Consider the following 240719-nt stretch of genomic DNA (forward strand, 5'->3'; position numbering starts at 1 on the left):
GTATTCTTAGTATTAAGTAGCTTTAAAGTAAGGTTTAGTATAAGTTAATTTAAGTAGATATATTTATATTTATTTAAGTATTTATAAGAATTGGGTTTTTAGTGCTATATTATTATGCTAGACTTATGGCGGTTTATTCTTAACTAGTATATAGTATTTAAGCTAGCGTATAAGATATAGGTTGCGCTACGGTAGGGACGCGACGCGTTAGTACTTATTTTTTATTTACTCCTTTACTTACTCCTTTATTTAATATGCTCCCGGACTTTTAGCGGGCCCTTATAATTAGGTAGTTTTGTTAGTTTTAATTATTATTAGGCGGCGTTTATTAGCTTTTTAATATCGTTTGCTATTTATACCTCGTTATAATAAGTAGGGATGGGTATAGCGTCCGTTCTGGGCTCTTTTTTTGGGTTTATATTTATTTTAAGCTTTCTTTTAGGATCGATAATTATATAAAGGAGGGTTTTAAAAAACGGTGCGTTTTTTTATTTAAATAGTCTGCCGTTCTTAGCTAGGTAGGGGAACGTAATATAATATACGAAAAAGAGCTTTTTATATTTTTTTTTAAACGTAGCGACTTAGTTAGCGCTCTTTTTAGATACGTTTTTAACTTTAAAAGTAATAGCATCTTGCGCGCTTTGTTAGAAGCGTTACTAATTATTATTTTTAAAAGTAGTTTATAGCTAAAGTTTTGTGGCACTAATAAAGGGGTCATAAAAAAGGTCTTTTTATATAAATTTTTAGAACTAATTAAGCGTTTTTTATTTTATTATGTAATTAGACCCGGATTTAATAGCTAGCTAGCCGTATTTAGTAATATAGTGTTAAAATATAAGGAATATAAAGGAAATAGTATTTTTATTAATCTTCTATTATTATTTTTTTAGTTTGTTTTTAAATATTATATTTTTAAGCGCGGCTTTATAATAGTAGTAGAGGATAAGGTACGAGATAAGTATAAGGATAATTTTAACTTTAGCGCTTTTTTTATTCGTAGCTAAGAGATGGAGTAAGAGGGAGAATAGGCTTTTTAACGAGTTTTTAATTACGAGATATTTAGTTTTACTAATGCTTATCCTTAGTCCCGGGATACTAAAGTCGGATTTTATTATAAGATATAGCTAGAGGTTTTTTTAGTTAATAATCTTTTTAGGGATAAAGCCGAAGCTTTGTTATTTGATAGTAGTTAGGAGGCCGAGGCCCCTTTTTTTCTCGGTTTTAGGCGTGTATAATAACGGCCTAGAAATAGGGTTTAGGTTATAGGGATTTATTATAATATAGTAGAAACGCGGGTTAATAAGGTTAATAAAGGATTATATAAGCGTTATTAAAGTTATATAGAGGAGCAATACGGTTAGGGGTACGGTTTTATTATAGTAGTAAATAAAGACGAGGTTTATTATATAGGTATAGAAGCTAATAATATAGTAAACGAACTACTAGTACTTAGAGGAGGGAATATAATAAAACGTAGCGTTACTAACTAGCCTAGGCCTCTAAGTAGTAAAGGGGCCCTAGGTAATAGAGGGGCCCTAGGCTACGGGGTTATTAAGCGGGGGATTCGGAAGTTTAGTTAAAAACGTAAACTCGTTACGGGCGAGCTAGGTCTTGTTCTTAATAGTAATTAGTTTTATTAAAGAGTTTATATATTATTACTCCGTTTTTTATAAGAAATAGTACTTATTATTAGATTTTATAGATTCCTAAAAGAACTTATAGGATTTAGATAAGAGCTTATTAAATTATTTTTATAATAAGACGGCTTCTAATAATTTAAAAATTATCTAAATTATAACGTTATTAGAGTACCCGCTGTAGAGGAGGACCTCGCTACTATATAGCTTTTTTTTAGCTACGTTTAATACCTTTTTAATAACAGTATAACTTTAAAAATAGTTAAGCTTATATTTCTAAAGCTTACTAGCGGGCTTTATAGTTAGGCTTATAGAGTTTTAGAAGAGATTAATATTATAATAGTGGTACTAGCTCCTACGGATTTTATATAACCTTAGCGGGGTTAACTTTATAAATAAAAAGATAGACCTAAGGGCTTTATCTATTTAGTTATAGAAGAACTTAAGGGTATTAACTTAATAATACTTTTAAGCGAGGAGGATAGTAGCCTATTTATACGCGCTAAGCGATTATTTAATAGCGATATTAAGGAATTGTAGTTACTTAATATTATAAATAACGGATAGTTTAATAACCTAGCGTTATTTTACTTAGAAATTTATAATATAATATTTTAAATTATATATGCTACCGTACTAAACTTTAGTATTCTTAGTATTAAATAAAAAAAAGAAGTCCTTAAGTATAAGTACCAAAACCGTATTAGCTTTAGGATTATTACTATCGGGGTTAGGTATTAAATTAGTTAGAGTAGACTAGAGGCTTATACTTAGCTAGGGAAGGAGGGAGGACGGGAGAGGGAAGCTATAAAAAGGGAGATTACTATACGTTAATATATTCTAAAAAAAGCTAGCCTTATTATAAATATCTTAGTAAAATAGCGCGATATAGCTTATTATTAATTTAGAGAATATCGCTATTATACTTAGTATTATAATCTTATTATAGAATATATAATGTTCGTTCTCTATGAGCTACGTTATACTATTTTAGTTACTAAGTTATAACCTCGTATAGTAATAAATACTAGGGAAGAAGATATATATTATTTATCCTTAGATAGATTTAAAATAAGTATATAGGATCCGGTAGAGCTATATATTTTCGAGCTTATTTATAATTAGGTTATTAACAGGATATATAATATATATACTTTTATAGAGCTTTTTTATAGGCTAGCGGATTAGCGTATATTTAATAGAATTTTTAAATATTTAGATATTTTAGATAATATTTAAGAAGTTATTAATATCGAACTTAGTACGATAGATCTAGGTATTGGCGTTATAGTCGACGTTTAGAAATATATTAAGTTCTAAAGATAAGCTTTTATAAAGTATTTTATAAGTAATAGTTTTAAGTATATTTTTATTAGGGAGTATATTTTAGCTAAGGAACTGTTATTAAAAATGAGATAGCGGTTCTTAGCGATTTAGTCTAATACTTTTGACTTCTTTTTTTTAAAAAGCGTTTTTTATTATATATTTCGTAAGCTCTATAAGGCCGTAAGGGCTAGTATTACTCGGGGTATCCGGGGACGATATTTAGTAACGAGGTTATGGCTTATTTTATAGTATATAGTGGGCGTAGTATAAAACGAGGCCGAGGTGGGTAATAGTAACGATTTTTTAGGCAAGTCTAGATTACGGGGTAAGGCTCTTATTTTTTATTTAGTTAGCGATTAGATCCTTATTAATATAGCTAGGTAGGTTTTATAGGTTAGGGGTATAAATAGTTAAAGGTATAATAGTAGAGAGTGCGTTATTGCTATTAGTATTATTATTTACGATTTTTAGTTGTATAAGATATATTAGGGAGACCGGTTCTTAGTCCTGGGGGTCGACCTCTTTTTTATAGAGGTCCTAAGGGTCGACTTTTTTATAAAGGTTTTTATAAGAGTTATTATTACGGGTCTCGTTATTATTAGGAGCGGAGTTAGCGTCCTAGAGGTTATAAAGGGATATAAGGATAACGTTAGCTATAATAGAGCCCGGGGGGAGGCTCTTTTACGGGGTAATAGCCCGGCCTTAGGCTAGGCCCTAGTTTATATCGTTTACGGGGCTAGATATAATAAGGGTACGCTATGCGTTATACGTATAGCCTAATTAAGAGGGAGGCTAGGTAATCTTAGTAATAGGATTAAAATAGTTATTAACTAGGGATTAATAAAGACGTAGGGAATAAAGGATAAAGGACTACTTATAGCTTAGATTTACTTATTTTAATTAAAATATTATTAGGCTTTTATAATTCTCCGATTTTTTATAATATAGGCTCTTTTTTTTTAAAGTATTTTTAATAGGGCTTATTAGAATTGTTAGGTTATAGTATATTAGCGCACTTGCTTTTTTTATAATCTTATTCTAAGCCCTAAAGCTAACTTTAAGACTTAGAATAGACGATCTAGCTTTTATAGGTAGCTAGGATCGTATAAGTATAAGTTATTGCCTTTAAGCTAGTTAACGGCTATTTTATTAAATACCTTAGTTACTAATAACGACGTGTTATTTTACTTATTAAAACTAGTTATATAAGAAATTAATATACTATTATTTAGAATATAGGGGCTGTCCTCGGTATATTTTAATTATTTTAAGCTAGATACTTTTTACTTATACTTAATTATAAACCCGTATCCCTAAATATCTAAGCTAAGTGCGTATATATATCTAAAATTACTTAGGACCCCCTTATAGGCTTATATTATTTTATTATTATTAAAAAAAGTAAGTATAGGGAAAGTGTATTTAAGTAAGGGAGAGGTGCTCGTTTAAGATTTATAAAAGCGAATATTATTATAATTAGATCTTTATAAATTTTAAATAGGCTATATAGCGGTTCTTATTTTAAAATAATATAAAAAGTAAGTTTAATAATATTTTTATAAGGGTTAGTATTGTAGTAATATTAAGATTAATAAGGAATATAAGTAATAAGATAGAAATATTATGAATAAGTTAATAGTAGATAGGGAGTTTAGTACTCCCCCTCCCCTTTTCTACCCTCTACTCTACTCTTTCTTTTTTTATTTTTTTATTTACGTTCTTATATATTCTTAGTTTTATAATAAGGCTTTTAAAGCGAAAAATAGTGTATTTTAATAAAATTGTTTTTAGGAAACTGCTAGATAACTTTATAAAATAGAGATATCTAATACTATAAAATAATAGAAATTTAAGCGTAGTATTATCTAGCCTATTAGTACGTTTATTATTAAAGTCAATATTTCTAAAGCTATTATAAAATAGCGATCGGTTTTAGAAATTAATTTCTAAGTTTAGAGAGGATCTAAACCGATATAATAAGATAAATAAGTACGTAGTTTATATTACGAAGCTAGCGGTAGTTTTAGACGATTTAGGCTATAATTAGGGCGTCGTCCGTAAGTACTTCTAACTTTTAATATAAAAGCGAGCTTAATATTTAAGAATAGAAAACTAAATTAGAAAAATAATTAAACGGTATAAAGAAAAGATTTCGAAAGCGTAGCTAAATAATAGCCCTAATAATAGTAAAAATACGAAATTTCCCAAACCCGTAGTTACTATAAAATAAAAAAGAGAAAATATATTTATTAGTAAAGCGACTAAGAGTAACGAGATTAAAAAAGAGGTATAAAAAATATTTATAATTATTTTATAAAAAAGGAAAAGAAGAGATATTTATAGATAGGCGGCTATATTACTTAATATACCTAATATAGCTAGGATAACTATACGAGTACTTAGGACGTTTAAGGTATTAAAAAAAAAAATTAAAAAAAAGGATATATTAGAAAGAACGTTAGAGTCCTAGATAGCGTTTTAAAATATAAGGAGGGAGCTAGGAAAGGGGAACTTTAAACTATAAGAGGATAATTATTATTATATTAGTAAACTTTTTTTTTGCTAGATATTTAGAGAAGTTTTTAAAGATTGTTTATATTGCTTATTAGCTAAGTGCAAAGTAGTTTTTTTTTTAGTAAGTGACGTAGTCCTAAAGGTTAAAGGACTTACGGATACGCTTATTAGATTGGAGTACTCGAAATTAGTTTTTTTAGTTAAGTAGTAGGGGAGTGTTATAAATATGTTTATTAGGGTAAGGATAGCTTTTATATAGATCTAGATATATATATAATAATATGAGCTTTAGAAGTTATGGGTTAATTTAAAGGATCTTTATTTATAGGGCGGGCCCGAGGTATTATAGTTATAAAGCTTTTTATAAAAGAATAGTTTTATAACTAGCTAGGGGAAGGGTATTAATAGCTACTTAGCGAGCTATTTTATAAAGGAGCTAGGTTTAGAAAAGGAGCGAGGATTTTTAGATACGATTTATTAGTTTACTGCGCTAGGGATTTTAGTTAATATATTAGGATTAGGCGTTTTAATATTTTTATTAAAGAATATTAACTTATAGTATAAGTAGCTAAAGGCTAGGAAAGAACGGGGAGGTCTCGGTTTATTAAAGAGGAAGAAGATAGAGTTAGTTTATAGTTTATTAGTAAAGAGGGTATTATTTATATAAGACCTATATAATATAGCGAAAGCGAGTATAGTAAATAGGATTTTAGTAAAAAAGAATCCTAAGCTAACGAAGGCTCTATAGTAGATTTAAGAAGGAAAATCGAAACGGAAGGTAATAGATTTATTATTATTTTTATTTGTTAAGGGGATTAAAGTAGGAAATATAATTAAAGTTAACTAGGTATTTAATATTTAAATTCTTTTACTTGCTAATAGCGAGTAAAAAGTTAGCTCGAGTATTTAATACTTAAATTCTTTTATTTATTATTAGCGAGTGAAAGGTTAGCTCGAGTATTTAATACTTAAATTTTTTTATTTACTATTAGCGAGTAAAAAGTTAGCTCGAGTATTTGATATTTAAATTTTTTTACTCGTTATTAGTGAGTAAAAGGTTAGCTCGAGTATTTAATATTTAAATTCTTTTATTTATTATTAGCGAGTAAAAAGTTAGCTCGAGTATTTAATATTTAAATTTTTTTATTTACTATTGGCGAGTAAAAAGTTGGCTCGAGTATTTAATATTTAAATTCTTTTACTCGCTATTAGTAAGTAAAAGGTTAGCTTAAGTATTTAATATTTAAATTCTTTTACTTACTATTAGCGAGTAAAAGGTTAGCTCGAGTATTTAATATTTAAATTCTTTTATTTACTATTAGCGAGTAAAAGGTTAGCTCGAGTATTTAATACTTAAATTCTTTTATTTACTATTAGCGAGTAAAAAGTTAGTTTAAGTATTTAATATTTAAATTCTTTTACTTACTATTGGCAAGTAAAAGGTTAGCTTAAGTATTTAATACTTAAATTCTTTTACTTACTATTAGCGAGTAAAAGGTTAGCTCGAGTATTTAATATTTAAATTCTTTTACTTACTATTAGCGAGTAAAAAGTTAGTAGAGGTAGTAGTTATTTAGGGTTTGTAAATCTTAAATTATTCTTTAACTTGCTAATAGTAAGTAAAAAGCTGGCTGAGGTAGTAGGTATTTGAGATTTATAAATTCTAAAATTTCTTTTTAAGCCTAACCCTTCGGTACTTAATTAATAAAAAGGTTTACTAAAAGAACGTTAATAAACGCCCGGGTTAAAACGTACATAACGAGCTCGATATACTTACTATTTATAACACCTATTAGTATATTAAGGGCGCAGAACCCTTCTAACTAAAAGTATCGGTATACTTAAAAAAGCCCGCGGCTAAAAAAAAAGCGCTAATAAAGCGTTAGCCTAATAAAGTAATAAAAGCGCTTATAAATATATATAATATATACGAAGATAGCATAATTATCAACCGACTCGTTAATAATATCTACTATATTAAAAATAGATACTAGGCCGTAATATAAGGTTTTTTAAAAAGAGTTAAAAATAACGGCCTTAGTTAGGTTTACTATAACGGTAAATTAGTAAATTAGTACGTTAGATAAAAAATTACGTAAAGCTTACAAAAAAAAGAAGCGATATAAGATAATAAATAAATAGACGTTAGTAGTAATATAATACGGCGTTAAGATTTTATAATACTAAAATAGTTAAAGTTTTATAAGAAATTAAAGTAATAAGGTATAGGAGGAAGACTACGGTTCTTATAGTTAGAAGCGTCGTACTAAAAGTATTATAATAACGGGCGTAGTACCTAAAATAAGTAAGTATTTAGTTAAGTACCTCGCTATAGTTTATAGTAAGGGAGGGGTATATTCCTTAGGTACTACGGGTTAGTACGGGGGGTATTAAAAAAAAGGGGCTTAAAAACGTATTTATTAGAAGAAGGAACTATGCCCGTAATAAGGGTAGGGAGCGGGGAGGCTAGGGTAGGGTTAGGAGTATACTATACTTCGCCGTTACCAACTAAACTTTCTAAGGTAGTCGAGGAGGTACGAAGTAAAGTAACCCTAGTTTATAGCTACTATTAAGCTAAAAGTAAGATATTACACCGGGAGTAACTATTAAAATATCGTAATCCTAATAGAAGCGTAGTATACGTCCGTATAATACCTATACTACGGCTAATAATATATTTATTATTAAATAGAATACAAGAAATATATTATCGTATAAAGTTTCCTAGTCTACTAAAATAATAAAGTATAGTATCGTTTACTAAGTCGTAAACGAATTAAGTTAACTACGGCTTTTCTTAAGTAAAAAACGATAGGGTATTATCGTAATCCTAGGTAAAACTACGAGCTTAATACTTAATATAGAGCGAGGGATAGAGTAAGTATACTTACGGGTACTAAGTTAATATCCTAGTAAGTAATAAGAGGAATAAATACCAATATAGTATCTAAGAAGTTAATATCTCTATTAAGTAAGTAATATACTACCGCTCTATTAGTTAAGATAATATATATTAACTTATATATAAAAAATAAGAAGTGCCGTCGCGTTAGCTATCGGGGGGCTCTTAAGGGGATACGGTCCTCGTCATAATCTAAGGGCCTAACGGTACCGTAATAAAAGGCTAGTAATTATAACCGGGAAGTACTTATACATAGTTTATAATAATAATTAATAAGGATATATAAGTATAATAAAAAGAGGGGATACGGACGGGCGCCGTAGTAATAAAATCGATATAATTAACCGGGCTAAATACTTCTATATCAGGAGAGAGGGCGGATATTAATATAAATATCATTATTAATATTATTATTTTTAATATTAGATCTTTGTGATATATTTTGTATCTATATATAGAGGTAGGTACTAAGCTTCTAAAAAATCCTATATAAACCGCATACGTATAATAACGTTAACTCGTTTATATATATATATATATATATATATATATATAACTATAATAAAAATAACTTTATACAGGGTACTAAGGTATATTTAAATTATATATAACTACGTAGTATAATTAATCTGCGGCTTTAAAAAATAAGTATAAGAACGGCTTAGGTAGTTCTTAGCCTACGTACGAAGCACTTATAACGCGATAACTAATTTATAAATAGTAGCCGGGGTCTCTATAAACCCGAGAACGAATACTTATATATCTTAGACGTTAGGGTCTTATAGCGTGGGTATAATAAGCTAGATATATTTTATAATAATAATACTAGCTAAAGGTTTAAGAGACTTATATAATTTATTACGGCCCGGGCTATACGTAGCTAGGTTTCGGAACGACCTATACTAGGACAATATAAACTTAAAGTATACTCTCTAAGAATATTAAGTTATTAATATAACAGAGAATAGCGGGCCGGAGTTATTTTTATAATAGTTTAAAGTTAGTAATAACGTCGTATAAAAATAGATATTACGGGATATAATAAGCCTATTATTAGGTTAAGTATAGTACTATTTATTTAAAATAGGAGCGCGGACTACGATAGATAGAATATACTCTATATTATAAAAAATATTTATTAAAAGATACTAAGGGGTAAGGCTACGATAATTAGGAAATAGCGGGTATTTAGTTAGTATTTAGAAATAATAAAGGGGAGGAATTAGACGCTCTTTAAGTAGGCCGTAGTAGTATAAGGGGGGACTAACTATAAAATAACGGATAATATTTTAAGATCTCCGGGATACTCCTTTAAAAAGAAGACCTAGATAAAGATCGGTTAATAAATATATTAGCTAAAAGTATCGATATTTACTTCTCAATATAATACTCGTTCTTAGTAAAGTATACTCTAAAAAATTTACGTAGCTTAAGAAATTAATAAAATCTCGAAAAGGGATTAGTTTAGAAGCTACTAACCGTTCCTTAATAACCCGTTTTTAAAAAGTAGTTTAAAAACGTCTAAGAACTAGTTATTATAATAAAATATTAGCATAATATAAAGCAGAGTTTCCTAGGAGTAAATATAATAAGAAAGGTCGATCGTATTTTTTATTTTTAATATTATTAATATTATAATATCGGCGGCCTAGATATAGCGGATATATAGGATAATATATATAACGGACGCGGGCTTTAGATATAACGGTATTAAGAAATATAGTTACGTATAGCGGGGGAAATAACGCCTCTATTTAATAAAAAACGGTATAAAAAATAGAGGGTCGTAGCCTCCCTAGATCTATACTAGTTTTAAGGGCGCCTCCCGTAAGCTAAGAGTATAATAAATAACGAGGCTATATAATATAACGTTCTTAGGGTTAAAGAGAGAAAGAATCTAGGTATAGAGGTCTTTATATAACTTATTAATAATAAAATAACTTAGGAAACGAAGGCTAGCGAGGTACATAGCTTTTAAGTAATTATCTAAATAACTATCGTTACATTCTTATATATAAAAGGAACTCTAATAAAAAAAAAGAGGTAACAGTAAGAATCAATAACCGGTATATAATAATACGAGGTTATTAGTAGTAACGTATTAAGTAAGGAATTACACTATATCGTTCGAGTTATATTTTAAAGCGATCCTAAATACCATAATTATAGGATTATATACAGAGGACTAGCTCGTTAAGGGAGATCTATATTAAATAAGGAGTTATAAAATAAGAATAACGTCTATATAGCATAATAGGGTAGTAAAGTTAATAAAATAAATATCTTTATAATAGCTAGTACAGATAGGCTATTTAGAGAGAAGAGGGTATTTCGTAACGAAGCTAGTAATAATAGCGAGCTCTCCCTTAATAAGAATAAATTTCTAAACGTCTAGTAATACTATAGCGCCGGCTTTAATAAAAATAAATATTATTATTTTACGGCCGTATAAAAACGCTATAAAAAATAAAAAATATAGTTCTACGTAGCGGCCGTCGTAGCTAATATAACTTATTATATAGTAACCCTTAGCTCCGGTAATAGGGTTAGGATTCCCCCCGTTCCGTAAAATAACCTCAATAATAAAATCTAGTCCTAGGGCCGATATAATAAAAAGAAATAGGATATTCCTATAAAAACGCGCCGTATTTATCCAGATCTAGTTAAAAGTATTTAGCGAGGTAATATAGGGTATTATTTAATAACGAACGAGAATAAGTAATAACTCGTTAAGGGTATAGAAGCGGGCGATGTATAATAGAAATAATATAATAAAATTAACTTTATATAGCTCTATAATATTAAGAGAGGAGCTCGTATAGTATATAAGAAGTAAATAGTAATAGATCTATATAATAGAGCTTAGAAAGGAATATTTTTAAAATAGGATAGGCATAGCATAGCTATATAGAGCTTTAGAGCTAAGTATAAAATAATAAAGTATATAGGGGTCCCTAAATACGAGATTTACTATTATAAAAACTAATTCGTTAGGGAGAGGAAGGTAGTAATAAGGGTATAAGCCGAGGTTAGATAAGAACCGTATTATATAAGGCCGTAAACTAATAATAGATAAGAAAAAAGGGAAGACTAAATAATAAAAAGGTCTTCTAATATAGGTTATTAAGCGTTAGTATATAAGAGGGTAGATAGGGTATTTATAAGCTAGCTAAGAATAAACGAGTATTATATAGTAAACGTATATAAAAAGTATTAAAGGGTAGAATATATTTACGGTAAGGTACGTTAAGTATTTTTTTAACTAAGAGGATATTTAACGGGGCGTTATTATAATAAGTACGTAGTATTAAAAAGTAAACGAGTAAAGTTAAGAAGACGTAGAGAGTAATAGTAGGGATATAGTAGGGTATTATAGTACTAGGGGGAAAAGGCATACTAAGTAGAACTATAATTACAAAGCGGTTTATAGATAGGTAGTATATATAGGATATATCGGTTAATAATATAAAAAAAAACAGCCTCTTAAAACGATATTAAGTAAAAAAAACTTCTAATAAAGGTAAACGTTATTAATAGAACATAAGGGTACTATAAACGAAGGTCTAGGATCGAGGATAGTACTCTTAATTTAAGTTAATTTACTACTACTAAATAACATAAGAGAAAGGAAAGGATAGGTAATACCTTATATTATAAAAATTTCCTAGCTATAAAATAATATTAGCTATGCTTTAAGGAATTAAAAAACTTAAAGGCATATTACGTAGTTAATTAGAATAGTAAATAAATTGTTATATAAGGGCTATATAAAAAAGACCTTAAGACGCCTATTATACTAATAATACCTAGTAGCCTAAGTAATAATAGTAAATAAAACCTTATTAGAGGAGGGAAAATAGTCGAATTCTTATTAAGCTAGAAAAGGAGGGCTATTAGGGCGTCCGCAATAATATTTATCCTAACCTAGGCCTCTAAAAAGCTAAAAAGGGGTAGTAATAAGTTAAAATAAAAGAGAGGGAGGGATAACAAGGTTAAATAAAGCCGGATTTCCTTACTAAAGGGGATTTAAAAAAAGGGAATAGTATAAAATATTACCTAAATAGCTTTTAAATCGGACGTTAGGGGATTACGGACGAGGGAACGAACTAAAAAAAGACTTAAGTAAATAAAATAGAAGAGTACCGAACGTTAATAAAAGTAAATTAAAAAGATAATAAAAGAGGGACTCGTTATTAATAACTTAAATACTCCTAATAGAGCTATAACTATTCGCTTAGTATAAGTAAAAGGATAGATACTTAGTAACTAAAAGTCTAATAAACCGAGTTTAGGGATAGTAATTAGTATCTAAAGTAGAGGGCCGAATAATAAAAGTTATAAAAAATAGGGGCGAAATAAAAAAAAGAATTAATAAGAATAGGATTAAAAAGTAACGTAGCTTAAGAAGGGTATAGTTACGATATTAACTAGGAACGGGGGATATACTTAAAATATAAGTAGCGAGAGGAGGGGATTAGTATAATAAGGACTTAGCTAAAGAGTTTTATAAGCCTATAGCCTCGGGTCTATTATAAATAGTTATATCCGGGCTTAGAAATATTAAGGAACTAAATAATAAATACTCGTTAAAATAATATTAAAGAAATTCGGTCTTATTTAATAAGAATCTAAAGCTAGGGCGAGGTAATAATAAAAATAACCGAGGACGATACTTTAAACTAGAGTATAAGCCCACGTCCTAAAGCGTAGTTAAGCGTAAAGTATTATAGTTTTTAACTAATAAATATAGCGGACTTAAAAAAAATTTCTTTAAGTACGAGCGAGGAAGTATAGGCTTTAAAATAAATACCCTAAGTTATAAGCTACTAAATAGTAATATTATAAATACTACGGTCGGGTTATCGTAATTAGTAATAGGGATAATATTATTTAATTCTAATAACTCTAAGTAGGACTTAATAATACGTTAAAGTTAAGATAGAATTAAGAAAAAGATAGAGGATAATAATAAGCTTTTTAAAAATAGAGACCGTAGGGTAATAGCTAGTAAAAGGTCTAAAAGAAATATTAAATCTAAGAGAAAAAAACGGAATATAAGTAATATTAAGAACGGTAAAAAACTAGAAGCGTACTTAGGGTAATTATTTTATCAGGGCTAGGCCGCGGTAAGGGGGAAAGGGAACTAAGTATTTAATAACGGCTACTCCGACGAGCTTATTTAAATAGAATTATAACGAGAATTATAAAGTTCTATATAATTAACTATATCTAGGTCGTACGGTATATTAGTAATAAATAGTAAAAAATCTTAAACTTATAATAAAACCGGACGAAGGTAAATAGAAGTATATTTATTAGACTTTTTATAAGAGTAATATTTTATATGCTTAGAGGAGGATAGAGGTACTAAACTCGGGGATACCTAGGTATATAGTTATTAGCGTCTACGCTTTAGAGCACGAGGGGGTTCGGAATTAAATAATAAAGTAGTTATAAATATAATAGGATAAGACGAGGTAAGGTTAATAAGCTTAGAGTAATTAGATAAAAAATTTTATTTCTTAGTTAAAAGTAAAAGAGGAGATTAACGACTTATTTTAATAAGGAATCGTTATATTAAAGCGATTTTAAAAATATATTTTTTATAGTTCTTTTTAACTTTAGTTCTCTTTACCTTTTTAATAATAATTATAAAATCCGATTTCTTTACTAAATACGCCTCGTTAAACTTAGCGATTTTTTATAGCTATTAGTTAGATCGCTAGGTATAGTTAAGCTAAACGTCCTTAGTAAAAATAACTTAGTAGTATATTAAAGTATTATTTTAATTAAGGCTTAACGTTAGTTAATAAGAAGATTGCGTAGTACTAAAAGAATTAGTAAAGTTTATTAAGTAACGCTAACGCTAGAGGTATAAATAAAGCGAATATTATAATTATAAGGACGTTTAACGACGCGGTTTTAATAAAGGGAATTAATTATCTATTTCTTTATTTATAACGTAAAAGATAGCTAATAAAAGTAGAGGAGGGAAAGTATAAAAAGTAAGACCTCTTAAATAAGCATAGTAAAAGAGTAATAGTTATTAAAGAAATATAAAATACTATAGAAGTAGTATAGAAAGTTATAAAAGTTAGATTATTTAAGAAATAATAGAATAGAGAGTAGAATAAATAAAGAGAACTTTAAATAAAAGCTTAGGGGAACGTTAAGTATTTATATAGGAGTTAAGTTTCTAAGAAATTTATTAGAGGAGTAGTAACTAACCGATCTTTATATAGGTAACTAGTTTTTATATAGGAGAGCAGTTTTTATATAAAAGAGCAGTTTTATATAAGTAACTAGTTTTTATATAAAAGACTAGTTTTTATATAAAAGAGCAGTTTTTATATAAGAGAGTAGTTTTATATAGGTAACTAGTTTTTATATAAGAGACTAGTTTTTATATAGGTAACTAGTTTTTATATAAAAGAGCAGTTTTTATATAAAAAAGCAGTTTTTATATAGGAGAGTAGTTTTATATAAGTAACTAGTTTTTATATAAGTAACTAGTTTTTATATAAAAGACTAGTTTTTATATAGGTAACTAGTTTTTATATAAGTAACTAGTTTTTATATAAGAGAGTAGTTTTATATAAGTAACTAGTTTTTATATAAGAGATTAGTTTTTATATAAGAGAGCAGTTTTTATATAAGAGAGCAGTTTTATATAGGTAATTAGTTTTTATATAAGAGACTAGTTTTTATATAGGAGAGTAGTTTTTATATAAGAGAGCAGTTTTTATATAAAAAAGCAGTTTTATATAGGTAACCAGTTTTTATATAAGCGACTAGTTTTTATATTCAAAGGGTATATATCAAATACTTAAAAGATATACTAATTAAGAATAATTAAGAGAGCGATACAAAATATATTTATATTAAATAGAAATAAAAAATCTAAAGAGATAGAACTACTTAGCAATAAGTCTTTCAGCAAACCCGAAAAAGTACACGATATTTAAATAAAAAATAACTAAATATACTTAATAAGAATATATTAATAAGAATAACGCTAAATAAGAGTAATAGAAAATATACTAAACTTTTCTCAAAGAGATAGTATCAAAGTCGCAATAAGCGGTTTTTAAAACAAAAAAGTAGTTAAAGTATAATATACTAATTTTAGAGGATAGAAGTTACTCAATTCGAATTTATAAAAGGCGTTAACTAGTTTTTCTATATAATAACTAGTTTTTTAGTATTATATCTTTTTCTAAGCGAAAAAGGTCCGTGCAGCCTTAACGTATAACTAATAAAAACCCGCGCTTCAACTAGAACTAATCGAAATCCTAAGAATCGTATACGCTAAGGTCTATTTAAAATTTATATAAGTTAAGATATATATAAATCTTAAATAAGTTATAAGTTATATTCTAATAATACTAAGAAATTCGTATTCTTAATATTAAGTAGCTTTAAAATAAGGTTTAGTATAAGTTAGTTTAAATAAATATATTTATATTTATTTATCCTAGCGTTTTTAAAAATTAGGTTATTAATACCGTATTACTATACTAAGCTCGTAGCAGTCTATTTTTAATTAATATATAGTATTTAAGCTAGCGTATAAAATATAAGTCGCGCTATAATAAAAACGCGACGCATTAATACTTATTTTTTACTTACTCCTTTATTTAATATACTCCTAGACTCGTAGCGGACCCTTATAATTAAGTAGTTTCGTTAGTTTTAATTATTACTAAGCAGCGTTTATTAGTTTTTTAATATTATTCGTTATTTATATTTTATTATAATAAATAAGGATAGGTATAGCGTCCGTTCTAGGCTCTTTTTTTAAGTTTATACTTATTTTAAACCCTCTTTTAAAATTAATAATTATATAAAAAAAGGTTTTAAAAAACGGCGCGTTTTTTTATTTAAATAATCTACTATTCTTAGCTAAGTAGGGGAATATAATATAATATATAAAAAAGAGCTTTTTATACTTTTTTTTAAACATAGTGACTTAGTTAGCGCTCCCCTTAGATACGTTTTTAACCCTAAAAACAATAATATCTTGCGCGCTCTATTAAAAGTATTACTAATTATTATTTTTAAAAGTAGTCTATAGCTAAAGTCTTATAGTACTAATAAAGGGGTCGTAAGAAAAGTCTTTTTATATAAATTTTTAAAATTAATTAAGCGTCCTTTATTTTATTATATAATTAAACCCGGATTTAATAATTAGCTAGTTATATTCGGTAATATAATATTAAAATATAAGGAATATAAAAGAGATAGTATTTTTATTAATCTTCTATTACTACTTTTTTAGCTTATTTTTAAATATTATATTTTTAAGTACAGTTTTATAATAATAATAGAGGATAAGGTACGAAATAAATATAAAGATAACCTTAATCTTAGTATTTTTCTTATTCATAATTAAGAAATAAAATAAGAAGGAAAATAAGCTCTTTAATAAGTCTTTAACTACGAAATACTTAGTCTTATTAACGCTCGTCCTTAGTCCTAGGATACTAAAGTTAAACTTTATTATAAAATATAGCTAGAGGTTTTTTTAATTAATAATCCTTTTAAAAATAAAGCCGAACTTTTATTATTTAATAATAGCTAAGAGGCTAAGGCCCTTTTTTTTTTTAGTTTTAAGTATATACGGTAGTAGCCTAAAAATAGGGTTTAGGTTATAAAGATTTATTATAATATAATAGAAACGTAGGTTAATAAAGTTAATAAAGGACTATATAAGCGTTATTAAAGTTATATAAAAGAGTAACGCGGTCGGGGGTATAGTCTTATTATAGTAATAAATAAAAACGAGGTTTATTATATAAATATAAAAGCTAATAATATAATAAACGAACTATTAATACTTAGAGAAGGGAATATAATAAAACGTAGCGTTACTAATTAGCCTAGGCCTTTAAGTAATAAAAGGGCCTTAAGTAATAAAGGGGCCCTAGGTAGTAGAGGGGCCCTAGGCTACGGGGTCACTAAGTAGGGGATTTAAAAGTCTAATTAAAAATATAAAATTATTATAAGTAAGCTAAGTCTCGTCCTTAATAATAATTAGTCTTACTAAGGAGTTTATATACTACTACTTTACTCTTTATAAAAAATAGTACCTATCGTTAGATTTTATAAACTTTTAAAAAAACTTATAAGATTTAAATAAGAGCTCGTTAAATTACTTTTATAATAAGACGGCCTTTAATAATTTAAAAATTATTTAAATTATAATATTATTAAAGTACTCGCTATAAAAAAGGACCTCGTTACTATATAGCTTTTTCTTAGCTATATCTAATACCTTTTTAATAATAATATAGTTTTAAAAATAGTTAAGCCTATATCTCTAAAGCTCGCTAATAGGCTCCGTAATTAAGTTTATAAAGTTTTAGAAAAAATTAATATTATAATAGTAGTACTAGCCCCCGCGGATCTTATATAACCCTAGCGGGGTTAACTTTATAAGTAAAAAGATAAATCTAAGGGCTTTATTTACTTAGCTATAAAAAAACTTAAGGGTATTAACTTAGTAATACTTTTAAGCAAAGAGGATAGTAGCCTACTTATACGCACTAAGTAACTATTTAATAATAATATTAAAGAACTATAGTTACTTAGTATCATAAATAACGAACGGTTTAATAACTTAGCGTTATTTTACTTAAAAGTTTATAATATAATATTTTAAATTACGTATACTACCGTATTAGACTTTAGTATTCTTAGTATTAAATAAAAAAAAGAAATCTTTAAGTATAGGCGCCAAAACCGTATTAACCTTAGGATTATTATCATTAAGATTAAGTATTAAATTAGTTAAAGTAGACTAGAGGCTTATACTTAGTTAAGGAAAAAGGGAGGATAGGAGAGGGAAGCTATAAAAAAAGAGACTATTATATATTAATATATTTTAAAAAAAGCTAGCCTTATTATAAATATTTTAATAAAATAGTATAATATAGCTTATTATTAATTTAGGGAATATTACTATTATACTTAGTATTATAATCTCGTTATAGAATATACAATATTCGTCTTTTATAAGCTACGTTATATTATTCTAGTTATTAAGTCGTAACCTCGTATAATAATAAATACTAAAAAAAAAAATATATATTATTTATTTTTAAATAAATTTAAAATAAGTATATAGGATCTAATAGAGCTATACGTTCTCGAGCTTATTTATAATTAGGTTATTAATAAGATACGTAATATATATGCTTTTATAAAGCTTTTTTACGGGCTAGCAGATTAATATATATTTAATAAAATTTTTAAATACTTAGATATTTTAAATAATATTTAGAAAACTATTAACGTCGAACTTAGTACAATAGATTTAGGTATTAGTATTATAATCAATATTTAAAAATATATTAAGTTCTAAAAATAAGCTTTTATAAAGTATCCTATAAATAATAGTTTTAAATATATTTTTATTAAAGAGTATGTTCTAACTAAGGAACTATTATTAAAAATAAGATAGCAGTTCTTAGCGATCTAATCTAATACCCTTAATTTCTTTTTTTTAAAAAGCGTTCTTTATTATATACCTCGTAAGCTTTATAAGGCTATAAGGGCCGGTATTACTCAGAGTATCTAAGGACGACGTTTAGTAACAAGGTCGTAGCCTATTTTATAATATATAATAAGCGTAGTATAAAACGAGGCTAAAGTAGGTAATAGTAACGATCCTTTAGGCAAATCTAAATTACGGGGTAAAGCTCTTATTTTTTACCTAGCTAATAATTAAATCCTTATTAATATAACTAAGTAAGTCTTATAAGTTAAGGGTATAAATAATTAAAAGTATAATAATAAAGAGTACGTCGTTACTATTAATATTACTATTTACGATTTTTAGTTATATAAAACATATTAAAGAGACTAGTTCCTAGTCCTAGAGGTCGACCTCCTCCTTATAAAAGTCCTAGGGATTAACTTTTTTATAAAAGCTCTTATAAAAGTTATTATTATAAGTCTCGTTATTATTAAGAACAGAGTTAGCGTCCTAGAGGTTATAAAGGGATATAAAAATAATATTAGTTATAATAAAGCCCGGGGGGAGGCTCTTTTATAGGGTAGTAGCCCGGCCTTAAGCTAAGCCCTAGTTTATATCGTTTATAAAGCTAGATATAGTAAAGGTATATTATATATTATATATATAGCCTAATTAAGAGGGAGGTTAAGTAATCTTAATAATAGGACTAAAGTAGTTATTAATTAAGAATTAATAAAAACATAGAGAATAAAAGATAAAAGACTACTTATAGCTTAGATTTACTTATTTTAATTAACGTTAGGGTTAAGCTTTTATAACTCTCCGATTTTTTATAATATAAGCTCTTTTTTTTTAAAGTATTTTTAATAAGGCTTATTAAAATTATTAGGTTATAATATACTAACGTACTTACTTCCCTTATAATCTCGTTTTAAACTTTAAAACTAACCTTAAAATTTAAAATAAACGATCTAGCTTTTATAAATAGCTAGGATCGTATAAGTATAAGTTATTACTTCTAAACTAGTTAATAGCTACTTTATTAAATACCTTAGCTATTAATAACGACGTATTACTTTACTTATTAAAACTAGCTATATAAGGAATTAATATACTATTATTTAAAATATAGGGGCTATCCTCGGTATATTTTAACTATTCTAAGCTAGATACTTTTTACTTATACTTAATTATAGATCTATATCCCTAGATATCTAAGCTAAGTACGTATATATATTTAAAATTACTTAGGACCCCCTTATAAGTTTATATTATTTTATTATTATTAAAAAAAGTAAATATAGGAAAAGTGTACTTAAGCAAGAGAGAGGTACCCGTTTAAGATTTATAAAAGCGAATATTATTATAATTAGATCTTTATAAATCTTAAATAGGCTATGTAATAGTTCTTATTTTAAAATAATATAAAAAGTAAGCTTAATAATACTTTTATAAAGGTTAGTATTGTAGTAATATCAAAATTAATAAGGAATATAAGTAATAAGATAGAAATATTATAAATAAGTTAATAGTAAATAAGGAGTTTAGTACTCCCCCTCCCCTCTTCTACCCTCTACTCTACTCTCTCTTTTTTTACTTTTTTACTTACGTTCTTATATACTCTTAGTTTTATAATAAAGCTTTTAAAATAAAAAATAGTATATTTTAATAAAATTATTTTTAAAAAACTACTAAATAACTCTATAAAATAGAGATATTTAATACTATAAAATAATAGAGACTTAAACGTAGTATTATCTAGCTTATTAATACGTTTATTATTAAAATCGATATTTTTAAAACTATTATAAAATAGTAACCAGTTTTAAAAACTAATTTTTAAGTTTAGAGAGGATCTAGACTAATATAATAAAATAAATAAGTACGTAGTTTATATTACGAAACTAGCAATAGTCTTAAACAATTTAGGCTATAATTAGGGCATCGTCCGTAAGTATTTCTAATTTTTAATATAAGAGCGAGCTTAATACTTAAGAATAGAAAACTAAGTAAAAAAAATAATCGAATAGTATAAAAAGAAGACCTCGAAAGTATAACTAAATAATAGCCCTAATAATAATAAAAGTACAAAACCTCCCAAACCCGTAATTACTATAAAATAAAAAAAAGAAAATATATTTATTAATAAAGCGACTAAGAGTAATAAGATTAAAAAGGAGGTATAAAAAATATTTATAACTATTCTATAAAAGAAGAAGAGAAAAGATACTTATAAATAGGTAGCTATATTACCTAATATACTTAATATAACTAGGACAACTATATAAGTACTTAGGACGCTTAAAGTATTAAAAAAAAAGATTAAAAAAAAGGATATATTAAAAAGAACGTTAAAGTCCTAGATAGCGTTTTAAAATATAAAGAGGGAGCTAGGAGAGGGGAACTTTAAATTATAAAAGGATAATTATTATTATATTAGCGAACTTTTTTTTTATTAGATATTTAGAAAAACTTCTAAAAATTGTTTATATTATTTATTAGCTAAGTACGAAATAGTCTCTTTTTTAATAAGTAACGTAGTTTTAAAAGTTAAAGGATTTGCAAATACGCTTATTAAATTAGAGTACCCGAAATTAACTTTTTTAATTAAGTAGTAGGGGAGTATTATAAATATATTTACTAAGGTAAGGATAGCTTTTATATAGATCCGGATATATATATAATAATATAAGCTTTAGAAATTATAGGTCGACTTAAAAGATTTTTATTTATAGGGCGGGCCCGAGGTATTACGGTTATAAAGCTTTTTATAAAAAAATAGTTTTATAACTAGCTAGGGAAAGGGTATTAATAACTACTTAGCGAGCTATTTTATAAAAAAGCTAGGTTTAAAAAAAGAGCGAGGATTTTTAAATATAATTTATTAATTTACTACGCTAGGGATTCTAATTAATATACTAAGATTAGGCATTTTAATATTTTTATTAAAAAATATTAACTCGTAATATAAGTAACTAAAGGCTAAAAAAGAACGGAGAGGTCTCGGTTTATTAAAAAGGAAGAAAATAAAATTAGTTTATAGTTTATTAGCAAAGAGGGTACTATTTATATAGGACTTATATAATATAATAAAAGCGAGTATAGTAAATAGGATTTTAGTAAAAAAGAATCCTAAGCTAACGAAAGCTCTATAATAAATTTAAGAAAGAAAGTTAAAATAGAAAGTAATAAACTTACTATTACTTTTATTTATTAAGGAGATTAAAATAAGAAATATAATTAAAATTAACTAAGTATTTAATACTAAAATTCTTTTACTCACTAATAGTAAGTAAAAAGTTAGCTCAAGTATTTAATACTTAAATTCTTTTACTTACTAATAGTAAGTAAAAAGTTAGCTTAAGTATTTAGTACTTAAATTCTTTTACTTATTAATAGCGAATAAAAAGTTAGCTCGAGTATTTAATACTTAAATTCTTTTACTTACTAATAGTAAGTAAAAAGTTAGCTCGAGTATTTAGTACTTAAATTCTTTTACTTACTAATAATAAGTAAAAGGTTAGTAAAAGTAGTAGTTATTTAGGGTTTATAAATTTCAAATTATTCTTTAACTTACTAATAGCGAGTAAAAAGCTAGCTAAGGTAGTAAGTATTTAAAATTTATAAATTTTAAAATTTCCTTTTAAGCCTAACCCTTTAGCACTTAATTAATAGTATTTTTAATAATAAAAAAATAAAAATAGGCTTATTCTAAGCTAAAAAGTTATATAACGAGAATAAGAATAACGGTATTACGTTAGCCGAATATACGCCCCTATATAAGCGCCGTATTATTATTATTATTACTAGTTCCTTAAGCTACTTCTTTATTAAAACTAAAGGACTTAGCTACGTTTAGGAGCTCTATAATAATAACCCTACGAGATTATACTAGCTTAAAACTCGTTACTCCTTAGTATAATTAATAGTCTTATTACTTCTTAGCCTAAGTAGCCGCACTATTACTAAATTTCTTAATAAATATAGTACTCTTATTATTTAATTAAAAATAGTAGAGCCGGGCTCTCGCGTTTAGGACTTTATTAAGAGCGGTAATTAGTAAAATATTAAAGTATATTTAGTTATACTTAAGAAATCGTATATCCGCTCGTATATTAACGTTTTTTAACTTTTATTATAAAACTAGAAATACGTCCTATTTTATAAAAAACTACTTATTATTAAAAAGCTTAGAGCTTAGGCTAAGTAAAATAAGAACCTCCCTATTATATAGTAGTTTTTTTCCGGCTTTATAGGCGCAAAAGATCGACCTTAATAGGATTACGCTTTTAAGGGAAATTATACGATACGGTATACTTTTTAACTATATAATATGCATAATGTGCCCTAAGTACGCGCTCAACGCAATATAGTAATTTCGATACGAAAACTGCTATATAATTCGGGATAGGTAAGCTGCCCTGCGGCGGCGCTGGCCGGAAAGGTTAATAGTAGAGGTTGGCCGTAATGGTTGGCCGTAATGGTCGGCCATAATGGTCGGAGGCGGCCCTTAACCACAGAGGTTCTAAACTTTAATAGCGACGTAGAGGTAAACCTCCCTATTATATAAGCGAAGTTTAAGGAGTAAGAATAGTTAGTTATAATACGTAAGCCTTAAAAAATCTCTTAGTACTATATAAGCTTCTTATTTCCTAACTTATTAAATAAGTTAAAAAGTAATAGTAATATAGAAATAGAGAGCGATATTAAAATAAAAAACGTAATTAAAAAAGATAGCGAGGCCGCTTTTAAGGATAAAAACGAGGGGGTATAGGGCTAAATTTATTATAACTAAATCGTAATAATAAATATAAGGTAATAATAAATAGAGGATAGAATTACTTATTACTACGGTAAACTAAGTAATACTTAAAGTTAGGTAAATAAGTACTACTAAATAAATAGTAAATATAAATAGTAAATATAAATAGCGGCTTAGTATTAATAAATAAAAACCGAAATAGACTTTTTTTAAGTACTTATAAATAGAAGAACGAATAAGAATATATACTTTATTTATATTATATAATATTATTAATAAGAAAGTATAGAGTAAGGGTATTTTTAAGTTTACGTCGTTATTATTAATAACTCGCTTACTTATTGCGTAGTCTAGGTCTTTATAGCTATAATAAAAAAAGTAGTAGTTATAGCTTAAATAGCTTAGGTAGTAATAGTAGTAATAGGGCCTCAGTAGTCTTAAGAGCCTAGGTCTTTATAGCCGTAATAAGAAAAGTAGTAGTTATAGCTTAGCTAGTTAACTATAGTTATAATATATAGGCTATAGTAGTAACGATAGTAGTAATAGGGCCCCGGTAGTCTCGAGAGCCTAGGTTTTTACGGCCGTAATAAGAAAAGTAGTAGTTATAACTTAGCTAGCTAACTATAGTTATAACGTATAGGCTATAGTAATAATAATAGTAATAATAAGGCCCCGGTAGTCTTAAGAGTCTAGGTCTTTATAGCCGTAATAAAAAAAATAATAATTATAACTTAGCTAGTTAATTATAGCTATAATATATAAAGTATAGTAATAATAATAATAATAATAGGGCCCCGGTAGTCTTAAGAGCCTAAGTTTTTATAACTATAAGCCGTTATATACCTTATTAATACTAACGAGCTTTTTTAAAGGTCTATTATAATTATAAGTTAGCTATTTAGGCCGCTACTATATACTATTAAAAAGGAGGGAGGAGGTCGAGGGTCCTCGGTTTTTATAGTTATAAGCTATTAATTAACCGGGGGGGTAAGGGGTAGCCCGCGCCTTATAATTATAAAAATAATAAACTGCGCGTATACTTATTTATACTTACGCTTATATACGTACTACTTTTTTTTTAATATTAAGCCTATATACTTACGTACCCGCGTACGTACTTTAAAAAAAAGCGGGGCGGGTGCTAAAAAGCGGGGCGGGCGCCGAAGGCACTTATTATATAAGAGCGCTACTATACTCTCCGCCCTTTAGTTAGTAATTTAATATATTAATAAGTATATCGAATACTATACGTTCTTATATCTCTAGAGCTTAGTCCCCCGCCCCCTTACTAACTACTTTTATTATATTTTTAAACGAGTCTTACGCTTTTTTTTATAATAGTATTAGTTTATATAACGGCCGCTTATTATTATTTATTTCTTATATATAGAACTATATATATAATAAATATTATTATATACCCTTATATCTTATTTACGTATTATTTTTTATATAGTTATTAAATAACTTTTTAAGTTTAATATACGCTTTTATATACTATACTTTAAAAAATACGGCTAGCCTAATAGTACTAAGTATAAACGTCGCTCGAGCTTAGTTTAGTACGCTATTAATTATTACTTATATTACCTAGAGTATAACCTCGTTTTTATAAATAAGAACTATTATATTAAAAAGTACGTTAATACTAAGCTTTTATAAATATATTACCTATTTTACGTAGGCTAATTATAAACTAAGCTCTAGCTTTTTATTAATAATACGGATTAGCTCGTTATAACTTATTTTTACGCGTTCTATTTATATTTTTTAAAAATCTTAAACGCGGTCTGTTACTTATTATACTAAGCTTTTATTTAAAATAGCTTACGGACCCTTATTAATTATTTATGCCTAGGCTACTTCGAACTACTTATTACTAGCTCTATTTTAAAAAAAACGTTAATATTAAATACCCGTTATCTATAGTAACTACTAGGGCTATTAGCTTTTCTTATTTACGTCCCCCCCTTTTTTTTATTTATTAACCTATTTATATTAATTATAATAGTACTATTATATAGTCTAAAACTAAAAATAAATATACGAGTATATATCGTATCGTATACTATCCTTCTAGGGCGCTACGATATATAAAATTATTACTATATATAGGCTAAAATACTCTAGACTTACGACGTTAAACTAAGTTTTATAAACTATAATTTCTTACCTAATCTTATAAAAAATATTACGTCTCTCTTAGGGTATAATAAATATATAACACGTTTTTAAATATTTAATTGTCTTATTAATAATAACTATAAATTAATAAACTATATAAATAAGTAAATAAAACGGCTTAGTAACTATAAATAAATCTATCCTAAATAGTATCGTAATAGCTATATTTATATAATTAAACTCTAATAGTAAATATATTAAAAAACACTTCTCGTTTTATAAATATATCCTACGTAACTAAATAACTTTAGTAACGTATAAATAGTATTTTATTAACTTCTTATAAGTAATACTCTTTTAAGTATACGGGCTACTTTTAACTAAATAAATTAAAAATATTTAAATAATACTTAAAAACTAAAGCCTTAGTAATTAAATTACTTATAAATCGATTTATACTCTATCGATCTCTAAACTTATTATATTTTATATTGTTTATTAATATTATTTTTTAGAGCTCTAAATAGACGCTTTATTTTAAGATTAAGTAAGTTCTCTTATTTATTACTTACCCCCTTATATCTTAATTAATACTTACCCCCTATTTATATTATTTTACTTTTTATTTAGGTACGGATTTTAACTATTACTTAGTAAGTATTTAAAGCTGCTTATATAATAGGAGTTATTTACTCTTTATAGCGCTAAGAGAAATAAGATTATAAAATATAGCCTTAAGTCTACTGCGCTATATTTTGTTATAAAGAGTAAGTAGCGTAAAATAAAATAGCTCTTAGTATTAAAAACTATTTTAAAGCTGGCCCTAAAAGATGCGGGTCTCTTAGAATTATGAGATAGAGAGGGGAAAATACTGCTTGAGCTAGTATAAAATAGAGGATAAACGGATCTTATTAAAGAGCTGGAATAGTTTTAAACTAGAGATAATATTATTCTTTTAAACTAGGATCTAAGTAGGATAGCTATATACCTTTCTTTAGTACTTAGTATAATTGCTTTTATAATTACTGTTTATTTCTAGGAGAGGAAATAGTAAAATAAGTATTAAAGTGTGTTATTTACCTTACTTATATATTACTAGCCCCCTTGAATGTCGGCCTAGACTACTATCTTGGACGGAGGCTTGGTTGGCCTAGTTAGCAACCTAACCGAGATCTTAACCTTAATTCTCGACAAGGTGTGCGAGGATTGTCTCGATGATAACAGTTGTCTGGTAGTCATTTGAAGACTAAACAGTCGGAAACTAGACCGCCTTTGTCGACTGGCCCCACGATGACGACGAAGTGAACGGCCAGTCAATGGCTAAGGAACAAGTCCATAAACTCCATGCGTTGTATGATATAAATCGACCGGGCCGAACTCTCAATCGAGAACGCATGTCATACTAGGGAGGAAATGGACAGCCTGATAGATGCTATAAAAGCTCACACGACTAGACCTTGCGTTAGCCCGTATACTCGACGTGCTTGACTATTCTCGGTAATTAAACTCTATGATCTCCGCCGCTTTTTGAGATCTAGATCCTAGAGAGAGACAGCAATTGGCCAAAAACCAGATAAAACAACGGGAGCACGGGCTAGCGCAGGTTCGCGTTTTGTGAGTTCTTACGGTACGCGTGCTTGACCTCTACCAAAGAAGCAAGTAATATGCAGTATGCTCGAAGCGCGAATGGTCGTGAGTTCTCATCCTGTTTAAGACGGAGGTCTTCTAGACGTTCAAAGCTGATTAGTTCAAGAGAATGGAGACACAATCATGGTCTAAGGTGGGGGTAAGCCCCCTTCTGTTAATGACAAGATGGCGATCTGATTATGTACAGAATTTACTGCATATTCTGCCTCTTGAAACGATCCCGGAAGTGGCAATGATACGATATAATCGCAACCATGTTTTGATCTCTTAGAGTGATATCTGACGAGGGCAAACGCGCCATGAACCCTGTCAAGGTATTCTATCGGGTGCACGCAATACTTAATCACACCCGAAGTCTCCTCAAGAAGGACTTCAAGTCGGAGCAGACCTAGATAAAGTCCCGTCCGACCGACGTAAACTTTCATATATCTGTTGGTACCATTCTTCTGTCCTCAAGTCTTTTGTAGATCAATTTATTATACGGTGTTGTATGCCGTAGCTCTGTTTCTTGACTCCTAGTTACCACACGACCGCCCTTTCCTACTATACAATTGCACGTCTCATCATGGCACAAAATCACCCATTATCGGCTATTATCGTAGGACAGATAGTGTCTTTGTCAGCAATTTTTATTCTCGCGACATGTGTCCTCGTTTTGCGTATTTATACTCGCCTTATGCCGTGTTTAAGTTGGCAGTTGCAAATAGATGATGGTTGTATCATCGCTGCATGGGTAAATTTACACCACCATTGAACGACTAATTTGCTAAAACGTGAGACAGGCCCTCTTCGCTATCCCCAACTATTTATGCGGATCGCGGTTCTCAATGCTTCATCAGTGTACAGTAGGGTTCTTGCGGTGCAAAGGCTCATCGACCTCGCGAAAGGTGCTGGTATCATATCGAACATAGCATGGTCATTGAGTAAAATCGCATTCGCTTTCACCCTACTGCGGCTTGCCACTGGACAACTTCGGTGGATATTATGGTTTTTAATTGCCTCCATGAATGTTCTCATTACGGTCTGGACACCATTGTTCCAGAATGCATGCCGTCCGTACTCGCATCTACCTTGTTTGACAACCAACCAAACGCAGAAATTTGCCGTCTTCGTTGCTGGTAAGGAGAGTCCCCCTTCCCCCCCCCCCCCCCCTTCCCCTCTTGGGGGCTCCCCTTGTACTGTTCCATAGGTGAAAAATGTCGGAGATACATTTTGTTGATCCTTCACCACAGCATATTCCGCTTTAATGGATTTCTTCTTGTCATTTTGCCATGGAAGCTCATTTGGCCTCTTCACCTGATCACAAAAGATAGATTGGGTATTTGTATCGCGATGAGCACAGGCATCTTGTGAGTTTAGCTACTGCCTTAGGTCCCGAACACTACCTGACTTACATACTTGTAGTGCCGGGGCCACTGGAATTCCGAAGATTTATTATCTTTTGCAATTCAACTCGCACGATAACGGTGAGGCTCACTAAAGATGTGATTCTTTCGCGATTCTTTGTCGATTTCTATGGGCGGGTGCGCTTTTGTCGGTATCTAACAAATTTATATCCTAGGTCAAATAGGTGGACTCTTTATTTGGGAGAGTGCTGAAATTGCTGCTACTATCATAGCTGCATCAATCTCAATGTTGCGAAAGATCGCCTGCCACAGAAACCGTGGGACCTATGCGCTCGATTGCTACGAGAATAGGACAAGAGCCATGCGCTCTGTATTTGAACGACAGTTACGTATTGCTGGCTTACAGAGCGGAGACAACAAAAGCGACGAGATAAACCAAGAATTAACATCTCTACACCACTCGCACGTTTAAATCAAATAATGGTAGTTGATTTGAGACCAATAATAGAAGGTGGTGGATTATAATATAAGAGGTTTCGGTTGCGCACTGCAACGAGATTAATAGTTTTAATTCTTATTAATATATCTTATTATAACTAGCTAGCCGTGATAATTAGTTAAGTTAATAGGTATCTGAGATATTTAATTTTAAATCTTTCTTCTTGAGCCTTATCCTTTAGCTCATAATTGATACAAATACCTAGGATGTAACTAAGAACTAAGTACTAAGTTCCTTCTTTCGGCTAGATAGTAATTATCATCAAGTTGATATGAACCAGTGTGTGATTCCGACCCATAACGTCCGGGACTTTGACAAAAACAACCAATCGGAAATGTTCTCCGAGCGTTTTTAAACCCGGGCCGGCCGGATATCGCCGCCTGCAGCTCCTAATTGCACCGGCTCCATGCATACTCTTATTTAATGCTAATTAAAGAGTTCAACTTTGCGCGGATAGAACTCAGTGTAAACGAGATCGGTGCTGTGTGAAGGTTCATTTTAGGAGAACTTGCGCTGTCATAAGACGTATTATGCCTTACACTTTTCAGCTGTGTCGTTTCGTCTTTTCCCAAAGGTAGGTATACTCAACACTAATGAGAGAAACATCTTTCAGAAAAGACAAGGTGAAATGACTTTCTCTGACACCGAATGCAGACCCCGCGGATTGGCGCAACTGCCACGTCCTTGGGCACTCAATATGTCGAATCTTGTGATTCGGGCGAGTTCTACCGCTGCCGGTGCCGCAGCTAAACCGGCGTTCTCTGCCGTGCAACAAGTAACGAACTTTGAAGAAACGATTCGAGATCGGCCGGACTTTGACCACTCCCGAGCACCGATTGAAGTGACTAAGTCCCCTAATCCCATCTGGACATTCGGGGATGGTGTCCGAGTCGACAAAACACCCGAGGCTGAAGAGGCTGCGCATCGGGAGATTGACCCTTACAGCCCGGATCGAGGCGTATCGCAAAACTATCGCCTACTCATCTCCGGCATCGCGCCGCGCCCTATCGGTTTTGTCAGCACGCTTTCCGCGGATGGCAAAACAAAGAACCTTGCTCCCTTCAGCTATTTCCAAGTCGTCGATCAGGATCCGCCGACTTTCATGCTCAGTTTCTCGTCGCGTTTTGGCTTGATGAAGGACACGTACAAGAACATCAAAGAGACGGGTGAGTGCGTCATCAACACGGTGTCGGAGAACATGATAGAAGCCGTCAGCGCCTCGTCAATCGACGCACCGTATGGAATATCCGAGTGGGACATCACCGGGCTTACGGAAGCGCCCACCAACACCGTCAAGCCATCACGCGTGAAGGAGTCGGTGTTCTCCATCGAGGCAAAGCTCGTTGACATCAAGGAGTTCGAGAGTCATAGCCCGGGAATGAGCGATGCTGCTATCTGTCTTCTCAAGGCAACCCGCTTCTGGGTGAGGGAGGACGCAGCGAACGAGGACTGTAGCCACATCGAACTGGACAAGCTAAGACCGGTTGGTCAGCTTGGGGGCATGTCGTATGGCCGGATTCTGTCTACTTTTGAGCTACCTCGTACAAGATGGCAGGATGAGCAGCCAAAGAGTAAATTTCTAACTGATTTGCAAGCTTCAAAGACCGAGAAGTTACAGTAGTGTATTTATATTCTCCTAGTATACCGATAGTGTCTCTACATTGTGCGTATGCAGTGCAAAGCAGCCTCATCAATTGGTGTACAGAATGATGCCCCATGGACAATCACCTGAACATGATCATTAGCGACATCATGGAGGCCCTGGAAACTGAGAAGACAAACTCGGTGAATAATGACTTTCCTCGTTTCAGATACGCTATTTCTGCGAAATAGTACTCAGATGATGTGTTCCTTGCAGGAGTGCATCAGTGAATGCAGCTCGAACCCCTTGTCTCTCTACTGCTACCACAGTCTGGATGGTGCATCCCTTGGGGGACGAGACTTGTTCTCTCAGCACAGCTGGATGACTGCCGTTGGAAAGCAGGACGCCAAGCCCCATAACACTCTGGCGCACCAGGGCTAGAGCATCCTGTCTCCGAAAGCCCTCGATCACCGAACCGTCCAGTATACCATCAAGAGGGACTGTGAGAGTGGCTATACACGTGGTGACCAGAACTGAGCCCACGTCAACTAGAGAAGAATCCAAAAACTTGACTTTTCCAACCATTCCAAAAATCCACTCTAAGTAGTCGATATAATGTGACGGAAATTCGGGAGGCGGCTTTTCCAGAACCGTCATGGATTGCTGATACCGTGCGGCCAAGTTCGGAATCGCTTTCGCAACCCAAACCGCAGGCAAGTTTAGCTCTTTATCCGACTCGGAGATGTAGTCTTGCACGGTATCTGTAGAGACACCGGCAAGAAGACTGATGACTAGCTTTCCGGAGACACTTTGCCGAACACCAGGTTGTCCAAGAATACTTCTGGCCATTCCCGGTTTGAAACCTAATATTATGACATTGGCTTCTTGCATCGTTTCTTGGATTTTCCGGAAATGAAAATCGACCCGAGAATCGTGCTTCTCAATGTTCTTTTCGAGGAGGGCGGCAGATCCAGGATTACTGGTACATGTTATAAATCTGTCGGCTGTGGAAGTCTCTGATTGTTTGGGAAGTTTGCTGATGGCGTCTAGGAGGCCTTGTAGTAAGACACTACCCATGTTTCCTTTTCAATCGTTCGCTTTAGCCTGTGAACTTCGTGGCTTGGACTTCAACTTACCGCAACCTATGAAGGCAATTGTTTTGCCAGGGCGTTCCATTGTCATACAGTCGTTGAACTGATGGCGTCAATGACGAAATGAAGAGAAGTTACAATTGTTTAACTGGATTGGAGGACTTGAGGGGGGCTTTTGACATGGCCCTGGGATAAGCCTGATTGTCTGTACATGTACTTTTAGAACCGCGAAATAGATAAGTTATCTGGATTTGGTCCAGAACGGATCTGACGGCCCTACCGGGTGCCTCGGAAGCGCATCCCGAGTCCTGAATGCAGGATAATCCCAACCCGCCAAGAGCAGGCGTAACCCACAGTCCGGTCAAGACAGAGAATGAGGTTATCCTTCACTAATGTTCCTTCGTCTATATGCGCTGCCAATCTTCAAGACCAATCCGGCAATCGGAGACAGACGCACAATACGCAACTAGAGAGGATTGTCAACATTGCATTATTCCCACATCAAACTTGCATAGATCATTAGGGGAAAGATTGGTCAAGTGTACAGATCTTCTCAGCGTATACAGCACTCTATATATGGGCTCACAGCTAAGATATTCGGCTCGGACAAGAGTGCAGTCAAGGCATAGGGATAAAAATTGGATTGCTTAAACATGACATGAGACTATCTACATTTCATTGGAAGGATATTCTATCTTGTAGAGAGGGTTATACTCCTCCTTGATTGACCGAACACTGGTAAATCGCTGCAAATGAGCAACGGTGCCGGTCTTGTCATTAGTACCAGAATCTCGGCTACCGCCAAACGGCTGCTGGGCAACCACAGATCCGGTGCACTTTGTGTTGATATACAACATGCCAGCCGCATGCTTGAGCCTCGTCTTTGCTTGCTGGGATGCGTAAGGGTCCATGGAGAAGATGCTACCCGTCAGACCATAGCGTGATGTCGTGTCAACCAATTCCAAGGTCTTCTCCCACTCGGTGTCAGGATAGACATAAACACCGAGTATAGGACCAAAAAGCTCACGTGACATGATATTATGCCGAGGATTGGAGACCTTGTAGACTGTGGGATAGATAAAGTACCCATGCTCCTTGGAGGCCTTGCCTCCTGCAATGAGCTGTAGCTCGGGGTCGGTCTTGGCATCTTCAATGATCTTGTTCAGCTTGTCGAAGGAAGCTTCATGGATGACTGGGGTGATGAAGTTGTCAAATTGTTCCACGTCGCCAACTTTGAGTTTAGGGAGTTCTTCCTGGAGATGTTTCCTGAACTCTGGCCACACGGACTCGGCAACGTATACCCGAGAACATGCGGAGCACTTTTGGCCCTGATACTCGAAAGAGCCACGGATGATTTGGAACGCGGCGCTCTTGACGTCGGCCGAAGAGTGTACTACGCCCCAATTCTTACCGCCGGTTTCACCGACAACTCGAGGGTAGGAGTTGTAGATCCCTTTGCCGACGCCATTACCGATTTTCTGTTGGATTCCTTTAAACACTTGAGTAGAACCGATGAAGCTGATTGCGGCGAACTCTGGACGCTTCAGAACCGTGTTCGTGATTTCTTCCGCGTCTCCAGGGAGAAACTGAATGACGTCTTTGGGAAGACCCGCTTCCAAGAGGATTTGATGTATGAGATAGGCTGAATGCGTGGCATAGGCGGAGGGCTTCCAAATGACGACATTGCCAAGCAAGGCAGCCGGACTAGTGAGTGTCGCTCCCAGGGCCGTGAAGTTGAAGGGAGCGATAGAGTAGACAAAGCCCTCCAAAGGACGGTACTCCATTTTGTTCCAGTTGCCGTTGGGCTGCTCTGTCGGCTGATAGGAATAGAGCTTCCAAGCTTCCTGGACGTAGTAGCGGAAGAAGTCGACCGTTTCGCTCGGTGCCTCGATCTCCGCTTGCCATATGTTCTTGCCCTGTCCGAGCATGGTTGACGCAACGATGTCGGACCTGTACTTCCCCGCAATAAGCTCCGAGGCTCTCAAGAAAATTGCGGCGCGGTCTTCGAAAGGAAGAGCTTCCCAGGCAGGTTTTGCCTTCAAAGCAGCATCGATGGCTCCGTTGACTTGTTCTGGCGTGGCACAGGCGTATTGGGCCACGGGTTCTCTATGGTTTGATGGGTTCAATTGTGTTCCAAAATTGCTGGAGTTCATCTGTGTCACACTAGTCAGCCGGGACTTGGACGTGTCCCGAGAGTGCAATACACACCGCCGTCCCATTCACCGTGATTGGGATATATACTGGCATTTGATCTTTCAGCCTCCTCAAAGCCTCCTGCAAGGAAGCTCTTTCCGGAGAGCCCTTCGCATATTGAAGCTAGTCAAAAAGAATCGATTAGCCAGAGGAGGTTGCAGGGAAAGGTAACATACGAATTTCTCATTTTCAAACTTGGGAGGGTGTAGCAGAGTCAACTGTCTCCGCCCAGTGGTAGCTGCCGGAAGCCTCTGACCGAGGGTGCTCCGGCTACCACGTGTCGCGCCAAGGGACCACATTCTTGCGTTTAGTATTCAAGCACGAATCTGCTTCTTTTCAGGACGAATGTCACCAAATGTAATGGCACTTCCATAGCGGAGGCCGAGAACCTATGCTTTTAGCCTGCGCCTAATCGACCATGGGGGCAAGCTGAGGGCAGCCTATCGGGATTTTGCTCCGAGACTGATTCCGACTTGCCCAGTAGCCTCTATCTAGACACCTTCTCCTATCGAAACGTCTCTGAGCCAATATTCCGGCCTCGCTGAGCGGAAATATTGTCCGAATCGTTATCACAGACTGCAAATGAGGGGAGGTACCGAGGGTAATGTCAAGATAACGGAGATATCCTTGAGTCCGCTCGTGTTGGAGGAGTCGCTAGTCAGACGGCTTCAGAGTTTATAAGCCTGAATTAGTTGGCTCTTGAGGAGAGTTCGTGACTTACATAGCGCTTGATTACACACGAATGATCCACCAAAACAAACAACCATTCCTGAAACCTCGGCCTCACATTACCATGCCTCCTAAAGTTGTCGTTGGTTGTCCAGCTCGGGTAACCCTCTCGCCCATTATCCTTCGTCTCAAACACCGGGGGCTTTCTGATATTGCAACCAAAGCACAAGATGCGGTTCAACTGGGACAGACGTCTCTTTCCCGAATCACTACGAAGACCCTCCTACGCTCGCTAGTGTTGACATCGATAATGAGGAGAGCGTGGATCATGCAGCCATCACTGAAGTTTCTCAATCTCGTAACAAAGTCTAAAAGTCCATTACTAGACTTGGACAGGAACCCCCTACTGAACCGGTTGATCAGATGGGCTCTCTACAATCACTTTTGTGCTGGCACCACCCACGCCGAAATTAGTCATTCAATTGCTAAGTTGAAGGCGATGGGCTATCAGGGCGTCATCCTCGGCCATGCGAGAGAATTCACCGTTGATCTAGACTCGGGAGTCACAAAGTCTCAAAACGCCAAATATATTCCTGCTGGGAGCCGAATGGTGGAAGAATGGAAGCAACTCAATCTCGATACTTTGCAGATGCTACAGCCTGGAGACTTTCTGTCCCTCAAGTGAGTTATTCTTGCTACACGTACTTGCTTTGATATCGTCCAGTCATTTGTTCATTGTAGAATTTCGTAGTACTGCGACGACGGTGGTGGTCTAATCCTTTCTGTTCGTTAGAATGACCGGTGCCGGCCCAATTGCCATCGACGCTATGCGAGCACGCCAACCAATGCCCGAAGTCGTCTTAAGGTCAATGGAAGAGATATGCATCGAAACGAAGCAACGAGGTGCACGGCTCTGGGTCGATGCCGAGCAACAAGTCTTCCAAGTCGGCCTCGATGATTGGGTGATTGAACTGATGAGGAAGTTCAACCGTGACGGACAGCCTCTCGTTTACAACACAATCCAGGCATATCTCAAAGGAGCAAGAGATAACGCTTCACGTCACATCACTCTTGCGGCCACTGAGGGCTGGACTGTGGGTGTCAAACTCGTGCGAGGAGCGTATATTGAACATGAGATCCGCTCCCTCATCCATGACACCAAAGAAGAGACAGATCGCTCCTATGACGAGATTGTCGAGACTCTCATCTCACGAACGCCATGGCCGATTCAAAGCTCAGCTAAGTTTGAGTTTCCATCTGCCGCCCTCTTTCTTGCCACACATAATCGAGCCAGTGCCGAAAAGGCCATCAGAATTCACCGGTCGAGAGCCACTAAGGGTCTACCAATGACAAAGTTGGAGTCTGGTCAGATCATGGGCATGGCTGACGAGCTGAGCTGCGCGCTGCTTGAAAATCGGGATCAATACGCTGCTGATGTGTCTATGAGCGATGGTGGGGCCCCTGGTATCTTCAAATTCATGGCATGTGGGTCGGTCGGAGAATGTTTGGGATACTTGCATCGTCGTGCAATTGAAAATCGAGGCGCTGTAGAGCGCACTAAGTATATGGTTGATGCTTTGAAGAGGGAGCTCCGCCGCCGTGTTTTGGGTTAGGTTTTTTTTTACAGTTCCCATCACAATAAAAAACTGATAATGTCAATGATGTCGCCGTACGAGATCCTTCTGGATTATCACATGGTAACAACTCTTGATTGCGTACATCTCCAGCCCCAGCCTGAGTAATATGAAATGATGGCTTAGGGAATCAAGGCTTTTTTTCATTTCCTCGGTCATGAGGTCATCTTAACCACTATCCATTCATCAAATATCATCGTCAAGAGCCTTTGTAATATCTGAATGGTGATCTATATTCGAGCCAACTAATGCTTACTGTCCATTCTTCATACTTTACTGCAAAGCAATGATGTCCATTTCGATAGAAGCACCAGCCGGGAGCTTTGTGGCCTCACATGAGGAGCGGGCAGGACCGTGTGGGAAGTATTCGGCGTACACATCATTTACCGCCTTGTAATCTCTGAAGTCCTTGAAGAAGATCTGGGCGCTCTTCAGTTGTTTGTTAGACGCCGCGGAAATTTTTGAACTTACCATAACCTTTACCACCTTGTCCAGGCCGGAGCCAGCGGCTCCGAGCACGGCGCGGGCATTCCGGCACATTACATGAGCTTTTTCAGTAACAGTACCCTCGATGAGTTTTCCATTGGGATCCGCAGGAATTTGACCTGAGAGAAACACGAGGCCATTTGCTTTGATTGCCTGATGATATGGACCGATAGCTAACACAAAAGCTGTTGGTGAATTGTGTATCAGGTGGAGAAATCTGTGTGTACTCACGGGCGACTGCGTCCGGTGAGAAGACTGTCTCCATTTTACTCCTACACCCAGGATTCTGAGAGAACATGCGGAAACATTTCTTGGAAAGACTTGACCGTTGTTCTCGAACCTTGGGGCCGTTGCTCAGCAAAGCATTACGGCTGGCCAAGATCCCTCCTGCTATGCGAGGAGCCGAGGATCGAATTATCGAAGTATATAACAGAGACATTGCGCGCGTGTAACTTTGTCGTTTGAAATGCGAGCACGATCAAAATTACTGTCTATTGCTATCGAGCCATATTAGTAAAGTACAAGATCATGTTGCTAGTCGGAATCGTATGCCGCACCTCCACTCCGCCTTCGGACCTCGATTCCGATTGGGTCGGAACTCAGCATTGATATTAACACCAACCAGAGATGTTTCCCAGCTAAAAGGCGACTCTCATGCCAGATGCTTCAAGTTTTCAGTATCAAATACCAATTGATCATTATCAGATCATTATATTGTTAACAACTGTGAAATTGTTAAAATGTCAGCCCTCTTCCTTCAATCGTCTATTCGGTCCGTGCTGGTTCGACGGGCTCGCCCTCTTGGCACATTGGCAAGATATGGCCGGCGCGGAATAGCAACGACCGCTCAAAAGAAAGAGTGGCTTGCTATTCTTCCTGACAATCCCAATGTGTTGGAAATCAGGAAGAAGGTTAAAGGGCACGTGACCATCTCGCATCACTAGCGTCGCGTTCGACTGGGGCTTCATGACGGGGCTGACTTCCTTCGCAGAGACCATTACGAAGGCATTAAGCCCATGATTACTTCGGGAACACTACCAGCAGGCGGTAAAAGTTTCACTATTTCTTTTTCATTCTTCGTTGCCGACGTGTTCATGCCTAGGTGCGATCTTCGAAAAACACCCTGTCGAGGGTGAGCCTGCGCTTTTCATAGGAAGCGTCGTTGTCTACGCTGCCGAGAGCCTCGAAGAAGTCTACAAGATCATTAAGAGCGATATATACGCTAAGAGAGGCGTATGGGACCTCGAGAAAATCCAGGTCATTCCGGTGAGTTCAAGCTCATATTCTCCTCATCACCAGAAGTGTAGTGATGTATCGCTGAGCACGTTATGCCCGCAGTATGTTCCGGCTGTGCGCGAGCAAATTAGAAAAGAGAATTGAAGACTTCGCAAAAGTTCTTATCATGAGGTAGACTTATCTGAAATAAAACCTGATCAAGGGTGTGCATTTAGTAATACCAAAAACATCTACCAATTAGGCCACCCGAACACCAAGCAACTGATTTACTTATACTGTGATGCCATGAATGATGAGATTGATAGGGAGGGTGGGTAGGCTACCGGAAAATAGATCGTCAATAGGAAGTTCCGAGTCGTTAGTAATCTTAAAGACTATACTATGCAGCCGTCCACATGTTGTCATCCTCCCACATCCAGCCGCCCTCGAGCATTGCGGCATCGATAATATCTGACTCGTGAACATTCAGGTCGTCTATAACAGACATCATTGTCTCCAGATTCGTCGGCGCAGAACCATCATTACCAGGTCGAACTTGCGACCATACCGGGCTGCCGGAGGCCCCCGATGGATCTGCATTAGCGATGGCGTTTCTAACCATATTAGGAGTGTGTCTAGCGTTGCTTTCCGCTTCCTGGCCTTCATCTTGCCGGTGTGCGTCTGCGATATCGCCGCTGCCACGAAGCTTGGTGTGCAGCTCCACAAGCTGTAATAGATCTGACCGGTAAGCCTGTGCAGGCGCCACATGCCGTGACACGTATTCGTCGAGTAGGTGTATGGCCTGAGGCAAGTCCCACAGCAGTTCATTCGCGGGTCGGATGATATCTATCAAGACTAGCGCAAAGGCTGCAGAAAATAGGGCGTCTATGTCGTAGGGTAGGAAGATATCTTGAAGAATTAGGGATGATGGATTATCCTTTTTGGTGCACGGGGACTTACCGCACATCATCTGCTGTTTCAGCGCAGCCATGATCTTGAGAATTTGGATCGCCGACTCGACACACATTTTCAGCATCGAGTCAAAGATAGACGGAGGTTGCCGGATTCGCCCTTCCAAGGTATCCAGACTCAATAACGGCTTTAAGAGGGAATAGAGAACCGGTCGAACGGTCAGAATCACACACTGTACCCCTGATCAGCGTCATGACTCTCGAATGTTTGGTGCTCTCACGAACTTGATGAAGAAGCAGGTGTAAAGTGGCAGCATCGCGGGTGAGGGGCTGCGACGGCGCGTCTAGGTCCAAGTCCAAGTGTTCTCGTAGGACAACAAGAGTCTGTACCAGACGTTCAAGGATTTCTCTGACTTGTGTCACAAAGTTACGCTGCTTTTGATTGTGTACTCCGTATATGACTACAAGATTACTGTTAGTGGCAGACCATATTGAGATGCTAGACTACACGTGTACTGAAAACATGCCCACGTACCGTCGAGAATCCTCCCGAGGTGGGATGAGAGAGTGACGTGGATAGCAAAGATGTTCTGGACCTCATCCCCGGCCTTCGTTTCAGGGAAAGGTATGGAGATGTCATCGTCTCGGACTACCATAGTGCTTCCCAGCATGGCAGCGGTTTTTCTGTCTATGCAGTAGACTGTCCACCAGAGCCTCCTTTGGTACTCGACGTTTGGTGGTCTCAATGCTTCGGGCATTGACACATTCATTATCTTGGTTGTCCCAATACGTAAAGCGTTGCCGATCTAACCTTCAAATTAGCCATAGGTTTCAACCAGAAACTTTTGTTCCAGACATACCGTTACGTAGGCCTCTTGAAGCATGTCTGTTGCGTGCATGAATAGAGCTGTCAGACTGAGAATCTCCATTGATAGGAAAGGGCTCTGGTAGAGTCTGCGAATATCTGACATGGCTTCGATAGCGCTGGCGAAGTACACCATTCCTGCGGGTCCCGACTGCGAATGTTCTCGGCTGAGTATCGACTTACCGAGACCTAGGACTAGAAGCATCTGAATATGCCAGAGGCATGGGTTCGGGACAGTTCCTGTAGCACGTTCCGAGTAGAACATTCTCAGCTTCTCCAAAAACGCTTCGGCGTCGAACAAAGAGTATAGTGACCCAAAGGTTAGAACAATAGTGTTGGTCAAGTATTCTGCATAAGAAAGTTGGGGTAATGGGACTTTTGTGAGGTCTAGTGCAAGAGGTGGGAGAGGAGAAGTGTAGGATACATCTTCGCGCTCTATAGATACACTACCCGGATCTGCGATAGGAGTCGAAGACTGAAGAAGGTTTCGAACATTGCGGCTGAAGCTGAGTGTCGAGCTGTGGCCGAGATAGGCTTTGAACCGTTACTTTAGATGCATTCATAAGGGAAATAAAGTGTGGGCCTACCTGCATGGCCGTAACGGCGGATTTTGATCTGTGGCTCAGAGGTCACTAAAGTATTGGCGAACTCTCTCGTGGCTGCTGGCTACGCTGAATCAATACAAGCGATAATGGTTGATCCCGAGTTACATACTGAGCCCGGAGGCTCTGCTTCCGGCAGCCTCATAGGTGATTCTTCTCTGGCTTGCTCCTCGTTGCCCAGAGGAGACCCATCGGCAGGCCTGTCTTGCGCTGCTCGGAGCTGTGACTCAAGCGACTTGATCCGATTCTGTAATTGAGCGATATGACTGCATTGAAATGAGCAATTGTGGAACATCTTGAGAATCCGGGAAATAACTGACTCGACTGGAACAGCCACTCTTCTTTCCTTCTCTTCGTAAACACACTTTTCTTTACGACTGGAACACCGTTCACATGGATCTCGCCCAGAGCACCGAAGCTTTCGATTCCTGCAGCTCATACATCTATTAATCAGGGTCAGCCGAGGCTCTTCTCGTGGCGATTGGCCATCTCATTGGTCGTCGGGTTGGTCTTGGGGCGCTATGCCTTACGCATTCAGTATCTTTTTGCGATTGCGGATTATTGACTGAGATGATTGCATGTTTAGTCCCTTACTCGTTGCTCGATCTCGAATGTCCAAGTAGTAGCTGTCTGCGTTATCGGAGGCGTGCATCATAAACGACATTGAAACATTGACGTCGTGCTGCGGGGAGGGCGGGAGGGATGCTCGGCCCGCGCATGATAAGGAGCTGGTGATGGCTTCGTTATCGTCTGCACAGCCACAGTGTGGCTATTAGATGCACGTGATCGAAAGGGTATTGTACCCAAATCTAGCTGAACAGACGAAAGTAATTGAATGAATTTGTAGTATATTTCCTCAAAGTCGAATCCTTTCGTTATCTTTTTTGATTTTACCATATGCGTTTGCCGGGTCTTATTGAGTCGGTTAGCCCGCGCCTGCCCCTGGAAAAGGGGTCTTAGCTTGGTTGTGGTCTGTTCGTTTATTAAGCTATTTGCGACATTGGTTCTTTGATGAAGTTGACGTTATAAATAACTTAATAGACATCGATTTACTTTTGAGAAAGATACATAACATTAGAACTGTCAGTGAAGTGAAATAAACTTCACGTATTCTCGCCTCCAACACTACGAAGCCCCTCTCGCTAGGTAATTATACTGGGGCGCTTCGCAAGGATAAAATGGTAAGGATCATTCGATCGAGTCTGTCATGAGCACGGCATCTAGCCCGTTATTGCCTCCGCTAACATATAGAAGTGTAGTAGAGTTTGCTTATACACGGTAAGAGAAGTTAGTGTCGGAAGGGATAAAAATTATTTCGCTGTCAATAAAGTGCGCCATAGGAAATCCGTTAACCGTGATAGTTACCTCTACACCTTGTATTGTAATATGATACTGCGTAGGCTTGTCATAGTAAGCTCAACCGCGGCTTCGGGGCTATTGGCCCATCATAAAGGTTCTATAGGCAAAAAGGGCGCCTGTCTGCACGGATACAAGCAGAGGGGAAATGATTTGACAAACTCCATCATTCAAATGAAGCTATTTCGGTCCGTAATATTTCTCGACCTAAATCGGATGCTGATCATCTGGTATTAACTCGTTTGGACCATCGTGACAGCTTCCCGGCCCAAATTTGTGATTAATCAGGTCGTACTGCAACGCAAAGTTGCGCAGGGGATAAACACCTCAAATTCCAAATTCAGTCTTGTTCAGAGGTCTGGTCAGGTTGAGAGCGCGTGCAATCACGTTCGAGAAGAAGTGCCTCAAACGAGCCAGGCACGAGTACCGGATTCAGCTCAATCTCCGGCTTCATGAGCTAGGAGACGTATATCGCGTTATTTGGAATTCCGCAAAAGTCCCCTGGCATCATGATGCGATTTGTTAAACAGTCATGTTCGTCAGACAGCTCTCGTCGCTCCGGACTCACATACGATCCCGTCCTTTTGGGGCGTAGAATCGTACGTCTTCCGATGAACGCGTAGAAATGCTTTAGGACCGCCACTCGTAGAGCCATGGGTGATCATCAATGTGAAGGTGCCTCCGGAGGAGTTGCTGGTGATTAGGAAAGACTATCTGTGACGTCACCCACGAGAGAGATGCTAAGGCTTTCTTGAGAGCATATGACTGGAGACCTTGAGGTCTGGTGTGTTGCCAAAGAGATTGAAGAGAGGCATGTTGTCACGAGCGAAATGAAAGTTGCGATGGTCAGAGGAGATATTGTAGGTGGCTCCTGTAGCCTGAAGTTGTGTTTGATCCACCTTAGTCACAAGAAACACTCGACGCATGGTTTATTCCAGACCAAGTCAGGCGCTGGCTAAGAGACCAGATGCTTTGAACGGCCGCATTTTGAGCACCACTCACTCTGTAGGTCAAGGTGGACGGGGTTGGTGACAAGGGCGTTCACGCGCCCCTCGGGCACCGATGGCCCCTATCTACGCCACTTTTCCCTGCAACGAAACGGATATCGGCTTCGCTCATTTCGGATGACCATCGCCCACAAGTGCTAGATCAGGTTCCTGTGCATCGCAGGTAGTCGTCCCTCTATCCACAATTGCTACGATAGGGTTTAGTCACTTTAGCGCCTGGCGTGATAGACAAGAATGAGGCGGCATTTGCCAAGCTGCAGTAGCGGACTTTCGGGCCCGCGACAACGAGACAAGTAGATTGTCAAGAACCACATTAATAGGGTCGTATTATACGCAGCCACGGATTAAAAGCATTAACTTGGGAGAGCAGTACGCAAGGTTCATAGGATATGTCTCAGCGTATTCTTGGCCTGCAGATGAACAGGGCCACGGATATTTACTGCATTATGATACCTATCTGCATCTTGCTGTATTTGAGATAGGATGTTAATATAAAGATGAAGGAGATGTCTAGTGATGTCGGTCAATACAAGCTCTCAACTCAGCAACTTATAACATTCCTTCATTTCAATTACGACTGCATCTCATCATGGCATCCGAAAAGAAGTTCCAAATACTCATTATTGGTGGTAGTATCTCCGGCCTTTCTCTAGCTATCATGTTAGAGAAGGTAGGAATCGACTACCTTTTACTTGAAGCCCATCCCACCATAGCGCCTCAACTCGGTGCGAGCATCGGCCTGGAGCCCAATGGCCTCAAGATCCTCGATCAACTGGGATGTTACGATTCCCTGCGTGAGATCGCGGGCGACGTCTATTACAGATGTTCCATCAGATCCTCAGATGGACTCACTCTGTCAGAAACCCAAGGCGCAAGTGCTTCTGAGCGGATCGAAAGCCTGTACATTCCATTACTCGTCCAATATCTTACCCATCGTTCCATTACTAAACTCGAGCAGGACCGGCTACCCTTCTACTTTCATCGACAGACAGATGCTTCTGCAGGTCTTATACGAACAGATTTGTAAAAAGGAATGTGTTTTGACCGGCAAGCGAGTCTCCGAGGTGCAGATGGATGACTCAGGCGTCACCGTCAAGACATGCGACGGAAGCACCTACGCAGGAGACATTCTCATTGGGGCTGATGGGGTCCGGAGCTTCATCAGACAGGAGATGTGGCGCCTTGCTTCTCAAGAAAAGCACAATATGTTCCCTCCTAACGAAGCCCAGAGTAAGCCAAAAGAAGCCTCGCCCATTTAGTAAATTTTTCACCTTCTCACAAACATTAAAGGTCTCAATTCGAACACGAAATGCATTTTTGGAATATCAAAGCATCCCAAAGGTTGGCGCGGGGTGCAGCATGCCGCTTTCAACGATGGGCGATCCTACCTACTAATTCCAGCCCCAAAAGACCGTGTATACTGGTTTTTCATCAAGATGATGGATCGCACCTACTATGGGAACGATATCCCCAGGTTCTCAAAGGAAGATGAGGCGGCGCTCGCATCGCAATACCTGGACGATAGCATCTCGGACACAATCAAGTTTCGAGACGTATATGAAGAACGCCAGATTACTACACTTGTAGCACTAGAAGAGCACGTTTTCTCTCGCTGGAACTACCGGAGAATTCTGTTGATAGGCGATTCTGCCCATAAGGTAACATGTTTGACATTTTGACATTGATAATGGACTTGAGTTGCTGACTGCTTGCACAGCTTCACCCAATTACTGCTCAAGGCGGCAACGGAGCTATCGAGACAGCCGCAACTTTCATCAACACTCTAGTTGCAACTTTGAATTCAACTTCAGGAGCTCTGTCAGCAGAGGAGATTGAGACTATGCTTGCACGAGTTCAGGCCAAACGTCAAAACGTTATCACTGAAGTTATGCGGCAGGGGCGGTGGATGAACAGCCTTTTCTGCCAGCAACTACCTTTCTCCAAATTGATGATTAGAACTATTGTCCCCTGGCAGGGTGATAGTCTTTTCGTCAGAGCCTGGTACAAGAGCTACTTGAAAGGAACTCACATAGAAAGCCTCGAGTTGCCTCGTAGGCTTGTAACCGGTTCATCATATGGGCTTTTGGTCCCGCAAAGCCTGCTGCATAGCTGGATGATGTGGACGACTGGGGCTGTCTGTTCTGGGCTTGCTGCCTTTATCTTTGTACAGTTCCGCAAGGCGTAAATGCCAGTTGTCGTATACGCGTTACGCAGACTACTTATTTCCAGCCCATAGTTTTCATAGCTGCTGCTAGTAACGCCACGTTTCTTCTACTAAATCTATCCTCTCTTTCGCATCTCATGCCGGCACACGCTGATCAAATCGAAGTCGCGCCATCAGTGACGTATACAGCATTTTTAATTAAGAAAGTTGATTATCAGGGCAACTCTATTCGTTTTCATCTAGTACTAAGGCAAAGGGAATAACGCTCACGGTTCCGTTAACCTAGTACTATTACCACAACGACATACTAACAGATACTAAAGAACAGACAAACTGAGTTTTAGTTACGCCCGTAAAGACTAATACTTCAAATGATTTCGAATTATCTAAGCTATTTCTTTCAGACTACTCTATTCCAATATAACGCTTAGCTACCTAGTAGAGTTTACTAATGAAAAGGATATATTTACGCTATCGAATGAATATTATAGTTTGAAGTTATAGCATTATTTGGTCTAGTAGATCGGATTCATAGAGGCTAAGGTGAACATTCTTAAACTTAGTAACGTAACTCGAAGAAACAATAAGCTGAGAAACATTCCGAATGTTGTTCACGAAGATAAATACTAAAGAGCTATGAATACTTAACACTACGCAGTGTCTAATGTTCATATACTGCCACTATGTTATAGCTGATAGGATACTGGCTTATCTTATATTTACACAATCAAATTAACTGATGCCGGTCATAATAAGACCCTGGCCGCTTACCGGCCTTACCTTCCACTCTAAAGTATCAACTTCTCCCTTGAACTCGGCGGTCTCTTCAACTAGGTCCCACTCGCCGGTTTCTTCCTTTTTCTTTAAGGAGCGAAAGATAATGGTCTCTCCAGCATCTTCAAAGATGAATTCCCTTCTACACAGCCGCCTCCATTGTTCCGCCAGTGTTCCCTCTCTAGCATTCTCTGCCTCTAGCTCGCGGTTCTTTTTCAGCACGGCCAAAAAAGCCTTGCTGTCCCAGAGCCCTTCTTTCCGCGGGTACATTTCGAGGATGCGCGTCGCGTTATCCCTAACCAAGGGATCACGGCACGTCATAGCGACAACGGTGAGCTGCCAGGCCAGGCCGAACTCCATTGAGAAGACGTGTGCGGGAGTCTTGAAGTCTTTCTGCTGCTCACGAAGCAGGATCTCGATGACGTCGTTAATCTCTCGACAGTACGGTGTCATGGACGCGATGGTAGCTTCGTCGGCGTATTTGGGAAAGAAGCTGTATAGAAACATGACGAGGTAGTGCATACGAAGATGCAAGATCTTGAGATACTCTTTACGTGAGATGTTCTTGTCGGACAATGTCTTGTTGTAGAGCGGCTCGAAAGCGTGTCGCCACTGCTGAAGATTTGCGACCGATTTTTCGCAGTACGCTAGCAGTTCAGGCTGGTTTTGCATCATCTCGAGTAGTTGGTCGATGCCGGCTTCATCATTGATCTCCTCAACTTTGAGATCGTCGATGACAGTCAGCAAGAGAGGACCAAGCTTGGCGATTCGTCGCTGGCAGGTTTGCCACCAAAAGTATGCGTCTTCAGCGTTGCTGAACACCTCCGGCATTGCTTTTCTTCCTTCCCCTGGGTCAGTATAGCGTTGTATCTGCATGTTGTACGTCTCAATAGTATGGCCTCTGGCTTTGAGGCCTTTGATGAGTTCGTAGGCCGGTGACCGGCTTGACTTCACATGGCCACTGAGCACGGTGCGACTTTGTACGTCGAGATGGTTATATAGATCCAGAATTTCGGTAATGAGTTGTCTAGGGTCGGGCGCGAGGTTCCAGATGCGATGATCCGAGTCCTCGCTGGTGAGCAACTCCTGCAACAACACGAAGCCAAACTTGACATGCTGAAGAGCCGAGTTTCGGTTCCCCCGCAAGGCCTCAAATGCGACGAAGAGTATGGACAAAAGCACCGCCTCTTGGATGCTGGCAGTCTGGAAGTCGGCCTGCCCTTGTAGACGAAGTGCCTGGCAGTAGTAGACAATGGCATTCTGATAGTGCGGGCTCTGCAGGAGGTTGGCGATGTTACCAAAATTTCTCGCCACGACATAAGGTGAGCCCTGCGAAGACAGTGCCCTGCTGATAGCCCCGATGCTCATAGCCGCTTGTCGCAGAGCTGAGTTTCGGCGGGTGAGCTGAGGCATCGTGGTTGTCCAGAGGTTGGTCCTAGAGAAGTGAGCGCCGCCGAGTGAGACGCGAACTAATTCGTTCCAGTCGTTGAAGTAGACGCTTTGCATATCATCGGCAAAATCGAGGGTGTTCACATTGGGTTCCCGGATGCGCAGGCGGGGACTGGCCCGGCGACATGATGATACGGGGTTCAAGGGTTCCAGGTCCTTCGGAGCCTTCCCTCTCGTCTTCCTCGGCTTGATGGCATAGCCATCACAGACACCACGGGTCTTGAGGCAGTTCATGCAATGAGGCTTGCCCTCGTCACACTTAATGTGCCGTTTTCTAGAGGATTAATCAGTACACAAGACTCGCGGTTGAATTTTGAAGTCTGACTTGACTTACTTGCCTGCATGGAGTAAGCGGTGTCCAGTTACCTATTCAGTTCCCTCATAGCTGGGCGAAGACTCACAGGTGACACAACCTGTCCTCACTTTAGGTGTGCTGGTACGCGTATGGCGAGGACGGTGGGCCATGGAGGATCTGCCATTTTCGCTCTCCAGAGATCCTGCTTGACTGGGAGGAGCCCCCGGCGGCGACAAGGAGTTTGACGCCGACGCCGTATCTGCAAGGAGAGTGGGATCCATTCTCCGATTGTGGTGTATGATTGTGTGAGGGCAACTCAAATGAGAGACGGAGAGCCAGAGGCTTTCGGCCGTCGGATGGGCTCCGTTCACCGTAGGTTCGGGGTCGGGCTCGACCCATGCAGCTGCACGACGCCGATGAGGGGGGACTTGGCAAGGGGTCCGGAAAAGAGCAGTCAGAAGAGTCCCGTTTTGGCCGTCCTGCAGCTTTACCAGCTTTCGTCTGTAGTTGGGAAACAGAGCACTGGGGGTCCAGTCGCGATCTACCTGCACTGTGGTAGGCTATCTGTCTCGCTCGATCATGTTATGAACGAGGTGTCGGAGTGTTTTCGAAAGGATAAGGCGTGACGTGACGTCTTCAGTCTACTGAGGCTGGGCTGCAGCAACGTTTGTCATACAGAATGAACTCGTCAGCCCTCCTTGATCAGAGGTCACACTAAGGCTCATTTGAACAATGATCACGGGGCAGAAAGTTGTTCCCGGATTGTGCGATCAGACTGTCTTGGTGCATATGTTGAGTTGTGCAGAACCACTTTTGTTATGTAAACTGGATAGCTGCAAGACCATTCGCAATGTCCCTAGCCTATTGATCAGCACATCGGTTAGCCCGCAACAATCTTGTCTGCTGCAGGCGTGCTGAGCCACACCTCAACCGGGCTTACGCCAGGTCACCCGTACCTCTATTGCCGTTGTTAAGGTTAGTGTTATCAGTGCGGGCAACCCACGTCTGCAGCCGTCGTAAACCCGCCAGAGATCGGGCGTCTTACCCATTCCCATTCCGCCTGCAGAGGTTGATCAGGATCTTTGCCGAATTTATAAATCTCAGTCTCCCACCGTTAATCGAGCGCATTGTTTCCTCTCCACGACATCTTCATTCTCGCAAGACGAGAATCTCCCTATCTCTATTCAACATTGTCATCCTCTGGCCCTAGGTGACAGGGCCTTTACACTCTGCAACAATGTGCGCCGCATCATCATCAGCCGCCGCGGCCGCGATCCAGCGGGAGACCGTCTGGTTCCAGCCAGCCCAACCTATTGCCGCAATGGGCCCAGGATAACTCAAGTCTTCCTGGCGAGGTCGGTTTGACACATGATCTTCAGCATCAACACCAACAACAGTCACTTCAGTTGTCGGCCGCTGGCCTCCCGGGTACAGACTTTGGGCTTTTTGGCCCAGACTCTGTCCAAATAGATCCTAGCCTTCCGTGCTCTGAACCGCCCCCTTGGGACACTCTGCCATGGACGTCTGCTACCTATGCGACGCCTCCCATCAGTGCCAGTCCCCTCGGCAACCCGATTGATCAGTGTAAGAAGACTAACAATATTCTCCCATCTCTACACCCGATGACTCAACATCCAGTGTACTGACTACATATCTCAGCTTTCCCACTTGCCTTCCTCGATACCTCACCACCCGCCTTTTTCGACACCTTCTCCGACGCCTTCCTCCCGGCTCAGCTGGATGCACTCTTTGAGTCCAGCTCTAGTTCCAATTCCAATTCCAACAGCCCGAACCAGCCTCCGCCCCTGGATATGTCAGTGTATACTGCTGCTTCGGGGGCTGAGTTATCTCACCGGTCCTCTCCGAATGACAAAGCTCAGGACCTAGAGGTGGCCACTCCCCATACCGACAAGATCCTGCGCCGTCAGCGAAACACCATTGCTGCTCGCAAGTACAGACAAAAGAAGGTTGATCGCATCGAGGAACTGGAATTATTACTGAAGGAGATGACTCGGGAAAGGGACGATTTACGAATCCGCCTCGTTCGTCAAGAGGCTGAGACCGAAGCGCTTAAGAGTGTTATGCGCAAGGATATTGAGCAGTAACGCCTCACCGGGCTTCGCCTCCGTTACTGGGCTCATGGTGGATGAATGGGCGCGCAGGGTAGGTCGGATATTCTCGTGGAATAATCGATAAATGAAACCTTTGATCAGTTATACTGTATTCCATGAAGCTGCTTACAACGTCGCGGCACCTTTGTAATAATCCTTTGACACTTATTGAGTTACAAGACAAGATCACAAATTAAGCGCGATCGTAATGATAACAATGCACGCGTGATTCAACATGGCTCATTCTATATCCATGCACTGGTTTGCCAACATCAGCATAGTCACCTTCAGGCTCCTAGCTGTGGCAGAATAGCAGACGATAATTAATATCTTGATTAGTCTGCAACAAGTAAGGGTTCGATCACGAATAGTTCGATACGGCTCTCCGTTGTATATACTCATGTACCGCCACATAGATAAATGAAACAGCTCCTCTCAATGATTCGCGACGACGAGATATACCAGTCGTCACTGACATAGGTACCGGTAGCCAAGACAGTGTTGGCGCGCCTGGGAGGGAGGAGGGGGTTTCGAGGGGAGGGGCAGACCTGGGAAGCGCTCACTTTCGGGATCTCCATCAACAACTCAGGGTAGCGCCAGTCATCCTTTGACGCAAGAATCCCTGCTAGCGCGGATGAATCATCGTGAGCCATGCTTGGCGTCTCATTTGGATCTGACCACTAACTGACTGATTAAGGCTAATCAGTCTAGGATTGTGGCTGGTTACGGGCGGAATGCAGACGGAAACTTTGTCTACCGATTGTCCGTACCAAGGTCACCAATTGGGAAACGGGACGGCAGAGGACCCCGAGCATTCATGTAATTGCATTTATAGAGTTAAGGGTTTTTCGATGCGGGTTCCACCCCGTTAGTGCTGGTTTAGTCAAAAGGCACAAGCTGCACAATTTGCATAATGTATCCATTTATTCCCGCCGGCAACGAGCTGCTCCGGTGATGTACACCTCCATATTCATGTCCCCTACCTCAGGTCGATTCAACTTGGAACGCATTGGCCGCCATCTGATCCACCTGTTCTGGGGTTCCAGCTGTTCGACGTCTTCATCCTGAGTGTCAAACAAAAGTAGAGCTGTTGTTGTGTATCGAAAAAGGGCCTTTACCTCTCAACGTCGCATCGCCCTCCTGCAAACATTGGCTCTTGACTAGTGGTTTGACTCATGTTCATATGTCGGAAAGCATAGCCAGTTTTCGATCGGGCAGGTTGAAAGTTATCTTTACAACAAAGAGTCCCACGCAGTTCTTCAGCTAATTGTAACATCACGATATTATCATACTAGCAGCATCGCTTGATAATCTTGTACGAGGTCAGGCGAGGCCTCAGGACGGGACTTGGGTGCAACCACCTCATGTCTTCGGGACTAGTATCTGTTAAGATCCCAGCCTCTCCAGGCAAAGCAAAGTGTTTTTCGCTTGAGACTCCATGCAATTGTGATCTTGTCGAATGGAAACTAAGTAGGTAACGATAGGAAGCCGAGAAATGAAGAGTCCTTGCGAAGGGTCATAATACTTCCTTCGTGCATTGAAGGGTCACGCACGATCTCGGTGTTTTCAGCATGAGCTGTGCTGAAAGGCTTCTTTATATATAATCTTGTTGTGATTAGCGAGATAATGTCAGTACACAGCATGATATCCTTGTATTTTCAAATGGGAAAAGAGAAAATACAAGATATTTTTATTAGGATCCTTTCGCTTTTACGAGCACATAATGTAAAAGGGGGTTTATCGTTGAAGAAGCACAAAATCATTAAAGAACTATTCTACTGTATGCTCTGTCGTGGATACTTCAGCACGCCGGTGTTACCGGTGCCGAAGTAAAGTACGTCTTGTAGTATACGTTGTTGCCAATATGCTTGGCCACACTGGGAGGGGGATTGAGCGGACCGCCCTGCTGGTTGGCATTAGGGAACAAGATGCTAGGGCTATTTGGAGAGAGAACGCTGGTTGGGCAACCGAGAACGGTGTTGCCGAAGTAGGGGTCAAGCTTGGAAATAGCCCATGTAGTCGCGGCAGCCACCTGCTCCGTAGTCCCGGCGACGAAGAGTGGCACCAGTGAATTGATACCCTGGTAAACATCACACAGCAGAGTTGTGGCATTCAGATTTCCTGTGCCAAGCTGCGCAACAGCCGGAGTAACAGGGTTGCGGAGGTAGATGAGGAGACCCTCCAGCACTGTCTGAACTGCAGTGTACGGCGTTGCACGACGGTACCAGTTGGCGGGCCATGTTTCCGGTACGTACTGGAATTCCCCCGTGGCGGAGTCGTACTTGGCCCCGATAATAGAGGAGATGGACTCATAATTGGCAACACCTCCTAGTCCGTAGGTGCCATTGCTGAAGAACTTGGACGCCAGATGTTAGTAGCTACTAGAGAATTAGAGAGAAGGAAGCAACTGACGTTAGGGTAGAAGGCAAAAGCCCCAAGAGAGACGATTAAGGGGAAAGGGAAGTAGTAGAGGTAAGGGTTGTTTTTCTGAGAGAACATGGACAGTTGTTGGTATTGTGTACCCATGTTGGTCAGGTCAAACTGCTTCGTTCCGCTCTTCGCTACGATGTCAACGTTCTGCTTGAACAGACGGGATGAAAGGTGGTGAGCATCGCCACATCCGTTGTAGAAATCTTCTCGGTTAGGTGAAATATCGGCCTAAGAGGGAGGTTAGACATATGCCACGAGAGAGAATTCAACTCATAGTCTCACCTCGACTGTTGAGTGCCTGTTCAATCCGCCAACATTCCCTGGGCCAGATCCCAAGTAGAAAGACTCAGTTGCGATATCTCCGTCCGTGAGGACAGCAAAAACACCGAGGATAGTTGACAAATCAGGACCCATGTTGAACCCGCGAGCAGTGGCTTCAATTACTTGGCCCAAGTTGACGTGGCCATCACGAGGCAGGTAGCCATGATTCGCAAGCAGATTCAAACCCGGGCAGGGTCCTCTGCTATCATTGGGGCCAGGTGCAATGAAGTCGTAGCCTGGTTCGGGACGCTTGTTTGCAGGGTTTAATGCCCCTTGAGCCACAGCGCCGAGGAGTCCGGTAATGGTGTTGGTGAGTGAGCCGATGATTCCGCCGAGGATCTGTGGCTCGGGGTTGGCTTCAGGTTCTGCGTTGCGCTTGATCAAAATTTCAAGATCTTCCTTTGTTGCCATAGATGGAAATGCGGCTGCTGAGGCGGCCAGCAAGGCTGGCAATGTACATTGATACCTCATTGCAAATAAGCAGCAAGTAAGTATCCGTGTTATGTGAAGTTGAGAAGAAAAGTCAGGCCAAAGAAACAGCTAGAGAATCTCTGGATGATGACGAAGGCTTGAGGTGATGAGAAGACGGTGACTTTTATAACCGATTTATTTGAATGACATAGTCCGTTGGACTACATTTAACAGAGACAAATCTCGGAATGATGACATAGTTCCAAAATAAATGCCCACGACACTTCGTCGACGCACTCTTCCCGGGGAATATTTAGTAGTGGTAGCGACATGGAAACGGCTGTGCGGGAAGATTTGATCCCGAGTGTAGCGTATCGGTCCGCGGGAATGGCGTCGTCAACGGCGCTGAAGCGTAACCACTAGACACTATAGTACCTATTGAGCTTCTACTTTCCCCGGATATGTACTCCGCAATAACATGTCTGGGGATCGGGAGGGCACGACAAAAGAACCTGGCCGTGTGCTAAAAACGATTCCAAACTATTACCGACATGCTATTCCTGTCCGCCACGCACGCAGCATCCATGCAGTGGCTGTCCAATATCAGCATTTTCTCAGGTAGTCTTGTCTGAAAAGGGAGTAGTGTTTAGACTATCGCGCGGGACAAAGGACTTCCGTCGGCAACGCTCGTGGTATTGCGCCCTTGTTATGACGTCTAATTTCGCTATGCTATACGTTCAAGTGCCCAATCACCACTTCGGAGAACTAATAAACTCGTCCAGGAGCAGCATAGGTGACAACAAACTTGCGGACGCCCAGTTGATTCGCGCTTATTTCCATAGTTTAGTATCAAAAGATCGTCATGGACGAGTCGATGCTAAACCTCGGCACAGTCCGTGGAACGAACATGGCTCAGATCTAGGCATGCAGCTTTGCAGATCCCCTATTAACTCTGTCTTAGCTCAAGTTCTTTCCGTGCCCTCATTGACAAATTCGTCACGTTTGATTGGTGAATTGCGCTTGCCAGCTTTGATCATTGGGAACGATGTGGTTGTTGGAGTAACACCTGGTCATGCTTTTTCCAATAAACTGTCTCATCCCTTTGAACAGTGTCATAGAACCAACCGGGCTAGGGGGGCTCATCGTCCCCTTCGCTCAAACTTCCCTCACCTCCTACGGCCGGTTTTCCCAGTCTGAACTCCCGTACATCTATAATTCCTATTATTGCACCCGGGTGCTACTTCTAGGCCCTGACTCTATGTTTGAGACCAGACTTGCAGCCTTTTGTCTCTCGTCTTCTCTCAGTTCGGCTGCATTCGTGCTAGACCTCCATTGGCACAAGTAATGATTGATTGAAAAAGAAATAGAACAGGGAAGAGAAATAAATAAAAGGAAGCTAAGTCGAGGCATCAAGGCGTTTCCCAGACGGGCCGAATCGCAGAGAGTAGCGCTAGTGCACAGGATGGGGACACGAGTGCATGAAGTCACAGGCCTCTCTGGATCGTATTCGGAAGATGCCAAAAGGCTCCATCCGTGTGCCCTGTTCACCTCTCCCTCAGATGTTGCGCAAGCGCACCTGCGGCCCACGCCGTGCTACGACGCACATCAACATGGTCAACCAGAGAAACAAGCTCATCTGAAGGCACCAAGACCCACGCATCCCAGCTATTATTCCTTCTTCTTGTTCTTACCAGGGAATACCGAAAACAGCTTTTCTCAAACTGGGTGAATGCTGGTAGATCAACTCATCCGACGGCCCGAGCCGCAACTCTCTGAACAGGAATGTGTGATTAGGATAAGATGCTATGGCGATCTGTGCTGAGTGATGCTTCAGCCTGTGATCATTTTGCGTGTCAGATTCTGAGGACTCTCGCGGAACATGCATATGAGAGTCAAGATACAGTCTGAGAAAGAAAAAAAGCAGCCTTTTCTTAGACATGCCGTTGCCTCATAGGAAGGTCGACTAGCATTTTCTGGAGGACCCAGGGGTGTTCATCTCCCATGCTCCCTGCTCTTCAATCAAGTCGGCTTGTTTACGACATGGGATAATCCAAAATTTTGGAAATTTGTTCGGCCGAATGGATCTCTCATTCTGTATGGTTCCATGCCCACACGAGCACATGAGCCAGAATGCAATGACACGTATATCCACTAACGCATTAAACCCTGATTTTGTCAATTCTACATGCCACAAACGGAAAGATCTTGGCAGCACGAATGTTGCAGAGTCAATGGCAGCATGACTAAGCGTCATCTCACAGATGGTCTGCTTGAAATTGCGCATGTTTTGAGTCACAAAGCTTGTCCTTTTCCTCCCTTCGTGTGTCTACATCCCACATCCTCGACAGCTTTAGGCGTGGTCTAACGCTCCATCTTCTTTGAGGATCTCACATCTACCACGATGTCCACTTCGCTCTTCAGCAGGACGACATCTGAGACTCTTCAATCATCTCAAACTTCCCCGAAGCGTCTGTCACTCTCACAGTCAGCAACAGCAACGAACCCATTGACGGCCTCGAGGGACATCTTCGTGCAGCAAAACTTTCCCGAACGAACAGGCTTGACAACTTTGCGAGCGTAGTTTACTAAGGATCAGAGTCTATTAGCATCCTATATCCTCTTCATTTCGCCGGGTACCCTGGCGACCATCCATAGACACCTACGATGAATACGTCCTCCAAATCTTTACGTGCCAAGTATGAATAGGAAGCTTCAGTGCGGAAACGACGTTTATTTCGTCTACATCGTACATTGAGCACCAATAGAGCAGCGCGAGACACCATTGATGAGAACTTCTATGAAGCCTACGTATGAAAACGGAACAGTTGCTCATCATGGCTAATTGCCAATCAGACATAAATAAGGATACATATGAACAACCCGACGGTTCTCATTCCCCATCTAAAACAACTGTGAAGAGTTTTGGCAAGGTGAACACCACACCAAGCACACGCACAACGTCCTCACAAATCACCCCTCACGTACCTCATAAACAAAAATTCTACTCTTGCCCTCTTCCGGCGCAAAATACAGCCTCACTCGTCCCCCAACGACAGCAACATCCATCGGGTTCTTCGTCATCAACACGCTCTTCCTCCTCATGCTCGCTTCTATGTGGTCCTCATCCCCCGTCCACGGCACAACCCCTGTTCTTTCCATGAACGGCACCTCCCACAGAGGAATCATCCCCTCCACTTCAACAATCGCCAACCCACCCACCTCCAACCCCGGCGCCAGCGTCGCGATGCCGGAACAAAGCATCAGATGCCTCCCGTCGACGATGCCGAGAGATTTGCAGTCTTGGTAATCGATCCAGTGCGAAGGATTCACGATTGTTGTCTGATGTCCGTCGACTTCCCCATTGTAATCCACTTCACCCCGTTTGCCAAGTTGAGCCTGTTCCCCCTTTCCAATCCCACCGCCAGTTTCGCCCTCCCATGTCATCCCGGCCTTGCTGATATCCCATCTCCTCGCAACTCTCCCACCCCACCCCAATGTCGTCAACGTCCCATTGTGGACATCATGCACGATCCCACCCTGGTGATCCGCCACCTGGAAGACCCTCTCCATTTCCACGCTGACCGGATTAACCCTCACCACTGTTGCCGTCGAATTCGGTCGGTACTGCGAGAGCGTAGCCCAAATATGTCGCCCATCAAAATCAATCCCTCCGGTATGATACTATATCCTTCGTTAGCCACCCGTCTGACTTCAAGGGGGCTGCAAAGTGACACAGGCCCCTAAAGAAGAGAGAACTGGGGTGAAAAGAATATCTGAGTCGAGATTTACCTCCAAGTCCCCTTCCTCGGAAACAACCCAGTCCCCAACACGTCTTCCGCGCCCGTCAAACACCACGAAATGCGCAAAGCCCGCCCCGGCACTCCGATCCGTCCCATCAATCCATTTTCCGTCAGGATACTTCTCCGTCGGGACGGTATACTCCCCTGCCGAAACCCAGAACCTTTCCTCATCACCATTCTCCTCCTTATCAACGTCCACTGAATCCCGTTCTCTGTCATTCCCCTCCATACCATTACCCGCAAGCCTCACAATTCCCTCCGGCTCCCATAACTCCCCCTCAAGCTCAATTATCTTGACAAGATCCAGTCTCGCACCCTGGTCACCACTCATACTCGACCGAGACAACCCCGTCAACTGCTTCACAATCTCCGCGCCATCCCGCGTAGCCCCAGGCTCAGGAAGTGGTACGGGCGCTAGCGGGACATTGGGCGTCGGCCTCGTGAGATTCTTCCACTTCATTGTTCCTTCTACGACGCTGTTGCTGGCCAAAAACAATAAGAGGAAAGGGTGCGGCGCCCGGACCCTCATCACGGTTACTCCGTGAACACGGTCTCTGTCCAAGGGCGCGAGGCTCGAGGGAATGCGAAAATTGTACAATCTGCTGCAGGTTTTGGGGAGAATGTAACCACAGAAGGGGCAAGCTGCGTTGAAATGATGCAAATTTGAAAAGGTCAAGTGCTGTGGATGAAGCAAGATGAAGCAATCCCTGGCCCAGCCGGAGATGTCGGAAGAAATCATGTCGATCAGGGCCCGCCCCGCACTCCCCGCCTCGGCCCGTGTTGTCCTCGGTTGCCTGTCCCGGACGCATTGGAGGTACACAGGTCGAGAGCCCCAGCACTGCATCGAATGACATGACGCAGATCCCAGTGCCGTATTAGGGCTTTCTTACATTCGATGCAAGTTGCCTGAGCGTCGAAATCCTTGATTTGATGCGCTTGCCAATCGAGAGGGGGCAGGGGGGGGGGGGGCCAACCTGAGAACACGAGTCGCGTCATATCACCAGGCACACGAAGCATTTCAACTAATCTATTCTTTCCGATCAATCAAATGCTAAATACAGTGTGAATTAACCCATACGAACAATCACCGACATGGTGTACACGGTATAAAACATCATACCATGATGCCGGCAGCTTTCAAGCCGGGCATGTTTAGGCCCCCAAACTCCAGAGTACTCCGTCATGTACAGTGCTGCGTATCGCTGAGTAGCAGACGCAGGGCTTGACTATCATCCTTCATCCATCCATACATCAAGTCTCGTAACAGTCATCTGGCATCAATGTGTCAGACCGTCTTGCCGCCGCAGTCCGGTATAACGACGCCAGACTTGACCTTGCGGTTGACGTCCATCAGACCCCATTGGTCCTCCCAGTTCTTGTCTTTTTCGTTGTACATTATCTTCCATGGCTCATCAAAGGCCGAGAACCAAAAGTAGTTGGTACCATTAGTCAAAGCGGGACATACCCACTTGTCCAACAGCTCATTCAGCTCGTCGATACCGGCAACTGAGGCATTGGGGCAGCCCGTAGCAGTGCCATCGCCGCAGCTTGTGCCACCTTTGGTCGGCCAACCAATCTCGGCAATCACGTTCTTCTTCTTGTCCGACTTGAAGAACCCACCGGCTTGATTCTCCCAAAATGCGTAAGTCCACATGGCTGCGTCCTTGGCGTTGGTTCCAGAGAAGAACGGGTGGATGTTGGCCATGATGTAGTCACTCTTTGACGCCAAAGATGCCGTCCAGTCGTCGCCCAGGTCTGAAGTTGCCACAGGCAGGCTAAGTCCCTTGCTGGTCAAGTTGGTTCGTACCTCTTGGAGTAGAGTCCCCAGTTCCGACTCGGTCATTTGCTTCCGGAACAGAATTTCGTTGGCGACGATGAGACCCTCGAAATGCTTGTCTCCGTACTGGTCCAGAATATCCCACATTTGGGAAAGTTGTCTCGCGTTGGTTGTCTTGTTGCCATCCTGCCATACACCCAACCAGATCTTCACTGTGCCCTCCAGTTTGAGTTGCTCAATTGAGTGAATAAGCATCTGCGTCTGGTTGCAGTCTGTGCCGTACAAGCGGACAGTGTTGGTCAGTTGACTGAGAACAGCAAGATCACGGGTGATGTTGTTCTGTGAAGGAGGATTGTGATAACAATCGGGGTACTGGGAGTTGAGAGGCGTGTAGTCCATTCCGGGGAACACTTTATGCAGTTCCTTGTTGTTCATAAGCGCTTTGATTTCGGCACTGTCGGCGCTGAGGTCACCGTTGGAGTTCTTGTCGTCGTCTGCTGATTGTCCATTTCCTGAGCTGTTGCCGTCGCGACTGTTTCTAGAAATCAATCCACCTGCAATGCCACCAGCAATGGCACCGGCGATGAGGAGGATCACTCCGAGAATAATGCAACACTTCCACTTTCTGCGTCCCTTGTTTTGCTGCGCCATCCACTCTGATTTCTTCTCTGGTGAGCTGAGGTCAATGGCGCTGCCGTTTTGATACTCGGCCGTTCCCTTGGGGTCGTAGTAGCCGCTGTGATTTCGGTTCGCCATCAATCCTGCTGCGGCACCTCCCGCAGCAGCCGCGCCGGCTGCGCCAGCTGCTTTCGTCTTGCCTGTTCGATCGCTGTTGGAAAGACTAAGCATCGAGTTTCGTCCACTTTTGGGCTTGCCGTAGTCGAGACCATCATCACCATCGTCCGCGATAGAGTTAGGATCCACCACGCCAAGGTGTTGGGGGTGTCGTTGGTAGTAGGGGTTTTCGTTGTAATAGTCGTTGTAGCCGTATGGGCTCGAAGATGGGGATAGCCTGGCCGGAGAAGCGCCAGCTCCGCCGAGAGCCGTCAGGCTGGAGTGGGAGTCTCGGTCCGGAAGACTGCCTTGGTAGCTACCTTGGTAAGGACGCGGGACGGCATTGCTCATCTCATATACGTCGCCTCCCGGTTGACTGTAAGCTTGCGGTGGTGCACTGGGCTGCTGAGACTGTCCTCGCGGGGTCTGGCCAGCACTTCTCATGGCACCAACCCCGCTCTCCCTGGCGTTACGTTCGGCGACGGTGTAAGCGATACCAGCCATACCTCCTGATGCCGTGTCGCTGAAGTTATCCGCGCCAGGTGTGATATTCGGATTCAGATTGCTCTGCTGTGGAGCCGCATAACGATCGGGGCCCCAGTCGCGGTGCACCGGAACCTGCGGAGAGTTGTCGATGGGGGATACGGCTTGATGAGCTCCGTATGCTGTAGCGGCACCGCCCACGGCACCGACAGCAGCCGGTGGTGGTCCCTGGCCATCGTTCCTCCGCTCAGCTCTCATGCGGCCAAAGTTCGGGTCATGATTGGGTTCGGAGTACTGGTGATCATGATGGTATTCATGAGGCGCGCCGTGGTGGTACTGATTATCTTGGTAGTACTCTGGGGGATTGGGGGTATGAGACCGATAAGCCTGGTCTAGGGGCTCTCGCTCGGCATCGCGGCCGTCTTCAAAGTCGTATCGTGGCATGTTTCGGGCAGGATGTATATTTTCGAGGTAACGTCTCGCAACCCTCGTGGGTTGAATGGTTGACTGACCAACAGCCAAGAAGTTCTGCTCGATTGTGGTGGATGAGGGAAGCGGAGAAATCGAGGGACGCTGGGTAGACGGGAGTCGACTTTGGAGGATGGCCGGCTAATGCGTGCGGCGGTTGCAGGAATGCGGGTGCAATTTCAAAATGTCTCGGAACAACAACTGTTTAATTGTGAGTGCGGTTCTCGCTGAAATCGGCATGTGTAAAAGCCCGCCTAATCATTCCAGCGTAGCGACTGCAGCGAGATCGAGAAGAGACCGCATCAAATTGAAGAGGTGCATGGAGAACAGATGATGCAGATAGGAAGCAGGGAAAGAAACACTAACCTCCGTGCACCAGGTCTCCCGGTGACTCGGATTGAGAAGCCGGCAGGCGGACGACGCAAGCTAGTCGCCTCCGCCTAGTAGAAGTAGTGTCGCGGCGAGTTTGGCGATGGTTGAGCGTACCAAAGGAAGTTCGTGGGACAGTCGCAGAGACGTTTGGCACGTTTGTTTGTTCGAACGGGCGAGCAGCGAGAAGCCGGGGAATTACCGGTGCGACAATGTCGAGGCGAGGAATCGCGCGTTTTTGAGATGACTGTCTCGAAACCCTGGGTGGGATTAGGTGTATGGAGATTGCAAACCGTCAAAATGGGCTTCGCTCTGCCAGAAACCGTAAGGGGAAGAAAAAAGGTAGATGTTGAGGTGAATGGGGTGTGAGCGAGAATGGTGAGCAAGCAAGCCCCCGAGAGTGTTAGGCGCGGAAAATCTGGCTGGGCATTTAGGTGTTTCGCCCGCAGCAGCGCCAGGTAAGAAGTTCGTATTTTGGTACACCCGTGCGGCTCCCTTGTCTGGCGTTGCGCTTGCTCGTATTGGCTTGCGACCCGTCTCCAAGTGTTGTCGAGGAGCTCGAGTACTGGTATCTGCCCGCGGGGTGCGCGCGCAGGAAGCGGGAGCCGGAGGAATCGTTGTTTGGAGTGGTTCGCCTTGGAGATGCTGAAGACAAGGCTTGGAAGGATTGTTGTCGGCGTCGGGCATGAGGCATTCGACAGAAAAGAAGGAATGATACGGATACAATAAGGTGGGTAGCACGATGAACGGTGGCTTGGGTGGTCTTGTGTTCGTGGATGTTGGCTTTTCAATCTTGGCCCATGAAGACAATGGACGACCCGACGTCAATCAGTGGAGAGGGACTGTACCGTAGTACCGAAGCTGCAACGACGATATACGTAGGTACCTTGGAAGACTCTATGTATACCGCGGGACTTGCGAAAAGAGGCAAAATGCGCCGCGTGTGAGACAAATTGGGGGGCCTTTAAGTTCTAACAGGATGGGATGGCAGGAACGGGGGCAGGCACAGCTGAAGCAAAGGTACCTACAATGTAAAGCACCCCGTACCTAGGTACCGTAACCTCTCGTGAATGCTTCCTTCCTCAGCCATATTCTTCCCTTGTGTGAACAGATTGGGGACAGATTGGCATTTTCACGGGAGGAAGTAACTGCCATAGCCATTTACAGATATCCTTCCTTGGCAAATTGGTTTGGTCGCCGCCTCCTTTCACTGGCACCCGTTCTCCATACCATATATGGCCTCATGAGTCTCGACAACAACGGGAATGGTGCGTCGATAACAACGGCCCAGCCTTGTCCCTCCAAGCTGGAATCTGGGGAGGAGGAACCTAGCTATACCTGCCTCCCCTCCGAGCCCCAGCCCCTGTGCTCACGGGACTCCTCCCTGACCCCATCTGCTTTGCCGAGTGCCGTCATCCAGGACAGGGGGGCGCCTTAGGATGATGGGATCAGACTGAGAGAGTGGAGTGAATGCTGTTGCATTTGCACCTTAAAAACCTAAGCCCAGGCAATACCAGACCCGCCTGGTATCCGACTAGGTAGTTTTCTCGGAGTGAAAAATAAAAGCAGACTAGGGGAAAGGAGAGGCACATACCACACCACAGTGACGGGGGGCAAAAGGCCCGCTGCAAAGCTGGGAAAAAGCAAGGCAGCCCGAGCCAAGCAGGTTTATTTTGAGTCCCCGGCCGGGGCAACAAGGGAAAGAGCGGCCCTTTCTGTGCAGCCACTGATCCATGCCTCTCGTTCTCCAGCCGTACGCAGTACTTGTACACAGTAAGCTCATGAGATGCAAACACCACTCTCTGTTTTGGACTTTGCCTTACCTTGGTTGCCTTTCTACCGTACAATACTTAAACCTGGGCCATCATCCATGCCTTTTGCTGAGAACAGCTGAGACCGTTGGAGATGGCGGAGGCCAAGGTGCTAAAGAGTACCTAAGTTGGGTGCATAAGGAAGCGGCCGTGCAGAGACCGCAGATGAAGGAATCCCCGAAAAGCAGCCGGTGCTTTGCTCAAGGTACCTAGGCGGCACTCGAGTCACCACTGCTAAACGTCCCCCTTACACCAGCTACTCGTCTACCAACCGGACGTCTTCGAGGGGCTTCACTTTTGGGACACGTTTGCGACTGCAATCTAAGTAAGACCAGCGACAAATCGCTGACCGCAAACTGAGTGTGCCCACTCACGAGTCTGAATGAATGTTTCTTTAGTGGGCCGGAGCCCTGGCTGGCTCTTGTCCCTCCGGGCCTATGGACAGACCGTGGTTGGCTGAGCGACCGCTGGCGCCTACCCTGTCTATTTGAGGTGTGGCTGCGCCCCTCTCTACGAGTACCTAGGTACTGCAGTATACACAGTAAACCAGCCCACCACTTCTCCTGGAAGCCCGTGACCCTCACTAGCCCCCCCCCCCCCGCCCTCGCTGATCCATCCATTCGATTGTCGTTCTTGTCGTCCAACCTCTTCGTCTCACTTTACTTAGTACGAATGCGTGCCCGCCGGTAATCCGTACCTGAGCGACAGCATTCGCGAACAGCGAAAGAACCGACTTCGTCAGCAACGCGGGTCCTCACCGACAATGCTCCGACCACCAGGTCGTTGACGGCTGCCGAGTCAACGCTACGACAGAAGTCTGTTTTTCCAACAAAAGTATCGTCCTCAGTCATGCAAAATACGACGGGGGGCCGGTGATCGTCAGGCCCACATGCAACCAAGTCCATCAAAAGCAAACACACAGAATCAAGCATCATCCACCCACACAACCAACCTCCAGACAATCAGACTGTCGCAAATCGAATCCCATCATTTCCCGCCCGTAAACACTTCACGCAACTCTGCGTGTTGGGTACGCTCGTAGCTTTGTACGGATTGACAGCGATGATCAGCAAAATCCGAAACTGTCATCCCATCCTTTGGCTATTTTACTTCCTCCCTCCAGTGCCGCAAAAGCTCCCGACCCCTCTCAAAAAAAGAAACCCCAGCAACCTTCCCTACTGAATCAATCTGCCTCTAAAATCAGCAAGGAAGTCCCTTTTGCCATCACTCTTGAAGAGTCCCCGGCTTCTCAGTGCCCCTTCATCTCAATCACCATTGCCGCCTTCCGCCTTCACCGTAGTCGTATTCTATGCTTTGGCTCCCGCGAACCCCCCTACCAAAAACACCAAACCTGAAGCACACTGAAGCAGCACCGGCCCTGCTTCACTCTCCCTACGGAGTACTGCTGCAACGCTAACCCATGTTTTACGCATGACATCACCAAATAGCTTCAAACAGGATGGATTCCCCTTTCAGTCATCGGCGCTCACCTCTGCTCTGGGACAATTGATGCTACGTAATAATTTGAGCTTTTCCACGAGTGTTCACTCACACAGCTGAAAGCGAGAGTAAGAGTGAGGAAAGCCACGCCACACTCTTCTACCTACCATATTGCTGACACTCCACCTGACGCCACATTCTGCCTGCCATCTGCTCTTCCAGCGTCCAGCTTTGCGCCGGCCTGATCAACCCTCGTAAAATACACAGACCACCGTCCTATTCTCCTGAGAGGTTCTGCGAGACTGCAAAACCTCGTATCGGCGAGTCAGGCGACTTGCGAAAAAGGCAGCTCGACCAATATGTAGGTCCATAGCGCCATTAGTCAACTCTCAGTGAAGTGAACCATCATTTCTATCTGTCTCCAACTACCCTCAACTAGTGCCCGGCATCCTTTCTCCCGACGTTTCCCGCCAATGCCCATCATCTCCCACTTTGAGAGGCTCAACCTAGATATTTTGCGAATCACTCCCGCAACCTTATCCCCAAACTCTGGGACTAACGCGTGCAGTATTGCGATACTTGGATCAAAATTGTGTTCTCTCCTAGAGCTTCTGCAGCTTTATTTCATAAATGGGTATTGATCTGCCATATTAGTGCTTCAAGCACCGTCGAATGGGCAGAGCTAATGTAGCCCTTTGCAACACAATCGAAGGGTAGGTTAACGATGATATACGCTCTATGAATCTCTCGTCACGTCATAATCATTATTGAAATGCTGGGGAGTTCGTTTAAATGTTATGTAACCGCCAGACAATCTGATACTTGTACCTCCAAGTTCACAGTACATCAACAAGCCAGACGAAGTATGATTTCTCAGGTTCAAGTAGTGTATTCACACCAACTGAATTGCCTCAAGTCAAGTCATTCCAGTGTAACTGAAACAATAATCCCCATTCGGAAGTCATTCATTCACATCATGATGGTGCTTTTCCAAGCCCGTCTCGTATGACCTGCATCACATGCACCGATGCTAAGTGGAAGGCCTGATTTCGCAGCTGCGGTAGTCTAGAAGAGAGTCTTGACCAGAGCTTTGTGATTTCTTCAAATTACAACCGCTCGTAACGAATCACAGTAGCCCTAAATGGGACGTGGAAGTAAGAGCCCTTTCGACAGCGCGTCGAAGACAGGTTTATTTGCTATCAACTTTCATCCAAGTGTGGCTATATATGCTTGAGCCAGTCTCAAACACAACTAAGTGGACTTTATGCATGGACTTGAAACATAGACTCTTTTTGAAACTCGAACGAGTACACACAGGTTAAAATCTTTGGCCACGGATGTCGAAGGCTTGGCTTCGATGTGCCCGGAAACTTCACAGCGATGTACGATCCTTCTTGTTTTCGCCCATCAGGTATAATTATGAGCTTATGTCAGCGCTGTAATGGCAGGCTAAAAAACACCTATATGATATGATAAACGACAGTAAGCCGCATTTATGTACGCCAGTCTTTTGAGTACTATCTGTAGTCGCAGTGCTACCGAGCCGTTACGGGTTCCGAAGTCTAAGGAGCATCCATTTCGGCACATCGTGTATTCGAAAACTTCACCAGCTGTATCTAGTTGAATGACATCTGCAGACCTTTCTTGCCAGATTTCTAGTGAAAGATTCGTTCTATCTGGGCTGAAACAGTCGGTCCAGAAGCAAGAGACCTTGAGGCTTAAAAGCCTTGGGTGAAAGCATCCATATAGTCTACTGGAATGGCAAACCGATATCGAGATCGCTTCATTCCATCTAGTAATTCTTTTCGAGGAAAGGTGGCGCTTATAACATTTTAGGTACTGGTCAAGTCACTTGCAACGATCACAGTAGTATAGAACGTTTACAAGACGAAGTTACACGTATTATATCATTGCTATCGGACGTCACTCAGTGCTTATGAACTTCTATTTTGATGCGATTAGCAGTACTAACAGAGCCTCCAATTCTACCATAGCAACAAAAGCCTCATAACGCTTATCGTCTAAGATTAGTTAATGACACATGAAGATAGTTAAGGTACAGAGATAAGACTAGCGTAACCGCCCTCCGCTGCCGTTATATCCCATTTACGCGACGTTGCTATCCTTCTGATTTGTTTTGTTCATGCTTTCATGGGGGAAAGGAGTACCCTTGAAAGTAAGAACAATACCGGGCTAAGAATTAAGTCGTGAAAACGTGGTAAGTTCTGAACTCTTCCGATAGTGATACTTATGAGGGAAGACAGTGCATTTTATGTCATTAAGCAAGGGCGGCGTACATGGGTAATAATGCAACTTTATTGTCTTGTTCAGTTCGACGAACGTTTACCCTAGAGCGGAACGCTACGTATCCCTCGAGCATCTCATTTTACGTATATGCATCTTTTGAGTAAAGATAAGGCTTAAGAAGTTTTTGATAATCACGACTATTAGCAATTATCCTTCCTTTATCCATGTAAATACTCTTGATGCAACATCTTGAACTGAATCGTTCTGCCCGATTCTCAGCTACGATGAAGCCATTCACCGAATAGTATGTATCGTCTTCAAACTGGACAGACGTGCTTCTGATAACTGAGATTCAATTTGCCAGCTGATGTCTCATCTTAGTCAATAGCATGAGCACTCTCGGACCAGTGCTCGTGGAGAGCGAGAGGTTGCTAGTGTGGATCGACTCGGTTATCGGCAGGCAGGTGAGACGCAGTTGGGCCCCATCACACGTGTTCCAGATTTCGTTTAAGCCCCTGGCTCAGACTGAAGGCCCCCCCAAAATGGCAAATCTCCCAACCCCAAGAACATGTCACCAGCCCGAAAGCTCGCACTTGCGTGATACCTCAGGCTTTACGTTTACAGGTATGTTACTGTAGAGTTGAAATCACTTGGGATTGACTTTTCCGTCCTAAAATCATATTCTACGGTCGTTCCATGCACAAACCGTCTTGATAGACGTGCAGAAATTGCTTGCAGCCCCAAGCTAGGGCTCGTTTCATGAGAGCCCGTCCTGCGCTTAGCACTTGAGAGACATGAAACACGTCAACGCAACACTCCAGATGTATCAAAGGGTTTGCTTGGCTGAGCACAGATGACAAGAGCAGGGATCATCGCAAGCCCACCCGACCTTCTCTGCTAGGAAACCAGTACTCAGGAGTGCAAAGATTCGTTCGGAGTTTCATCGGCCATCGTCGCTTCCATGATGAGATGGCCATCCCTCGCTCGTGAATCGAGCTCTCAAACAGCCATTGTAGCCGAGCAAAATGAGCCGGTATATCCTATATGACGGGAGAGAGAACCCCGTATGCGGATCTTACGGTAGACAAAACCAAGGCGGTCCCCAGGTTTGATTATCCTCTCAACAAACCAATGTGCGGTTGCTATTGTTCCCTTGTTCTGCATTTTTCTAGCACGTTGAGCCTCCCGTTGTTACTCTCTTTTCCAAGATCAAAATGCCCCCCAAAAGCAACCACTACTCAACAGTATCGCACTCGGATACTTACGATGATTCCACTACTGAAGTCGACGAGTCACTCATGGGCGATGAGAAGCAATGGCACTCAATAGACCTGAACGTGAAAGGGAACCAGGGAGGAAGCACTTGGAAAGAGGTCAAAATTCTCCTGCGGAGATATCGCTGGCTTATTGACACGCTTCTCCTCCTCACGAATATTGGTCTCTCGCTAGGACTGTCGTTATTGTTGTACTATCAGTTTGAAGACGCCAAGTTCCCGTCGCGAATGACACAAATTGGCGGCGATTACACAGGCGCTGGCCCGCAATGTAAGTCAGCCCCCAGACTAAGCCATGGTATGGTCCGCTAAGCTAACTGTTGTGACCTTCAGTCCCGATCGAGATCAAGAAATTTGATGCCGACCATGCCGTGGTGCCTCCCAACGCAACAGAATTTCTTTCCGAAGCTACGCTGAACCAATGGCGATCGCTTTTGCCTGGTAACGCCACTAGCTGAGACCTCAACTACAAGATTGATAATTCACTAACACCGGTATAGCTGGTGCCGGTTGGAAATCCGAGGATGATGGCCCTTTCTTCACCACTACCATGACCCATCAATTGCATTGCATCGTACGGTTCAACTCTATTGCTTCCTTGGAGATACATTTACTGACTTCTTGTAGTTCATGATGGGACGCATCTACTCTGAAATGGTCACCAACAAGACTGACATGTCTAGAACCGAGGCTGATATCCATTTCTATCACTGCATTGACTATCTGAGACAAGCAACCATGTGCTCAGCGGATCTGGCACTTGAACCACATCTGATTACGGACGCGGATGACAACGGGCCTGGAGATGGTAGTTGGAACGGCATGCATGGTAGGCGACTTCTCCCCCCTCGACAAACTACAGATAATTCCAAGCAAAGGTGTGTCAATCTCAAAGAGCGAGAACTAACCCGGACGTACTCTCAGTCTGCAAGAATCACGATCAAGTGATCAAATACGTAGATCGTAAGTTCAAACAATAAACAACTCTAAATTGACAACAGTCTAACACCGAGTCACAGGGCAAATCAAGGAAGGAGTTCGTGTGGTTCTGCCGATAGATGACTGAGCACTAGAGATTGGAGTAGTTTTTGAGTGACAGCGTCTTTATCCCATTGAGAATACAATACAACAGTAATACTCTTCTTCGGACTCTCAACGAATGAATCATACGCAGCACCATGGGTCCACACAGTCAGCCTTTTTGGAAAAGAGATTGTGCAATAGGCGACATCCACCTACGGAATGGATTCCAAGTAACCCAAACTCATGTTGGTTGGCGCCAAGACCTTCGCCGCAAGCCTGTACCCACGTTCTCAATAAAGGATCTCTTCTGCGCAAGACATAATTGGACTACGCCGCACGCAACAGCTGACTTGAGTCTAGTCAGTGCAGCTGCACACATCGGCGCCAGCGGATCGCAAGGAGGACTGACAACCAGATTTGAGATCTGTGATTGGAAGTGTCCTTCAAGGATGCCTGTCAGTTTCCCATAGCCTCGATGCCTGTGGACGGAGCTACTCGCATGCCTGCTTCCGACCTTGCATGCCAGCTGAAGCTTTGGCCGCAGCCTGATTTCCCTGGTATTAAATACCTCTGGATCTGGAAGCCAGGCAGCTGGACAATACAATGAGTTTCTTCTGCATCTTCCCTTTGTCATCCCTCGACCTGCGCTCCATCCATCTCGTCTGATTGAGCAACTGGGTAAGCCAGCGATAATCGGAGGCTTTGAGAGACTCACACTCGTCATGCATCTTCTAGGTCGCGTCTCACTCTGCCTTCTCCTCTCGGCCCACGGAACACACTCCGAAAACCGTTTTCGAAGACCGCCTGGTCCGGGTCCCTCAGGTGACTTCCGAGATAACCCTGTTTACCCGTTGGGAACCCAACTTGATCTACAATGGGAAACGGACTTTACGGCAATCGACTTAATCATCTGGCATGAAGCGACGTATCCAAAGAGTAAAGCAACGTATGCTTCAATTATCTGTAGGTCAATCCATTGCGAGAGATTCTTTGGATGAGAGCTCAGAAATGCAGCAAACACGCGTGCGCTGGGCATGCTCTGGACGGTCAGCTTTACTGGCTTCCCTTCGCACCATGATCCGACTTTGAGCCCTGTGTACTTCATTCAGATGTTCAACCACAGTGCTTCAGTGGGAGACATTACTTGCCACTATTTCAACATTACCAACTCCGTAGCATCCACCTCGGCGACAACATCGACATCCCCTACGTCGACAGCTTCGACTTTGACGGCAGTTGCTACACTGGTTGAAGCATCCCCAACCGCGTCACCTGGCTCTAGTGGAATGAATAACAGCGCATCTACCGGTGTAGTCGCTGGCATTACAGTGGGCGTCGTTTTGGGAACGCTGGCTATCATGGGCCTAGTGGGTTGGGTTATCTGGAGGCACCTGCGGAAGAAGAAACAGGGTCATGGGAGCGGTGATGCCGGGGCAAGCGACGTGGGGAACTTTTCTGCTGTTCAAGAAATCGGGCCCTCTCCTCCTCTTCGTTGGAAGTACGAGCTTCCTATGAATGCTCAGCAACATCGTTATGAAGCTGATGGAACAGAAGTTGTGAGGTATGAGATGGCCAGCGAACTTGGTTCGACTGACAATGAGAACAAAACTTTGAGGGTGAGGGGTGACGCAATGTTGAGAGAGCCGTGAGCAACCTATGTATGGATCGGAGGTAAATAGGACTTACGTGAAAGCTGTCGAGAGGAAGGCTCAATATCCAAATACCTAGATGAAATACTCCGCCATTATTGAACAGCATGATACTAGCATTCACGGCAGGCTCGGGAATGCCGTCGGTCTGTGGCATCTAGCAAATTGCCCTTCTTGAGGATATTGGAAATCATCATGTAATGCCTTACTTACTTGAAGCATTATATCCAGCTTCGGAAGCCGCCTCTTCATGTTGATATAGCTGGAAACCTCGAGGCTTAGCTTTTCATGTGGAATCCTCAATACTGAATCCGTTGTTTGAGCACAAACTAAAGGGTTGAACAACCACCTCAAACTACTTATGCTATGATTGCTTTCTAATTATCCTGGCCGATAATTTCTGAAACCGGCTCAACTACCTGCTGCTGGATAACCGACATGAACATCACCTCTCGAGATCGGTTCAATGTTAGAATCAAGGTCCTTCTCGCGCACCCACAAGCCCATTTGGAAGACGACGCTACGGGATTACATCTATAATACTCAAAGTTTCCCACAATTCAAGACTCTTTCCCGGGGTAAATAAATGGTACTGAGGCATGTGAGCATGTCGTTTCTCGAAATGCTACAGTTCACTCATACGATGAACACAGGAGGTCTCAGGTAGACAATGGTGTGAAAAGGAGTGTAGGCTACTGGGCATTGAAGTCCAATTAAAGTCACACCTAGCAGTGAACGTGAGTCCATGATTATTGATGCCGCTAACGTAGCATCCAGGTTAGACAGGTTAGACAATCTACTGTAGCCATGCTTTCACCAAGTTCCTCAGCCCACTCGCCATCCATTCTTCATCAACCTTCGTCATAGCATCAAAGCCATGCTCACCAGGCTGGACCGCTAGATTGAACTCCAACTCAGGGTCAACCTCCCTAACCAACTCTTTCAACGCGACATTTCCTTTCGCCGGCACAACACTATCATCAGCACCCTGCCACACGAATACACCACCGCGCGGAAACCTCTGCCCAGCCCTCAACCTCTCAAACGGAAAAAGCTGCTCCTTCTCGAGCGGGAACATCTTGGGAAAACCGCCGTGTTGAAGATTAGCAAACATGAGGAGGCCCCTCTCGAGATTTCGGTCGTTGGAGATGAGTGAAGGTGCCTCCCCATTACGAATCTTTTCAAAATGGTCGTCAACGATGCTCTGAGGCAGGGCTAGTCCGAATACCGGAGCCGTCGGCTTCTCCATGAAGTGTGCGTCGGCAAGGTCGATGCAAGGATAGGCGGCTGTCACAGCCCGGATTTCCTTGGCATGAGACAAGCCCGTCATGATACTCAGGTAGCCTCCCGCACTGTCACCAGCCGTCAGGATCCGATCCGTGTCAACATCAACGCGGCCTCCAAGCTCCTTCTTGAGAAAAGGGGCTAGCTCCTTATGAACCCAGGCCCAATGATCCTCTATATCTTCGAGGAGGTCTTCGATAGTGGACTCCGGCGCGAGACGGTAGTTCGGGCTCACAATTACAGCCGAGTGGCGTGCCGCGAGTTCCATGTGCCAAGGCGCGAAGAATCCGGGATAGAGACTCGCGCCGCCGATAAAACCGCCGCCGTGGTAGCGTAGTATTATGGGGCATGGTGAGATCACCGGGCTCGAGGCCTCTGTCAGCTTCTTCGGGATGAGGACATCGTTGGTGATGGAGTGGCCTGAAATTGTCTTGTAAATCGTTGTCAGGATGGTGAAGTCTGAGAAACGAGACATGTCGTCTGGATGCGGCAGGAGATCCATTTTGGCTTGTTGGATGCGTATCTGGGCCAAGTAGCTTTATGATAAGCAACGCTAGTTGTCTGAAAAGATGAGAGGACCTAGCCTCATGGAAATGTTCCGTAGTCGCAGGTCTTTCAGAAGAGAATGGTTTCTAAACAGTATCTGTTGAGCTCCATATGGGTCTCTCGGTTGCTTTCTGTCCCCGACAGACACGCTGACCCACGGAAACTTATTAAGAAATCTCCACACTAATATACATTCTCAAACATCCCAACCCCGCGAATAGCATTGACTAGTGGTCTTCGGATGTCGAACATGACATTTGGAGCTCCGTGCTTCGGAATCCGGTCTTTTGAGTTTCGGGAACTAGCAGTCGTAGTCTCAACTTGGACCAAGCTGCAGGAGTCTTAATCCGCAAGCCTGAGAGTCCGCGCCAGTGGTAGATTAGACTTGAGGGCTAAAACGTCTATTGGATCCCACCCTCGGGCCGGCATTTGCGGACGGCATGTGTCCGTATTGAACGAGGGCCTTCAAATTGGGTGGCCAGGGGCGTCAAGTTAAGGCCTCAGATGATCGCATTGATGGCCTATTTGACGTCAGTCTCATGAAGTTTGTCGGATAGAAAGCCAACATTGTTCGCGGCAGACAAGCCCGCGTCAATACGCGGAAGGTTGGCAAATCCATAGCACGTCCAATACCACCAGTGAATTTTTTGAATTATAATCTAAAAGGAACCAAGTAATACACCGAGTTCTCTCTTTTTGTTGGGTCAAGGCCGTTTAGTTTTGCAATCACTGAAATACATAATTCTAAGCCCCCAACGAAAGTAGCCTCCTAGCCACAGAAAGGAGCATCTACAAGACTTACCGATGAATGATATCCTAGATAATACATTGTTTAGGAGTAATCGATATGAATCTAGAGCAAACGCATAGGAGATGCACCAATATATCACAAAAAGCGTCTATACGGCATCTTGCCATATATACTTACCTACCAAAGAGACAAAAGATAGGTAGCTAAAGTGGGTAGCGTAAGGCTACTCCTCTTAAATACTGACATCATCGATCCTCTTCTATTCAACACCTGAAGGGAGAAAGAAGCTTAAGAGAAAGAGGAAAATTACATGAAAAGTTTTATTCCCCAGCTAAGCCACAACTGCAAACAAGGTCCACATCTTGACAACAAGTTCTGTTGGTAGAGTACGGAAAAGACATACTTAAATTTTCGTTGCAAAGGCAGAAGTCCTAAACCCCCAAGAACCATGTCAACAGAAGCGTAGACTAAATGAAGAGACTACCCCAGGAGACAGGGAGGATTACGTAATGCTGAGAGAAGTTAGTACATAATAAGAAGTTGGATAGAACGCTATGAAACAAGGAATAGCTTGAATTTGCTGCGTACTTCACGATTTCGGCAAGTCTAGAGTCTATACTGTTGGGTATCTGGTCGAAGACTATGACTAGCCTTCCTTAGGCTTGCGAGACTTCTACTAGGGACGTTCTTACTAATACTATCGATGATCAATTGTTCCCTTGACTGGGTGTTCCAGACGACTCTTTGAGGGCTGTACATAGTACATCATAGATCTTTCTCAAGCGTAATTCCTAGTTCCACACCCAAGCCTCCTTGGGTGATTTATGTCGCGAGTTGTCTCGAGCAAGTCGTTGTTCGCTGTCCTTTCTGTAACGTTGCCTGCCCAAAGGATCTTGTCGTCTGGCAGGCTGGGTGGAGTGAATGTAAGTGATGCTGGAGCTTACTTCTGGGAACTTTGCAGTTCGCAAAGGACTTTACCCAGGCTCTTCAAGCGACGAAACCGGACTTCGCTAATCACTGCCGCCGGGGCACCTAATTCTATCATCCTCGTAGCAGGCTTTGCAACGCCGAAAATCTGTGATTGTGCAATGGGATGAGTGGTGATCTCGCTAATCACGATATCATCAACAGATGTCCCATCTGTTGATCTACTGAGGGGGCAACCAGGCCAGCTTCTGGCTTCCCGAGACAAAGAGCGTTCCTAAAGAGACTCAGCTGAGGAAGAAAAGCAATGATAGTAACGGATGGGGACTACGGCAAGGCATACCGCACCGCCGCACCACTAGCCACAGCCTGTGTCATGTCATTGAACCCAAATTGTACATGGTTTATTGTAACATTAGCCGCCATTGGTGGCATTCATGTAGCCTAATTCTCGAAGCCTTGGCCGCTGTAAGCAATCCTTCATTGTTGGCTTGCTCGTGCGTGCTTTTCTACAAAAAAACATATGGCCACCAACTGAACTAGTAGAGCCAGCATCTCAGAGGGCTTTACTCTGTTCTGTGCTGATGAGAGTCTCTGTCAATGAGTCTAGAGGCGGGGATCCCAGCCTCGAGCTTGCTCGTCGCCGTGGCAAAGAAGCGATCCATCAGCTGGTGGGCAATTGCGGGAGTTTCGGTGACAGAGTTGTTGCTCAAATGAGAGACTCCGTCCATGAACGAGCCCGACGAGACTCTGCTGCTTGTTGGAGTGATTGCGTCACTTCCTTCGCTGCGAGATACTGTGCTGGAAGACGTGCTCCTCTAGTCCACGTTACGTTCAGCAGTCGGGGCACCACCACGCCAGAGACCGTAGAAACCGTCGCAATTCTTCCACATCTTGATCGTGCCGTCCTCGGAGCCAGTTCCGTACAGCTTGCCGTCGGGGGAGAATGCGATGGACCAGATGGGGCCATGGTGCCCCTTGAGAGTTTCTAATAGCGTGTTAGTAGGTATCCTGCTTCCAAGTTTCTATCCACCAACTCACCGATCTCGCCAGCGTCGTCCCAGCGGCAGACGCGTGCCCAGGTACCCGGCTCTTCGCCCATGATAATCTTGCGACCCTTGAGGTCCAAACCGACGCTTGCAACGCCATGCTTCAGTTCCAAGCGCTTGAGTTCGTCCATCGCTTGCGGGCCTCCCCAAAAGTATACCCATTTGCCGGCGGCCACAGCCAAGACAGGAAGGCCGCCTCCAATATCACCGGGCGAGGTGTGCTCGGGCGCCAGGGAGACGAGCTCACAGGACTTGATTTCGCCGTCGAGGACCTCCTGACGAATGACGTTACGGGTGGGCAGGTCGAACCACCTTAGGGTGTTGTCGGACGCAGTGACGATCGTGTTAGGATCCTTGGTCCAAGCAATGAACTTGATGGAGCCAGTATGGGTGCCTTCGCCAATCTCAAAGCCGGCCGAGGCAGGCACGGTGATGGGCGTACCGGTGGGAGAGTTAGGATCGGGGGCGAAATCGCTGAGGTCGAAGACGCGAAGCTTCTTCTCCATGCCTCCTGTGGCGATGAGCTCAGAGTTGTCAGGTGGGTAAGCGACGGCGCGGACGATGTGGTTGTGCTGAAGGGTGTAGAGGACTTCTCCACTATGAGTGTCCCAGACCTTGCTGCTGGTCATTAGTCACGGTTCGGAGTATGAGTGACGTGTGATAAGACTTACGCGGTGAAGTCGGCAGAGGCGGTTGCGGCGTTGGAGGCATCAGGACTCAATCTGGCCTGCCAGACAGCACCCTTGTGGCCAATGAAGGTTCCGATCCTGTGTGAGCACTCGTCAGCCACGCGCGGTCAACTGGTCTTGGAGGAGGAAGCTACCAATCGCCAGTAACACCATCGCGCAACATTGGATTTCCATCTGCGACAGGGTTAGCAAAACCCTGGTGGCAGCGCAGGATCATTTATCTCCAGCTTACCCTTGCAAGCAGAGATCATGTAGTATTGCTCTCCCTTCTCAAGGCCAGAGAAGCAGACGTGAGGAACAGGTCGAGAGTGGCCATGGCAGGTCAGAGGAACATATTGACGCGAGGTCTCGGCAGCGGGAGGGGCAGCGGCAGCCATATCGTCGTTGAGGGGAGGAATTCGGGGTGCTAGGTGCTTGTTGGTTTCGTGAGAGTCGCAATCGCAACGTTTGCGCTGTGGATGGGTATCAAGTTGTCGACAAGTTGGATGCTTTGTTTTTTTTTGTTGTTTTTTTTGGCGATTGACAGTCGAAGGAGATGAGGAAAAAACGAAGTCAAGGAGAGTCAGTCAGATACAGCCGTTACGTCGTAAATATCGTGAGGAGTAGGTACGATGGATCGCGTGAGGGCAAGCAGCGCAGCAATAGCTCCAGGAAATAGAGCGAACGCACGTCAAGGGAAAGGAAAGAAAAAAGGAGGACGGGGAAAGCTGCAGGAGGATGCGAGAAGCAATGGGAGAGCGGCGCAGATGAAATAATAGTGGGGGGCTCCCCGAGTCGGAGCAAGGCCGATTTGCGCCTGGATTATGTCGGGTGCGATTGTTTGATGGAAGCCGCTGCAAGAGCAGGTGCGAAATGTGAGAGTGTACCTACTTGTTGGAAGCCGGTTCCATGAAAGGAGGTACAAAGGCACACCTTGTACCTTGTTCGGAAGGAGTCAAGGAGATTCGATGGACCCCTGAAACCAGGCCGGTCCTGCCACGAGCAGCCAGAACTTCAGAGTGACCCCGCGCTGCTCCGTGCAGGTCGCGGATTCTATTCCTACCTAATACCTAACACCTAAGAGGGGGAGCTGCTGAGGTAAGCGTCCTAGCAGTGTGGCTTGCAGGCAGCCCTGCCTGTTGGAAGCCACGTGCTGCTTTGCTTGCTGGCCCCATAGATGTGGCTGACGGTATCCGAAGGCCCGCAGTACCTACCTAGGTATCCGTGAGGTATGTAGGTACTGTGGCGCATTGGAGCTTCAGCGTTCCCGCTTCCGTCATCATCGTCTAGCTACCTTACCTACTTGACTACCTATCTCCCCTCCATAACGTAAGGCAAGGAAGGTACCGCCCACCACCTCGAATCGATACGAGCGAGCTTTCCACCTAAAGAGCCACCCTCGGACTCTCTGGACTCTTTCTGATACCTACTTACTTTTCCCGACCTCCATCACAGATTGCCAGCAATGACGACAGACTTCAAGCTATCCGCCCAGCTGTCTGGCCACGACTCGGACGTAAGCAAACGAACCTTGAACGCTCTATTCATCAGCTAATGCAAATGCAATCCACAGGTCAAGGCAGTCAGCTTTCCTTCTCCTCAAACCCTACTCACTGCTTCTCGAGATGGGAGTGTACGAGTCTGGCGTCAAACGTCTGGCCCCCCTCCGACTTTCGAACCCGCAATCTCAAGTCAAACATCCGAATTCGTCAACGCTGTCACATACTTTCAACCCTCCGAATCATACCCGGAGGGACTGATTGCCTCCGGTGGTAAGGATACAATCGTCGAGGTCAAACAACCCCAAGCTGCCCCGAGTGACAACGCCGAGAGACTTTTGATAGGTCACTCCCAAAACGTGTGCACTCTGGACGTGTCGCCTCAGGGATCCTATCTTGTATCGGGCGGATGGGATGCTCAGGCCATCGTCTGGAATATCAACACCTGGGAACCTGAGATTCGTCTCAGCGGTCATGATAAGAGTGTGTGGGCTGTCCTTGCTCTTGACGAGGACACGGTAGTCACGGGATGCGCCGATACTAGCATCCGCATTTACAAGCTTTCCTCCGCCATTGCCGGGGACGCCGAACCACAGTCAACTATCCACACACCTGAAGTCATTCGTGCTCTTGCAAAGGTTCCCAAGGGCCATTCGAGCGGAGCTGATGTTGCAAGTGCCAGCAACGATGGCATCATCAGGCTTTGGAAGCTGAATGGTCAGCAAGTTGGGGAGCTAATCGGCCACGAGAACTTCATCTACGCTTTGACAAGTCTTCCTTCGGGTGAGTTAGTCAGCTCCGGAGAGGATCGCACTGTAAGAATATGGAAGGGGAACGAGTGCGTTCAGACGATCACACATCCCGCCATCTCGGTATGGGCTGTTGCTGCGAACCCGGAGTCTGGCGACATCATTACAGGAGCCAGTGATGGTGTCGCGCGTGTCTTCACGCGCAACTCTGAGCGGGCAGCCAGTGCCGATACCATCTCCGCGTTCGAGGAGTCGGTGAAGGCTTCAGCAATTCCTCAGCAACAATTACCAGACATCAACAAGGAGAAGCTACCTGGTCCCGAGTTCCTTCAGTCTAGGTCGGGTACTAAGGAGGGCCAGGTGCAGATGATCAACGAGGGCAATGGACTAATCACTGCCCACCAATGGTCCCAAAGTAAGTTTGATCTTAAAGCACTCTCTCCCATACACGGCTAACGGCGCAAAGGTCAACAACAATGGATCAACATTGGCACCGTAGTTGACTCCGCTGGAAGCAGCGGGAAGAAGACAGAACACAATGGCAAGTCTTATGACTACGTTTTCGATGTTGATATTGAGGACGGAAAGCCACCCTTGAAGCTGCCTTACAACCTATCCCAAAATCCTTACGACGCCGCGACAAAGTTTCTCAATGACAACGAGCTGCCTCTGAGCTACCTGGACAACGTGGCCGGCTTCATCACACAGAACACCAAAGGTGCCACTCTAGGCCAGTCAGCATCCTCAGGTGGTGCTGATCCTTACGGCACCGAGTCGAGATATCGCCCAGGCGAGTCTGAAACTTCAGCTCCCAAGCTCCTACCGCACACCGAGTATCTCTTCATCACGGCCGGCAAATACGATGCCATGATTAATAAAATTCTCACAATCAACGCGAACATGATTTCGTCTGGTCGCAAGGACTCTGCCCTGAACCCCAACGAGCAAAGCATACTCAAGGCTGTCAAGGAGGCCATTGGATCTTCGACGGCGGTTAACCAACAAGGCATCGATCTTGTGGTCAAGATTGTGACACACTGGCCTTATGCCGAGCGACTCGCTGGCCTGGATCTGTTAAGATGTGTTGCTCCGGCACCTCTCGCTGCTAAACTCTCACTTCCCGGTGCTTCTTTCCTCCAGATCGCTGCGACCAGCGCTTTAGAGGCGACAGACGGTGCCGCGCCCAATGAGAATTCTGCAATGATGGCACTCAGGGCATTTGCCAACATCTTCAGCTCCCCTGAGGGTCGAGCGCTAGCCGCGAAGGAGGCTCCTCTTGCAGCGAGCGTTCTAGAGCGTGTGTTGGGTATCTCCGGTGGTGCTGCGATTGGGCCTTCTAATCGCAACGTCCTAGTTGCTGCGACCACTACTCTAATTAACTATGCCGTGCTCGCCTCGAAGGAGAAGTCCAAGCAAGAGTCGAAACGTTTCATTCAGGCCCTTGGCAAGATACTCTCTACGCAATCCGACTCGGAGGTTATCTACCGAGCACTTGTCGCTTTGGGAACGTTTGCTGCTACCAACAAACCTGAGGTGAAGAGTCTGGGAGGCGAGGGTTGGATCAAGGGGGCTATCGACCGCGTGTCGGAGCCGCGGGTGAAGCATGTGGGACAAGAAGCTCTCCAACAGCTATGAACGGTGCATAGTGTGATAGGATTGATGTGGGATAATGAAGCTTGCTTTATGGAGTTTCCGGAAACATGACTTGGGTGACGGCTATGTGATGGCCGTAAGGGTGCGCGCCTGCTGACGCTCCGGCGAAACGGGAGGGAGGGGGGGAGACGCCAGGGGGGTTTGCGGTTATCATACAGAGTCAAGTAGCTGGCCATCTTGGACCGCTACCTATAGAGCAATGCATGCACCGGTAGATTACTGTTCATGGCGTTCTCCAGTGTGGCTAATTGAGCGTCTGGTACAGCTAAGCGTTCGATGTGAGGATGACGAATAAACCCGGCGTTATCGTTTGGCCATCATTATCGGACAGAGCTGCAAAGGGGATCCAACGAAGACGTGCTAATCAACATCCCGATATTCCTCTGTCACATCTTATAGTACCAGTCTGCGTAATATTTCTGAACGTGTTTGTAATTGTGACCGCGGTAAGCGAGCATTGTTGATGGGGTGTACTTCAGAAAAGAATGAGTACTTCGTTTCAAAGAGGAAAAGATAGGGGAAAAAAAAACACCTGCGGGCCGCAGCCGTTTGAAGCTATCCCTCCATATAAAAATGAAATAAAAATAAAAACGCCGTCTTTAATGCCTCCCAAGAATGTACAATAGTTCCCAAGGTATAATCCATCCATTGCGTCCATCCGACTCTCAGAACAACTCATGCATAAAATTGGGCCGTGCTGCTCAGTCACAGCAGGATCCAGAGCGCACCGAGCACAAGCGGGAGCAAACCAGCGACGGAGAAGCTCGTTGTCGTCCTTGCGCCAGCGGATGTTCCTTGCACATACCCCGCGCCAGACTCTTTTGTCGTGATAGTATAGACGTCGCCGAAGCCGATGTCGGTGGAGTTGAAGCAGTTTGTCTCGTTGACTTTTCCGATTTTCGGGTCGCCTGGCTCAGCGAATTCAATATCGACGCACTGTTGTTGCGGTATTAGCACCTTTCTACCTACCTCTCTCTCTGTGTCTCTTTCTGGCCGAGGTAGAGGGGCAGGGAAGACTTACTGAGAACAGAGCGGCGCCGTGAACAGCAAGCTCGACAATTTGGATCGTGGCGTGATCTCCGGCCTTGACGGTGGTGTTTGCCGGGAGGGGCACTTGCGGGAGGCAGACGGTGCCCGGGTAAGGGTTTTTGCTGGGACCAAGGATTTGGAAGACGGGGACCATGGGGAAAGACATGTTGATGGGACCGCCGTCGGGCCCGTCGCTGCCGAAGCCCATGTTGGCATACATCATTGCCTGGGCGTGGCCCTGGAACCAGCCTGGTTGGAAGGCGAGAGCACCACCCGTCGTGGGCCAGTAGGTGCGGTTTTGGGTGACGTGCATGCCGCCGCCTTTGGGGATTGATTAGTGAGGCCGAGTCTTTGACTTATAGAGTGTATGAGGGTTGAAGTTTGGCCGGGGAGAGAGCCATGGCGATAGCGAAGGTAAGTGATTGACGGCCGAGGAGTGAGAACTTACATGGGTAGTTCCATTGCATGCCGTAGGGGAATGTGTCATTGGTAATGAGGTTATTACCGCGCCAGCCCGGGTATGAGATGACGATGTGGGCTGACGCTGTCGCGGCGAGGACGAGTGCTGATAGTATTGAAAAGAGCATCTTGGCGATTTGTGTATGGAAGGTGGCCGTCCAAAGTCCACGATTGTCTTATTCCAATGGCGAACACTCTCTTTTCTGCACTTGGAATCCGGATCGACAAATATACACTTTCTTCTTTCACAAGCTTTTCGTCTGACTGTCTGTCTGTCGGAACGGCTTGCAAGCTCGCCTGGAGATTTTTGAGGTGGTTGGTTGTTCGGATGGTTCGTGTGAGCTTTTGAGGCAAACCTCGCTTGAGATAACGAAAGATTCTCGAGAACAAGTCCAACTAGAGGGGAGTCCACAGCTTTGTTCAAGAACAAGGGTTCTGTGAGATCAAAGAATATTCTGGTGGTGGCACTAGGTGAGTCGAGTTGGAAAGAACAGAAGGGAGAAGGCGCAAATGAGAGACGACAGGCTGAATGATATTTGGGCGGGGGCGGGAGCCTGCATGGTAAGGTTACTATCTACTCCGTACTTCAAGGTCAGGAAGATGGCCCGGCCGACCGTTCCAGCCGCCGAGCCATGGATGTTCATTTCTGCCGTACCATTGGATTCGCACCTTGCAGCCATCCAATCGAGTCGGGTCGACCTGGCGTGCGCGTGGAGGTGTGAATGCGAATGGGGACACTCAGTCACACCAGGAAAGGGACAAGAGGACTGGCAGACAGACTGCAGTAGCCAGTAGTATACGTAGGTATGCCTTCATCTGCAAGACCATGGGCAATAGCTGCCGTTCCCCTGCCGGGCTAGCGACGCAACCAATGGCAGACAGAAGCGCCCATGAAAGTGAGAGTCGCTGCGGGAGTGGCAGGGGATTATTCAATCGAAGGTATTTGGGGGCGCACGAGGCCAATGAGACGCCGTATCACCTCGGTGGCAGAGGGGATCTCGACGATGAGTGGTGAGAGGGGGAGGCGACGAACAGGGATGCTGCGAAGTGTAAGCGCCGGCTTTAGACTACATTAGCTGCAAGATGCAACCTGGCACCGCTGTCACAGCAAATCCCCGTCCTCGGCTTGTGGCTGTTTGTTGGAGCTCTCCACGCTCATGTCTCGTCGAGGCACAAACCAATAAGACGGTGATCCAACGATACACGGCGTACTATCTGGTTTACTGGAATTGAACAGGACTGACTAGGGTGTTGATGGTTGTTGGTGTTGGATTCGTGCAACACCTCGCGGTGATGATTCGATCCCGTCGCGCAACATCCGAGTTGAAAGGACCGTAATGGCATGGACGCGTCGGCTCTGTCAATCCTAACGAGCGCTTGCTCGCCCTCGCTCGCTTTTCTCTTGTACTCTTTGCCATGTGGTTAGTAAAAAAGAAAACAAAAAAGTAGAAGTTCAGACATAGAGTATTCCCGTCGTAGGGGACCTCCTGACCGCCATCGATGGAAGCCGAAGGGCGGTAAGCTGACGGCGTGGGTTGCGTCTATTCCGAGATGTCTGGGCCGCCTTGTGAGGTGATGCTGATCAAGAAAGCCAGCCTAGAAGAAGAAAGATTGACATGGTTTGGGGGTGGCCGAAGGAGTACCTGGGTGGGTAAGATGGCCCGGGCAGGGTCTGACCTCAGAGGCCAGCGACATGTTGTGGAGAGAGGGGTTTGCAGCTTGCTGCAGCTTCCTGGCTAGACACGGAGCACATGTAAGTGCTGTACCTTAAGGAAAGGTATCTACTTTGCCATATCTGCCTTACTGTGTAGGTAGGTAGGTAGGTAGGTAGGTAGGTAGGTGCGAGTGGCCTCAAAGACCGACGGAATGAGAAACTTGAATTGATTTGTTTTAGCGTGTACATTTGAGTCTTTGGGTACCTTAAGTGTCTCGGTGAACTCTTTCCACCCAGAATTTGGGGGGAAACATGGACGTTGATGGATAAGGTACCTTACGTCGATGCTTCTATTCTTGGCCTTCCCTCCCAACCTTTCATCCTTCCACCTTGGTCCTTCTTGGAATCCTGCCGGGAAGGACCAACGCCACTGTCAGATTTTAGCTGGAGGCGTGCAACCGCAACCTTCTGTGCACCTTTCAGGTCTCCCTATTCTCCTACGTTCCTTGCCTTACGTAAGATGGCTGCGAAGCTACACAGTCTTCACCGCCTGCCAACTGGCATTCATGGGTCCTACCCAGTAGGCGGTAGCCGAATTCTGCCGGACAAAAAAGTTCATCCCACCAGCGCAGCATCTTGCTTCCAAGGCAAAATCAATAACCCCGCGCCGTTGGACACGCCCATCATGGCCACGGCCGAGCGACCCAAGGCCGAGGAACCCAAAGATGACGAATGGATTCACGTTAAATCCAAGTCCCGGCTCCGGCGAAGCGCCCCCAAGCTACCTGTCAAGGGTCCTGGCGCAATCTCCAAGCCTACTGAACCCCGCAGCCACAAGTCAGTCATCGACATAACGGCCGAGTACGACTCCTTCAAGTCCAAGTGGCGCGAAACAAACTGCTGCCTTAGTTTGAAGAAGCTGGTGAGGGACTATTACGAAGGCCATCGGAGAGTTCGCAAGGCGGTGTGTCTCGGTGTGGGCACGTTTGATCCTGAGGACGGAGGCTGGGACGCAAAGAGGAGGAGTTATATCCAGCTCGACGCCTTTTTGACCGTCGTCGAGGTTTTGTGTATGCCTACGCTTAGCCGTCGCAGTCCTGTATACCAAACTGCACTGCAAGCTCTCAGCTAACCGGATACCCAGCCGAATTGTGTAAAGAGTCGATCTCGTGCTCCTTCCAGGAACCTCGCTTCACTCCCAATGACAGAGCATTTCTTACCAGTCTTGGTCATGAAGTTGTCGAGTCCCCTGCTGCATTCGAAGCCGTGGATGAAGAGACGCTGGTATTTGCGGTACACATGTACCGGCCAATATATGAGGCGACGCTCGAGAAGGCCATGCCTGCCATGTTTGTCGGGACAGGATGGGATGTTTGGGATGAGTGCGTAAAGGTGCTACTCCATGGCCGCCCAACGTTTATTGACACTTTGCTAGATTTGCCACGATGAAGGATGATGAGTTCAAGTGCATGAGTGACATGCATGCCTCGCATAAGCACTTTCGCTTCCCACAGGATGGTACATACACAACATTCTCAAGCACGTGTGTGTACTGGCGGCCAAAAGCCGAGACTGTCGTTCAACACGAGACTTCGGCCGGCGAGAAAGATGCATCGCCACCTCAAGAAGTTGTCACAACTGTCGTCCCTGGGACAAGTACCCAGATAGAGGAAAATTCACCAATTCCTCCAAACAGAGAGTAGGGCTTGGAGCATTGGACACTGACGCTGTCGATAAAGGACTGAGACGTCAAGTCATAAATTCCTCAAAGAAATCAGCATTACCACCACGGGGCCTTTATGTCACTGTACTCATAAGCTTGCTGTGATTGCATTGGACATCTATTGGTTCTCCTACTAAGCGCACCGCTCGAGTAGTCAGTGGTGTTTTGCAATGAGAACGATGCATGCGTCGAAAACATCCGATTAGCCCCAGGAACATGTATTCCCTAGCATCTATGGCCAACTCATCCTTTGCAACATATCGGAAGACTTTGGTTTGACGCCAGGCGCAAATGCCCTCTCTCTCCCACCAAGATCAAGACTAAACAGCAAGCCCTCATACTTGGAACTCGTCCATCACAGCTCTCCTTCTCTTGGTCGGTCATCACAAATTTCACCTCCTTGGCACCAAAGAACTGCTCAAAGTCAACACGGAAGATCGTCACGTTCAAAGATGCGCCTTTGCTCTCACTGGAACGTCACGCGCCAGATAGTTTGGGTCAAGGCCCATTACCGTGATCTTGATCGTGCCCATCACTTCACTCTCCATAAGTACCCTGGCATAAGCGGCGACGACACCAACATATCTCTCGACGCAAAGACAGGGTGAAGCCCTAGCAGAAAGCACGTCAACAGTCTCGCTTTGGCCGCATTATCATCGCTACCCGGTGGTTCATTGCGGCTGCTGTTGACATGCTCTTGCACAATCCTCCCGGCCTACACGACCGACTCAACAGGCTTCTCAACATGACAACACAAAGCACCGGCGTCTGGAAGCCGTATAATCCGTTGGCATTTCTTCTAAAAAAAATACGTGATCCTTCATGGCCCCCCTGATTGCTCAGGCGTGACACTCGAAAGCCGAGCACTTGAACTAGTAAGGACCGAGACTGCTCCGCCGCGTAACGTTCACAAACACCCGCTTATCAGCCCAGTCTGCAGGCATACCGATGTAGATAGATAAAGGAATGCTCCGAACTGTCCGTTCAATCCAGCGCTAGTGTCGGCAAAGAGCCTTCAGGAAAGGTATACCGTCCTGGGGACGTCGCCTGCGTAGAAGCTAGCTCAATTCGTACGCTGTTGATGAGCGGCGTGCTAAAGGAGCCAAGGAACTCGTGTCACTGGCGCCGTCACCGACCTGTTGCAAGGATCGCGGCTCCTCGAGCGTGGGGCATTCCGCAATGATATTGCACACGACGGGAATGATGCTGAAGTTCCTGTAGCTGCCGGCCGAACTCCCGTTTCTGGAGTATTGGAACAGAATACGCCCGCGTCAATCCAGCTGAGTCGGACATGTAGCCGGTCGGGGAGTAGCCAGCGAGTTGGATGGCAAATTTAGCCATGCCAAAGGGGACTGACGCTCCGGCGAAGACATCAATAGTGTCGCCGTTTGGCCCGTGCCTGAGAAGATGTTAAAGTGCTGCCCCAGAGGGCCGAGGATTCCAGAACACGATGTCAATACTGCACACCACCCATTTTCCATCATTTGACTTAGCACTCGATAGTTATTATCGACTCTAAGACCGGCTCCAGAGCGGAAACATCGGATGCTCATGACAAAATATTCCCAAGCAAGTGCCGACATTGCTTTGGATGATCAGGCGTGCAATGTCATCTAAAATAGACTTCTGCGGACATGCTGTGTAACACCCGCTAGCCAACCTATACCTTGGCCGTTCAGCTTCAAGTTTCCGGGACTTCCTTCATGTTACCTTCCTCTTGACGCTCACTCTGTCATCCTGACATATTATTCACCTAGTCTCGATAGAACCCTTGCGTTTGTGCTCGTACCTCGCAGTTCCATTGCATAGATTACCAAGATAAGGGTGCCTCTGACGCCTCGAATTTCCAGACCTTTCCAACAAGGTTCTCTGGGGCACCGTGTCCGGAATGATAAGGTTTGTGCCCAATAACAGTTACATATACTTCAGACCAACGTTGCAAGAGGGAATTGACTTTTATCACATGAAATGAAAGGGAAAGCCCTGGGTTTAGGTCGATCAACTATTACTTGCTTGAGCTATTATAATTATGCAAAGGAAAGACCAGGTCAAGACGGTAACAAAGCAGCTCAATGAGATATACACAAAAGCGATACCTCTACCTAGGAATTCGAGTTAACTGGATCAATTAATTTTCCAAGCTCGCTGTTGATGAAATTTGAGGAGACTTGCTCTAAGTCATCCATATTTTTCATGTCGTTGGGCCAAGCGGGGCCGTCCTGAAAGCGGCCCGATCCTGAGCTCCCAATGCCCATGGAAAGCTTCACCCGGCCTGGACATCCGCTCGGCTGCAAAGCGCAAGTTTGCTGACGGGCATGGCCGAAATTGGCCGTGCGGAGCTTCAAGAAACCCCCCGAATCATGGAATGGATGCCACCCCGGAGCACAACCCACTTGGCCGTAGAATGGACACCTCTGAGTTCTGGGCCCTCCGTTGTGGTTCTGGCTTCTTGTCCTTAGCTTATGCGGGGTTCGTAGCTTACCAGATGATTGCCGGGGATCCCAGCCAACATGATCCTGAGACCAGCTGCGGGGGGGGGGGGGGATGGGTATTCCTTTCTTCGGTCGTTTGTCGGACAATAGCCTTACTCCTACTGTGTACGCCAACCTCGCAAATCCCTCTCGTCAACGTTCGTCTTAATTCAACGACTGATCTTCACCCATCCAGCTCACTATCATCCTCGGTCAGACGTTCGCTTTGTCGAGAGCTTCTCGCATGGCACCAAACCTCTCGAATAGCCGTCTCAAATGAGGACATCGCCCCATGAATACGACCGCGCTCCAATCCGTCTCTCAAGGCATAACAGCGACTGTGCCGCTGCCGGAGAGTGCGCCGGGCAAAAAGTCCACCAAAAAACGCGTCAGGAACTTTTCCGCCGATGACCGCGCCGCCCATCGCATCTTTGAAAGGGGTCGCCGCGAAGCCTTCAAGGAACGCCTGACCGTGAGCATTGACGGGAGAGACAGGAGCAGCTGTTAAGTTTGTAACCAGACTAATCATCCATTCCACAGGAACTCGCCGGCCAGCTGCCAGTCCTTGCAGACACTGATCCCGAGCGGCTATCGAAGCATGTCGTCGTTAATGAGAGCATTGCCCGCCACAAGCTCTTGGAAAACCGATGCGTCGACGCTCTTCGCGATATTGAGTCCTTGCTACGAGAACGCGATGAGCTGTTGGCAGAGATCAATGTCTGGAGAGGCAACGCCGGCGCGAGTTCCCGGCTGCCGAAAAGCATTTCTAATATTGCGGGTCTTATGAAAACCGAGGATGAAATGCTTAGTCGCGAAGCAAAAGGCCATCACATACGCGAGGGAAATGGTTCCAGCGAAGACAAGGGGTCTCGTGGTGGTCAAGCTCGGGCTGCGATGACAATCGAAACCCACCCGAGCGAAGCATCTCATCTCTCGCAGCTTCTAAAGGTGGATCAGACACACGATATTAACCCAGTCCCAAACCTTGACGACTTATTGCGCGACACATCTTGGCCTCAGACTACCCAAACTCATCTCCCAGTGTTCCCCCCCGAACCTCCCCTTGCGAGTCCAGACGACATCCCAATCATACCACCTACCATCACACGGGATTCTCTGCCAGTTGCGACATCAGAAGCAGCCGACTATCGAATGTTCGTCGACGTAAACCCAACACAGCAGGCGCTGCTTCTCAACATGGACACGATTCAGTTTCCTGCCCCGGACGAGAACTCCATCGAGCTACCGAATGTTCTGCTCAGGCCTCACTATCTTTCTCGAACCAGCTTAGATGAAGAACCATTACATCAGCACTCTCAACAATGGGTCTCTTGGCATGGATAGTCTATTTCAATGTCCCGGATTCTCATGTACTCTAACGAACGCCACTTCACGACTCATTCGTACCCAGGACATACCGACGATACCGTTCGTCTCACATCTGCTTCAGGACCTCCTCAATCTTTCCCTGACTGCTCTTCTCCCCGCCGATGAAGAGCTTCAGCGCATCTGAGAGCCGAGTCGTCGTAACGGGGTCGGCCTCGATAGCCTTCTGCAGCGCAGCACCGCCATCAGCGAGGTAGTCAACGTCAGTACGGGCCAGGTTTCCGTCCCACTCGGCCGCTGCCAGAGGGTCGATGGTGGCGAGCTTCTTCAGCCGCTCAGGGGTCGGACCGATGTCTTTGTAGACGTGAACAGGCTTCGGCACGCCTTCGCCTGGCTGTTTGCTACCATCGTAAGGAAGCTTGGCTAGTTGGTCAAGGACAGTGTGGGAGATGGTTGCAGAATGACATCCCATTTCCCCTGCCGCCATAGCCTCTTTGGCTGAGATGAAGCTAGAATGAATAGCTTAGCGATGCTTGGAACAAGAACAGTTTCATATGCGCTCACCTGGCGTTCTTGACGAGTGGCTGTTCTTTGCCGGTCTCTTTGTACAGCCGCTTGTATGTCTCGATGATCTGGATGATTCGTGCCGACATAGGGTGTTGCGTTGCTGGGTCCTCGACATTCGGCCAGAGGACATCCGGTTCATCGTGGGCCCGCACCTCTGCGACAGAAATCAGCAAATAATGCCAAATAAAGTGGTTGGGCTGACCCGACCATTGTAATACGGGCTGATGTACAGCATGCCGGCCTGGCTGCAAGCAATAGCTTGAGGCAAGCTGAAGATCGCTGTCCCTAGGGTGGGAATCCCTTCTGAGGACAAGATCTTTGCAGCGTTCAAAGCTGGTCCAGTCGATGGTATTTTGATGCAGTATCGATCGCGCCCGATGCCGGCTTTGGCAAATTCACGATCATAAAGGCGTGCATGATCGAGGGTTTCCTGTGTCTTGTACGCGTTGGAGGGGAGGGTTTGCAAAAGGACTCGGCCGCGGATAGAGTTGACGTTCTTTTTGCACATGAGAACGGCCTGAGGATTCGATGTCAGCCTACCATCATAGGGTACGAGGAATTGATGTAGTGATACCATGCGAGTGTAGATGGCGAGCCACCCTTCATTCTTCAATTCCTTTGCAGTCTCGAGGAAAAGATGCCTGTTCGATTCATGGCCAAGCTGGATATCAACCCAGAGCTGGTTGCTTGTTTGGTCGTGGGGGACAATGGGCATGCTCTTGATGTACTCAGGATCCATCCAATCGACATCGACGTTTACTGTGTTACGTTGATGAGTGTCCAGGCTTCTGTAACGTTGATCCAGGCGCAAATTTTCACTTACTCTGTTCCTCAAGCTTGTCAAGCCATGTGATTGCGCCTTGGCTGCCCATGATTGCGGATCAGAGGTAAATTTTGCTGGTTATCGAGGTCGTGACGTTCTATTTCCTGGCGTTCTCAGTTATTCGATCCTTATTTCACGTTTTTGCACCCATGGGAAATCTTCCTTTAATAGCAAATAACTCAACTCAAACATTTCGGCATTGCTGTCTCTAGAATAACTGTCTCATGCCCTGCGTGTGGCGGCATCTTCGCAGTCATCACTGAACTTATCGGTGGTCCCATTCCGAACACCGTAGGACCAATCATGCGAACATCCTTTTGAGCCCCCAGGATGCCACACGCAGGTCAATGTAAGGCAACACGCAGGGCGCTGTTGACCCCGCACCGTGGGGGCTTTTACCCTTGTTCATCGTCTGTTCACATCGACGATTGGGGTGGGAGGAGGCGAAGAGGATACTCTGGGGTAAAACCAACATAATACGACTGTGCTAGGGACCATTTCCCTGGGTGCTGGCGACCCCACTTCGACTTTGACACTGGTATAGACGACGTCGTCAATGTTGTGTCTTCACCGTTGATGGGGATGCCCTGAGGTCAGACTATGATGCTGCGAGCTTGTACTAGTTTTGGAATATCAGATGCCACACTCATTAATTACTACCTACTCTAATACCAAATGTCCCCAAGAACCCCGGGTCTTCCAGTCGGGCGAAAGACCTTCATTAGTCGAGGCTTCGCGGCCGCCTCCCCAACAGCCTAATATCAAGGTTCAAGACCAACAACTTTCCATACACATCGCCCTGCACAGGCCAGAGAAACTAGCGTGTCTTAGCATGCTACCTAAACTCTAGAGTTCTTGGGCACACACAGGGCAGCCCCGCACTTACCCCATCCTGAACAAACAACCACCATGAAATGCCCTGCACAGGGAGGTTTGCTGCAGCGTGTTTTGGTCACGGGAGCAGGTACGAAGGATCCCCCCAGCCGTTCAACAGCCGATGAGACTGAGACGTCCGGCGTTAGTGACGAGGACCCGGTAATATTCCATCTGATCCCATGGGGGACGATGCCGGAACTTGGGGAGGAGCAACCAGGATGGGATGGGTTGATGTGAATCAAGTTATAAAGGAGCCTCCATCGTGATACTCTACTATCATCTCCCGAGTGGATTCACTTTAGTCTTCTCCTCAGAGACGAATTCTTCCTTTGATTCAAAAAGTCAGCCACCATGTCACGCGTATCCGACCTCGAGGGGGACGTCAAGTCAAAACTTGACGTCAATCACGTTGAGCACACGGATGCAGACTACAGCCGCAATATCGACGCAAAGTAAGTAGTTATTCACTCATTTATCTTATGTAAATAGCAATTAACCACGGCCAGTAGAATCCGCAATCCACTCATCGGAGTCTCAAAGACAGATCTTCGCGTTCAGGTGTCTGGATTCTGCCGCGAGTATGGCTTCCGCGAAAAAGAGGAAGTCTTTTATCGCGGCGCTCTCGCAGCTCAAAACCCAGAGACGTACGATTCGTTCGAAGAACTGACTGAGGACGACAAAAATGTGCTCCGCCGGGAGGTCACCCACAAATGGCATCTTCCCCGGGACCTCTACTGGAGCATCGCCCTCTGCTCACTCGGCTCTGCTATCCAGGGATGGGATAACACGGGTGCCAACGGCGCCAACCTCTCTTTCCCTCAAGAGTTCGGTATCGTGGACAGGCAGGCACTAGTTGGTGTCATCAACGCCGGCCCGACCTTGTTCGGTCTCCTGAGCGCATGGGCTGCCGACCCTATTAATAACTACCTAGGTCGCCGCGGAACGATCTTTTTGACCGGTCTGTTTTGTGTGTTTCCCGTTCTTGCCCAGGCTTTTACGCAGAATTGGTGGGGCCTCTTGATTTGCCGTTTGTTTATGGGCCTAGGAATGGGAGTCAAGATTTCAACAATTCCGGTATACTCGGCCGAGGTTGCGCCTGCTGCTATTCGCGGCGGAATCGTCACTAGCTTCCAGCTGTGGGTCGCGTTCGGTATTTTCGTCGGCTTCTGCTCCAACTTGATATGGTTTCGTATCGGCGATTTAGCATGGAGATTCCAGTTGGGTGCCGCATTTGCTCCTGCTATTCCAGTTCTTATCTTTGTTTGGTTCTGCCCTGGTATGTGTAGTGATTTTCAGTTCTTTGTCTGGGAAGTCTGACCAGAGATCCAGAATCTCCTCGTTGGTTGATGAAAAAAGGTCGCTACCAAGAGTCCTTCAAATCCTTCTGTCGCCTTCGGAATACCGAAATGATGGCTGCCAGAGATTTGTACTATGCCCATAGGCAAGTCATTGAAGAAAAAGACGCGTTCGGTGGCCAGACGCTTTTACGGCGAGTGACCGATCTGCTTGTCATTCCCCGCCTCCGCCGTGCAACCATCGCCTCATCTTGGATAGTAATTTCGCAACAATTCAGCGGGATTAACATCATGGCCTTTTACTCTTCGACAATCTTTGAGCAAGCTGGCTATTCCGCCCAACAATGTCTCCTCGCCTCTATGGGATTCGGCCTCGTCATGTTTGTCTTCGCCTTCCCGGCGGTGTACATGATGGATACTTTCGGCCGAAGGAATCTCCTTCTTATCACCTTTCCTAACATGGCTTGGTGCCTATTAGCCTCGGGCCTTTGCTTCCTTATCAATCAAGGTTCAAGCTCGAGAGTACCACTCATTGCATTCTTCATCTATCTATTCACAGCAATGTACGGGCCAGGTCAGTAAAACAGCAGACTTACATTCCAAATCCAAAAAGGTATTTGAGAAAAGCTAAAACACGAACAGGCATGGGCCCTCTCCCATCCATTTACTTTTCAGAGGCTTTCCCTCTGTCTCATCGTGAGATAGGCTCAGCATTCACGATCTGCGTCAACAATGCGGTTGGTAGTGCCCTCACTTTAACCTTCCCCGAGCTTTTACACAGGATTGGGCCGACTGGGGCATTCTGCTTCTATGCCGGTCTCAACCTGCTCGCTTTCATCGTCATCTTCTTCCTCATTCCAGAGACAAAGTGGGTCCATCTTCATATCGCTCAGAAAGCCAGAAGCAATTACTCACTCTTGGTACCAGGCAACGGACACTGGAAGAGCTAGACTATATCTTTGGAGTCCCCACACGTCGCCATGCTGCATATCAGGTCTGTACATGGTTACCTTGGTTTGTGAGGAGATATGTTCTTCTCCAGAGAAACGCTAAGCTCGAACCACTTTATCATCTCGAGTGATCAAAGACGTCAGGGGCTGTTACAATGGATGGAGGGATTCCTTAGCTAGATAGGTAGTCCAATTATATGATCTGCAGCAGTGCGAATTAACGATACAAAACTCTAGGGATATTATTCTCGTTGGAAATAGTGATGACAATGTTCCCGACCCTTTTCGATGAGATGCCTTTCAATGACTGTTCAAGCATGAAGACTTCGCCAAGATTAAGTGTCATTCTTGGTGCACAAGAATCATCATGAAACTCGCATACCTAATGAGCAGCGTCGCTGATTATCATTATTTTTCGAAAATGCCACCAGGAAAAAACCATGATCCTCAGGGCCACCAGAGCCGTGTGCTGTCTGTTGGCGTAGATGTCACGGAATGTAGTTGCCTCCACAACCTGGTCACCAAGGCGGTTCTTTCCCCGAACCAGCCCGTCTTTGTGAATTTTGGAGTGGCTTTTCCACATGTGCTATCCAACGACGCGAATGAAAACCAGTACAGCCGGTTATTCGGGGCCGAAAATACCATGTACTCAAGAGATATCTCTTCCGGAGCAACCCATTCGTGAACAGGAGGCTTTCGCTCCGCCTGGGTTAGGCGTGAAATCATCCGGAGTAGCAAAAAGCCGTCACCAGGCCAGCAATTGCGGATAGTCATCCAGGGACCTCCTTAGCCGACTTCGTGTTATAGTTGGAAGCTGCCTGATGTCAGGGAAAGACTGACGAAATGCTCCACAGTGTGCATTCAGTCCGGCAACGAGACGAAGAACGGAGATCACCAGTTTAGACTCTAGGCTCTCATCTCTGACACAGAAAACTTGGAAAAAGAGACCTCAGAAACAAATGCAAGTAATAAATAAACTAGGCTTTTGTCACGTTATTGATGTTCTTTATCAAGCAGACCTTGATCGCCTTGGTGAATTCATCGCGTCGATAAAAGATGCTGCTGGTGTTTGAAGTGCTGCAACTCATTTCACTCTGTCCGATCGTATGACATCTAGCCATAGAGCGATTCCGAAGTTCACTGGTACTTGCCGCTCTGGTGATTCATTCAAAATGGAATGAGGTTGGTGGCCGGCAGCTTCAAGAAGGCGGTTCAAATGCTCCCAGAGATAATGCAGTGGTGGACAATCAACAGTGCAATGCAACATCATTGGGTAGGACAAGCATTTGAGTTAGCGTGAACTGCACATGAATGCGAATAGGACACTAAATGGAGTTGAAACTTGGTTCTATAAAAGTGAGGCTATGATGGGTAACATTGAGGCAATCTGAGACTAATTCCCTAGAGGAGACCTAGACAGGTCATTACCATAAAATAGCAGAATGGTAATTGAACGCAGAGACGTATGAGTACGAATGTGGACTTGGGCCGGGCTCGGCTTCAGATTGTCCGAGAAAGTGGCTCATCGTATGGTTCTGGCGTGTCGAACGCGGAATAAACAACCAAAGCAGATGTGAAGCAGCAGTCAGATGCCATCTCAGAGGCTAGATAAGCGTCTCACGCCCGCTGAGTGCTAGAAACAGGCGTATTTCATCGCCATATATAGGATTCAGAGCGAGTGTACTTCATTTTTTTACTTCTTATTGAAAGGGAAGGAAAGAGGTGGGAGAAAGTAGGTGTTAGAAGGGCACTCGAAGAGGCTTTCAACAGCTTATAGAAGAGAAATCACGCTTAAAAAATCACTCCGCCACCAATTCAGTTATTCATCTCTCGATACAAAGCGCAAATGGACCATGTGGTTACGTCGATGAAAGACACAACGAGATTGTGATCACCCCAAATATCTTTTATTCTCCTGAATTTCCAATTCATCTCTGAAGAACTCATACGCGACGAAGGGTAATATTCGCTTTGTCAACGGGGCCTTCAAGGCCCTCAGTACTCTCGTTTGAGTACCCAGCAGGGGCCACAATCTCTGCCGTTGTTCCAACAGGGAGAGTTGCCTGGATGAGTATCACCCCAGCAGTCTCATCGACGCTGACCTCAACCTCAAGCACGCCTTGCGAAAGTTCGGTACGATAGTGAGCAGACTTAAGACCGGACAACACTGGCGCAAGCTGTACTTTACTCCAACCCGGTTGTAGCGGCTTCACGCCAACCACATACTGCGGCAGGAGAAACACTGGCCAACAGGACCAAGCATGCATAAGTGAGGTGTCATGTCCGAAGGGCTTCCCCTCAACTGTCATCGCTTCCCAATGTCCTCCCGAGTAATTTGGACTTGACGTGTCCGCCATTGGACCCCACACATTTTCAATCAGTTGGATTGCTTCACGACCCTTTTGGCGTGAAAATAGTGCCTCTACGGCAAATCCTGTTGCGTAGGGACTCACAACACCTGTACGGTCCCAATGTTGAAGACCCTTGAAAGCTGCAGGCAACCAGCCTGGAGGCCCGGAGAGGTGAGATGCACAAAGATCGCTGTCTTCAGCAACATCAAGTGCAACGGCATAGCCATTCGTGTCCTGACAGATTCCTTCCTCTGGCAAAGCGGACCCCATACGGATGCAACCCTTTTCAGAGTTCCATAGATTGGTCAGAATGCTCTTTCTCAGAGTCTCGAGCTTCTCAGATAATTGGGACTTTCGTTGGCCGTCGGTGGTCATAGTCTTCACAGCGTTCAGGGCGTCGTAATATGCCAAATTCGTTGTACCAGAAGCTCCAAAAACAGGTCCTCCGAGCGGATACCAATGCACTACGGAGGATTAGCCAATACACCATGCAGCCGAGAGACAGATTCTTATCTTACTTGACATGTCAGGTGAAACTTCGATCAGTCCCGATGGCTTCTCCTGGGATTCGGCGTACTCGAGCAACTTCTCCGCAGCCGGAAGATAACGCCGAAGAGCTTCATGGTCTCCAGAACTCAACCAATAGTCCTTGATGGCGACAACCAACAACAGGGCGTAAGTCATAGAGTAGAATGCGTAAGTTGGAGGAGGCTCGGTCCCTGCGTGGATAGGGGCCTGGATAGGACATAAATTTCCAAGGTATCCTGCCTCAGTCTGATGGCTAGCAAGAAGCTCGATGCTTCCTGCAACAGCCCCACTATCCATACCGGAATATGCAACGCCTCGACCTGAAACAAAGAGATCTCCTCCAAATGTTGCTCGATCTCTCTTTGCACCATCTACCATGCATGATACAGCATTCGTCCCAACTTGGAAGTCTGCCAGTGTCCTCTCCTTGTTGCCGAATAACAAGTCATTCTGGTAGAGACAATCCCCGTTCGCGTCTCTGACATCCAAGTTGCGATAGAGAGCAAGCCAACCCTCAGGACCTCCGAAAGCTACAGAGCCAGTGTTGATTCCCGAACCTCCAAGAAGGGGTCGGATCTGTACGTCTGTGATTGTTGCAACTTCTCTCTCGTTGATGATGACGGTGATCCGGTTGCCGCTCGTAATGGTAGAAACCTTGATCCATTCGCCTTGCTTCACAATTCCGTGAGTAGACCAGCTGCCAAAGGACTTGACTGGGAATACGGCTGATACATGTGACATCCCCTCAAAGGCACGAAGCTCTTCCTGGATGACGTCCAGGCAGAAGATGACTCCATTGGCAACCATGTGGACACCCCAACTCGCACCTAGCTCTTCAACAAGAACCTGGAACGAAACTTCCTTGTCGCCCCATCGCGTGCCTTGGCGGCAAGGAGCCCAATGCTGACCAAGAACTCTGGTCCCTTGGTCGGTGATGTCCCATGCTGGGGCCGTCTCGCCTTTGACCACGGTGCACATTTCTAGCGTGTTGACACCGTCATTCCAAATGCGGTTGAGAATCTCGTCTGAACAACTGAAAGAAGCCTTGGGTCGTATTGTTGGCCTGATTGACTCGAAACCGAATTTGCTGATTACAAGAGTGGCATTGGAAGTGATGAGAACAACTTTCAAGTACCTCTGGGATCGTTGTGCGAGTCTTGGTTTGATAGTTTGCTGCGATTCCGAGGGCGCTACAGTCATTGAAACATTGCGATAACAGTCCATAGCATTGGAAAAGAAAAAGTAGGGGCCATCGCCTCGAAATTGTGTTAGTTGAGACACAATAACGGTTAAAGGAGAATATCTCTACCTGTTTCGCATTCGATTCCTTCATGAGTTTCGCTATAAAAGATTCTCGCGCTGATGGGACCCTCGCCACTCGCACGATCAACCAAGAATGTAGGAATTCCGCCAATGCATCGGCCAAAGTCAAAAGTTATTGATGCCTGTTTCGAAGATCCTGATAGTTCGCCATTTGTAAGAGTAACGACCCCTGACTCAGCGTCGCGCCAAGCACCATTCGAGGTTGTAACTAGCCGGGTTGGCTCCGACAGGATGGTCTTTGAGGGATCCATTTGAATTGCAAGAGAAGCAAGATATGATGAATAAGAATTGCTGGATTGGCATGAGATTCGGCCTTGAAGCCAAGTGACGTGCAGTTACCCAGGTTTTGAATGGCATGCCTAGTAAGTGTGGATAGGCATCTAAGTAAGACCCGTTTCGGGAAATCCGAGCGTGTCTAACACTAGGCTTGTTTCGGATCAGCGTCCACCCGGATGTGTGGGGGAAAGGTGGACGAAGCTCATAAAAGGGGCGCTACGTCCACCTCAACGCCAATTTGCTTCACGTCTCCGTCCACCCGCGGAATCACTCACACATCTCGGCAACTCCACAGAGACTTGGGGCGCAGGAGCTTCCCCAGATTGCCCAATAGAGTCGATGGGTTCACCAAACGAGGTTGAACAGACTAGCCACACTTGTGGGGTCTGTTCTCGATCTTTCACTCGCATAGAGAACTTGAAACGTCATCAAAAGACGCGTAGGTCATTCATGAACGAGCACGAAGGAGCTGGTGACGCTTGAGTCCTGACTGTTGTAATGCATAGACCAGGGAAACCTACCTCACCGTTGTATGATTTGCCAGAAAAGGTTCTCACGGAGCGATCTTCTCAAGAAACACCAACGACTTCATCAGAAGCTTAGCCAAGAGGATGCAGTACGTGACGAGAATGAATTATCATCAGCGAAAAAGGTGGATTACTCCTTCATCATAGAGAACCCCAGCCAACTTTCGTCCCAACCGCGAGATAGATACAGAGAACCGGGAACACACCCGCTACTTGTTGGCGACTCACGACTGCAGTATCTTGATGTTGACCGCGCCACGAACAAGACGCCCAAGGCTAGTTATGCAGCGTCTTCGGTTCTTTCACCATCATACGTCGCGTTCTCCAGGCCACAAGATACAATGGCAACAACCAGTGAGCCAGCGGCGAACATGGACTTCTCGTATTTTGTTCAACCTTGGCAGGATAGCCTGTGGGTTGACTCAAGCCAGTGGTTCACACCAGATTTCTACGATGCAGTAAGAGAGACATCACATATAAGTGATCCTTTCATACTCCAAGACGATTCGATGTCACTGTCTGCTCACTGGAATTGGCTGGGTCAATATCCAGCCATGCCTGGCAGTAGTACACGAGTGGCCCCAAACGACGACCGAACAACACCTTTAGTTCTAGCCGAAATCTCGGATGGGCCAGAGAATATATCGAGAGTTAATTCTCCTCCGAACGTGCCCTCTAGAGAGGACGGAGTAGCATTTGCGTGGAACCCGTCGTCGAAAAGTCTTTGTCAGACACATTCTATTTCTATCAACGCGTCACACCCTCTTATGATTTTACATAATCCTCGATTCGACATACTAGAATCAACATGGATTCGCGTTCGAGAGTTCCTAAAGCTTGAGACTCCCGGCTCGGAGAATCTGATTCCGCCGTCTCTGGCAGTTGCGAATGTCTTTCTGGGGCTATTTTTCGACCGTTTCTATGAACAAAGTCCTGTACTTCACTTACCAACGCTCTTAGTTGATCACTTGCCGTCATCTTTACTCTCCGCCATGATCATCATCGGCGCCACATACAGCCGTATCCGGCACACAAGACGCTTTTCCATACTCATGCTCGATAGAGCTCGTCAAAATCTCCAAGCGCTGATCGAAGCCGACAAAAGCTTGACCAGACATCCTGAAACTATCTATGCATCTTCACTACTAGTGTATACTGGGTTATGGTGCGGAAACAAAGGGGCATTTGAGACTGCCGAAGCATTCAGAGGAAGTTTGGTGACATACGTCAGACGTCTGTTTCAACCGAAAACGAAAGTTGCGGATGTCGCAGGTAGTCGTGTTGAAGATCATTGGAGGGCATGGGCAACATCTGAGTTCAAGCGCCGTTTACGCTGGTACGTATTCATGATTGACTCACAGTTCCCCGCCATTTTGAACATGCGGAGTATGATGTCTCTCGCAGAGGTCGCTAGGTGGGAGTGCCCGGGTGATGACGCCGCATGGTGTACAACGAGTGCTCCAATCTGGGCAACTTTAGTTAAATCCTTGGGGAGTTTATCGGCACCAGAGTTTGGCATTGTTTTTAAGGCTCTTACGAACAATAGAAGAGCTAGTTTCACCACCTTGGCACCATCAGTCTCTGCTATTACTGATAGCATCAGCCCGTGGACACAATTCCTTGTTCTGAGTTGCTTGGCTAGCCAGGCACTGGACTGGTCGCACGATTGGTCAGTACAGGTCGGCAGTGACCCTGCCATGATACAAGATACGGGCAGTGATTGCCATCAAGAAAGTCTGCGGATACGGGACAACATCATCGGTAAGTCATACTGTCTTCCACTTGTCTATGCCAAAGCTGACGCGTTCATTTCAGCATCTTTGAAATCATGGGAATGCTACTACGGCACCAAGTACAGTGGCAACCCGATCCCGGATGTGGCGCAAAGTCCAGTGCTGTACTTTCAGAACGCATCTCAAATACTCCGTGGCCTAGTAAACATTCAACTACAAACGTGCGTTGCTGATTTGCAAGATGCTCTCGGAAAAGGCGGAGCAAATGCTGTTGACGAAAGCCTGGGCCGACTTCGAGTCTACTTCACAAACGGATACACCAACTGTATTGGAGCACACCAAGAGTTGCCATTTGAGTCTCTAGATGCCTTCGCCAAATCAGTCATGGAAACTACATCAATCATGAGCAACCCGACACTACAGTCTGCCACACCTTATAGCATCTTTGGAATCTTCCTAAATCATGTCTTGCAATGGGCATTTCTAAAAAGCAGCCCCGAAACATTGAAGTCGCACCTTCGTGAGCATCTCCGAGATATGGCTTTCTCATATCACGGACGGGGCATGTCGGAGCTCAGTGGAATACTTGATTTCGGGCTCTCCTCAGCAAACCCGACAGTCGTGAACAGGGACAGAAGCCACTTAGTTCTCATGCAAGCTGCGCAGAATTTGGCGCTGCTTGGTACTTGGGGCGCATCGTTGAACCTGGCCCTTCTGCTTCAGTTGAGAGCGAAAACTTAAATTTGACGCTGTTGATATTAAGAATTAAGTCTCGTAAATTATTGTGTAGAAGTACAGCTCATGCCTCCAGCAGCAGCATTAGTAGTAGAAGTAGAGGTAATAGGCGATTCGTTCAGCACTGGGAAAGTGTGCAACGAATATGAGGTCCTGTCATGGTTGACTTGTTCATGGCAAAGTAATACGAGCAAAGGATCCGAAGCTACGATACCATACTAAGTTAGTCTAGAAAATCAGCCTAACTGGGTGTTGCTAAGGTTATGCATGCCTCCCATCAGCAGGCCTTAGCAGCATCTGGGGTAGGTAGATCCACTTCCTTTTGAACGTAGCACTAGCTTATCCGCGTCCGGTTGCTTTCGAAGTTCTGATCAGTCATCAGTACTTTCCCTGTTGGGAATTTCGCAGGAAGAACCTCCCATACTTTCACCATCATGTCTGGCAATTTTCCTCCGTACGTTGCGGTAGGGGTAAGTTCTTCATGGGGTCCTCAATCCACCAAGACATGTACGTGTCTAGTGATGGCCAACTGAGGCCGAAGCCAGACGATGGGAAAGAGGGGAGGCAGAAGGTACATTTCCACGGAACTGTCGGCCTGAATGCCAATAATTTGAGAAAGATTCAGTGGGTAATTGTAAGTCAGAGTCAGTGTGTGGAAATGTCAGATAATCGGGCTGATGCGACTCACATTCCTTCCTGGAAAGTGTGACTTTTCCGTCCGTTGAGCCTCGCCATGTTGTCCTACCGGTGGAGCCGGAAAAGCTGGCCAGGTTCATAACCGAAGATTCAAATGGGTTCGGAGTATTTGGAGAAGTGGTTTTCCGTCGCATCCTCTTCATGTAAGACCCTGTCAACACGCGTCCAGGTCACTACCATGTCGGTACTAGTGCAGGGTCCGAATTGAAGACCATCATCTCCCCGAACCCCGCACGAGCGGAAAAGCTCGGCGCCCCATCTCCCCCATGGGGGAACGCTCCACCTGGGGGAGTCGGTCTTATCGTGACTTCAGGCGGAGCCAACGGAGAGATGAGATAGTCTGATTTTCCTTGTTACCTTATATAGAGAGGCTCTGCACAGACGAAAAAATGCTTGGAAGTGTTACCGTCCAATACCGAAGTCTCGCAATTCGAAAGCCACGTCATCCCACGATCTGACCGGTGTCGAGACAACGCACAAAGGGTTCAAATGCCAGCGTCTTTCCGAGTCATCAAAGCACAATGACTGAGCCAAGAAAGTCCGAAGAGGACAAGGCAGATGTCAGACAAATGGAGCGTGTCTTGACAGGCGGTTCTAATGGAGGCGCCGAGAAGCCTGTCGCCAAGATTGGCAAGGTTGACGAGTTTGGAGCGCATACCAAGACCGACCCCAAGGAGATTGCACTCGTGAAGAAGATTGACTTCTACATTCTGGTACGAGCTTCAGTTGATGGTTGGGAAAATGCTTCCTTTACTAACTCGACCGAAGCCTATTCTCTGGATCATGTACTTCCTCAATTTCCTCGACCGAAACGCAATGATCAATGGCAAGCTTAACTCGCTGTCCGAAGACCTGAAGCTGAAAGGAACTGAGTACAACACTTGCGTATCCATTCTATTTGTTGGGTGAGTTATGTATCTTTGTGTACCAAATGGCCACTAATCTCAATGTCGGTAGATACCTGTGTGGCCAGATCCCCTCGAACATGATCCTGAACCGAGTGCGACCCTCCTGGTACATGGCGGGTATGTATGCCAAGCATCCAATCAAGAACGCGTAGTTCTAATGGGTGGTTACATCGCAGGCTTCATGTTGACTTGGTCGATAATAAGTCTGCTTACGTACCTTGCACACGACTACAAGACAATGCTAGTGTGCCGGTTCTTTCTCGGTATCACAGAGGCTCCGGTAAGTATCTGATCGTTGTTGTCGCCGACATCGAAGACATGAACGGGCTGACATTAGTCTAGTTCTACCCTGGCGCACTCTATATGCTCAGCATGTTCTACACACGCAAGGAAATTGCGACTCGAATGGCTGTCTTTTACACTGGCAACATGCTAGCTAGCGCTTTTTCTGGTCTGATTGCGGCTGGCATATTCGCCGGACTCGATGGGAAGCACGGCCTTGCAGGCTGGCAATGGTATGATAGAATCCGGCTCACCCCACTCAGATTGGAGACTCACAGTTGTAGGCTATTCATTATCCAGGGTGCTGTGTCCATTGGTGTGGCGATGGCGGCATTCTACTTCCTCCCCGACGCTCCGCTTCAGACTCGCTGGCTCAACCCTGAGCAACGACATATGGCACACCAGCGCATATTCGACGATACGACCGATCGTCGCGAGGGAGGCACCAGTGTCTGGAAAGGATTGCGCGAGGCTTGTACCGATTGGAGAACATGGCTCTTCTGTCTCATGGACAACTTGCACCTTTCCGCAAATGGTTTCAAGAACTTCTTGCCGGTAAGGATTCGCAGCCATAGCTGATCTTTCAGATTACAATAAGCTGACTGGAGACAGAGCGTTGTCAAAACCCTTCACTACAACACCACAATCACATTAGTTCTAACGTGCCCGCCGTACATTCTAGCTGGCATCATGAGCATTGTTGTATCGCATTCATCAGGCCGTTTCAATGAACGCACATGGCACACAACAGTGAGCAAGCTCATTGCTTGTGCGGGCTTCGCCATGGCTGTGGCCACACTCAATACTACTGTTAGATATGTCGGTATCATGATTTTCGTTGGAGCAACGTATGGGGTTAGTTCATCCAAATGCCGATTTTGATTCCACAAAATTTACTTCATCCTAACGGAATTTTAGGTGAATAATATCATTCTCGGATGGACCTCGGCAACTTTAGGCCAGACGGATGAGAAGAAGGCCGTTGCGATCGCCATGGCCAACACATTTGGGAACCTTGCTAGCGTCTACACTCCATACCTGTGGCCAGAATCAGATGAGCCACGATACTTGACTGCAATGCTTGCTAGTATCGGCTTCTCTCTCGGTGTCGTTGTTTGCGCCTGGATCATGAGGATTGCGCTACAGAGGCAGAACAAGAAAACTTTGGCGTCTAACCCAGATGCCTTGAACTTGTATGTCTACTAAAGCTTGTCATACCCACAGATAGCATGGGGTTGTTTATTTGTTACGGACTATATATTCGTTGGATCCATCCATACACTGGTATCAGACCAACTACAGGTCTCGAGAGGACTTTCCAGTAGAATACAATGTGAGCAGATGTCAATAGGTGCACGACACAGGGAAGGAGCTCACAGAGGTCAACTGCTCTTAGGGTCTAGAAGATGTATTACTGAAATCTGCCCTTCCCTCGAAATATACTCTCAGCGCTCTACATATACCTGAGCTGCTCCTTTGTTGCTTGATCCTCCTCTTAATGCCCCTTATGCTATCCCCTATCCGGCGAGGCCTGACAGCAGACAAGACCCATAGGGCTTTGATAGTCCTACAAAGCAGACTGAATAGTAGTTGAAAGACCAATTTTATGATTACTGGGCCTGCTCGTCCAAAACCATTTGAAACGCCTCTACAAACGAAGCTTCCCAATCGGCCTCTGTCTTCATGGCCCTCCAACCGAGCTCTGGTGCCAAAACAGGCTTCGTAGAAGAGCTGAAGAAATTAATCCCTGCTTGTACTCGCTTAAATCTTTGGTTGGCACACTTGGAATGACTCACTGTGCAGCATAATTCATCTCCGCAATCTGGGGTGTCGCATTCAGCCATCTTGATCCAGCTTCTTCCAAGCTCACCGAACGAGGCTCTCTTGACTCCAAAGCACCAAGCGAGGCACCTGCTTTACCAACCAAGGCCGCAAGATCTCGCCAATTGTGACTGCCAGTGTTAGAGAAGTAGATACCTCTCCTGCCTGAAGGAATCGTCTCTCCAGAGAGGACCTTGCTCAAGATAAGCTCGTACAGTATTGCAAGATCCGTAACATGGACATGCCCAAGACGGGCTGTGCCCTCGCCGACGTATTCAGGGACGCCGGCCTTGATCGCGCCACGAATGATGCTAGGAATTTGCATGGATCCTTGATTGAAGAGGCCGGTGCCACGCCCGTAGACTGTGGGGGGCATCATGATGTATGCTTTGACTCCGGTCTTCTCTGCAGTCCTAACAACAGCAATATCTGTTGTTCGCTGGCCGTAAGCCTCCTGGGATTCTTTCTTTTCTTCATATTCGTATACATTCTCCTTGTCTGACCATTGATGAATGTCACCCGACCGCTGGGTGATCGTTCTTTCAGCAAGGTTGGACGTTCCCGATGTCTGGCTCATCCATGTTTTGTTAAAGATATTACGATAAGAGTCAGATTAGCGCGAAAACTTACGTGAACGAAGTGGACATCTCTTCCCGTCTGCTTCTTCCGCTCCGCTAGCCCTTCCAAAAGAGCTACAGCCGAGCCTGTATGGAAGCCAGTCGGTGTGTGGATAACGTAGTCGTGCTCACTTGCAATCTTCGTCAAAAATTGAGAGTCATCTAGGCCCGTAAAGAGGACGGCATGGATGCCTTTCTGGCTCAGAATATCCGCTTGTTCTTGCCCCCGAACTAAAGCGGTAATCGACAGTGCATTGATGTCTTTGTTAGAAGAGTTTAGGAGCTGTGTCAGAACAGTGCCACCTCTACGAAGCAGTCAGTTTGACAGGGCAAGTTCGAGTCGGAAAAGGGCACGGAACGCACATAAAGCCTGTGGCGCCCGTGAAAAGAAGTTTCTCGGGCATAATGAATAATTTTGATGCTGTCTTGGTAGAAAATGAGAAAAGACATACACAGAATTATGGAATTTGGCGCAATGTTAAGTCCAGGCTGTGAAGGTATAATTACTGTAGACCTGACGCGTTACTTTAATGTCGTGGAAATGCCGGGATTTGTATTCCGCGGAAAGCCGGGACCATCCGTGGCCAATGGTGACAGATCTGTGCCTGTCTTGTAATAGTCAGCATCAGTCGACCTACTGGGTACGACTGCAGGTTGACCGCACACCAGAAGTATACCTCCAGTCATTGACGTCATAATTAGCTTGGCCCTCAACTTCGTATCTAATCACATGCAGAAGTCAAATCCAGACATACCGGTCTGATGGATATTAGAGGGTAGTAAAGGAATGCAACTAGACACACTTGAATACACTGGAGCTAGTCTCGCTGATGTGGAATGGACTCTTCGTTTTCTTCGCTGCCTCCTTATTACCAATTCTACCATAATACTGCGACGACACATAAGGTAGATAGCGGTCTCGATAAGGTAGTCAGATGCAGCTCATCAATCTGACTCATTGACCTCCTATGGAAGTGCAGATATGTCAACAACACTAACCCAAATGTTCTCCTTGTTCTCGCTGTAAGCAATCAGCAGTTTCCTGCCAACCTGAACTGCGCTAGGATAGCTGAAGCCAAACGCCCGATTCTTGATTCCATCACGCGTATCCGGGACAATCGCCTTTGTCGCATTTGTTCTCAACACACCAATCGACTTATAAGTCTGGTCGGCTCCACGAGATAATGCTAAGGTCAGTGGCTGTCGTTGAGGATCTGCAGCATTGTATCTTGGGTTTGACAACAGAAATCTGTCGCCGGTATCGTCGAGCTTCCCCAGAAATTGTTTTGTCTTCGCATCCGGTATGTTTGTTTGATGTATTGCATTGCCGTGCGAGTTCATGATTTTGGGATACCAGCCGTTCCCTTTCGGATCTGCGTTGTACTCAACCCAGACTGAGTGGGTGTTATTTGCCTCTGAAGTGATGTCGCGCCAATGTCGTTGCCAGTACCCTCCTGTAGATGAGTCACTGTCGTTGTGCCAAACAGCAAATGTCTGTTCTTCCATTTGATGCAATCCATCAGCGGCATATAGACCGTTATTGTAAAGCCATGGCGACCAAGCCGGTGCCTCATCCGGCTTTCGCAAAACCGCGTTGATTTCGCAGGCTCTGGCGCAGTATTCCATGCCATACTCAGTGCCGTAGACGGTCTCTGCGTACAATTCGGATTTTGTGAAGTCATTCTGTTCCAGCCAACAGGGGTCCGCAAGCGGTTCTCCGCTGAGAGAAATTTTGCGTGCGATTCGACCTGCAGCTGCCCACCGCCCTGGACACCACCTACTGCCTGATTGGCCAACGACGTAAAGTTCGCCCTCGAGGTGCACAAAGGTCAACGCCTGCCATGCACGCTGAGCAATACCTCGGTCACACCAATACTTCCAGTTGTGCGTCTCTGTCTGGTTTGGAAGAAGAGCAGCCGGCATTAGGCTTCTCCCAGAGCTCCAAGATGATCCATTGTCGCTTGAAGTCGAGATCCATATATCTTGGCCCATACTATCCTCGTCGACTGGGGCAGAGGAGTAAATGAGGAGGACATCGGAACCGATAGCAAACAGTTCCGGATGGTGCGCGTATGTACGATCCTCGGCCACTCCGTTGTATATTTGAATCTCTGCTTCAACCGATATCTGCTTCCATCCCGCAAAGAGCTTATCGTTATAGTCCAATGGCGGTGATACTTGCCACAGAGTATCGGATGGTGGAGGTTTCGCGTGCGTTCTGGTCAGCCATGTAGAAGCGAAAAGCAGACCTATGAAGCATGCGGCATTGGATATTCTCGATGTGGCCATGTCTAATAATCCTAGTGTTTCGTTACTGGCATTCGATGGGTCGATAATCGTAGTTGTGAGGCTTTTGACCAAAGACGTATTGTAAACCCGGCGGACAAAGCTATAGCAGACTTGAGAACTGTCCAGTGGGCAAAAAATTGTGTTATGTAGGAATAGCTAAGAGGAGGATAAACCATGACTTTTACGCGGCCTGCACGTTGATTGGGGGAATATCCTGTGAGTGTCTCCCGGCGGCATGGGTAATTGGAGGAGCAATGAGGAATCTGGTTTGTGCTTCCGGCGTCACCCCACCACAAATCTAAGTGCCAGCTGCCAATACTCATCTTGCTTTCACGAGAACATCTCAGAGGTATGGATTTGTCAAGAGAGCGCTAGGACCGATAGACATCTTGCCAGAACAAATTTTCAAATCGCGCTCCTTCGCTTGCATATGTGTGCCCGTTCTCTATAAGCACGTAAATCCCCAGAACTGAGAGTCTTAAAACAATAGAGCGGATGATGTGAATGAAATTGCACGAATTGGAAACCATCTGTGGGGATCATGGGGATAATGTGGTTTCATTTCCTTTTTCTGAAAGATGAAAGGAGATTCAGCAATCAAAGCAATCGTGCCCTTAGAACCGGCTAAGATAGCCGAGCTCTGGAGACGTAATCAACTTTTGCTAAGCTCTTCATTTAAAGTACCAGCTTCAGCCTGCCATGTGTTTACTGCCGGCATCTGTTTCGATAGCTAAGCAGAAGTAGGGAGATGTCGGCTATTACCTCATCGCGATGGCTACGAAAGTGCAGAATATTATTTACAGGTTCAATTCACATGGCGCAGGTGAATAGTTAGACAGCTCCTATTCCATCAAAAAACACCTCGTCCAACAAAGTATACAGTACCTGCTGTCCTTCCCACTGCTCCTCCGCGGCGCCAAGAATGCGATCGGGAGGTAAGACAAAGCCGAAATCGCCTGTATCAGGAAGCTCAATGGTGTAGGAAAAGTCCGCGCCGCCAATTGCATAAACATGGTCAGGTGCTGCCCCTGTGGTGGTATAGAGGGTAGCACCGCTGGGCCCAAATGTGAAAGTAGTACGTCTCTCGGAGCTGTCACGGATGACCTCGCTGAGCACCGAAGCAGTCTTGGTCCACTTGCCGAGCTCGGGAGCATACCACGTCTCCTTGGAACCGAAGGGTGAAAGAATATACTGGCCGTAACTGTGCCAGTCAATGTACAGTTTGATACCGCTGGTATCGCGCAGCTTGCGAACGTAAGCATCTAGGCCTTGGTTTTCGATGGTGTCGGAAGGCTTCTGGCCGCGGTAGGATTGGGCACACGGGTTGGTAGAAGCGCCAAACGGATTTGCATCCCATCCGTACTCCCAATTTCTATTGATGTCGGTTCCGTAGCAAGTTGAATTCAGAGGTGGGGGCGTGCGTGTCTTGCGCCAGAGACGGTCGACCTCCTGGGAGAATGTGAAGCCTGGTTCCGGTTTGAGTTCGTAGGCTCTTTGTTGAAAGGACTGCAAGGTCTGACTTACCATCTGGATTGACGATAGGGAAGATGTGAAAGTCGTATTGATTCAAGATGGAATCCGAAGTATTGGTGGTGTTCTTGTGGGCGTTGATCAGCTGTAGAGTAATATACTCAATGACCTGCGCAAAGAAACGATCAACTCAATTATGCCCAACCATTTATCAATGTCATCCATCAACTCACAGGAGCTGCAATCCACTCTCTTGCGTGAACAGTACCGCTAGTATCTTCGTCAGAATTTGAAAACCTACGCAGTAATATTTGTAGCTGGCGGCTAAGCCATCGTTCTTACTGGTAGAGTACAGCGGGCTTTCCCGGACCCTCATCGCCGAAGAGATGGATTCCGTGAATTGTCCGATTCTCGAACGACCGCCCCGAATACACCAGCTCAGAGTTTCCTGGAAAGGCTTCGTGGAGGTCGGTGAAGTATTGGACATGGTCCTTATACGAGTGGTACGAGTCGAACCACGCAAGATCGTCGATGTCGCGCTTATATGCGGTGCGAACTTGGGATTCGGCGGCGATTGACTCGCCGAGGTCACTGTGCATGATGCGGTAATCTAGCCCAAGTGACTCAACAATATTGACTTGGTCTGGCGAAATGACGATGTCAATATGAGTATCCACATCGTGGTTCCATTTGTGATGAGGAATCGTAGCAAGTTTGGCTTGCACGGTTGCCAATTGGTTGAGGGTTTTCACTCGGAGAACCTGGTAGCCCTCATAATTAATTGGACTCCTCCTTTGAAAGTTGAAGCCAGCTGCGAGCGTAGAAATTACGGAAATAATGGCGGCAGGTCTCATCTCAAAGATACGTCAACAAAGCTCGTAGTATAGGAATATCACAAAAAGACAATTTTTTGACACCCTAGCTACTATCGACGAGCTTATAAGTACGTTGTTTTCGATTACCAAAATCAAACCTCACGACACACCATCAGTGCCAAGCTTCACAATAGCAGTAGGTTGATTGCGTGCGAATTAGGCAGCCTCCGGACTGAGCCACGTAGTCGATAAATTCTCCAAGCCTGCAACTATCTCTCTCTAGGAGAGGCAAGTGTCCAAAAGTTCTCTAATAACGCGTCGCCGTGCATGACGTAAGGAACAGCCTCACCTTCCCCTTTAATCTTAGCCAATGCATGGCATTTTGTGACCCCTCAGCAAAGTCGACTTTTCGTGATTCTTGTTGAGTAAGACGTCTTACTCAGGGGATGGATCCCCTGCTTCTTTTGAAATCTCGCAGTACTTCATCGCGGAGCCACGTGCTAGTCACAAAACAGTCGTAAACACCCATGCTACTCATCAATTTACCAAAAGTCTGGCCAAAGGAAGATAGGTAGATGTTAATAAACAAGTTGTTCTTCATAATTGGAGAAATTGTGTTCGGATCTTGCTCAAAGCCCCGAAGACAATGCCTTGGAGCCACTGGGAACAACGGAAAGTAGGACCAAAGCTACAAGAGACGTTTTAAGCGTAGCTTGCTCGTCGAAGCTTCGTGCCGCAGACTTGTAGTATAGAATGGTCGGTCGTCAAGGGCCTAGTCAATATTAGACCGCCAGGGGACCATGATGTCACATAGAGTTGTGTTATTCAGCCAAATGGCCTCAATGGTAGAAACCATGGCTAGTCAATCACCTGAAGAATATATGAATGAATGCAAGCCCGCCACCCGCTCAAGACATGTTGATACCGGCTGCACGGTGAACTAAGTTGCTTACCTATGGTTATCAAGACCGAAACCGCCGGACAAGTAGTCAAGTTTGGATAGAGCGATCCTTAATTTTTACGTAGAGCCATACAACATAGACAGGATGCAGCCTACTGGGTTCATTGGGCCAAGCAAGTCGGGGTCAAGTTTCCTACACATGGCTGGCCTCGGGTCAAGGCTTCAACTGGCCGGATGTTTGTCCCGCTTGACAACAGTCTGCGGGCATTGAATCGGACCATGAGTTTTGTGCTGAGAATGACTTCCGGGTCAGAAATAAGAGATGTGATCGTCAAGTACCTCGTGACTTAGGTACTCAATGCAAGCAAGGGAGAACTTACGAAATTGATCAACACGTGGTTAGTTACAGTGGTAAGAATGCTATTTAGAGACTCAAGGTAGCTGCAGATTACGAGGGAATAACAGCATCAGAGAGTCACTGAGAAGCCCACAGTTTGAGAGCGTGAAGCATCTCTCTTCCAATGATTTAAATGTAATCCAATAATCTCCTAATGATGTTTTGGATCACGCCAAACACAAACAATCAGCCTCGCGAAACCATTCTCTCGGAGCCTCCAAGAACGCTGCTAAGACTTTGTCAATTTCCCACAGGCCGTGATTCAACGTTCGATGTCGGTGACTGGTGTAAGATTCTTCTCGTTCTCATTAGCAGAGGTCATACAGAGTTTTTCAAGGTTGACTGACCTACCTCCGATTTTGTCGTCTCCCTGAACTAATCGGCATCACAGTTGAACGTGACACCATCAGGTTTTCCACCAGCCTGGCACGCCGCATTCGCAGATTTGCAGTGCGTGCTATCGGGTTTCACATCCTTTGCGCAACAAAAGTTGCACATCGTTCCTTGAATAGTGGCTCCGCAGTTTTTAGGCTCCACGCAGTGTCGTCGGACAAGGGAATTGGGTGCGAAGTCGGATGAGGGCATAGTCGCAGCCACAGGCAGTAGGATGAGGAAGATTCGCCCAGCGACCATGATTACCACAGTTGAAATGTAAGCTTTGTAAGGCCAATACACCTTAGGATGTGTGTCATAGAGGATTAATCGCCTACCCACCAGCAAAGCCGTGAGTGGAAATCAGCCCTCTTTATTCTTCCAAGATTGCCTAAAGCTAGGACCACAAACGGCATACATTTTCAGACTGATTATGGATCAAAGTTAGACTTCAAGTGCGCCTTGTCACAAGGCACGCTTCGAGCCTAGCTAGTCGGTGATGGGCAGGAAGGTTTGCCATCCGAATCCGCCCAAAGAGTGCATCAAAAGTATACCAAGGCTTGCAGAAACGGCGGCTTTGGGAGCATGACAGTGAGCAGAAAGGAGATATATTCTCCAACTTTCTCCGGAACTCGTGTATTCGCGAAACGGCTCCAGAAACCTGCGTTAGTCATGCAACCTTCTTATTTAAGACTAGGGAAGTGTCGCGACGCCGCTATTCTTCACAAAAACTACTACTCCCAGGCGCCGACTTGCAGCACCGTTCGTTGGATTTGCGGAAAGTTGATGAGGGTATTCGAGGCTGTTTTGCTTTTCACTAGCCCTCGTCAGATGTCCGTTTGAGGGAGAGTCCCTCAGTCGACAGAATTGTGTATTTGGGGTGGTTTCGTCCGATGAGATGACGCACTCTCGCATCGGCTCCAAGAGCCCTCCGTGAACTCTACATACAATACGGTGCCTGCCTCGTGACATATATCACCGGGATATGAAGACCAAATACTGCAAACTCCATTCATGGCCACCACCCCAGAACCCATCGGCGCCAAGGCAGGGCCATGCTCATGGCCCACGACCCTGTCCCCATGTCGACGGAGTGTGGAAGCGGCTGTATGAAATTTCCGGCTACTCTTGCCTTTCATGCACGACGATTTCGTTCTCGGAAACTGTCTAGGTTCCTTTGTCGTCTCAAATATTTAGGCTTTTGAGCTCGTGAGCTTTCTCTCCCCACATTGGTCACGGAGGAACCCGCGTTTGAAATTGGAAGGCTAACTAGTAGACAGACGAGATGGGTCACGGCAGTCCGGAGATGGGTCTTGATTAGTATTGATGCTAGGAGGCACTGCTGGGGATGTCAGACTACTTCCACTCCATTGAAGTTGAGAGGCTGGGTGTGCAAGCCCTCTGGGTCAAAGATGGCAGGGTAAGTATGTATGAGTACTGGTTTAGACACCGAATCAACAGAGTAGATAGACCAAACGAAAGAGAAGCCTGGTCATCATTCGTTACAAGGGTGTTCAATAATATTCTGTAGAAAATGCGATGCGCGCGCCGATAGCTACATCGACCATAGCTTTGAAAGAACACACATGAGGAATGCATTTACTGCTGGCATCATCTAACGTAAGCCCTTCTCTCCCAACACAAACAATAGCGGCAAACGAATGAACAGGGGGAAAAAGAAATAACGAAACTCCATCCAGGGTCTAGAACCAGCCATACATATAATAGTACAGTAAGGCAAATAGCTATTACACACTCAACTTCTAAGCCTTCCCATTGGAAGTTATAAACTCAAACTCTTTGAAGTGGGCTCTTGCAAGTTCTTTTTGAACCCAACTTGCGATGCTTTCTACCGCATGATACGGACTCTCTAGATGTACCTGGAAAAACCCCTGCAATTGAGATGGGGTCAAGGTGTCTTCCGGTATCACGCTGGAAAACTGGACAGAAAGCTTCTCAATTTCTTCCATTTTCAGGTGTGTTGTGCACCCTAGTTCGGGAGAGAACATCCGCACGAACATTTCCGCCGCTGACTTTGGGCTAATGTTACCCAGAAGGACCTTCATGTCGACTCGGCCGGGCCGAATCAAGGCACTGTCGAGTTGCTCGGGTCGATTCGTAGTCATGATGACGATACGGCCCTCCTGCGATCCAACGCCATCCAAAACATTCAGCAGTCCGGAAAGAGTGCAGTTGGGCACATTGCTGCTCTCCGGTGAATGTGCTCGTCCATTCCCGTTGCTGGTCTTCTCATGGCTGCTTGAACGCTCCACCCACACGGCATCGATGTCTTCGAGAAGAACCACACATCGCGGCGGAATCTCCTGAAACATCTGCTCTAAATCGGCATCCGTTGCCACACTGGGGATCTTGACCTCGTAGAGATCTAATCCAAACTCGCCGGCAATCGCCACAGAAAGCGAGGACTTGCCAGTTCCAGGCGGGCCGTAGAAGAGGTAGCCTCTCCGGTACGGCATACTCCGGCTTTGGTAGCGCATCTGAGTCTTCGGATCCAGGTAATTCCGGATATCAGCAAGCAACTCCTGCTTCAAGCTGAGGTCAAAGTGCACGGTGTCCAGATGGCGGAGGGGCTTGCGGGCTTTAGGTTTCCAAGACATGCCGTAACGGTCGCGGGAGTAGATGATGACGAAGTACTGCGTCTGCCTGTCGGCGTACTCGCGGCAGGTTTCGATGAGATTCTGGACAGGATGCGCCGACCATCCGAAGCAGCTGATTGTCAGGTCCTCGCCTCCGATTCCATCGTAGCTGGGATCCGATAGTGAAGAATTGAAATCTCCAACGGCACGGGTGACGACGAAAAAGTTGCCTTTGAACCAGAGCCACCGTGTGTTCCAGTGTGGACAATACTGAACGGTATGGCGCGACTTCTTCAGAGCGGCAGCACGGTCTGGGTTGGCGCGTCCAACTTCGGTACGACCGGTAAAGGCGCGATAATGCCGGGGCCGGTTGGCGAGGACCCATTTCACGACGCTCCGGTTAACCGGGTCGCCGCCCGGTATTGTGACGGAAGCGAGGAAAAAGCGCCGAATACAACTATACGCTTCCTGCCAGGCACATTGCATGAGTCTCCAAGCCGTAGGAAGGGTGCCGGCTATGGCAACAAGAGAGCCAATTTGTGTTATATCGAGCTCGGACCACCGAGTGAGAACGTCCCTCACCACGCCCGCTCCTTGAGACCACGGGTCGAGGAGAGCGTGGCTCGCGCCGGCGATGTGGAACTGGTGGGCCATTCAGGCGATGGGCTCATTCCGAGCCGCCCCGGCCTGTGAAAAGATGCAGACCAAGGAATCGGTTCACAAGTGAAGGGAGATCAGGGTGCCTTCGGTTGGCCAATCCTATTCGGAACAGCAAGGTCCGAGAAATCTGTTCAAAGAGTGAGGCTCGGGCAAAGCCTGGCAATGGAAAGATCAATACAAAAAGACAAAAAGAATAGATTGAGGCATTTTGATGAAACGAGTGACAAGAAAGTGAAGCAAAAATGTGAACAAGCGATTGTCTAGGAAGATCGTGTGAGGTCAGCTTGTGTTCATTTCGAAGGGTCGGAAAGCTTTTTCTCCCCAAACCTGCGCTCCAGAGAAGCCACATTTACCAGCCACACACGAGCCATACTAGAGATTCCATCATCGGCGAGCACCTTACGGAACATCAAAACCCCGACCGGGCACCCGGTGTACCAGGAACAGCTTCGGCCCGAAGGGAGCAGGGACCCCACTGGTCCGAGCGGTCTTGCTTAGGTAAGTACTCTCAGTAGTCTCCAAAGGTATGAACGATACCTCCAAACGATGTGCCGCTTAACGAAGTACTCTTGACTCCGAACATACATCACAAGTGAAGCCAGGACCATACTGCAAATGACTGAATACCATATAGATCTAGACGGTTGCAGTCACACTGCTGTTTAACCGCCATCTAGCTGCAGCAAGGATGGCAGCTCCAACCACGAGAGTTGCGCCGGTCCACATCGACAACGCAAGATATCCGGCATGCGCAAGAATCTGGCCGCTGATGGGAGGCCCGACAAGAGCGCTGTCCATTGTCATGGTCAGTGTCCACAAACCGCCCTAGGCATGGAATAGCAGAAGTGTGATGACTCACGTTACAGCGATGGAGCCCATCATGAAGCCGACAGCCAACCCCTGATGACGATGATGGGCAATTTTTCCGACGCATGCACCCTGCAAGCTCATGATGGCCTGCAAATACGTCAGCCATTGTCATGGAAGTTCAAGATGTGAATCTACTCACTCCAGAGGAGAATCCGTACGCCAAACTCCACACTGCCAACCCAGGAAGAGACGTTGCCGCCGTCCAGCAAAAGCCAACGATACCAGCCGCAAGAGTTGCCAGCATGCAAAGATTGAAATGCCCATACCGGTCTGCGAGAAACCCAGGAATAACTCGTCCCAGGAATGAAGCACCGTTGAGCCCAGATAACAAGTAAAATGCCGTCGATGTGGACAAGCCATGTTGAACGCCGAAGCCCGTAACAAAGAAGACGGGAGTAAACAGTCCAAAGTAGCCGAGTGCTAACCCTCCACAGAGAAGGATAAAGGTCTTGTTCTTCAGGATAGAGTAGTTGGCCTTCGATTTGGACTGTATCTCGTCATTCGATGAGGTCGTTCCCTTCTCGTCCCCATCTGATGCCGCATGGATTGGACTCAAAGATGCTTGGGGTGCGGGGGCATCAACCACAGTGATGCAGGCGAATGCTAAAAGAGGAGCCATAGTGAAAGCAACAACTCGCATAGTCCATCCGAAACCAAGCTGGCGTTTGTTGAGAAGTTGCTCTAGCAGGATCGGCCAGATGATGCCACCGATGGAAGACCCGCCAATTGTGAGACCTAGAGCAAGGCCACGGCGATGAGGCATGCGGCGTGACACCACAGCCACAGGGGGGCAGAAAATGAGCGACATACTCACCCCAAGCAAAATCCCCTGGGCTAGGAAAACTTGGTAGTACTGTTTACAGAGAGAGGTCATGACAAGAGCAAACAATTGACCGATACTGCCAATACACAGGAGAATCTGTAAAGCGTGCACCTTAGTACGTGGAGGTCGGCAGGGCTGCAATCAATTTTCACATACCGTAGGTCCCAATCTGTCGGTTAAAACGCCTGATATTGGTGCACATAGGTAGACGATAGAAATAGATATGGATCCAATCCAGGAAATATTGGACTCAGATTCTCCGAGAAACGTCTGGTAATACTCTTGGAAAATGCCGAATGCATTAAGGAAGCCAGCTGTGCAAAAAAGCGAAAGCGAAGCACCTACGACAGCGAGCCACGATCTAAAACTAATAGTTCCGAATGAGATTTTGTGATCATATTCAAATTCCGGAAACCATAAGCTCACCTATCGTAACCGGGAGGAGGTTGAGATGGCTCCATGGCAATGTAAGTTGTGTCTTGTGGCTAGAATATCAAGTTCAGGACACTGGCTGGCGTAAGCAACGGCAAAAAAAAAAAAAAAAAAAAAAAACAAGGTTGATTTAGGCACTTAGCATAGCTAGGATCAATTCCAGCAGTTCCCCATGGGCATTTAATAAATATTATCGCTTTGCTGTCGTATTGTTGCTCTGGCTGAGGTGGCGTAGATGGAGTTGGTAAGCACCGCGGATTATCCGTGGAGTAACCCGTTGGCGTCCGAGGAAGGTCCGCGGCCAGGAGCGAACTTGGACTTTGCCTCATCAACATCAACAAAGTCCAATGGCGAAGCACAAGAAAGCAATTACGAATCATTTAATTCATCATGAAGCGCACAATGCGACCTGATAGTGATAGCGCAGCCCAGAAACGACGTCGTCAACCCCAAGTTTCGTGTGACTCGTGCCGCAAGAAGAAGCTCAAGTGCGACCGCGGAGACCCGTGTTCGAGCTGTGTGATGCGCGGCTTGTCATGCGCAGGGCAGCCGGGGACACAAAATCCGATTGTGGAATTGAGGTAACCACAGAAATGGTGCATACATATCGACGACCGGTCTACCTTAGCTAACTACGGATAGCCATGCGCCAAGGTTGAGCGAGAATGCCGACGACTCTATCCTGAGTCGGCTCCGTAATCTAGAGCACGCTGTGTTCGGGCCAGTGTCTTCTGCCGGCACAGAATTTTCCATGCAGCAGCTTGCGGACACTGTCGGACCTGAAAGGATAGAGCGGTCAAAACCGTCCCGACGCCGAAGTCTGGGTTTATCAACACGGCATCCTCATCTACGGAGGTTCATGGATAACGAACGGCAGCAAACCGCGAAGTTTCTCGATTCAACATTCACGCGAAATAGTCTAAACGTGAGAAACACAATATCCAGACTTTAGAGTTCGAAATCCTAATGGACTGTTACCTAGGTCACTCTACCAATTGAAAAGGTGGACTATCACGTTACCAATGTCTGTCACTTTCCCAAGACACCCGCAAGCACAACCTCCGGCCTTACACCCTCCATTGATTCAGAAGGACGATTATCGACCTGGTTGATGACCCAAGAAGAGGCGTTGCTGCTACTACAAGACTTCCTCGACAATCCGTTTCATCTCCTTCCCATACTTCATCCAACAGCAGCCAGGTCCATGATCGTCAACTTCTATTGCACCTTATCTCGCGGAGGTGAACCAAATCCAGCACACGCTGCACTGATTCTAGGAATCGCAGCAACGAGTGCTTTCTTCTTCACCGAGGGGTCCAAAGCCAACGGGACCTTCGAGTCTTTGGAAGAAGCTACGCACACCGCCATAGCTTGGTTCAGATCTTCTCTCAACATACTAGGAAAATCACATGCCAATACTTGGGTCTGTCTGGAAGAGGTACAAGCACGTTCGGTCCTCGCTTATCTCGTCTACAATATGGAAGGCTGCTCAGCTAGGTTTAGATTCCTTCATGGCTGTTCGTTGTCGTCCGCTCGAGAAATGAGCCTGCACCTAATCGACAGCCCTGGCTCGGAACAGCGGGACGAAGAGTCTGCAAAGGAAATCAAGAGAAGGGTATGGTGGCATATTACTGCTACAGACTGGTACGTCGCTCTCATTCCTCTTCTATCGACTATTGCTCATCATAGCTCAGGATGCTGGGTCTCATGGGAGGGCCCACGGATGGGACGTACAACGTTCAGCCGCGACAAATGAATGTTAATGAGCCTCGGAACATCAATGATGACGAGGCGAGCCTCTCGAATAAGGCCATTAGCATGCCTTCAGATACTGCGACGACGATGAGCTGTTTCATCCGGCGCATCCAACTCGCTGGTATTTCTCGTTCTGTCATCGATGCCAGAACACCAGGAGTTCCAGATGCTGAAATAACGGACTACGAACATGTACTCGAGTTAGATCGTCTGTTTGCAGATGCTATTGCCGACTTCCCCCCATTCCTCCGTCCCGATGGGCCCATTCCAGAGACCGCGCCGCCCTATCTATCGCTGCAGAGAGATGTTGTTCTCCTCGGTTTCCTCTCGCGACGCGCTCGATTACACCGACCATTCTTGCTCCATGACAAACAAGATGCCCAATACCAGTCATCGCGAGAGATATGTCTGAGCTCAGCCCGGACTGTCCTCGCAATCGCCACACGTCTACTAAAGGTTTCACAGATTAGAGAGCCAGTGCAAACCTTCAGCTCGCGAGCAATCGGTTGCCGTCTAGGCTGTGTTATCTGTCATATGTTCATGGCGTGTACAATATTGGCACTTCACTCAGGAGGCGTCTCAAGTCGTGAGGGCTTAGCAGACGGCAAAGAGTCATGGTTAGTATCTGATGCATCAGCAGAGCTGCATGCCGAGGTTGTACAAGCTTGCCGTGCTTTGGCATTGGCCGGACAAGAATCGGTGATTGCTGCGCAGCTTGTTCAGAACCTGACGGGCGTTTTGCGTCGCTATCGTGTCCAGGGGATGGATGACGCTGTCCCATCAGAGGTAGAAGATGACAGAGAGTCTGTCGACGCAGGACTCTCGACTGACGATCCCGAAGCGGTTGCAACGGCTGGACTGAGGACTGTTTATGATGATGGTGGCAGTGCTGAGAAATCTAGTTTGGCTGGAGAAGACGTCCTCGGTCTTGACAGCCTATGGAACGATCTCCTTGGAGACGCCAACACATTTGGATGGGATCAACTTTTTGCAGGACTCGACTCCTATTGCGGCCCGACCTAGACATTAATTAGCTTGCAAAAGGCACTAGGACTTATCACCGATGTCGAGGTACACCAGAAGTAGACATCCGGCTTGCTCTCGTCACACTCCACAGTGGTCCAACAATATCTCAGTCAGCCGTTACTATCATTCGGCGAAAGTGATCTGGTGTACAGTCGATTGTAATCAACATTACTTGCTATTTGTGGTACTCTTCTGCATCCCATCCCACCTTTCAAAGTTTCTCGCATCCAAATCGAAAAGATCCAACAACCTTCCGACCATCTGATCAAGAACATCATCAATTGACGACGGCCGCGTATAGAATCCGACAACAGGCGGCGCGATAATCGCCCCCGCCCTCGTGACCTCCATCATATTCCTCAAATGGATCTCACTAAACGGCGTCTCCCTGACAGACAAGACCAGCCTCTTGCGCTCTTTCAGACAAACATCTGCTGCTCTCGTTACCAAGTCATCACAGATACCCGCATTGATCGCAGCGAGGGTCTTGACGGAACACGGTACAACAATCATGCCATCCACGCGATATGAGCCACTTGCGATAGGTGCGGCTAGATCGTGCGAGCTATAGGCGTGGTCTGCAAGTGCTTTCACCGCCGCGGGTGTGTAATCGGTTTCCCACTTTATCGTCTCGGCGGCCCACTTGCTGATAATGAGGTGCGTTTCGACATTGAGCCTCCGGAGGGTCTGAAGAACGTGAATACCAATCTGGGCTCCTGTCGCGCCCGTCAAGGCGACAATGATCTTTTTGCGAGGTGTGATGTCTTTCATTTCGTTGATGGCTTTTTTGTTGGTAGTTCCTCACAAGCATTTACCGACGTGGTGTCTCTGAAGTGTAAATGACAGTGATTTGCCGAAGATGTTGTGGACGTATTCTTGCTTTTGGGTCTGGAAGTGCTTGGAATGATGTTTGAGCCAGTTATAATTGCGTACCTCTGGATCACACTCTTCTTGCAGCGATACTACCCTACATATTTAATGGGATCACGATAAAAGTCTTTTCGGCGAAATCGGAGAGTTCAGAAACGATCGATGGGACGGTAACCGAATTGTCCGAACCCGGAGCCACTCGGGTATCCACATTCTCGACTTCCGGCACCGGTACGGAAGAGGACCGACTTCCATCCTAGCTCAGGGATCTCTGAGCACGTATCTCGGGGAATTCGGGGATATTGCATCACTACCACCGCTCATCGTACTCCATGCTGGCGTTCGGTGTTGACGAAAGTGATATATATGAACGCAACATGGTCATCTACATTGGCTGCATTATGATCACATCCAACCACCAACTACAAACTAAATTTCCTCCATTTTTGGACTGCATACACATTCAATTTATCAATCTCAATCAACAGAACCAAAATGCCACCATCAGACTCTCAAGATCTCCCGCACCTCAGCTTCCGCTCCTTTGTCGAAGCACTTAAAGCAGACGGCGACCTCATTGAGATCAACGAAGAATGTGACCCGAATCTCGAAGTCGGCGCCATCATTCGGAAGGTTGTTGAGACCGATGAACGAGCACCCCTCTTCAACAAGCTCAAGGGTCAAGATGCAGATGGCTTCTGGCGTATCCTCGGCGCGCCAAACTCTCTGCGGTCCGACCCCTCCCAGCGTTTTGGAAGACTGGCGAGGCACCTCGGTCTCCCTCCCACGTCGACTATGAAGGAGATACTCGATAAGATGATCGCCGCCAAGAGTGCGACTCCAATCCCCCCCGTTGTCTCTGATACCGGGTCCTGCAAGGAGATCCGATTGACTCCAGACCAATTTGACCTCACCAAATTGCCAGCACCGATGCTGCACCAGTCTGACGGCGGAAAGTACATCCAGACGTACGGTATGCATGTCGTTCAATCGCCGGACGGGAAATGGACGAACTGGTCCATCGCTCGCGCCATGGTGTACGACAGGAACCACCTTGCGGGGCTCGTTATCGAGCCGCAACATATCTGGCAGATCCATCAGATGTGGAAAAAGGAGGGTAAGGATATGCCGTGGGCGCTGGTCTTTGGCGTGCCACCGGCCGCCATCATGGCTTCGAGCATGCCTTTACCGAGCGGCCTGTCTGAGGCGGAGTACATTGGGTCACTGGTTGGAGCACCGTTGGAGGTTGTCAAGTGTGACACCAATGGGCTTTATGTCCCTGCCAACTCGGAAATTGTCTTCGAGGGCGTTTGCTCTGCTACAGAGACGGCACCTGAGGGTCCCTTTGGAGAGATGCACGGGTATGTGGACTGTTTGGAATTGTTTGCAAGAAATCCGCAAAGATACTGACGATCCTTCAAGATATGTCTTCCCTGGCGACGCGCATCCCCAGCCGAAGTACAGGGTTGACCTCATCACACACCGAAAGGATGCTATTCTTCCAGTATCGAATTGCGGCCGATTGATCGATGAGACGGTAGGTCATCATCGCCACCTGTTCTCATAGCAGTACCAAACTGACGCGAACTAGCACACCATGATCGGACCCCTTGCCGCTGCTGAGATCGGATTTCTACTGAAGTCTAAGGGTTTGCCCATCAAGGAGGCTTTCTCCCCCTTCGAATCCCAGGTGACATGGGTCGCCCTACAGGTCGACACCGAGAAGCTTCGCGCAATGAAGACCAACGCAAAGGATTTTTGCCGAACCATCGGCGATGTTGTCTTCAATGATAAGGTCGGCTACACAATCCACCGCCTCGTCATTGTCGGCGACGACATCGACGTGTACGACTTTAAGGACGTAATCTGGGCCTTTTCCACCCGCTGCCGCCCTGGCCTGGATGAGTACCATTTCGAGGACGTCCGTGGCTTTCCGTTAATTCCATACATGTCGCACGGCAACGGTAACATCCGCATGGGGGGAAAAGTTGTTTCCGATTGTCTGATGCCGACTGAGTACACCACTGGCCGTGACTGGGAAGCTGCGAGCTTCAAGGGGTCCTATCCGACTGAGGTCCAGGAGAAGGTGCTGCAGCGTTGGCAGTCATTTGGATTCAATTCCAACTGAATATCAAAGTGTTTAGACTGAACGTTAATTGAATGATTACTAAATTCCAACACAAAGTTTTCAACTTCACACTAGATTGGGCAGAAATGAATTGTTGTCATAATTCTGATCCGACATGATGTAGTCAAACGCGCCCAGTGGGGACATGTCGAAATCGATGGGAAATTCCCACTGAGCGTCGCCCATGTCCCAAAAGCTGGCTTCTTAGCATTCGTCTCGGAATCTAAATTATGGATTGACTCACTCAGCTTGCTCCGTGACCCGAAACGCATTATCTTGGCCTATTGCAGGCCTTTCGCCGACGGTGGGCATATGGCCAGGAGTTGGAATGTCTTGGTCGCTTTGCTCCTGGTTTGAGCCACGCGAACTGACGTCACGCTCCGTCAATGCTCGAAGAGTCCGCAGAGCCTTCAACGCCTTATGGAGAGTGCCTGAAAGCTGTGCGTTGGTATCGGGGTCTGTGAGCAAGGCGGAGTTACCTTCCTCTGAAAGACTTGCAATGAGCTCGTCCTGAAGGGTTCTGGTCTCGGCAAGATACCTAGTCTCTCGCATTAAGCTCAAGAGAAGAACCGACGTTAGCCCATTATGTGTAAAGGCCCAAGAACGCCTAGCATGTCCCGCGATTGACCTCAACCGAACATAAGCCCGGACGCTGCGCTTGAGAGATTCTCGAAAGTGCTCGAGGACGTTCGACCTGTCACTTTCACTGAGCCCTGTTGATCCACTCCTCGATACGAACGGGCGACAAAGAGTAGCCATGACAAAATGTCGGTGAAGTTCGAAAGCGTAGTATTCTTGAATCTGTGGTATTGCCGTACTTCTCGTGGGATCGATTAAGTGGGGCGAAAGAGAGGCTTCGATGAATTTGATGCCGTCGAGTACCGAAACTGGCCCGAGTGACGACTGCAAATGAGACGAGAGATGGCGCAATGTGACATGACATAGCCAGCTCATAGCTTGGAGGTAGGATAGACCCGAACTCTCGCTAGACTCTGAGAGCTGAGGCAAGTCGCTTTCAAAATCCAACTCATAGGAGGCTGGTGGGCGACCAAAAGCGAGCGCGAGGAGGGCATCTTGCCAAACAATTGCTAATCTGACCAGTGGTTAGCAGATGTATTCCCACAGAGAACCTCGATGTAATTTACCTCAAACACTTTGCGTCTTCATCTGTGAGCGGAGATTTTGGCGGGCGGGCTGTCTTCTTGTGAAGACCGAGGCATTGCGCGAGGCGGATTGTTGTGCCCCCAAGAACCCAAGCCGCCTGAGGTTTCATATCATTTTGAAGCACATTCCCTAAGAGAAGGAGTGTCTGGACGGCCTCCTTGGATGGATTCGCGAGATAATCTGTTGACCGTAGGAGATCAAATGACTGCTTGGCTGTAGCTGATCAGCATCTCATCGAGGTGGATGGAATGCTGGGCTGATCTAGAACATACTATGCCGTTGAGACACTGCAAGACGGTCTTGGAAATTCATATCGGAAAATTGAGCTCCAGCCGCCATGATAGCGTGAAGTAGAGACAGCCACCTAGGATCTTCAAACGACTCGGAGCCAAGGTCTGATCCTCTCCTTGCATTGATTAGTTGACAAATTCGTTGCTCGATGGTATCTAAATTAAAGGTTATGACGTGAAAGGGGTGGACTCGACGGCGAAAGAGTTCAAACAATCTGACTATCTCTTGGTCGCTTGGTAGAGACTGATAGGATGATACAGACGTGTTCACTTCTTCATTGACGCCAAGAAGAGGTAGTATGCCTGTTTCGAAAGCAGATTGTCGAGCTGGATCATCTCTAGACCGGATTGAGCGCCGTCTGATCATGCCTATCACCGAACTATCGGCTAGGAATAGTCGATCGCCATCTTCTCGCGCAGTGGATGCATTATTCGACGTTGTCGATATATGTGGAGTGGGCCTGTTTTGGGCTTCTGGGCCAGGGACGAGGTCTCCTACACGTTCCTCGACGATATCAAAGCTGATCGCGTCTGTTTTCTCGAGTTCTTGAGATCTGTTTGAAGTTGGAATGACTACAGAAGTTCTTCTCGCAGATCGTGCTGGCGACTGCGGGATACCGAGCGACTGTCTTGTAGAACTTTCATAGTTGCATAGATCCGGGTGTCCCCGTTTGTCGCAGGTCGAACACGGCAACTCCTTGTCGCATTTGACCTTTCTTTCGCGGCACGGTATACATGACTTAGGGTTACCACGGACGCCTTTGCGGTCCCGTTGACGAAATTTGAGAAGGTCGCGGAGGGCTGAGCGGTCATCGTTCGGGGTGTTGGGAGATTGACGGACCGATGAGTCCATCGGGAACAACAGGTGGGCGTTGATGTTAATGTCCGGATTAGGTACTCTAAAATATTAGTCTGCATCAAAACAGTTCAGATCTGGGCAAGATTTTCGGGGCTGTGAATTCTCAAACGCAACGAGCGCAAGACAATTGCTTTTGTGTGTCCGTGACGTCCAAATCACGGTGTCAGGTTTATACCGGACTTTACCTAATCGAGACGCCGACTTCGGCCTTCGGAGAAACCTTGGCTCGGAGCAAGTCCAGGTCCCGAATTTCTGTGGAGAGATCTCGACCAGATGCGGATATATATGTCTGGACCAGAAAACGTATTCAACCCACTTCTTCGCTATGCTATGCTAGAATGTCTCGAAGCCCATCCCTGGATTTGCCTTTAATTCGAGAAGGTAATATGTCAATGTCAGGAATGCCGCGCTTATCCAACTATTACCCACCAGGGCCTGTTGCTTTTACTGCACTAGGCACTTTGTAAATTGATTCAAATATCAAAGAAAAAAGAAGAAAGAAAAAGAAAAAAAATAGAGAATCTTGAACGAGGCTATAGCGGACGGCCGAACCTCTATTGAAATCAGAAAGACCAGCTTTCTTTCAACTATGGTACTCGCCGGGAGATGAGATCGGGTAGTGGCTACAAACCACGGCTTAGAGGACGATATAAAGAGACGAAGTACTGTACTTTTACACTTCTTGTGACCCTATACTAACGTAAATTTCATTGATGAAGCGGTGGTCTATCTTAGCGCCGGTTCTTTAGTCGGGGTTGACAACCTATTTTCGCCTCACAAGGTAACTTCGGGACTTTGACCAAGCATTATAAAACCAAAAGTGTGCTTTCTAGAGTGAGAGTGTAGATATGCGAGATTCAAGATATCCAGTTAGCAATCTGAAGACCACCAGATAGACTACATAGCCCTTCACCATAAAATTCTCGACCTCTCCTTCCGTGATTAACCCCGACTTCGTTCGAAGCCGCTTGCCCCTTGGATCGACATTGACTTCTGACTTATTTGCCGGTAATGCTGGTGATTCTGGGGTCCTTGGAGTTATATTCGACATAGTGCAGGCCATTGGTTCGGAAGACATTCAGGCCATATTGATCCGGCTCGTTGTCGAAGAAGGTATAGTTGTAGGAGTCAGTGGTGGATATAGTCAGGCGGTACTTCTTGACCGAGTACCAGGGAGCCTCCTCGAGCTTGTAGTAGGTAATGCCCGTCTTGTTTCGGATCTCTGGAGAGGGTGAGCCCTCGGTGTTAAGTCTCCAATCAATCTGGACATTGAAAGGGGGGCCGTTGGCAGCAGGGGCGTCGCCACCCTGGTCGGTGATATCGTAGTGAGAGGCAGAAACCTGATACTTCTGTCCGCTCTTAGACTCAGATTCTTTCCAGGGAGCAGATGTCTGGTCGGCCATTTTGAAGATGTAGGAGGAAGATAAGGTTTACGTGAAGGTGCTTGTCTTTGTAGTGGAGGTATCTGTAGCTGAAGAAGTGCTTCTCGATGACAATCAAATTCTATTAGAGAGCCGAATCCTGCTGCCTTTTATACGTAACGTGAACCGCTCGTTCATTGAGGGGTAGATAATTTTCTAGTCACTTCTTCGACACATACAGCAGGCCATGATGGGAGGACTCGGAGAAGCCGTGAGACAACGTAAGCTGGCTCTCGCGAAACTTCCAAGCCATATGCCGTTACTCTGGTGGCTGCTATACCTATCACATCACTACAAGGTGGATCAGGGGTCTTCATTTGAGTACAGCTCGTCATTAACAGCATGGCTTGAACGACCTGAAAATACACGAACTCAGCCGTATGTGAGGATAAGAGATCAGCTGGGATGCGAAGAGGCAGCTTCTGCATCAATAGTTTCGCTAGCAGCTTTGAACCCAGGCTCTCACCTGATTAAGCGGGGATGTACAGTCTTAGTCTCTGCCAGCTGTGCTTCTTGACATATCCATCTGAGCCAATTATCTTGATTACCTATTATACCACTGCACCTGATTATGGCACAATGCCACAATGATACATACTACAGCGCTGTTACATTTGGCTTAGTTTGAACGGTGGTTTGTCTAGATACATCAACTAGTGTTGTCCGATAGGTTAGTGCCCCGGGATGTGGCGGGCGGGACGGTCCTGACATGGGGCTAGGTACTGGGTCGAGACTCGCGCTTACGGTCGCTCCGCTTTCAGCCCGCCACTCTAGTGGAGTTTTGCCCGCGCAAGCTGTTTCGCAACACCTCAGTCACTTAGTAGTGTTGACTATTCGATCTTTGAGGCACAGGAATCACATCTATTTCTTGACCAGGGCCTTCCTACCACTCTCCTTGGCTACCGCGATCACGACGGATGATCCGGAGCACAACTTCAAAGCAGGTTTGGGGAAGGGCTCTAGATAGACTGGGGGCTGAGACGTTAGCAGCCTCAGGCGAAGTCAGCTGAAAGATAATGACCTGCACACTGGTCGTGAATGGACTCCCATGCACTCGCACGACGCCCACCCCGCTTTCGGAGTGTCTAGACTGCCATAGCTGGTTCTAGCGTGCTTACAGCCCAGAGCAATTAGTTATATAGGCTGTGAATTGTAGTATACACATTTGCACGTTAAACTTGTCTTTTCAGCTTCTTCCCTCAGCAAAAGATTCTAGCGGCGAATACCAACCATGGCAACCTCAACAGATCACGAAAATGCAGACACCAGTGGCCAAGCTGGGGAAGAGGTCGCCCCCCAAATGTCAGTCAGTGGAGGACTTTGGAATGGGATCATCGGCAAACCATTCCATGAGTCTCTCACTTTGTCTGCTCTAATCAGCAGCAAATCTGGGACCCCACAGGGCACAACTCTTGAGAGCGCCACCAACGACGACTGGGAGCACATTCGCGGAGCAGTGTGGAATGACGATCCTGATTGTCAACTCTTTTCAGACACTCACGACTCAAATCATTCATACACACTCGGCTTTGACTGGGCACTGAAGTTCAAGTCAGCGGAAAAAGAGTGGAACCCAAACAACCTCGGCTTCACTAGGATGAAAAATGTTACCGGCCGCTCACACTATGGTGACCTTCAGTTTCTTCACTGTATGGCATCTGACAGAGATGAGGAGCCTGAAGTCACAAAAGCAAATATCATGACCTGGATGGAAGTTATGTATAAGCTGGCAACTGGTGAAGATGACAAGATTACCCCCAGCACTGTGGTGTCACAGTCACCTCTTGGCGTTTTGTTTCCTGACGATTCTCTCCCGCCAAACTGGCTGTCTCTTGCCTATCTATTGTCCAAGGACTCCAAGTTCAAGGGCCTTGACATCGGGCGACGCGCACTCGGCAGTATGTTCCATGTTATCCAAGATTCGTATGCTATTGGCCATGCAAAGCGTGAACTACTGAACGAGAAAGACAAGGTATCAGACGGTAAGGATTCTTATTAGGTCCATCCAGTTCCCACTGCTTACATTTCTTCTCCAGATCCCCTCAAATTTAAAGACGGCACTATAGATCGTTGGGGGCCCATTCAGATCTTCCACACTTATTATGGCCAAGACAGTGCTTCACACAAGCATTACGACCACTTTTTCGATCGTATTCCGGATCCGGAGCATTTAGATAATCTAGAACAGTGGAATAACTTGATTGGTTGTCGTGACGCCGTTGATAGGTGTAGGATTCTAGTAGAAAAGAAGCTGGAGGGCAAGAAATGGGAGGGCGATGATGGAGTGAGGCAGTTTCTCGATACAGAAGTGTTCGCGCTGTCTGGTCAGGAAAGTCTAGTCAACAACAAGGTTCTATAGTAGCTTAATCCGTACTGTAAAAGGATTTAGACCTTATGGATATTTCGAGATTATTTGCTTGAATTACGCTTTTAACCAACGTTCAAGATTGATGCCAGTAATCTACTGTGTTTGACTTGAAAAACTAGCCTGTACCATGCATTCACTCACTATGGGGATTGCTTCCGTTTACTGTTCGTCGCAATAACCATCGACTTGCTTTGGTTAAGATTCTCCCCCTCTTCTTTGGCTTAGGGTTACCCATCCGAGGCGCCTCTGCACAAGTAAGTACATGGGCCAGAATCGGCTAGGCCATGTCCATTGTCTCAGGCTATTGCCTCTAGTCCTGCAAATCCCAGGCTGCCACCTACTTTCTAGACCTAACCCTGGTATTCAGCTGTTGTTTCGATCACAATGCGTACTCAGCCCTCTGAGCTGGCATTGGCAACCACACATTTTGCCGTTGGTCAATTCCCACCGTATTAGCGCCTACAAGGGAGAGTGCGACCCGCAAAGCCACCTAATGCTGGTTGCTCAGCTTCGGCAGGGTCTCTTCCTCTCCATTCCCTTCACTTACAACTGCCGTCTTCCATCACAGGGTTACTTCACTCCGCTTCGACATCCTCTTTCCACTTGCTTCAGGAACGATTTTCCATTTCATACGAAGATGGCTACTATTCAAATCAACGGCAACACGGCCAATCTCGCAAATTTGCCTGATAGCGTGCCAAAGGATGCAGAGAGCACCAATTTTATCCTTATCCAGGGTCACAGTGACTTGACCCCTGGTCAAAAGCAGAAACTGGAGGACAGTAAAGTCAAAATCCTGGAATATGTCTCGCGCAACACCTACCTATGTCGATATGAGCCCAAAGACCTCAGTGCCATTCGGGCTATGGCCGCTGTCAAGAGTGTGATTCCGTGAGTAGTCATTAACATTGCAGAGTAATAATCGCTAACTGTATCAGATATCTGCCCGACCTCAAAACCACCGTGACTCTCAAGGAACTTATAGAGAGGGACAACAAAAAGACTCGCTATGAGGTAGACTGTATCCTTCATAAGAGCCCCAACGTCAACGCCAACAACCTGGCAACATCAATCGCACAGAAAGCCAGAGTAGATTTACAAGATCTTCAAATCTCACCTTCAATTATCAGAGTCACCGTGCACCAAGATGACCTCTCAGAGATTGCGAAACTTGATAGTATTAGCAGAATTGAAGAGGTGCGGCCAGTGGGGGTGCTCAACAACGAGGCGCGCGCAATCCTCAATGTTGATCTCTTGACCTTGTCAAGCTCCTACGAAGGGGCTAACCAACGTATTTGCGTTGCAGACACTGGCTTCGACCTGGGAAGGTCAAATAGCGAGCCTGGCGTTGAAGTTCACCCAGCACTTTGTGGACGTGTTCAGCACCTAGACTCCGTCTGGCCCAACGACCCCAAAGACCGGAACTTCACATTTGAGAAGTTCATGGACGAAGAGGGTCATGGCACTCATGTGTGTGCATCCATCTGCGGAAGCGGTATTTACACAATCAAGGAGCCCGAGAACGGCACGGTTACAATCAAAGTCAGAGGAACGGCGCCTGCCGCCACTCTTATGGTCCAGTCCTTGATGTTATATAAGCCCGCAGGGAGGTACTGGAAGATGGAGACGCCATTGGATCTGGCCGCGCAGCTTTTCAAAAAGCCATATGACCTAGGATTCCGGATCCATAATAATTCGTGGGGTAAGAAGTGGGATAACGAAACAGGTCAGTTGGGCTATGAAACCCAAGCGAATGCCATCGACGGTTTCGTCTACGATCACCAAGACTTCATTGTGTTAATGGCAGCCGGTAATAACGGCGAAGAAAACGAATACAAAAGCCAGATAGGAGCCGCTGCTGCTGCCAAAAATTGCATCACTGTCGGATCGACAGGCTCAACGCGACAAAATGATGGGCAGAATTTTATCAAGGTTCAAGACGTTGGAAATTTCGGAACACAGGTCAACGAAACTGCAGTTTTCAGTAGCCGTGGGCCAACCCTACGTAGATCGCCGCATGTGGACGGAGCCGACAAAACGACACCCGCCGTAGGTCGTATCAAGCCAGATATTGTTGCACCAGGTGTTGCTGTCCTTTCAGCAGCCTCGAGAGCCTTGAGTGCACAATCTCGCAAGAAGAACACATGGAGAATTTCGGAGGACAACGATTGGATTTATGCCTCTGGTACAAGCATGTCGACGCCACTAGTTGCAGGCTGTGTCGCTTTGCTACGTGAGGCATTACAAGAGGGAGGCAAGCAGAACCCAAGCGCAGCCCTAGTGAAAGCTTTACTTATCAACGGCGCCGTCAATTATTCCGAGAGTCTGGGTCTTGGCGTCGGCTACGACTATGAACAGGGTTTTGGACGTGTTGACGTTGACAGTTCTATCGCTATGATCAGACAGTCATCGTTCATGGAGGGCGGTAACGCCTTTGAAGCCACCCAATTCGACGTGCCCCCTTTGCGACAGATCCCAACGGCAGCCAGGAGATGGGTCAGTCCTGAGATACCTGTTCCTTCTGGTAGAAACCGTCTGGTCGTGTCTCTCGCATATCCCGATCCAGCGTCCATCTTCGGGGAACTGCAGAATGATGTCAACCTGTATGTTTTCTCAGCTGGGTCTGAGCGACACGGCAATATGGGCAAGAGCTCTGGGCTCGACCATACTAGTAAGCGAAATCTAATGCTATCCCACTATTTGCATACTTACAGTGCTACAGACAATGTTGAGAAGATTATTTGGGAGAATGTCCCTGGAAAGACGTTCAAGGTTGTCGTTTCCATAAACAACAACCTCAAACCAAAGGATCCCGCAGCATTCGCGGTCGCCTGGGATATTCGTCCTCTGGCGAGATTGTAAGGGTGTTTTTTGCAGTACCACAGTTTATGTAATATTCAACCCCATTCCCTTTTATTTCCTCTCACTATGCTATCTTTCTACCCTGAGGTACCGACAGGAGACCAGTTGGAGTTTGGGCCACCATACCATATGGGGTTGAGGACACAGACCAATGGCCTTGCAGGAATGTACACGGTGTGGATCGCAGAGGCGAACGGAGGGCCAACAAGAAGGATCAGGTCGAAGATCAATAATATGGTGACATTCTGCTCTACATCATGATGCACGCATCTGGTACTTATCTAATTTCTCTTGTAACGCCCGCTAAGAGATCCATACCGGGCCGGTCGATCTTGACTAGAATGGTCCATTGTTACGAGACTCGCTTCTCGATAGCTATCTTTCTCCCGTGAGAAAAGTCGTGGGAATAATCCTAGCTATCGCGATCGGGTCTTACCTGCCACAGTGGAATAGGTTAAACCAGCTGTCAAGATTCATTACTTAACGGAGGAAGGCTGGTTGCGTGATGCTCAGGTTAACTAGATGATTCCATCCACAATACGAGGATTCAAATTGATTGCGGAATTAGAAATTGACCCCGCAGGTGAGGCTTCTATGAGGCTACCTTACTCAACGCTGCGGAGTCTCTGGTAAATGCTAGACTGCGACATTTCAACTTTACTCTTTGCTCTTGCCATGTTCAAGTATCCACTTGCGGCAGGACTGCTTGATCATCTGTGCGCATAAGCGGAGATTAAGGTAATGCTGTTGAATAGCCGAGAAATCATGGATAGTCATCGATACAATAAGATAGGATACGTGACCGGTGAGTAGCATAGCATTGCATTACTGACAGTGAGGGCGGCGGACTGAAATTGTCATTTGATTCCGCAATACAGAAGTAACTTAAGTAAGCCACCGGATTACCTTCAGCGTTGGCACTCGATAACTAATACGGCTGATAAATGTTGACAAATTGCTGAAACGATGGGATACACTGGAACAGGCTTCGTACGTGATGGAAAAAGCTGAAGTCAAGGCTGAATCGTGGAGTTACTGGCATCCAGCTGCCCTTGTTAGTGTTTCCCTTGAATCGAAATTCCGTTCGTAATTCGCATACCCAACATGACTGGCATCAAGATTCTTGTACTTGGTGCGACAGGTCCTGCAGGTTTACCTTTGCTGCGAGAGCTGCTGCATCGACAACATGGGACCATTGCCTACGTCAGGAACGCGTCCAAGATCCCCGCAGGCCTGGCGAGCAGCCCACTGCTTCAAGTAAGTAAGGAGCCTAGAGAACTTATTTTTCAGCATGGAGTTATAAACTCAGTCTATCGATAGGTCATCCAGAGGCTGATGCACGAGTCGGACAAGCTCGAAAGCGCCGTCGCGGGGAGCAAAGCCATCATCTCACTCCTGGTCCAACGCAATCGAGCGTCGTAGAGAAGACAACGTACTCGAGCATCTACTCAGCTCTTTTCCCCCTTATGCGCAAAACGATTGGAAGCGCATCCTCGCCATGGGCACACTATCCATCACCGAAGACTCGTCCTCGTTCACCCGCTTATTGCAGGCCTCGTTCACCCGCTTATTGCAGGCTATCCTCACCCGCATCATCGCGTCAACGGCGTACAACGCAATCATCGACCTCGGACGCGTATTTCAAGAGGAGGCGGACGGGCTGGACCGGACCCTGTTTCATATCAGCTTTATTAGTGACGAGTCGGATGAGGATAGTTGGAGAGCGGATCGTGAGGATCAGCCGACGTATGCTGGGTATATTGCGAAGCCTGGATGGAAGGCTGGTATGAAGAGGCCTGCGTTAGCAAGCTGGTTTGTTGATGAGATCGAGAGCGGTAAATGGGTCAGGAAGTCGCCGGCGATCGGCAAGTCCGGCGTTAAGAAGACGAAGGTCTAATGTCAGCAGGTAGTCGATCACTCGAGCTCGTCTATACTTTGCAATGGTGGGTTCAGATCCCCAGAGCACTAGTCATAAACCACCGACTTAGGGTCAATGGTGTAGTAAAATTTCCTAAACGCTCTAATGTAGAATACTCGATCAGTCTAGAGTCATTCACAGAAGTTAGTCCATTCCACACAGTGTCTTCTCTAGATAATTGTGCTGAAACTGCCTAGCAGACTTCATTACGCTATAACCAGAACTAAGGTAGTATTAACTACCTTAGTTACATAAAGCTGCAGTGTATACAGAGCTAACGGTGGAACAAACAGAAGTGGTGATTGGCGCCGATAGCGAAGGTAGCCTCAGAATCTGCACATGCTGTCGCGGCTGATGAAATCAGTCCAAGGACTCCGAGGTCCCAACCACCACATCTCGACTGGGCTTCGCCATAGAAGTACCTGTGTAAGGTACGCGTGATTGCTCGCATACGCGATGCTTCTGCCTACCAAAGTAAAAGAGGAGTTTCTGCTACAAAATATTGAACCCCACGAAGTGGACCCCACGAAGTGAACCTCACGAAATCTCAACCACGCTGGTTGTTTGCGTCGAACAACGCTCAAAGCACTCCCAGTGACACCACCACCTGCATGCTGCCGAACGATAAGTTGGCCCCATGCCTGATGCCAGAAATACATTGAGTTATATGCAAAAGCCGGTGCTGACGGGAATATAAGGCTTAACCCCCTTTGGGCCGGTGTGGGAAGAAAGGCTTTGAATCAGGCACAACAAAGACCCTTAAATGAGCGAATACTCGTAGTACCGAGTTGAATCGGCATCATCTGCCCAATAATTATGCCAAGGATTCGATAGCAGACGGCAGGTAAGTTTAGAAGTTGAAGTGGGAAAGGGAGAAGGAAGAAGAAAGGCAGTGGTCGAGGCAGACGAAAGGTAAGAGGGCGAGGTGGAAAGAGAGGGAAGGAGTAGTCTCCAACATGATTAAGGGTTAAATCAATTCATCCGCCCAGCACTCTGATTGCCAAATTATTCGTGACGATAAATAGCAGTACAGTTGGCACCTGAATCAAAATGACCGATATCTCCTGTCACCTCCCAAGTGTTGTCAAAACAATCGACGGGTATCCAGCTTTATTTTACTCGCCATCTGGAAGTCATTTCCGAGCTAGACCGATGAGATAACCCTAAACCAGATTGGCTGCATTACCCTTTACACTCTCTACAAGCCCAATGAAACCTGTACCGTAGGCCTCAATGAGCAGCTCCTCCGCCCTTCTGCTGGGTATGAAGGAGCTCAGATCTCTCTCATTGGTCGGAAAATCCTCCCAATGCTTGAGAGGATATGACTCCCGCAAGATCTCTATTATGTCCTGTAGGTTTACGGGCCCAGCAATGGCAAAAAGACGCTCTCCTCGTACCTGTGGATGAACCAATCCAATGACATGCAAGCGGGCATCGTCTTGTACGTTGACAAAGTGCTGAGGAGGTGTGTTCCTCAAGGAGTCGTAATCTTGATCCCACAACTTCTTGACCCATCTAGCCGAGGTCGGGTAACCTTGTTTTTCAGCATTGATAAGCGGGCCGATGTTTGCATTAGGTTGAACTGACTCGATGTTAATTACCATACGTTAGTCCAACTATTTCCAATAAATTACCTGTGTTTATGATTAAGGATGATTTATTCTCCTTCGCCCAACGCGAGAGAGCGCGCTCCGCCTCCACTTTGCTGGCGGAGTAGACAGTTTCCCCGTCGGCTCCAGGTTGCTTAATGCGTTCAACTGCTTCCTCGTTGAAGCTCTCGGCAGTAAGTGTAAAGACCTTTCCAGGCTTAGGTTGGGTAACCGCGAAGGAGGATGACGTGAAGACGAATCTCTTCAAACCGGCTTCCGATGATGCCTTGGCGGCATTCAATGCACCATTCACTGCTCTAGGGATGGCAACGGCCGGATCTCGAGACCCCTGCATGTCGTTGGCCACATGGATGAAGCCAACAGCCCCTGCGGAATCAGCTCCTGCTCATTGTGAGGGTGGGAAAACTTTCATACCTTGGACTGCTCTGTTGAATGCGTCTGGAGCTTCCATGTCTGGAACAGAGGCTAGGTGGAACATATGGCTGCCGTACTTGGTTTGGAAATAATCTTCCAACCACTGACTCTTAGAGACGTCTCGCGTCGTACCACGCACCCTGTAACCAGCTGATATAGCTTGGTCGGCGACGTGAGAGCCGATGAAGCCACTCACGCCGGAAATGACGACGAGGCTACCATAAGGCACAGCCGGTTGAGGGATTCCGGGGATGGGCATTGCGTGAAAGGTTAAGGGGTATCACTGGTATATGCGGGAATAAATAATGAGGCTATGAGATATACTGGCGTTGTCCAAGTAGGTGATTGTAGATGACATGAATTAAACGGAAAGCGGCGCTAGAGCTTGAGCCCAGTCTTATACTCAATGATAGACCACATTGGTGTAGGCATTAGCGGAGATTAGATCCCACTAAATCCTCTCTTACCCCACAGTGTCAGCGCCTTTACGAATGACGTATGTATGCCTAGAGCGCCACTTCCGGACGCATAGCTCTTAAGGACGGATAATATTTCCCACCTTTAACCAGCCGGATTTTGGTATTGATATACTTAGACTTAATTATTTCTTTTTGCCCTTAGATAAATATTCTATCTTAAAGCTTTTTTTATACATACTTATACTGTAAGAGTTTATTATTAAAATAGAAGAACATTGAATTCTTGTCTAAATCAATACTAAGTTAAAAGAACATTTTATTGAATGTTTCTAAATCTGCTTTGGCTTAGATTTCAAAATCGATCGGGTTAGTTCAGATAAAGCGGCGCCTGAGCCTGGGATAGACGAAGAAAGCGCTCGGATTCAACGCACAGAAGGCTAAAGCTGCTTGGTGGACTGCACTCGTCACCATTCTCAAGACACCGTTTTTGATATGACGGATATGATGTCTTTTCTCCCTCATTCTTCAATTAACATCTTCCGAGCAGTGTCTCGACGGGCCGACTCTACTCCTCGACCAAGGGCCGAGACTTCTATCCCGAAGAGTCGACGGTTATTGGACCAGCGCTGTTTTTAGGTTGGGTTCCATCACTAATCAGTTTTTAATTCCGAAGATTTGGGCTTGTTACAATCTAGACTTTATTCACATCAATAGGATTTGTCGAACATCCATCTATGTAGTATTCTTTCCTACAGAATTTAGGTTCATTATCTGATCGCTCACTCTTGGCTCACCTTGCCTGCTTTGCAACGACCGAATGCCTGGGAGCGCTGGAAAGAGGCTGGATCTAGCTTCGAGCACTGGTGCCTGGGACGTTCATGTTCTCATGCCCTTTCGTACACAGCGAAAGACTCGATGACCAGGGCACTGCGCTCGAAATGACAGAAGAACGATGAAAAGCTGCCGAAGAGAGAAGCAAGTCGATGGATCCATATCGCGAGAAGAGATTCGAGATTCCATCGAATACATTGGCCTTTTCACATGTTATTTGAGCTAGACCACCTGCTAGGGACGACTTTAGTATGCAGTAATGAAGCCTCTGGTCCTGTGTTGCTAGACGTTCACTGGCCCATAATCAAGGAATCTGGGTGATATCCCGTACAGGGTTGCCGTCTTAAGCCGAGAGAGTACTCGAGAGGAGACGATGTGGGTACAATAGACAATTTACGTCGCTGAGGCTAACCCTGATGTTTCCGCAGTGTTTAAAGAGTTTGTTGAAATGAACCAACTCACTGCTCTAACAGTCACAGACCTATCTTACCTTGGTTCCTAAAGAAACGAGTGGCTGATTACTCATATCCTATTTGCATAGGCAAACACCGCTCTCAGAGTGTTTCATGCTGTATGCTTATGAAGGCCAATGTCATTCAGCGCAACTATACTACTTCCTATGGAGCACAGAATGAGTCATTTGATACCTTAATATACTCGATCCATCTTGAGTTCACGCAAGTAGTTACTTGATTCAGGCTGGAATACTAGCCCGTCTTGGTTCAAGTGCTGTGAGACGGTCTTCACAGGGGAACAGCATGTGTTCTCCCTCTCTCCTTCCCCCCAACTCACTCGGTAGCACACTCTCCCTGACAATGGTCTTATGTAGCACAACCAATACCATCACTGCGCCTTGGTAACTCTAATAACTATCTGTTGCTGCTTTTCTGAAGATCTTAGGAGGGACTGCCCAGTAGTGCGAGGCAAATAGCTCATTTTTTGACGTCCAGCGTGAGTGAAGTCCAAGCTTGATGGCAATGCCTATTCGCCAGGTGCCTTTCAATGGTCATTATTGCCTTTGAGAACAAGATCATCAATGCCGCGACAATGGCTACCATCTGCATTCAAACTTCAGGCTGTATTATGCTGTGCAGCCGCTGATCGGCGAGGTTTCACTATGAAAGAAAATATGTTCTTGGTAATTGTTTTGAGATCACTTCCCTAATGATCGCCCCGTGCTCCATAGGGTGCTGAGGACAACGCAACCCGTTCCTCATTCTCACCATCTAGTCTGTCGTATCCCCCACTGTATCCCATTGAGCGCTCATTTTGCCCGTAGCCAGGATGGGTGCCTTGGCCGTATGGAGTTCCTTCTTGTCGAGGTGCCGCTCCACCCTTCGCCTTCTTGTTTTTCTTCGAGACCATCTTCTTGATCTTCTTCATGCACTTTTTGACAACTTTCTTGATGTACTTCGTCGGATCGAGCTGCGTCTTGTTTCCGTCGCTGGAGCTGCCTTCCTTGCTGCCGCCTTCGGTACCCCTGCGCTTCCTCCTGCGGCAGCAACAGCAGCATGCAACTACAGAGACAAGGGCAAGAACGCAGACGACGATTATTGCCACTATCCCGCCGGGAATGATGCGGACGCCGCCATCATTGTCGTCGTCATCTGAATCGCCATTGCGAGCTAGCAAGTGGTGGATAGGGCTGTTGTAGGCTGCACGAGCCAAGGGTTGGATAATAGGCATTATCTGCAGATAGTTCCGAACTTTAAGCTGGTTCTAGATGTTTGCATACAATTGGCTGTAGGATAGGCGATTCGGATGAGTTGATCTGATGCTTAGCGGACAACGTTCTGACTAAGGTGTCAGGTAAAGAGCGTGAATGAGAATAGAGTGAGTAGCGATTGACTAGCACAATCATATTCCTAAATTTTGGAAACGCTTATGTTTTTATCTTCTCCTGGCCGGATTCTGCTCAAAGCCGTTGTGTCCAAATTAAGCATCTTTCATCGTCGGCATCCCACAGCATTGTGGCTTGGCGGGCCTGCCACTCCATGAGGATCCCTTGAATTAATCAATTGCCATAAATTTGTCAGTGCGGTAATATCCTGTGCAATTGTCGGCCGTACTGATGATTGGCGGCTGCTGGGGACGCCTGACTCGCGGGAGCAAATTGAGAGCTCGTGCCGCAAGGCCTTACACCCAACTTGTCGGTGACGCCGTCGAAAGATACAAATCCCTGCCGTTTGCAGTAAGAAAAGGTTGCATTTTTGTAGTCTACGGATTTGCCGAGTCTACCAGCCCACTCTTGTGTATGATGTTCATTTGTGCAGGCCAATAGGAGCACGCACAAAACGGCCTTTCCATAGGTACTCAAGGTATAAATGATCCCAAAAGCTCTTCTTGCGATTCCCTTCCATCTGACATGGCATTAAGCATACCTTACTTCATAGAAATGAATACTGATGTGACCCCTAGAAACTTGAGTTGAAATTGCCACCCTCGGATGTTGCTAGCTCGCAATTAAACCGCATTTTTACTCCCCAGACAGTTACGTTGGGACTTTTTGGATGTATTGAGCACAAATGCGATATTTCGACGCCGTAACAGTACTCATTGCGATATGCTGGCCTGCCCATGATGTCGGAGAATCTAAGAGACAGAATCTAGTCGTAATGTAGTATGTTATCTTTTTTTAATAACACGAAACCTTGTATGAAGTTGATATTCGAGAAAGAAAGACCACGACATGGGTCGACGTGACCGAAAATTTTCGACACGCAGCTTTGCTATGTCTGGGTTGAATAATGATACCGACCTCTTGATACCGAATTGCGAAGTTAATTTCATCCCGGCAAAGTCTCTAGTGATTAATTCTTGGCTCGGGTATAAAAATTGAGAGAATTTCTCCGAAACGTTTCACGTGAATCCCATGTTCAGGATTGTGATGACTTCTTGGACAAACGTTTCGGTAATCATCGGCGCCTCGGGAGTATTGTCCAAGGCACTATTAGTGAGTGCCAAGAGACTCAGAATAATTTCCACTCGATATACTTCTGTGGATGGATAGCCTGCAGGAATATGTAAACTACTGTCCATCCGAAATGCCGTCTGCAGTAGTGGCTTTGTTTTGGGATGCACACAGCTAGAGCTTTAGGACTCAAATCGGTGCTTAGCCTTATCCCATCATCAGGGGCTCTCTGCACATGGACCGGAGACCGTGCGTTGATCACCGCAGGAACACGAGCATATTGTGTCTCAACATAACATGACTGTTGAGAAATAAGTGTATTATTACAAGATTGTTTATGAATCGTCACACCGTGTCAATCTGATTGGATTCCCAAGACCCGCCACACAACTCCCAACGAAGGTGGCAGTATTGTAAGCATACTGAGTGAAAAAAAGAGGATCAAAAAGGCCATAACCTAGAGAGGGGATTGAGTGGAAATTCCAGTATCAGTGACAAAGACTCCAAATGTCAACCCAACTTTCCGTCATTATGTGTCGGCCCTTGATAGGCTCGTAAGTCCAATACTTCGGGTTCGGGCTCTGTCTCGCGCTGTCTACGGCGACGTCGCCGCCGACGCCAAACGAAGTATCCAGCCAGTAGGAACACCAATATGGTTACTGAGATTAGTGCCATGTTAGTAGATGTAGGAATCTGGGGACAAATTGTTTCTCCTCATGGTTGTTCCACCTACCTATTCCTGATACAAAGCCGAGAATCGCGATACCGACCTCGGTGAAAGTGGGAACGCCCTGGGTCATATTTATGTTGATCGCCGGTGGCTGGTATTGTTTCAGTCCATCACCGCTGCGTAATGCCGTGTTCTGGTCAGCTGCCGGGACTTGTGTGGCAACTACGGTCACTGTCGGGGGTGCTAAGGTAATAAAGACGGTGTTCGTTGGACCTCTTGATGCCGGCGGCGGCGGTGGCGGCGGCGGTCCGGGGGGTGGAGGAGGCCCTCCTGGGGGTGGGGGTGGAGGCGGCGGTGGTCGAGGGGATGGGGGAGGTGGTGGAGGAGGTGGTGATGGAGGCGGTGGTGGCGGTGGCCCCTCTGGGGGAGGAGGCGGCGGTGGCGATGGCGGAGGAGGCCCTTCTGGCGGAGGAGGCCCTTCTGGCGGAGGAGGAGGGGGTGGTGAGACTGGGGGAGGTCCCTCTGGGGGTGGCGGCGGCGTTGGTGAAGGAGGCGGGGGTCCTTGAGGAGGCGGCGGTGGTGGTGCTTGTCGTCCCTGATATTGGTGCCTTGAATCAAGATTCAGCCTTGGTGGTGGAGGCTTTCTGCGAGTCAACGAAAATCGTGCCATCTTGTCCGTGTTTTCGTACCTAAATATGTGTTAGCGATGCAAAACCCTCATGGTCAAGCTGTCTAAGGTCTCTTACCGCTGCTAGAATGCCTCCCACTTCACGTTATTACGTTGTTACACAAAAGCGACAGTGTCTAGAAGGGGAGACACGATGTTTTGGACGGTTAAAAGGGAGCAAAGACAATCTTGATCGCTCAGGCTAATGGTACATATCGAGGCAGCAAGCAATTAAAGAACACAGGAGCGTCTGCCATTAATATTCACATTCGACCCTATCTTTTGGATGGGAGACTGTGTCCTAGGAACACAACTGGATGACTTTAGTTCAAATCGTGCTGTCGGTGCGACACTCGGCGCAGGGGAACTCATCTGAACTTCGGTAAGTTGAACTATCCAGTTGGTTTGGTTTCAAGCTTTTTACACACGAACCACTTACGTCCAGTTGACAGGAATGAAACAGAGTTAAAGTCTACGTCTGATGACCGCGACTCATTGCTAATAATAGCATTACTCACAGACAAAGGGCACATAGCGTCGACGTTCCGAGGCTGCATGGAATATCTCCTCCCAATGCCATTCAAGTTTTTGATCGAGCACCCCCGCAGTAGGAGATGGTGTTCAAGCTTAGAGAAGTAGTTGTAATCCTCTATCCGACTCATCCACCCGGCGTCAAGCAATTGCTGCAGCATTCGGCCCATATGGAGGGATTACTTATATTTAGAATGCAGGTAGCATAAGGTAGTCCAAAAATTGGCTTTGACTGACAACGACGACGGCACTTTGGCCCTCAATCGTCGTAGGCAGTATGTTCAAGTCAGAGTACTTGAGGAACTATTGACAGCATCTTGCTAACAAGTTGAGGCTACTGCAGAGCTTGCAAGTGGTTGGCGATTTGAGGCGGTACTGCCCGGCGCAAAGCTCCTCACAATCACGGTAGGTTCAAATGCCCACATCAATACCCACCATCACATCTCGATCGGGAGCTTGAAACAATATTCGACGTGATGCTACGTCTAGGTCAAGGTTCATCTCCGCTTTTTCGATCTGCGAGAGGCATTCCGGAAGACGGAGGTTGCACAGGCGAGTCACGACCTTACCCCTTCCCAGTACGACTGGTGCAGTCAGTTGATGTTTCAAATCGGGCTTGCGGTAACATTGTCGCTGTCTTATCATTGATTGGCCGTTCATCCGTCGTCGATATGGATCCATCTGTAAGCTGATGAGTATCTAGCCTCTCTTTTTTGTTTTTGGGGCACTTGAGCTGCCACTCGCCAGAGCTCAAGGGATGCAGAGATCTGCCAATGGAGAAAGAATAGAGGTTCCTCAAATCATAGGGTTACCCAGATACGCTTTTTGAAAAGGGCATGTGCCTCGATGGTTAACATTCACTAGCTCGCAACCATTTCCAAGGTTATGATCGCTTCTCTCTAGATGGGTGTGCAGCCTTTGCACTGGATCGAACCACTGCCCGCCCAAGGGCTGGTGCCATCTTGAAAGGATTGCCATTTGGTCTCGGAAACATTCTGCCATCCAGTCTTAGTGCTATTTAAATGTCAGGCTCAGTTATCGACAAGCATCAAATAGCTCAAGAATGCGCCAAACGGTGAGGTAGGTATTGCTAAGCCATACTAGAATTTGGTTTAGCCACGAATGAGGACAGGTGATCATCGGGAGGGTCGAGCCGGGGGAACATGTTTCATTTGCGCACCATAACCTGTAGGCTTGGCCCACTCAGCCCATCAAATCGACGACAAGGCGGACAGACCACTCGGCATCAGGCAACCCGGCGGTTGACTATCCGGGATAGGTGACGCGTCGGTAAGCCATCCGGAGGCGGCTGAATGGCAAAGTTGCTCCGCCAAAGTTCTGATGGAAAGTAACAATGCAGTCCGGCGACTTTAATCGTCGGGGGTTTCCCGGGACCGGCTGGACTATTGCGGAGGTGGGGTATTATCGCGTTCCGCACGGTAGTACACGGCACGGTCCGATTTGAAATGTTATAAATGGCGTACGCCGATGATAGCAGATCTTGTTGGTGAGTTGAGGACTTCGTCTGCGATACTGAGGACATTGTGATGCTTCCATAAGATACATTACCTATGTCTTGTATGAAATGATTGGGGAAGTGGACATAGGTGTGCAAGTAGCACATGCGGCAAAGGTACCTGGCTCATCAATCATGTCACACAATATTGACCTCACCATGACATAATATCACTCAACAAGCACAAGCTGCATTAAGCAAAAAGGTTGGTCAACAGAAACAAGAATATTTCCCCAGGTGAATCGCGTCACCGTAGAGTCCAGGGATGCCGAGAAGAATCGCCGTGGCCCTGACATTTCCAGATTGACCGCACCAAGGAAGGTCTGTACGATACACGGGCGAGAGCCAAACCTGGAATCATGGAGCGCTCGAATTCGCGGTTTTCCTTCCAATCTCTGTCCAATGTCCTTTGATACCTGCCATTTCTCCAGTGGTTAAACGGATCCCAAACCACTCCTCCAGCGCCTTGACCCTGTCGCTCTCGTCTTGACAGTCTTTAATCACACGAGTCTTCCCTCCCATGTTCTCCTTCAGAATAGAGCCCACCAACATCCTCTTGCCGGCAATCTCTCCATCATCTTTAGCCCCATCGTTGAGAGTTTCCCTCTTTCTGAGAAACTTAACAACTAATGGGCAAAATCTCTGGAAAGAGTGAGGTGACGTGCTTGTGTACCAGTTCATGACTTTGAAGTCCGGTTCCAAGAATTCCTGCTCGGAGAAGGCGTAAAAGGAGTTCCACTCCTTTGCTGGTCCGTTTCGGTACTGGTAAATCCAGAGCTTTGAAGCTTCTGTTCGAAAAACTTGATTCGGAATGTGGCCACGCACTAAGCGGACCTCTTGGGTACCAAGATTTCGTAATACTTGATCATGCTTCAAGGGGAGTGGCTTGGTGGCGCCGTCACCTCCAAATGCTACATCAATCATGTACTGGGTTTTGTCTGGGAGGCCTACAAGGCTGACCATGTGTGTACTGACGAATATGAGCTGATAACCTAGGAATTGGAAGATCTAGCAGACGCAGTACAGTTACTTACTAGCCAATGTAGTCACCGCTAGGCACACCATCCTTCCGCAATCGGATTCGAACCCCAGTCATGTATGCCTGGAACCCAAGTGTCCTCAGAACATGGTTCATCAGAATACTGACTTCCATGCAGTAACCACCTCGGCCCCGACCGCCTGTGACTAACTTCTCAAACAGCAGCTGAGGGTCTAGCTCAACCAGCCGCGATTCGGAGTAGTGCAAAGACAGATTCTCATAAGGAATGGTTGAGATGGTGTGTACGTGGAGGGCGGTGAGATAAGCTAGATTACGAACCGGCCTGTTGCATTGCCTGTACTTTGTAGGGAGACAGATGAGCTCTTCGAAGAGAGCTACCTGTTCCTGGTTATAGGCTGATTTTGAGAGTTCCGTCATTATCAAATAGAGTTGCCGCAGAAAGATGAAGGTCGTTGAGATTCAAGTTGTAGCTGTGAGGTTTTATGTCGGTAGGTCACAATACCTGAATTTGTTAAGCATCGGAGCGATCAAGGATCATTGAGTCACACGAACTTTTCGCGAATGATCGTCCCGGTGGAACCCGAAGGTATGCCAACACTAGTCCAAAATTGTTTCAAAACATAATTGGCAAGGTATGAATGACTCGATTCAATCCTCTATCAACTCGAACTCATCGTCAGTTGCTGCTGAGCATAACTAACATTGTTCGTGGAGGACAGAGACAAGGAACCGGTTCCTTAATGGACGAAAAGTTATTATCGCCACTGTGCGGAGACCTGGATTGGCCACAAGCTATCGTCGTCTCAAACTCGCGAGCTAAGAACATCACGTTGTCCCCGTAGTCACTTTGCCAAACCTCTTAGAATAAGCTATGGCCGACCGTTGATGAAGTCTATAGTCCGAACTTGCGGTCAAAGCATCATTCGATCTTCATTGTGAATAATCCATATGCGAAAAGTATACACATATATCGATGTTTAATCAAACAATGCAGCATGCTGCAAAGAACCTAAAGTCCGATCGAGCACTGGGCCACGGGAACAAAGTAGGAACGTTCTCCTTCTCTCCACCTATCTTCATACGAAATTTAGCAGCAAAAAAAAGGTAGGACGAAGGTGAAAGATCTTTCACCATTGGCGATAATATGGGCAATGCTACGTCATTAAACGCTAAGTTCCAGCTTACAATGGTGTCAAGTCGGTCTATATCTGTGCTTTAGGAGCTTCTTCAGGTTAACTAAGCTTCAATTGGATCCGTACGTCGTGTCAATAATACCCATCTTTGCGTCATTTCCTAGTTCCAGACCTCATGATCGCAATATCTGACCCAACCTGAACCAATTACCGAATTTACCGTGTCATCAACTTACGATGAATAAACCATATGACAATTGCCGGACGAAAAAACACTTTGGCCCCAGTATTGATCACCTGAGCACGGGTTGAAAAGTTGGTTTTGGCCAGAAGAAAAGGTGCAGCGTACCTCGTGACGAATGGCACCGGATCGAGTCCAAAATTTCCGAAGCAATCACCTTATATTCATTTTCTCCGTTCAAAAACTCCTTTACTAGAGACGTAGTAGCGGCACTGTCATAGTCGGAGAGATACCGACGCTAATATGTACATTGTAAGATCCAGAAGGTTGCAGCGCACTTTGACACGGAAATTGGCCTGCCTAGATAAAATGGTCTGCCGAATTGGCTGAGCCACCAGAAGAAGCTCTTCGCGTCCGTTCCTCATCAATTTAGAAGACTTCAAGCATTGTATACAGCAATATACTCAGCTTGGAGAGTACCCCCAGAGATTGTGTTCGCAAGAGGCGTGGTGCTCCCGTAGTTGTTGTTCGGGAATGCACCGCCAATTGCGAGATTCAGCAGAATGAAGTGAGGCGAGTGGACCGCCTGGGTCCAAACGTCTGCGGGCAAATCGGTCTCGACGACTTGCCAGAACAGGATGCCATCAACGAACCATCTTACAGCCTCAAGCTCAGCGGTGCGGTCAACTTCGAGGGTGTAGGTGTGGAAGTTGCCCTGGCAGGCACTGTTGGGGCACTCGCGGCTCCCAACGAGACCATCAGTCTCTTTGCAGGGACCTCCGGGGTTGACACCGCAGTGCATGACACCCCAAACGCGGTTGATGCCGTTGACGTTCTCCATGATATCAAATTCCCCAATGGCCGGCCAGTTCCTTACATCAATGTCAGTACATAGCTTGACACCGCGCCCTTACTTTCGTGACTCACCAATAGTTACCGCGGTATGCATTCCCAAGAGTCCAAAATGCTGGCCAATAGCCAATACCATTGCTACCAACCACGGGCAGATTAAGGCTGGCTTGGACACGCATCTTGCCACCAGCTTGAGCCATGAAGTCTCCACGCTGAGACTCGATACGAGCAGATGTCCATGAACCAGATGAAGCTTTAATGGCTGTAATCTGCAGAGCTCCATTTCCGTTGAGGCGAAGATTGTTGACGCTGCTCGTATAGGTCTGGATTTCTCCGGTACCCCAGTTGGCAGGCCCGCCAGGATAGGAAGTGCCGGTGTCGATGATCCAGTTGCCGGTATTGGGCAAACTGTTCGCAGAGCCAACAAAGTCGTCACTCCACGTGAGACTGAAGCCAGGGATTGTTGGAACTGCACCATGAACAGCGGTCAGACCAACGGCGAGAGCCGCAACGACCTTGTTGATCGCCATCGGAATGGATTCGTGATAGTGGTGTCTTATAAAGAACCCTTAGGAGCTGTGAATCAAAAGAGAGTAACAAGGTGCAATTGGAAATCAAATGAAGCAAAGGAGGTGTAAATGAGCGATCTGGTTGTCCTCGAGAATGCACAATGCCGTTCTGATTCTCGTCTTCATTTTCCAAGAGAGTTTCTCTCGTTATATAGGTACTCTCAAGCGTATTTATCCTGCCATCCTTCTAGGTGGTCTGCAGCCACATGTCGATGTTCTGGGCTTCATTTCAGTAGATTGAAATAACTGGGTCGACAAACACCAGAACTGCCTAGCCCTACACGTCTGGTGGTCCGTTACAACACGACGCGGGGAACACTGCCGAGAACCCCACGATACATGCATGGTGTTGTCTCCTTTCTGCCCCGCAAGCATTCACATGTCACTATCGAACGATGGTAAAGTACACGGGAGGGAAACGGCCCTTTTCAACTAGTGACCCCCTCTTGAGATGTTACCGTAGAAGAAGTTGGGGAAACCCGTTGCGTGAATGGTGGGCTAGAGATGGTAGCCAATATCGATTCGTCTAGCCCCTGGGATGCCCAGACCGACAGTTCGTCTGATCGTAACTCCTGACAGGCATAGTAGCATCGGGGTTCCCCTTGACAGGATATTGAGTTGTCTCACCCATCCCTACCTTAGGGATCCGATCGAGCATCAAGGTCCAAAAGAGCACATTTACAAATGAGCTTTGATTTGGGCTACTAAGAAAGCTTGCGAGTCGCTCGCGGCCAGATCGAACGCATCTCAGTTCACCAGTCTTCAGGGAGTCGCATTCCCCCGTTGCTGACGGTCAGTTGCGTCGGGCTAGATAGATGAATCTTTTAGGCTAACGGTATACTCCGTACTTGCTGGCAAAAGGGGAGAAATACATAGAATTATCCTTCCTTGGCGGAGAAAAGATGCCCATGATCCCATGTGGTGTAAAATGCAACCTCACACGTAGGCGGAGTCGTCTTCTCTTCCCACCTGCTCGGCTCGGGGGTGTCGGCAGCGAGAGCGAGGTGGTCAGCACCTCCAGAGGTGGGCAGTAAGCTGCCTGTAAGCAGAAGTTGGGGTAAGCTGTAGGCCAAGGAGTACCATTGACGCACGCTAGCATATGTAAGTGTCAATCTGGTACACAGCACCAGGCACGCGAGACCCGAGACATTTACAGGGCTACAGGATGCCCCAAAATCACCTAATAGCAAGCGGCCGTTTAAGCTTGTTTCCCCGTACCTGTCGATCGGTCGATTGTCGGTTTCTTTCCCCTCATTTCACATGACTAGGGAGTATTCATATTTCTGAAATCCCCCCAGCTGCCCAATTCGGCTCAACAGCCGACCGTCTTCGGTGCTTTGCCGGCATCATTCAGATGTTTTCTCTGCCCATGAATGACCTCCTCGTTATTGCCCCGCTTGAAGCCTGCTCTCGAATCCCTGAGTCAAGCATCCCAAGATCACGCGGGGACGCGGAGACGTGAGCTGCTTTGGGGTTAACGAGGGTGGTGAGCAAGGACCATCCCCGGCCTGAGTTGCGGAGCACCATGCCCGCGGGACCGATTGCAGAGAATTTTGAAGTAATATGGCCGTGAAAAAGAAGGGAGAGAGATTATGAAGACTGTAGTAGGCGTAAGACTTTTCCACAACGGTCCGAATCTCGGTCTTAAAATGCCGCTGTGCCATCACGAGATCCAGGGTAGCTTCGAGTAAGAGATTTAGAGCCGAGACAACCTGCATGACGATAAAAAAATGGAGTTTAGGGAAACATGGGGTAGTATCCGTACTAGTGTTCACATTTGTCGCGCACCAACAGTGATAGACCAGTCAAGTTGAGAAGCCCAGGCTGGATTCTTTCACGTGGAATCGATGAAGATTACTGTCACTGATCAATCTTCGCTCGGTGACATGTCGGTAACAGGCAGAATATTCGAATCTAGAAGCATTCCGACGGGGCAAACATCGTCACCTGTGTCGAAAGCATTTACGCCGTCCGTCCTTCGGCTACCTTGCCACGTTTCCGCAAGCTCCAGCTGGCAGTTCCAATTACCCACCCGCAACGCGATGATATTGGAAACTCTCCTCTGGTCGTTAACACAATCTTTTTCCAGGCCGTGCCGCAATGATATATGTCCATCATCTCGCGAGGCCGACCGTGTCAAAGGGCACGCGAACACAATGACGCACCTGAGAAGTTTTGCAATACCGCGTGCCGTCCCCGGGCCTCACTGACCCCTCACCTTGAATGAAAAATGTACGCAAATTTTCGGCATTGAACCTCGCTTCCACTCAATGAGCATTCCATTATCAGAGGATAGAGTGATAGCTCAAGAACCTACATTCAACTTGGTAAGTGGAGGCGCTTCGGTTCGTCCCGCATCTGACGTGCAGATGTGGCGTAGAGCTGGCACGACATGCTTCCCATGCTCGGTGCGATTTGGGCCGCAGAATTTGATAAACACAAGGAATGTCTTCCAGTCCATTGCAACTGGATAATTTAGGTTTGCTTAACCATAAGCCTCCAGGCCGACTTCAAAATCTGTATTTCTCGCGGAGGCCGTTTCACTGTGCATAATGTGGACTGAGAGATGAGCCTTGATCGTTCACCAACCTACGTTGACAATGGTCGAACGCATGCTATCCTGCGTCTGCACTGCAAGATGAGCGTCCAAAGTCTCTACGGCCTTCCGCTGGCGTAATGCCTCACGCATCAGTCTGAAGCATTGACACGCTGCGTAGGCGGCGAAGTGGTTAAAGTCCGGGTCCGGTGGAAGTACGGCTCAAAAATTGGTTCTAGTCAACGTGCAAAATCCGTCCCCTGTCTGTGTTGAAGCTCAGTAAGCTAAGGTAATTAATTGAATGACAAACTCCGCAGGATGAAATCGGCGGGACTATTTCGCCGGTTTGAGGACGCTAGACAAATCTTCGGCGCGGCTGGCAATAAAAACCAACTGCGCCATACCTCGGCACAAATCTCAGATACACACAGTTCCATTGAACGGGCTGATTCTGATCCGATGTAGTGGGGGTCCTTCGTTTCACCGGTGACTCGATCTTTGTAATCAGTTCTTGATAAGACTAGGCTTGAATGACGCCTGAGGTTAAAGCTCCTATTGTGGGACTGTGGCGGCCATGCGGCGGCGTTTCGTCCGTCAAACCAGCGGAGTTGAGATTTCACTCAATTGAAGAATACGATAAGAGCGTGTTTTGATTCAACATTCAAAAGTCGTCACACTCTCCTTTATTCGTAGAAATCGAACTCAACTGATTTACTACTTTGCTTCTGCATCTCCAACCGAGTGAAGCAGATTCGAAATTGACTCCACTCAGATTTCTAGAGAGACCAATCTTCGAAACACAGGAACCATGTCAAACTCGGCAATCGCGAAGCCATTGACGTTGGCATGTGGCCTTACTTTGCCCAACCGCCTCACAAAAGCGGCGATGGCCGAGAACATGGCCGACAGCGAAGGCTTACCCTCCCCTGCTTTCCACGCACCTTATGCTGAATGGGCCGATGGTGGTTGGGGATTGGTCTTGACCGGTAGGCAAGCTGGCAGCTCTAGATTGATACTCGCAATAAGATACGGCGCATAAACTGACTATTCAACGTGGAAAGGCAACGTGGAAGTCGATCAGAGGTACCTTGGTTCGCCCAAAGACATTGCATATAATGATTCTATTCCGTATGAGCGGCAGCTGGATGCCTGGAAGGCCTGGGCGAAGGTCTGCAACAAGAATGGCACCCCGACCATTGTCCAGGTCAACCATCCTGGCCGCCAATCTCCCCTTGGCGCTGGCAAGCGTGGCTTTTTTGAAAAGGCAATTGCACCCAGTGCGATACCTTTGAACTTTGGGCAAGGTCTTGTCGCGCGTCTTATCAGCTCTTTGGTCTTCGGTACTCCTCGGCAAATGACTGTTGCTGATATCAAAGATGTTGTTCGTCGCTTCGCCCTGACGGCTAAATTGGCGTCGGAAGCCGGTTTCGCCGGGATGGAAATTCATGGCGCCCACGGCTACCTGCTAGCTCAATTCATGTCCGAAAAAAGCAACGAGCGAGCCGACGAATACGGCGGATCACCAGCCGCCCGCGTGAAGATCGTTGTTGAAATCATCCGGGCGATCCGTGAAGTGGTACCGAAGACCTTCTGTGTCGGAATCAAATTCAACTCGGTTGACCACCAGTCTCAACCTGAGCTCGATGCCTGCATCGAACAGCTCAAGTTGATTACTGATGCTGGGGTTGACTTTTTGGAGGTCAGCGGTGGCACATATGAAGACCCCCTGGTAAGTGGCGACTAATCTCATAGTCACCAAGAATGCCTTCCAAGTTAAGATTTCACGCTAACCGAAGTTTTCAAAAAAGATGGCTACTGGTGTGGCCGATGAAAAGAAGTCAGACCGTACAAAGGCACGCGAAGCTTTCTTCCTTGAGTTCGCTCGGGCGATCCGCCGTGACTTCCCAGATGTCCCCTTAATGGTGACTGGCGGCTTTCGTAGCCGTCAAGGGATGGAGGCGGCCCTTGCAAACAGAGGCTGCGATCTCATCGGACTAGGCAGGCCTGCAGTGTTGAACCCGGCACTACCAAAGAATACCATTCTTGCAGCTACTGTCAAGGACGAGGACGCTAAGTTGTACGTGCGCAAGATCGAGGCGCCCTGGTTCACCAAGAAGTTTGGACTCAAGGCAATTGGCGAGGGCGCTGCGACGGTAAGTCTCAACCCATATAGATGCAACATTGCTTCTCTTTGCGAATCGACTAACGCTCGTTCACTTAGGCCTGGTACGGGGCTGAAATACGTAAGCTGGGAAAGGCAGAGTAGGACCTGAGAAAGAGGTTGAAGATGTGAAGACTTTTGATACCACTGAAGGCTGAGGGATCGTTGCCGATGCCTTCTTCCACTGCGTCTATCCTTGGTGAGCTACATAATCTGCGAGACGAATGAGACGTAGTCGTATTCTTCATGAACTGCACGATAGAGTCCCATCACACCTTGTGCTATGGTTATCGGCATCTTACCATGGACAACATTTGAAAAATGTACCGACAATTAGGGTTCATCACTCAATGAGTATCGCCTTCCGTCTTCCCATATGAACAGATGATACGGAGTAATTTCTAGTGGATATCCCCTCTGGACCCCAGCCAATGATTATAGGCTGCTACCGCTCTGGTCTATTGACCCCGTGATGTTGGTTCGGCCTACCCCTCATCTCCCAGATTTCCGGTTCTCAGTGGGTTACCGGATTATTATCCTACACTATAGGAACTCCAATTTCGATACCACCTTCCGGAGCCGTATGCGATTCGCTTGGAGGCCAGAGACTTGAGTAAATCTGGGCTTGTTTTGGTCTCGGTAGATGGTTACGCGCCCGGGAAACACAGACATGCAGATTCTGCTTGGCCACGTATATTCGAGCAGAGAATTTGAGTGCGTGTATAAATTAACTGGTCGAGACGTTGAAACGTAAACCCTTCTTTTAAAGACTGCTTTCTATGTCAGGCATTCATCATGAAATCTAACATCTCAACGTTGTGGAGCCTAATGGCTTTGGCGGGTCTTGCCCGCGCGCAATTTGAAGACTTCTTCAACATTACAGAATTTCCAAAGGAGCAAAAAGACAATGTCACAAAATGGTTAAACGATGCACGAACGCTTGCAGGCCCAGATCTGTACCCATATTTTGCACACCGCTGCATTCTCGGCCAAGTCTACCCTGAGCTTTCCTCCGCCACACAGATATCAGGGTTCATTGCCCCTCGCGAGGTCTTTGACCGATTATATTACATTGGGCAGAGTGCTGTCTCGGCATGGGCTTACAATACTGGTGGTGGCCTCGTTGTCTTCGATGCTCTCAACAATGCTGCTGAGGCCGAAGGCATCCTGATCCCCTCTCTCGAGACACTTGGATTCACTGCCAGCGACATCAAACATCTCGTCATTACCCATGAACATTTTGATCATTATGGCGGGGCTCGATGGCTTCAAGATAACTATTCCTTCGCCACATACGCCTCAGCTGCGGCTTGGGAAACTCTATCGCAGATTCAGGACGGGCCGATCAAGGACAGAACCATCTCAGATGGTGACCGACTGACTATCGGCAATGTTACATTCAGCTTTTTCGTGACGCCAGGGCATACACCAGGCACTGTGTCGACAATCTTTGAAGTATTTGACAAGGGCACAAACCATGTCGCTGGCTTCTATGGCGGCGTTGGCATTCCGAGCAGTGCGTCAGCCAAGGACCAGCAAATCATGTCTTTGAACCGATTCGCGGACCTGGCAAAGAAGGCGGATGTGGATACACTCATTGCCAACCACCAGAACCAAGACCGAGCGCTCTATCACTTCGATCTCTTGGATCATAGACCAGACGGCACTCAACATCCATTTGTCATCGGCACAGACGCCTTCGATCGATACTTGAAAGTGAACAGGCAGTGTGTGAGGGTCAAGGCTGCTAGAGATGGGCAGTTTCTGCAAGTCTAGCAATGGTCCAACACGGGAATCTCAGTTACAGAATCATAGCCTCGATTTATTTACACACTTATGTTACCTACATTTATGCTATCGATGGTTTCCCCGATAAGTTGTGGGTGCATTCTCCTTAGTGCCCAAAAAGGTCGAGGTGTTTAAGTATGTACGGGAATGTAATGTGAAAGAGTGGAATCCGGATGAGTCTCTTCGCATCTCATGCGGGCAAGTTTCCGCTGATGGACCAGTACACGTTATAATTGAAACCTTGGGCATCATAGAAGGGTCCAAGGTTCACAGTCTTGCCACCCGCCGTCGCCGTAAAAGCCAATCCAGTAGTTCCAGTTCTCTTCACGGTGGCCAAGTTCAACGCTGGGGTAGTAGAAAGTGTTTCGCTTCCATAATTTCCACTCAAAATGACAGGACCGTAGGCGATTGCGGCGATGCTGGGGTTGTCGTTCGCAGGAATGACTTGTAGCTTCATAGGGAGCTTCACAACCACGGTATCGCCCGAGGCCCAGGTGCGGTCGATTGACGCATATGTTCCAGCGGCACTGCTTATGGCTTGGCCATTCACAGTAACTTGAGCTCCAGAAGCCCATGCTGGGATACGGACACGCATAACCCATTTGCCAGCACCAGTGACCTTCAGGGTCGTTGTATCACCGCGGGGGAAATCGGTGGTTTGGGCAACAGTGACGCTGCGCTGAGTCCATGTCAGAACAGAGGGTATGAACAGGTTGACGTAGAGCGCAGAGTTGTCGTAAAAGTAGATGGAGTCCATGAGTTTAGTGTTTGTTTCCAACCCAGTTCCTTGGCAGCACCAGAAGGAGTCATAGTCTGTACTCCAGGTTCCACCGCCCCAGGCCGGACCGACACCACGACGTCCACCCGGGTTCAAGGGAGTGAAGTATGTGACATGACCATGACCATCAGATGGGTTCTGCTGGCCCAGCAAATGGTTGAGCAAAGCACGCTCATAAAAATCAAAGTAAGTTGTGGCGCTCGGGTTTGTCAACCAAAGCTCTCGAGTGAGCTTGAGCATGTTGTACGTGTTGCAAGCCTCGCAAGTGTCTTGATTCAAGAATGCAGCGATGGCATTGGGGAGCCTAAAGTGCTCTGCCTGGCTGTTCCCACCAATTGCGTACGAATGCGCGCTGACGGTGATGTTCCATGCGTTACGGGCGATGTCCTGGTATCGACTAGTTCCCGTGGCTTTGTACTCGCGTGAGGCACCGATCCATTTTGGAACTTGAGTGTTCGCGTGCAAGCCATTGAGGCTATCCTGGTTTGAAGCAAGAGGATCAAATATGGCGGCATGGTCAAATCGCTGTGCAACAGTGAGCCAACGTTGATCCCCGGTTTGGTGGAAGATGTCGGCCAAGACTTCATTCATTCCTCCAAATTCTGTGGCCATCATGGCTTGCATCTGGGCATACGTGAGCTTTCCCGTACGAGAGTCGACCCACGCTGCCATCGCAAGAAGAACGTCTCGCGCGTTGGTGTCACCGATGTGGCGCCAAACGTCGAGCAAGCCAGCCATGGTCTTGTGAATGGCATAGTAGGGAACGTTGCCGTTGCTGAGAGTGCGGTTTTCAACAGCGTTGATGTCAGACTCGGGAAAGCCAGAAAGGTAGCCGGTAGTAAAGCCAGCTTTGCTGTTGTTGGCTTGACACTTCTTGAGTTCGGCAGCAAAGTAAGTAGCCCTACTCTTGCATTCGGCGTCGCGGAGCTGGGCGTAGCAAAATGCCCATGCATTCAGAAAGTGGCCTTGGACGTGAGTTCTAAATGGGAAATCCGGGGCATCCCATCCGCCGTTGGTCGCCGCGTTGTTGGTTGACAGTCCATGGTTCTTGCGGAAGTTGTACAGCAAGCGCTCAACATCGACCGCTTTAAGGTACGTCAGAGTACGAGCCTGGTTGTCGAAGAAGCGTCCACTGCTCAACGTGACCTGGCTCATGTCGAAGGCCCAAGCCGAGACACCCTTCTCTTGGCTGACAGGAGGCACGGCCTGTGCGGTCACGTCCCAGACGGACGATCCCACAACTATCGCTAGGCACGCTAGGCCTCGCAGGCTTTCTGTCGTAAACCACATCATCTCAACGATTTGGGCCAAGGCTCGGCACGAAGGTTTGGTATTGAGAATTCAACGAATGACTCAAGCTCTGAAAGCCGACAACTCTTTGCCGATGTGAGGCAGCACCCAGGTTGCTACGAATGTTTTATAGTTGTCACTAACATCAAATCAGCCCGCCGCCCTAACGCTTCCCCATGGGGAACAACAGCGGCCTTATACGACGCAAACCTCGTGATACTGATACTCCACTATTAACTCGTTCAACGACTGGTGCGCATGGTCGATTGCGGAGGTGAGGTTACACTCATGAACTGATGGTATGTTAATTGTAGGCTTGTGCAGGCTGGCCCCTGGTTCGCCTTCCCCGCACGATAGAGTGGATGCTGGCAACAAGTCGATTGGTGCGGTACTTTCAAGCTTTCCTCGAACTTGAGGATCTGCCAAGAAAGATTCTCCGTCAATTCTCTTCATTGGATGTGACCGTTAGTGGTCAGCCTAGAGGCGGGCCGAAAACGGGGAATGGCGCATTAATGTTCTGTTGTAACCACATCCTACCTTAGGCGCTGGAATCACAAAGTGTAGCGCAGCTCATCTTGAGGGTGCATCGTATAAACTGCTAGCCTAACGGAGATCTGCCCATCCCATCACATTGCTGTGATTCACGGCTAGTCAGTCAAGTCGCGGTGCCGGCACAGCCGATTTAGTGATATGATGGATGCTTCAGGCGGACGATAATTGGGACGCATGATCTTGGTATTCAACACCAAGTTCCCTTAGACATTTTCCGTCAAGACTACTCGACTCAGTGCAGTGTGCAGTGCAACTTCGTCCTCATAACCCCTGGACTTGATACGAGCCCAATGATATTGATGGTAATGGAACCATTTGTGGCTGAGTTGCTGATCGTTTACTTGACCGCATCATTAAGTGGCACTTTCTGCTAAGGAAAGTACGCTTACACTTCCAAAGTTCGTGTCTCGCTACATATTGATGATCAGAGGGTCGTTCCAGGAGCTGCTTGTCTCATTTCCCAAGGCCGACATAGATGACCCCTGTAGCCACCAAAGCAGTGAGGGTGCTCGACAATGTCTTTCACTCTGTGACCTTGCCGGGGATCATATCAAACTCTATTGCCAGGTTGCATGTACAAGATGAGCAGAAAGTGATAGTATCACTGGGTAGGGGTTCTTTCGGACTGACAAGGCGGCTGCATAGAACATGTACCATCGCTGGCATCCATAAGCAAGTGTCCAAGTAAGAGGCGTACGTAGTGCAACGTTCCTTCTAATATTCATTTATAATGAAGACCAAAAAGCGTCCTTAACCAGACATTCAATGTCCAGAGAAAGAATTCGTATAACGGTCAGCCTGTGGATAAGTCCTGATGAGTGCGTACCGACTCATCATCCGTAAACACAGCTGGCAAGATCAAGTCCCGATAGACAGGTTTTGCTCGCAACGGCCCTATACATTAGCAATCAGACTTGGTCGAGGCAAGGTCGATTCCGACCTTGATATGCCTCTGGGTAAGACATCAATGAAGTGACCGCAATGTAGGACGATAGTCGTCGCCCGCTATCGCAACGCTCCTACGTATTCTTCCTGTCTATTTGGCTACGCTAACTCTTCTTTCTCTTCATAAAAGAAGTCCGTAGGCTCACAGAACACGACACTTTGGCGAACAGTCTCCACTCCTCGTAGTATTGATGAAACATCTGATCGAGAATGATTTCCAATCTTGAGCCACCTCTCATTCCCCCTTCAGAATCTCAACCCTTGGACAATGTGAGGCTCGCTGCTATGTCTTGATCGACTCCAGGCCCTGAAGCATTGCTATGTCCATCCGATACAAGTCGCGACCTTCATCATCAAGGAAAGTCGATGGTCCTTGGCTAATCATGAGCATCTCCACCTCGTTGTGAAAGACGAGAGGATCGTGAATAGCCCCTTTTCTCTCTGAGACGTAGTCCCCTTGGGCAAAGTGGCCTGTCTGAGGATGTTTGCCGTTGCCTTTGATAACGTATATCTCCGCGCTCTCTTCGTGTCGATGACGGGGAAGAACGCCTCCCTGTTCAGCGCGGATAATGACTGTGTAAGAAACAAAGCGTTCCGCTACCTAGGTATGAGTCTTAGATATGATTCAAGCCGATCTCTGCAGTGGATCATGGGCCCAGACTATACGCGTATTTCATACCGTAGACACGTCACTAGACCTAGCAGTTTAGATCCGCGATGACTTCGCCATTCATCGGGCAGCCTGGATAAGTCATAATCTCCAATGGCTTACCGATCCGAGGCGCAAGCAGCGACCTCCAGATGTAGAAAAGCAGCTGCCATTGGCTACTTTTATCTGTGGGCCATGTCGGCAGAAAACAAATTGAACCCACCAAGACTGACAAAGCTAAGTGACAAGGGCACAATACTCACCGGAAGATTACCAATAAATCCGTAATTCCTTGAAACCAACTCAACTTTTGTGGTGCCTCGTTGGGGGAACAATCTCAAGCTTGTCATCAAACGTCGAAATTCGAAATGCGCTTGGGCGTTCGGTATCGGTTTTCGAACTTCGGCTGGATTCTGGGCCTTTTTTCCGTAATTATCCGCTGCGAGATGGACGAAAACATTAGCGCCTTGTTCCGAGAACGAATGTGAGCCGAGTTCGCTGCGTAAAACTCAGCTCTAAGCGGGGAATCAAGCTGTCGGAGGGTGATGTCCAGGCAACGTCTCATAGGTTCTACAATCGGAACTTCCCTCAAGAGACAACCAAAATGTTAATGGCTCAAAAATGTCTGAATTCTATCTAGAGCAACTTTTTCACCTTCAAAAACGGGGAAGTTGTGTATTGGCTAGGGGCACCAAGCCCGCAAGCGTTTTAATCGTTGAGCTTCGCAATCTAGACAGCACAAGGCACAGCAAGAGAGAGTCAGAGAAAAGCTTAGAGATCGTGACAAGAAACAACGACTAAGAGTGTGGTTTCATGGAAATTTTCGTTTGGCACTATCAATCATCTATCAATTATAATGTATAGGTCACACCAACTGTGCAAGGCGCCACGGTCCCTGGGTCGATCTTCTCAATTTCCGTCTTAAACTTCCAGCCAGTGCAATGGCCTCCATGCAAGATACGCGGTGACAACTTCACCATATCCTCCACCGTTCTCTGCAGCTTCCCAGGGCTTGCATCGGACATGTGATAACCGCCAGAGATGCAATAGACAGTTTGCACCCCGCTAAGACGTTGAGCATCGCGAGTGGTGTTGATTACACCGGCATGGCCACAGCCGGTGAAGACGACGAGTCCCTTGTCTAAAGATGTGTAAACATCAATGATTGGCCATTATCAAAGGTGCAAGAGCGGACTTACCTCTAACGTTACACATAACGTATCTCTCCTCCAAAATTTGTTCATCCTTCATCCATGAACCCCCATTGTCTCCTTCAGACGATGGAACGAATCTCAGACCCCCAGGAATCCCAGTCTCATACGTTGTCTGTCTAGGAATTTCGCCTGAAACCACGAACATGTCATCGAGAATGGAATGTGCATCTCGTGATAGTAGGACTTGAGCACCTGCCTGCTCCACGTCAGAGAACGTAGGGTCTGCTTCGAGAGAAATAGGGCCTTGAGGAGTCTCGATGCCGCGGTATTCAGGACGATCTGAATGCATATCAACAATAAGCTGATCAGAACCAAGGGTATTGCTCCCCTTGACCATGTCGATGGCCCGCAATAAGCCACCTTTTACAGTCGATGCAGTCAGTAGGGGAAAGTAGGCGCAATGTCAAAAGTAAATCACGTACCTGAGTGGTCTCTGTGATAATGGGACAACACAATATGGTCTATGTGGCCAATTCTCGCGTTCATTCTCCTGGCATTTCTGTCCCACACTTCCCCTTCAGGTCCTGCGTCAAAAAGCAAGGTTTTCGTACTTTCACCACACTTCGCAGTCTGCTCAGAGCGTTAGCACTCGCAATCAATCATCACTGGTTTGAGTAGTTTTCGAGATAGGGCTTAGTGGGAGACTCACAATCATGAGACTGAGACCATGAGCAGCGCAGCATATGCTGCTCATCTTCATCTCAATCTCTGCACCTCCGCGTGTCTGAGGAAGTTCAATAGGAGAAACAGGAATGTCCAAGAAATGGCTAGGATGTCGGATATCGGGATTCGGGGAAGGTGAAATAGGGTCCAACTCGTCTGTCACGATGACAGCCACTTCCAAGCTGTCAATCTCCCTCAACATCAACGGCGACATTTGATGACTATGTATCGGCAAAGCAATAGTCAGGCAGCAAAGGAAGAGGTTTAGAGTCAAGTTAGGGGTTTGGGGTAGACTAGAAAGAGCGAAAGTAGACGGCGTGCAATGTTGGCCCAAAAGTTTTTAAGGGAAGAGAAGGGACTTTAGATACATATGCATATCAAAGTCTATCCTGGATAGAATCTTCACACCATCTACAACAGAACAAGGCACACTATAACACACAAATACTGGGACTGAGAATAATCTACTTCCAGCAACGCCGTCAGAGCAGGACCAGGAGGAGAAGTGGACCCACGCCACCTTTGTGGAGTAATGTCATCCTCATTCCCTAGCAAAAGCCGCGTCCCCCTTCGTCAGATCCCACAGTTAACATGTATTGTGATGGTAGTGTGGCTCCTGGCGATTGCGTCACGACTCTGATATCGACTGCTCGTTCATTGCCTACAAAGCAATATCGTCATTTGTCAGCTCGTGTTGAGTGACTGTGGACTACCCTAGAAAGAAATGTTAACTATGAGATCTGGAAAGGACCATTTTGCCTCCAGCTTATTAAGTCTGCAATATGATTTTAGATTTTCAGATATGTCAGCTTGGAGAGGAAGCTCCTGCTCTAGAATGACAAGAAGGGAGATGCTCGGTCTAACGCGGACCTCACGATAGCTAGTTCGTCCGGTACCGAATGTGTCACTCAAAATAGCAGGCGGCGGCACACCGGAAGTGGGCTCCGTTTGCGATTCTCCATCCAACCAAGTCAAGCTCCTCGGGACCCATCGATTTGTCCCCGTAGGTCGGCGACTCCTCCTTGCTGTCACGACAACTTCGCCTCAGACTTGACTCATATACATTACTATCAGGTAACCTAATTGGTAAGCAATTGTCATTTCGTTCACCCGCAGTTCCATCACGCGTGCAAGAAGGGCTGGAAATAGTAGCATAACTGTGTGTTGGTATCCCTATCACAGGGATATTGGTCGATTGGTTCGAACCGTGGTTTTGACGAAGTAGGTCAATTGACTATATATTCTGCTGCGTAGGCGTAAAAGGGAGGTTTCCAACCGTAGGTTGGGCAGGCTGCGATAATCGGAAATAGGGCCCTAATTGACCCCTGCGCAGCCTCGCCGTACGCCGAGGTCGAATTGGACTTCCAATCCGACACTGTGTTATATTGATAAACTAAGTCTTAAGAAATGATAAGTGATTTCCGAAAAGAAAACAACAAAACCAAGGAGGATAGCTTTGTACTGATTACAATTTCCAAAGATAACTAATATTTTACTCAACATATCTTGGGAATATTCTGCTCAAAGAGCATTCGAATTAATACTAAGTAAACAGAATACTGTTATAATTATCTTAGATAATCTTTCGAGAATGCTTGAAAGCCTTACGGTAATTGTAGTAATAAATAAATGCATTATTATAAGGTACCCAACTACCTCTGTATTAACTCTACATGCTTTTATGTTACTCCCTTTGTTAACAAAATGTCTTGAGCATAATCCTTAACTCAATTTAGCTTTTATTTTGTAAAAGCCTTTTACTATTTCCGGATCGCTGGTTGCCGGTGCTCCTCATAGATATGATAGCATATTAGGTGTAGATCAATGATTCCTCTTCGTATTGACCTATTTCAGTAACACAGTGGATTTCAGTTGACTTTGTAAAAACCATTCTTGCCCTGCGACAGGGTCTACGATGCGTTTCGTCAGTAACTCTGTCATGTTTACTACTAAAACCCTGACAGAATCTGACTTGACTATACCAAGACAACATGCTAACTGCTTCGAATGGGGGTTCCAACTTATTGTGCCATCTTATCTGTCGTTATCATTCTCGCTCCAGTGTGATTGGATTGCAGGAGTCCCAAATGACTTCTAGTCTTACTATATAATTATCAAAGCCAAATAAAGTTTGGTAGATCGATACTATGCAATCACAATTGCACTTCTGGATTGAGCACCCGAATAGTCTCTTGAGAACTTGTTCGCCCTGTGTTTTGAGTCCTCCCACGATGGAAGAGGTTGACCAGCTCAAAGCGCCCAAGACAGCATACTCCACCGCCCCCCCCCCACTCCCGAACCGAGCCGAGCCGAAGACCCGGCCCGGTGGAAACCATTCCCCGACTATCTCACGGGGCCGGGTCGAGATGTGCGGGGCCGGCACTTCCTCAATTGAAGTCATGGAGTGATCTGATCTACACACAGTCACCAAATCAAAATACTACAAAACCGCATGAACAGGTCGTTACAATTGCATACTTCCGCCGCCTTAGTGTATTGGATTACATACAACTTCAACACCCGCACGACAGACTGAAAGCTATAGTAACACACTGTAGGAATCGAACCATACCCCCGAAAACTGAAATGGCAACGGTAACACAGACCATTGATCGAGTGGAAGCGAGGAGAACCTTTGCTGCTCAGTTCGAAAGCAAAGATCTCGTCACATTTGACGCTGGCAAGCACTATGGGGACTGGCGCGATGAGTTCCACCGAAACGGCTGCGTAATCATCAAGGACGTTATCAGTAAGGAGCGTGCCCAATATTACTGCGACAAGCAAATCGAATGGTTGAAGAGATTTGAACTTGGCTTCGACGAGAGTGACCCTACTACATGGACTGCGGATCACCTTCCAGTCAGTTTCAAGGGAGGGTAAGTTGAAGAACCTGCTTTCCCGAAGAAAGAGGACCGGGACTGATATCCCTTACTTCTGTAGTATGTATTCTGCGTACGGTGCTTCTCATGAGCAGATGGCATGGGAGGCTCGTATGGAGCCAAGTGTCATCGATGTCTTCGAGAAGCTTTGGGAAACCAACGAACTCATCACGTCATTTGATGGCATGAACATTTCTCTACCGAACCGTAAGGACATTACGTGGAGTCCTTGGCCGCATTGCGACCAGAATCCTGAGAGGAAAGGGTTAGTTACATCTTGACACAGTCGTCTGAAACTTTACACTAATGCTTCGTAGCATGCAGGCTGTTCAAGGTCTTTTGAACTTCGCGCCCAACGGCCCAGATGATGGTGGCCTGGTTCTGATGCGTGGCTCAGCCAAGCTTTTCGATGAATTCTTCGCCCACAAGCGTGAATCCGCCGACCATGAAGACGCCCCGCCTCCAGAAATAAAGTTCATGGACCTCTTCCTCTTTAGCGAGAAGGATGTTGCATGGTTTGAAAGTAAGGGATGCGAGCTCTTCAAGGTGAATATGGAGCCTGGCGATTTCGTTTTGTGGGATTCGCGGACTATGCACTACGCCCGATTTCCCGAAGGCGATCAAATTAGACACGTGCAGTACATCTGTATGACACCGCGGAAATTTGCGACGGATGAAGCTTTAGCAGCAAAGAAATATTGCTTCGAGAATTGGTTTGGCACGACACACTGGCCGCACTGGTAGGTTTCATAACTCCCATGACCGCCCGCGCATCTGCTGACCAGTATTAGCAATATTCGCCCATCACAGGATCCTCCTAAGAGAAAAGGCGAGGTCTGCCCCAAGCACCGGAAAGAGCCATTTGAGAAGCCTAAGATCACAGATAAGCTGTTGCAATTGGCTGGGATTAAGGACTACTAGTCATCACAAATAGAATCTGAGATTTGGTATTGCGAGATAATTAGACACTCAGTGCAGGCTTCAGTATGCAGCAACAGAGCTCACTATCTCCTATCAAGTTACCTGAGGGCCAAGGGCATGGACAGGTGGAATAGAAATGTACTCCAGCAACCGTATCGTCTTAACCTAAACTTCTACGTTTTGGAGCGACGGGAACCTGGTTGAACTCGTAATGCCAGGAGTACAGTATTCAGAATTCGACACCGATGGCTGTGTGCAAATTACGCAACATAGGTACTTGGTGAGGAGTAAGTTCGTGAAGTACTTCAGACTACCTTACTATTAAGAATTTGAGTCGGACTTCGAGTCGGCACTCTCGATAAGGGCTCCCGATATCAAAGGCGTCGTGTTGGATTTCTAGGCTGGCGCTATAGGTGAAGACGATGCTGGACTTCCCATCGCTTTGAGTTCATTAGTCTGGACGCTATGTGCGGTGGCTTGTGTCCAGAGCGTCCCATGACACGTCCTGCGCGACTCACCTTCAAGCTTGCCGCAGCCTATCTTGCGCTGAGATCTCAGAGGGCTAGAAGTGCATCGAGGCAACGATAACATTCAGTATCTTTGCATGAATCAGGCTGTAATGCTTGAGCGAAGATTTAACAGTTATGAAGAGATGAGTGCCTGGGCTAACATTGAGAACAAAATTGACGACCCGCTCCAAGTGACTAATCATCGGAGAAGTTGGATGCCAATAGATGACATTGGTCCCATGTAGCCTCATTCTTTCGCCCAAACAGATTGGAAGGATTTGGTCCAGCTAAGGACAACGTAAGCAGCGAGGCCGGCTCGAAAAAAGCCAACATCAGTAGCCCTAGTTGACCAAAACCGCGTGGTTAGCATGTTAGATACAGTGAAATGGATCAAAACGCGGCCAACTCGGCTTGGGCCCGACACATAGTCCCCACACACGGAAAATTGGCGGAAAATCATATTCCACCAGTTGAAACTCATATTCCATCATAAGTCGGGCGCTAGAGATGTGAACGTGTCGAAACCTTTCCCCCGCAAGCCCGCGTAAAACCCCACCTCCAAACCCCAGGGTCGCCATTTCCCCACGGGCAATAAGCCGGAGAAGTCATGCTTCGGTGAGAACCCCGCGATACCGAAGTCAACAGTTTTTGGCCTCTGAACAACGCGATACCATGGGCATCTAACTAGACAACTTGATACTATGTCTCCCTGAGGCTTCTTCTAAGAATCTGTGAGTCTGAAAGCATCTTAGGGATGATTTAAGACTGTCACGAGCACTTGTCGGCCCTACTTAAAGTCGTAAAGCACAGTTTGAGCTGTAGAGCTAGTATCCGAACCCCTGCTCTGTTAACAGAACCGCTAGCGTTGTGAGAATCGAAGTGAGTTTGGTACCAGTGTGGAAGCACCCCGCATTCTGTGTACGACTCATGGAACCCACTGTGATGCAGTCTTTGTCCAGTCTGCCAGGACCCATGAACTTGGGCTGTATGGAGGGTGCGCCAAAGCTTGCCTAGCTCGCCCAACAGACGCCTCGACGATCCATGCCGGGAGTTGGCCGAAACCGCAGAGTCGGTAGCGGGAATTAGCACAAGGCTCCTTGAAGCGCTCTATCAGAGATTCAAGTATTTGAGGAAATCACACCCTCTTCCTCGAACTTGCGAGTAGGTCTACGCCGCGGCGACACATCATACACCCCCGAAATTTCCACCCAGCAGCACTGACGAAGACTCTCAAGCGAGCCCGCAACTCGCTATTAACAATGGTCGACACAATTCCAGACATTGCGGATACCAAATCGCGAAAGAGCGATGTTGAGCATGTCGAGCAAGATCTTCAGAAGCCACAGCTCCTCCGTGAAGACGGCCAGCAAGAGTTCCCAGAGATCTACCTTGAAGCGCTGGCACGGTACCCAAATGACGAATCAATTGACCAAGCCGATGAGAAGCGTCTTCTCCGCAAACTGGACATGAGAATATTGCCACTTCTCGGAATCTGCTACTTTTTCTACTACGTCGACAAGACCACACTGTATGGCCTCTCTTCCATAGACCCGGCATCCCGGACTCTCTGCAGCCTTTAATAGCTAATCATACCATAGATCTTACGCAGCGATTTTCGGGTTAAAGGACGGCCTCAACCTGAAAGGCGAGGAATATTCTTGGCTATCAAGTTGCTTCTATTTCGGCTGGCTTATCTGGGCCATCCCATCCAACCTGATTATGCAGCGCTGTCGTCCAGCTTGGTATCTCTCTTTCAATATTTTCATGTGGGGCGCCCTTCTTATGGCTCAGGCCGCAGCCAAGAACTTCGGCGGCCTTCTTGCCCTTCGCGTACTGTCTGGTGCCTTTGAGGCCATCGCAGATCCTGCTTTTATGTTGATCACATCCATGTACTACACACGATCTGAGCAGCCCTCTCGTATCTCAGCGTGGTATGCTTGGAATGGAATTGGTGTTGCTGGTGGTGGTCTCATTGGTGAGTTTGGACAATTCTACAGTACCGATGTTCCCCAACGATGTCCCGCTGACAATCTTATTCTAGGATACGGTATTGGACATATCAAAGGCGCCCTAGAGTCGTGGCGCTACGAGTTCCTTGTCGTGGGTGCTTTTTGTGCATTTTGGGCAATTATCCTCGCTCTCTGCCTCCCCAACTCTCCACGAACCATCTGGGGCTTCAGCCATGAAGAGAAGCTTATCATGATCGCCCGCATGCGTCGCAATCAAACAGGCATCGAGCAACGCCGTATCAACTGGGGTCAAATCAAGGAAGCTTACATGGACTACAAGACTTGGCTTTTCACCTTGTTAGGCTTTGTTTCCAACGTCCCCAACGGTGGCATCTCCAACTTCTCCACACTTGTCATCAAGGGTCTTGGCTTTGGGACGCTTGAGACGGCGCTGCTTGGCATCCCGCAAGGCGCTCTGGTGGTTATCTGGATTGGTCTTGGTGCCTTGGCAAATAGGTATATGCCGGCCAACAGTCGTACACTGGTTTGTGCACTTTTTATGTTGCCAACCATTGGTGGTGCCTTGGGGTTCCTTCTTGCACCAGCCAATGCCTACATCGGTCGTCTCATTTGCTTGTAAGGTGTTTTCCCTCATACACTATCACGAGATGGATACTGACTGTCACAAGCTATCTTACTGGTTCATACCAAGCGTCCTTCGTCATCTCTCTTTCGCTAATCACATCGAACACTGGTGGCCAATCGAAGAAAATGATTGTCTCTGGCATGATTTGGTTTGGCGCTTGCATCGGCAATATCGCAAGCCCGTTCTTTTACAAAACGAACCAGGCTCCCTCGTATCATCTCGGTATTGGGTCACTCTTGGTCGCAAATTGCATTGAGCTTGCTCTCTTCTTTGTCTTCCGGTATGCCTTCATCTGGGAGAACAAGCGCAAAGAGAAGCAAAGAGACGCATTGCGTGCAAATGACAATTATACCGCCGACGAGCTCAACGCCACAGCGTTTACAGACATGACCGACAAGGAGAATCCCAACTTTGTGTATGTGTACTAGTAGGGCGGTGCCAGTCCCGTTGTTTTGTTGGTGCGGGAAAGCAGATGGTAGATATTCTAGTAGCGGAAAATCAAGGCCAATGTTGAGATTTGTGTAGTCACATGTTCGATTACTGAGTTAAGCTCGTTGACGGCCCGTTCCGTACGTTAACGGATTTAAAATGATGTCAAAAAGAATCCGCCCCGGCGCACGATTGTAAATCAGAAGGCCAATGTAGTGCTTTCAAATTAAATTTCAGAACTCAAAACTGTCCGGCCGGCCAAGTTGGGTGTCAAATTGCCGAACTACTGACTTTCGCAAAGGCAGGACGCCTCAGCTTTTAGAGATCATGGTTCAAGCCGCTTATGTCAGCGGTTCATCGATAGTTAGGATCCGTGAGGACCTACTTTCAGACGGAAACTCTTGTCCAAAGCGGTAACGTTTACCGCTGTCTAATTGCAAGACCAGACGGAGTGTTTTTCGGCTGAAGCATATGTGGATTTCAGCCAAGAGTATCGTCTAATGGAGATCCTATCTAAAAGCAGATCTGTTAAGGGGTATTGAAATCTTCAATATCTGCTCCTACTGACACATGTTTCCCGGTCTTGCCAAGCCTTTTCAAGCTCAGACAATGCTCTCGGCCGCTAGGCCTGTGCAAGGCCCGAACGGCACTTATTGACTACCGGCTCACCATACTTACCAACATCATCCAGACTGTAAGGCAGTATATAAACCCTCTTGGTAATCTCTGAATCACGGACTTATCGTCAACTTCGTCACGAACTCGTCTCTACCATCACAAGTGCATCATCTTACTTACTTTGTATCACGAAGTCTCATTGACAACTAAAGTCCCTCACAATGTCTTCATTCATCAAGCCTATTCCGAAGAGCATTCTGATTTTTGGAGCCGCCGCTCATATTGGCAGACCCTTGGCCGAATTTCTTATTCGAGAGGCTCCTACGATGAAGCTGCGACTCGCTACAAGCAGCCCGGGCAAGAAAATACAGCTTCAAGATACCTTTGCAAACGCCGAAGTGGTCGAAGCCAACTACTCGGACGTTACATCCCTCTCCGCCGCTCTCATCGACATTGAGGGTGTCTTTGTCATTACTCCAGCAGGCATCTCGGAAGAGAAGGCCATGACGAACTTGGTCACCGCCCTGAAGCAGGCCAAGAACATCTTACACGTCATTCGCCTGATGGGAGTTTTCCCGGAGATCTCGCCTTCACTGATTCCCACTACTCTCGGTTCAGGATCCCTTCCAATCGAACACCCAATCGCCAAACGCATCCTCGATGCAAGTGGACTGCCTGTCACTTACATCAACTCTGGAGCAACTTTCATGGACAACTTTTGGATTCAAATCAAGCCAGTCATTGCAAAGAAGACTCTGATCTGGCCAGAGCATCGTGTGCCTTTCGTGGACCCTCGAGACATCGCAGAGGTTGCGGGCAGACTGTTCTTGTCCAACAACGCGAAGCACATTGGTGCCTTTCACACAATGAACAATGGTCATGACTGGCTCACGTTCAAGGAGGTGGCGGCTATGTTGTCCGAAGTACTCGATGAACCGATTGCGTATGATGGAAGCTTCGAAGCGTTTTCCGAGTTCTATGGACCTGTTATGGGACCTCAATTGGTGCAGGTCATGTGGAATTTCTTCAAGTATGAGGAAGCGCATGAGGAGATTTGGTCATTGAACGACTTTGTGGAGAGGACCCTTGAGAGGAAGCCTACGACTGTCAGGGGTTGGCTGGAGGAACACAAGGCTGGACTGAAGGAAGGTGCCGGAGACGCCCCCTGGGCCTCTAAAGCGTGAAGTATCATGCATGTTGCATGATGCTAGACTGTGGGGTTACCCCAGAGTTCAAGTACTTAAACAAAATGATTTGCTAATCATGGCAACTATTTGATCACATGAGCTCTGAGACCCTGATAGCCCTTTGTCTACATCTCTTTCGCAATTGAACAACCTCTGACTCTACCGAAAGGAGAGAATAGCAGTCATATTATAGGGCAGACAAAAACGATGAATGAACTTTCCTGCTGCCTTCCAGAAGTCAACTATTTAGAAACGCAAGAGCTGCGCAAGCATGTATGACGTCTGATTCACGTCGATTCTTGCTGTGGTCGGATGATCAGAGAATGTCGGACTCTGTCAATCCAATGACGGAATTGAGCGATTATATGGGAGGCTCTGGACGCGCTGGTCGAGGTGTTTTTGCTGTCAAGTACGCTGTCTGCGCTGGCCTCCCACTTCCTCTATGGCTTTGATCAAGAACTCTAAGATGGCTGCCTCATGTTACTAGTCGTCTCTGTTGGCCGTGATTAGTTCTACTGCCAAATGCGTCTTGCTCTGAAGTCTTGGATTTCCAATGTCAGAAAATTGAGTCAATCCGAACGGTGAGATCATTCGGGACGTGTCGCTGACATTGAACAATGCAAACAGGAGTCTATGGCCGTTTACGCATCGGATGATATAAGGCCTAGTAGGGGCCTGCCCCCCTCACAAACCGATCGTTTAGCCTGCTCCGGAGTTGCAGGGAAAACACTGCATTGCAAGTAAAAGGTGCAATTCGCTATCCATGAAAAAGTTCGTAAAAGCGATTTAATGATTGGTGGATTTGAACCTGATCAGCCAAGACACTGCATAAAAAGGGCATCGAGAAGCTCAGCGGCAGGCGAAAACCCGACGCCCGCTGCAAAGGTCGCAAAAGGGCGACAAATCAGCCCTGGTTGACACCTCAAAAGGGATTACCAGAGCCTCATCGATGACTACTTTGTTTACAATCCAGACTTGGAAAGGAAGGTTGCGGCAGCGGTTTGCTAGCAAATAACTGAACTGAGTCACAATGGGCCGAGTCAACCAAAATGAACCGTAAGGGGGGATGGTGGGGAGAACCCCTCTCTCCCTAGGTGGGTTCTGCTGGGGAACTGAATCTTGGGGCCGAGTTCGGAGACCATCGGCTATGGACGGACGATCCCGACCGCGGTAAATTACCTATAACAGCAAGAATGTCTTTTTGGCCTGTCAAATGTACAGCTGAGAACGGCAGGTATCTACGACCTTTGGCATTTTTCGAACAAGAGTGCCTCACAAGTCTCATCTTTTCAAAAAGATCCATCATCATCGATTCGTTATTCACTGGGGTTTGGCCTCTTCCCCTGCAGTTTACTACCGCACTTTGGAAACCGTTCTTCCCGTCCGAATTTTGCAGTATGGGTGAGAAGCAAGAAGCTGTACCTGATGAGCCGCGATCAACCAAAATGTGCAATACACCTCGAGAACACTCTTACAATGCCGGCATAGCCGCCGAGAGAACAGCCCCCCACAGTAGCATCGAGAGAAGTGCATCGCGGCCAAGTATAATCATTGATACGCCGCCAGATGGTGGCGCCAGAGCGTGGATGGTAGGTGAGTGGAACTCAGCAATGCGCAAATTGTGCACTACACGTGTAAAATGTACATCACTAATGATGTGACAGTTTTTAGCACATTTCTAGTTGTTATGAACACCTGGTTCGTGCTTCAAACTCTGTCGTTGCATGATTTGGGGTGCTAATACTTTGTAGGGGGGTTGCAAACTCCTTTGGCGTCTTTCAGCCATACTTCACCAGAGCGTTTTCGCGGCCACAGTCCGATGTCTCGTGGATCGGTTCATTTGAAGTGTTCCTGCTCTTTTTCGTCGGGACGTTTACGGGACGATGGACAGATATGGGATTCTTTCGTCCCTTGTTCATCGCCGGCTTCTTCCTTGTCATCTTGGGAATGGTTGCTGCCTCGTTTTGTACCACCTACTGGCAATTCTTTCTCGCCCAGGGTATCTGCCTAGGCCTCGGAAACGGCTGTCTGTTCTGTCCCTGTATGGCAGTGACATCTACGTACTTTGCGAAGCGTCGCTCATTGGCGTTCGGCCTCACAGCCGCTGGGGCTGTTGTCGGAGGTCTCACTATTCCGAGCATGGTTCGGCAGCTTTTGCCAAGGATAGGGCTTGGCTGGACCATTAGAGCTATTGCCTTGATTCAGGTTGTGACTTTGATAGTTGCTGGCCTACCAATCAAGACCAGGATTCCACCACGGCAGGCAGCACCTCTAGTAGAGTGGGCAGCCTTTAGAGAATCAGAGTATAGTCTCTATGCTATTGGGGCGTTCATGGTAAGCATGTTGATCCGGAGCGAGCATAAGGTACTAAAAAATGTCCAGTGCTTCTGGGGAACCTATTTTGCCTTCCACTTTCTTGCGGCATTCTCCCGGGACGTCTTGGGACTATCTTACACAGACTCACTTGACCTATTATTGGTTCTCAACGGTGTGGGTGCACTCGGAAGAATTGTTCCGGCCCAGATTGGGGACGTAATTGGTACTATCAACATATTTGCTCCAATGGCGTTCATGACCGGCACCGTAATGTTCTGTTGGATTGGCGTACAAAACACGACCGGGCTGTATGTCTGGACTGCTTTTTATGGCTTTGCTGTTGGCGGAGTTCAGTCACTGTTTCCCTCCGTGCTCAGTAGCTTGACCACGGACCCTCAAAAGCAGGGTACGAGAATGGGCATGGTTTTCACGGTGGTCAGCTTCGCATCTCTCACCGGATCGCCGATTGCAGGAGCCATTATCGATGCGATGGGGGGCAAATACGTTGGCGCACAAGCATTTGCCGGTTGTTGCATGATGTTGGGAATGGCATTCGTTCTTTCCGCACGGATTTGCAAGACACGGAAGATGGGAGCAGGGACATTCGCTTTCATCAAGGTTTGATATGACCTCTACGAGATCCTCATCGTGGACTTCTAGGGTGTGGAGCCCATGAAGCCACGTTGATATCGAATACATCAATGCCTTTGCCAAGGATCTTCTTTTGTGGTACACAGTATCCAGATAAGCCCCATTGCATGATCTTGAAACGATTGCAACACCACGTGAACACGGCGATTGCAGACCACTTTGAACTTTGGTAGTTCAAGTTCTTTCGAATTGTACACGTACAGACCATGCCATTGAACTAAGGGCACGATCTGCGTCATGTCTATGTGTTATTGTTACGGTCTAGGCTTGAGTGGTGGATGCGGACTAAATACCCGTATTCTGCCATGGCTCACAGCGTGGTTCCCGTATAGGTCTACTCTAGCGCCTTTCCTCCGCAGAAACCCCATTCCAGAAATCGTTACCTGTTTAGCTTAAATTCTCTATACGGGAGTCATCTCTACGTGGCCTTACGAGAGTTGGGTTCTTAACAGCAATGGATCACCGTGCTATGAAGGTCCATACATGTATGTTTGACTTCAACCCTGCAGTTTCGCAGAGGCATCTTGAGTAGAAGATGTCTACCTAAGTCAGGAGATTTCAACCGGAAGCCGACACACTACTCAAGCAACAATCTTGCACATATGCATTACTCATATCGATTCGAATTTTATTCATCAACTCTCAACAAAATTTCAGGATGTTTTTGAACCATCATTGATCAACTGACTGTCAAGATATGATACTTCCCATTCTCATGCAAGTACCTCGCCTGTGAGGAAGATAGGTTGCTTGTTGGAGAAGTTGGGTACGTCTCCCATGATCCCACCAGCTTCGGGCCCGGCGAAAGCCGTTTTGATCTGCTCGATGTTGTCCCAGGTGATAGTTGATCCGAAGGCGTACAATGGCTGGGTGCCATCAGCACCCGGTTGAAATTTGGTGACCGACCACGACGTGACGCCGTACTTTCCCCATTGCTCTTGAATCAATGGCATATGCTTAGTGGTGTAGTAGTCGATATCGTACTTGGCATCCGGATCGTTGGGGAAGACGACGGTAATAGTGACGGTCATAGTGATCGATGTTTGTGACGTCTGAAAGAACTGGAGGTGTGGATGGTTTAATGTTCAGAATCGACTTTTTAGATATATAGAATGATCGGCGGGAGTGTAGGGGAGAGGATAGGACGAATGCGGGATAAGCTCGGAATATGAGACGACACAGGGAAATCGGTACTTATACCTCAAGCTCTCAACCGTCTTGCTCGGAGAAAAAGTTCTCTCTCGGATATAAGACATATCCAGATGATACCTACACCCTGGAATGTCAGGACATTTCTTGTACCCGAAATGCATGGCGCGAGTAATAAGACGCCGTAAACTACTTTGGGTATTCCTTTCGTTCCATGAACTAACACTGCGGCGATGCCGATGGCTGATAAATGGCCATTGTTCCGGGAGATGGGCTGTCCGTATGCGTATTTAAGTACGCAATAACCTACGCCCATCCCTGGTCATTATCGCATTCTATCGCATTCAAGCATCGTCTTTCGGCAACCCTCACTCTGTGGTCCTCCCTGATTCCTTACTCCATCCTACCAGCCATGTCGACTAGGCCCAAGCTTCTCGTTGTCTTGACATCTCAGGATATCCTACCAACTCGGGAGGACTTCAAGACTGGATGGTATCTTCCCGAGTTCGTTCACCCATACAACGCTCTTGCCCCTCATGTGGACCTCGTCATCGCTTCTCCTAAGGGTGGTGTTGCTCCCCTCGACCCCTACTCCGTTGAGGACAGCAAAGACGATGTAGAGTGCCAGAGATTTCTGAAAGACAAGAAAGATCTTTGGGAAAAAACTGAGACCCTGTCGTCTTTTATCGGAAGGTCTGCCGAGTTTGCCGGCGTGTTCTACGTTGGCGGACACGGGCGTGAGTAGGGCTCAGACCAAAATGGCCTCATCAAAAGCTTACACAGATCTAGCCATGTTTGATCTCGCCGTCGACCAAGTCTCACATTCTATCATCCGAGAGTTCTACGAAGCAGGCAAGGTTGTCTCGGCCGTCTGCCATGGCCCCGGCGCCCTCGTCAATGTCAAGCTCACAAACGGGGAGTACTTAGTCAAGGACAGCGAAGTTACAGGATTTTCAAATGCTGAAGAAGACGCCTATAGCTTCACAGATGCAATGCCATTTCTTCTAGAAACGGAACTCAGAAACCATGGCGGGAGGTACGTGAAGGCGGATCAGCCGTTTGGGGTGAAAGTCGTGACGAGCGGCAAGGACGGACGCTTGATTACAGGACAGAATCCACCTAGCGCAGGGGTTATTGGGGAAGTATTGTTGGAAGCCATCAGAAACCAGTAGAAAATCGAATGACATATCGAGCACCCTTTGCTTGGCGCGCTCAGTCGCGAAACCTTGAGACGTTTAACACTGCATAGTGAGCGAAGACGAACGAGCATGTGTCGCCAAGATAACACATTTTCCTAGCTAGAGCTAGCGTGAGAAGTATTGCAGGCATTTCGGAGACTTTGTCTTGGCCTAAACAAATGAAATTATCCCAGTACTTTATGCTCAGCTCTCTAGTGCCTCGACACAAGTCGGGCAACTAATTAAGGTAGTAAAATACGGGAATCAACTCAGACAAGACCTCCACAAATTTAGAGTTGGGGGACCGGAACGCTAGCCCGTTTAGGAAAGACCCAGTATTAGGAAACACACAAAGACGACAATGGGACGACGTGCCATGAGACAACCCCAACTTCATCCCTTAGCAAAATGGTGCAGAATCGCCAAACCTGCATCTCGCCATAGTTACAATCGCAGAATTGGACACCTTCCAGAAGTTCGTTGCTTATCCGCAGGCTTCGCTTCGATATTCGCACATTTGTCGGATTATTTAGGCACAAATTGTGGAATGGACCCCTGAGGTTTAGACCGATGGTGAACCGAGGGCGTCTTTCGCCGGCATGCCTTCCATGCAGGGCAAGGAAACTCAAGGCAAGTTCTTTGGACCTACCGAGCATTCAAATTGCATACTTTCTGCTAGAAACCCTCCTTTGACTAACAGTTATTCGCCGCTAGTGTGATCTTCAGCCAGATAGGTGTGGCCAGTGTGCCAGGGCTAGAATAATATGTCATGGATATCGGGACCCTGACGCTATCCAATTCCGTAATGAAAACTTGTCGGCAGAAAAAAAGGTGACTGCTCGTCGGAGCCGTATGCTACCTGCAGAAAATCATCTAGCCACTCTGGAGCTGAGCTGGGATACGCGAGCACGATACGCATTCTTCTCGACGTACATCCAAGGCTTTACTCGGAGCATGGGTGAGATAGCTTACCATTACCGGAACGCACAAACACTAGATCATCTTTCAGCGGGCGTCGAAGCAGCCAGTCTGGCTTTTTTGGCTGTTGAGCTCGACAGCCCAAATCTTCTTCTCCTGGCCAACTCAAGTTACGTCACGGCCATCCGGCGACTTAATCACACTCTCAGCTCACTCGATCCTGACGAAGCGGAAAGAGCTCTTCAAACCATCCTACTGCTAGATATGTACGAAAAGCTTGTCCACCGGGATTCGGGAAAGTCTCAGGCATGGCTGAGTCACGCACAAGGTGGCTTGTCACTACTCGGCGCCCGTGAGACGAGTATTATGTCTACCCCAACAGGCTGTCAAGTTGCAGCTCGACTTGTGACGGCAGTGACGGTGAGCTGTGCCACAGTTGGAGATAGAATACCTCCAGAGCTTACGAAGGCCCGTCGAAATATTGGCTATCGTGTCAAGAGCGTGAAATGGACATTTCTAGGTGTCCTCGCGCAGATTGTCAACCTTAAGTCCGATATCGTTCACGGGAGAATCTCAACATTGGACCTTCTTGTCAAGGCAAAATGTCTCGACGAAAGAATCGATACGTTGGACAAGGCCCGCCCACCATCCTGGAAGCCAAAAACCATACAAGTCACTGCAGATGAGCGAGTCCTGGGATTATTTTATGACATCTACCCGGACCACTACATCACTCAAGTCTCCAATGCAATCTGCACCATCCGCCTCATTCTTTATCACCTTCTCAAGACTTACGTCCCTGAGGAGAGTCGCCCGAAAGAGGACACCTTTCATGGAACGAATCGCGACTCGGTCAATCAAATGTGCGCCTCAGTGCCTCAATTCATCTTACCAGGAGTACACAAAACAAATTCGTTGCCTTTCTCGCCTGTACAACGACTTCACTGCAGCACTTTCCTGGCGCCCCTTTATCTAATCAATCAAGTATCAGAAGATGAGAAAGTAAAAGCTTGGGTGCATCAATGTCTGAAGTTTATGTGGCAATCTGGACGACTCAAATCAGCAAAAGAAATACTTTATGTTACACAAACGGCACCAGACCTAGATTACTGGACCGTGTTTGCAATGACCGGTAGCTACGCGCTTGGTGCCTAGCAGAATGATCCTGGCTCTTGGGTACCTCCTCAGTCATGAATAAAATGCAGAATGAGAAAAGTTCAGTTGTTCATCTAAAATAAATAAAAACTGTGTGAAAGAAGGAAATCCAAGCGCCCGCATCAATTCGAGGTCTTATCTGCAACAGCTCAATGAAATCTTGGCCAAACTCGATTCATTATCGATGGGTGCGTATGAGTCTCTGTCTACTCCTCTAATCCATCCAATGATATAGTTGAGTCAACGACAGTCCTTTCATACGGAGTCCATTGTAAGCCCAGAATCTCCTTCGCCCGGGACGTGTTGTATCCAAAGGACCTTAAAGCCGGACTGGGCGCTCCTCCATAGCTACCAGGCTCTGGTAGCTTTTCCCGCATTGAAGGGAAGCTGTTCCAAAGTGCATTCGCCATCTCTTCATTGCTGTAGAAGCCGGCTGTGGTGAGAAAACGCTTGCCTCCGGCGCCCTGGACCTCTATGGCCCTTACGTGTGCCAGGGCGACGTCACGGACGTCAACCCAGAGCGGCAAACCTGTGGGCGGCAGGCCTGCCTTGTGCTTTCCCAGAATGACTTCCGCCAGAAGCTGGTTCGAAGTGTTGATTGCGGAGAGGGACTTGACCGGCAATTTCACGGGACCATAGATCATGGGCGGGCAGATTGTGGACAGAGTAAAGCTTGGCTTCTCGGTCTCGACAAAGTTCCAGGCCGCCCTTTCGGCGAAGACTTTTGAAGCAACGTATGCCATCATGACATTCGAGTAAGCATCTTCAAGAGTGACTGGGCTCCAATCTTCCTCTGAGTACGTCTTTTCTGCGCCCATTGATGCAAGCCCAGGATTCAGAATGGCTGCGAAGGAGGAGGTCACGACGACACGCTTGACATTGGGGCAAGAATCCTTGATCGCCTTGAGAACGCCTGTTGTACCAAGGACAGCTGGATCAATGAGATCTTTTTTTGGGTCGGTGACATTGTAATGGAACTATGCATTGTTGAGTAGGAAGTTCACAAGACGGTAAAAGTCAAGTTTCCAGGAGACTTACTGGGCTTGCCACGTGTATCACAGCTTCGAGTCCAAGAGAGCTCAGACCTTCGAAAGCCCCATGCGCCGCAATATCTGGGACAATCACAGTGTTGAAAATGTCATGAGAAACGTCTGTGTAAGCATCCAGTACCGCTTGAGCCTTTTCCTGAGATCGGACAGTGGTGATAACGGAGTGACCACGCTTCAACAGAGTGTCAATGACATGACCGGCCACGAAGCCAGTGCCTCCTATGTTCCAAACAGGTTTTTCATTAGCCTAAGGTAATATCACTCTCATCATACACTAAATCGTACCGGTAACAAGAACTTTCGTCATGATTGTGTGTGATAATAAGGTAGGAGATGGAGAAAGTGCTCGCGTTGCGTTTATGGATGGCTTGTATGATCGAGAGACGGAACTTGAGAAGCAATCGTGAGGCTTTTTCAGCAGTTTATAAGTCGACTGCTTTATCATTCGCCATTGTAATTAAGCCATGCGTACTTCCTGATGAAAATTAGGAGAATGGTAGGCGTCAGGTCCGGATGACGAAGCAGAGTGAGCCCAGCAAGCAATGGACCTTTCTCAGTGGTTCGACCTTAGCTTCCATGAGCTTCCAAGACATTGCAGAATCAGTCATGAATCTTGCAATTACGGAGTCACTGGCCCTGGAATACCCCTAGCATCAGCATAAGGTTCGAGATGGCTTGTAGGGCGTGATGCAGGCCGTAACGCTAGCCATTTCCAGACACGGACATCGTTTTTCAGAGCGAGCTAGGAACTGGCGGGTGGGGAAAATAGTCCGGCGCTTCGTGTCCGTGTCGGTAATACCACGACATTACTCAAAATGGTGCTGACAGTTAACTCCATTAGCTCCGATATATGGTTCATCGCGGTTGACTTACATTGAAATATCTCAAGACCACGTCTGATTTCAAAGCAAGTAAGTTTATCAGAAGAATTAAATACGTCGGCGCGCCAGATTACAGTCATTTGAATTACCACTTGAAAAATGAGTTAGATATCATACGCATTGCATCCTGATCTCCCGGCCTATTTAACCGCCACTGCAAAAGTTCCCGTCGGACTTCATTGGTCTCGAAGTTGCCTCATAGTCTGTACGTTAACTTCATCCCAACTAGGGGCAAAATGGTCGGAGGCTTTGCACGAGATGCTCCTAATGGGTTCGAGAACTACATTCACAAGGTAGCCATTGTAGGAGTAAGTTTTTCCGGATACGTTCTGCATGTGGATATGAGCTATAGTTAAGGTAATAACTTGCAGGCTGGCGGTAACATTGGGAAAGCCATCGCAGAGGAACTCCTAAAGACAGGGAAGCATACAGTGACCGCCATCACGCGTAAAGAAAGCACCAGTACCCTGCCGAATGGTGTCAAGAAGGCTTTAGTCAATTACGAGGACACAAAGTCTTTGGTCGCAGCTCTCAATGGCCAAGACTTCCTCATCATCACGCTTTCACTGAGCGCTTCTCCGGGTACTCACACGTCTCTGGTTCAAGCTGCTGCTGAGGCAGGCGTTCCATACGTCATGCCTAACGCCTACAGTATCAACGCACACAGCGCAGCAATCAGGAAGGACATTCCTGTCACAAACGCCGTCATGGAGAACATCGCTGAGGTTCAGAAAGCGGGCCTGACTTCGATCACGCTGATGAACGGGTTTTGGTACGAGTACAGCCTCGTCGCTGGTTCTGCCACCTTTGGGTTCGACTTGAAGAATCGTACAATCACTTTGTATGACGACGGTGACCAAGCTATCAAGGTCTCTACATGGGCACAATGTGGTCGCGCCGTGGCATCTATGTTGAGTCACAAGATCCTCCCCGAGAACGCCGACGATAACTCGACAACCATCTCCCAATTTCATAACAAGACTGTCTTTGCGTCAAGCTTCAAGGTCAGCCAGCGCGATATGCTGGAGAGTGTCAAACGAGTGACGGGGACAACGGATGCTGACTGGAGGATTGATCATGAGACAACTAAGAAGAGGTACAATGACGGTCTTAAAGAGCTAAAACAAGGCAATCATGAGGGCTTTTATAAGTTGATGTACGCCCGGGTGTTCCAGCCGACCGATGATGCGGACTTCCAGTCTGACAACGATCTTTTGCAACTGCCAATCGAAGACTTGGATGAAGCTACGCGCACTGCCGTATCAATGTCGAGAGCCTCTGCAAACGATAGCGAGGCCAATCGGCACTAATCACAAAAACGCTCGATATTACTTACATCTGATTCCTTTCGCAAACATCCTCTACTCGAGATCTTCATCATGCCCCCTTCTAGAAAAAGTACACTTCACCCTACCATCACATTTGTCATTCAATCTCATAGTTCAGAGAGAAAATCATTTGCCAAGGGCGGCTTGCTTCTCTTTGGCTGCCTTCTCCGCCTCAAGAGTTTCTGCCCAGGTCATCTTGGATATGCGCGGAGGAGGGTCGCGTTGTCCCTTGGAATTCCGAGGGACACTACTTGCTGCGACACAATCAGGGCCATCGGAATGATAAGAGCGGCTATCAGCTTGAATGATATTAGTGACTTAACACATCAAGAGAGATTCGATGTCTACAAACCCATTGTGTTTGTAACAGACAATGCCACCTTGTCGGCCGTCTCGCCCAAAGACTTCAACTAGATAACGTCAGCACATGGAGGGTACAAGGTTGCAACCAGTCCAAGAGCGTATATTACTTACGAAGCCCATGTTTAGAATAATGCAGATTCGGAAATTAAAGGATGAGATGGAATTGTACTTGATCGCACAATGCGCCGATAAATCGGTGGGCGTGTGGGCAAGGTCGTCTCTTATCTATCCAAGTTTTGTTTCGTGGTTTCCTGCTTTCGACGACTATCTTCTAGCAAGCCGCACAGCCGCAATGCTACGCACATCGGCTAGAAAACAAATCATTCGTCGTCAATGACAGGTTGCGTCATTTTTGGGCGCATCCGACCACCTGAGCAACTGGCTATTGTTATGCCAAGGGAAATTTAACGCCAATTCAAGTTTGGAGGCGCTGCGCCGCTGACACTTGGCATAATCGCCATGTGAACAGCCAGGAAAGAAGTGAATGGTGGGATTGATGTCCGAAATTTGTCGATAGGCTCCCAAGCAAGGTTAGCCGATACGCCCGAGTTATATGGCTTACTGTGCTCTCCGCCCCCAACCTCCTTTATAACGACACCTTCAATTACGTATGACGTTTTCAATTCTGACATCCAGGAGAAAAGAAAAGAAAATCTGTCCCTGCCCAACCATGTTCCTTCTACCATAGTATATTTAATTGCCTTTGGTATAATCAACCTAGAGGTCTTGAAAATGAAGATTGAGATGTCTGTGCTAGTCAATGTTTGTCGGCAATTCTTCGGCAGTATCAGCTCGATTCACGGTCACGACAGGGGCGATACTACCTGCGCCTAGTTTCGATGATTCTCTGCGCAGTCTCTTTTGAATAAAGTAAGCCGATTCGTCTTGTGCGAAATACTGACGAGCGGATTGACTTCTTTGGGACAGGGGACGCGACTATCATAAGGAAACCAACGAAGCAAGAAGGCGCGGACATGGGTGACGGCAACGGTCGCTTCAACGATGTTGTTCGCAGCTCTGAATGTAGTTGAAGACAGTGTTGGCTGGACTTAAAACTATATCAAATCAGTCACTCAGTACGAAAATCTGGACTTGGATGGGTCGCTAGTGAACAAAAATGCCAACATCGAAAGGCCTGGATGCTATGTGGTCGACTCATAGCTGAAGTTCGTTTTCTTCACACAACGTCACCTACAGTACTTGACCATTGCATTCAAATTGAGAAGACGAATCTGGTTTTATGAAAGGGAGATATTTGCTGGGAAAGGTTGAGATTCTGAACAGTTCTTGAGAAGAGGCCAACAGTCAGACTTTGGAATATTAGTCATACCGCCATATCCAGTAGTATTGCGATACTATAGGGATATAGAGAAGATCGTGGTGTTCGATTCTTTTTCGTGACAGTGGTTTTCTTCATGGAATAATTACCTGAACTTACCTGCCGGAAAACGGCACAAATGAGGATCACGGCAGCCCTACCACGAAACCTCCTCGTTTTAGAAAATCTAGTCTCGTCAGGTTTCAGTGCAAGCCGGAATTGCCGCATGAAGAGTTACCGGTGCACTTGCCCACGTGCTTGATACTTCCTATCTATCAGTGCCCCCATATTTGCGACATTGTGAGGTTTTTGCTAAGTCAGAATAACAGGGGTGGATTACTGCAGGCAACAACTCTCGTCTCGGTGTAGTACGTTACATCGCTGCGAGATACATGAAGGTGTCTACATAGGTATGCGAGAAGATACATTGTTTTTGGTGCACTTTATGGCGCGAGACTGCGTTTCCAATCCTCCAAGATACGTGTGAAGTGTTGTCGGGCATTAGTCGCTGAGAATTTCATTGGCTCTGATTTCTGCTCGCCGAACATTGACAAGACTCAATCCGGCCTTCTGCATCTCGAGAGTACGTGTCTACGTGAAAATAAGTTGTCATAAGTTCTCGAAAATCACGCAGAACGCTTTTCAACTAGTAATATCAATTTTTCGGCCCAACCTTATTGACGCCCGCTTGCAATCAACTTGCACATCTCGGATTCTCGGCGACACCAAGTCGCGTCCTCATGCCGAACAATTGACCGAATGTGCGAATAATGTCGATTGAAGGCGATCATTTCCCCCAAGAAAAAATTGCGTGTTGATCTTTTGATCTGCAGTCTTTCCGTGGTGGCCTTTCCGAGGACGGACTATCGTTGACAAACATTGTCAGAAGAAGCAACAGGACGTGTACTTTCCGGGCTTTGGGCAGCGTGGAGCACCTACCTGTAGGTAGCTCAGAGTAATTGATTTCATCTCTCTTCACAGTCTCAGCGAACGAGTATGACGTCTGTTCCCTCAACCCGGGTCGCTCCTGTCGGGTCAAGTGTGACTTGAACTTATCAAGTAGGTAGTTCATTTACAGAGGCTGTAGTTCACCATGTCAAGTCAGAGAGTTCCAAGCTTTCAGTACCCATGTCTTGAGTTTTCATTTTGACTTCATCTCTCATACGAATCATCATACGTTACTATCCAATTTTGACTTCGGTTCCTGACTTTTGGGTTGTCTGAGTCGTTGAACCTCTAGTAAAGCCTACCAAGGTAGAGTTGCTGTAAAGGGCTTTATTCCCGCAATTTGGCATTGACTGTCATCTCCTTTCTGGGAAAGATCTTCGTCTTTAAGTTTTGCAATTGGCATCCCGGGACTTGGGGTTGTTGAATCGAACATTCCCTCTGCACCACTTGTTGTATTGCTCCATGTGGTCGTCTCCAAGGGCGAATCCCCTCGCGCTTCTCCGACATGCGGTGCAATATAACTTCTCAAAGCGCGGGGTGTACTAAGTCTCTGTGCGAAAATCTCTGTAGTATAAGCGAGCATTTACCACGAACGTCTTAGTTGAGATCTATCATAATTACTCGGCGCGCACCTTGATGGCACCTTCTGCCGTGAAGCCGAGAGAAAATACTCGGCTTCACGGCCGGTGAGTGGCAACACTTTCTACGCAACCGTCAAACTCGACCAATCCAGCAACACCGACTATCGTCCGGCGAAATCACGTCTGATTGACCTTGACCCGAGGGCCTGGAAATAACGGAGTTGAAATAACGGAGTTGCTCCGCCTTGGTCGATTTCGCTGCACGGGCAGCCGTATGCGGTACTACCGGCATCGTGAGCGGTAGAAGAGAAAGCTCCATGGCTGCCCCGGACCCAGCCTCCAAAGACGCAATTGAGAAAAAGAAATTTTCCACCCAATCACGAAAGCAGCATCAGACTCGGGTGCGCTAGTACACTTAACAGAAAGGATTTGAGCGAAATTGGCGCTGAAGATCGAAGGGGGTTGGAAGGTTTGAGGCCGGTGGAGATATTGGTAGAAATTCTATTCCGAATTGATATGTGATAGTACCACCCGATTGACTCCATGTCCAACTTGCTCCAGGTTCCAACTACCGCAAGGATCTTCAGGGTCTCTTGTCGAGTCGACTCATTAGACTTTCCCATACTGATGAAATCACCCTAACAGCCACGTCAGCCTCGTGGCATATCGGATTGACCCGAATGAAAGCGCGAGCCCAACTCACGGCATGTTCCGCGGTGTTAGTTGCGCCTGGACTTGTTGCATCAACAGACTAATTCGTAACAACCAGAGAGGTACTGGCTACCTAATGTACAATAGATCGACTACTCGATCACATGATTAAGTCCAAGTGCGATAAGGTTGAAGGAATCACCCACCCACCAGCCCCATCTCCATATCGTACGCTGTCAGAAATGACATGCGTTTAGCGAACAGCAAACAACTCGCACCAAGCTTTCAACCCGCGGTGCCAAGATGGGCAATAACCCTAATCAAAGACTTCCTCCGCGTTTTCAATAACACTTGTGGCTCGAGTTACGTTATAGCAACTCGGTTGCTCCCTTCTGCTTTGTGTAGAATCTTGTGACTTGTGATGAAATATATATCCACTGGGTGACTGGTCGCCAGTGAACTGTTGAAACTCTAATTAGAGTGTCCCATGGCATAAACTAAGCTGTGTCTCTCGACGGCGGTGAGTACCCGGGCCCGTGCTTTTACATCTTGCCTGCCGCGCTGGAATATGGGATGTGGGCGGGATGACCCTTTGTCGTTATCAGAACCTTTGAGCACGTTTTTCATTTGGCAAATCACTTCATTCTTAGTCGGATGTCATACGCACGGGACGTTTGGATGCGTCGGCAGGATGAGGTTCTTGCCTTTTTAGCTCCACTTGCCGCTAGTATACATAGTAGAGCACCGTAATTCAGAGCATGACGCGCCCAATATGACGGGCTTGAGAAGATGCTTTTGCGAGCGACTCTCTCGAACCCCGTATGTCAGTATATCAAATGTGACTACTTGAGATATAGTGCTTTATTTCTGGAGTAATACAGGCTACAATCATGTCAATTTGATGGGTATGATAACTGAACATGCCTTTGGGTAACCGCGCGTTGTGTCCACACATAGTGTGTTCACGCACATTGTGTTTACGTACAGAAAAGGGAGCAATTCTTAAACTTGCGAAGCTTGGCATCGAAGTCTCTGCCCAGTTCGCCATAGCACGTGTAGATTCCACCACAATGGAGACGTGTTTGAGTTATCTGATCTTTTCTAGCTCGATTGAAGGCCAAAGCTCGGATTCACAAAATCGTATCAATTGATTCCGGCAGAAACATTCCGATGGCGGGAAAAAGGCGAAAATGCCTCCAGCTAGCTCCTATTGATGGCCCGTGATGTGGATATTCTTACGAGTCTAGAACCTCCTTCGAGATCCATCCTAGAGTCGGACATGAGGTCGGAGATTCACCGACTCTCTAACACTACTTGACTCTAATCAGTGTCCTCGTTGCCAGAGAGCTGCTTTCCTTGTCGATTGATAAGACATGGAGCGCTATGAGCACGTGGACAATGCTCTCCAGGTCATCCACTCAGGAATGTGATGAGAGGTCATTCCCTGGACAAATAACAGCATCTACGCAAAACTGAGCCAATGACCTCAAAGACGTCCAACACGATGAGTTGCTGATTTGGACCGAAATGGTCGAAGAGGAGGCCAATGACAGGGCGACTGACTCGGAACAGCCCCGTCCCCTTCTAAGCTTCTCCGTAGAGGCGACGCCCTATGGCCCGAGAGCTAGGCGGCCCACAAGGATCATCCGGAATGTTCGCACTAATACATGGCTTATTATGCGTGGGGTTTTCCAGTTGTGCCGCAGACTCCCAATTTTCCAAGCCGAAGCTGGTTGGCCGAGGATGTTGTGGTGAGATCTAAATTCAGCTGGCGCATTTGAGTGGCAGAGTCCCAAGTAGACGGATCGCCCCCATTTTAGAGCAATCTCATCACTCTCGCATTATTCTTCAATTTGAAACAGCGGCGCCTATAGAAGGACCTATATGCAATTTTAGGTTGGTCACTATGGTGAATGTGATGTGACGCCGGCTTCTCCGATCACATCGCAATCCTTGTTTTTGGCGGGTTTGCCTCGTAAATGCAAGAACTACACCTTCGCCGTGCGCTTGGCACCTTAAGCTTATCTCTATGTCATAGAAGCTCATCGTGGCATCATTCCTAATATCGATCCATGGCCTCCAAGAAACCTTTGCTATCCGTACAACTGCAGATCCGTACGCAGGCTGACTCATGCGACGACAAAAACCACAGTAAAGAGCGGGACACGTGCCTCTGCAAACCTTTTTGTTTATATTACCCTGTCGTTGATCTGTCCCCCTTCCACAAGGTCCTACGAGGCCAATCCCACCGTAGCAACGCGCCAGGTACCCGCCGTCACAACGGTCAGCCTAGGTCAGCCCTGGCGAACCTCACCTGGGGCTGAAATAGCGAGCTGCACCCCGAGGAGCTAATTACTTGAGACGATCCATAGATTCCATCTGAACAAAAGTCTAATCATCGGATGCTGGGGTGAGCCATCTGGACGGTAGACAACATTCCCCACAAGGGACCCCTGCTTAGCGCAAACTATCCGGCGATTCCGTCGCTAAAACAACGCACCAACCGAGTCACGGTTGACTGTTCTTCTCGACGCGCTGTTGAACCAAAGTCCAATCTCACCTTCCATCCAGCGGCGAGAAGCCCGCGGCGATTACGTTCGCTTCTGCGCCGGAGCCGAACTGAAGGCGACATGCAGACACGCCGACACGCCGAACCAACCCAAAGAGTTCCCGATATGGGCTGCTGGCGATGGCCTCTTGGCACGACACTTGCCAACCAACCACAACCCACTTACCCCATTACATTGCGACGTCGTATTACTGCACAAGAGAGGAGATTGCGGAGGGCCCTGGCAACGGGTCCCGTTTTGGTTCCAAGAGGTAGCATCCGTCCAAGGCGGCTCAAAGAGCCGAAAATTCGAGAAGTCAACGACAGCCGCGTGGGCGTGATGTTCTCAAAATTGAACATTGAGGCGATGAGCTCAAAACACAAGACTCTTTTGGTGTCAAATTATGAATTATGAAAAGAGGCGGCCGTAAGTCAGAAGAGGTTAGGAGGTCCCCTCCCGACGTCATTTTGCCTTTTTACTTCCCGTGGCTGGTCAAAGTATAATCGAAGAGTCGAACGAGTCAAACAACATTGAGGCCTGTGCGTGCGGGCAAACGTCCTCATCCCACTCTACAAGCACCGTGCGGGCTGAACCATCTGCGGCCCGGTCAAGAAACACATGGAGACATTGAATCAGAAGTTTTGAAATTCAAGAAATAGTAAATTATGGTTATCGGAATATGTACTAATGTCGATAGGTATCTACTTTCGAAGCGAGTCCCAGCCCAACTTCATGGTAATCAAGTATATGCAGCCATGAAAAAAAAGTGGTATCTCAATGTTCGTCCGTCGTCGTCCCAGCCAGAAAATCGAAAACAGGAATGCCAAAAGTTTAGTTGGCTTCGGAGCCCTGAGCGCCGCACTTCTTGCTGCAGTAGTAGTTCAGCTCATCGCCTCCAATGTGCCAGCCAGCAGAGTTGCACTGGAAGCCGTCCTAGAATCTCAATGTTAGACTACAATCGACTGAACACGGCAGAAGAGAACTTACAAAGGTGCAGTCGGGGCACTTATCCCATTGCTTGTTTCCGGTGTTGCGGTTCTTGTAGTAGTTGCAAGCGCACTTAGTCGCCTCGGGCAAGATCTCGTACTTCTTGCTCCAGGTGTAGCTCACACTCCAGCCAGTGCCGCCGACGGGCATTTCTTGTCTGTTTGTCACGCAGACACCGGCGTTGTGGAGTTTGGCGTTGGCACTAGGAAAGCATCGTCAGTATCTATGTTGGCTCGGGACAAAGCTAGGACAAGGCTTACCCGGCGGCCATGAGGCCAACGGAGAGGAGGATGGATGAGAGCTGCATCTTAAACGAGTAAGGTGTTTTTGGGACGTGCTTCTAGGAGCTTTGGCGGTAGTATGGGGGGAATAGATATTGTGAAAACGTGGTAGAGATGAGATGTAGAAGGTTGATTTGTGGGTAGATTGGGACGAGGTGACGGGAAGCTGAAATACTTGTACGGAGTATGATGGCCGGGTTGAAGGAGAACCTCGCTATCTTCGCATCTTACCTCATTCAGGAAGCTCCAATCTATTGGACACTGCACTATCGAATGTGCATTACTCGACGAGAGATGAGCTCGGCGTCCGAGGATGCTGCGAATGGCCACTTCCTCTTGCGTGCGACTTTCGGTGTGAATTTCAGCGGGAACTTGATATCCAACTTTACCCGCAAAAGAGATCCAGGCCATCAAGCTCTCTCCCGCGTGACGGGGCGCTGAATCGTGCAAATATGGAACTTCCTATCCTTGATAAGGCAAGTAGCGACGGTGATGATGGGGCTTTGTCTGGGGCGGCACCCATCTGTCGGTGTCTGGTTCCGACGAAACGGGGCCGATTTTTACCCATTCAGACGGTGAAACAAGGGCACATGCGCACGATTGCAGCATGTTACCCTGAGAGGTACTCGGCCGGAGAAAATCTACATTCCTTGGTACGAGGCGGGTTGGGTCTACGTACCCATGAATGAGGGTCTCCCACCATGACTCGCAAGGTCAACGTTGCCATCCGAAAGAAGGAAGATGCATGGGAGGAGAACCCCAACTTTCAGACGAACGCCGCTCGCAGCGCGGTGTAATTCAACGGCAAAATGTAGATTACGTCTCGTGGTGATTGCTATCAGCTATTGAGACACCGCGATGGTCTCGAAGACCGGTGTATAAAGTCGTCAGAATCTCCCGGGTCCTCTTGGCAACATTCAGTCACCCATCCTCATCAACTTCCCCCTCCCCTCCTCTTCCACCTCAACATCTCAAAAATCATCAGCCGTCCAAAATGGTTTCCTCCAATCTCATCGCTCTCCTGATGGCCTCGGCCGTCAGCGCCGCTCCCTTCTTCTCGGTCCCGCTCCACGAGCGTGGCATCAATCTCACCAAGTGGACTCCTGACCACAGAGTAACCGACAATGAGATTGTTCTCCTGACCAACGGCGAGGGTAAGTCTTCCTCCACTTACGACAACTCTTAAACTCTGTGCCACGTGCTGACTCCGATCTTGCAGAAAAGATCATCAAGACCGAGGACTGGTACAAGCTCCTCGATGACGAAGGCATCCTCAGCGAGGCCCCGGAGATCGATCATGACTGGATCGAGTCCGCCGCCAACATGTCCGCGCTCGAGTACGACCCCTCCGTCCACGAGAAGCGCGACTGCGCCTACACCACCTCCACCATCATCGACAAGACTGAGCGCTTCGTCGACTGGGACGTGCAGATGTCCCCCGTTGTCATCGGGCCCCGCGGCGGTATGGATCTTACGGTCTCCAAGTCTTACTCCATCGCCAACTCGGTCTCGCTCTCTGCCGGCCTCACCCTTACCGGCACCAAGAGCATGATTGTCGACGCCATCAGCCGCGGCACTGGCGCCGCCGCCCCTAACGTTGGCATCAGCCTCACCCGCACCTGGACCACCATGTCCGGCAATCTCATCCGCGGCAACGTCGGCGAGGGCTACACTGGTGTCGTCATCACCACCCCCTGGACCACCCGCCGCTACGGCCGCTTCTTCCAGGGCTGCATCGGCTCCCTGCGCCAGACCGGTACTTGGATGGCTGACACCCACGACGAGGGCTCCTACGAGGGCGTCAGCTGGGTCTCCGGCGCCATCACCGTCTGCAGCAAGAAGCAGAGCTGGATCCCTCTTACCCGCTGCCATGGCCAGGGTGAGTTCCGCTAAGTGGCTTGCATCTCACGACGAAGGCGGACCGGCGAATCATCATCACCTGCGGTGATGCATGACAACAGCAATTACTACATGACGGGGTTTGGCGCAGGGCTTCTTCGACATCCTCGCCCGGTGTGTCGCGGCGCGAATTGGATAATGAGGGATGAGAGGATTGTGGATACCCATTGGCATTTTCTTCACACACATATTCTTAACTGTACATAGCTCTTCTAGAGACGGACATATTACGACACTCGCCGCGCAACGGGCCTTAATAATTTGACGTACTACGAACACTTGACTTATCGTTCCAATTTGGTGAATTCCTGTATTTGAATGCTTGGTTGACAGTGAGTATTTCAATAGCGATAACCCGAATGATGGCGCGGTTCCCAAAGGAATGCTACGGAGGAACCGGATGGCGCCGGAAAACTGCCGGAAATAAAGTGGACCTCGACGCCGGCAGTGCATCCGGGATTCGGAGACAGAATGGTCGGCGCGGATGCGGAAGGCGAAGCTCCAAGGAGGCCGACACATCTCGTTTCGGGCAATAACCATCCCCGATTGAGACTGCCATCTCAGAAGCGAAGTCGCGGAGCATCGCCCCCGGATCCGAGTCATGACGTCAGCGCTCATCATCATCCCTTCGTCACGTCAGCCCAGTGACGCGACGAATATGCGCCGGACGTGTCTTTGACAACCAACAGGTTCAACCCAGAGCTAGTGAAACCTCACAAAACCTCAAAAGTCCTCTCACACATCTCACATCCTCTCTCGTCCATACCAAAACCTCTTCTGCCATCTCCATGCACTCAACAGCCCGTCACATTGCGAAGCGGATTGCAACCCACCCCGAGACCAAGTCCTTTGCAAAGTCTATTCAAAGAAACATGGCGTCCGGCACTCCCTCCGAAACGGCAAAGGTCCAGGCTACCGCTGATGCCAGCGCGCCCACGTTTGAGTCCGTCGGCATTAAGAACAGCGAAATTGTCCAAAAGTCCGGGGTATCACTGTCCCAGCAGCAGAAAGTCCTGGTCGGCAGCGTGCTAGATGTATGCATTACCCTTGCCCTACGTGAGTAATTTCGGAACCTACGGCTAACCATCCTCCAAAGCTCTTTGAGGGGAATCCTACCCTGAAGCACCTATCCTTGTGGTCCAAGACGGCTACGTTCCAGGACAACATCACAGTCGCAGAGGGGTACGACAAGTTCGCCGCCCAGTGGTACGGTCTTCCGGCGCTGTTTAACCCCATTAGGATCCAGTCGCACACCGTCACGTCGGCGGGTAACCCCATCGAGCTGGAGCTGAAGAACAGCTACACGGTCAAGGGAATCAAGACCGAGCAGACCATGGAGAGTGTCGTGCAGATTCAGGTCGGCGACGATGGCAAGATCGTCAAGGTCAACGACAAGTGGAACAATGATCTTCCCGAGGGAGCATTCTCCCAGGTACGCAACGCTTTCAATGTCTCTGTTTCCAGTGCCGCCAAGACCCTGCTGGGGCTCCTTGGCCAGGCAAGCTTTGCCGTCTTTTGCCGCGTCTCGTTGTGGCGGCCCTTTTGGGTAGGCGGTATTGTACCGTGAGGTGACGTCCGCTGACTTTTGCAGGCTTTGCGCAAGCTCAATGCCGTTACTGTACCGGCGTTTGTCAAGGTTCCCAAGACGGAGGAAGAGGACCAGAAACTGAAGGCTGAGCGAGAGAAGCAATGAGAATGTGTGTAGTGTAAGAAAGTAAACGCACAAAAAAATACGTGCTTGTACCCAAATTCGCTTGCACGCATTACCCGAAGATTCGTAAAATATACCTGAATCAAGCCATCTAAGTGCTTGAATTACCTGGAGATCCAATCGAATCTGTAGTATGCAATAGTAACTAGCAGTGAACAGCACCTTGATTACCCCATTGTAAGCGGCCTAGTCGATAGCAGCAAATGGAGGCAACACACTCGTCGCATTAAGAATATGACTATGGCGGGAAGAAGACTACGTATCTGTCGCCTATGAGTCTGGCACCATTGATTCAAGATAGGGCGCATCTCACGTCTTTGGATAGAGTGGCAACATTCGTGGGCATTTGTTTGTTATCGAGAACGCTCCCCTCTGTGCTATTTCGTTTAGCTCGCGACATAAGCCGTCGGTGTTGGGTAGTTATCGACCCAACTCTTTCTCTGTCACCAGGCATGAATTCATGATTTCACTTGCCAAGGTCTTGGTATAGCATCCCAAAGCCACCAAAGTCCACGCACGAAGTCTGATTTACTTGAGTGAATGACGGGGGCGCTCCTGTCATCCTTCATATCATGCCCACTTCAAATGATCAGAATCAATCCCGAGCTGAATTTCGGTTGTCAATTTCAAGTTGCGCGCCAAACTCAGGCTCCTCAGTTCCGAACATACATCATCGCCTTCGCCACACATTCGCAGTCGGAGCTGCAAAGAGCATGGCCGTGTTGACAGCTGACGTAGCTCTTAGGTCCATGGTAGATGTGTTTTCCGTCAACTGGATCATGAACCGCGGCTACTTCTGGCACAAGGTCAAGAGAAGGCGCCAGCTCAGGATAAGATATTCGGAAGTGAACGCGAGCGAGGCAGGTTGAGCTTGATCGGATTGAAACAAGGTCAATGATGCATCGTACCTGACCGCCGAGTCTAGGTGCTGGACGTCGGACAAGCGTGCTATGTGAAAGGTTAGCGGTGCTCTAGCTTAAGGCTGTTAAGAAACATTGTGTTCTACTCATGACGAGGAAGGCGCTATACCTATTCAACTTTGCATGGATAAGACTTTGGGGAAGATGACTCTATGGCAAAGAGACTCATGGGGCAGTCTTCCGTCTCATGCATCCTGTGAGTGTTTGAAAGGAGCTTGCAAAGTGTCCATGATTGCAACCCCCCTCACAAAACGACGAATGGAATAGATGGCCAGACGGTGCACGTGAAAGCGGGGCCTCTAAGGGTGGCCATGGCTAGATGAGGCGCCACACATCAATATGACAACGTCTCCGTCACTCTGTCATTTCGTGTGACGGTTGCAAATAGGATGTATGCGAAACCATATTAGTAACTTCCTCTCCACCATCTAGAATAGGTACTATAGTCTGTGATCATGGGTTAGCAACCTAAAAGAGCAGTGCGCGCCTAACGTAGAACCATACCTCTTTGTGTACTGATACCGAGCTGCTCAGCGACATTGACATATCCCTCACGAGTGATCTTGCCGCCTTTCTTGATTTTCTTCATCATATCATCATCGCCCTGCCATAGACTACGGCAATATGGACAAGTCACATCACTTGAGCCATAGCTGCCGCGACGTTTTGTCCCAGCCCAAGTCTCGAAGCATTCCCTGTGTATGTTTTGGCCGCAAGCTGCGCGACACCATACAATCGTCTCGTTGTTATCAAATTCGAGCTCGCAGAAGCAGATGGGGCAGTCTCCGTCGATGGGCTTGCGATTCTTGTTCTTGGAATCGTCGGCTTGGGGATCGATGGGCGGGGCCTTGTCGAAGATCTCATTAAGTTCGCTGGGGACCAACGCCAATTGGTATGTGTATTCGAATTTGGCGCGGAGGACTCGAGACATGACCTAGCCATGGTTAGAATATCCAGCAGGGACCGAATACGTCTGAGTAAGAACGCACATAAAGCCAGTGTTTGCATTGATTTCCCTTCATGGCGTGCGGGCAACTACATGACGGGGTCTGGCCGATCTTGACGGTGTATACATTGCCAGTAGAACCAGTCAACTCAATCTCCTCCTCGGGCGCATCCGGAGTTCCGCATCGCCGCCGCTCGAGAACGTAGAAGCGCTGTGTTGTTGCTCGATGGTAAACTTCGTGGAAGCTTTGAGGTGGTTTCGATCGGTATCGGCGCAATCGCTTCTCGCCGGTACTCGTGCCGACCGTCTTAAGCTTCTTTACCTTGCGAGACGATGGGGGTGATAATGATGCATCATCAGAGGTATCAGCCTTTCGTTTGCGCGCCGGCGAGGGCGTCGCTGTTGCCGACTTCGGTGGGGAGCTTCCGGCAGTCTTAGAATGGTTGGTTACGGAGCGGGTCGCAGCCGTCGACGTCGAGGAGCGGGGTCCCGCCATTGAAATCGATCAGCGTGGCGAAAGCGTGCATACAATGGGCGTTGATGAGGGGCACTTCTCAGTGAACGGGGGTTGGGAGTCGCTCGCAGGCGAAATTCTGGTTTTCAAGAAGCTAGGTCGAAGGTGAAGAATACTGGGAGAAATCTGAAGTAATGTGAAGCTTCGCAAACGTTGATGGTTACCACCTTGATTGACAAGAACCTTACTGAGCGCAGTGGCAAGAGCTGCTCCTGGCCGCCCCTCGCCTTAACTTCCGCCCCCGAGGGACGACGGCGGGGGAGAACCTCTATGACGACAAGCACGGACCTTGGGTGTCACACGCCGAGTACGCGAGATCATGTGATTACTTTTCGCACAAAAGTCATGTGACTGGAAGCTTCCGGATCCGAAAGGAGCCTCGGTACATCGCCTGTCGAGTTCGAATCCGATAAGCTGACGGTGCCCTGTTATGAACAATTGCTGGACACGCAATGCACTCAAAGTCGCCGCCTAGCCTCACATGATGCAGTCGAGTTCATATCAACTCCTGCAAGAAAAGGGAGTGGGACCAACGCCACTCCAAACGCCCGATGCGCATAGACATGACAAGATAATCTGTAGCACTCAGCAGTAGCTTGTAGTTGACCAGCAAAGATACCATCGGTGGGTGGTCCCGAGTGTGGGTAGAGAACTGCCGCTCAATCATGCAGAAATATCAATTTCTTTCAATGAGAACCGGACTTTATCCAACTATGGTCGAGTGAAATATCTGTTGGAACCAATCGTCGAAATCTTCAGAGGGATTGCCAGACATGGCAAAATGCTCTTCCGCAACGTCAAACTGCCCGAGACCAGCCGTGGAAGAATCAAGGATAAACCAATCGGTCTTGAACCTAGCCGCAATCTCCTCAAAGTTAATAGCATCAGGCCTAGCAGCGAGTGTCTGATCAGAAAACGACTCTATGCCTCCCACCTCAGAAAAGATGGCATCAATAAGCACCACACCGCGGTGTGCTAGGATATCACTCGTCGTCCGGCCCAGGAGATGCTCTCGCGCGTCGCGAATCGCGTCGAGGTAGCCTTCTTGTCGGCTGTCTCGTTCTTTGCTCTGATCGCATATGACCTCGAACGAGAGAATGATGGCAGCGGTGATGCTGAAGGCGATGTGCGTCCAGAGCGAGACTTCGCCTGATTCTACAATGCTTTTGTGCTCGCGTAGGATGGTGACTGCTGCTGCAACGCAGGTACGGCGCGTGTGGATGTACGAGTCAGATTGGAACGAGAGGAAGAGGAATGGCCGGTGGATCATGACAATCTAGCAGGATTGATTAGCATCACCGTGATATGTATGAGGGTTCGCTAGGGTGTGGTCAAACCTTTTCAGCGGCGGTAATGGCTAGACTCTGACGCGCAACCCCAAGCCAGGCACACTGGCCCTCTAATAGCTCATCCTTCTGTAGAAGAAAACGCGGTATTGACTGGACCTTCTCCCTCATCTTTTGGTCCATCCTGAGAACATGGGCATACTGCTCTCTTGCAGGCTTCTGGGCTCTCAAAGGTCCCATCCCGTCCGCGAGCTCCGGCATCAGCTGCGCGATGCCACCCAGGACACGAGTATACGTACTTACCGTCAGAACGTCCTCCGAGGTGTCTATCAAGTCTGCATCGTTGGCGTTTCTGGGGAAAGAAGTGGAATAGTGAGACGGGTTGATGCCGTATGAGTCGGTAAATGGAATTGCAAAGTGATCTTGAATGACCATCTGGAGCCAAACCCTACGACCTACTTCTCTTTGCAGAGTATCATCCCATATTTCATCCCTGGTTTGCAAGTCGAGGCCGCATTTGGTGATCTTGTGTATTCCCAAGCACTCGGCAATTCGAATCGCAGCGCTGAATAAGGTAGCGTTGAGTTGACTGAGACCAAGATTGTGAGCTACTTCGGTTGAGATGACGATGGCCTGGATGGAGTAGATTGAAACATGCTGCAGGAAATGAGCCTTATATAAAGTGTCGACCATGAAGTTGAATAAGTCTTGAGGCGAACAGGCCGGTAGCGTGAGCGGGTATGCATCGCGATGTTTCCAGCTGTTCTGCCAACTCAGGAGCGACGAGGAGAGCACCGCGCTATACAGCGCAAGCCACTGTGGCTGGTCGTATACGCCGGTCGCCCAGAACGTGGTGCACTGCTGCAGAAACGTCGGGCAGTGTAAGGAGTTGTGGTGCCATGCTATGTGCTCCAGGTGAAATGAGATGAGTATCTCGGCCGTGACTCTCTCAGGGAGGAGGGCAAGAGGTGGGACAGTGTGATCAGATAGGCCGAGAGACGGCGACAGACCTGTTGTCGAGGCTTCGATGGTATGATCTCGTCTTTGATGGCAGTTGCAGTGTAGATGAGGGTAGCAGTTTCCATAGCTTCTACCCCATGCCATGTGCTCCAACGCAGTCACCGTGAGCGAACTGCGAGCTTTGGGATGTGAACCTGTGGCTTCGTCTTGTCCCGAGTCATCTTCAAGTCCGATCCCGGACTCAACAAAATTCGCTGTCTGTGTGATCTCGGTGCGTTGCCCCGAACCAGAACGGAGACCCTCCAGTCTAGCTGCCACCAAATCAGCTGCTCTCCTCGCCGAAGCGGGATCGGTGCTCTGAAGCATGTTGCGCAGAGTCTCGAGAAACCCAATCTCGGCACTATGTCGAACAGCATTGCGCCTCAGATGGACGACTTCGCGGTCGCAATGGAGCCCTAGACGACTACATCTTGCGCATGGGATCTCTTTGTTGCACTTTCTCTTCTTCCTAGTACACTCTATGGGCGGTGGCACTGTGTCAGGACTGTACGGATAGGCCAAGCGTCTTTCTGGCTGGGGATAGAACACGAACCGCGACACGCGAGGGATTGGCGCTGCGACAAACGCGCTGACATGCTCTGCGTTCAAGATCAACCCTCCAAATATTAGCAACTGCGCATACGGTTGTGGTCCTTTAGCTGCGTGAGAGGTCAGATTGCATGCGCTGGCAAGAGAGACAAGTTGAGGCGAATGGAGAACTCGCGCAATCATGTTTGGAAATGACTTGTTGAGATTACATAAGCGGATTTGTCTCACTTACACAGTGTGTTGAAGATGTCCTAGCAGCAGACCAGCACAATACCCGAGAAAAATCAACGGAAATGATTCTGAGGGTTTTCTTCAATGTCACCGAAGGTTGGCAAAATGACTTTCTGTAGGAAATTGGTAAACCTTTTTTTTTGTTATGGCTTACCCGCTTTGTATTGCGGCTGCTGAGAATCTTCCGGTCACCATCGGTTTAACCGCGGTAAGTAGCATTGAGATTTCCCTTAATCAACATATATTATCACAAAAGTCTAGTGATACAGAAAATGAGCTATCTTTTTCTGTGCATCATGATTGAGCAGCGTTGTGTCGATTTCAATGACTTCGCCACCAGTTGTGCTCTAGGCTTCATCGAGACTATAAAATTTCAAATGGTCAGCATCGGTCCTCCAACTAACATCCAAAGTTTCAACTCACATGTCCCTTGCTTTCAATCCAATTGCAACTCCCTGCTGCGAAGCCGGTTCAATCATGATGTAATTTTTGATGATGCCCGTTCCGTTCCGCAGAGCTTCAACCTGCTGGTCGCTGCAGGTGCTCGGATCGAGAACATAACAGAAATCTTCGTACTGAGGCGGAATCTCGTTCTTGACACCAAATGTATCGGAAGGCCCCTCGGTGGCATAAGTCAGGTTCGTCGCGGTATCAACAAGGCCTGTCGCGATGTCCTTGTTGAAGAGAGCGCGGTTGAAGATTTGATACGCGGATTCCGGCTGATACGACGGCACGGCGTGTCCAGCCTGGTAAACTCGGATGAATGACAAGTTGCCATATTGCCGAACCTGGCCGCCTTCGTAAGTAGCATTGGTCTGCAGAGGCTCGTAGCCCGCATTGGCAAAGTTCCCTTGGTCTGCCCAGGGAATCGCCAGCGCCACTTGCTCTCCGCCGATCCAGTTGCACGCAAAGTCGCGGTCGCCGAACATAAGGGAGACCTTGATGCCGCTGTGAAGGAGGTAAGCGATATCTTCTATCCAGCCTGGCCGGGGGTAGTCTCCGATACTGCGGAAGGCGGAAGACGACGCGCTCGAGCTACCCGTCCAGTTTAAGGGAACACCGAGTGCAGATTGAACGTAGGGCTGATTTAAATATCCGGCTGTGAAGGGGAGCGGGAACAGCGTTGGGTCGATCTGCGTCACGTCGTAATAATCGCGGCCCGAGACATCAAGATAGGGATCGCGAACATTCTCCGTGCAGTATGTTTCCGCGTCTTGGCAGACACTGTTCACGGTCGCGTTGATGCCAATGTTATCTGGGTCATAGACTGCAGAGATTTCACGGCAGGCATCAATCCTGTCACGGCAGCCTCCTTCCGCGTAGTACGCATCAACCATGCTCTGATATACCGTCTCGTTGACCGTTTGTATGCCATACGTGTTGTTGAACGCCATTTCCGGGTATGAGGGCCACTGCACTTGGCGGTCAATGCACCCGTTGACGATCAGGAGAGTGTCCAGGTTCAAGATGTATTTCTCGCCTTCGGTCCCATCCCAAGTGCCGTTCGCGATCTTTTCGTTCTGTTCCTGAAAGTAGGCGGCAAAGGCGGGCCCATACCGGCCCCCATAGGACTGAGTTGCAATACTGATGCGATCGTCGTTGGGGTGATACCCCGGGAACTCCTGGAACCAGACTTGAGAGAAGTGCCATAGAGCAATAGCTGCATTGCGACTTCCAAAGCTCGTCGTATTCCTTCCACCGCTTGCCAATGTGCCAGTCTGGAAAGTGGCATTCTGGGCTGGGATTGGGGATGAGGCGTTCAGAGTCTGGGTGCTTCCGAGTAGGTTCCTGGTCACGTTTCGCAGTGAGTCATATGAGAAGCCCACTTGAACTGGCTGATCAATATACAGCATGTTGACTAAGAAGTGTGTGAGCAATGACCCAGATTTCAATTAACTGCGGAAAAGTGCCCTCACCTTTGTTGTTCCAAGACCACTCACTGGGCCTCGTCGAGTTTGAGTCCGAGTTGATGTAGCATGGTCCATTCTCATTGAAGAGTCCAGGCATCGAAGAGCTGCCGGGACCGCCGTTCATCCATATAGAGAGTGGTGCGTTCTCTGGATCCTCCTTGGCCTCGAAGAACCAGAAGAATGTGTTGATCTCAAAATCTTGCTCCTGGCCAACATTTTCGAGGGTCCCTGGCGGAAGCTTGATGTATCCAGCATAGGATTTCACACCTTCAGTCTCCTCGCACAGACCGGGCTAGATACATGGGTCACGTCAGTTTTTTTTCCCGCTCATGTGCTTGCCCATCTTGCCTCTTTGTAACTAATCTGAATGCCTTCATCGAATTTCGACTTCAGCACCGTAACCCCTTGAGGTGCTGGTGGAAATTGAGCGAGTGAGCGCGGAGTGAGTGCCGCCGCAAAGGCGATGAACGACAGTTGGTTCCTCATTACGAAGATTTCGTAATAGGACTAGGTGAAGAATGAAAGTAGTCACCAAAGAAAGGGTTCCTGTTCTTGAAGTCATCGTCTTATCACTTCGAGTACGGAGTACAGCTTCAATATATATCATTAAATCTTCCCCGCTCGTCAGCACCTTCCTACTTGGGTACACTCTACGCCAGTGAATCATTATCTTTTTGATGCTTGTGCAAGTCGCACCGCCAAGACAGTCGTATTGAATCTTTTCGGCAGCCAGTTTGGTTGAGCTACAAAGTAGCAGGGGCTGGGATGCGGGGTTAATGGGAACACCGGCGATGGCCAAGACTCAAATGGAGAACCAGTGCAGTCTTAGTTTGCACAACGCGAAGAGTTGGCCAATGAAAGCAATGATGCCATGGACGATTCCCGCTTTGAATGCACCGCTGTTGAGGGAAGGTTCCTATCCTTAATTGCAGTTGAATGAGTGACCAGGGGTTTGATCTCCTCGGCAACTACTCACTTTTTGCAGAGGTAATACACCAAGAAATGTCTTGAAAGCTGACCGAGGCTACCGTTGCTTATCATGTTATCGTGACGGTAGCTACACTGCTTAGAGTCTAGGCCTAATGTTACTGGATCCATTCAATTTGCTTTCATGGAGAGGGAAATGTATTCCGACACGTTATTTAGGCGAAATAGACCGCTGCCACTATATTAAACCCTACTCACAGGGGATGGTTACCGCACGTACCGGAACGCTCGGAGTGATCAGAGCTAGACCCGCACTTGAAGACCCAGGTGGGGCTTTGTCCGAACTCGCCGGAGTGAAGTGACACCGGCGTGGGGCGCGTTCCCCCGGAGTCGGAGAGGCGGAGAGGATAGCCGGTCGGAGCATCGGAAGGTGTTCTGGCGGAGCCTCATGATACCCGGATTGTCCTAGGATATGCCGTGACGCTTCGATTACCTATCCGTTTGACACTGTCCGTCTGACTCTGAACGAGATTCCAACTTCCGATGGCGACATTCCAGTGAAGATGACGCCGTCGAATCGCATTTCAGGGTTCCCCGCAAAAAGACAACTGATGCGGCATGACGCCTTTTCAGTGCAAGATGGGCAAACTAAGTGAACTACCTGCTAGCCATTGAGATTCTGAGATTGACGCATTCACTCAATTCGCCCGTGGAAAGAGGAGGGCGTCTTACAAATGCAATGCTGATTTACCGAATCCAAGTGCAGTGATTGGTCTTTCTTGCCGAAGCAGTGTAACTTATTTCAAGAGTTCTCCTCGGATGAGACGCCCGCTTTAATTCGTCATCCAATGATCTCCACCAGCAGAACGTTTGAGTCAAGGCGACGTCTGATGACCCAATCGAACTCAATTTAGGACGATATAAACACCGGTGGCCCGTCATTCTTGTCGCTAAGAGCAACTTACCACTGGTGTCAGATCAAGTCCAAGAAATCATCACAATGGCCGCGGCTGCTGTTCAAGCTCCATTCTACGCAGGCCCCCCCGGCCAACCAGACATCGGATATGCCCCCATTTATGAGAGCTTTGTCGCCAGAACCAAGCGACGCCAAGAGCAGGAGAATCTGGACAAGTCCTTACCTACAGGTTTCCCTCAGAAACTAGAGTCGAAGTTGGTATGGGATGGGAATACCTTGGCCGAGCACTACGACTGGAACTACGTCTTGACAGACGCTAATAAGAAGGAAATTGATGATGCTCTCGGGCACTTCAAGTGTACGTGAAACACCTCATCAGCGTGCCACATAAGACCTTGGTGTATTCTCTAATGTCAGGCATAGCCACGGGAAAGCCACTTGGAGACATCAGCCAGGAGACATTTCCCCTCCCAAACCTTCACAAAACTATGCGTGAGATCTCGGACGAGATTCACAACGGCCACGGCATCAAGGTTATCCGTGGCGTTCCAGTCACAGAGTATACCCGCGAAGAAAACGTCATCATCTACGCCGGAATCTCTTCCCACGTGGCTCCGATCCGCGGCAGACAAGACAACCAGTTCCAAGGCGAGCCGGCTGACGTTGTTCTGGCACACATCAAAGACCTTACTAAGATAGTCGACCCCCATAAGATTGGAGCGCCGGCCTACACAACTGATAAGCAAGTCTTCCACACCGACTCGGGTGATGTAATTGCGCTCTTTGCACTTGGCGAAGCCGCTGAAGGTGGTCAGAGTTACCTCTCGAGCAGTTGGCACGTGTACAACGAGCTGGCTAGGACAAGGCCCGATTTGATCCGCACCTTGGCCGAGTCATGGAATGCCGACGAGTAAGCTATGCCCTGGAAGGAGAATTGATTTGCTGCTGACTCCCTTACAAAGGTTTGGAAAGGACGGCAGATCATACAGCACCAGGCCCTTGCTTCATCACCAGCCAGCAGCAGACGGTAAACCCGAGCGTTTGATCATTCAATATGCCAGACGCAGCTTCACGGGCTACTGGGGCTTGCCACGGTCCTCTGACATACCCCCCATCACCGAAGCGCAAGCCGAGGCTCTGGACGCGTTACATTTCCTCGCCGAGAAATATGCCGCTCACTTGGACTTTCATCAAGGCGACATTCAGTATGCCAACAATCTGAGCATATTCCATGCCCGTGGAGGCTTCGTAGACTCCGATGAGAAGCAGTAAGTGGTGTACCAGGTCGAAATGGATGTTCGCAAGCTGACGTCAATAGGCGGCATTTGGTCAGGCTATGGCTGCGGGATCCTGAGCATGCATGGAAGACGCCAGATGCCTTGCGAGAGAGGTGGGATCGTGTTTACTCGGGCGTCACTCCGGAGAAGTCTGTGTTCCCCTTGGAGCCTCAGATTCGCAGTGCCAGTCGGGGAGAGTTCAAACCTGATGAGAAGGCAGCGCCCACTTCATGATGCAACGTTTGCGACCTTACAGTTCTTATCGTGGTGCCTTGAATCAAGAGTAGTGTATTCTGTTAACGGAACTTTGAACAACTTTACCAGAATTTTCGTTGTTTGCTTTGCAACCCGTTCTCAGAAGGTTCTTAGATAGGCAAGCCGTTGATCTGCGGATAGGTAGAAAGTAACAACTTTCGTATAGAAGATTTATAACAAAGTGACCTTCTGTAGAAGACGTCGTGAAGTGGGCGCGTCGTTGTGAAATGATGCATGCAAGAGGTAGTCTACAATACCCAAAGAATGATTGCTCGGATTTCATAGTCATCAAACCAAATGCGAGTGACTGACTCTTTAATCATGGCGGGCAGTATTTGCGGAACGGGTGAAGCCGCATGATCCGAAACCGTCTTTCGGCCGCAGTTGCCCCAAAAATGGACACGAACATATTCTGCAACCACTGCAAGTGACTAGAAAAGGCGATTCTCACCCAAGAAGGCAGCTCGTCTTGGACTAGGCAGGAAAAAAGCTTGGCCCTCGCATTTGCTCCGCCGTGGGCCTTTTCGCACGTTGCATCCCGGGAGCACCCCACAAGACGATCGGCCGGCTCGCCGGAACCTGCCACCGCTACCCGGACGGCACCCCGGCATCCGTCCCTTTGCGGGGATGCGCCTTCACTCCGCCGACTTGCCGAACTATTAGATGCACTAGTCAGGACGACGACCGCAAGTACGTATGTCGCTGACGACCAGGGCTGGCTACGTAAGTCCGTGACCCCTATCCCCATGCATGTATCACAGCCGCTTTGGCATCGTCTTTACGTATTGCCAAGTTCGGCAAGGTGTATTATTCGGATCACCGTCATCTGTTGCTAACTTCAGCTAAACAAGGGTCAGTGATTTGGATCTACATCCACTTCGCAGACTCGACAAGCTGGGCCCACGATGGGTACATGTCTGTTGAAGTGAACAGGTCGGAAGGCATCGGGTATTTTTACGAGTCGGCAAAATCGGCTGATCTTTTGACGGAGACTGACGCTATAAAAAGTTTGATGGATGCCAGCAAAGTGCAAGCGCGCCGCACTGCCGCGTCAACTGGATGATGCGCATAACAGCCTCGGGTAAGGTAATAAGGTTGACAATGTAGTCAATCGCCGAGTGTTGTGGCCTGGGCAAAGCCAAGCATGCCTCAATGCGATACTATCGTGCACAATATACAGTCTGCCTTCTTTCGCATATGCGATCAAAGTGAATCCGAAGAGGTAGATGAGCAGAGCCAGTCGAGATTATCAGCAACTTACAGGGTGGCGAAGTCGAGCTTGACATACTTTGGAAAGACTTTGCTCGACGTGTGAGTATGTTGCACTGAAGTTCCCCAGCCGAGACTGAGTGCCATTGTGGATCACCAGAAACCCCAAAAGCTTGCTTTCTTTGGGCGTTGATGGAAAGTTCGATGTAGCAGACCTGCATCGCAATTTTCGTTTCATCAGGTTTTCATTGTGTATGAACGCTTTTGCAATGCGGCTTTATAGTCCTCTGGAGTTTACGCATAATCTACATATCGATATCGTGATACAAGCAATCTCAAGTGAATAGATTGTATCGAGCTGTCAAGTTCTCCGTTGCGACACAGACAACAACGTGCCGCAGTCCGAGACCAGGAGTAAGTCAATAACTAGAGAATTATCAATCCCAGTCAACCCAGAAGACTTAGATAGATTCTTGCATTGCCATGGGTAATGTGATGGGATTGATCAATTTGCACGTGACAAGGCTCGTTGAAATGTCTTTGAGCACAGCAAGACCCCTCTAGTTGGTTCGCCGAAGACTCGACTGCCTACCTTATGTCATTGACTGTATCAGTCGAGCTGAGTTCAAGTGACCATGCATCTAATCAAGCCGCATGGCTGTGGCATCTAGGACGGGGTGTAACGTGTTGTATCAGAACTGACATTTGAACCAACTTTCTCTCCATCATTCGATTCAATTAGCAGACTGATTATATTCGACGTAGCTTCCAGGTCTATACACTCTTCCTAGTTAGCTGTTGGAAAATGCATTGCTCAACTGAGACTTGGCTGCAAGTGTTGGCACGACCCGGAATCATCCATGACCTTTTCAACTGTATTTGAATCACACCTTCTCAACTCACAAGCTTAATATCCTCAAATGACATCAAAATATAATCATACACAAATCTGGCCTGAACCTGAAAACTCAATGCTCTACTTGATACACTACGAGAGCTCTTGCTGGAGTTGAAGAGATGTCAACTCGAAATTTAGTCAATTCGGATTTTCTTTCGCAGTCTCCAGAGACATAGATGTTGAGTAGATGTGACCATGTAAACTGGTTGGCAAGCCCTTTTTAGTAAAGACGGTGCTCATGATATTTCCTCAACTCGACTGAACAAGTTTTCCGATCGAAATACCTCGAATTTTCAATTTGTGGCTGTAGAGCCTCTTTTAAGCCAAAGACTAGTAACGAATGTGTATAGGTAGACTAAGTATGCCTCTATCCCTCATGAGCGTGTGAAGTTAGCCATCGAAACCCCATGACTACAATATAAACTCTTGTTATTCACCAATTCTTCAATCGCCTATATTAATCACTAATTTCACGAAATGATGAATGTGCTTGAATAATGGTGTGTCGCCTTGTGTCATTGAAATTGCCTAGAATTGCTCATCCAACAATTGTACCCCAATTTTATTTTCCCAGATCTCTTTGCACATCGCAGACATCACCCGCTCATAGTTGTTTAGAGATGGAGATCATCGAGGGTGCACGTGATGATGAGGCTCAACTAATCCCTCCCCAATCGGTTTATCTGCCCACTGCACAACTTGCCAGTTCACCATTGCATAATGTTGGACGAATGAAAGTCTCCAAGGCCAGTCATGCCTGCGTTCAAGTGCAAACCAAATTGCCTCACTGTCAAGGCAGAGATTGTGAGATAGCTGGACAGCCCACCCTCAGTGTGTCTTACACCCAAGGTCGCCTTGCGAGATGGTGCGCACTTGGTTCGCCAGGAACCAAACTCATGGTGTTGAGCCCTTTACAGTTAAGTCAGAAAGTCAGACCCATTGATTATGCATAGTACTTTGTTGTGACTGGTCGAATTGTGATGCAACTCATGGATCCTTGCAAAATTGTCTCACTACAATTGGTCGGCATGACGGAATCTCACTTGCAGCTGTCAGTGAGTTCGTTGGCAAGCTCCATCAACATGCAAACCCATCGCACAATTCATAAATCGTTCCATGCCGATGTCCGTTGTGCCGCAAACCGTTTGCATACATGTATGTTTTTGCCATACCGCTTTCCCCTCCCACGCTGCCCCCGCCTCCCGAGTTCTCGTCACATTGACCGGTGCCACTGTGCGCCGACTACCATCGCCGATAGTTCGTCCGGACGGGTCGCCCTGACCGCCGTCGCAATGCCTGAACAGCCGACTGCCGAGCAATGGGAGAAGCACAGGCCTCTCATTACCAAATTATATACTACCAGAACCCTCAAGCACATCAAAGATGAGCTGTATAAAAGGCATGGATTCTATGCGACGTAAGACTATCTTCAGTTGTTTCGGGGCTTTGATATATGTACAATACTAAGGAAAATGTGTCCAGAGAGCGCATGTACAAAGGACGGTTCAAGACCTGGGGTATCGGGAAAAACAAGAAGCGCAAGCCCTTTGAGGCATCACTACCCAGAGACGTTGACCCGGGGTCGAATACTGCCGCCGCACCTCCTAGCGATATCTCAAGCCCTACCTCTCCAATCGAACCAACCAGTTTTTTCTCGCCGGCACTAACGCCAGGAGAGTCTCCTCACGGCGGTCATCGAGTTTTGGACGCGCGCTCGACAACCTATGTCGATACACCACGCCCAGGGACCCTCCCACCGACACCAGCCACGTATGGATACAGTTCCCCATTTGAAGTAAACCAGAAAGAAGCTAGCATGACCCCTGACATGCTTTGCAAAGAAATCGTGACATTAGCGACGTTGATACTCTCGAAACTCGTCTCAGGGCGGCCGCCGACTTTGGCGTGGGACGACTACACCCCTAAGGACGACCACCTCGCGATATACCGCACGCTTCAGAAAGAGCTTAAGCATGAGAGTCATCTGAGAGGTTGCCTTGTGAACAATCCATCAGTTGCAGTCAAGTCGAGAATGAACGACCATGTCAACGAGCTGCTAAAGTCATTTCACCCCGCGGTACCAATCGGCATTCTAAGCTCATTCAACCAATCATCGGATACTGCAGCCATCAACGAGTTGGCGCACTGTCTAGTGACATCCTCGACGACCATCCTACCGAGAGACCACGAGTTTGTCCAATTAGCGCAGAGAGTAGAACAACTCCTCACAAACACTCTATTCTCAGAATTCAAAGCCTGCATGGAACGCATTTGCGATGATCTGCAAGTCAACGTGCTCAAAGTCCTTGGCAGATGGAGCTTAGTTATGGTTTACCTGATTTTCGTGCTGAACGCCAAAAAGGCAAAAGATGGACAACAGACGGATCCCAAGATCCTGAATATGGCATTGGAGCGGTACACACACGTACAGTGCTCTTACTCAGATGACCCGAAGCTGATTGTTCAATTTGGACACTTCATCCTAGGCTACTGCGTCCTCGTCGCGTCTGAAGCAGAACTTGCGACCAGTGTGCGCGATATGGCAGAGCAATGCTACAACCGCGCTGAGGCGTACCTCTCGGAGCAGGAGTCTTCGCCAAACTCCAAATACGCAGATATTCAAGATGCAAAGTCCCATTTCGGAAAAGCATGTGCCGTTCTGGCCGACTGTCGCTACGCACAAGGCTCGCAGCAAGCGGACAAGATGCTTCGCGACGAGATCCACGACTGGTCGCGGAGACTTTTGCTCGTGTCGATAGGGTGTCACGTTGATACGGACATGGCGACGATGGCGCAGTTTGAGAGACAGAAGAAGAAGCTAGAGGGGTGGTGTAGAGATGCGGGTGATTTGGAGAGGCAGAAGCAACTAGATTGTATCCGCGACCTTATCCTGGGAAACGAGCAACGGCCAAGGGACGGTCCCCTTCTCCCGAGGTTGAAGGTGTTGGCTGGCAGTTGAAATGCGAAGAGGGGCAAGATGAGAAAACATTTTGACTCGGAGGCGGAAACTTGGTGGGAGATTGGTGCAAAGATGAAAAGCTGATTATGGGCCAGTCCAAATCACGATGAAACATTCAAAATGTTGTCATTGTGGGAACTGAACGATGCATACGTGTGTAACGCAGATTGTGTTCTTGATAAGGCGTGGGGAGCTGGAGCAGTCGACTATTCACGAATTAGCTTGGTCCACTATTTGGACCAAGCAATCAGTCGCAGATTTGCGGATAAGTGGACTACATTGTACGTCATGTCGTCTCCATTCTGCGTTGATCCATCTTGGTGTGGAAACCAACAGTGGTCGGTGAGACTCGGTGAGCCTGACCATACCCACCGAAACCTAGCGACCCAGAAAGCCGGACGAAAATGTCCGAAGGTTGATCTCATTATTGCGCTTGAGCGGCTCTGTGGCGACCAGATATCCAATGCTCGCCCACTCAACATCGGATCCCGCATGAGACTCTGAGTTGCGTTTACCTTTGGCTACTATCTCGTCTCCGCCGTCATCTCTTGGCACTGGTCACTTTACATCATCCATCGGCCCTTCAAACATGTACTTCACTCATCTCGCAGAAAAGTGGCTCTGTTATCTCAATCCTCGTCGCGTTGATGTAATCCGAAAATGACATCACAAACACTTCGACTGAAATATCGATCCGGCAGATTCAATACTTAAGCGGACAATGACTGATGAAGGGTGTGAGCTTTTCGGATCATTCTAACAACACAATCACAATTCCAAGGCGTAGGATCAATCGTCACCGACGAACCATCGCCAACTCCCGATTCAACCAATCACAAGCTTAATCCATACCTTGTAACTCTTCGTCCAATCAAAATGTCAGTCAACCGTAACGTTGAGTCCATCAACAACAAGCAGGGCGAGTTCCACCCCAGCGTCCCTCGTTCAGAGCCCCTCACAACCAAAGGCGTAAGTTCATCAATCCCAATCCCAAGCATTCGTAATCACTCCCCCTGTCTAACCAACCAATAGCACGCCCCTGGCACCAAAGTCGGCAACGACGCATACCCCGAGTTCCACGCCCAAGCATACCCTGCCGGCACAGCACCCAGAGAAAACACCTTCCAGCCCCAGAACGCGCAAGAGATCCCCGGCCAGGCTCTGAACCCCGAGGCTACCACGTATACGGCCGCGCACGATTTCCCTGGTGCCACGAGCGGGGACGTCCACACTGGGCTGGGTAAGCCTGTACAGGGCCAAACTAGCGCCGAGCTGCACGGGGCTAACCTTGGTCGCCGTGACAAAGAGAGCGCCGGACTTGAGGGAGTTGGAGCTTTTGGCAAGCACAACTTCAGAGAGCGGCGGTTGGATGTTGACCAGGAGCCCGATGCTCGTGGCAAGACGAAGAATGCATCGAATGTTCTCGGCGCGGAAGAGAGATTACCTGTGTCGGCTGAAGCGGTCGCCAGTGAGCGTCGATAAGTCAGCGACTTTTGTACCATTACCTTGATGTCACGAGCATGAATGAAATCCTCACGAGCTTGGGAAAATGTAATTTGGCCCGAATTGTAAATATTCACGCCCAATTTATTGCATGTTCTAAGTGCATCCGCTGTCCCTTATCCTCCTAAACACCCTTGTAGCCTTACTCGTAATGCATCTTGATTCCAGTGTTCTAACCCAAATACACTACGAGAGAAGAAAATCGCGCCATGTTCCAAAGTTACATCGGTTCACACAAAGATGACCCGGCGTGTCACCATCTAAATGGATCGGTTCTTGGTCTTGCTAGCGTTGGAAGGCGCAGTCTTCTTGAGAGTGAGAACGATCTTGTCTTCAGTGGTGGTGTCGCTGGTGTCGTTCCACTTGAGAGAGTAGATGCCGTTGATGGAGCTGGGGGTAGCATACCACAGCGACTCCATGCCGCCAGAGGAGGACTCGACGAAAATGAAGGAACCGTAAAAGACGAAGCCGCTGGTCTGGCGGTCGGAAGAGGATGAGTTGGAGCTGAGAAAGCCGACGTCATGGTCCGAAGAGCCCTCGGCGGGGATGGAGAAGGTGAGGTTGGACCAGCTGGGAGGGGAGGTAGAGTTGAGAGCCGTAGTGTTGGGGGCTCCGATCCAGCCGTTGTTGTCGGTGGGGGTGACTATGAAGTGTATTAGTTGCTGGTTGGATATTAAACCGGAAGATGGTGACGTACAGATCACCGGGGCGGCGTTAGAGTCGTTGAACTTGGTGTGATCACCAAAGTAAGCGTCGCCTAGTCACAATCGTGTTAGTCTAAAGCTTTTCGAGGGGGGTTTTCGCAACCCGGGCTGGACGGGTTATCAACAAAAGAGAGACAGGAAGAGAATGATGGTAAAGCTCCTAATAGAACTTTACGAATTCTCTTGAGATAAAAGTTCTTAAACCAGCCTTACTACCTCCTGCAGAGAACATGGACAGGCCGCCGATTCCTTGGCCGTAGGCGTAGACCTGGAAAGGGCTGGTGTTATCGCTGGCGACAGCGCGGGGTTCCGAAGGAGCCGCAACCGCAAGAGCGGCGAACGACAACAGGATAGTGCCGAAGGACTGCATTTTTGCGTATGGGGTTGGTGAGTTGTGTCTCGAAAAGAAAGGAGTTGTGATGGAGTAAACGACTGGATGAGACTGTAAGGAGACTCGATGGGGGATAACGATGGACTGAATGAGAGTGATCGTGGTGAAAGGAACCGGAGTGGTGGGGGGGGCCGGGGAAGTGAAGCTGGAGAGGGGATGGAGTTGGTTAAATAAAAGTGCGGTTAGTCGATGCCGTTCGGATGATCCGCCTCAAGCCGCCCTGGCCGGCATGTCATGACTTGTAACTCTACGTGCAAATTTTCGGGCTACGCCACCGCGGCACCACAACTCATCCAAGTCAGGTAGCAAAGGCCCGAAGACGGTTCCTGTTGGCCATGGTTGCAAGGTAAACTTTGGTTTCCCAAACCAGGTTGTAACCAACAAATCACTGCGCGGATGCGGAATAGGCGCGTTGACTCTTGAGGCTCGGACTCCACCGTGTTGATCACAGTGGAGGCACAATCAACCCCGTCAACCACAGATAGTGTAGTTGAGACCATCACAACCTCCTTGACGCATCGGTCATTGCCGTTCGGCATCCAGTCAAGCTTTTGCCGCGAGATTGGACGGAAACGGCCATTGGCCATTCAGATCCAGCGGGAGCGCCGTTGTCGTTTACTTGCGGCTAGGGCCATCCCGGGAGGGGCGCCTGTCAACGGGGGTTTTCAGAGTTCTCGTTTCGGTATGTGGGATGAACAGGGGCCCGTGATAGGGCCCGGGATCTGTGGATACTGATTCCCGGGGTGAGCTTGATATATAGCAGGGATGCTATAGGTCTGGCCCATCACATCTCATCCATCATCGTCACAAAAGGGGGATGGTGTCGCCATGGGACCGCGTAAGGAGAGGAGGCTGCGCAAGGGACCACGAACTCCTCCTCTCCCAGCATGCAGTGTAACGAACCCACTCAAGGCCACCTACATAGATTGATAGTCTTCGCAGACGGCCACCCGCGAGGCTCAAGCTATGCCGCACAGACATTCCCCTTCCGCAAAGCGGAGCCGGAAGTTTCTAAATCAGGAGTGATCTGGTGGGGCTCATCGGCCGGCTTGGCTCTCCGGAGTGCCTCCCACCCTCCCGACAAGTCGGGCAGACCGGCCACCCAAGTCTGACGGTTCTACCGTCGGCACACCGGCCCTTGATCGTCTCCCCTTCACATCCACTTGATAAACCCATCACGCCTGTCGACAAGTTGAGTTGCCGTGCCTTGCGAGGCTGCAGTGGAGCACAACACCCTACCAACCCCAGCTTCCCCTGACCTATGCCTCGCATAGAGGAAATAAGACTCAGCTGCTTGCGAGTCAGCCCAACTGCGGTTCGTCTTCCACGTACCACCTTACGACCCCCGTACAGCCCGCGCATGGATCTCAAAGGGGTCAGTCTCAGGTTAACCCCTTCGGGCCTTCATCGACATGGGAATTATCGTGAAATCATCTGCATCCAGAATGTTTTTCCTTCGCTGAATCTCGAGCCGGACTAGCCTTTGCATTGACGATCTTTAACCTACTGGGGCAAGTGCGAGCTGTGGTGCCAGTGGATAGCTTCGGGATGCCCATGGTATCGTCAGATTCGGTTCAAGCGGCTCCAAAGGAAACAGGACCGATTGACGACTTCTGTCATTGTGGACCGAATGAGGAAACACCTGCAGGGTAAACACACCCAAGTTCAACGGGGAAATAGAGTTTTTAGCATCCGTTGACTATCGCGCTTCCCGTGAGCCGCCCGTGAAGCCGACATTGCGTTGCGGGCTCACAAGAATACTTAAGCGATAGACATCCGTTGCTTGTTTGATGCTATTCTCACTCACTCCTCACCCAGCACAGTATTGGCTGCGCTTCCATTCGCTTTCGTCTTTCCTCCCTCACTCCCTCTTCAGTCCTTCCAACTTGTGTCATACAGTCTTTCTTTTAACCTTCTCTTGGCACACACAATCACTACATCATCATGTTCAAGTCTCTCTTCATGGCCGGTGCCCTTGCGGGTTCCATGGCCTCTGCCTTGCCCGGATTCGGCGCCCTCTCTGATGGCCCCGAGGCCCAGCTCTTCCCTCGTGCTACCTGCAGCGGCAACACTGCAAGCACAAGAAGCGAGTGGTGCGACTACTCCGTCGACACCGACTACTGGACCGAGGCGCCCGACACCGGTGTCACCCGCGAGTACTACCTTGAGTTGACCGACGTCACCGTCGCTCCCGATGGTGTCTCCCGCTCCGCCATGGCCGTCAACGGCTCCATTCCGGGCCCGACCATTTTCGCCGACTGGGGTGACACCGTCGTCGTTCACGTCACCAACTCTCTGACGACCTCCAACAACGGCACCAGCATTCACTTCCACGGCATTCGCCAGAACTACACCAACCAGAACGACGGCGTCAGCTCCATCACTCAGTGCCCCACGGCCCCCAACGACACCATCACCTACACCTGGAGAGCTCTGCAGTACGGTTCTACCTGGTACCACTCCCACTTCGCTCTTCAGGCGTGGCAGGGTATCTTTGGCGGCATCATCATCAACGGCCCCGCCACTGCCAACTACGATGAGGACCTCGGCATGATGTTCCTCAACGACTGGGATCACCAGACCGTCGACGAGCTCTACTCCACTGCCGAGACCTCCGGCCCGCCGACGCTCGACAACGGTCTCATCAACGGTACCAACGTCTACGGCGACGACGACTCCACCACACAGACCGGCTACCGCTACAACGTCACCTGGACCTCCGGCACCTCCTACCGTCTGAGACTTGTCAACGCCGCCGTCGACACCCACTGGAAGTTCATGATTGACAACCACACCATGGAGGTCATCGCTTCCGACCTGGTTCCCATCACCCCCTACAACGCCACCGTCCTCGACATCGGCATGGGCCAGCGCTACGACATCATTGTCACTGCAGACCAGGCCGACGTCGCCGACAACTTCTGGATCCGCGCCATTCCCCAGTCCGCCTGCTCCGACAACGACAGCACAGACAACATCAAGGGTATCATCTCCTACACCGGCACCATCACCACCCCCACCACCAGCGCCTACTCCTACACCGACTCTTGCGACGACGAGACGGACAACATCTCCCCCTACGTCTCCAAGACGGTTGACAGCGCCAACTGGGATGAGCTCGAGAGCGCCTCCGTCAGCAAGAACACCGCCGGCCTCTTCAAGTGGTACCTCAACAGCACTTCCATGCTCGTCGACTGGGCCAACCCGACCCTCGAGTCCGTTATCAACGGTAACACCACCTGGGAGGACGACGACGCCGTCATCCAGCTCGACGAGGCCAACCAGTGGGTCTACTTTGTCATCGAGACCACCCTCGCCGTCCCCCACCCCATCCATCTCCACGGCCACGACTTCTTCATCCTTGCACAGGGCTCCGGAACCTACTCCAGCTCCATCACTCTCAACACTAGCAACCCGCCCCGTCGCGATACCGCTATGCTTCCCTCCTCTGGATACCTCGTTATGGCCTGGGAGACTGACAACCCGGGCGCCTGGCTCATGCACTGCCACATTGGCTGGCACACGTCCGAGGGTTTCTCGATGCAGTTTGTCGAGCGCTACAGCGAGATTGCTGCCATCACTGATAACTCTACCCTCACCGATACTTGCGACACCTGGACCACCTTCCAGGAGGAGTACTCCATCGAGCAGGAGGACTCTGGTGTCTAAATGGCTTATGAAGAATATCTGCAGTACGGCACAATCATTGGGTAGACTACCTTAGCATCGGGTTAGCGGTTTCCTTGAGTCTTGAGATAAAGGGGCGGGTTGGCGAATAGGGTTTCAATTTGTGTATCACATAGTTCAAGTTCCATCCATACACGAAAAAGGAAATTTTTATATTTTGACCGCGTTTGCCATCTTGATTGTTAGTGAAATGTGATAGTTCGACTGTCTTTGAAGCCATTTCGTGGTCTGCATCATTACCATGTATCAAAGCATATTGATACCGAACTTACCAACTATCGTGATACTCACGGTTTATACCCGCTTTATGATCTATCTCAGTTCCCTAAGATGACGATCTGACTTTCAAAGTCAGTCAACGGGTATCATGAGGTTTCATTCACATTAATTTACAAACGTCGGCAAACAGGCCGCCCTGTTCTATGTGCGACGTGCCACTACCGTCATCTATATTCACGTCGATACTTGATATAGCGCAGGCATAATCATTTTACTCAGCTTGCTTGGTTCACAAATAGCTTGTAGATTGCTCTCTTGGTATTGCCTTCGCGTTTCTGACGGTGATGGTGCAAGGTCTCGCTCGATATACCTTCAATTTTTACCAAAAAGCTCGAAATGGTTAGTTCTTACCCTTTGGTATATGAGGTGGGCATAAAAAGCTTCTTAACGTAGCTGTGATCGAAGTGCGTGATAATTTCAATATTCAAGAACTTACTAGACAATTTCGCTCAAGTTCGTAATGATTATTCAAGTCTATTAAGTGGGCTATACTAATGTCTTTGATGTGAACAGTGACTTCTAATCTAATACTCATTTGATGGATATCCTGTGTCTCTTTTTCCTAAAAAAGAAAATAAAGTCGTTATTCGACAATCGCAAAAGTATTTTCTCTACATATCCTTAGTTTCGAATCTAGAATCTAATAGATCAATGTCCTCTACTGATAATTACAAGTATGACACTGAAGGCTAAAGTTTTAACAAGTTCCTGCTTTAAACTAAAAGCCAAGATTTTCCTTTGAAAATTAAAGATCCGATGATCATGCTTTCCCTTTTGAATTGGCCGAAAGAACTATCATAAGATATATTCAATTCGGCACGAATGTAACCTATAGTTTTCATGTAATATTGGCCTGAAAAGCTTGATTGTTTGAGGTCTGAAGAACGCATTTTAGTACACATGAACACTCAGCTGATTCCAGGAATGCTTCTACGATCTATCGTCAGTATGGAGGTTGCTATGCACCCCAGCTCGCGTGTCTTCCACTGTTGTCTCTTCTTATTCATGGTGTTTGTACTTGTGGACGTAAGTATTTGTTCGTCAGTATGTTCGGCCCAGCAGCAGATCCATCTCTCAAGGTCCATCCGACTCTGTGCCTGCACCATGACGATAACCTTGTCCCTACGGAAGCTCTCCAAAGCCTCGTCACGTGAGCCTTCTGCGCTTCAACATAGCCACGAGTGCATATTTAAGGACGCTATTCCTCCGGCATCAGTTCCCCCTTCCCCAATTGCTTGTTTTTATCTTTCTTTGTTTGTCCCACGTATTACGTTCGGTAAAGGCGCGACTTGCAGCCCTCGACGTCTGATGTCTGCAACTCTTACAGCCACGGGAAAAGCAGAAGCTTCTTCGCTCTCAAGTTTTTACTGCACATGCAGCCATGTCGCATTGTATTGTGTCTGTCTCCACCAAGTCATGGTGAAAGCATGCAAAACGCCGAACATTTTCACCAAACTTGAATGATGTGTTCCTTACGGCTCACGAGCGTACGCATGCATTGTCTCTGAAGACTTGTCACGAACTCATGATAGTGATTCCTCATCGACTTTGAAGTTGTACCCATCGAAGCTACTCTAATTTCTTCGAAATTCACCTGGGGTTTGGTGCTTTCAGGCTTGGATTTCATCGATCTCATGAGAATCACTTGCGCCATTGATGAAGAGATGGACTGCAAGATGCTCCTAATCAAACGCACTTTGATGACAAAAATTCTTAGAGAATCATCGATAGCTCGTAGTACTTGCCCACTATATTGACCATGATGATCTTTCCTGCAGCGGAGAGTTGTTGTTCATTCACGCCGTGCCCAAGCCTTCAGGTGTTCCGTTCATCCCACATCGCCGAGCAAGGCAGACAATCTGCGCTCTCTTCATTAAAAAAACCGGCAGCTTCCTATTTGGTACGACCGCGCTTGAATGCAAACTGGCGAGCAAAAGTTCCATCAATTTCAAAGTTGTCATATTTAATTGTAATCGCAACATCAACAAGCAAGCTTGAACTGCCGGAAAACCTTGAATTGCCCACGAATCACCTCGGTGAGCAAGTACTATTCTTTTGGCATCCGGAACCGCGCGTCAATTTCTTAGTCCATCCCAAAAGTCTCCAGACTTGATCTATGTCTCTCTCCGATCATGATCATCGCCAAATTCAGATCAGCTTGCGCTGCCCTAGAAACAACAGCACACCTGGCGTCAGAATGATTGAGCTGCGGTGCACTTGAGCTTTGGCCTTTTCTCGGGGTTGCACTGAGCATAGGTGGTCGGTACATGAATCGCGTTGCGACGATTCGTAAGTGCTGCGGACATACAGTGGACATTCAGCGAAGATCATCATTTTGCTTAACAGCATTCAGCCTATACCTCCGGCTAAGTCGCAAAAACTTTGTATACACTTCGAAATGTCTATTTTGGTTTATTTCGATGCTGATGACGACGCAACTATGTTTCCCACTCCTCTCTCAGTAATAACTCACAGAGTAAGGTTGTTGAGTATAATCCCACGTGTACGGTGTGCCGTCTATCCGACCTTTGTTGGAAACTTTTTCAGCACCCAAGGATGGCTTCGTCATCATCAGCAGCCCTAGGTCATGCTCGTAAGTCACGAGGTTGGCAGTATTGGAGCATTGTAGAGGAGGGCAGTCAAAGTCAAACAGGCCAACTTCAGCCCCCAACGCCAACGCGGTCAAGAACAGAACGTCGTGCCGTCGCACCCGCACTTATTATTATCTATAGTTATCATAGTTGTTTAGCACTATAGACAGGGCTCTACGTCTGCAATATGCGTAAGGTCAGTTTTCCCCCCTCTTTCAGGGCCTCAGCCTCACAGGAATCAAAGAGCCCCAACCAAAAAGAATCAAGGGGAAATTGCAAGCATATTTTCGGAATGGTATTCTCTCTCGCCAAACGCTGCAGCAAAGTGTTCCAGGGACTGGAAGCTGCTGAATTGGGAGCGTTGTCCGGTCTCACAGGCTTTGTTGGGGCATCAGCACCGGAATGCCTTACGATGTTTACCCACTTCACTTGAGGCTTGAGGGGGTACCCACGCAAATCAGGGCTCGTCAAGCCTCAAGAGAGTCGAAAAGAAGGGGAAGCTTCTTTGTAGCGGCGGGATTTTACCCCTGAACCCGCACCGTCACCCCCTGAATCGGCTTCCCGGAATGGCACTCTTCTGGAATGTGGGGGATTTAGAGCGTCGGGAACCGCAAAGCTTGGGCAGATGTGATGCAGGGGTATCCACGTCCTTTCTTTGCACATCCCCGGCCATGTTGTTACCTATCTGGGTGTTGCCATCTGGTACGTACGCAGTTTGCCAGTTGTGTTGCAGCGCCCCGTTGACGGCAGCCCGGCAGGGCTTATTATTTTCTAGCTTCTTTGGGCATTAAGCCTCATGCTTGGCATCGAAGCTTTTTGGTGTTCCCCACGTCGGGAGTGGCTTGTGAACCGTAACGTCAGATCTGTGACTGTGCATGATGGAACGCTCGCTTGTTACGTTATCGGGAATCCCCCTCTCTGCTACTTTCCCGAGCGCCTGTCTGCTCATGAAGCTCGAGACTCTTGAGTGTGTCCCAAAGAGCCTCAAGGAGTCCCGAAAAGTTCCAAGGAGGCGCCGACCTCGGTCTCGCCCCGGCTCATCAAGCCTCAGCCGTCGCAGGGTCCAAGCGTAGGAGACCTTGTTGTCTCTACATCAGCTCTCAACTTGGGAACATCCAGCCAGTAGGGATAATAGGAGAGTTTCGATCGCATGAAGATGCCTCGGACGAACGGTTTGAAACGTCCAGGTTGTTCGCCCACATCGCGGGTTAAACCTGCCATCTCATGAGGCTGTGGTATGGCCAAACATACTGCCAAAGTCTGTTAGCGAAGCGAACATGGGACGGCAAGAGACCTTCTCACTGGTTCTCGAAGGCCGTTCCTTGGACCCAGCCCGGCGATGACGAGGGCATCAACGTCGACAGAGTGACATCCGGGACGTCGATCATCAACTTTCACCCACCACGCGTTCCGGAGACTGGCTGTGTAAGACGCTCGTGCAATGCGTCGTAAGACTCTCCATTGACGTACCCAGTCTATCGTAGATCGTCAGTCGAGTGTCTAGTCAGGCTCAGGAAAGGGAGTCGAGAAGCCTTCGAAACGCAGAGCTCAACTTGACCATAAAAGAAGACCTTTGTCCCGTCCAAATCAAAACCTTTCTCTTTCTCCTCACCACCAACAACCAGTTCAATCTTCAATCACTCTCAAGCATCTCTCACTCTTCTATCTTTCGCTTTCTCAGCACCACTTTCGCTCTACTACACTTCAGTCTTCACACTTCTTTTTCAAGAACCACTACCAACCACCCCCAACAATCAAAATGCAGTTCACCATCGCCACCATCATTGCCTTCGCCGCCGCCGCTCAGGCCGGTCCCCTCGCCATCCGCGATGTCTGCAACTCCGCCCCCTCCGGCCCTACCACCGCCAGTGTCGAGCCCCGCTCCCAGCCCGCCGCCGCCACCGCGGACGCCTGCCAGAAGCTTTGCGAGGCCGACTCTGGCTGCCAGTCCTTCGTCTTCGGCCTTCCCCCCTCCGGCACCACCCCTCTCTGCTACCTCTACGCCGTCCCGGCTTCTCAGGTTCCCAAGCAGTCCAACACCAACTTGATGGTCTTTGACAAGGCTTGCACCAGCGTCCCCACCGTTGCTCCTACCCAGACCAACACCGGCGCCAACAACGGCAACACAGGCTCCAACACTGGTGCCAACACCGGCAACGCCAACACTGGCAGCAACAACAGCAACGGTAGCCAGCAGCCCAAGAAGCGTGCCAACGTCTGCGGCGCCGCCCCCGCCGGCCCCGCGACCAGCAGCCCCACCCCTCTCCTGAGCCGTGAGGACATCACCACCCAGGACGCCTGCTTGGCTCTCTGCAAGCAGACCACTGGATGCCAGGCCATCGAGTTCGGCAAGCCCTCCGCCAACGAGCCGGTCCAGTGCCGCCTCTTCAACGTCCCGGCTTCCAGCCTGCCCGCTCCTACCAACGGTCAGACCTTCGTCGCCTTCGACATTGGCTGCTAAATGCACACACGTGCATAGCATCACGATACATTCCACGGCGTGCCTTCGCTTGACGCGGCTCGAATCGGCGAGTTGGCTCAGAAGGTAGTGCTTTACTCTTCTACTCTCTCTCATAGCGTGGTTGGCCACGACGACTTCTGCTTTGTATACATCGGAACGGAAAACTCGACAATCCCCCTCTTGGGACTTCGATCTTTGGGTGAATGGGGTACAACAGACGCTTGTGAATGAATGAATGGTTTTTCTGGTTGGTCATGGATAGAACACTCTTTTGGTATGCACTTTTTCTTAGCTCGATTTTTCGGAACAGTCATTCGTTTGGATATAGAAAAGGAACAACAGAAAAAGGAAAAAAAAAGGATATTGTATAGTAGGCAGCAAAATAGACTCGAGTTGGGAAACTTTTCCAGTGCCATTCTGTGATCTATGCCTTTCTAATACTGACCTCAGAAACCATCGCTGAGAGACTTGAGCAATCACTTCAGCCACTAGCTGGTTGGCAGGAGCTGATTCTAGACAGTCACCTTCAAGAGGATTACAGGCAGCTCAAACGAAAAGAATCGGATCTGTTGAAAAGAAGTGAGACTACTTCCGATTCCGTCTGCGAGGTCGCAACCATCCGCCGACTGCTATCGGAAAGGGCCGAGATCGGGAATCGGAGAAAAAGTGGAACGACGGATTCTTGAGCGGAGCCGTATTGCCGACCGATCGGCACCGTAAGGTCGGATGGAAGTCGCCATTATCGAATAATCGCCCGAAACCGCAGATGCAAGCCGCGGTCTAGCGTTAGATGCGCGGAGAAACAAGATTTTTTTTAGCTGAATCGACGGGCCGTGGGGGGTTCATTTCTAAAGTTGCCAAGCAGCGCCAAGGCACTTTAAAAAGGAAATGCTCAAGGTACTGATTACACACTTGCCATATTGGGGGCCGTTGGAGAAAGCAAAAAGACCCAGTCGGCGATGTCGCCATCGACTTCAACATGAGGTGATTCAAATGAGCCAATCACACAACTTGCAAACGAATTTCACCATCCACCTCCACTGGCGCCATCCACCCGGCAGTGGTGACCTGCAACGGCATCTACGCAATTACAGGAATGGTGCCCCGGGAAAATGTCATCATTGACTGATGATGCCATGCGGGCCCTGGGAAAACGACACTCAGAATACGCTGTCAAAATGGACGACAAGTAGCTAAAAGCTCTAAACGAGGCAATACTCCCGGAGATGGAAAGGAAACCAGCCCACTCGAGCAATCTACTCGCCAATCTCATTTTTCCTCGTGCAGAGGTCTGCTCCGACAGCTTGGTCCGGGTCTTTTGGGGTCCGCATTGATAAGCCGTGCGCGTGGCCGCAGAGTTTCTTTTCCAAACACGCAAACGACCTTAGAAACTCGACTTCAGCCGGACAAGCGCGGGTGTTTCTGGTACCGAGTGAAGTTGGGACCTCACCTTCTTCCAACATTGAGGCAAACAAAATAGCCACAAGCGCTAGGGAGAGAATCTGAGAATTCACAATATCAGCAACCTACGATGAGCGCGCCAAAGAATCCTCCGCCCGAGAAGGCGCTAGATATGCCGGCGAATGATATCAGCGGGACGGATAGCCCGTCCGAAGTTGAGCTTGAGCAGGATGTAGTCAATGAGAAGTCGCTGTTGAGGAAGCTTGATCTCAAGCTTCTGCCGGCGGTGGGCATTTTGTACCTTCTCTCATTCCTCGACCGATCTAATGGTGAGATTCTCCAGAAAACCCTGCTGCGAGACAATCTACTAATATCTACGTAGTGGGCAATGCTCGAATTGAAGGCCTTACTACCGATCTCAACATGAGTATGCTTCTTCAACCAGACAGACTCAGTCAAGACCGAACCGGTGTAGCTGATACTTGGCAGGTGGTAACCAGTATTTGACTGGTCTAACTCTATACTTTATCGGTTATGTTCTCTTTGAAGTAAGTGCTTCCACAACAATGTTCCGAAGAGACATGTGTTCGTGCAATGCTAAACGTTCCAGATTCCATGCAACATCATCTTGAAAAGGACCACTCCACGCTTTTGGCTTCCGACACTGACTATCGCATGGGGCATTGTCGCGACGCTCATGGGAATCGTCACTAATATGGCCGGATTCTTTGTCGCCCGCTTCTTCCTCGGTGTCACTGAGAGCGGTCTCTTTCCTGGAGTGGTATACTACTTCTCGATGTGGTAGGTTTCAATGGGCCAGGAGCTTAAGGATGGCATAGTTCTGACCTGAACTTCCTCAGGTATAAGCGTCGCGAGAGACAGTTCCGCATTTCCCTCTTCTTCAGCGCTGCCTCTCTTGCCGGTGCGTTCGGCGGTATCCTAGCATGGGGAATCGGACACATGAGAGTTGTATGGGACAATGGCTGGAGATGGATCTTTATCTTGGTTTGTGACCTTCCCATCGAAAATCAAGAAACGTTGCCTGACAATCTGATAGGAGGGTATCGCAACCGTGGTCATTGCTGTCGGCGCATACTGGTTCATCCAAAACTACCCCGACACGGCCAAATTTGTTTCTGAAAAGGAGCGCCGCTTTATCAGGGCCAGATTAGCTTCCGACAGCGATGCCACGCATAACGAGAAGTTCTCGTGGAATAATGTGATGGATGCTATCAAGGACCCAAAGTGCTGGTTGTACGGTCTTGGTTTCCACACCATGAGCTTGCCGCTATACACGTTTTCTTTGTTCATTGTGAGTTACTCTCACAAACTTAGTGGACCATCTCACTGACTTTGCCTAGCCTACCATCATTAAGAACCTCGGGTACACCGCGGCCGTCGCCCAACTGCTCACTATCCCTCCTTACGCCGTCGCCTTTGTCACAACATTGACCGTCGCGATTTACTCCGAACGCACCGGCCGCCGTGCCTTCTTCATCATGGGATCATCCGCGGTCGCGGCGATTGGTTACATCATTCTTTTAGCCAACTCCGACCCTGCGGGGAAGCCTGGCGTCTCGTACCTCGGAACCTTCTTCGCAGCTGCGGGAATCTACCCCGCCACCGCTCTCGTCCTCTCGTGGCCGGCCATCAATGTCTCTGGGCAGACCAAGCGTGCTGTAGGCAACGCAATGCAGATCACTATTGGAAATTTGGGAGCTGTGTTGGGAACACAGTTGTATCGTGCCAATGATGGTCCGAGGTACATTGTCGGCCACTCTTTCGCTTTGGGGTATCTTTTGGCGAATATCATCGTCTGTGGTATCTTATACTTTGTGTTGAAGGGTGAGAATAAGAGACGCGAGGCTATTGCACCGGAAGTTCAAGCAATTGGCGACTTGGAGGATTGGCCCGGTGACAAGGACCCTAGATGGAGATTCCAATACTAGTGAAAATCGGCATTGGCTGGTTCAGAGCGTAAAGGGCAGTTTCATGGATATGTAGTGCCAAGGCTGACTGCTTGTGTATGGATCCTAGTTTGATCACATCCCTCACGTTGCTTGTTGTATCCAGCAAGCTGTGACCTTCGCCATGAAGCCATGCGTGTGCTGCATCAATAGCACTAAGAGAAGCATGAACTCGGCAAATTCTAGGGCTAGTCTTTGAAGGCAATGTCTTGTTTAGAAAGGCTTTTGTCTTTGTTGGCGATGAATACGGGACTTGCTAGAACACTTTACCCAACAAGAGTCGGATGTTGACTGCAACTATGTATTTGAAGGAATTGAGCTAACATCAAGGCTTGCTCGACTCAATACTGATGCTGATTAAGTCCGTTCTTACAATACTTCTGTACATGTTTTTTCCTTGCAGAATGCTCTCTTGACTTCCCTTTGTGACCGTCGTTGTTGTTACCCTATCGTCAAAGCTGATCGCAGCAGCGTCGTGTTGCCTTCTAGCTACTCTTTTCTGCACTTCCTTTGATCGAGACATTTCAATATCGGATCGATGTTGACCACTCTGACCCGAACCATAGTTCTCATACGTATACCGTCCTCCACTAGAACTGAAAATGCGCTTGCCAAAGATGAGCTCGCCGAGGGGTTGGAGTACGGGAATACATGCGGCAATGATCATCGTGCTGCCCTCGACTCTAGCAAAGGGAATTAGCACAAGTTCTCACCACACCATTGTGGCTATCAACATTGAGAACAGTTGCTTAACTCACATAGTCCAAATCACCAAGTCTGAAGTGTCATCTGAAAATCACACGACTAATTTAGACTCGGCGTGTTATTTCAAGAGGGATTTCCAACAAACTCACATGAGAAGTCCAAGCTTGCGAGACTTGGAAGCCGAGAGCATTTGTATGTAGCAACGATCGATGAGCTTTTTGTCAAGAATGTCAGTTCTGGTTGCCATCAGGAAGCAAAAAGCATTCAGCCTCAACACGCACATTGACCCAATCCCAAGAGCGATGCTCAGAGCTACCTTCTTTCTCACACTCATCTGTAGCTTCGCGAGGACGACGGCTGGATAGATGGCCAAGTAAAGGTCTACAAACGCGCAGAAGCCTAAAAAATCTGTCAGGGAAAGGATTCTAAAGGACAGAAACAGAGCGGGGTTGAAGCACCTCCAGAGTAGATGGCAAAGTAAACCAGAATCCACTTGTCCCAGCACGTCTTGTCTGTGACTGAAAAGTCCCACTGCGAATGAGAAGGTTGGCATTGGGCAAAAAGAATGATTACGCATCCAATCAAGTTGATGAGACAGAATGAGGCGATGAACCACAGGAAAAGAGCATGCCATTTGCTAGGATTCATGATCCGTGTGAGGAGCGCGACAACAGCAAGCTTCGGGAGTCCAAAAGACATGACACCAGGAGGAAAGCCAGCAATGGTCCAGAGTATTGCTCCCGACTTCTGCTCGAGTGTTAGCACATCAAAATGCCGGCCATTTCCATGCGCCACCGCCGTGATAGCTGTTCCAACATTCGTCCATCCACAGACCTGGAGCAGAGATCGTCAACAACTGGGAAATCTCGGACAATACGTCGTATTGGAGACGGTCGAATCGAAGCTGAGATGTTCCTTACTACAGACGCGACAATCAAGTAGTCGTCGAGATGAAACTGCTTCAATATTCTTCCTCTAACGAAGAGTCTACCAGCGGTGAAGAGGGTGCTGAGGACCGACATAGAGATGACAATGCCAAGTGCCACAGGGCCCTTGTCTTCGGTATTTCGGTTGAGCGACATTTTTCCGGACATTGCTCCAGAAAGTCGAGGAGAATGAGAACAACGAATCGAACAAAGGGGAGACCTCAAAGACAAATCGAAAAGTCGGCGCCGGCAGCCACCAAATAGAAGAACTGGATTACGCGGTTGCCAGGAAGAAAAGACAAGCCCCTTCCATACTGAGCCTCGGTCAGGGGGTCAGATTCATGATTATTTGAAGACTGCAACGTCTCTCGAACTGCGATCGACAGTTGGACATGTGGAATGCGCAGCTCCCCCTTCTCCTATCGGCATCAAACGTTCTCAATCAGTCCATCGATGACACCTCGGCGAATACCCTGTGTGAGCTTCCACCGCCATTGGCGGTAATCTCAGTTCGGCTGACAAGGAACGGTGATTAAAGGACCAATTTTCGAGTTTCCTAAGTTCCCACTAATGTATTCCGACAAACTGCAGGATCATATTGAAGACTTTCGTATTCCTCCCAGCATGGGTGAACCAACAGCCCGGGGACCCGGGGACGCGCACGCACTCAACCAACAAACAACACCAACACAAGACTCTCATTCGTCGCCAGGGTAGAGATTCCACTACATCCTTGACAAAGAATGTTTGCTTTCACCTGATTTTTGGGTCTCCCGTTCTCCCCGCCCCTTGCCCAGGTCTTGGTATGGAGCCATGCCACAACGGTATCACCAGATACGCTGAATAGCTCAAGACTTGTTTGTTGTCGTCGTTGGTGCAGAGTTGCAGATAATCCCAGCGAGGAGTTTTAATCGACCGCAAGACTTCTCATTTGGGAGCGCAATTTACAGAATGGAGTACCGACAATTATGGTAGCAACAGCCCCAGGATTCTGTGGTCAGAATCGACATGAGAACCGCTGCCTCTATGTTGGAAAAGGTAAAGGTGGTCCTTCTTGGGTAAACCGGGTTTCTCAAATTCTTTGCTTTGCATTTATATATCCCTTCCCTTCTTTGTGCTTTGATTTTGGCGGCATTCTTTCATTCAATCTTCAGACTTCCCATCGCCACAATAACTTGATCATTTCAATCCTTAAAAAATGGGTTCTATTCCGGAAAAGACGCTTTTGGACACCTCCATCGCTACCCAGGCCAACGATGCCCAGAGGGTAGCACACCTAGCCAACAATATCGGCACTCTTGGTACATCTTTTCTCCTCGACGATGAAGAGGGTCGTCTTGCCCTTCTGAAGCAGGCCCGGTCACTGCTACAGGCGCTGGAGACCCCAAGAGAGACGATGATTAAACATTGTTGGGCTCAGGTGAGGACAATCGCCTTCCACATTCACTTTCGTTTTATGGGAGTACTTGCTAAGTTGCTATTACCATCAGCCTGCTGTGACCTTCGTCATTGCGACTGGCATTGAGTCGGGCCTGTTTCAGTACCTGGCCCAAAACCCTGGTCCGAAGACCGTGGATCATCTAGGCAAAGCTCTTCGTTTTGATATCGATGTACTTTCTCGCACACTGCGTCATCTCTGCTCAATGGGATACCTCAAGGAAGTTGGCCCGGATGAGTACGACGGCACAAACTTCACCAAGTCGCTGAGTTTACCGATCATAGCCGGCGGATATCCTTGTCTGTAAGATTGCTTCAAGTCACTCTTCCTTCGTTGGGCTACCGTTTCTATGGACTGACCATCCTGTCACATCACTTAGCGTCGAAAGTTGCTGGCCGACATTTTCGAATTTCCCCCTCTACCTCAAAAAACACGACTGTCCATCTCGCCGGACCCTAGAGAGGGGCCAATGCAGGATGTCATCGGTAAAGATAACAACTTCTTCAAGCACATGATGACCAATCATCCCGCCGGAGAATTCCAGAACCATATGGCCGGATACAGGCAAGGACGCCCTTCCTGGATGGATGATGGATTTTTCCCTGTTTCAGAGCGCCTTTTCAAAGGCGCAGACAGTTCATCAGAGGCGGCTTTTCTGGTCGACATTGGCGGTAGCATCGGCCACGATCTAGAAGAATTCTGTCGAAAGCATCCCACTGCTCCCGGCCGACACGTCCTCCAAGATCTTGAATACGTACTATCTCAGGTTCAGAAGGTTGACCCTAAGATTGAGCCCATGTCGTACGATTTCCACACAGAGCAGCCCGTCAAAGGCGCAAGAGCCTATTATATGCACTCTGTTTTACACGACTGGACGGATGATGTTTGCAGGAGCATCTTGTCGCGCGTCACTGCGGCAATGAAACCGGGTTACAGCAAGCTTCTCATTAATGAGAATGTGATTCCCTCGACGGGGGCCGATTGGCAGGCCACGGCGCTGGATATGATGATGATGACACTCTTTAGTTCCAGGGAGCGAACAGAAGAGCAATGGCGCAAGCTTCTGGAACCTGCTGGTCTCAAGATTGCCAAGATTTGGTCAGCGGGTGAAGGCGTAGAGAGCTTGATCGAGTGTGAGTTGGCATGATTGAGAACATTGGGACACGCGTGGATGTTTCCAATGATGAAGAATAAATGATGAGATGTTGTTGCATTGGCCTATAAAACTGCTGTGCTTGGGAACGCCGTGATGGTATTGGTAGATGCAACTATTAAAGAGTGTAGTTGCGTGAGATCAGTAAGCGGAACAAGGATCTGTGGTCCGCCGGCAACAGAAAAAGCCCCGAGAGATAGACACATCATTTCAACTTCTCGTGCCAACCGAATTGGAGCCATTAAACAAAATCAAGCGTCGTCCATCACCAGGTATCTTAGTAGCGTCGCATTTGATTGAGCCAAACAATTCGGTGTCTTGACCATTCTAGACCAGTCTGCGCGAGCTCAGCTTTCCCCCGCGACTATGTTCACCTCAATCCGAGTTGCCGCCTGCCACGTCTCGCCTATTTTCCTCTCCGCGCGACGCACAACCGAAAAGGCAATCTCCCTCATTGACCAAGCATCCAGGAACAAAGCAAACCTCGTTGTCTTCCCAGAGACCTACATCCCAGCGTTCCCTATCTGGTCCTCCCTGCGCGCCCCCTTTGAGAACCATGACCTCTTCAAGTCCATGGTGCAGGAATCCGTCCACATCGACGGTGAAGAGGTAGACGCTCTCCGCTCCACGGCAAAGAAGCTCAATGTACTGCTTAGCGTCGGCATTTCTGAAAAGGCTCGCTACAGCAGCGCGACGCTTTTTAATACTAACATCATCATCGGTACTGACGGAGAGATCCTAGTCCATCACCGAAAACTCATGCCAACGTTTTTCGAAAAGTTGACGTGGGCGCCCGGAGATGGCTACGGCCTGCGCGTCGCAGAGACGCGATTCGGGAAGATTGGGAATCTCATTTGCGGGGAGAACACAAACCCGCTTGCGAGGTATGCGCTCATGGCGCAGGGAGAGCAGATTCACATCTCCACATGGCCTGCGATATGGCCGACGAGAGTTCCGAAATCCAAGGAGACAAGCTCTCGAGTGGGATCAAGCGTGGCTAAATGGGCCAACTACGACAATGTTGCTGCCAACAGGACGAGGGCGGCTGCACACTGCTTTGAGGCTAAAAGCTTTGGTGTTCTCTGCTCAGGAGTCCTGGGCGAGGATGCAATTGAGTCTGTCTCTTCGGGGGCGAGACAAGAAGACGTGGTCTCCCAGGCGCTGAGAGATTCGCCACGGGGCGCGACCATGTTCTTGGACTCAACAGGCGCATTATTGCCGGGGTTTACAATTGAAGAAGGAACTCTCCGAGAAACCCCGTCAGAATTCTTGCAACACGAAGAAGGCATCTTGTATGCAGACTTAGATGTTGGGGATTGTGTTGAGGGAAAGCAGTACCACGATGTGGTTGGCGGGTATCAACGCCTAGACGTGTTTGATCTGAAGGTTGACCGTAGACGGCGGGAACCGGCTCTATTCAGGGGAGACAATCTCAAATTGAAAGGAGAAATAGATGCTCTTGAAGAGGATTGAATCGATCAAAGACACACCAAGTTATTATGACTTGAATTAGTTGGGTACAGACTAGCTATGATCCTGTCGCTCATGCCGCCTTGGCGAACCCAGTCTCAACAACCCCGGGCTGTTTTCTGAATGGCTGCGGCGCCGTGCCACTAGTCATCGTACACTGCCACATCAGTCTCTTCTTTTCCTCGTCCTCCTTATACTGAGACAATTGTCCTGTGATGCTGTGCATGACGCCGCGATTGTGAAAGATCACGACATCACCTTCCTCCCACCGGTGAGCGTAGATATTCTCTGCCGCCCAGATTCTCTTCTGGAAGCCGTAGACGATCTCGCGGACTTTGGCGACATCATCTACGACTGATACTTCACCCGTCGCCGGATCCCGAGTTGTCAGCTTGAATACGCAGCAACCATGAACCTGGAGAAATGGTCGGTCGGGGTTCAACGGGTTGCGCCAGACCATCTGAGGCTTGTCAGTACAACATTGAGAAGAATCCAGATGGAACTGAGTGACTTACGGGATGTTCAGCAACATTTTCCCAAGACCATTCAGAGAGTTGCTCTATGGGAACCTCTTTCTCCATTGTTGGGATTGACAATCCGTCTTCCGTCGCTTTGCATTGTCTGATATATTCATAGGCTTGAGGAGCGTATGTTACAGTCGTGTTCAGAGCAAACTCTTGCTCAGCCGGGGTAAGCAATTGAAATGCCCGGGCCCCGGAGAAGACTGACGGAAGGTCAATCATGCGTCTTCAGAGTGCGAATTTTAGCACTAGACTTACAGGCTGTGGATCCAGCAGCAATGCTCTTTTCTTTCCCGTCTGGAAATTTGAGTTTCTGATCAGGCAGGTTCGGCACCTTAACCGCGTGAAGGATGGTGACTTCGCCAGGCAAACGCTGGTAGAAGGGAGTGTCCATGTGCCACCGGTATGGTCGGGTATATCCATTGCTTAGCTCCTCCTCCGACAGAGGCTTCTCATGGAACAGAGTATGATCCTGGCCGGTTTTATTAGCTCAGATCGCCAATGGCTTGCGGTTTCGAAATTTCAATTAATCAGCTGATCAACGGTAGGCTTCAGACATACCAGATGAATTACCTCCAACTCTTCAACTCCTTCATAGTTCTTAAACTTGCCGCTGCCGATGATGCCCACTTGCGGTGCTCTTGGAATTCTTCCTGCTTTGTATGCCGAAAGAATATTCCTGGGGTCACTAACGGCCTTCTCGCCAGCAGAATGAATATCAGTCGCAGTCGGGTCGAAGACTTTGGTCAGCTTAGGCAGAGTCTCAGGCGCGATGCCCGTCTGGTTCTTGATGACCACGACCTGGTTTTCGAACAGGGCTCTTCTGAAGGTTTCGAGGTCTTTTTCTGACAAAGCGTCTACGTCCAGGACATCCATTGATGAGGGCAGGTGAACTTCGGCCCCAATCAAAGAAGACTCACGAAGGGAGGTCGGGAGCTCCCTGAAGGAGAGTCCTTGAGATGGGGAAGTGAGGCTGCCCATTGTAACTGTATGATCAACACGATGAAGTTGACAGGGCTAAAGAATAGAATTGATTGAGTCTGTTGGTTGATGAACTGTTCATGAGCCCGGGTAGCCGCATGAACTTATAGCCAACCAGTCTTACCTTTACATCGACGACTTTAAACTTTCTGCCAATTTGGAGCGGGTGAGTTGAACACGCTCTTCCGCATCGCCAGTTCTGTCCTTCTCCTGTCATGTAACACGCAGTGACGCGTAGTAATCGTATTGTCACAGTCTCTCATTGGCCAGGCAATGAGATGCATGCGGGCGAGTCCTTCATGTCACCCGCACGTCACAGGAATGGTCCAAACACTGTTCCCGTCGATTATCTCCGGGCACACAGAGAGGCGGGCCAGTTTGTGCAACTCGCCCGCAGTAGCCAAATGCATCTCTGAAAGCTTGTTTCGGTTGATATATATACCGTGATGAAGTCCAAGTGTCCCTCTTTCAGGGAATATTCAACTCAACTCCTCGAACACGAATCATCGCTTACTTTTTCCTGACTTTCATCATGGCAGCCGTTGGAGTTGAGATTTCCCCTCTTCCCAAGCCGTTTGAGAAATCAGCTGTCGATTTCGGAGCCGAACTTTCGGGGATTGATCTCGAACACATCGATGGTAAGTATATGTGTCCAGAAGCAAACACACTCATCAAGCTAACCATATGCGTAGATGAAAGTTTTCAAGTTATTAGAGAAGCTCTCTATAACAACAACGTTGTCCTGATCAAAGGCCAGCACAACCTCTCACCAAAAGCCCAATACGAACTCACCCGCCTATTCGACCCTGAAGCAAGTACATACAGCCATGGTTCCCGCATCGACAAACACAGCGTCCTCCACAAGGATCTGACCACCCTGCCATCTCAGCCGCAAGTGCAAGTCATCGGCCACGGCGCAGTAGTCGAGTTCGAAGGACTGGAGAATCTCAAGCTCACCCACCCTCACCACAAGACCTTTCATAAGCATCCTGTTCCGGAAGCTGAGGACTACGACTATACCCACTTTTACCGATGGCACATTGACTCGGCCATGTACAACCTAGACCCGCCTCTCGTCACATCGCTGTTTGCTTGCAGGGTACCTAAGGGGCGGCGGCAGATCTGTCGCTACGACGATGGGACTGGAGACGAGCTAGAAGTACCTTTGGGAACGACAGCTTTCATCAGTGGATACCGCATGTTTGAATTACTATCGGAGGAGGATCAGGAGTTTGTCAAGACCAGCACGATCGAGTACAGCCCACACCCGTACATCTGGATGAGCAAGGCGAAGGCGAGGTCAAATGGCCTAGGTCTTTTCTCAGAAGGTCTAGAGCTGTCTGAAGACCAGCTCCCAGAGATTGAGGAGGAAAATATCAGGAGATACCCTATGGCATGGAAGAATCCGGTAACGGGAAAGTTTGCTATGATGGTGTACCCGACGCCAGCGCGCAGGATCCATCTTAAGGATGGAACGGTAATGGAGGACTTGAAAGAGGTCAGAGAGTTGATTTACAGACTGCAACGACCAGCAATCAGCCCGCAATACGTGTATCCTCATGATTGGGAGGAGGGTGACCTCGTTCTCTTCAACAACCATGGCGTTATGCACTCCATTGTTGGGGCCTTCGCGGAGAACGAGGTTCGCCTATTCAGGCAGTGTAATATGGCAGCTAGTAGACCGCCTCAAGGTTCCGATTGCTGAAAACATGAATAAATGTAACCCAGCTCATAGTCATTGATATGCCCCTGTTCAGGGGCGAATACGATCAGAAGAACGAAGCCCACTTCATCCGGATTTACTTCTTCTGATCATCGTGTTCATTGAACTCTGCGAGCCAATCTTACGGTGACCTCGCCTCCTGGACCTCCAACTTTCTCAAACTTCAAAAACACAATATCGGAAGATGTTACAAGAGCCAGAAGTAAGTGACGGTGCGCACCTTGTAGAGGCTCACTAAGGTAGCCACGACTTTGTACACCTCCAAGGCAAATATATTCTTGCCAATGCACGTCCGCGATCCCTGCCCAAAAGTGAGCTCCGTCTTCTCCATAAAACCCTTTCTTTCGAGATATTCCTCGTCAGTCTCCGCCGTTCTCTTCATCCATCTTTCTGGGATGTATACATCGGCATCCTGACCAAACACATGGCGGTCCCGGTTGATTTGAGAAGCTGGACAGCCGATATTGATTTGTCCTGGAATAAACACGCCATTGGGTAGCCGCAAACCCGCCGAAGAAGTGACTCGCTGCAGATTGAACGAGGCAGAGCTGTGAAGACGTAAGGCTTCTTTGACAACACCCAATAGGTACGGCAGTTCCTGAAGTTCGTCAAAAGTCGGAAACGATCCGCATCCACCTTCTTTCAGTTCCGCGTACAACTTGTCCTGTGAGGCTGGGTTGCTTGCCAGGTACTTGCACATTTCGTGGAAAGTCTTCCCGGGGCTAAGACTGCCGGCAATCAGGTTCCCTGAGGCCGATATTGCGACCTGCTTGGTTGTCATGAGCTGAGGCTGTTGCTCATGCGTGGAGACGAAGTAAGACAACAGGTCCGGTCGGGTATCAGATTTGCCTTGGTAGACACGTTCGTTGACAGTCTCGGACACAACTTTGAGAAATGGCGATGGCCTCGAGCGCCTCATCACGAAGTTTTCTTGGACGACCTTGTGCAGCCAGGGCATTTGGGAGACGATGGCGACGTATGCCCCAAATCGCTTGACTTTTTCATACAGACCATACGTGTCATATCCATCGAGAAAGCCGAGAGGTTTGCCCAGAGACAGTTTCGCAACGACGTCGAAGCAGTCTATTCGCGTACTGGAGTCAGCCTTTCAGCTTCAACAAGTGAAAACAGAGGGATTGGGCTGACAGTTGTAGCACCAGCGGCTCAAATTCAGCACCTGCTTCTTCTCAGCGTGTTCCTCACAAACTTTTATGAACTTGGAGATGAGCTCATCAACATAGGGCTCATAAGCTTTCAACGACGTCATCGAATAAGCATTCGATACCAGGCGCCGATATCGTGAGTGAATCGTCTCCTCTTGAATACTAAGGAGACTTGTCGTCACCCCGGATTGACGGAAAGGTATGTATGCTTCACCCTGAAAGACTCGCAGTCATTAGCATCAGAATTCCAAATTCTTCCAACAATACAATTGTTGACTTTATCAACCTTGTTAAGCCGAGATCGAACACCATAAATGACTGGCACGGCGAAAGGATCGAACACGGTAACCGAGCGAGGTCCTAGGCGAATCACATCGCCATATGTGTCCCGGAGATCGTCCAAGATGTTTAGTTTCGATGAACCCCGTTCGGTACGCCAGGCTAAATAGACCGCGTACAGGTTTGTGTACCGAGCAATCCAAGGACCCGGGATGTCAGACAAACGCGCCCGGTGACTGTCGATGACGCATTTGAAGCAAAACTTTGCTGCCAATATGAGTACAGAAACGAGAATGCTCGTCAAATTGATTGATTGTGGGAGTTCCATCATGAAGCCGCAGGGCGTCGGGTCAAAATCTGTGGATATTTCGATGCGGGTGTGGTGATGTGAGAACGGGTCAAGGTAAAGATATCTTATTTTGTCTTTGACCAGGAGTCGGTATGTTCCTTACCCCTCAACGATCTGCCGAGGCTCGGGTTTCTAGATCGGGACTTGAACTTACCTTAGACCAAGGTGGCCTCTGTCGTTAGCGACGGGCGGGATACGGACGAGCCTGATTGCCGTCTTGGCTTCTCTGTGCGTGGCCCATGACAATGGGGTCCTCTGATCAACAACCGGGTTGATGTGACACGCTAGCCATGTTCTCTCAGCTTGGAATCAATCTCTGGAACTACATTTGGGAAAGTGTTGTTCATTCCTAGGGAGCAATGGATACTTGCGCCACCTACCGCGCCCGCATTTATTAATATCTTCCTTTAGTATTCTGACCGAGATATTCCCTTCGAAAGACTCTCTTCACGGCAATTTAGACGGTGTCCGCTTTGCGCGATTCAGTTGAAATTTCTCACATGCTTAAGCCGTTTGTATGACTCCGACTCCATCAAGTATCGAGCATATGGGGATGCCTCAAATGAACAGGAAGCTTTGGTCGACCAGGCCGAGAAAGTTCATGCGCAATTTATCAGGAATCAGATGATGCTAAACAAATGCAACTTATTATACTTCCGTAAACCCTCGGGCTGGCCGTCTCCAATGCTCTTCTAACTCTCTACAAAAGCCGTGTCTCTCGCTGACTGCGTCACTGTACAAACATTCTCACTTCCAGCTCATCTTCGCTTTGCCGTTGACATCACGCTCGCTATCAGTACTGTTGACTCCTTCTTCGTAAATATTCCTCCACCACCATGCAACTGAACAACCTTCTCGTCACCACTGTTCTGTCTTTCAGCATGGTAAGTATGCTCCATGAGCTCTATCACGAGTATGACGACCTACTGACGACAGCATAGGCCTCTGCATACGGCGTCGGGAACCCCGGCAGCACATGCACACAGGGCGGATTCCACTGCAACCCTTACGAGAAGCCCAATGGCGTTACCTATCAAAACGCCTGGTGTCCTAGCCAGTGCGACCCACGAGACGGAAGGAAGGACCCCAAGGGCTGCAACTGGGCGACTTGCGACAAGCAGACCCCGAATCCGAACAACTAGGGGGAAGGATATTTTCCACCGGGATCAGGGAAAGGAATTCTGTGTACTCGTACGCTGACTAGAGCCCCTCAGCAATCTATTTATGTACGGAGTGCGTATCTCGAACTCCCCATCGGTTTTGCAAGCCGTCATTTCATCTGCCACCCAGGCGGAGCTTTGTTCGAACCAGTGTCAAAAGATCCCTTTTCGTGCGTGATACCTGCGATTGTGCGCTTTGTTACACATGTCTCTGCTAAGGACTGGTGAGCGTTGTCGAAAAAGAGTTTCACACAAGGTGGGGTTTACCTGGTGCATGGCGGAAATACATACCCGCTTTAGGAATGTTTAGCCCATGGTCTATCCATTAGGTTTAGTGTAAGAGCAACGACCAGAGGTAAACTGTGTAGGGCATCGGCGTGGGTTCAGATGTGATCATTATGTTCTCTTGTGGCATGAACGCTCATCTCGCTTCTTCAACTTGAAAATGCTTTCTGATATACGAACCAGGGACCTCAGGCTTAGTTGACGGGCCAAGACGAGGCTTGCTGAACCATGCCACATTTGAACGAACCTCTTGTAAATCGAGCATTCTATCCTTTCATACTTGCAGCGGTGGCCGGTCTGGAAAGAATCCAACTATTCATTCCTTGCAGGGCCTGTTTCTGGATGCACTTTCTGTCAAGGGGCACTGTGGGCAAGCGCAACTTTTTGTCACCTCTAGAACGTCTTTATGTAGCTGTGGGCGTGGCCGGTGATTGGAAGATGTCCAAATAGCCTCGCCACGGGTTGTACAGAAAATCGCAGCCTGGGGCCGATCTACACGACTCAATGTTCGGTCTCGCGCCAGCTGTCATGCATGCCTGAGCGCAGGAATTGCCCTACGACAACCCGGATGTCAGCCAAAATGCTTATGTACGATACATCAATTGGTGCTCTCTTGAGGTGACGTTGATACATGCAACGACTAGTTAAGTAAGGTAAGCACCAAGTTTTGCCGCTTCACAAACTAGGCTTCGGGTGCTGCGAGACCAAGCCCGAAGACCACGGCTGCTGCCCTATCGCTATCTCACGGAGTCTCCAGAGACCGAGAGTCCAATTTGATGCGAACCTGAGAGATAAGCTCGCTGGATAGTGAGCACGACCGCTACTTCATTATTCACACTATCGATACGGGGTCCATCAGCACTTGGGCGCTTACTTAGTCGAGTGCCACTGATCGATCACTGGCTACATGGTTCTGATTAGGATGGGTCAGATGCGCAGCACGTAGTTACGTCGTGGATTTCCGACAGCTGGTCCGTCGCCAGACGATGTTCGAGACTGGGTTTCTAGACGTCTTGCGAAATCCACACCCAAATCGACTGTTGTCTGGTTCTCTCCGTCGACCACCACGGGAAGTCCGTATGAAAATCTGGCTTTAGATATAGCGCCGCGCCCTAGTAGCCCGATCCAGCAAAAAGGCTCTCACGAGGGGAAAATGAATCAGACTAATCCTTCACAGCAAAGCGATCTTACTAGAATAACACAACTTGGTGGCACTATGTGTCAAATTTGTAGTATAAGTAACCTCGCATATAGTAACTCAGTCTTCTACGATCAAACAGCATCTCAGAATGTCCAATTTTCATTCAACTCCTGCATCGGAACGTGAATAGGCCCATCGGCTAACTCATCCACCCGTTGCGCCACGAGCCGATGCTCGCGCGCAGGGAACTGCTGGGTCTGTCTGCTTGTCCTCCTCCACAGCTGAACAGCGAGAAACAACAGTATAACGATGGGGGACAGCCTGAATGCCGATATTATCAGCCATGGAACTGTCGCAGTGACCCATTGTGCTAACCTCAGCCACAAGACAATTTGGATGAGGACTGGTAAAAAGTAAAATAGCCACAGACTAATCACCCCGAATTCCCTTCTCAAAGCAATTGCGAACGCGTGGTGTCTCAGAACCCCAAGACCATGACTAATGATGAATATCGTACATGGTAGAACGAAGAGTAGGGACGGGTTCAGGAGATCATGTGGTGTATGGTTGTTGTAAACGAATTTGACGACCTCATAGTGTATGGCGATGGATGAAAGAATGAAGGTGACCTTGGGAACGAGTCTGAGACGTCTGGGAGGAGGGTCCATTTCGCGTCTTGGTCTCAAGCGTGTGTAGTTGCGTTGATCCTTGTCTGTGTGGGTGTGGTGTGGTGTGGTGTGTGTGTTTATGTCTTCGCTGATGGCTATGAACCTTACAGCTGCTTCCCACGTCTTGGGTCGCATTCTCTTATACTTGTTTGGTTTACCACCGGCTTTGTGACAGTCACGATGGTTCATCTTTGATTATCATACCGGTGTTCGGGTTCACCCAGAATCAGCGAGAGAAAGCTGTCTGCGAAACCAGTCATCCAAACAATGGACAAAGGAGTGCACGCCAACAATGATTCTACTCGTGCTGCTTTGAACATCACGCACAAACTTGAGATATCTCAAAGCCAGAATAAATGGAACAAAACTACGAAAGCTTTTGAAGGCTTTGAATGAGCAGACCCTCCTTCGTCGGACAATAGTATTGTTCCCGTCTACCCTTGTGGATGGATGACGTTGACTCTCGCACAGCGCTCCTGAGCAGGTCAACTCAATCGTCGGTTAGTATACACTCAAATGGGTAACAATACTCCACCGCTCGCTTCAAAACTGATCTCCCTAGGAAATACTCAGCGGCATTATTACAGTAGATCTTCGTAACATGGTCCAGCCATCCTCCTGCTTTCAACTCACGTGTAGTCACAGGCCCTGCTCTCTCTGACTCGCACTTCTTCTCAGGCCCCGATAGCCGGCATTATGTAGTATGCTCTTATATATATGACTAGTATCCATAGTCTGTTGAACACCAGTGGCCCAGATTATGGACCTTTGCTGATGGTGCTCAGACTGCAAAGGCCCATTCACACTGTCCTGCATAAGTCCCTCTCTCTCTGTTTCACTTTGGCTCCAAATCACGCTGTTCAAGATGTTACCGACGTCTACACTCACAAAACTTTGCTCGAGTCCATTCCCATTTACTAGTAACGCTCTACGTGGCCACCACAGCTACGAAAACAGTTATAGCAAATACCGCTGCCCTTACCTCAGATATGTGGTCTGGCCAATGATCTTTAGTGACTGGAGGTATTTGCCCCCGTGATTCAACAGACGGATCAACCCTATCCATTTACTTCACGTCGGGATAGCCCTTTCACATCGGATCATTCGACTGACTTCCCTGCTCGCAGCGGCGGACGCTACTTCTAGGTAGTGCACGCCGGACCACGGGTTCCGAAAAGACACCCCGGAGCCGAAGGATCGCGCCTCGGCCGACGTCTTCGGTTCCGCTGGTGGTGGACTGTCACACGCGCTAGGGTGAGGCGGGCTGCGTGTCGGGGCGTTGGAGGCGTATTTTTTCCCCCTTGGGCCGCCCGAGCTTGCCGGTTCTCGGAGATGGGGCTGCTGGGAGAACACGGGACACTGAAGATGTCTCGACAGTGTCGCTCGCCCTTGAAGAGTTGGCCACGGGGAGGGTCAGAGCTTTATCAATGGTGCTGATGGATTCTCCGAGGGGATAAAGGGCTCGAGGTATTGAGATCACTGAAAGGGTCATCAAAGGGACCAAGACTATTGCAGCTTTTATTGGATTCAGAGGATTTGTACACGCAAATATAGGTCGCTGCACAGCTGACAGCACCAACTGAGGTAATGGCAACTGAGGGTTCGAGCTGCCTCGACCTCACAAACAGCTGCCCCCAAAGCATGTAATGTAGTTCAAAATATCTCTTCATTATTCGCATCTTTCATGCGAAGCAAGAAAGCGGAGAGTTCCGGTAAACCAAAGGTCACCTTTCCTAGATAATACCTCTGAATCCTCCACCCAAGGTAAAGCAATAGTCTCTTCTTTGACAGGTAAACCTCGCCAAAAACCCTCTTCAAATGTCCCTACTCAAACAACCCGTAAAACGCCTTCTTTGATGATGGAATCATCCCCGTGGTATACATTTCAAAAACAATCCAGTTTCCCCCCTTTCTTCCCATCGAGTCTCCCCGCCAAGTACCGTAAAAGAACGCCCTTGTAAAAAAAGAGAATTCCAAAGTCGTCAAAAACAGTGTCAACTGCCGGAAAACCTCGCGCCTTTTCCCCCTTCTTTCCATCTACCCAATGGTTGGATTTTTGTAAACACCCTTCTATGATGCACTCCATCTCTTTTTTTGGCTTTCGTATTCGATACTATGCGCAAGGACAACACCCAACCCATCAAGACCAGAAAGGTCCCTCGGCCTGCGCCCGCTGCCACTGCTGCGCCTCCGCAAGCCTCTTCTCCAACGCCTCATTCTCCTTCCACAGCTGCGAATTCTTCTTCTCCAGGTGCGCGATATACTCGGTCGCCTTGCTCAGGATCGTCGCCTTGTTCAGCTTGCGCGCGGGCATCAACCCGCCCAACTCCTCGACGACGTCAATCGCCTCGTCGCTCTCGGCGGCGGCGGCGGCGTGCGGGTTTTCGGTGTGCTGGACGACGCACCGCAGCGAGGGGACCGCGTCGCGGAGGGCGATGATTTTCTCGTTGATGTTGACGCGGTAGCGCTTTTCAATCATGTTGTGCGGGTTCTTGGAGGGTTCCGAGTGTTTTGTGCGGCGGGCGGGGGGTTCGGGGGAGGCGGAGCGGGAGGAGGCGGAGGAGGCGGAGGATTTGCGCTTGAGGTCGTTGGTGCGCGGGGAGGTTCGCTGTTGTATTTGTGTTTGTGTTTGTTGCTGTTGGCGCTGTTGCGGCTGTTGTTGAGGACGAGAGGAGGGTGCGGATGTCGTCCGGGCGAGACGGGGCGACTTTGCGGGCTGCTGGGTTTGAGGTTGAGGTTGAGGCTGCGGCCGGGCGGGTGCGTCGAGGGTCTGGAAGAGGGGCTGCGTGTCGTTGATGCCCTCGCGGCCAAAGGCGACGGCGTCGGACATGAGGTCGGACGGGTTGGCGCTGGGGCTGAGGGTGAGGTTCTGGGGGGAGAGGAAGGACATTGGGCTGCCAAAGGATTCGCCGTAAAAGACGTCGAGGTCCGGGGAGAGGGCGGGCTTCTCAAAGTAGGCGGGCCAGTCGCCGCCGGTGGGGAGCTGGAAGGAGGAGGTCGGGAAGACGGGGGAGACGGGGGAGCCGCGGGACGGGGCCGAGTCTGCGCTGAAGTCGGCTTGGGTGTCGTAGAAGGAGAGCGGAGACAGCTCCGGTGGGCTCTGTTGGAGATGCAGTGTTAGTTGGGTGCTGATGCAGAGGGAAGAAGTGTCGGTTATGCAGGTGTGAGAGAGACTTGATGCCAATTGGGTCAAGTCGTCGTGTGTAAGTCGGGAATGACAGGTTGGTTTAAAGGGGAGGAAAGAAAAGACTACATACCATTGATTGAGGCATCGGAGGTACTTGATAATAGTCAAAGGACTGTTGTTGAGCCATGGTGCGATTCATGGAGGGGTAGGTTGACTGGGGTGTGGGAGGTGAGGGGGGAATCTGACGATGGACCGGTCTGGAGGAATTGTCGTTGATTGAAGATGCGAGGTGCTGGTGGCGTTACTCGGGAAGTGAGTTGAGGAGGGGCCGGTGTTGAGTTATGTGTGTGTGTGTGTGTGTTTATGGGTGTGTCGAGATGCCGATGGCGAGAGAAGACAATATTGGTAAGGTACTGTACGGAGTAAGGTATGATGTTACTTTAGATGAGGCTGATGGTTCGAGAGTGGACAGGTGGGGAGACAACAAGACGAACGGGCAAAGCTATATACCAGAAGGCGAGTAAAACAGAACATGGTGCGTAAAGAGAGTCAATGGCCAAGAAAATCGGCCATGAGCCGGGGTTGAGGTCCGAATGCTGGGATGCGGGTAGGGTGGACTTGGAGGAATGGATCATGGGGGGCGTGATGGTAAGGCGGGCGCGGGTTGGAACGGCGAGCAAAACTGGCGATGGACGGGCTCGTCATACGAGCACGGGGTGGTTGAGCAAAGGAAAATGTGACCAAAGCACTTCCACGACTCTCGGTATGGATACAGAGTCGACAATACTGCGTACTCGGTAGGCGACAGAGTGTGTGAATGGTACGGGCGGACGGATCCGACGGTGGGAAAGACTGATGATTGACATGAGAGGTGCTGTGGGGAGTCTCTTTGACACATGCACCAAGGAGGGTCCATCTGTACGGTACAGGGTACAGGTACATGGTACACTCATACTTTTCTTGAGTCCTTCACCCTGCACCGGATTCTCTCTCTCTTCTTCTCACTCCCTTATGACACTACTGCGTATGCTGCATATGTTAGAGCGTTGTATGCAAGACCTGCACTGAATCTATACACGGGTAGGTAGTCCATAAACACAGCGGTCCTCTGCAGAAAGGTTTCCTAGTCTGTCCTGTCGAGTCGGCGAAACGAAACGAAGATGATACCTAATACTTACTGGTATTAAACCTCGGACTTGGTTGAGAGGGAGAGATTCAGGAAGAGGTACTCGATACTTGCTGCTGCTGCTGCCACGCCTAATTCCAGACCAAGCTAGGCGGGAAAAAGCAAAAGAGCGGCTGACAAGGTCTAGGGGGGTGGGTGCCCGAGACTCGGGGGGGGCGTGGACGTGGGCGTGTACTGTGTATTTTGGCGTCAAATCCCGGAAGGGGGAAAACTGTCAACACACGACGAAATGGAAAGAGAATAGAACGATGGAGGGGCACCTCGGGACCTTGGCGGCACTTGCCTATCCGCAGCCCGTCGTCAACTCTGCGGACCGGAATGCCCATCTTGACTAAACTGCCTACTATGGATTTACAAGGTACTGCGAGATTGAGGGGAGGAAACCGTTTCCATGAGGCCATTGGGGGGCCATTGGGGGGCGCATCTCATCGGAAGCGAGCGCGCCTTTTTTTTTTTTTTTTTTTTTTTTCCTTCATCGCGATCTGGTCTACTTTTGACTAGGACACCCGTCATCATCATCTTGCATGCAACCTGACGATATGTTTGCGGTTCAAATCTTTTGGCGATTCATCCAAAAGCAAGACCAAAGAAAAAAACCTCGGAAATCGGATATCTCAACCTTGGTTGTGGTGCCCAACGTGCCTTCCATCTCGTGCGATGGATGTGGGAATGCATCTGAATCAGGAACCCCCCCCCCCCCTTCCCCGTGGCCCCCGGCCTTCCCAGAGGAACCCAAGCCTGTCACAAAATGCGCCCAAGACTCCAAAGCTCAAAGAACCATGGGCGCAAAACCAAGATCTCGTCCATCTTGACCGAGATGGGGAGGAGCTAAGACCTTACGGTAGGAAGGGGGGGGCGTGTGAGACTGCGAGGTGTCGAGTCGTGAAGCTGTTCGAGTTCAAACTTGGACGTCTGGCATTACCTAATTGGACGTAAACGGCGCATGGGGCCGGTCCAGACTGACAGATTGGATGGAAAAGGTAGATCTTGTTGGAGCTTTTGAGGCCATTGGCGATTATCGTGTATCCAGGCAGGCAAAACAAGCAGGCAGCTACGTAGTAGAAATGTTATTTTCCTGACGTGCATAACGACATCCTGGACAGTGCTGCTCCCTAGACTACTGATGGGATCATGGCTGACGTCGTTGCTCGCTATCTTGTCGACGGTCAAGACAGGACCTCGGGGGTCTGTGACTACATCGTAGACGACAGTCTGTTGAAGCTGTCACTACCTCCTGGCGGCCGTTGCCTCTCGTTCCTGTTCCTGTGGGTGACCGTTTGACAGGTGGCCCGCGGCAGGCAGAAGACGATCGAGATCTCCAGGGTCCCTCCCACCCACACTGAGTGAGACTTGGCCCCTATGGCACTAACAGCCCGACACCTAATGTAGGTATCCATACGAATAGGTACGTAGGTAGTGACAGGTAGGTAGCTGGATTCCACTTCCCTGGCATGCCGTGTCGCCGGTCTCGTCGGCCCTCGAACAAGGAGGGGGAAGGAGAAGGATTCGAAGCTTTTGTCGGGCGCATCGCCATGCCTCGAGGCGTGCCGGCCACTCGACCCAAGAGGCAAGAGACACGTCGATGATTTGCGCTGTACTGGCGGTCATGTCCCTCCCGAGTCCCCAGTCGTTCCGAGTGGTCGGCTTCTGATGCTGCCGAGCACTCCAACACTGATTGCGGCTGCCAGTATTCTTCACTCGGAATGAGCAAGATACTTTGCCTACTGCGTGAATACCTGGCAAAGGTAGATATTCTCACTGCCCGGCTACTATTGGGCGAGGCAAGAAAAATCCAAGAGTTGGCTGTTGGCAGAGCTGAGAGAGCAGCGGACGTTTGCGACCGAGGTGTTGCTCAGTCAAGGCCCGAGGATGCCGAGTCACGGAGCCGAAGCGTACAGGATTCGCGTCCAGGGCGTTGGATGTCCTGGAAACAGCAAGGGCCCGCCGGTCTCCGGCAACGGTAATTCAAGTCTGACGGATGACGGCGGTGGTAATGCAACGAGTCATCCGTAATCGCTTCGCACTGCCTCGCATCGCACGCATCGTCGGAACTCAACGCAAGAGGCACGGCAGACAGCAACACGAGTAAGGAGACCAATGGAGAGATTGATACTGTCGAAGGGCCTGGGAAGATTGCCAAGTTCGCTAAGGCTGAGTCTGATGGGTTCCTTGGTTGTGGGATGGCACGTTGGAGGTCTATGGAGCGCATAATGGGCGCATGGCGGGACATGAAGGGGCAGCAATGCGCCGATGCAGCACTGGCGAGTGTTGGTTCCAAGGTTAAGAGATGAAGTGTCGATATGATGGGTGGTGGACGATGGAGTATCCGTAAGGTATGGTGGATGGTCGATGGTCAATGGTGTACTGCGTATTGGAGTGTTCAGTGTTGATGATGGTATACTCCGTAGGCTGTAGCTCTGTGATTGTTGCTGTTTGGT

At 47.4% G+C, this 240719-nt stretch overlaps 80 protein-coding genes across 80 annotated transcripts; 38 read left to right on the forward strand and 42 right to left on the reverse strand.

The window, feature by feature from the left end:
- Nucleotides 1–27954: 27954 nt before the first annotated feature.
- CCOS01_11435 (uncharacterized protein) lies at nucleotides 27955–28578 on the forward strand (the record flags this gene model as incomplete). The annotated part of the gene is made up of 2 exons (XM_060459588.1): nucleotides 27955–28141; nucleotides 28193–28578. The coding sequence occupies 2 exons, from the start codon at nucleotides 27955–27957 to the stop codon at nucleotides 28576–28578; spliced, it is 573 nt and encodes a 190-aa protein (XP_060309419.1).
- A 1353-nt stretch (nucleotides 28579–29931) lies between these two features.
- On the forward strand, nucleotides 29932–30855 carry CCOS01_11436 (uncharacterized protein; the record flags this gene model as incomplete). The annotated part of the gene is made up of 1 exon (XM_060459589.1): nucleotides 29932–30855. The coding sequence occupies one exon, from the start codon at nucleotides 29932–29934 to the stop codon at nucleotides 30853–30855; it is 924 nt and encodes a 307-aa protein (XP_060309420.1).
- A 1720-nt stretch (nucleotides 30856–32575) lies between these two features.
- CCOS01_11437 (1-pyrroline-5-carboxylate dehydrogenase) lies at nucleotides 32576–34399 on the reverse strand (the record flags this gene model as incomplete). The annotated part of the gene is made up of 2 exons (XM_060459590.1): nucleotides 32576–34060; nucleotides 34277–34399. 2 exons carry the CDS (start codon nucleotides 34397–34399, stop codon nucleotides 32576–32578), a joined length of 1608 nt encoding a protein of 535 aa, XP_060309421.1.
- A 494-nt stretch (nucleotides 34400–34893) lies between these two features.
- Nucleotides 34894–36382, forward strand: CCOS01_11438 (carbapenem antibiotics biosynthesis protein carD; the record flags this gene model as incomplete). The annotated part of the gene is made up of 2 exons (XM_060459591.1): nucleotides 34894–35450; nucleotides 35563–36382. 2 exons carry the CDS (start codon nucleotides 34894–34896, stop codon nucleotides 36380–36382), a joined length of 1377 nt encoding a protein of 458 aa, XP_060309422.1.
- A 294-nt stretch (nucleotides 36383–36676) lies between these two features.
- On the reverse strand, nucleotides 36677–37154 carry CCOS01_11439 (TdcF protein; the record flags this gene model as incomplete). The annotated part of the gene is made up of 3 exons (XM_060459592.1): nucleotides 36677–36823; nucleotides 36875–37008; nucleotides 37121–37154. 3 exons carry the CDS (start codon nucleotides 37152–37154, stop codon nucleotides 36677–36679), a joined length of 315 nt encoding a protein of 104 aa, XP_060309423.1.
- Nucleotides 37155–38504: 1350 nt separating this feature from the next.
- CCOS01_11440 (uncharacterized protein) lies at nucleotides 38505–41146 on the reverse strand (the record flags this gene model as incomplete). Its single annotated transcript, XM_060459593.1, has 9 exons — nucleotides 38505–38989; nucleotides 39065–39119; nucleotides 39250–39476; nucleotides 39551–39788; nucleotides 39876–40414; nucleotides 40468–40495; nucleotides 40595–40729; nucleotides 40858–40910; nucleotides 41077–41146. 9 exons carry the CDS (start codon nucleotides 41144–41146, stop codon nucleotides 38505–38507), a joined length of 1830 nt encoding a protein of 609 aa, XP_060309424.1.
- Nucleotides 41147–43434: 2288 nt separating this feature from the next.
- CCOS01_11441 (FAD binding domain-containing protein) lies at nucleotides 43435–45030 on the forward strand (the record flags this gene model as incomplete). The annotated part of the gene is made up of 4 exons (XM_060459594.1): nucleotides 43435–43745; nucleotides 43804–44075; nucleotides 44136–44503; nucleotides 44563–45030. The coding sequence occupies 4 exons, from the start codon at nucleotides 43435–43437 to the stop codon at nucleotides 45028–45030; spliced, it is 1419 nt and encodes a 472-aa protein (XP_060309425.1).
- Nucleotides 45031–45741: 711 nt separating this feature from the next.
- On the reverse strand, nucleotides 45742–47711 carry CCOS01_11442 (C6 zinc finger domain-containing protein; the record flags this gene model as incomplete). Its single annotated transcript, XM_060459595.1, has 2 exons — nucleotides 45742–47506; nucleotides 47656–47711. 2 exons carry the CDS (start codon nucleotides 47709–47711, stop codon nucleotides 45742–45744), a joined length of 1821 nt encoding a protein of 606 aa, XP_060309426.1.
- A 1053-nt stretch (nucleotides 47712–48764) lies between these two features.
- Nucleotides 48765–49632, forward strand: CCOS01_11443 (bZIP transcription factor; the record flags this gene model as incomplete). Its single annotated transcript, XM_060459596.1, has 3 exons — nucleotides 48765–48815; nucleotides 48907–49111; nucleotides 49187–49632. 3 exons carry the CDS (start codon nucleotides 48765–48767, stop codon nucleotides 49630–49632), a joined length of 702 nt encoding a protein of 233 aa, XP_060309427.1.
- Nucleotides 49633–51439: 1807 nt separating this feature from the next.
- Nucleotides 51440–52800, reverse strand: CCOS01_11444 (uncharacterized protein; the record flags this gene model as incomplete). Its single annotated transcript, XM_060459597.1, has 3 exons — nucleotides 51440–51994; nucleotides 52051–52296; nucleotides 52351–52800. 3 exons carry the CDS (start codon nucleotides 52798–52800, stop codon nucleotides 51440–51442), a joined length of 1251 nt encoding a protein of 416 aa, XP_060309428.1.
- Nucleotides 52801–55701: 2901 nt separating this feature from the next.
- CCOS01_11445 (uncharacterized protein) lies at nucleotides 55702–57060 on the reverse strand (the record flags this gene model as incomplete). Its single annotated transcript, XM_060459598.1, has 3 exons — nucleotides 55702–55710; nucleotides 55786–56481; nucleotides 56590–57060. The coding sequence occupies 3 exons, from the start codon at nucleotides 57058–57060 to the stop codon at nucleotides 55702–55704; spliced, it is 1176 nt and encodes a 391-aa protein (XP_060309429.1).
- Nucleotides 57061–57885: 825 nt separating this feature from the next.
- On the reverse strand, nucleotides 57886–60078 carry CCOS01_11446 (endo-beta-1,3-glucanase; the record flags this gene model as incomplete). The annotated part of the gene is made up of 1 exon (XM_060459599.1): nucleotides 57886–60078. One exon carries the CDS (start codon nucleotides 60076–60078, stop codon nucleotides 57886–57888), a length of 2193 nt encoding a protein of 730 aa, XP_060309430.1.
- Nucleotides 60079–67183: 7105 nt separating this feature from the next.
- CCOS01_11447 (uncharacterized protein) lies at nucleotides 67184–68309 on the forward strand (the record flags this gene model as incomplete). Its single annotated transcript, XM_060459600.1, has 6 exons — nucleotides 67184–67514; nucleotides 67577–67684; nucleotides 67744–67817; nucleotides 67871–68072; nucleotides 68168–68206; nucleotides 68263–68309. 6 exons carry the CDS (start codon nucleotides 67184–67186, stop codon nucleotides 68307–68309), a joined length of 801 nt encoding a protein of 266 aa, XP_060309431.1.
- A 679-nt stretch (nucleotides 68310–68988) lies between these two features.
- CCOS01_11448 (uncharacterized protein) lies at nucleotides 68989–69915 on the forward strand (the record flags this gene model as incomplete). The annotated part of the gene is made up of 2 exons (XM_060459601.1): nucleotides 68989–69229; nucleotides 69281–69915. The coding sequence occupies 2 exons, from the start codon at nucleotides 68989–68991 to the stop codon at nucleotides 69913–69915; spliced, it is 876 nt and encodes a 291-aa protein (XP_060309432.1).
- A 796-nt stretch (nucleotides 69916–70711) lies between these two features.
- On the reverse strand, nucleotides 70712–71701 carry CCOS01_11449 (uncharacterized protein; the record flags this gene model as incomplete). Its single annotated transcript, XM_060459602.1, has 1 exon — nucleotides 70712–71701. The coding sequence occupies one exon, from the start codon at nucleotides 71699–71701 to the stop codon at nucleotides 70712–70714; it is 990 nt and encodes a 329-aa protein (XP_060309433.1).
- Nucleotides 71702–74238: 2537 nt separating this feature from the next.
- CCOS01_11450 (WD repeat domain-containing protein) lies at nucleotides 74239–75646 on the reverse strand (the record flags this gene model as incomplete). Its single annotated transcript, XM_060459603.1, has 5 exons — nucleotides 74239–74408; nucleotides 74462–75087; nucleotides 75141–75236; nucleotides 75293–75332; nucleotides 75391–75646. Coding segments are annotated over 5 exons (1188 nt in total), but the record flags the coding sequence as incomplete, so codon positions are not given.
- Nucleotides 75647–76602: 956 nt separating this feature from the next.
- Nucleotides 76603–79020, forward strand: CCOS01_11451 (uncharacterized protein; the record flags this gene model as incomplete). Its single annotated transcript, XM_060459604.1, has 3 exons — nucleotides 76603–76653; nucleotides 76711–77800; nucleotides 77852–79020. The coding sequence occupies 3 exons, from the start codon at nucleotides 76603–76605 to the stop codon at nucleotides 79018–79020; spliced, it is 2310 nt and encodes a 769-aa protein (XP_060309435.1).
- A 723-nt stretch (nucleotides 79021–79743) lies between these two features.
- On the reverse strand, nucleotides 79744–80654 carry CCOS01_11452 (uncharacterized protein; the record flags this gene model as incomplete). Its single annotated transcript, XM_060459605.1, has 3 exons — nucleotides 79744–79974; nucleotides 80060–80388; nucleotides 80516–80654. 3 exons carry the CDS (start codon nucleotides 80652–80654, stop codon nucleotides 79744–79746), a joined length of 699 nt encoding a protein of 232 aa, XP_060309436.1.
- Nucleotides 80655–82865: 2211 nt separating this feature from the next.
- On the forward strand, nucleotides 82866–83883 carry CCOS01_11453 (uncharacterized protein; the record flags this gene model as incomplete). Its single annotated transcript, XM_060459606.1, has 3 exons — nucleotides 82866–83250; nucleotides 83325–83562; nucleotides 83616–83883. The coding sequence occupies 3 exons, from the start codon at nucleotides 82866–82868 to the stop codon at nucleotides 83881–83883; spliced, it is 891 nt and encodes a 296-aa protein (XP_060309437.1).
- Nucleotides 83884–86666: 2783 nt separating this feature from the next.
- CCOS01_11454 (uncharacterized protein) lies at nucleotides 86667–87718 on the forward strand (the record flags this gene model as incomplete). Its single annotated transcript, XM_060459607.1, has 2 exons — nucleotides 86667–86846; nucleotides 86915–87718. 2 exons carry the CDS (start codon nucleotides 86667–86669, stop codon nucleotides 87716–87718), a joined length of 984 nt encoding a protein of 327 aa, XP_060309438.1.
- Nucleotides 87719–87809: 91 nt separating this feature from the next.
- Nucleotides 87810–89139, reverse strand: CCOS01_11455 (transaldolase; the record flags this gene model as incomplete). Its single annotated transcript, XM_060459608.1, has 5 exons — nucleotides 87810–88209; nucleotides 88265–88421; nucleotides 88475–88784; nucleotides 88842–89026; nucleotides 89091–89139. 5 exons carry the CDS (start codon nucleotides 89137–89139, stop codon nucleotides 87810–87812), a joined length of 1101 nt encoding a protein of 366 aa, XP_060309439.1.
- A 1178-nt stretch (nucleotides 89140–90317) lies between these two features.
- CCOS01_11456 (uncharacterized protein) lies at nucleotides 90318–92211 on the forward strand (the record flags this gene model as incomplete). Its single annotated transcript, XM_060459609.1, has 4 exons — nucleotides 90318–90418; nucleotides 90476–91242; nucleotides 91296–91835; nucleotides 91904–92211. The coding sequence occupies 4 exons, from the start codon at nucleotides 90318–90320 to the stop codon at nucleotides 92209–92211; spliced, it is 1716 nt and encodes a 571-aa protein (XP_060309440.1).
- Nucleotides 92212–94154: 1943 nt separating this feature from the next.
- CCOS01_11457 (uncharacterized protein) lies at nucleotides 94155–96664 on the reverse strand (the record flags this gene model as incomplete). Its single annotated transcript, XM_060459610.1, has 3 exons — nucleotides 94155–95026; nucleotides 95081–96346; nucleotides 96400–96664. 3 exons carry the CDS (start codon nucleotides 96662–96664, stop codon nucleotides 94155–94157), a joined length of 2403 nt encoding a protein of 800 aa, XP_060309441.1.
- Nucleotides 96665–98913: 2249 nt separating this feature from the next.
- CCOS01_11458 (uncharacterized protein) lies at nucleotides 98914–99690 on the forward strand (the record flags this gene model as incomplete). Its single annotated transcript, XM_060459611.1, has 2 exons — nucleotides 98914–98977; nucleotides 99032–99690. 2 exons carry the CDS (start codon nucleotides 98914–98916, stop codon nucleotides 99688–99690), a joined length of 723 nt encoding a protein of 240 aa, XP_060309442.1.
- A 1211-nt stretch (nucleotides 99691–100901) lies between these two features.
- Nucleotides 100902–102776, forward strand: CCOS01_11459 (MFS transporter; the record flags this gene model as incomplete). The annotated part of the gene is made up of 8 exons (XM_060459612.1): nucleotides 100902–101093; nucleotides 101149–101285; nucleotides 101338–101405; nucleotides 101465–101568; nucleotides 101631–101803; nucleotides 101855–102125; nucleotides 102183–102425; nucleotides 102489–102776. 8 exons carry the CDS (start codon nucleotides 100902–100904, stop codon nucleotides 102774–102776), a joined length of 1476 nt encoding a protein of 491 aa, XP_060309443.1.
- Nucleotides 102777–103180: 404 nt separating this feature from the next.
- On the reverse strand, nucleotides 103181–104412 carry CCOS01_11460 (NAD dependent epimerase/dehydratase; the record flags this gene model as incomplete). Its single annotated transcript, XM_060459613.1, has 4 exons — nucleotides 103181–103301; nucleotides 103367–103959; nucleotides 104022–104313; nucleotides 104372–104412. The coding sequence occupies 4 exons, from the start codon at nucleotides 104410–104412 to the stop codon at nucleotides 103181–103183; spliced, it is 1047 nt and encodes a 348-aa protein (XP_060309444.1).
- A 562-nt stretch (nucleotides 104413–104974) lies between these two features.
- CCOS01_11461 (uncharacterized protein) lies at nucleotides 104975–106297 on the reverse strand (the record flags this gene model as incomplete). Its single annotated transcript, XM_060459614.1, has 1 exon — nucleotides 104975–106297. The coding sequence occupies one exon, from the start codon at nucleotides 106295–106297 to the stop codon at nucleotides 104975–104977; it is 1323 nt and encodes a 440-aa protein (XP_060309445.1).
- An 831-nt stretch (nucleotides 106298–107128) lies between these two features.
- Nucleotides 107129–108621, reverse strand: CCOS01_11462 (zinc carboxypeptidase; the record flags this gene model as incomplete). Its single annotated transcript, XM_060459615.1, has 4 exons — nucleotides 107129–107763; nucleotides 107822–107936; nucleotides 108001–108037; nucleotides 108110–108621. The coding sequence occupies 4 exons, from the start codon at nucleotides 108619–108621 to the stop codon at nucleotides 107129–107131; spliced, it is 1299 nt and encodes a 432-aa protein (XP_060309446.1).
- A 1634-nt stretch (nucleotides 108622–110255) lies between these two features.
- On the reverse strand, nucleotides 110256–110465 carry CCOS01_11463 (uncharacterized protein; the record flags this gene model as incomplete). Its single annotated transcript, XM_060459616.1, has 1 exon — nucleotides 110256–110465. The coding sequence occupies one exon, from the start codon at nucleotides 110463–110465 to the stop codon at nucleotides 110256–110258; it is 210 nt and encodes a 69-aa protein (XP_060309447.1).
- A 1550-nt stretch (nucleotides 110466–112015) lies between these two features.
- Nucleotides 112016–113503, reverse strand: CCOS01_11464 (ATPase; the record flags this gene model as incomplete). Its single annotated transcript, XM_060459617.1, has 1 exon — nucleotides 112016–113503. The coding sequence occupies one exon, from the start codon at nucleotides 113501–113503 to the stop codon at nucleotides 112016–112018; it is 1488 nt and encodes a 495-aa protein (XP_060309448.1).
- Nucleotides 113504–114145: 642 nt separating this feature from the next.
- On the reverse strand, nucleotides 114146–115663 carry CCOS01_11465 (major facilitator superfamily transporter; the record flags this gene model as incomplete). The annotated part of the gene is made up of 6 exons (XM_060459618.1): nucleotides 114146–114299; nucleotides 114369–114466; nucleotides 114519–115114; nucleotides 115190–115232; nucleotides 115359–115371; nucleotides 115629–115663. 6 exons carry the CDS (start codon nucleotides 115661–115663, stop codon nucleotides 114146–114148), a joined length of 939 nt encoding a protein of 312 aa, XP_060309449.1.
- A 1511-nt stretch (nucleotides 115664–117174) lies between these two features.
- Nucleotides 117175–118412, forward strand: CCOS01_11466 (uncharacterized protein; the record flags this gene model as incomplete). The annotated part of the gene is made up of 2 exons (XM_060459619.1): nucleotides 117175–117278; nucleotides 117329–118412. The coding sequence occupies 2 exons, from the start codon at nucleotides 117175–117177 to the stop codon at nucleotides 118410–118412; spliced, it is 1188 nt and encodes a 395-aa protein (XP_060309450.1).
- Nucleotides 118413–118583: 171 nt separating this feature from the next.
- Nucleotides 118584–119186, reverse strand: CCOS01_11467 (3-octaprenyl-4-hydroxybenzoate carboxy-lyase UbiX; the record flags this gene model as incomplete). Its single annotated transcript, XM_060459620.1, has 1 exon — nucleotides 118584–119186. One exon carries the CDS (start codon nucleotides 119184–119186, stop codon nucleotides 118584–118586), a length of 603 nt encoding a protein of 200 aa, XP_060309451.1.
- A 594-nt stretch (nucleotides 119187–119780) lies between these two features.
- Nucleotides 119781–121413, forward strand: CCOS01_11468 (uncharacterized protein; the record flags this gene model as incomplete). Its single annotated transcript, XM_060459621.1, has 3 exons — nucleotides 119781–120646; nucleotides 120708–120822; nucleotides 120877–121413. 3 exons carry the CDS (start codon nucleotides 119781–119783, stop codon nucleotides 121411–121413), a joined length of 1518 nt encoding a protein of 505 aa, XP_060309452.1.
- Nucleotides 121414–121479: 66 nt separating this feature from the next.
- CCOS01_11469 (fungal specific transcription factor) lies at nucleotides 121480–122916 on the reverse strand (the record flags this gene model as incomplete). The annotated part of the gene is made up of 4 exons (XM_060459622.1): nucleotides 121480–121609; nucleotides 121658–122506; nucleotides 122559–122790; nucleotides 122850–122916. 4 exons carry the CDS (start codon nucleotides 122914–122916, stop codon nucleotides 121480–121482), a joined length of 1278 nt encoding a protein of 425 aa, XP_060309453.1.
- A 1808-nt stretch (nucleotides 122917–124724) lies between these two features.
- Nucleotides 124725–125129, reverse strand: CCOS01_11470 (uncharacterized protein; the record flags this gene model as incomplete). The annotated part of the gene is made up of 1 exon (XM_060459623.1): nucleotides 124725–125129. The coding sequence occupies one exon, from the start codon at nucleotides 125127–125129 to the stop codon at nucleotides 124725–124727; it is 405 nt and encodes a 134-aa protein (XP_060309454.1).
- A 1274-nt stretch (nucleotides 125130–126403) lies between these two features.
- Nucleotides 126404–130377, forward strand: CCOS01_11471 (uncharacterized protein; the record flags this gene model as incomplete). Its single annotated transcript, XM_060459624.1, has 7 exons — nucleotides 126404–126453; nucleotides 126531–127129; nucleotides 127391–127431; nucleotides 127741–127769; nucleotides 127972–128406; nucleotides 128454–130118; nucleotides 130230–130377. 7 exons carry the CDS (start codon nucleotides 126404–126406, stop codon nucleotides 130375–130377), a joined length of 2967 nt encoding a protein of 988 aa, XP_060309455.1.
- Nucleotides 130378–131481: 1104 nt separating this feature from the next.
- CCOS01_11472 (uncharacterized protein) lies at nucleotides 131482–132274 on the forward strand (the record flags this gene model as incomplete). Its single annotated transcript, XM_060459625.1, has 2 exons — nucleotides 131482–131638; nucleotides 131739–132274. The coding sequence occupies 2 exons, from the start codon at nucleotides 131482–131484 to the stop codon at nucleotides 132272–132274; spliced, it is 693 nt and encodes a 230-aa protein (XP_060309456.1).
- A 1184-nt stretch (nucleotides 132275–133458) lies between these two features.
- CCOS01_11473 (aldehyde reductase) lies at nucleotides 133459–134578 on the reverse strand (the record flags this gene model as incomplete). The annotated part of the gene is made up of 3 exons (XM_060459626.1): nucleotides 133459–133877; nucleotides 133930–134271; nucleotides 134320–134578. The coding sequence occupies 3 exons, from the start codon at nucleotides 134576–134578 to the stop codon at nucleotides 133459–133461; spliced, it is 1020 nt and encodes a 339-aa protein (XP_060309457.1).
- A 2152-nt stretch (nucleotides 134579–136730) lies between these two features.
- On the reverse strand, nucleotides 136731–137255 carry CCOS01_11474 (uncharacterized protein; the record flags this gene model as incomplete). The annotated part of the gene is made up of 1 exon (XM_060459627.1): nucleotides 136731–137255. The coding sequence occupies one exon, from the start codon at nucleotides 137253–137255 to the stop codon at nucleotides 136731–136733; it is 525 nt and encodes a 174-aa protein (XP_060309458.1).
- A 1578-nt stretch (nucleotides 137256–138833) lies between these two features.
- CCOS01_11475 (uncharacterized protein) lies at nucleotides 138834–139716 on the forward strand (the record flags this gene model as incomplete). Its single annotated transcript, XM_060459628.1, has 4 exons — nucleotides 138834–138893; nucleotides 138981–139118; nucleotides 139231–139486; nucleotides 139574–139716. Coding segments are annotated over 4 exons (597 nt in total), but the record flags the coding sequence as incomplete, so codon positions are not given.
- Nucleotides 138991–139820, reverse strand: CCOS01_11476 (uncharacterized protein; the record flags this gene model as incomplete). Its single annotated transcript, XM_060459629.1, has 2 exons — nucleotides 138991–139139; nucleotides 139214–139820. 2 exons carry the CDS (start codon nucleotides 139818–139820, stop codon nucleotides 138991–138993), a joined length of 756 nt encoding a protein of 251 aa, XP_060309460.1.
- Nucleotides 139821–142221: 2401 nt separating this feature from the next.
- CCOS01_11477 (uncharacterized protein) lies at nucleotides 142222–143281 on the reverse strand (the record flags this gene model as incomplete). Its single annotated transcript, XM_060459630.1, has 2 exons — nucleotides 142222–142834; nucleotides 142899–143281. 2 exons carry the CDS (start codon nucleotides 143279–143281, stop codon nucleotides 142222–142224), a joined length of 996 nt encoding a protein of 331 aa, XP_060309461.1.
- Nucleotides 143282–144617: 1336 nt separating this feature from the next.
- CCOS01_11478 (glycosyl hydrolase family 16) lies at nucleotides 144618–145560 on the reverse strand (the record flags this gene model as incomplete). Its single annotated transcript, XM_060459631.1, has 2 exons — nucleotides 144618–145050; nucleotides 145106–145560. 2 exons carry the CDS (start codon nucleotides 145558–145560, stop codon nucleotides 144618–144620), a joined length of 888 nt encoding a protein of 295 aa, XP_060309462.1.
- Nucleotides 145561–148943: 3383 nt separating this feature from the next.
- CCOS01_11479 (NADH:flavin oxidoreductase/NADH oxidase) lies at nucleotides 148944–150401 on the forward strand (the record flags this gene model as incomplete). Its single annotated transcript, XM_060459632.1, has 4 exons — nucleotides 148944–149121; nucleotides 149197–149864; nucleotides 149944–150288; nucleotides 150357–150401. The coding sequence occupies 4 exons, from the start codon at nucleotides 148944–148946 to the stop codon at nucleotides 150399–150401; spliced, it is 1236 nt and encodes a 411-aa protein (XP_060309463.1).
- Nucleotides 150402–151091: 690 nt separating this feature from the next.
- CCOS01_11480 (uncharacterized protein) lies at nucleotides 151092–152072 on the forward strand (the record flags this gene model as incomplete). Its single annotated transcript, XM_060459633.1, has 1 exon — nucleotides 151092–152072. One exon carries the CDS (start codon nucleotides 151092–151094, stop codon nucleotides 152070–152072), a length of 981 nt encoding a protein of 326 aa, XP_060309464.1.
- A 202-nt stretch (nucleotides 152073–152274) lies between these two features.
- CCOS01_11481 (uncharacterized protein) lies at nucleotides 152275–154155 on the reverse strand (the record flags this gene model as incomplete). The annotated part of the gene is made up of 1 exon (XM_060459634.1): nucleotides 152275–154155. The coding sequence occupies one exon, from the start codon at nucleotides 154153–154155 to the stop codon at nucleotides 152275–152277; it is 1881 nt and encodes a 626-aa protein (XP_060309465.1).
- A 1777-nt stretch (nucleotides 154156–155932) lies between these two features.
- On the reverse strand, nucleotides 155933–156232 carry CCOS01_11482 (uncharacterized protein; the record flags this gene model as incomplete). Its single annotated transcript, XM_060459635.1, has 1 exon — nucleotides 155933–156232. A coding segment is annotated over one exon (300 nt), but the record flags the coding sequence as incomplete, so codon positions are not given.
- A 917-nt stretch (nucleotides 156233–157149) lies between these two features.
- On the reverse strand, nucleotides 157150–158389 carry CCOS01_11483 (uncharacterized protein; the record flags this gene model as incomplete). The annotated part of the gene is made up of 4 exons (XM_060459636.1): nucleotides 157150–157439; nucleotides 157498–157872; nucleotides 157935–158082; nucleotides 158162–158389. The coding sequence occupies 4 exons, from the start codon at nucleotides 158387–158389 to the stop codon at nucleotides 157150–157152; spliced, it is 1041 nt and encodes a 346-aa protein (XP_060309467.1).
- A 2372-nt stretch (nucleotides 158390–160761) lies between these two features.
- Nucleotides 160762–161975, forward strand: CCOS01_11484 (uncharacterized protein; the record flags this gene model as incomplete). The annotated part of the gene is made up of 4 exons (XM_060459637.1): nucleotides 160762–161051; nucleotides 161116–161319; nucleotides 161372–161794; nucleotides 161846–161975. The coding sequence occupies 4 exons, from the start codon at nucleotides 160762–160764 to the stop codon at nucleotides 161973–161975; spliced, it is 1047 nt and encodes a 348-aa protein (XP_060309468.1).
- A 1768-nt stretch (nucleotides 161976–163743) lies between these two features.
- Nucleotides 163744–165507, forward strand: CCOS01_11485 (major facilitator superfamily transporter; the record flags this gene model as incomplete). Its single annotated transcript, XM_060459638.1, has 4 exons — nucleotides 163744–164012; nucleotides 164083–164459; nucleotides 164526–165069; nucleotides 165123–165507. 4 exons carry the CDS (start codon nucleotides 163744–163746, stop codon nucleotides 165505–165507), a joined length of 1575 nt encoding a protein of 524 aa, XP_060309469.1.
- Nucleotides 165508–166347: 840 nt separating this feature from the next.
- CCOS01_11486 (uncharacterized protein) lies at nucleotides 166348–167310 on the forward strand (the record flags this gene model as incomplete). The annotated part of the gene is made up of 1 exon (XM_060459639.1): nucleotides 166348–167310. One exon carries the CDS (start codon nucleotides 166348–166350, stop codon nucleotides 167308–167310), a length of 963 nt encoding a protein of 320 aa, XP_060309470.1.
- Nucleotides 167311–168758: 1448 nt separating this feature from the next.
- CCOS01_11487 (major facilitator superfamily transporter) lies at nucleotides 168759–170253 on the forward strand (the record flags this gene model as incomplete). The annotated part of the gene is made up of 4 exons (XM_060459640.1): nucleotides 168759–168906; nucleotides 168978–169011; nucleotides 169065–169647; nucleotides 169696–170253. 4 exons carry the CDS (start codon nucleotides 168759–168761, stop codon nucleotides 170251–170253), a joined length of 1323 nt encoding a protein of 440 aa, XP_060309471.1.
- Nucleotides 170254–170993: 740 nt separating this feature from the next.
- Nucleotides 170994–171311, reverse strand: CCOS01_11488 (ethyl tert-butyl ether degradation EthD; the record flags this gene model as incomplete). The annotated part of the gene is made up of 1 exon (XM_060459641.1): nucleotides 170994–171311. The coding sequence occupies one exon, from the start codon at nucleotides 171309–171311 to the stop codon at nucleotides 170994–170996; it is 318 nt and encodes a 105-aa protein (XP_060309472.1).
- A 530-nt stretch (nucleotides 171312–171841) lies between these two features.
- On the forward strand, nucleotides 171842–172601 carry CCOS01_11489 (ThiJ/PfpI family protein; the record flags this gene model as incomplete). The annotated part of the gene is made up of 2 exons (XM_060459642.1): nucleotides 171842–172166; nucleotides 172213–172601. 2 exons carry the CDS (start codon nucleotides 171842–171844, stop codon nucleotides 172599–172601), a joined length of 714 nt encoding a protein of 237 aa, XP_060309473.1.
- Nucleotides 172602–173206: 605 nt separating this feature from the next.
- Nucleotides 173207–174501, forward strand: CCOS01_11490 (uncharacterized protein; the record flags this gene model as incomplete). The annotated part of the gene is made up of 4 exons (XM_060459643.1): nucleotides 173207–173257; nucleotides 173406–174129; nucleotides 174208–174388; nucleotides 174465–174501. 4 exons carry the CDS (start codon nucleotides 173207–173209, stop codon nucleotides 174499–174501), a joined length of 993 nt encoding a protein of 330 aa, XP_060309474.1.
- Nucleotides 174502–174886: 385 nt separating this feature from the next.
- On the reverse strand, nucleotides 174887–176036 carry CCOS01_11491 (ketoreductase; the record flags this gene model as incomplete). The annotated part of the gene is made up of 3 exons (XM_060459644.1): nucleotides 174887–175657; nucleotides 175719–175948; nucleotides 176015–176036. The coding sequence occupies 3 exons, from the start codon at nucleotides 176034–176036 to the stop codon at nucleotides 174887–174889; spliced, it is 1023 nt and encodes a 340-aa protein (XP_060309475.1).
- Nucleotides 176037–176846: 810 nt separating this feature from the next.
- CCOS01_11492 (CipA protein) lies at nucleotides 176847–177920 on the forward strand (the record flags this gene model as incomplete). Its single annotated transcript, XM_060459645.1, has 2 exons — nucleotides 176847–176918; nucleotides 176982–177920. 2 exons carry the CDS (start codon nucleotides 176847–176849, stop codon nucleotides 177918–177920), a joined length of 1011 nt encoding a protein of 336 aa, XP_060309476.1.
- A 144-nt stretch (nucleotides 177921–178064) lies between these two features.
- CCOS01_11493 (uncharacterized protein) lies at nucleotides 178065–178421 on the reverse strand (the record flags this gene model as incomplete). Its single annotated transcript, XM_060459646.1, has 3 exons — nucleotides 178065–178237; nucleotides 178291–178348; nucleotides 178413–178421. The coding sequence occupies 3 exons, from the start codon at nucleotides 178419–178421 to the stop codon at nucleotides 178065–178067; spliced, it is 240 nt and encodes a 79-aa protein (XP_060309477.1).
- Nucleotides 178422–179121: 700 nt separating this feature from the next.
- On the reverse strand, nucleotides 179122–179277 carry CCOS01_11494 (uncharacterized protein; the record flags this gene model as incomplete). The annotated part of the gene is made up of 1 exon (XM_060459647.1): nucleotides 179122–179277. One exon carries the CDS (start codon nucleotides 179275–179277, stop codon nucleotides 179122–179124), a length of 156 nt encoding a protein of 51 aa, XP_060309478.1.
- A 5902-nt stretch (nucleotides 179278–185179) lies between these two features.
- Nucleotides 185180–185642, reverse strand: CCOS01_11495 (uncharacterized protein; the record flags this gene model as incomplete). Its single annotated transcript, XM_060459648.1, has 3 exons — nucleotides 185180–185281; nucleotides 185336–185537; nucleotides 185596–185642. The coding sequence occupies 3 exons, from the start codon at nucleotides 185640–185642 to the stop codon at nucleotides 185180–185182; spliced, it is 351 nt and encodes a 116-aa protein (XP_060309479.1).
- Nucleotides 185643–186610: 968 nt separating this feature from the next.
- On the forward strand, nucleotides 186611–187509 carry CCOS01_11496 (uncharacterized protein; the record flags this gene model as incomplete). Its single annotated transcript, XM_060459649.1, has 2 exons — nucleotides 186611–186770; nucleotides 186836–187509. The coding sequence occupies 2 exons, from the start codon at nucleotides 186611–186613 to the stop codon at nucleotides 187507–187509; spliced, it is 834 nt and encodes a 277-aa protein (XP_060309480.1).
- Nucleotides 187510–188303: 794 nt separating this feature from the next.
- CCOS01_11497 (uncharacterized protein) lies at nucleotides 188304–189208 on the forward strand (the record flags this gene model as incomplete). Its single annotated transcript, XM_060459650.1, has 3 exons — nucleotides 188304–188549; nucleotides 188612–189061; nucleotides 189107–189208. 3 exons carry the CDS (start codon nucleotides 188304–188306, stop codon nucleotides 189206–189208), a joined length of 798 nt encoding a protein of 265 aa, XP_060309481.1.
- Nucleotides 189209–190633: 1425 nt separating this feature from the next.
- CCOS01_11498 (SWIM zinc finger protein) lies at nucleotides 190634–191588 on the reverse strand (the record flags this gene model as incomplete). Its single annotated transcript, XM_060459651.1, has 2 exons — nucleotides 190634–191080; nucleotides 191136–191588. The coding sequence occupies 2 exons, from the start codon at nucleotides 191586–191588 to the stop codon at nucleotides 190634–190636; spliced, it is 900 nt and encodes a 299-aa protein (XP_060309482.1).
- Nucleotides 191589–192309: 721 nt separating this feature from the next.
- On the reverse strand, nucleotides 192310–197932 carry CCOS01_11499 (serine carboxypeptidase; the record flags this gene model as incomplete). The annotated part of the gene is made up of 8 exons (XM_060459652.1): nucleotides 192310–192882; nucleotides 192944–194252; nucleotides 194445–194550; nucleotides 194673–194691; nucleotides 194826–194841; nucleotides 195095–196529; nucleotides 196612–196873; nucleotides 197789–197932. The coding sequence occupies 8 exons, from the start codon at nucleotides 197930–197932 to the stop codon at nucleotides 192310–192312; spliced, it is 3864 nt and encodes a 1287-aa protein (XP_060309483.1).
- Nucleotides 197933–198508: 576 nt separating this feature from the next.
- Nucleotides 198509–199935, forward strand: CCOS01_11500 (TfdA family Taurine catabolism dioxygenase TauD; the record flags this gene model as incomplete). Its single annotated transcript, XM_060459653.1, has 4 exons — nucleotides 198509–198782; nucleotides 198848–199334; nucleotides 199387–199692; nucleotides 199743–199935. The coding sequence occupies 4 exons, from the start codon at nucleotides 198509–198511 to the stop codon at nucleotides 199933–199935; spliced, it is 1260 nt and encodes a 419-aa protein (XP_060309484.1).
- A 3420-nt stretch (nucleotides 199936–203355) lies between these two features.
- CCOS01_11501 (uncharacterized protein) lies at nucleotides 203356–205022 on the forward strand (the record flags this gene model as incomplete). The annotated part of the gene is made up of 2 exons (XM_060459654.1): nucleotides 203356–203480; nucleotides 203546–205022. The coding sequence occupies 2 exons, from the start codon at nucleotides 203356–203358 to the stop codon at nucleotides 205020–205022; spliced, it is 1602 nt and encodes a 533-aa protein (XP_060309485.1).
- An 876-nt stretch (nucleotides 205023–205898) lies between these two features.
- Nucleotides 205899–206504, forward strand: CCOS01_11502 (uncharacterized protein; the record flags this gene model as incomplete). The annotated part of the gene is made up of 2 exons (XM_060459655.1): nucleotides 205899–205991; nucleotides 206055–206504. 2 exons carry the CDS (start codon nucleotides 205899–205901, stop codon nucleotides 206502–206504), a joined length of 543 nt encoding a protein of 180 aa, XP_060309486.1.
- A 281-nt stretch (nucleotides 206505–206785) lies between these two features.
- CCOS01_11503 (uncharacterized protein) lies at nucleotides 206786–207599 on the reverse strand (the record flags this gene model as incomplete). The annotated part of the gene is made up of 3 exons (XM_060459656.1): nucleotides 206786–207168; nucleotides 207223–207282; nucleotides 207443–207599. The coding sequence occupies 3 exons, from the start codon at nucleotides 207597–207599 to the stop codon at nucleotides 206786–206788; spliced, it is 600 nt and encodes a 199-aa protein (XP_060309487.1).
- A 1965-nt stretch (nucleotides 207600–209564) lies between these two features.
- CCOS01_11504 (multicopper oxidase) lies at nucleotides 209565–211289 on the forward strand (the record flags this gene model as incomplete). The annotated part of the gene is made up of 1 exon (XM_060459657.1): nucleotides 209565–211289. The coding sequence occupies one exon, from the start codon at nucleotides 209565–209567 to the stop codon at nucleotides 211287–211289; it is 1725 nt and encodes a 574-aa protein (XP_060309488.1).
- A 4647-nt stretch (nucleotides 211290–215936) lies between these two features.
- On the forward strand, nucleotides 215937–216638 carry CCOS01_11505 (uncharacterized protein; the record flags this gene model as incomplete). Its single annotated transcript, XM_060459658.1, has 1 exon — nucleotides 215937–216638. One exon carries the CDS (start codon nucleotides 215937–215939, stop codon nucleotides 216636–216638), a length of 702 nt encoding a protein of 233 aa, XP_060309489.1.
- A 1531-nt stretch (nucleotides 216639–218169) lies between these two features.
- CCOS01_11506 (major facilitator superfamily transporter) lies at nucleotides 218170–219988 on the forward strand (the record flags this gene model as incomplete). The annotated part of the gene is made up of 7 exons (XM_060459659.1): nucleotides 218170–218368; nucleotides 218422–218466; nucleotides 218529–218587; nucleotides 218650–218840; nucleotides 218900–219044; nucleotides 219097–219351; nucleotides 219401–219988. The coding sequence occupies 7 exons, from the start codon at nucleotides 218170–218172 to the stop codon at nucleotides 219986–219988; spliced, it is 1482 nt and encodes a 493-aa protein (XP_060309490.1).
- Nucleotides 219989–220331: 343 nt separating this feature from the next.
- CCOS01_11507 (uncharacterized protein) lies at nucleotides 220332–221793 on the reverse strand (the record flags this gene model as incomplete). The annotated part of the gene is made up of 5 exons (XM_060459660.1): nucleotides 220332–220689; nucleotides 220861–220925; nucleotides 221040–221110; nucleotides 221170–221458; nucleotides 221632–221793. 5 exons carry the CDS (start codon nucleotides 221791–221793, stop codon nucleotides 220332–220334), a joined length of 945 nt encoding a protein of 314 aa, XP_060309491.1.
- A 1042-nt stretch (nucleotides 221794–222835) lies between these two features.
- On the forward strand, nucleotides 222836–225701 carry CCOS01_11508 (O-methyltransferase; the record flags this gene model as incomplete). Its single annotated transcript, XM_060459661.1, has 4 exons — nucleotides 222836–223057; nucleotides 223128–223378; nucleotides 223535–224208; nucleotides 224560–225701. The coding sequence occupies 4 exons, from the start codon at nucleotides 222836–222838 to the stop codon at nucleotides 225699–225701; spliced, it is 2289 nt and encodes a 762-aa protein (XP_060309492.1).
- A 70-nt stretch (nucleotides 225702–225771) lies between these two features.
- CCOS01_11509 (TfdA family Taurine catabolism dioxygenase TauD) lies at nucleotides 225772–227200 on the reverse strand (the record flags this gene model as incomplete). The annotated part of the gene is made up of 4 exons (XM_060459662.1): nucleotides 225772–226158; nucleotides 226214–226422; nucleotides 226478–226691; nucleotides 226781–227200. The coding sequence occupies 4 exons, from the start codon at nucleotides 227198–227200 to the stop codon at nucleotides 225772–225774; spliced, it is 1230 nt and encodes a 409-aa protein (XP_060309493.1).
- Nucleotides 227201–227732: 532 nt separating this feature from the next.
- CCOS01_11510 (TfdA family Taurine catabolism dioxygenase TauD) lies at nucleotides 227733–229012 on the forward strand (the record flags this gene model as incomplete). Its single annotated transcript, XM_060459663.1, has 3 exons — nucleotides 227733–227838; nucleotides 227893–228861; nucleotides 228936–229012. The coding sequence occupies 3 exons, from the start codon at nucleotides 227733–227735 to the stop codon at nucleotides 229010–229012; spliced, it is 1152 nt and encodes a 383-aa protein (XP_060309494.1).
- A 98-nt stretch (nucleotides 229013–229110) lies between these two features.
- CCOS01_11511 (benzoate 4-monooxygenase cytochrome P450) lies at nucleotides 229111–230693 on the reverse strand (the record flags this gene model as incomplete). The annotated part of the gene is made up of 3 exons (XM_060459664.1): nucleotides 229111–230006; nucleotides 230070–230301; nucleotides 230373–230693. 3 exons carry the CDS (start codon nucleotides 230691–230693, stop codon nucleotides 229111–229113), a joined length of 1449 nt encoding a protein of 482 aa, XP_060309495.1.
- Nucleotides 230694–231550: 857 nt separating this feature from the next.
- CCOS01_11512 (uncharacterized protein) lies at nucleotides 231551–231856 on the forward strand (the record flags this gene model as incomplete). The annotated part of the gene is made up of 2 exons (XM_060459665.1): nucleotides 231551–231598; nucleotides 231656–231856. 2 exons carry the CDS (start codon nucleotides 231551–231553, stop codon nucleotides 231854–231856), a joined length of 249 nt encoding a protein of 82 aa, XP_060309496.1.
- Nucleotides 231857–233086: 1230 nt separating this feature from the next.
- Nucleotides 233087–233968, reverse strand: CCOS01_11513 (uncharacterized protein; the record flags this gene model as incomplete). The annotated part of the gene is made up of 2 exons (XM_060459666.1): nucleotides 233087–233296; nucleotides 233483–233968. 2 exons carry the CDS (start codon nucleotides 233966–233968, stop codon nucleotides 233087–233089), a joined length of 696 nt encoding a protein of 231 aa, XP_060309497.1.
- Nucleotides 233969–236108: 2140 nt separating this feature from the next.
- CCOS01_11514 (helix-loop-helix DNA-binding domain-containing protein) lies at nucleotides 236109–237282 on the reverse strand (the record flags this gene model as incomplete). Its single annotated transcript, XM_060459667.1, has 2 exons — nucleotides 236109–237068; nucleotides 237226–237282. The coding sequence occupies 2 exons, from the start codon at nucleotides 237280–237282 to the stop codon at nucleotides 236109–236111; spliced, it is 1017 nt and encodes a 338-aa protein (XP_060309498.1).
- Nucleotides 237283–240719: the final 3437 nt, after the last annotated feature.

Source organism: Colletotrichum costaricense (genome assembly GCF_030867565.1).
Source record: "Colletotrichum costaricense strain IMI 309622 chromosome Unknown Scaffold_13.1, whole genome shotgun sequence".
Classification (NCBI taxonomy): domain Eukaryota; kingdom Fungi; phylum Ascomycota; class Sordariomycetes; order Glomerellales; family Glomerellaceae; genus Colletotrichum; species Colletotrichum costaricense.